Source organism: Macaca mulatta, chromosome 1 (assembly GCF_049350105.2).
Source record: "Macaca mulatta isolate MMU2019108-1 chromosome 1, T2T-MMU8v2.0, whole genome shotgun sequence".
Classification (NCBI taxonomy): Eukaryota; Metazoa; Chordata; class Mammalia; order Primates; family Cercopithecidae; genus Macaca; species Macaca mulatta.
The window spans coordinates 133635745-133924102 of NC_133406.1; positions in this window are offsets into that span (position 1 = coordinate 133635745).

Sequence of the window (288358 nt, forward strand, 5' to 3'; positions counted from 1 at the left end):
TTATGTTAGTTCTGTGTCCTGCAGCTTCACTGAATTTGCTTACTAGTTCTAACAGGATTTTTTTTTCTTTTTGTTGGTGGAGTCTTTTGGATTTTCTGTATATAAAATTATGTCATCTGCAAGAAGGGACAATTTCACTTTTTCTTTTCCAATTTGGAGTCTTTTTATTTCTTTCTCTTGCTGAATTACTTTGGCTATAATTTCTAGTACTGCGTTAAATACAAGAGATGAAAATGGGCGTTCTTGTCTTGTTCCTGATCTCAGATAAAAGGTTTTAAGCTTTTCCTTGTTTGTTATGATATTAACTGTGGGTTTGTCAAGTATAGCATTTATTGTGTTGAGGTATCCCCTCTATCATGAGGGGATGTTAAATTTTGTCAAATTCTCTTTCTTCATCTATTTAAATGATCGTATGGTTTTTGTCTTTCTGTGGTATATCAAATGTATTGACTTGTGCACGTTAAACCAAACCTGGGATGAATCCTACTTGAATAATAGTGTATGATCCTTTAAATGTGATTTTGAATTTGGTTTGCTAGCACCTTTGTGAGAATTTTGGTATCTATATTCAAATAGGAATATTGGCCTGTGATTCCTTTTTTTGTTGTGTCCTTGTCCAGTTTTGAAATCAGGGTAACATTGGCTTTGTAAAAATGGGTTTGGAAGTGTTCTACCTTCCTACATTTTTTGAAATGGTTTGATGAAAATTAGTTTTCTTGATCTTTTGAATTATTTTTTAATCTCTATTTTGTTTGTTTTTGCATTAAGCTTTATTCTTTCCTTCCTTGTACCAATTTCGTTTAACTTGTTCCTGTTTTTTAGTTCCTTGAAGTACAGAGTGAGATCCTTTATTAGAAATCCTTCTTTGATGTAGGTTTTTATTAATATAAACCTCTTTAACATCAGCTTTTGCTGGTTTTGGCATGATGTGTTTCCATTTTTGTTTTCTCAAGAACATTTTTATTTTTTCATTTTTTTTCCACTAATTTATTTGTTGTTTAGGGGCATGTTGTTTAATTTCTATGTACTTGTAAAATTGTCAGTTTGTCTTGTTAATTTCTAGTTTTATGCCATTGTCATCAGAGAAAAAATACTTGATGTGATTTATATCTTTAAAAATTTATTAAACTTGTTTTGTGGCCTAATGTGTGCTCTATCTTGGAAAATGTTTCATGTGCAGTTGAGAAAAATGTGTATTCTGCAGCTGTTGGATGAAATATTCTGTAAACATCTGTTAGGTCTGTTTGGTCTGTGGTGTAGCTTAACTCCACTGTTTTTGTTGTTGTTGATGATTTTTGTCTAGATTATGTGTCTTGTTGAAGATAAAGGTGTTAAGGTGTTAAAGCCTGTTACTATTTTTGTTTTGCAGTATATCTCTCCCTTTAGGTCTAATAATATTTGCTTTATATATCCGGGTGTTTTAGAGTTGGGTGCATGTATATTTATAATTGTTATATTTGGTGGCATTGATTCTTATTTTATTATATAATGACCTTGTTTGTCTCTTTTTACAATTTTTGACTAAAAGTCTATTTTATCTAATATAAAAATGGTGACTTCTCACTTTTGGCTTTTGCTTTCATAGAATATCTTTTTCCATCCCATTACTTTCAGTTTATGTTTCTTTTTAATGGGGAGGTGAGTCTCTTGTAGTAAGCACACAGTTGACTCTTGACTTCATTAAAAAAAATCATTCAGCCACTGTATATCTTCTAACTGAATAATTCAGTCTATTTACATTCAAGATTATTATTCATAGGTAAGAGCTTACTATTGCCATTTTATTGTTGTTGTTGTTTTCTGGTTGTTTTGCAGATTCCTTGTTACATTTTTCCTCCCTTGTGATTTACCTCTGTGGTTTGATGGTTTTCTGTGATGCTAAGTTTTACTTCTTTTTTCTTCATCATTTATTTATCTGAAGTAATTTCTTTGTTTGTGGTTACCATGATGCTAAAATAAAGAGTTATGTAGTTATATTATAGTACTTTAAACTGAGAGCAACTTAACTTTGTCACATACAAATACTATAGATGTTTTCCCTCACCTACACAATTTATATTTTTCTTGCCTTAATTTGCTTCTTTATCTATTATGTGTTTCTTAGTCGCTAATTGTAGCTGTTGTTGTTGTTGACTATTTTGACTTTAAACCTTCATACTAGTAGACTGAGATATTTACATAACACCATTAGATAATGGGAGTGTTCTGAGATTGATTTATAAATTTCCCTCCACTAGATAGTTTTGTACTTTCACAAGTTTTCATGATAGTCATGATCATCTTTCTGTTTCAAATTGTAGCACCCCCTTAATCATTTCTTGTAAGGCTGGTCAAAGGATGATAAATTCTCTTAGTTTTTGCTTGTCTGGGAAGGTATTTATTTCTTGCTCATTTCTGAAGCAAAGCTTTTCTAGATATAGTATTTTTGATTGACAGATTTTTTTTTCTTCAGAACTTTGACTATATCATCCCATTCTTCCATGGCTGGAAAGATTAACTGCTGAAAAAAATTGCTGATTGTTTATTTATTTATTTATTTTTGAGACAGAGTATTACTCCATCGCTCAGGCTGAAGTACAGTGGTGTGATCTTGGCCCACTGCAACCTCTGCCTCCTAGGTTCAGGTGAGTAGCTGGAATTACAGGTGCACACCACCACATCCAACTGATTTTTTTATTATTAGTAGAGAGAGGGTTTTGCCATGTTGGCCAGGCTGGTTTCAAACTCCTGAACTCAAGTGATTCACCCTTGTTGGCCTCCCAAAGTGCTGGGATTACAGGCGTGAGCTACTGCACCCAGCCTCTGCTGATAGTTTAGTGAGGACTCCTTTATATGTGACTTGATAGTTTTCTCTTGTAGCTTTAAAAATATCTTGTTGTCTTCAACTTTTGACAGTTTGATTATAATGTATCCTACAGAGTGTCTTAATGGGATGAAATCAATTGGGAACTCTTGAATTTTCTGAATGTGGATGTCCATACCTCTCTCAATGCTTAAGACTTTTTCAGTTGTTATTTTGTTAAATACATTTTCTGTGCCTCTCTTTATATCTTTCCCTCAGCCTCTCCTATAAAGCAAATATTTGTTAGTTTAATGATGTCCAACAAGTTCCATAGAATTTCTTCATTGTTTTTAGTCTTCTTTCTTGTTTTTATTTGCCTGACTGGGTTATTACAAAAGACCTGTCTTCAAGTTCAGAAATCATTTCTTCTGCTTGATGTGCACTATTGTTGAAATTCTCAATTGTATTTTTTATTTCATGCACTGAATTCTTCAGCTTGAGTTTTTCTGTTTGGTTCTTTTAAAAGAAATCTATCTCTGTTGGACTTATCATTTGCATCATACATTATTTTTCTGATTTCATTGAATAATTTCTGTTCTCTTGTTTCTTGCTGCATTTCCTTAACATTATTATTTTGAACTCCTTTTCAAACATTTTGTTAATATCCTTTTCTTACAGGTCTGTCACTGGAGACTTACTGTGTTCCTTTGGGGGTGTCATGTTTCCTTACTTTTCTATATTTCAAGTGTTCCCAAGTTGGTATCTAAGCACCTGGTGAAATTCTTGTTTATTCTCCAATTTAAAGAAGCAGTTTTCATAGGGAGAGACAGTTTTCTTTATATATTGGTTTAGATTATCTGTCGAGTATTATGCATTGGCTTTGTTTCTGGGTGGACTCATTGGCATGGTCTCCATATAGTTTTTTCAGCTGAAATCCTTGTCAATGATGTCTGTGATTATTTCAGTGGGCTAGGCTATAGGAAGCTGTAATGGTGGTAGCATGGTTTTCCTAAGGGTAGGAGTGCTGGGCTGGTTGTCCAGCCAGGTGCATTCAGGCATAGAGGATCAACAGGCTATCTGGGAGGAGCTCCCAGGAGATGATGTCCACCAGTGGACTCGCTCTCATGGCAGGATTAGGTATGTGTAGGGACAGCCCAATAGGTGTCTATGTATCTGTCTATTTGAGGAAGTACTGCTGCTGTCAAACTGTCAGCTCTGCTCTGCAAACAGGCACAGTGGTGCCAGGCAACCCTATGGCAGTCTGATTATGTTGGCAGGGGCACCACTGGACTGGCTGTTGGGTGAGCTTGGGTATATGTGGGCTTGATGGACCAGCCAGCTGTGCAGCACATGTGCAGGCAGTTGAGGTGGCCGGGGAGTTCTTTGGTGGATTCTCTACCATGGAAGTTCACCTGGTGTGGGGATGCTGTATGGGTTTGAACACTGATGTCTCAGTAGTTCTTTCTGACCTTTTTAATTTTATTTTTATTTTTATTTGTTCATTTATTTATTTTGAGACGGAGTCTCGCTCTGTTGCTCAGGCAGGAGTGCAGTGGCACGATCTCGGCTCACTGCAAGCTCTGCCTCCCAGGTTCACGCCGTTCTGCTGTCCTAGCCTCCCAAATAGCTGGGACTACAAGTGCCCGCCACCATGCCTGGCTAAATTTTTTTTTTTTTAATTTTTAGTAGAGATGGGGTTTCACTGTGTTAACCAGGATGGTCTTGATCTCCTGACCTCATGATCCGCCCACCCTGGCCTCCCAAAGTGCTGGGATTATAGGCATGAGCCACTGTGTCCGGCCCTTTCTGATCTATTTTCTATGCAGCCTCATGTGGTGCAGCAGGCACTCATGTGAACATGATGGGAATATGGCAGGACCTCAGAAATGGACAGAGTCAGTTGCCTATGGCCTCCAGGGCTAGATAAACTGTAGTAAGGGGGTCCAGTTTCAAAATGGCACTGAACCATAGCAGCTAAGGTTGTGAGAGTGAAAGTTGATGAAGATGGGCTCCTACTTTGATGCAATTCAGCTGTGTAAACTCGCAGTTAACCTCCAAACTGGAATTGAGATTTGTGAGGACTGGGGAACTATCCTGTATCAAGGGCTGTTGGCATTTGTGGTAGCAATGGGGACTGTAAGGATCTCTAGCTTACCTTTTCTCCATAGAAAGAAGTCCCCGCTGACTTCTTCAGCATAATTCCTCAGTCTGTCTAGTTGAAATATATGGAGGGATGATTGCCAGGTAACTCTACTTGACCATTTTGCTGATATCTTATGATGAATTATTATATCTATGGGATATTCACATCAGAGATCTGGTAGGTTATTAGACACCTGGTTCTCATGCTTAAGAGAGAGAGTGGTCTGGTAAACAAGTTTAAATCAAATAAGTATTGAAAGATGACTAATGGATTGAAAGGAACCACTAGAGAAAAGTTATAAGTGGAAGATACAGAAAACACACTAAATGAGCAAGTCCCTTGAAAAAGAGGGGAAAACTGTATCTTAAGTGGAATTGGAGAGGTTGAGATCACTCCTGAGGCAACAGACCACTGCCCTTTTTTTGTTAGGATGGAGGAAGACATGCACACAATAGCAAAGTGGAATACAGAACACTGTCTTAGAAATGGAAGAAAATTCATTACTCACTCTGCTATAATTTTTAAATCCTTATTGTGATAGCTATTGATTATGTAAGGTTTGATGCATATAATAATGAGTATGTGATTTATGGAGGTTTCAAATTTAAATATTCAAAGAAAAACATGTTACTTTATAAGAAAGAAAATTGACAAAAGAGATGTAAGTAAAGGTCTCAAAACAATAGAATAGTTGGAAATACTTGATTACATTGTAAATGGGGTTAAAATGCAATAAAAATTCTTAAGACACAAAAAAACCAAAACAAAACAAGACTAGCATTATACTAATTGTAAGAGAAAAAAATTAAACAAGAATATAATTTTGGGTGAACTGGTAAATGATGAAAAGTTTCAGCTCAACACTGATGACAAAAGATAAGGTAATGTTTTAGAAAGTTTAGAGTTTTCCATTTATTCAGTTCATTATCAATATATATCAATCACCTACTATGTACCAGGAACTTTGACAAATAAGGAAGGATAAAACATTAAGAAACAGAGGATATATTTATTACTTAGTTCCCTCTGAAGTCGTGTTTGACTTTGTAACAACATCCTCACCACATTCTTGGTAATATAATTTTCTTTTCTTTATTTCCTTTTTTTTTTTTTTTTTTTTTGAGACAGAGCCTTGCTCTGTTGCCCAGATTTCGGTGCAATGGCACAATCTTGGCTCACTGCAACCTCCCCCTCCCGGGTTCAAGTGATTCTTCCGCCTCAGCCTCCTGAGTAGCTGGGATTATAGGCATGTGCTACCACGCCTGGCTAATTTTTGTATTTTTAGTAGAGATGGGGTTTTGCCATGTTGGCCAGGCTGATCTCGAACTCCTGACCTCAGGTGATCCACCCACCTCGGCCTCCCAAAATGCTGGGATTACAGACATGAGACACCACACCTAGCCCCGGTAATACAAATTTTAAGAATTGGTTTAAAGGATAGGATATTTTACCTATTGAACTATAAACCAAAATACATTATATGATAAGAACAGAAAGGTACACACACACAGGCACACAAAATTGCATAGATTACTTGAAAAATAAGTAAGCAAATGACTGAAATATAGGTAATTTTGCTTATGTGCAGCAAGCTGAGATGGCAAATGCTTATCTATGTATCTGAATACAGATAAGGATATATTGCTATGTATATAGGAAAGTATACATGACCTATATGTTATCATTAATATAGTCAGTTTATCTTATTAGTCTAAGCTTTTCTAAATATTATATTTGATCAATCCACATGTACTAGTATTCCATGACAGAGAAACCAACCTGTGAATTACACTGTCAAGCATCAGATATTAAATTGATTTGCTCTGTAATTCTAGTAAAGTACACACATGAGAAATAATATGCAAGTGGGAGGTGAATGATAATGGGAGGGTCTTGACAGTTTGCTCTTGAAAGCCGTGAAGCAAAGCTAAAGGGAAAATTCAGATGCTCTCTAGCATAAAAAAAAATTGTTTTAAGTAATCAAAAGTTTAATTTTTCCCTCTGGCAAAGTAAGCAACTTCACAGAATCCTTTCTGAAATAATGATGAATTATAAATAGGTGAACTTGAATAATGATAATCAATTAAATGAAAAGTCTACGACCAATAAAAGTGTGTAAGTGGATATAATTCACTGAGTTTAGCTAGTTTTTGAAACCGAATCAAAGCTCATGACGTGAATTTAAAAAGCACGTAACAAAGATGAGTCACCTTAAAATGAGAATTGGATGTATGCATAGATATAAATACACATTCTATACATATATAAACACATTTATATAAAAGTTGATAATGTCTTTTTGTTCATAAGTGGTTTTATAAATATAGTAGCACTCTCGTGGTTAATATTATATAACTGGAACAGTTAGAATTTTTTTCATTATTTAAAAATCCACCCCACAAAAACTTCTAATAAATAAACCTAATCATGCAGTCTTAGAATTTTATTTAGCAAATAATACTCATCAGAAATTTATTTTGTTAATTTTTATAGAATACCTTTACTGACAATATTTCCTAGACTTAAAAGTTCTTAAAAAGTAAAGTTCTGTTCAGCATTAGTCTGTCTGTCCCACCAATGGCCTCTTGCCCAGGAAGAGGAAATGAGTAAGAGTTAGGAAGGCTATGCTTAAAATCAAATGTCATTTTGAAAAAGTAACTTAAAAAAAAAAATCCCTTTTCCTTGAGACATAATGACCACATTACCTGACTGGGCTAATGCTTGGAAGGAAGCCTTCGGATAATGAGCTGTGCTTGAAGAGTATCTGCTCAGTTCACGTCAAGGAGGTAGTTGATAAGATAGGAAGCCTTTAGCTTACTTGTATGCAAGTTCTGTACTTCAAACTAGGTCAGATATTATTTCAATTTAAAATAAGCAGTGCTCAAGAACCAGAAATTCTCTGGTAGAATGCTTAGAAATGTGTGACATGCAGACACACTCCTGATGAATGTTGTGATACCTTTAGAGATGGCCTGCTTTAACCTCCATTAGCAGTAGCCACATGATGATACCAGACATTACTCTTCTAGAATTCTGTCTTTCATACCAATCCTATTGTTGCTTATTGTTTTGAGATTATAGTAATAGTTATCACCTTCTATGTTCTGGGAGGTGTAAATACTATTATAAATACTTGTGCCCTATTTTAGCAAGTGTTAAAAAATGAATAATAGGATGGGAGGTAAATATTTAAGAATGTTACCTGCACTTACCTCACCTTTTGACTCCACGGTGTATAATGGTTTATTTCTAATTATTTAAATTCAGGTGTAGGTTAATAGAATTCATTCTTTCTAAGATTTTTATACTACATTTACCACATACTTTCCATTTAAATAATTTTTATCTATCTGAGCCTAAAAATATGAATATTTTTCTTATGTGTAAAAAATTACTACCCTGTAGACTAATTAGGATGGTTTTCCTTATTTTTCCTATGAATTTAGAAAAAAATAAGAGTCACAGTGACAAATATAAATTCAGAAATAGTTTAATTCAAATTGAAATTCTTATGGAAATGATGTTTTAAAAAGGAAGCATTGCTTAGAAACAGATTCTCATGTAAGTTTGTCTTTGTGGTAATGGCACTTATATGCATTCTATAGTAGAATCTTTTTTTCTTTTTCTATGATATTCATTAAGATTTGTTTAAAGAAATTATTCTCTACCCTCAACTAATTTGTTAAGAACAACACACTGATTTACTGGTGCTTATATTAACTCTTACAATTCCATTGCAAAACAGCAAACAGCATAATTTCTGTTTTACCTTAATAGGGTTTCCAAAGCTTTAGGTATCCATGGTGTTTTGAAATGCTTTTTTCTGGCAATACGTGCAGCACTTTTTGTTATATGGAGGTGCTGAAGATTGAAAATTCATTAAAGAAATTGGAGTGGAGATTAAAAAATGGAGAGGATTGGTAAAAAAAATTTTAAATAAAAATATAATCTATTATGGGAACAATATGATTACGAAAATAGTAATAGTAATAATAAGAATGTCTACTTTGGGCATATATTTCAACAGAATTAGTAAAGCGTTTGAAAAAGAAGCACATGGGGCTGTAAGTCAAGATGATTTTTTTGATCTGAAGTTGAGCAAGGTGTTCTAACATTTTGCCTTGGTATTGAAAACAGCAGGGTTGATTATATTCTGGATAAAAATTTTTCACTATTTTCCCTTAGACAGGCTTCACTAGGGCACTATCAAAGACAAGCTCAACACTTTGTGGTCAAGCTTGAAAAGCATCATTGCAAAATGACAAAAATCTTTTCATAAATTCCAAGTGAATCAGGGTTTAATGATTTACCAAGTGGCCTTCTATAATATATTACAACATTAATCATATCAAACAGAGAAAATAATTCATAGCTAGTCCTATTTTTTTAATTTGTCAATTGAAATGCTTGGTTTGATTTAATTGATCTCACTATATTTTGATGGGAGGCTAGGGAGAGCTAGAGGAAACTGCTTGGTGCATTATTAATTCTCTATATCTTTATTGTAGCGCCAACACTATTTATCCCATTTTGAATTCTCCAGGTCTCCAACTCTGGCAGTGACAGCGGTCATGGCTTTTGTGGCTACTTTTTCCATTTCTTTTTCTCCTGACTCAAAGGGCAGGGTGCAGCTGCTGTTCTTTTCAAGGCCGAGTAAGGGATCAGTTTTTGGAGGCACTCCAGTGGCTGAGAAAATGTCCCTCTCTCCTTTATCATCAAATGTCTCTCCTTGAGGAAGTGATCAAGATCTAGTCACTCAAGAAGTCGAGACTTTGAGATTGTTCTTTGGCCTGACAATTTAAAATCCTTTGCCGCCTTCCTGGACAAGCCAGTCATGACCTATTTTTAAAGTCAAAACTTTAACTCTTGCTTAAATCATTGAAGCACAGTTTCTGGATTGTAGCTTTGGGCAATAGTAGGGTTTTGTTTGTTTGCTTGTATATAATTCTGGGGGTGTTAATGCCCATTTTTTTGCTCTGTCATATTGCATTTCTGCAAATTTCCATGGTGTGTATATTTATACAAATTTAAAGAGTGTAAAAGATCACTTTCAGGTATTCATGAGTAGTCAAGTTATTACATGATATTTTCATACCTAGAATAATTATTTTTCTTTTAATCCCAATAAAAATCAGCTGTTCTTTTACATAAGTAAAGTTTTCATGCTTCTTACATTTTTATTCTATTGATTTCCAGAGCCCGATTTCTCTTTTATCAAGAGACACTCCCCATCAATTGCAAACTGTCAACCAAGTTTACAAAATATTACGTCCTTTCCATCATTGAGTTTCATTCAATTAAATACATCACACATCAGAAGTAGGAAGCATACCACAGAAAAATAATACAGAAGTAGGGATTTTGTTTTTGCCTGCCTTGAGAGTTAATCCAAATGAGCTAGATTAAAATGACTTTGCTGAGACATGTCTTTTCAAAAATAATCTCTGCAACTGGATGAGTATAATTCACACTTTTGGTAGAGTTGCACTTAAATATTTATTTTGTCAAAACGTATGATTCAAAGTTTTGTAGTGCTTTCTTGAAATACATTCCATCATTATTTCCAACTCCTTCAGCTTATTTGCATAATTCTTTGTACCATAAATCATTATAGAAGTAAATCTTTCGAATCCTCATATTTAGGTTGAATGAACCAAGCCTCATAACTGTCAAATAACTTGCTCATGGAATCATATAACTTGCAAGGTACAGACCTGGAATTTCTATTTGGACTTCTAAATAAGCATAGTAATTTTTTTCCTACTGTATTCTAACTTGTTTGCTCTAATATGAGGATCATGTATCTCATGATATTTTTTTTAAATGGTTAAAAAGGAAAATGAGTAACAAGAATGGGTTCTGTTGTGGTCCCAGGGTTAAAAATAACTTATGTAATTTTTCCCAACAAGATATACAGTTTCATTCATCAGCTTTAAGATTTCCACATTAAATAATCTGGAGAAATAGGTTATGGTGAGACTTCTGATATCTATGTTTCATAAGAAAAGCCTATGAAGTTGAGATGTTTAATTAGTAGAAGACAAAGAAGAGATATATTTGTTTTAAAGCATTCAAAGGACTACAATGTGTGAGAAAGTGTTATATTTTGCTTTTTTTGAAGAAATAGAACAGGATCATTGTGTAGAAGCCACGGGAGGTGAATCTGAATTCAGATATCTGTATAGATATAAATGTTAGATGATAAATAAAGGGATAGATAAACAGGAGTTACACATTACAGGAAGAATTCAAGCAAGAGACTCTTAGAGGAAATTTTGCACTGAGTGTAAGTTTGAATAAGCTTCTTTTCTACCCAAATTCTCTATTATTTTGTTGCTTATTGATTTTTTTTTTGGCAAAGCAAGCCACCTAGTCACATCTGAGTTCACAAAACAATGAATTAAAATGCTTCTTCAGAGAGGAGGAGGAAATATAATATGAACAATTATATGTTCTAAACATGCTCATTGTAGAATTTTCTTTTAAAGTTTTTATTGTGTTTATTTTATTTGATACTAATGTTATTCACTTTCATATTAGTGTTTTTCACAGTTTTGAAATTTTGGTTTACAGCATCCCCCGTCCATGTTAACCTTCTGATGGAAAAATATTTTTTAATCTTAAAAAACCCCACAAAATACACAACAACAACAAGACAACAACATAGTTGTATTTGATAACAACAAAATAAAATTTTGTGTTGAATGCAAGTTATTATAAGTACTGCAAACAAATAAATAATACACTGGAAGAACATAATTGCAGTCTAAAACTAAAAATATATTAACACCTGGAATTTAAGTGGAACTCCAGAGAAACAGAAATAATTATATCAAAACCCAATATAAAAATGGACAAAGACTAGGAATATGCCAATTATAACGATTATTACAGAAGACAAATTAAAATACATGTGAAATACAGGTGGTATCCCCTAGATTTATTTAAAAAATAACACAAATAGAATATCAGATAATATCACATGTTAGAATATGAGAAGATAAAAACTTCACATACTACTGATAGAAATATTCAAGTATAGCCATTCTGGAAATAAATCTGAGAAGATCTAATGAAATTAAATTAAATATAGTACATACTAAAACTCATTAATTCTACACGTGGGGTAGTCAGGGCAGTGTTTCCTTTGTAGTGGCTGCATACCCTGAAATACTGCACAGCAATAATGAATTAGAAGTCAATGCAGCAACTTGAATATCTTAAAAATATAGCGTTGGCCTTTTAAACAAAGATGACTAAACCTATAACTATATATATGTATGTATTATATGTATACATATACATGTAGAGTATACATATGTATATATACTCTCTCTATATATATGTATATATGTTAATATCTTCATCCCAAATAAGACATCCTGTTTTCTCATTCCTGTTGCATTTTCTCCATGTTACTTTATTTTTCTACTACTCTTTCTAAAAAAATTTTGAATTGTTCTTTTTGTCTTTAGTGTTCTTAAATCTTTTGCTATAATATATCCAGGCTCCATCTAGTATAAATCATTGAATTGTGTTTTTATTGTAGATTTTGCCTTTCTCAGTTATCTAGTTTTTTCTTGCTCTGTAGGAATAGTATGTAACAGCTACATTGGCTGATAATGTGTAAATCAGGTTGAAAAGCCAAACTCAAGCCTTAGCTTACACATCTCTTGGTAAATTTAGATTGTGTGAGTCAAAGGAAGATGTAACATAATGTAGAGAGTTTGTGTTCGATCACTTTATATTTACTCCTCCCCTATCCCCAGGAATTACATTCTCCAGCCATTTTCTCTTAAGGGTATGTATAGTTACTTAGGCCTCATTGGTAGAAGGAGTGAAGGATAGCAGAAGGAATGCTTGGGGGCTTACTATTTTTAATTGCTTACTTACTATTTCTTTTCTGCTTTCTAGCTAGGCTTGTTGTGCCATGTCTATGGTTGTATATGGCTGGTGTCATAATTTTTCTACCTCTACTGGTGATAGGAGTGAGGGAAGAGAAAACAATAATCTATCCAGGATAGTTTGCAGACAGAAAAATAATAAAACTAAAATGTTACCCTATAACCCTTTCTCGTCTGTAGCACTTTCAAGGTTGGGCCGAGGTGGGAGTGAGGGAACACAGGAGCTTGTGTTTGTTTATCATCTTGCCAGGAACTAAAATTGTGCCACTCAGTCTGGCACACTATTATATGCTAAGAAATTCCTCCAGGAGCCAAGTAGGTCTTATGGTTTGTGAACCTCGTATTTTTCACTAGATCTAATTTGCTTGTGCAAACAAAGTTTATGCAAATTGTGAGTTTTGAACAAGTTAAATTAGTGACTAGTTTTTTATCTTGCAAAACAATTTGCCATAATATTCCTATAAATAGTAAATCTCCCTAGTATATTTAAATGTCATATGATTCAAAAATTTCAACTTATATTTAGTTTTGAGGAATGCAGGTATTAGAGTGCATTATAGAGAAATCTGGAAGGCAGAGAACTTTGATTCTAACTCAGCCACCAAGTAAATAAATAATTCATTTCTTCATTCTTTTCTCTGTTCCTTTATCCTTTCACTCAGTCTGCCATTTGTATATTTGATCTAGTTGTGAAGCTGTGGTATCAGCTCTAAATCTACCCTTTTATGCTCTGCTTTGTTATACTAGTGCTGGAACTCTCCATGTCCCATTTCTACTCTGCTAGCTGACTTTATGTTATGCTAAGCTAATATAGAATGTGAAAAAACGAATGGAAAGCTGGAGAAAGAAGAGATATGCTCTGCCTCCTCAAAGGTCTGGACCCCGTACCCCTCCTCATCCCCCTGCAAGGCTTGCAGATTGCGGCATCAGTCAAGGAGCTCCTCATCCTCAGAAGTCCGAAACATCAGATTCATGTGCTTCTTCTCTATAATCTGAGTTTAAATAATTCCAACGTATTCCCTTTGAATGATGGCTACTTTTGCAATGATATTTTACCTTTACCTCCGTGACACCTTAATATTCACTTTCTACACTTTTAATTCTTCACTATAACTCTGTTAAGATAACTGGTATGGTTTATATCTCCTGATTGGAGTCTGACAGATAAAATATTCAACATATTTTTATTTTAAAAAATCTGATAGTATAAATATCTGCATTGTGCTGGTCGCTATTAATGTTGGTCAAGTCACTCATGTTCTTTGCATTAAGGTTTTTAGTATATATTAATTATATTTCTGCAAACTATTTTAGAGTTTGTATTTTTGTGTATAAAGGAAATTGTTATATGAGGCAATGTGATTGTACTATGAAAATAGGAATCTTTGACGTTCATATGGTATTCTACAGATTAAAAAGTACCTTTATGTTCATTATACCTTCTAAAAGTACAAGGCAGCTATTATCTATAATTAAAGCTGGAAAAACTTGATGTTCAGAATTTTCCTCAAACATTTTTTGAAACTGAAGTTTCTTCTCATTATCAAAAATATTTAAAATCATTAAGTTTTAAAATGCAAAAGCAATATAATACAAAAATCATGTACAGTCTCAAATTCTAGAATTTTTGTTTCTTCTACAATGTGGGAAAATGGAAGTCGTATATTTAAGACAAAATATACATGAAAAAACTGTGGTAGGAGGTTGGAATAATTTTGGTGAGCCAGTGATATCTGTGTGTGTGAGAGAGTGTATGTAATTTTCAAAAAGACATTCAGGAGAAAAACCTGTAAATTTCAGCTCTAAAAAAACACCAGTCTTGATGATTACGAGAATACCATAATTTATGGTATTTCCTTTAATTCAACGCAGTGTTAATATCATGGGCCTTTTCACAACGCACAAGTACAACATTTGACAATCACTTACTGCCCATAAAAAGTTCTACTTTCTAGGCTTCCACCCAAAAACTAATTTTGATTGTAAGTGGGTGTGACAAAACCTCTTAAGAATAAAAACAAAAAAAGGAAGGAAAAAAAACTTTTCCCCAAAATTATTCAGTTAAATTGCTTCTATATGATGATGCAACAGATTTATATCCCTGGCTATCCTTTTTCCATGATATATTGCTGCAAACCTCTTGGTGGGGCCCAGATTAAAAATGACATCCTTAATGCATTTTTTTTTTAAATTAGGACTCAGAAAAATTACAAAGAATGATACCATTTGTTTATTGTCAAAATTTTATTTTGAAGAGATACTTTTAGTAGGGATAAATGCAGTAGGAGTAAGGGTTCAGCATACTTCTAACACTGGCTTTCTTTGTTAAGCCGTTTTTTAATTACGAAGATTATTCATTTAAGAACTGAATATCTCTAAACATGTCAAGTGTTTTTTGTGTGTTTTCCCTAACAGGTAAATCAGGGTGTCAGTGTCCCACAGAGCCTCAGAGAGTGCACTGAGGACATTGAAACACTTTACCTCACTAGCTCTTATGAATGTAGCTTTTCAAATGACATTGACTAAGTATGGCAAACTAAGATGGGGAGAGATAATAAGCTGTTTTCTGCCTTCCTTTTTCTCAGATTATGTTCCATATGTGATTTTTCTTCTAAATTGGCCAAAATATTTTCAATATTCTATGTGAAACCGGATTTTTACTTTTCCAGTCCCCTTTGCTGTTTTGAACATTTTTCCTGCTCCTTCATTGTGTAAGCCAGAATCTGACTTCAAAATAGGACATTACTTTGACATAAATTACAGCATGCTAGAATGCTTAATCTTCTTGGTCTCATTTTATTACTGTCCTGTATAAATAACACATAATAATTTTGTTTCATTAATACAGTGATCCATCTTTATTGCCCTGTGCTTGTTAATGAAGATGGAAAATGAAAGACCTTAACTATAAATTAGAAGTGTTTAAACAACTACAAAAAAAAAATTCAAGTTTTCAGGTATTAGATAAAGCTTTTGTTTATTGGCTATCTATACACATAGAATTTTGAATCCTTTTTGTTTGAAGAGAATTATATTGTCATATGTCTGTATGCTTAGAAATACGGTATACATTTATTAATTGAATTAATGAATCAGAACATATTAATTTCAGATGAAAGGTCTAAGGTGAGCTTTACTGAGCCACTAGGATTTGATTAATTCAGTTTCATGGGTCAAGAATACTTCTAACTAAACTGTTCAGCATGGAGAGTAATCAAGAGTTTGAATGGATTCCTTAGGGTTAGCATCTAAAAGAAAGAAATGAAAAGATCCTGAGAAACATTTCCTCCTTTATTCGTCTGCTACCATTGACCTTCTTTTACTCTTTTCCATGATGACAATGTACAACTTAAAGTTTCTGAAATTTACCAAACTTTCTTTTGCATCACATTTTTTGCGTATGTCTTTACCTTTGACTATAATATTCTGTCATGTCCATGTTCCTCTAGTCACCGCAGTACTGTGAGTCCACCAACCTTAACTTGTTTGCAAGAGCTCTTTCAGACTTCAGCTTAGCTGATATTTCCTCTGGAAAGTCTTTTCAGTCCCAAGACTGTAAATTTCCTTCCTATGTACTCCCATAATATCCTCTTCTTGTCCCTGTTATAATATTAATACTTATCAATATGTCTGGTTATATGTTCATTTATTTTTCTGAATTCTACCTTATAATATAGGCTTCTTGAAGGCACAGATGGAGTCTTATTCTGGGGTTATAGTCCTAGTACATATTATGATAGCTGACACTTAATAAATATTGAATATCTATTGATTGTATTGACATCAGTAGCTGGGAAAAGCATGCAATATATCTGAAATGCAGAATTGATGAAGCAGTACATTGTGATGGTTTTAGGGTGGTTCAGATTACAGACTATGGAGCCAGATTGCTTGGGTTTGATTCTCAGCTCTGCTACGTAGTTAGTCTATGACCTTGGGCAAGTTATTTTACTGCTCTGTGCCTTGGTTCCCTCATGTATAATATGAAGACAGTAAAGGGATTCTACCTCACACATTTTCATGAAGTTTAAAATAACTGGTATGTGTATAGAAGACTCACTAGATCATAGCAAGTATTAGATGAGTGTTTAGTAAAAAGTAAAAGTCTAGACAGGAACTTTAATTGTAGGACTGTCAAGTGAGGAATTGGAGACATTATAGTTAGTAAAATATGGGGAGGCTGAGAGTCCAAAATTCCAGATTATACTTTATATAAAGTGGGAGATTACCTAAATGTCTGGCTATAGCCTGTGTTTCTCTTCTTCCTGCTCAGTCTTAGTTTCTAGGACATGTAGTTTTGTTACTTTATCCCTAGAGCAATATTTCTCGCAAGATTGTCCTTCAATCTTCTGAATAAGAATCACTAGATTTCCCTGGTAACAGGTAGCTGCCCAAGTATCACTACAGAATCCTCGCAGGAGGAGTCTAGGGTGCTGCATTTAAACAGCATCGCGGATATATGATGTCTGAGAACTACACATGGAGTTTCATAACTCTGGTCATATTTCTAGAAGTATGGACGGGTAGAAGGGGTTTGAAAAAGACTTCCTTTGCATGCATTTTATCCCTCTACTGCTTTCAGTCATCATATTTATAGTTTTTATGGCGTTGCTTATTTATTACGTGTACTTTGATGTTTGCAAAAAATATGATACAATTTTTACCTCAGGTAGTTTATGGTATAGTAAGTTGAGAGATTGGTGTCAAACATTAATAAAACTGTGTAAAATTTAGAAACTTAAGTTTTCATATTGACTTTAAATACACACAGTGTAAAAGAGAAGGGCTATATAGGCTGGAGTAGTCTGGGAAGATTTTGGAAAGTGCGTCAGCCATTAAACATGAATAGGCATTGGCTGGGCAGGAAGGGGTGGGAATACAGTTAAGCAGGAATAAGAATGTGAGCAAAGGAATAAAGATGGGCTTGAATGTAACAGTTCGGGAAGAGTAAAGAGCCCAGACTCTGATGTTTCATGTTAAGAAGTAGAATGAGTGGGAGTGAAAACAAACAGCATCATCTCCAATTATTTCCCATATTCTTAAAAACAAACAAAACATAAAGGAAGACAGAATTTGACTAGATTATAAAGAATCCTAAGATAGTCTCTCTTTAGGGATTTGAAAATAACACCTGGAATCTAGGCAGATCATGACAGTAGGATAAACCCTCCACTTCCTCTAATATAAGTGTAGAATACTTTCCTGGAGTATGTCTAAACTAGTTGGAAAAATGTGTTATTAATTGAATAAAAACAAATAACCTAAATCAGTGCAAATTACAGGAAGAGTCAGTTGCTGGTAGATTGTGGCTATATTGATTCCTGATGAAAGGAATACAAACTGGTATTTCTTAGATACGTTTGTGTTTGTTCATTCATGTGTGTGGCTGCAGCAAGCAAAGGAGCTGGTTTGAGAAAAGACTAGAGATCAAACAGAGAAATCATAGTAGTGGTCTTACATATCTAAATGAAGGAGGGAGAGAGAGAGAAAATGATAAAGCTGGTAGAATCCACGTTTAGCTAATGGAGAATGCAAAGGTTAGGATAATCAGCTGCTAGAACAGTATTTAAAATAATGATAGGAGAAATAAAAGGAGAAAAAGAATAAACAGATTCCTTTTCCTTCTTTTCAAATTTGCTCTACTCCCCTTTTATATTAGAATGTAAAATTTCTCATCCATTCAACAAGTCTAAAAATATATCTACTATTAGGATGATAAACTCAGCTCAGAGAGTTTAGGGAATTTGCCCAAAAGCAAGATTTCTGAGGGAGCATGTACATTGAGGTCTAATTGTGAAGGTCTCATATTTTCTAGTCATCCACTGGCTTAAATAAGCCGAAATAACTTTGATTATAATTATTTTTGCATTATCTTACGCTAAAGGCCTCTTGTCTTCTCTTGTACTTGGTTGGTTGATTTCTTCAATTCTCACTATTCTCTTGCATTTTAATTTTTTTGCTTGGATTTTGGAATTTCTACTTTGTTCTGACACTCTATCACCTCTCTCTCCACATGAGTAATAAGCCATTTTTCTGACGGGTGGCCAGAGACTTCCTTCCAAAAGACAAATTTGATCATATCATTTTATGAAGAAAAACCCTTTAGTGGCCCTTAGGGATTGGGAGATGTCAGCCTTTGGCTAATTCTTTACCCTCATATCCAGTTACTCACTCTTATTTCTGTATGATCCAGCCTTGCTTACTTTTTTCTTTTCTTTTCTTCTTCTTCTTCTTCTTTTTTTTTTTTTGACTTGCTCAGATAACTCAAGACTTTTATATTAGTTTTCTAAAACTGCCATAACAAATGATCACCAACTTAGTGGCTTAAAATGTTGGAAGTAGATTTTTTTTTTCTAGTCTGGAAGACAGATATATCCAAAGTCAAGGTGTCATCAGGGTTGTATCCTTCTAGGGGTTCTCTCTGAGGGTGATTTCATTCCACCCCTTATCTCCTAGCATCTGGTGCTTTCAGGCAATCTTTGGCATTCCTTGGCTGTTATATGCATCATTTAAATTTCTGTCTTAGTCTTCCTGTGGCCTTCTTCCCTGTGTGTGTCTGTGTTTTTTCCTCTTCTGTCTTGTATTAGGATATTTATCATTATATTGAGGGCTCACTCTAATTTAGGATTATCTCATCTCAAAATCCTTACCTAGTTTATCTGCAAAATACTCTTATTCCAAATAAGCAAATATGCTGAACTTCCAAGTGAATATATCTTTTGTAAGGACACAATTTGACCTATACTCTCTGTCCTCTGGCACCCAAAACTTTATATCCGTTCCACATGCAAAATACGTTCACTTCATCCCAATATATCCAAAAGTCTCAGTCCACTATAGCATTAACTCCAAGTTCCAAATCTCACTAGAATATTAAAAACTCAAAAAGTCACAAATCTCATCACTGAAATCATCTACATCAGATATTGGTGAGACTATAGGGATGATCCATCCTAACATAAAATTCTTCTTTGCCTGTGAACCTGTAAAACTTGAAAACAAGTTACCTGCTTCCAAAATACAATGGTGATGTAGGCATGAGATTGATATTCCCATTCCAAAAGACAGGAAATGGAAGGAATAAAGGGGTCACTGGTTCTAAACAAATGTGAAATACAGGAGGGCAAATTCTGTTAGATTGGAAGGCCAGAGAATAATCCTTTGCCTCATGGTTCTGCCTCCTGCACTCTAAGTGGCAATTTCCTCACCTTCCGTGCCCTTGCTGGCAGCTCCATTGCCCTCTGAGTCATTCTTCCTTTTTCTTGAACAAGAGCAGATGTTTGCAGCCAGGTAGCCCTATCAGCATGTTTTATGCCTGCAGAATTTTGGAAGTCTGATAACCTTCCATCATTTCATCTCGTCTCTGTTTGTTTTTGTCCAGGCTGACAGTGTTCTACTGGTATCACATTTTCAGAAACCTTATAGGCTTCCCCTCTATATCAAGGTGATTCATGCCATTGGACAAAAGGATTCTCCACAGGTCTTTCCTAGATAATTCCATAACTATACCTAGCTTTTGTACAGAAGGTTGATTGGACTCATGAGTCACAAAAACAATCTCTTCAGCAAAAGTTTGTTTAGCCACACACTTGGACTTCTCTCCAGAATGTACTTTCTCAACCATGATTTTCTTAATTTTAACATCCTTTGCAATCTGGATAAGCTAAGAATCTCCCAAACCATCAAGTGCTTATATCTCTCTACTTAACAGTTCTTTCCTCAATTTATCTCCTTCCTCTAGCATTCAACTAAAAGCAGTAAGAAGAAACCAGCCTACACCTTCCACACTTTTCTTGGAAATATCCTCAGCTGAATATTCAAGTTCATTGCTTACATGTTCTGCTTTTCACCTACCTGTAGAATATAATTCTGTCATGTCTTCTGCTACTTTATAGCAAGAATTTACTCTTCTCCAGTTTCCAGTAATTTTATTCATTATCTTCGAAAAGCTTACCTTTAACATTCATATTTTCACCAAAAATCTCTTCAAAGTAAGCTTTTTCTATCCTGCTCCTCAAAAACTTTTCAGCCTTTATTCATTCCTCCATTCCAAAGCCACTTCTCCATTTTAAAATATTTGTTACAGTAATACCCCATTCCTTGAGCAAAAAGTTATATCAGTCAGCATTTTATTATGTTTATATTAGATATAAATATAGATTATATATAGAGAGAGGCTTATGGGGAAACAGAGGAACATCATGTGTATATATGCTTATGTGTGTCTCTGTGTGTACATATATATGATTTATTGCAAGGAATTGGCTTACACAATTGTGGGGTCTGGCAAGCATTACATAGAGCAGCCCAGGAGTTAAACTCTCAGGCAAGAGTTGAAGCTGCAGTCCACAGATGGAATTTCTTCTTCCTCAGGGAAACCTCAGCTTTTGTCTTAAAGCCTTTCAACTAATTGAATGAGACCCATCCATGTTATCAAAGAACATTTTCTTAAAGTCAACTGGTGGTAGATGTTAACCACATCTATAAAATACCCTCACACCAATGCTTAGATTAGTGTTTAATTAAATAACTGGATACTATAACCTAGCCAGACTGACACATACAACTAACCATCCAGCCATTGAATATACTTTTTCAGCTACCTGAATCTGCTCTATTCCAGCAAACTTGTATTCATGCTTCAGGTTGGAGCACTAATATCGTATCACTCTTGGAAGATAGTTTACTCTGAATCCCAGACTAAGTTCACTCCCTGTTAAATGTCCCCAACTGTATCCTGTACTTAGGTATATCATACTTTTTACTCTTTAGTCAGTATCTAAGTCACCTGCTGGATTGCAAATTTCCTGAATTTCCATGAGTCTGTGTTGTTCCCCACGTAGCTGGCACTCAATAAAGTCTGTTGAGTGAGAAAGTGAATAAATCACAGGTTAGGCTGATCCAGATGGCAGATTCTCTCCGTCCACAGCTCTGGGATTTAGGGCCAGCACTTGCTATTTTAATAGGAGCTGAAAAAAACATTAAGAAAAGCATTTTCTTCCTCAATCCTACTTGGTTTTTAAGAACATTGTGTCTAGGGACTAAATAAAATAAAACAAAATCTTAAAAGCAAGACTTAACAGTTAAAATTGAGCAATAGCTTCCATTTCTACTCAGTATCTACCCTTCCCTAAGAGTACAGAAAACCACTGGGACAATGAGTGGGGAACTCCAGGATAACAAGAATTTTAGGATTTGACATTAAATCTGAAAATATATTTTAAAGCATGTTTGAAGAATGGGCTTTGAAGTGATATAGACCAGGATTCATGTCTTGATTATAACACTTATCATCAAGTAATCTTGACCAAATTACTTTATTAAGCCTCCATCTCTTTACAATGTTAGTCAAGAAATGTCAGTAGACTCAGTCTGTTGGAATTTAATTCTATTTGAGGTGATATCTACTTCAACAGAAGTAAAGGAGACAAACCTAGGTGCCGAATGAAAAGGGCTTCTATTTTTCCAGGACCTAGGCTGCACAAGAGAATGAACGTGTTCAATGTATGCCTATACATGGAAGAACAATAATCCAGTGGGGAAGTGGAGACTCCACTGTTGATAATGGAAAATAGTAAAATAATGTTAAACACCATTTGCTGAACACATTCTTTGGGCCAGGCAAAATTTACATACTACTATCTGATGTGCAAAACACTGTATTTTCTTCAGTTTCATTTAGAGATAATAGAGCAAATTAATTGGGACAGTTATGCTTATACAACTTAAATCCCACTTATAATCTTCATTTGTAAAATAAATATAATAATACTCTATCATAATGCTCCACTGACAGTCCAGAGCTTGTTGGGAAAATCAGAATTAAAATGAGATAATATGTTTGAAATTGGTTTGTACGCTGTGAAGAAAATAAAAATGTATGATTATTAAGGAGCGTGTATCTACATGCTTCAACAACTGAACAAGTTTGTACTTAAAAAACAAATCACTCAAACTGGTTGTTATTTGGCATCATGTGGACAAAACAATTGTTGATTTGATAATCCTTCACATTTTAACTGGTTGTCATGGCATCATGTTGACTGAAAAGAAAAGTGATTCTCTCTCCTCCACATCTTTCAGATTCCATGAAGCATTAAATAAAGAGATCTGAAAATAGAGGACAGTTTTAAAGTCTCCACTCGAGGCTTAGTCATAGGATAAATTTTAGAACATGTCTTTTGTTGTGTCCTGAATAAGCTGATATTGAACATGCCCCATGCTGTTTGTCTTTTGGAGATGCCCTAATTTAGACTCTGCTTTTGACCTTCTGGACAGATGTAGAAAAGGAATGGCATGCAACTGGCCAAAAAAAATGAACAATGGTGGTTTCTCTTTTAGTTATCAAGAGTATAAATCAAGAATGATATAATGTTATAATTGAAAATGCCTTTAAAACATTATTTATGGTAGCTTTTCCAAAGATCACATTTCAATTTAATGTAAGTGTTAGGTCTGTAATCCTGGCTTTCCAATGCCAAGTTAAATATCCCCCACTCCCATTTCTTGCCCTCAACTGTGCTGCACTGTAAAATACATGGAAATCATGTTAGCTTTAATCTTCCTTCTCTTCTATTTGAATCCTACATAAAAATAGCATGTAAAGTCTTTATAATTCTTAATAACCTCACACATATTTTGTCTAGATAAACTTGACAGAAGATGGCATGCACCTTCCCCATTTCTCAAAATGCTGGATGACCTGTGGTTTCAGTCTGCCTACTATGGACACAGTTGAGGTTGTACCTCATCCACTATTATACCCTCTGACAAGTTCTTAAGAAAACTTCTTAGTACATTCAACAAAGAGACAGAAGGTAAAGCCTGCTGTATGCCTATCTAATGATAGGAAGGCTGATCAGTCCCCATTTCAGAGCCCATTTATCTGGGTCAGTTATTCCGAGTGGATGGATCACTTCGCTGCCAAAAGTACTTATTTTCCTTTTACCCAACATTTCCCAGAAGTAATCAGGACATGAGTCTTAATCTTTGTTAATAGAAGGAGGCATGAACCTAATTTAAATGTTGCAGTAGTAACCAGTAGACCTATATAGCCAAACAAAACAAAACAAAAATAACCTTGATATTAAACCAACCAACACAGTATTTTGAAAATAGCCAAATGGCTCTCTGTATATTTTTATGTGGGAAAGGCTGCAAAACCACTTGAACCATAGAAGTTTCAACTAAAACCAGAAATATAATTTTAATTACTGGCCATATTATGGGCTTGAGGAAATGAGAATTCATTGAAGCTTAAACGTGAAGTTGAAAAATGGCTACCATGTTATCCATTATATAGACAATTGACCATCTTTTATCACCACTGATTAAAGTCCATTTAAAATCACCAATGTAGTTATCTGTTTTCATAAAATTCTATTTTCAGAGCATTTTACAGCATACTCCTGTCCCCCAGTCCCTACTAATTACATGTATATGTTTTAAAACTGCTTGTGGGTGTTATCTCAAAATATATTTTTTATTAAAATATTGGAGAAGTCTCAGAGATTTAAGCGGATTGTCTAAAGCTACATAGCTAGTATATAAGGAGACCAGATTTTCTGATTGAAGAGCTGTTTCCAACATGTTACACTGCTTCTAGTAGAGCTAGTCCTGGACAACTCATGGATTTTTTTGTTCGTTTGTTTGTTTGTTTTCCTTACCAGACACTGCATTGCTTCTTCCATCTGATGTAGCATAACTCCTGATTTCATTTTCTTTCTGTGTTCTATTGACCAAAAATTCTTTCATGGTGGCCATACAACTACACAGCTTACATAAATAAATTGTAACTTTTTAAAGGATTCCTTCCAGAGTGCACATTGTAAAAGTAACGCATATGTTAGCTTATGTTGGGCACTTCATGGCTGGAGTTAAAAACATTTTTCAGAGAATCAATGTTTAAAACATAAGCTTATTTGTCAATAGTATGCATAGGATGAAGTAGAGGCTTCTGGTATAGTCCTGGGCAAACTGAAAGCTCTAGAACTGGCATCAACTAGAATCTAGAATGAAGAGATGAACCTTATTTTTCTTCCTGGTGTCTATGTTTAGGATAATTAATGTTGTTTCCCTTTGTAGAGAGTGTTTTCTCCACAAAGACAAACATTGAATATGTCATTAGAGTGTGAGTTTCACAAAAGGGTAACTGTAGGGAGCATTCTACACTGCTTTTGGCCCACTTATTTTGAAAGGCTCATATCTCCTCTTTCTCAGTGCAATGCTATGCATATTTCATGCAGATACCCACAGCCTGTTGTAATGTGTTGGAAAGGCCCAGTAGATCACAGCTACTGTTTATAGTGCCTATTCTCACGGATGTTAATCTGTATCTTGTTTTTAAACCGCAATTTCTCTAACTTCCATTGGACAACAAAATAGTTTGGGGAAATGGCTTGAATTTATTAAACCTGGTTAAAAATCTCCATTTTGCCATTTACTAGCTATGTGACCTTGGATGAGTTACTTAACTTGTCAAAGGGTAGTCTCTTAACATGTAAATTTAAGTGGAGATTGATAATCACTTCACTTCATTTTAATATGAGGATTATGTGAAATATTGTACATGAGAATGCTTTCATATAAATTGCTTTATAGCAAGTTTCAGAATGTCTCAAGAAAGGAGGTAACAGAGCTTTTGTACAGTTTCCAGTGTTTTTATTTCTGATCTCTCTTTGTTCTTTGTCAATAATAAAGTTATATTCCATGCTTGTCATAGTACAAAGGACTTGGGAATCTTTTAAAATACAGCCTTAGGCAAAGATACTACACAGCAAAAATAACGGTTCCAGAGGAAATAAGGATAGAAACTCTGAAAATCTGATGCCTAGCATTAAACAGAATATGCAAAATTCATACTACCTTTTGATTCATTAGTAGGGGAAAAGGAGAAAGAATATTCAGAATTCTCACTTTAAATTCTTGGGCGAATCGGAGGAAAAGAGAACTACAGAGGCAGGATTCCACGAAACTGGACGGAAAAAGTTATTGGGTCAACATCAGAAATGAAATGCAGATCTTGAACTGGACTATTTTTCTCCTTTAGTGTTTCTTGTTTTGAGTGGTATTTGACCAAATGAACTGAAAAATCAAATGTGTGGTGCGATGTGGCTATGATGGAGACAAATGTCCATTGAAACACGTGGGACCTAAAATGAAAGTAAGGGGATACAGAATTAATCCAATATATCACCACTCTCCCATATGTCAGCTTTAAAGATTTGGTCTCTCAGAAACTAAAGAAGTGAGAGGCTAGTGAATTAATCCAATGCATCATCACAAGATCCCTTGGTATCTATCTTTAAATTCTGGTCTCTAAAGGTACAGGGGATAAGTTTAGTCATGTTAGAGTATTTATGGATTTTGCAAGTTTCCCTTTAGCTTATTCACTGGAAGTTTTCCATATAAGACAAATGTATAGACTAAATCAACAGCAGCATTAAATTGGAATCATAAACTAAAAATAGGAAAAATTTAAACAAAAACTAGGAGAAGCTCCTTTCCCATATTATAAGAATAAATTCTAACCCAATTATTTTCTCCTACTCAATTCAGTTACCGTATTGTGTCCTTGGGATGATAATGAGAATTTTACTTTCCTTTTCTTCGGTGGCTCTGCCTGTCAAAGAAGAGTCCCATGGGAGCAGAAAGTATTATGTCTTATATTTGTGCCTACAACCTGTATTTACTCCTGATGAGGCTGCTGTGTATGGCTCTGCTTTCCATTTAAAATCTAATTTCTCATTAAATAGTTTGTTTTTAATCAGCCAGTCAGCAGGTCGTAACAGCTAATCTTGTAAAAGGGTTAAGTTTTTATCTGATTCACATTTATTTGAATCTCGCAGTTCAAATAAGAGAGAAAAACATATCCAACTTTTCTTAGGCTGGAGACACTGAGTGGGATATGAGATGTTACATAGTCATGAGACAGTTGCTCTGAATAATAAGTGAAAACCATAAAGCCTACAATATTTTGGCTTGAATATCAGATCATTAGGTAGTTATAAAAGAAAGGATCTTGATGATGGATTTAAACAGGACTCCTAAAAATATGTTTATATAGATAATTCTCCTGTAAGTGAGAACCTAAAGCTTCCTTTCTTCATACATGTAATCCTAAGAACAATATTTTGTTTTAATTTAAACCTAAAATTACAAAACTAAGCCATGCCTGATTCTGGAAAAGGCAACTATTTTCACAAATGCAGTAAAACCATCTTGGCTTGACAGTTTTGCAAATATTCATTTGGAAGCTGAAGTTATTAGCCTCTACTTCTGGTACCAGAATGACAGCATAAATCCTCAGACCAACGTACACTGTAGTACATTCATTAATATACGCCCAAATTTTTGGATTGCCTAGTTATTAGGTGACAATGCTATGCCATTTTGTGTCAAAGGGCAGTGGCAGCTGTCACAAAGAACAGCAGGTGGTCTTGCAATTGCAGTATCTCTAACTTTTCACAACTCTTTGAGTTAGGAGTGAACAGTAGCAAAAGGGACACCCACATAACTCTCATTTATTTAACAAATTTGAAAGGTATATTGAGGTGAATTACTATCCCTTGTCAAAGCGGTCTAATCGCTGCTACAGTTACCTTTAAAAGGGTAGGAGTCAGTGGCCTGAGGGATTGAGTGGAAACCACATTGGTTTTAGTGGTAAAAGATATTTTCCAAGAAAGAGAGGACAGTGAAGAATTCATGTTGATCCTTTGTCTAGGGCTTAAAGTGCTGTAAAACATTCTTATAACTCAGTTGGCAGTCACATCGGGGAGCAAATAGAACTGTTTGGTTTTCCTTGAGTGGTAACTTAAGGTAAATTATATTTTAACAAGGGCTGTTTGGGATTGGATGCAATTGTATAAACCCAGGAGAATTTTTATTTGTTTTACTTCACTTTTGGATGGCTGTCCAATTCCTACCATAAGTCCTTAAGAACTTTGTTGTGGGACTCAGAATACTATTTCTTTAATCATTAGCTTAGCAAAGTTTTCTGTGCAAATTTTGAGTACTAGGCCACTGACGTTTCCTAATTCATAAGCAGACATTTTTTTCAATGTGGTCTTGAATGCTTTGTGTTCTCCTTCAATTTCTCATGAGGTTGGAAAACATTTATTACATTTTTTTTTCTAATTTATTAGAATCATTTACTTGAACTATTTAGATATTCAGAGATACTTTCAGGTATTCATAGACTGAAAGTATCTCCAAATTTTGCACCAAAATTTACAGCGTCCCCTAGGTCAGTGATCCCTGACCTTTTTGGCACCAGGGATCGGTTTTTTGGAAGACAATTTTTCTTCCAGAGAGGTGGGGGGCGAGGATCATCAGGCATATTAGATCAGCAGACATTAGAATCTCATAAGGAGCAGCGCAAGTTAGATCCCTCGCATGCGCAGTTCACAATAGGGTTCGTGCTCCTATGAGAATCTAATGCCCTGGCTGATCTGACAGGAGGCGGAGCTCAGGCAGTGATGCTCCCTTGCCTGCCACTCATCTCCTGCTGTGTGGCCTGGTTACTAAAAAGGCCAAGTATGGGCCGAGGCGGTGGCGGACGCCTGTAATCCCAGCACTTTGGGAGGCCAAGGCAGGCAGATCACCTGAGGTCAGGAGTTGGAGACCATCCTGACCAACATGGTGAAACCTCGTCTCTACTGAAAAACTACAAAAATTAGCCAGGTGTGGTGGTGTGTGCCTGTAATCCCAGCTACTTGGGAGGCTGAGGCAGGAGAATCTCTTGAACCCAGGAGGCAGAGGTTGCAGTGAGCGGAAATCACGCACTGCACTCCAGCCTGGGCGACGAGAGTGAGACCCTGTCTTAAAAAAAATAAATAAATAAAATTCCAAGTATAGTACTGGTCCGCGGCCTGGGGAAGCGGAAAGGAAATTATCTTAAGATTCTGAGTTTGTTTCCTTTTTTTCTGCCGAGAACCAGCTGTTCCTTTGAAAATCACTTCATTCTCCTCAGTACACTTGGCTGCTTTCTCTTTCTGCTAGAATATTCTGTAACCATTTGAGTAGTGAGTGTAATGGGTCAGGAATTAAGAGTTTGAATCAGACCAAAGGCATTCTTCATAAACCTACCATGTGCCAGTACTTTCTAGGTTAGGCAGTGCTACCACAGAGAGGGAAGATTCTGTTTTATCTCCAAGAACAGTTAAAGGCTTATCTTTAATTAAGTGCTGGATTGAGTGATTCAAGGTGTAGACATTACAGAGATTCACAGAAGGAAAAGACTGAAAACACCCAAGACCAGAATCATTTACTTGAAATTAGTAACCTTAGCGTTTATTTATAACCTTAGAAAAGTTCAAATAATGAAGTACAATTGGTAACAAGATGAAAAAGCTGACACAAGTACTCCGTGTTCACATGAAAATAGTAGACTAAACAGTATGTTGCTCTGATCCAGCTGTGATATTGAAAAATGTCACTTTTACTTGTTAGGTATTATCGCCTCTGAATTCTTTTCTATGTAAAACCCGAAGGTCACCTGACACCATCAGGCAATTACTTCCTCTTTCATTGTACATGTCAATGACTGATAAAGTACACATCATTACAGTTTAGGAATGCTCTATTTTTTTCCTTTTCACTGGCACTTCCTTGGTGATACGCATGATTTGGCTGGGGTAGAGAAAGTTAGTAGGAGTAATCACACAGTTGCATGCTGTGAAGAAGAGTGAGCTTTATTTACAGCACAGCACTCAGATTTGGCTTTAAGAGAATTACATCAACTAAAAATTATACATAATAGACTTGGCAGAAACACAAGCTGGTGGTCAGGCCTGATTATATCAAATAGAAACACTTGGAAAGTAATGTTTCCAGGCTCTTACTCAGATTTATAACAGGTGTCCACGGGACAGTAATCCTCATAGATCCTTAAATGCTTTCTAAATGTTAAGGTTTTGAGCTAGAGATACCCTGTGGCTGCTTGACAAAAAAGCCTTATGCTAATTAAGATCTATCCAAGTCTCCTGGTCTAAGATAAGTCAGAGCCTAAAAGGAAATCATGTTGTGAATTGATTCTCTCACTGTGATATAGATGCCATAAAGGTTGGAGGAATTTTTAGGCTACAGATATAAATCAACTTATAGAAAAAATTTAAAAATGGTATTATTAGCCAGAAAAAAACAGATGTTGAAAAAAACTCACTGATAATAAATAATTAGTATATACAATCATTAGTATTTCTTGGGTTTAATTTGCCATTGTTTTCCTCAAAATACTATGTTTAGGGCTTAATGTAATTGCTTTCAAAGGACTGGTTCGTGTGAGGGGCTATAACGTGTGAGTCTTTGTTGTAGCAAATAAATTCTAAGAAAAATAATAATTTGTCTGCTTGATTGTTTTTTGTTCTAGATTGTGAGTTTGATAAAGGCAAAGAATGTCAATTATTTCCACCTATATTGCCAGTACCTAGCACAATTCCTGTCTCATATTATATACTCAGAAAATGTTGGGTGACAGTGCTGAACAAAAACATTTTCAATTGTGAATTTTCTTAGCAATAGCAAGAATATTAAGGCAAAGCAAACAAAAAATGGATAGTGACTAGAAATTGTTAAGGCATTTAGTTGTCTGAGCAAAACAAGACTTGTATTCCATCAGATCGATTTTTAAGTAAACGGGAAATGTAAAATAAAGTAGCAGAGTTCTTGGGTTAATGCAGTAATTCTTTTGTTTCCTTTACATAGAAATAAGCAGATTTTCAAGACTCATTTAGATATGGTCTTGGATTTGTTTTGAATTTATCATTTGAGCAACTTCTGCCACCTAGACTTCTGCATTTACACTCTAGGAAATCATTTTGCCATGCGGTCAGAACTTTTTTGAGTTGGTCAGTAATAACCTGAAAGGTCAATGATAATGAAAACAAATTTGCAACTGTTGAGGAGAACTCTTTCATAAGAAAAAATGTAGCCAGGGATGGGCAGTTGATGTAATCATATATGACAGGGAGTGTTCAATGTAATTATTCTAGCAGATAGAAAAATAGTTTATTAAATTTGCTTTGAATTTTACATTTGAGGATCTCAGAGATACTTAGTTTTGTCTGATATATGTTCTAACCTATCAGGACATACTAAATTCAATGGCTAAACTACATACACACCTTTAAATTGATAGAGTTAATTTTCATTTTCAGATCATGATATATAGGATATATAAACTTCTCAGCTATAATATGAAATATGGTATAATATTTAATTGTAAAATATATATTTGGGAAGTGGGACTGTCTGTTTTCTGTCTAAATATTCTACTTTTTAACATCAAGATTATATTTTTACCAATTATTTGAATGACCAAGAAGCCAGCCCTGCCTATTAGGTAGGTGTATTATAAACATTTTGTAGATGAGCAGCAGAGGGTAACATATTGCCAAATTCACGCAAGTAGTAAATGGCAGAGAGAGAATTTGAGCTCTGGCATTGGACTTAGAAATTTCTGTTTTTATATTAAACATTATTTAAACAGAAAAAAAATGCTAAAGTTCAGTTTAATGACCACCATCCCAATCCCAGTCTACTTCTCCTTGATTTTCCTCGAAGGTAATTAGTGACCTCTCCATGTGTTACTTATTCTTCTAGACCTTTCACTGTGTCTTTGCATATATATCTATACTAAATTTTATGGCCTTAATATATAAGTGATGTAATACAGTTTTTGTCATTTTGAAACAACTTTAAATTCAACCATGTTTTAGAGACACTTCAGTTTTAACGTATTTGGTTCTACCTCTTCTTTCTAACATGTGCATAGTGTTCTGCAGTGTGACCATATTTCCTTTATTTTAACCATTTCTTTCTGTGATGGTTAATGCTGAGTGTCAACTTGATTCAATTGAAGGATACAAAGTATTGGATCCTCTGGGTGTTTGCCAGGGTGTTGCCAAAAGAGATTAACATTTGAGTCAGTGGGCTAGGGACAGTAGATCCAGCCTTAATCTGGTGGGCACATTCTAATCAGCTGCCAGCAAATATAAAGCAAGCAGGAAAACATGAAAAGTAGAGACTGGCCTAGCCTCTCAGTCTACATCTTTCTCTCATGCTGGGTGCTTCCTACCCTTGAATATTGGACTCCAAGTTCTTCCATTTTGGGACTCAGACTGGCTCGCCTGCTTCCAGACGGCCTATTGTGGGACCTTATGATCATGTAAGTTAAACTCCTATATATATCTTATTAGTTCTGTTCCTCTAGAGAACCCTGAGTAATACCCTTTCTTATGAACAATAAGGTTATTTTGATTTTGGAGAGAAAAGATGCATATTTATGGTAATAACTTGATTTCCATTAATTTCTCAATTTTTAACTATAATTGGTCGTTGATATTATTACTTGCTCTTCCATGTATCCATATATCTATAGTTTTGTTTTCAAAATTTAAGTGTTTTATAAATATTGAATGATAGTCTTCTTACATCAGTTCAACTCATGTATTTATTGAATATTTGCTATGAAGAATATGTGGATTTTAAGTATCATGAAAATTAAAATAGATATTTTATCTAAAAGCCTATGTTATAGTGAAAGACACGAATATAAAAAATTGTGAAAAATGAATATGTGACCTAAGTTATAGAAAAAAGGCAACATTCAACTGGATTGTGGGGGAGAAAAAGAATACTCTAAGGGAGCTGTGAACTGCTTCTTGAGAGAGATGAAAATCTGAGAGACATGTTAATTAGAATATAGGAGGGAAGAGATTAATAGATTGGTCTAATTCCTTTTTGTATGAAGTAGTCTTGGATAGTTTGTTCAGACTGACATTCTAGAGCCGATGAGTCCTTCTGGCATGAGGATCTTTCTAGAGTCTTACTAAGGAATCTAAAAGCCCTTGTTATATGTCAGAACTGTGTTGGAAAATCAAACATGCAGTCATAGTAAAGTGTCAATCCAAGGAATCCTCAGATAAGCAAAACCCAGCTTTGATGTAGTGCTGTACCAAGTGAGGGGCACACCAGAATGCACGATAGGAATTCTGGAAGGTGAATATAAGTCAGTGTCTGGGGAAATATCATAATACACTAGAATTCAGAATCTGGTGTCTCTTTATAGGGTATTTCTAACTGTACCATAGATAGAAGGAGGGATTTTATTTTATTTTATTTTATTTTTTTTTTTTTATTTTGAGACATGGAATATACTGGCATGAACATGGCTTACTGTAACCTCACCTCCCTAGGCTCAAGCAATTCTCTCACCTCAGCCTCCCAAGTAGCTGGGACTACAGGCACATGCCACCAGGCCTGGCTTATTTTTAATTTTTTTTTTTTTTAGAAATGGGGTCTTACCATGTTGCCCAGGCTGGTTTCAAACTCTTGGGCTCAAGTGATCCTCCCGCCTCAGCATCCCAAAATGCTGGGATTACAGGTGTGAGCCACCATACCCAATCAGAAGGAAGGATGTTAAGGTCAAACCAAGGTTGTGGATTAGGGAAATTCCGAGGTTTTCATCAAGCAAGTGGTATGTTTTAGGATGTATTTTGGGTGATGCATGAAGGGAAGAAGAGGTACAGGAGGTATAGGAGATGGTGAGGATGCTGGAAATGTGGATTTCAGCACATTGTGACCAAATGCTAAGGTTGGTGAGGTTCTGATTTGAATCATAAATGATGAAGTGTTAAATATTTTCTTCCAGGAGGAGACACATGATCAACTCTCTTCTTAAAATAATTCTCTTGCAGGACCTGTGACTGGACTAAAGGAGGAAAGATTGGAGAGAATAACAGTTATGAGACTCTTAAAATAGACAAGGTAGTGGTACTGCAGTCTTAGGTAAGAATAGTGGAAAGGAAAAGAAGACTAAAGAAATTTGAGAGACACTACAGAAATTGACACATTCGGATGATTTTTCAGCTGATTTGATATAGGATGAGGGAAAGGAAAGAAGTCAAAGATGGTAATAACAACCATAGTTCAACTATTATTTATTTAGCTATGTGCAGGTCATGTATCCATATTTATATATTTAATTTATATTCATATTTTAATTTATTTGTATACCATTACTACAAGCCTTTTTTTATTCTGAAGGAAACTGAGACTCAAAGAAGTAAAGTAACTTGCTGAAGGTCAATATCAAAGTCCTTGGCCCATGTAACAATATTAATTTAATTATGACCCCCTGAGACCAAGTGTTAATATTGAACATCTATTCAGGAAGACAGCAAATTTTTGTGGAATATTTTCGTATTTAATAATTTGAGTTTATACATTTCTTTCATAACTGTTGCAATAGCATGTGCATGTAATATACAAGAATGAAACTTTTATGTCTTATATATTCTTATGTCTTAAAATGTTTTTCAAGAATCATAGCCACTAAGGATATAATAGAATACAAGTCTTATAATCAATAAAGTACTAAAAAGAGACTAACTGACAATCTTTCTGATTTATTGTTTTCTTGATACTTGAAACACTTTATGTCAGCTTTTTCAAAGAAAGGGAAAAATAACAATAATGTAATTTCCTGAGTTCCCTTCAGTTTTGAAAATGAAAGTCCAGTTCCAGATAATGAAGTTGTGCATGGTGGGTTTTAAATTCTATCCAAAATGGTTACATTAATTTGCAGTTATTTATCCCAACAAAGAAGAAGGATCCCTGGATAATTGAAATCCATAGATAATCGAAAAACTGCAGTTAGCAGTATTTCTCAACTTCAACCCATACCAAATTTGTTTATTGGCATTATAATCAAGTAACAAAAGCATCTCATTTAAATTTCACTTCCTCTGCCTTTTCTTGTCACTTAATGGGAAGGAAAATGCCTAAATTAATAAAGAGCAGAAAGTAAAAGATGCCCAGTTACTATCTGGTGGAAAGTCAGAACCCAGATACCTGAAGCATTTGTAGTATGTAAAACAATGATAAAATCATAAAGTTTTAAGTACAGTGGTTAAGGAAAATTTGAATACTTTGAAATTAGAGAAATGAATTTTAACTAGCTTTTATTATCAAATAGAGGTTGAACTTTATAATTCTTTGAACTAAAAAAAATAGCCTATTGGCCTTTCTGCTGCCATTTATTAAGTAATATGGTCTCATGAACAGAGTGGTAGGTGTATAGCCTGTCACTTATAATTTGGTAAATTTCTTAACATATCTACATTTCAATGTGGTATCACAAGGTAATGAAATCTATAGTAATATGGCAAATATACATTATGCGTTGTTCAACTAATTAAGAGTTGCAAGGTATATTTACAATATTGAGTTTGTTGCGTACTGTGTTTTAGTAACTCCAATATTTCATTAAATCATACAATATGTATTTACCAATAACCTAATCTATTCCTAGGAGTAGAATAATGAATAATAAAGTCCTTGGTGACCTTTCTAAAACTGATATGTGGTTGGTCTCATGAGGTGAATAAACACAGGATGCTAAGGCTCTAGGTCAATGAAAGATTCCAGAGGAGATGTCCTACAAGATCAATTAGGAAATAATGTGGCATAATGAATTTGAGTATTCAAAATTATTCATACACTGTTTATTTGTTTATCACAGAAAATTTTTTAAAGTGAAAACATAGCTATCTTAACACAAATTCAGATAGTAATGATCTCCTTTGATAGAAGCTTGGGTGGAGACCTGGAGCTTTTTCTTTTCAGCTTTCCATCCATCTTTCCCTTCATTTATTCCCTAGATAGAAATGAATTTGATTGGGGGTAGATGGTGCTAAAGTCATCACCAACTTGCTAATCAGAGTTAACCCTAGATAAGACTTATCTCTAATTTCCTGTCACCTTCATTTCATATGTTTGTCACTCCCTCCCTTCCTCTTACTGTATGCTAAACGTACAGAGATCCATGGCTGCTTAGTGCTCCTGCTCTGTTGCCACTACCAACGGGCAAGGTGCCTTTCTCTGTTTCCTGTGGGATTTTTATACTGACTCATTGATTGATTCATTCATTCATTCATTCACCTGATCAGCATTATTAAACATGCTATGTGCTAGGCACTGTGTACAATGTAGGGATTTTATTTTTATTTTCCTTTTAAAAAATAATTTTAACTTTTATTTTAGGTACAGGGGTACATGGGCAGGTTTGTAACATGAGTATATTATGTGATGCTCAGGTTTGGTGTATGCATCTTGTCACCTAGGTAGCAAGCCTAGTACCCAATAGGTAGTTTTTCAACCCCTGCACTCCTTGCTCCTTCCCTGATCTAGGAGTCCACAGGGACTATTATTCTCATTTTTATGTCCACGTGCACTCAGTGTGCACTCAAATTATAAGTGAAAATATATTGTGTTGATTTTCTGTTTCTGCATTGATTCAATTAGGATAATGGCCTCTAGCTGCATCCATGTTGCTGCAAAGAACATTATTTCATTCTTTTTTATGACTCTGTACTATTCCATGGTTTACACGTACCACATTTTCTTCATCCAGTCCACCGTTGATGGGCACCTGGGTTGATTCCATGTGTTTGCTATTGTAAATAGCACTCTGATGAACATAAGAATGCATGTATCTTTTTTGTAGAATGATTGATCCTCCTTGGGATATATACCCAGGAAGGTGATTGCTGGGTCAAACAGTACCTCTGTTTTAAGTTCTTTAAGAAATCTCAAAACTGCTTCCCATAGTGACTAAACTAATTTACATTGCTACCACCAGCTTTGAGCATTCCATTTTCTCCACAGCCTTGCCGCATCTGTTATTTTTTGACTTTTTAAAAATAGCCATTCTGTGTGATAGTATCTCGTTGTGGTTTTGATTTGCATTTCTCTGATGATTAGGGATGATAAGCATTTTTTCATATGTTTTTTGGCCACTTAAGTATTCTTTTGAGAAATGTCTGTAAACAACGTCGGTAAAGGTTCAGGATGTAAAATCAACATACAAAACTCAGTTGCATTTTTATGCACCAATAACATTCAAGCTGAACATCAAATTAAGAACACAATCCCATTAGAAAAGGAAAATGCTTGGGAATACAGCTAACTGAGGATGTGAAATATCTTACAAGGAGAGTTACAAAACACTACTGAAAGAAATCAGAGATGACACGAATAAATGAAAAAATATCCCATGATCATGGATTGGAAAAACTCAATATTGTTAACATAGCTATACTGCCCAAAGCAACTTACAGATTCAATGCTATTCTTATCAAAATAGCAATGTTGTTTTTTACAGAATTAGAAAAAAACTATTCTAAAATTCTTATGAAGCCAAAAAGAGTCTAAATGGCCAAAACAATTCTAAGCAAAAAGAACAGAACTAAAGGCATCAGTCACATTACCCAACTTCAAAGTATGCCATAAGGCTACAGTTACCAAAATGCGTAGTAGTGGTACAAAAACAGACATGTAGACTGATGTGGAACAGAATAGCGAACTCAGAAATAAAACCACCTACAACACATCTACAACCATTTGATCTTCTACAAGGCTGACAAAAACAACCAATGGAGAAAGGACTCCCTACTTGATAATTGTGCTGAGATAACAGCCTAACCACATGCTGAAAAATGTAATTGGACCCCTACCTTTCAACATATGCAAAGAGTCACTCAAAAAGGATTAAAAATTTAAATGTAGGTCCTCAAACTATACAAATCCTAGAAGACGACCTAGGAAATATCCTCTCAACATTGATTTTGGCAAATAATTTTGTCTAAGTCCTCAAAAGCAATTGCCAGAAAATCAAAAATCAACAAGTGGGATCTGATCAAACTAAAGAGCTTATGTGCAGCAAAAGAAATTATCAGTAAACAGACAACCTACAGAATGGGAGAAAATATTCGTAACATATGCGTCTGACAAAGGTCTAATATGCAGAATCTATAAGAAATGTAAGCAATTCAACAAGGAAAAAACAACCCCATTATATGGGAAAATATGGGGATTTTAGAGATAAATAAGACCATCAATCATAAATTAACAACTCTATGAAGGTATAATTTTCATATTATATATTCAGCCATTTAAGGAGATTTTCAGTAAATACATAATTATGCAACCAGCAACAAAATTCAATTTTTGAACATTTCCATCATCCCCAAATGGTCTCTTGTGCCCAATTTCAGTCACTATCCATTCCCTCTCCCAATTCCAGGCAACTGCTAATTTGCTTCTGTCTTTATAGATTTGCCTTTTCTGGACATTTCATATAAGTGGAATTATGCAACATGTAGTATTTTGCATTTGCTTTCTTTTCATACAAAGTTTTGAGGTTTATTCGTGTTGAAGCATAAATTAGTAGTGCTAATTCATTACAAAATAATATTTTATTGTGTTGTGTATGTTGCATTTTCTTTATCAATTAAGGCAATCATGTTTTGTCATTAAAATAAGCTAAAGGTTTTAATATCCTGTCTATAGAAAAAATTACTACAATTTTCACATTTTAAAACATTGGAAAGTTGCTAAAAGTCATATTTGCTATTTAAGTCAGACCTCGGGGAGGCTGAGATTCTTATTCTCCTGGGAAAATTTTGAGGGAAAAGGAAAAGCTCCAAAGCTGCAGTCCCCAAGATGGAGCTATTAACAATACCCTATTCTTGAAATGGTTAAAGGAAAGAACATGATTACAGCATACAGGTACCACCTATGATAGTTAGCAAGACTGACTCAAAAACTAATAATGAGAGCAGAGGTTCCACTTCTGGAATGGCAACATGTGGAACCCCATAAAAATGTTCCCCAGTGAAATAAGTACTGTATACATATGTATTTATGGATGCATATTTGTACATGTGTGTGTACACACACATCCCTCCACCACACCCCTAACTTAAAGTTTCTGAAAATTATCCTAAGGGCATATAACAAATAAATGAAGAAACATTTATTCTGAAATTTGAGCCACATCCACTTTCTTCTGCCTTCTCTCGACTCCCTCACCAGACCTTTGCCCACCAACTCAGCTTGACAGAATGGCCACCATTCTGGGTGGGTATGGCTAAGAAGACAGTGTTTCTCCTCTTTCCAGCTCCCTATCAAGGGACAGGGCATCTGATAGGAGGTGTGGGCCATCAGCATTTCTAAACCCCTCTAACTTTTAGTTTTAGGGGCTAAATTGTTAGATGAGTTGCTAGAGGTTTCATTTCTTTATCCAGCCTCTACTCATAGAGCTCTAACCAGACTAGACAAGCCAAGAATATTAGGACCCATATTACTTTCACTCTAGTTCACTCATAGGGCAGACTCTCAATGTCAGGAGAGGCAAATTGAGAACAAAGGGTACTCGTCCCCACCCAGTGTCCAGAACAGCAGCTTATAGACTAATAGTGCTCTCAAAAACAATGAAGATTTAGATGATAAACATTTAAGAAGATGCTGTTAGTCCTATGAGAGAAACAAGCTAAACTGTAAGCCAGCTATTTTACTAGAGACAACCAGGGAAATAGACAACCATGAAAAGCTCTTCTAAAGTCAAAACAAACCTCCAAGAAAGTACTGAAAGCCCATTCCTGCCCAAATTTAATTGGACCAGACTGCAGAGTAATTTATGCCCCAAGACATTGTCAAAAACAATAAAGCAATCAGCTCACAATTAGTGGAGTCTTAATAGTTGGGTGTAATACCAATAGAGGCAAGATAGCTTAACAGAGATCAGAAAAAGAGACAAAGAGAGCCCTACTAAAACAACTGTTATCCCATGATGATTGTGCACATATCCTAGCCTATATGCTACGAAGAATGAAATCAGAGTCTTCACACAGTAGGAAGAATAGACTTCACTAAAATATTTCAGCCAAGTCAGTAAACAAGTAAACAAGCAAACAACAATGAAAATACATTCTAGAGAGAAAGATGAAAATCAATATTCGGAGGTGTGACAATATATCACCTAAAATATCCAGTTTTTTAATGTATTTTTGTATTTTTTTTTACTATACTTTATGTTCTAGGGTACCTGTGCACAACGTGCAGGTTTGTTACATATGTATACATGTGCCATGTTGGTGTGCTGCACCCATTAACTCATCATTTACATCAGGTATATATCCTAATGCTATCCCTCTCCCCTCCCCCCTCCCCACAATAGGGCCTGGTGTGTGGTGTGTGATGTTCCCCTTCCTGTGTCCAAGTGTTCTCATTGTTCAGTTCCCACCTGTGAATGAGAACATGTGGTGTTTGGTTTTCTGTTCTTGCGATAGTTTGCTGAGAATGATGGTTTCCAGCTGCATCCTTGTCCCTACAAAGGACATGAACTCATCCATTTTTTATGGCTCTATAGTAGTCCATGGTGTATATGTGCCACATTTTCTTAATCCAGTCTGTCATTGATGGACTTTTGAGTTGGTTCCAAGTCTTTGCTATTGTGAATAGTGCCACAATAAACATACATGTGCATGTGTCTTTATAGCAGCAAGATTTATAATCCTTTGGGTATATACCCAGTAATGGGAAGGCTGGGCCAAATGGTATTTCTAGTTCTAGATCCTTGAGGAATCTCCACGCTGTCTTCCACAATGGTTGAACTAGTTTACAGTCCCACCAACAGTGTAAAAGTGTTCCCATTTCTCCACAGCCTCTCCAGTACCTGTTGTTTCCTGACTTTGTAATGATTGCCATTCTAACTCGTATGAGATGGTATTTCATTGTGGTTTTGATTTTCATTTCTCTGATGGCCAGTGATGATGAGCATTTTTTCATGTGTCTGTTGGCTGCAAAAATGTCTTCTTTTGAGAAGTGTCTGTTCATATCCTTTGCCCACTTTTTGATGGGGTTGTTGTTTTTTTCTTGTAAATTTGTTTGAGTTCTTTGTAGGTTCTGGATATTAGCCCTTTGTCAGATGAGTAGATTGCAAAATTTTTCTCCCATTCTGTAGGTTGCCTGTTCACTCTGATGGTAGTTTCTTTTGCTGTGCAGAAGCCCTTTAGTTTAATGAGATCCCATTTGTCAATTTTGGCTTTTGTTACCATTGCTTTTGGTGTTTTAGACATGAAGTCCTTGCCCATGCCTATGTCCTGAATGGTATTGCCTAGGTTTTCTTCTAGGGTTTTTATGATTTTAGGTCTAACATTGAAATCTCTAATCCATCTTGAATTAATTTTTGTATAAGGTATAAGGAAGGGATCCAGTTTCAGCTTTCTACTTATGGCTAGCCAATTTTCCCAGCATCATTTATTAAATAGGGAATCCTTTCCCCTTTTCTTCTTTTTGTCAGGGTTGTCAAAGATCAGATGGTTGTAGACGTGTAGTATTACTTCTGAGGGCTCTGTTCTGTTCCATTGGTCTCTATCCCTGTTTTGGTACCAGTACCATGCTGTTTTGATTACTGTAGCCTTGTAGTATACTTTGAAGTCAGGTAGCATGATGCCTCCAGCTTTGTTCTTTTGGTGTAGGATTGTCTTGGCAATGCAGTCTCTTTTTTGGTTCCATATGAACTTTAAAGTAGTTTTTTTCCAATTCTGTGAAGAAAGTCATTGGTAGCTTGACGGGGATGGCATTGAATCTATAAATTACCTTGGCAGTATGGCCATTTTCAGGTTATTGATTCTTCCTATCCATGAGCATGGAATGTTCTTGCATTTGATTGTTTCTTCTTTTATTTCATTGAGCAGTGGTTTGTAGTTCTCCTTGAAGAGATCCTTCATATTCCTTGTACGTTGGATTCCTAGGAATTTTATTCTCTTTGAAGCAATTGTTAATGGGAGTTCACTCATGATTTGGCTCTCTGTTTGTCTCTTATTGGTGTATAAGAATGCTTGTGATTTTTACACACTGATTTTGTATCCTGAGACTTTGCTGAAGTTGCTTATCAGCTTAAGGAGATTTTGGGCAGAGACAATGGGTTTTTCTAAATATACAATCATGTGATCTGCAAACAGGGACAATCTTACTTCCTCTTTTCCCAATTAAATACCCTTTATTTCTTTCTCTTGCCTGATTGCCCTGGCCAGAACTTCCAACACTATGTTGAATAGGAGTGGTGAGAGAGGGCATCCCTGTCTTGTGTAGGTTTTCAGGGGAATGCTTTCAGTTTTTGCCCATTCAGTATGATATTGGCTGTGAGTTTGTCATAAATAGTTCTTATTATTTTGAGATACCTTCCATCAATACCAAATTTATTTAAAGTTTTTAGCATGAAGGGCTGCTGAATTTTGTCAAAGGTCTTTTCTGCATCTATTGAGATAATCACGTGGTTTTTGTCTTTGGTTCTGTCTATATCCTGGGTTAAATTTATTGATTTGCATATATTGAACCAGCCTCACATCCCAGGGATGAAGCCCACTTGATCATGGTAGATAAACTTTTTGACGTGCTGCTGGATTCGGTTTGCCAGTATTTTACTGAGGATTTTTACATTGATGTTCATCAGGGATATTGGTCTAAAATACTCTTTTTTTGTTGTGTCTCTGCCAGGCTTTGCTATCAGTATGATACCAATATCAGGATGATGTTGGCCTCATAAAATGAGTTAGGGAGGATTCCCTCTTTTTCTATTGATTGGGATAGTTTCAGAAGGAATGGTACCAGCTCCTCCTTGTACCTCTTGTAGAATTCTGCTGTGAATCCATCTGGTCCTGGACTTTTTTTGGTTGGTATTATTATTTAATTATTATTATTAATTATTGCCTCAATTTCAGAGCCTGTTATTGGGCTATTCAGAGATTCTACTTCTTCCTGGTTTATTCTTGGGAGAGTGCATGTGTCCAGGAATTTATCCATTTCTTCTAGGTTTTCTAGTTTATTTGTATAGAGGTGTTTATAATATTCTCTGATGGTAGTTTGTATTTCTGTGGGGTCAGTGGTGATATCCCCTTTATCATTTTTTATTGCATCTATTTGATTCTTCTCTCTTTTCTTCTTTATTAGTCTTGCTAGCGGTCTATCAATTTTGTTGATCTTTTAAAAAAACCAGCTCCTGGATTCATTGATTTTTTGAAGGGTTTTTTTGTGTCTCTATCTCCTTCAGTTCTGCTCTGATCTTAGTTATTTCTTGCCTTCTGCTAGCCTTTGAATGTGTTTGCTCTTGCTTCTCTAGTTCTTTTAAAGGTGATGTTAGGATGTCAATTTTAGATCTTTCCTGCTTTCTCTTGTGGGCATTTAGTGCTATAAATTTCCCTCTACACACTGCTTTAAATGTATCCCAGAGATTCTGGTATGTTGTATCTCTGTTCTCACTGGTTTCAAAGAACATCTTTATTTCTGCCTTCATTTGGTTATGTACCCAGTAGTCATTCAGGAGCAGGTTGTTCACTTTCCATGTAGTTGAGTGGTTTTGATTGAGTTTCTTAATCCTGAGTTCTAGTTTGACTGCACTGTGGTCTGAGAGAGTTTGTTATAATTTCTGTTCTTTTACATTTGTTGAGGAGTGCTTTACATCCAACTATGTGGTCAATTTTGGAATAAGTGTGATGTGGTGCTGAGAAGAATGTATGTTCTGTTGATTTGGGGTGGAGAGTTCTGTAGATGTCTATTAGGTCCACTTGGTACAGAGTTGATTTCAATTCCTGGATATCCTTGTTAACTTTCTGTCTCATTGATCTGTCTAGTGTTGACAGTGGAGGGTTAAAGTTTCCCATTATTATTGTGGGGGAGTCTAAGTCTCTTTGTAAGTCTCTAAGGACTTACTTTATGAATATGGGTGCTCCTGTATTGGGTGCCTGTATATTTAGGACAATTAGCTCTTCTTGTTGAATTGATCCCTTTACCATTATGTAATGGTCTTCTTTGTGTCTTTTGATCTTTGTTGGTTTAATGTCTGTTTTATAAGAGACTAGGATTGCAACCCCTGCCTTTTTGTGTTTTCCGTTTGCTTGATAGATCTTCCTCCATCCCTTTATTTTGAGCCTATGTGTGTCTCTGCATGTGAGATGGGTCTCCTGAATACAGCACACTGATGGTCTTGACTCTTTATGCAATTTGCCAGTCTGTGTCTTCTAATTGGAGCATTTAACCCATTTACATTTAAGGTTAATATTGTTATGTGTGAACTTGATCCTGTCATTATGATATTAGCTGGTTATTTTTCTCGTTAGTTGATGCAGTTTCTTACTAGCATTGATGATCTTTACATTTTGTCATGTTTTGCAGTGGCTGGTACTGGTTGTTCCTTTCCACGTTCAGTGCTTCCTTCAGGAGCTCTTGTAGGACAGACCTGGTGGTGACAAAATCTCTCAGCATTTGCTTGTCTGTAATGGATTTCATTTCTCCTTCACTTATGAAACTTAATTTGGCTGGATATGATAATCTGGGTTGAAAATTCTTTTCTTTAAGAATGTTGAATATTGGCCCCCACTCTCTTCTGGCTTTAGAGTTTCTGCTGAGAGATCAGCTGTTAGTCTGATGGGCTTCCCTTTGTGTCTAACCCGACCTTTCTCTCTGGCTGCCCTTAAAATTTTTTCCTTCATTTAAACTTTGGTGAATCTGACAATTATGTGGATTGGAGTTGCTCTTTTCGAGGAGTATCTTTGTGGCATCCTCTGTATTTCCTGAATTTGAATGTTGGCCTGCCTTTTTAAGTTGGGGAAGTTCTCCTGGATAATGTCTTGCAGAGTGTTTTCCAACTTGGTTCCATTCTCCCTGTCACTTTCAGGTACACCAATCAGACGTAGATTTGGTCTTTTCACATAATCCCATATTTCTTGGAGGTTTTGTTCATTTCTTTATACTCCTTTTACTCTAAACTTCTCTTCTTGCTTCATTTCATTTATTTGATCTTCAATCACTGATACCCTTTCTTTCAGTTGATTGAGTCGGTTACCGAAGCTTGTGCATTTGTCACATAGTTCTCGTGTCATGGTTTTCAGCTCTGTCAGGTCATTTAAGGACTTCTCTACATTGGTTATTCTAGTTAGCCATTCGTCAAATCTTTTTTCAAGGTTTTTAGCTACTTTGCAATGGGTTCGATCTTCCACATTTAGCCCTGAGAAGTTTGATCATCTGAAGCCTTCTCTCAACTCATCAAAGTCATTCTCCATCCAGCTTTGTCCTGTTGTGGACAAGGACCTGTGTTCCTTTGGAGGGGAAAAGGCACTCTGATTTTTAAAATTTTCAGCTTTTCTGCACTGCTTTTTCCCCATCTTTGTGGTTTTATCTACCTTTGGTCTTTGATGATGGTGACGTACAGATGGGGTTTTGGTGTAGATGTCCTTTCCATTTGTTAGTTTTCCTTCTAACAGTCAGGACCCTCAGCTTCATGTCTGTTGGAGTTTGCTGGATGTCCACTCTAGACCCTGTTTGCCTGTGTATCAGCAGCAGAGGCTGCAGAAGAGTGAATAATGCTGAACAGCAAATGTTGCTGCCTGATCGTTCCTCTGGAAGCTTCGTCTTAGAGGGGTACCCGGCCATGTGAAGTGTGAGGTGTCAGTCTGCCCCTAGTGGGGAGGTGTCTCCCAGTTAGGCTACTCAGGGGTCGGGGACCCACTTGAGCAGGCAGTCTGTCCATTCTCAGATCTCAAATTCCATGCTGGGAGAACCACTACTCTCTTCAAAGCTGTCAGACAGGGAAATTGAAATCTGCAGAGGTTGCTGCTGCCTTTTGTTTTGCTATGCCCTGTCCCCATAGGTGGAGTCTACAGAGGCAGGCAGGCCTCCTTGAGCTGCTGTGGGCTCCCTTCAGTTCGAGCTTCCCAGTCACTTTGTTTACCTACTCAAGCCTCAGCAATGGCAGGGGCCCCTTCCCCAGCCTCACTGCCACCTTGCAGTTTGATCTCAGACTGCTGTGCTAGAAATGAGGGAGGCTCCGTGGGCGTGGAATCCTCCAAGCCAGGCGTGGGATATACTCTCCTGGTGTACCATTTGCTAAGACCCTTGGTAAAGCTCAGTATTAGGGTGGGAGTGACCCAATTTTCCAGGTGTTGTGTGTCACAGTTTCCCTTGGCTAGGAAAGGGAATTCCCTTCCCCCTCGCACTTCCTGGGTGAGGAGATGCCTGACCCTCCTCATCTCTTGCTTGGTGGGCTGCACCCACTGTCCTGCCCGACATGCCTCAGTGAGATGAACCCAGTACCTCAGTTGGAAATGCAGAAATCACCCGTCTTCTGTGTCGCTCATGCTGGGAGCTGGAGGCTGGAGCTATTCCTATTCGGCCATATTGGAAACATGCCCCAATATCCAGTTTTTACCAAAAATTATGAGACATGGGAAGAACAGAAAAATGTGACTCATACATGGGAGGAAAAAGCAGGCAAAAGAAATTGTCTATGAGAGGGGCCAGATGTCAGATTCAGAGAAACAGTAATCCCTCTGGAAGGAAGCAACTCCTGTCCAGCCAGAATGGAAAGACTTTCTAGAGTTTCAGGTCTTTAGATTCCTGGTGAAAGACTCCTAGAGAGGAACCAGAGTGACAGTAATGAAAAGACGTGTGACTGTGAGTAATAAGAAGCTGCAATGTTGTGTAGCTTATCTTTTAAAAAATTTAATACTTTGTTTTGTAGATGTGCATATATATATGTAATATAAAACTAGAAAAATAATGAAAAAATAAAATATATTTGTATCTGAAAAGTTAATTTATTACTAATCCTCAAAAATGTTCCACCATTTTCCTAAATACTAAATGGAATACTTAATAGAAACATTACTAGTTGGATTAAATTTAATGATTTAAGAAAATACATCACTAAATATCCTCATCTTTATTATTATATATTGAACCCTAAATACTTTCCTGCACTTATATCAAGAATATAAAACACAATTTATAAGATCATTTCCCACTTAAACTGATTTTTCTTCTTTCCTACCAAGAGGTTGTTTTAACCTATTTTTTTTTAGACTACTACTATAGATATTTATAGAGCTGACACAACCATCTTACATATTTGACAGATTTGTTGTAATATGTTTACTGTGGGAAATAATTATATCTAATAAAATAAATTATTTGTTGCTTCATTGCTTCTAAAACCCACTGGTATATGAATTTCCTCTGTATTTTACAGTTTGTGATGAGAATACCAGATGTTAAACTAATAAATCCATACAGAAGTTCAAAGAACACAAATTAAAAGAGATTTCCTAATTTTTCCACAAGTGACCAAATTAATAATTGAATAGAAACAAGAAGGCTGTTCACTTAAGATAGAAAATAGTGAATTCTAAGATGTTTTCATATCTTACTGAAGAAAAAAGCCATGTAAGAGCATCTTAATACTACCTGCCCACATGTAAAATTTTGTCTATGCACCCAGGTTGGATAAAATAGAAATAAAAAGAAAATTGATAAATGTTTAGAAATTCTTCCATGGCAAAATTATAATATTATTAGAATATATTGTGGATTAATTCAAAGAATCATGTAGATTACTTGTGAAATTAAAAAAGAAAAACATTTCAATCAAGATATAACTACACTTTAAGTTCCTATCATTCTTTTTTTTTAAATCATGAGGATCTATACCACAAGGGTTAAAGATTTTAAATATTTAGCAAAATGTACCTTTTAACCTTTTCTCTCTCAGAAGGCAATCCAAACTCTATTTAATTCATTAAATTAATCTTTTGTGGCCACGGCAGAATAAAAATTTCATTTCTTTAGTATGCAAATGATGCTATTAATGTGAGGAAATATACAGCACAAAAGTCATTTGCTTGTCTGCGTTAATTTTGTTCTAAACCCCACGATATATTTCATATACAAGAAATAAAGATCAAATGCAATTTACAACTTAATCTGTCAGAAAATACCAAACATTGGTTTTGTTTTTATGGATAAAAATTTTGTTTTAAAAATTGTTTTGGAAAGATTATGGGTATTTTCTTTTGGCATAAAATTAGAATGGGCTGTCCATTTAGATTTATAGAATTATTTCAAAGAGAGTAATGAGTATTTGTTCTCTTTACCCCGTTTTCTCTATAATGAACAACTAGAATTAGTGTGGTCCATTTGTCACAACTCACGAAATGATATTGGTACATTATTATTAACCCACGTCCATACTTCATTTAAATTTCTTCAGGCTTTTTTTCTGTCCTTCCCAAAATCACATCCAGGATGCCACATTACAATTGGTCTTTATATTCCTTTAAGCTTCTCTTGGTTGTAACAAGTTTTCAGACTTTCCTTGTTTTTGATGACCTTGACAGTTTGAGGAGTACTAATCATGTATTTTGTATAATGTCCTTCAATTGAGATTTGTTTGAGGCTTTTCTCATGATTAGTATATAGTTGTGGGTTTGGAGAGGAAGACTTTAGAGGTACAGTACCATTCTTGTCACATCATATCTAGGGTACGTACTATCAATCTGACATAACTTTTCATGTTAATCTTGATCATGTGGCTTGGGTAGTGTTGCTCAGGCTTCTGCATTGTAAAGTAATTCTTTTTTTCTCCCTTTCCGAAGTGTACTCTTTGGAAGCAAGTTGCTATATATGAGTTTATACTTAAGGAGTGAGGAGTAGTGCTTCATCTCCTTAAATGTGGAATAATTACCTAAATTATTTGAAATTTGAAATTCTTTTGCTCCAGAATTTGTCTGTTCTCCCTCATTAATTTATTTTTTCAATCATTTTTAATATAAGGAGGCACACATGGGTATTTAATTTATACTTTGGGTTGCAACCCAAAATTACTTTATTTTCTTGCTCAGTTGGTTCAGATTTGGTCATTAAGAGCTCTTTCACTTGACTCCTGGGTCCCTTTGATATAACCCCATTTTCCGCCTCTTTTGAGCCCTTCCATATTTTCTGGCAGTGCAAGATACTCTAGGCTCCTCTTGTGTATTTCCTGTCCCATTCCTAGAATCAACAACTTTCTCAATTAGCCCTGGTTCTTTTTATTGGAGAATGACATTGAAAACCAAGATCTGTGCAGGAGGTGTGCTCATTACTACTTGGTTCTTGTTGCTTCTATGTGCTCTAAGCTGAACAAATAGATATATGTATGTATATTAATCCATGTATATATGCACATATACAAATACGTATACATACACATACAGGTATATATATATATTCATCTGTATCTATATTAAAGTAAAAAAGTTCATTAGATTCTCTAATTCATTACCACATACATCATTCTAACCTCCTTTTCTTGCTTGTATTCCTATTCCAACAGTGAGAAACCTGGCTTTCACCATCTGCTGTTCATTTACTTAATCATTCAATTCCAATATCCATGCACAGGAGTTTCAGAATTGCTAACACATATGCCAATGGGAAATAACTTTACCACATAGAGAACAGTGCTAGGGACAGTTACTTTTGCCTTTAGTCCTATAGATTTCATTCATTGCTAAAGTTATTAGGTTAGAATCTTTGTTTTATACTTTTAAAATATATTTAGGTTGTTTCATACTTTAAAAATATATTTAGATTATTTTGTCATCTTCTCTATTCCATCTGAGGATCTACCAATCTGCTAAATATGTATTTTAGACTTATATATGTTAAGGTTCACTCTTTGTGCTATAAAGGTCTGGGGTTTATAATGAATGCAAAATGTTATGTATTCACTATTACAGTATGGTACAGAATTTCACTGCCATAAAAATGTCCTATGCTTCACCTATTCAACTCTAGGTCCTACTCTGAACCCCTGTGAACCACAGATCTTTTTTCTATATCTTGTTTTTTCTTTGCCAAAATGACACATTATTGGAATCATATAGTGTGTAGATTTTTCAGACTAGTTTCTTTCACTCAGCAAAATGCATTTCAGATTTATTCATGTATTGATAACACATTACTTATAATCATTGAATAATGTTCCCTCATATGAATGTACCATAGTTTGTTTATTCTTTCATCTATTCAATGACATCTTGGTTGTTTACAGGTTTTGGAGATTTTGAATAAAGGTGCTATAAACATTCATGTGCAGATTTTATGGTGACATTTTTCAAATCAGTTGGTTAAATGACTAGGAACATATCGTTGTATTTTATGGTAAGATTATGTTTAGCTTTGTAAGAACGTCTCAAACTGCATTTCAAAGTGGCTTTACTATTTTGCATTCCCACCAGCAATGAATAAGAGTACATGTTGCTCCATGTTTTACTGCTAATTGCTATTTTCAAGTTTTTGAATTCTAGAATTTCTAATAGGTGTGCAGTGGTACCTCATTGTTTATTTAATTTGCATTTCTCTAATGACAAATATGTCAAACATCTTTTTAGATTCCTATGTGTCATCTGTATATCTCCTTTGGTGAGGTGTTTGTTAAGATAATTTGCCCTCTTTCTTATTGAGTATTTTATTTTCTATTGTTAAATCTTAAAAGATCTTTGTATATTCTGGATACAGTGTTTTAGTATATCTGTGATTTGTAAATATTTTCTCCATTGTCTTTTATAGAACAAACGTTTTTTTTTTTTTATTATTATTTTTTTTTAATTAATTAATTTATTTATTATTATTATACTTTAAGTTGTAGGGTACATGTGCATAACGTGCAGGTTTGTTACATATGTATACTTGTGCCATGTTGGTGTGCTGCACCCATCAACTCATCATTTACATCAGGTATAACTCCCAATGCAATCCCTCCCCCCTCCCCCCTCCCCATGATAGGCCCCTGTGTGTGATGTTCCCCTTCCTGAGTCCAAGTGATCTCATTGTTCAGTTCCCACCTATGAGTGAGAACATGCGGTGTTTGGTTTTCTGTTCTTGTGATAGTTTGCTAAGAATGATGGTTTCCAGCTGCATCCATGTCCCTACAAAGGATGCAAACTCATCCTTTTTGATGGCTGCATAGTATTCCATGGTGTATATGTGCCACATTTTCTTAATCCAATCTGTCACTGATGGACATTTGGGTTGATTCCAAGTCTTTGCTATTGTGAATAGTGCTGCAATAAACATACGTGTGCATGTGTCTTTATAGCAGCATAATTTATAATCCTTTGGGTATATACCCAGTAATGGGATGGCTGGGTCATATGGTACATCTAGTTCTAGATCCTTGAGGAATCGCCATACTGTTTTCCATAATGGTTGAACTAGTTTACAATCCCACCAACAGTGTAAAAGTGTTCCTATTTCTCCACATCCTCTCCAGCACCTGTTGTTTCCTGACTTTTTAATGATTGCCATTCTAACTGGTGTGAGATGGTATCTCATTGTGGTTTTGATTTGCATTTCTCTGATGGCCAGCGATGATGAGCATTTTTTCATGTGTCTGTTGGCTGTATGAATGTCTTCTTTTGAGAAATGTCTGTTCATATCCTTTGCCCACTTTTTGATGGGGTTGTTTGTTTTTTTCTTGTAAATTTGTTGGAGTTCTTTGTAGGTTCTGGATATTAGCCCTTTGTCAGATGAGTAGATTGCAAAATTTTTCTCCCATTCTGTAGGTTGCCTGTTCACTCTGATGGTAGTTTCTTTTGCTGTGCAGAAGCTCTTTAATTTAATGAGATCCCATTTGTCAATTTTGGCTTTTGCTGCCGTTGCTTTTGATGTTTTAGACATGAAGTCTTTGCCCATGCCTATGTCCTGAATGGTACTACCTAGGTTTTCCTCTAGGATTTTTATGGTATTAGGTCTAACATTTAAGTCTCTAATCCATCTTGAATTAATTTTCGTATAAGGAGTAAGGAAAGGATCCAGTTTCAGCTTTCTACTTATGGCTAGCCAATTTTCCCAGCACCATTTATTAAATAGGGAATCCTTTCCCCATTTCTTGTTTCTCTCAGGTTTGTCAAAGATCAGATGGCTGTAGATGTGTGGTATTATTTCTGAGGACTCTGTTCTGTTCCATTGGTCTATATCTCTGTTTTGGTACCAGTACCATGCTGTTTTGGTTACTGTAGCCTTGTAGTATAGTTTGAAGTCAGGTAGTGTGATGCCTCCAGCTTTGTTCTTTTGACTTAGGATTGTCTTGGAGATGCGGGCTCTTTTTTGGTTCCATATGAACTTTAAAGCAGTTTTTTCCAATTCTGTGAAGAAACTCATTGGTAGCTTGATGGGGATGGCATTGAATCTATAAATTACCTTGGGCAGTATGGCCATTTTCACGATATTGATTCTTCCTATCCATGAGCATGGTATGTTCTTCCATTTGTTTGTGTCCTCTTTGATTTCACTGAGCAGTGGAGAACAAACGTTTTTATAAGATCTAATTTCTCATTTTTTTTCTTTCATGAGTCATTATTTTAGTGTTGTATCTAAAATCTCATCTCCAAACACAAGGTTACTCAATTTTTTCTATGTTTTCCTTTGGAAGCTTTTGAGATCTAGATCCATTTTGTTTCAATATTTACGTAAATAGTGAGGTTGTGTCTGGGTTCATTTTTTTAATGGACATCTAATTATTCGAGCGTCATTTGCCGAAAAGACTTTTCTTCGTGGAATTGTATTTGTGCTTTTGTAAAAAATCAGTTGAATACATTTGTCTGGGCTTATATTTTAGTTCTCTGTTATGTTCCATTGATCTAGTGTCTATTTTTCCTGCCAATGCAATGATATCTTAACTACTGTAGACTTGTATGAACTCTTAATATTTTGTAAAAGTAGTCCTCCAACTTTACTCTTCTTTTTCAACGTTGTGTTGGCTATTCTAGACCTTTTACCTTTCAAAATACACTTTAAAATAAATTTGTTAATGTCTACAAAATAGTTTGCTGATATTTTATTGGAATTGTCTGAAATCTACAGATCGAATTGAGCAATTGTCATCTTAACAATATTGAATATTCCAATACATAAACATGTCATATGTCTTTGTTTACTTAGATCTTATTTGATTTTTTTTCTCCATCAGTGTTTTGTAATTTCTTGCATGTACGTTTATACCTAAGAATTTCGTGTTTGGGGATGCTGTTGTAAATTATATTTTTTAAAATTCCAAATTCCTATTGTTCTTTGTTGACATGTAGATAAGCAATGAACTTTTGTCCATTAACATTTTATCCTGTGACCTTGCTATACTTTTTTTTTAGTTCCAAGAGTCTTTATTTATTTATTTTTGCTAATTCTTCGGATTTCTGCAGAGACAAACCATTATTTGTGATTAGAGATGTTTTATTTTTCTTTTCCAATCTGTGTGTCCTATTTATTAATGGATAAATCATAATTATACATATTCACAGGATACATCATGAATATATTACACACATAATGTATAATGATCAGATGAGGGTAATTAATATATCTGTCATCTCAAAAATTTATCATTTCTTTATATTGGGATCATTTAATATCCTCCTTCTAGCAATTTGAAACTATATAATGGATTATTGTAACCTATAGTCATTTTACAGTGATATAAAATGATAGAATGCATCTCTCCTATTTAGCTATAATTTTCTATCTTTTAACAAATTTCTCCCTAATCTTGCCTTCTCCCATACCCTTCACAGCCTCTAGTATCCTCTGTTCTACTTCTTACTTCTAACATCAACTTTTTTTAGCTTCCGCATGTGAGTCAGAACATGTGATGTTTAATTTTATTTCCTTTTATTGTCTCAATGAACTACCTAGGACTTTCAGTATGAAGGGTGATGCCATGTTCTTGACCTTAATAGAGGGAAAGAGTCTACTTTCTTACCAAGAAGTATAATGAGTATGATGTTAGCTGTTTTAATATATTTTTAATCAAGTTAGGGAAGTTCTCCTCAGTTTCTAATTTGCTCAATATTTTTATAACAAATATTTACTGAATTGTGTCATTGTGCATTAATACATCAATTGATATGCTCATATGATATTTCTCCTTTAGTTTGTTGATGTGGTGGATTACATTGGTTGATTTTTGAATATTGAACAAGGCTTGCCTTACCTGGAACAATGTTCATTTTTTGGTGCTTATAATTCTTTGGATATTTTGTTGGCAATTGTTCATTCTTATAGTGTTTTTATCTAGTTTAGGTATGAGGTTAATGATGACCTCAAACAGTGACTTAGGAGGTATTCTCTCTGATTCTACTTTCTGGAAGAGATTCTGTATATGTGTTATAATTTTACCCTTAAAACTTTATCAAAACTCTCTGGTCCTGGTATTTATTTCAGGGGGAAGAATATTTGTATTATTTCAATTTCTTTAGAAGATCTATGGCTTTTAGGCTTCTCCTCCTCCTCTCCTCTTCTCCTCCCCCAACTCTTCCTCCTCCTTCCTCCACTAACAACTCTCCTTCTCCTTCTCTCTTCTCTCTTCTTCTTCTTCTTCTCTCCTCCTCCTCCTCCTCCGCCGCCGCTTCTGCTTCTTCTTCTTCTTCTTCTTCTTCTTCTTCTTCTTCTTCTTCTTCTTCTTCTTCTTCTTCTTCTTCTTCTTCTTCTTCTTCTTTTTCTTCCTCTTTTTCTTCTCCTTCTCCTTTTCCTTTTTCTCCTACTTTTCCTTCTTCTCCTTCTCGTTTTCCTTCTTCTCCTCCTTCTTTCTTCTCCTTATTCTCCTTCTTCCTCCTTCTTTCTTCTTTTTTTTCCCCCCAGAAACAAGGTCTCATTATGCTGCCCAGGTTAGATTTGAACTCCTGCCTCAACCTCCTGTGTAGCTAAGACTACAGACATGGGCCGCTATACCAAGCTTATTTCTTCTTATTTGAATTTTTATAGTTTGAATCTTCCAAAGAATTAGTCAATTAATTGATCAAATTTGTGGATTATAGACTTCTTGGATTATCTCTTTATTATTCTTTTAATTTTCATGGGATTAGTAGTGATGACTCATACTTCATATCTGTTATTAACAATTTGTGTCTTTTTTTTGGTTATTCTGGCTAGTGGTTGTTTAATTTTATTGACATTTTCAAAGAATAAGGTTTTGGTTTAGTTGATTTTCTCTTTTGATTTTCTGTTTTAAATTTTGTTAAATTATGCCTTATGTTTTATTTATTTTATTCTGCTTGCTTTAGACATAACGTGCTATTTTTTCACTAATTTCTTCAAGTGAAGCAGAGCTTATTGATTTTAGATCTTTCTTCTTTTCTAATCCATGCATTTAATGCTATAAAATTTCCCTTAGTTACTGCTTCACTGAATCTCCCAAACTTTGATAAGTTGTATTTTCATTATACTTGAGTTTCAAATACTCTTAATTGCTCGTGAGACTTATTTTGGGGCCCATGTGATATTTTAAAGTGTGTGATTTCCAAATGTCCAGGAATTGTTTAGCTATCTTTCTGTTATGAACTTCTGTTTTAATTCAATTGTGGTCTGAGAACAAAGTTTGTATGACTTCTGTATGACTTCTGTTCTTCAAACTCTGTTGTGTTTTATACTTTATAATGTGGTCTATCTCATTGCTTGTTTCATGTGAGCTTTTTCTTTTGTTGTATGGATTGTCCAAAAAAATGTCTATTCAATTAAATTGGTTGATGTCGCTATTCAGATTAACTATACCCTCACATCTATTGTGTCTGCTTGATTTATCAACTACAGAGGAAGGTGTTAAAGTCTCCAACTATAATTTCTCCTTTCAGTTCTATCATTTTTTGCCTTATGTATTTTGCTTCCTGTTGCCAGGTGCACATATGTTTAAGATTGTTATGTCTTCTTAAGGAATCACTCCTCTTATTATTATGTAGTGATCATCCTTTTTCCTATTAATTTTTATTTTCAAGTGTTTATTGTCTAAAATTAGATAAATATGTGAGCTTTCTTTTAATTAAAGCTAATTTTTAAAAAGTTTCTTTTAATCAGAGTTATAACTTTCTCCATTTTCTTTTAACTTATCAGAGTCTTATACATAAAGTAGGTTTCTTGAAGATAACTTACAGTTGAGTCTTGTTTTTCTATCTACTCTGAAAATTTCTGTCTTTGGATTGGTATATTCAGGCCATTAATATTTAAATTTTTAAAATATATTTGGATTAATACCTACCATGTTTATAATTATTTCATATTCATTGCATTTGTTTCTTTTTATTGATTTCTATTTTTATTTCTCTGAATTTATTGAGCATTTAAGTGATTACACTTTGTCATCTCTATTAGTGTATCAATTATAATCCTTTTGTAATTTTTTAGTGGTTGCACTGTGTTTAAAATATACATTTTTAATTAATCTAAGCCACCTTCAAACAACACTAATCCACTCTCATGTAGCAGCAATACTTTTTAATAGAGTATTCCCAATTCCTACTTCCTTTCCCTTGTGATATTACTTGTCAAACATTTCATTTATCCATATGCTATAATTGTCCATATCTTGTTGCTATTATTGCTTTAAACAATGGTTACCTTTTACATCAATTAAGGCTAATAAAAATAAAATAATTTAACCTTGTTTTATTCCTTATCCAACACCCTCTGTATTAGGAAGTATATCATTTTTTCTCTTGCCTTAAGAAATCTTTTAACATTTCTAGCATTACATGTCTTCTGATGGTGATTTTCCTGAGTTTTTATTGTCTGAGAAAGCCCTTATTTCTCATTAACTTTTGAAAGGTAATTTTGCTAGAGATAGAATTCTAGATGGGTGAGGTTTTGTTTTCTTTCAACACTTTAAATATTGTATTCCATTATCTTATTGCTTGCAAGTTTTCTATTAAGAAGTATACTGTAATTCTTACCCTTGTTACTCCTTAGGTAGGTGTTTTCTCCCTCTAATTTCTTCAAGATTTTCTTGTCTTTTGTTTTCTGTAGTTGGAAGATAGCATACCTAGGAATGATTTTTTTTTTTGTACGAATTCCACGGGGTTTTTATCAAATTTCTTGGATCTGTGGTTTGAAGTGATTTGTCATTTTTGGAAATATTTTACCCATTATTATTGCAAATATTTCTTCTGCTGAGATCTCTTTTTTATCTCTGCGTGGCATTCCAGTTACCTCTATATTAAACCTTTTGAAAATTTCCCACCATTCTTGAATGTTCTCTTCTTTTTCTTAAACTGCTTTTTCTTTGCAGTTAAGTTTGGAATTTCTACTGACCTGTCTTTAAGCATGCTGATTCTTTCCTTGGGCATGTTAAATCTACTTATAAGGCCATCAAAAGCATCTTCATTTCTCTTCCAGTTTTTAAACATTTATATTATATCTTTTTTATTCTTTTTTTGTTTCATTTATCTGCTTTTATGACTCATCTGTTCTTGTAAGTTGTCTATTTTTTTTTTTTACATTAGAGACCTCAGCATATTAATCATGGTTATTTTCCATCTCATGATTCCAAAATCTGTCTCATAGCTGAGTCTAGAACTGTTGCTTTTCTTTTCTATTCAATGTGTTTTCCTTTTCCTGGTTAGCAGGACTCATATTTTTTAGTTGAAACCTGGATACAATGTATCAGGTATGGAAATTAAAGTAATAGGCATCTAGTGTGAGGCTCTGTGTTAATATGGTTAGGATTTGAGCTGTTCTTAATGTTTGCTGTACTGGTAGTTCTGATTACAGCTTTTTCACCTCAGAATATGATTTCCCTTGCCTTTTGGTGTCCCTTGTCACTTTTTTGTTGTTGTTGATTTTGGAAAACCAGATGAGGTGTACTAAGAAATAGAAAATGAATTAAATGGGCCTTTGGTTTATGTGGCTATGTGTTGGGCTCTGTTTAATGTTTGCTATAGGTATAAGTGGTAATGTCTTCACATTTCTCTGGTATTTTTATCTCCATCTTCTAGACTCACTAAATTATTCTTCTTAGAGAAGAAAGTCTATGTCTTGCAACTTTTTAAGTGACAATTCACTATTATGCTGAAGCCCTGTTGGTGAGATGATGAGAGGAAAAACAACTTACAATCTTTCAATTAAGTCTTAGCCTTTTAGTGGATCTGTATTTCTGACTGTGACCTTCAAATATGCTGCTTCTTAAACAGCTTCCCATTCTGCCATCTAAACCACCCACACCTGTTGAGACAGAAAGGCTAGAAGAAGCTAGAACAAATGGCTTTCCTTCGTGGTCCTGGAACAAGGCTCTGATAAATTCTTTCCCCCTAGGAAATGGTTTTGTCATGTAGATGACACTTAGCAGGTTTCACAATGATTACTTCTGTTTTCACTTGGCTATATTTAGAACTGCAGCTTTCTCAGATTTTCACTGGGAGAATCTCCTGGGGCTTCAGACAGGAAATGAAAGTGTGAGGTTCCCTCATGCCTGAGGCTTCCAACACTCTCTCACACTTGTGGTAGTTCACACTGAACATCCAGTAATTAAAATATTATTTATTTGACATTTTTTATTTTTAATTTTTTGGAGACATAGTAGGCATATATATTTATGGGGTACATGAGATGTTTTGATATAGACATGCAATGCACAATGATCACATCATAGGAAATAGGGTATCTACCACTCAAGCATTTATCCTTTGTGTTACAAACAATCCATTATACTCTTTTAGTTATTTTTAAGTGTACAATCAAGTTATTATTGACCCTAGTCACCCTGTTATACTATCAAATAGCAGTTCTTATTCATTCTTTCTATTTTTTTTGTACCCATTAACCATCTCCACCTTCACATTACACTTCGCCATTATTCTTCCCAGTCTCTGGTAACCGTCCTTCTACTCTCTATGTCCATGAGGTCAAATGTTTTGAGTTTTAGATCCCACAAATAAGTAAGAATATGTGATGTTTGTTTTCTGCACCTGGCTTATTTCACTTACCATAATGATCTCCAGTTTCATCCATATGTTGCAAATGACAGAATTCTTTTGTTATAGATGAATAGTTCTTCATTCTGTATATGTAGTACTCCATTGTGTATATGTACTACATTTTCCTTATCTATTCTTCTGTTGGTGGGTACTTAGATTGTTTCCAAATCTTATATATTGGGAACAGAGCTGCAACAAACATGGGATATCTTTTTGATAAAATATTTCCTTTCTTTTGGATACATACCCAGCAGTGGGATTGCTGGATCATATGGTAGCTACATTTTTATTTTGTTTGATAAGCCTCCAAACTGCTTTCTATAGTACTTGTACTAATTTACATTCTCACAGTGGTGTACAAGGGTTCCCTTTTCTCCACATCCTCACTAGCATTTGTTATTGTCTGTCTTTTGGCAATAAATGATTGCCAATAAAATAAGCCATTTTAACTACAGTAAGAGATATCTCATTGTAGTTTTGATTTGCATTTCTCTGGTGAGCAGTGATATTGAGCACCTTTTCATATACCTGTTTGCTTTTGTATGGTTTCTTTTGAGAAATGTCCATTTGAATCTTTTGCCAATTTTTTGATGGGATTATTAGATTTTTTTCCAAAGTTGTTTGAGCTCCTTACATATTCTTGTTATTAACCCTTGTCAGATGAGTAGTTTGCAAATATTTTCTTTCATTCTGTGGGTTGCATCTTCACTTTGTTAACTGTATCCTCTGCTATGCAGAAGCTTTATTACTTGGTGTGACCCAATTTGTCCATTTTGCTTTGGTTACCTGGACTTGTGGGGTATCACTCAATAAATTTTTGCTCAAACCAATGTCCTGGAGATTTTCTGTAACATTTTTTTTTGTCATAGTTTTATAGTTTGAGATCTTAGATTTAAATCTTGAATCCATTTTGATTTCATTTGGTATATATCAAGAGAAGAGGGTCTAGTTTCATTCTTCTGCATATAGATGGAGTTTACCCAGCACCATTTATTGAAGAGACTGTCTTTTCATTAATGTATGTTTTTGGCACCTTTGTCAAAAGTGAGTTCGCTGTAGTTGTGTGAATTTTTTTCTGAATTCTCTATTCTGTTTCATTGGTCTATGTGCCTGCTTTTATGCCAGTTTTTATGTCTGTTTTTATGCCATGCTGTTTTGGTTACTATAGCTCTGTAGTATAATTTGAAGTTAAGTAATGTGATCCCTCCAGTTTTGTTCTTTTTGCTTAGAATAGCTTTGGCTTCTTTTGCTTAGAATGGCTTTGGCGATTTTAGGTTTTCTTTCTTTTTTTTTCTTAATTAAACAAAATTAATATAAGTATCTCTACAAGTTTGTGGTTCTACTGCTTCTACTACAGGAAAGGAGATTTTGTCCAACTATCTGAAGTGACCTGTCTCTCCCGATTTTGGGGTGGCTGTTGTTGATGAATTCAGGAAAAGTCATTGATTTTTCAGTGTGTCAAGGTTTTTCTTGTTCTTCCTAGGCTTTTATATGATGGAGTTAAAACTAGAAGTCCCTGGTAGGTTTTTAAAGCAGTTTAATTTCAGAAAATTATTAGAAATTTTACTAACTTTTTCCCAAGTGGCCATATGGTAAAATCTATAGTCATGTAAAGACCTCCCGTTACAAATTTGTAATAAATTCTCACTTTGGACAAGTTGTGGAAGAAATTGTTAAACTCCAGTAGGGTGAGGAAGGGGATTTCAAACTCAGTGGTTACCCTCAACATCTGAGATATTGCCTTCCACAATTCTGAATTTCAATTTTGAGTTTTGAGTTACATATATATTAAATATTTACTGAATAGATTTGAATTCACTTTAGCTATGCAGGGCTTCAAATAAGATTAGATTTGTGTGATGCAAATAACCATAGAATCAGTATTTCCAAAGAATTGTTAATTGAAACAATATAGGAGGATTTTTTATATTCAAGGAATGTATTTTTATCTAAAACACAGATGTTTAATAAGGGTATGGTTTAAAAATGTATTCCAGTTGCCTTAATCCCTTGCTTCTGGAAGTAGTTTATTGAAATACAGAACAAAATTAGTCCATTTCTTGATTTCCCATTTATCTTCTAAGACTGAGTTAACAAGGCTAGTAATGAGAATCCATTACTTGGATGTGACTTAAGTAGCCCAATAGACGGATGACTTCTCAGATTATATTATGCTGTTGTGAAGACAATTCTCAGACCCTTACTTACAAAATGAGTAATTATACAATTCTATTGTATGGGATTCAAGGCATTCTATACGATATCAAGGCATTCTATATGATATACTATCTATATACCTCACTTGCAAAACATTTCCTTCTACATTCCTCAAGTGGATCATTAAACATACACCAAGAGACTTGTGCAATCAGTCCAACACCTTTCTCTTACCTCGGAAAGACTTTTATAGAACCGGCACTCATCTTTTAAGATGTGGATAATTTACATCTTAATCCACCTAAAGACTAGAAGATTGTCTGCTAACTCAGAAATCTGTAGTAGGCATAGGAAATACTGAGCTGGAGACTCAATTCATCTCACCAGCCCACTCATATAAATTCACAGTTTAGTGGGAGAGACAGAGAAGGAGCAGACAGTTACACTACTCTGAGATAAATATTATGTTTGAGGTTAATGTACAATCTTCCCCAATCCCTATGTTTGGAATAATTTGATCATTTTTCTTTGCTTATACTAACCTTATTTTACTTATTTTATTTTATTTTGTATTATGATAAATTATTTTCATAATCTGTTAATTCAATATAACATTCATGAAGGCAGATAAAATGTTATTCACGGCTTTATTTAGTATAATGCTTTGACCAGAGAACAACTTTGACCAGACAACAGTTGTTCAAAAAGTTTTGCAAAATAAGCCTTTAATATTTTACTAGTATATAAATAACACTTCTTATCAAAATAATCTTTCTATTAAGAAGCATATAAAAATTTTTGGAAGTCTTTACAGTTAGTACTACATGATATAGCTTGTAGGTAAGCATTTTATGTTTAGAGCTCAGTAGCTCCTTTCAGTTTGAGTTTATGATTTATTATTGGAGCATGGTTAGACATTGTGTAAAAAAATAGAATATATCAAATGTAAAATGCTTCTAAAGAATATGACAATTGTGAAATCTAAAGACACTTGGTGAGAAGTTTTAATATACTTAAAAAAAGAAAAAAGTTTAATCTGAAGTAAATATTAAGAAAACTTTGACAAAATCAAGTTCTTTTGAAAGTTAAAAATGAGTAAATATTGATATAAATCACGATATTGGTTGAATATTTAAAAAGTTATGTCAAAGCCCATATTTAATCACTGATTTTAAGACACCATTAACATTAGTAGGTACAGGCTAATGAAAGCTAAAAAATAATGAGTTTAATAAAGATATTTAATTTCTATTCATTTTCATTTGCATTCATGTTCAGTCAAAAGAAGTAAAGTCCAATTGCCTGCATTATATTGTTTAACAACAGTAAGTTTCCTCCAAAGTGTAAAATGTACCTACACAAATTGATTGTTGCTATGAGTTGATATTCAGCAATGGTTTGGAGTGGGGAAGGGGAGGAAGGAAAGGGAGATTATAATTCAATCAGAGCTCCTCCTTGAAGAAGTGGACAGTCTGGTATAAAGATTACATAAACATAACATCATTTACTTGAATGACATCCTAATGAATGATAAATAGGCATGAATGAGGCAAGCCCTCTTGAAGATGTTTAGAATTAAGTAATATATGCATGTGTTTTTTAAAATAGAATTAAGTGGGAAATCTCTTATTTTTTTCATTTATTCACTCAGCATATATCTATTGAATACATGCTATGTACAAGGATAATGACTGGTGAGAAGAGGTTTCTGAAAGTGTTACCTCATCCTTCTCTTGCTCTTTTCCTTTGTTCAGAAAATGTGTAATGCAATATTTATTCTAGAATTTTATGTGGATATTTGCTTTATTTGTCATTGTCCATCTTATTTTGGTAGTTGAAATAACTTTGTACAGCAGATACTATAGAGTGTCAGCCAGAACACTCCCTTCAGAGAAGAGGCACTCCAAGCTATGGCTGACAGGCAGCTCACAGTTGCATTCATCCAACTGCTCTCACCTAAATGCTGTATCCCTTCCTCTGGAGCAGCCTGCATCCAATGTCTGGTTGAGGTAGGGGGAATAAGGCCTGGCCCCTGTGCCTCGGTTTGGGAAAACCCTAAAGTGTCAACTTAGCTCCTGTGCTGTCTGTAGAAATGCCTGAAGGCCTGAGGCCTCTGTTGCACCTACATTGAATTTGAACTTATCCCTCTGCCAGTCACTTCCTGTCAAGGGTTGTCTCCAAGTATAACTCAGCATAATCTGCACACATAGCTCCTCAGTTTCTATACAGAGATGATCTAAAAGAGTTAGTACTAGAAGTGACCTAGAAAGAAGGCTCTAAAAGGAGATTTTGGAACTACATCACCTCTGCTCAACAGGCAGGAAGTACAGTTAGTGGACTGTTAGGATGGTGTAATTGTTAAGAATTGTACTGGTGGTAAATTGGATAGAAATAAATGTGTTAATGATTGCACTATTTTGAGTATTTCAGAGATACAAGAAAATTAATGTAAAGACAATTGAATTAAATGGCTGCTTCTGAGTAGTATTAATTTCTTAGAGAATGACAGGGTGAGAGTGATTAATCATTAAATAAAGCTCAAAAGTGAACATTTGACAGTTTCCTTGGCAGCATATGAAAAGACTTCCATCTCCTGCATCCAGAGAACAGAAAAAGCTCAGGATGAGGTGAGCTCTAGAGAAGATTCAATTCTCAATCCTAGGAATTTTCTTGTAGCAGAGTTAGGGCTCTAATTGAGAAGAAATGAGACTTGAACACTTGGATGGAGATAGGTGACATGATGCACTTAAGACTTTGGAACTCAGAATGCATCCATGAACCTACATAAATGGAACTCTGCTCCTTGGTAAAGTCTAGCAAGTCCCTTTTCTTGAGGCTAATGGAGAGACTTCTGCCTCATAAGACAACAGAAGGGTTGTTCTGAGCCTGCTGATGGAGGAAAGGGACTATATGCAAATAGAGCTACAGGTTCTAGCCAACACGTGCTGGCCTAGCCGTAAGAGTACATGTGGAATTGATCTTGATCAAGATGGTGGGTTAGAATATAAAACTCGAAGAAACAAAATTTATTGACATGGAAACATGCTATCTAGAAAAGAATTTAAAGTCCTACACAAGACCTCTAGTGGTATCATGAAGTGAGGATGGGTCTTGCAAGGGGGAAAAGTAATGGCCTATACTATATTACTATTAAGTAGAAATCTATGGCCGGGCATGGTGTCTTACACCTATAGCACTTTGGGAGGCTGAGGTGGGTGGATCACTTGAGGTCAGAAGTTCGAAATCAGCCTGGCTGACATGGTGAAACCCCATCTCTACTAAAAATACAAAAAGAAAAAACATTAGCCTGGAGTGGTGGTGGGTGCCTGTAATCCCAGCTACTCAGGAGGCTGAGGCAGGAGAATCGCTTGGACCCGGGAGGTGGAAGTTGCAGTGAGCCAAGACTGTCCCACTGCACTTCAGCCTAGAAGACAGAGCGAGACTCCGTCTCAAAAAATTAAAAAAAAAATTAAAAATATACATATCAGATAGAGGAAAGAATAAAAATGCTTAGAGAAGTGGGCATTCTAGATAAACTATGTGACCCTGGAAAATATACAAGCTGGTCATAATTCAAGGAAAGCCTGAAGGTCATGCCAGTTACCAACTTGGTAAAGAATGGTACCAGTGTTACTGAGAAGCTCAATGGTAGCTCTCTTCTATAGGCCAGAGATAAAGTTGGGAGACTTTATCCCAACAGAAATGGGCTCCCTAGAAACAATGGATATAATGGGACCGCAATATGAGAGAAAACAGATTTAAATACTGGAAGCAATGTGGGAACAACTATTACAACAGTGGCAAGCTTAAGGTGTCAGCCAGGTGACCTTTCCTACAGAGAGCTCTGAAGATACTTAGTAGACAGTTTTCAGAGGGGCAAGGTAGATGGTCAGTCAGCAAAGGTATTTTTTAATTTATAAGGTCAAAATGAATTAGAATTTGTAACTGGGAGGCAGAAGGCAATCATCGTAATAAAATTTAAAAGCTTATATTCTTAACTCAGTTCTCAGATCTGGAACCTATTGACCAAAGAGGATGAGGTCCCATGAGAGAGGATCTTAAACAACTACAAAAATCATGTATAATAATGATCTGTTTCCTGAAGGGAATTATGGCTACTTGCTCAGATAAGCATTTATTGGAGAAGGAGGGCTGCCTGGACATTTAGAGAACTATTAGGTACAACATCCTCGTTGACACTTACAACTTGATCCAAAATGCCATCATGATCCCATGTTAGAAAGATTATAGGTGTCAGTCGTGGCTGCCAAAATTTTTATTCAACTATTTTTTGTTCCTGTAAATTTCCTTAACAAACAAAACAAACTGGAGTCCTGTTCTGTCCAAATATTCTATTACAAGAGAAATAGCAGTATAAGAGTGTAATAAGTAAATTGAAAGTGATATAATTCTCTGATCCCCTATTTAGAACAGAGACACTCACTCAGCGTCTGGAAGCATGGGTTGCTAAGAGCTCGCATCAGTAACCCTCATCAGGGTTTGTCTTTGGCTTAAAGAAGCTTTTCTCCCTTTTGCTTTCATTTCATTCCTAAAGCCAGAATGTAGATATGTCAATTTAGAACTTGAGAAATATGCAATTGGAATCAGATGCTGTCTGTTCCAAAACATGCTGCCACAGTACTGCTGCTGTGAAACAAGCCAGAGGCCCTGGTGATGCCAGTGAAAATCAGACAGTTCAAAGAACTGCTTTTGTTTGATTCTGCAGCTGCTACTATTGATGCTGAATTGTGTGTCTTGGATGGTCTTTTTTGGCACTAGACCTATAACTCAGACATAGTCCTTTGAGGTTGGAAGACCACCAGATTGCTCCCAGATACTGATTGCTCAAGAGTCTACCTAGCTTTTTCATGACACAACTTAAAAACACACATACACGCCACGCAACACAACCATTTTCCCACTATTTGCTTTTAGATCTACATACTGGGCTTGATCAGAACCAGATAATTTGTCCAGGCTCTTTCTAAAAAGGAAGAGGTTGGGATCCAAATCATTTTCTTTCCAGTTGGATGTTCATGCCTTATGCTAACTTTCTCCCATATTGCCCAGAAAATTTGAATTCTACATACCAAAAAATTTCGGGTGAAGTTGTTAAAAAAACAACAGCAAAATACACACACACACACAAATATAATGTTAAACGTTCTCCTAAGCAATGGGTACTCACTGTCTTATATCTGGTTTCTAAAAGAGATTACACGAGAGATTCTTCCCAATGCAAAAACAGTAATACCAAAGGGTCTTATCCCTCTGTGTTAGATCTAGAAGTTTAATGTCAGGTTTTTGCTAATAATGTTAATAAAATATTTAACAGACCACCTTACCAGACATGCTTTAAAATATATGTGAACTTTAGCAATGATAAAGGAAAGACAAGGTAGATATATGTTTGAAAGTGTATTAATCAATATTGTTATGCTGTTAAATATCAGTTAAAAATAAAATCCAGTCTAATGGCTTGTTTCATGTAACTATTTCATATATTTGCAGTCTAACTGTCACCTAATGTTTGCTATAAAGTTGGATTTCTTTTTAAGGCATAATATCATACAAGCAAAGTAAATAGTGCAAGTTTGCAGTAGAAATGAAATGTTAGAACTTTGGTTATACAGACAGGTAAGTGAAGTCAAAGTTTAAATAAAGGATTTTTCCCTTGAAATACACAGATTGGTTGTCTGCATTTGATAAATATATTTTTATAATTGCTCAAGTCATATTTCAAGCTGCCTTTATGAATAGTCTTTCTTGAATATTTTAAATCTTTCAATGCTTTTATTAGGTGCATATATTATAAAGTGTGAAATGATTATTTAATGAACTTTCTCTTCTGCTTCAGTTCCTACTATGATGCACCCACCCACAAAACTATATTGAAGTGAAAGTAATGTGTCATATATAGAACATTCCTAAAGACTGTGATACAGAATAATTTTAAAACTTTAAGTTGCTAACTGGTGATAAATGAGGTTTCAAATGGAAATAAAAAAACTTCAGTTGATATTTTATTGGAAGTCAATGGGTAGCCTACCTGATACAGGAAGTAATGCATAGCTGAGAAGCAAGTTTTTAAAAGTAAAGCCTGGGGCGGAGGGTGGTGGCTCACGCTTGTAATCCCAGCCCTTTGGGAGACTGAGGAGGGCAGATCAAGATGTCAGGAGATGGAGATCATCCTGGCCAACATGGTGACACGCTGTCTCTGCTAGAAATACAAAAATTGGCTGGGTATGGTGGCACTTGCCTGTAATCCCAGCTACATGGGAGGCTGAGGCAGGAGAATCTCTTGAACCAGGGAATTGGAGGTTGCAGTGAGCCGAGATCATGCTACTGAACTCCAGCCTGGCGACAGAGCAAGATTCCGTCTAAAAAAATATAAATAAATGAATAAATAAATAAATAAATAAATAAATAAATAAGTCTGGAACTGCTGTATCCAGTGGGGGAGTGTGTGTTACACAGGCAGTGTGAGGAGGTTCATGACTTTTGCATGGACAGAGGTGATTTTTTTGGTTCAAATACAGAATGGAAGTTCCTCATAAAAGGACAGAGACTGTAAAATTTTCCAATACCTTTAATGAAATTCAGAAATGACTATTAAAGAAAGGCAGAAAACTACAACCCCATGCAAAAAGACTGATGTCATTTTCTAGTAGCAACTTGGCATCGCATTTTGCAGAGGGTATTGGAAGAACAGTCTCCTTGATATTGTAACTGAAGTCTCTTGATTCTTATTTATATCTTTACTTTGTAATCTTCTTTTACAGGGGTGGGAATTTCAGAAAATGAAAAGCACCATACAGAGATAAGTCCACAGGTAGCCATTGATCTGTACACCGAATGCCATACTAATATGTTTCAACGGAATATAGGTAGAAAAAGAGAAGTGGCTAGAAGCATATTCTATGCAACACTCTGCCATATGCATTGTCATTGGCAATACCAATAATTTACTTTAAATATTCCTCTTTCAGGTTTTTGTTGCTCATACAAGAGAATTAACTGTCTCCACAGAATCAGGGGTGGTGGTGGAGTAGAAAGGGCCTACAGACTGGGTAATTCATTTGATCTTGCTAAATCTCTGGCACAAGTCTCTGTATCTTTCCCCCAAGCAAAATAAACCAGACATTTCAGGTTTACATAATAGTGTGAGAGCCGAACAATGAACAAGACTCATTTTAGTTTAGAATAATTAATGATCTTTCAGTGTAATGACTTCTGATTTAATCTTAATTTTTTTTCAACATTAAGGATATATAACTGAAAATACAAATTAGACCAGAATGATACTCATTAATAAAAGAAACACATTTCTGAAATTATACCACATCCCTTTTGACCCTTTTAATGAGCTTGTTGGAGAATCAAAACTAGAATAGGAAGAAAATTGCTATTGAAATAAAATCACAAATTTATTTTTTATTACATTATAAAGTATAACATTACTGGGTGAAGATTCATATAATTTCAACAAACAAATATTAGACATTTATTATATGCCAAGAACTGCACAAGTTGCTCAGGATAAAAATGTAAAAAAGACACTATTTCCCACCCTCAACTTGCTTACCGTGCAGCTATGAAGCCAGAGATGCGTAAGACAGATCAATAAATGGTATCTAGCATCTATCCCATATGGGTGATGTTGTGAACTAAACTAACTGTAAATATGGAAGCAAAAAAGCCATTTTTTAAGCCATAGCTTTTGAAAATTACGAATATATAAACTGGGAAGGAAAGGCTACTGTCAATTACTACCCTGAAGTTCAGGCAGAAACAGATAAAAGGAAAAAGAGCGGGACTGCCAACTTGTATCAGGTTTTAACAATGTAGTTTCATTATTTGAAAGGGAGTGAATTTTTAAGATTATTAGAAATACCTGTATAGCCAAGCTATACTCACACCCAACAAAACCATAAACATTTTTTGAATTATCAGATACTTTGTACTATTTATGCTTCAGTTCCTCTCCATTAAAATAAAGACTGCATGTTGAATACTGGTGGACTTGCTTTCCATTTCCCCTGTCAGTGTGATTAAAAGGTGAACACATATTATTCAGCCCTAGGCAACATCTTGCACAGGATCTCTGACATTCAGTGGGGAATTATTTTGCAGTTAATGAACTACTGAAAACCTTTTTAGCCAAGCAAAATGTTTTACCAAATTCATTCTTTACTTTTAAAATATATGCTTATAATTTTTGGCACATGAAGGAAATGCCAACTTTAAAAAAGCTGTTTAAAGTTAAAAATGGTTTCTAATCGAACACTGTTGGAGGGTTGAGGTGAAGTAAAGAGCAAAATATTAAAGCAGCACGGCCCCAAATGGAAGCATGAGAACTCCTCACTGCTAAATGCTCCTGTGATTGCCTGAAAAAGCAGATGACTTTGAACTCCGCTTAGAAAGTGTGATTGTGTATTTTTAGGAATATATATATATATTCATTGCACTCTAACACTGCGAGAGTATAAGTAACTTGCCCAGGTCCACACAGCTAGTGAGTGGCAGAGCCCAGATTCAAACCAGCTATATGGCTCCAGAGTCAGCACTTGTAACCACTATGCTGTGCTGTCCTGTGCTAGACACTTAATCAGTATTTATGGAGCGAATTTAAGATATTTCCAGACACATTCCTATGTATATATACTTTCTTTGTTTTATAATAGAAGCATGTAAAATACACTTTAATTTCTTAAAATAGATGAAATTAACAAATTTATATGCCTATGCATGAATATCTCTATCTCTAGCTATACATCATAATTATTTTAATCAATACATTTTTGCTGGATACTAGTTATCTGATTATTTCCTTAGAATAAATGTCTAAATATGATATTATTCGATCAAATAAAGGATAAGCACATATTAAAGGCATTTTAATCATTTTTACAAATTTCTGTTTAGTCCTTGGTCCTGTCTTGCCCCTATGGCCAACACTTTGCCATTTGCCACATGTACTGTGAGCCCTGCAGTACATGTTTACTCAGCAAAATTCCAACTTTGTCATACTACTTTCTTAGCTATACAATTTTAGGCAAACAATTTAAACTTCTACCTTTTTAATCTTTTGTATTTTTAAATATTATATATATATAATTTATTATACATGTTACACATTTTTTCTGTTTCTTCAGTTTCTTTGTTTTCTATACATTTCTTTCTCTTTTTTTATTGGAGGAGCTGCTTTTGTAGTCTTGTTTTAGATTTTTAATAATCAAATTTACTAAACATCATTATTTCTGCCTAGATATAAGAATAAGAACTTTCGATTAATCTATTTAACTTTTTCTTAACCTTTACTTTTTTTCACAAAAGACTGGCCTAATAGCAACCTATTCTTTCTCTACTGATTAGACGTGCTATTTCATTATGTACTTAATATGGGCGTATATGTGGGATTTAGGGATTCTAAGTTTCTCTCTGTTGATGGACCTGTATGTATCTGAAATTGTTTTACACTATTTTATTTGCAAAAACCTTCTAAAATGTTTTGATACTTAGTGGGGCAAAAGTCTTTTATTACTACATTTTTTCTCAGCAATTTTGGGCTATTCTTTTGTGTCTGTGTGTGTGTGTGTGTGATTTTTTTTTTTTATTATACTTTAAGTTCTAGGGTACATGTGCACAACGTGCAGGTTTGTTACATATGTATACATGTGCCATGTTGGTGTGCTGCACCCATTAACTTGTCATTTACATTAGGTGTATCTCCTAATGCTATCCCTCCCCACTCCCCGCTCCCCACAATAGGCCCCGGTGTGTGATGTTCCCCTTCCTGTGTCCAAGTGTTCTCATTGTTCAGTTCCCACCTATGAGTGAGAACATGCAGTATTTGGTTTTCCGTTTTTGCAATAGTTTGCTGAGAATGATGGTTTCCAGCTGCATCCTTGTCCCTACAAAGGACATAAACTCATCCTTTTATATGGCTGCATAGTATTCCATGGTGTATATGTGCCACATTTTCTTAATCCAGTCTATCACTGATGGACATTTGGGTTGATTCCAAGTCTTTGCTATTGTGAATAGTGCTGCAATAAACATATATGTGCATGTGTCTTTATAGCAGCATGATTTATAATCCTTTGGATATATACCCAGTGATGGGAAGGCTGGGCCAAATGGTATTTCTAGTTCTAGATCCTTGAGGAATCTCCACGCTGTCTTCCACAATGGTTGAACTAGTTTAGAGTCCCACCAACAATGTAAAAGTGTTCCTATTTCTCCACATCCTCTCCAGAACCTGTTGTTTCCTGATTTTTTAACAATCGCCATTCTAACTGGTGTGAGATGGTATCTCATTGTGGTTTTGATTTGCATTTCTCTGATGGCCAGTGATGATGAGCATTTTTTCATGCGTCTGTTGGCTGTATGAATGTCTTCTGTTGAGAAGTGTCTGTTCATATCCTTTGCCCACTTTTTGATGAGGTTGTTTGTTTTTTTTCTTGTAAATTTGTTTGAGTTCTTTGTAGGTTCTGGATATTAGCCTTTTGTCAGATGAGTAGATTGCAAAATTTTTCTCCCATTCTGTAGGTTGCCTGTTCACTCTCATGGTAGTTTCTTTTGCTGTGCAGAAGCTCTTTAGTTTAATTAGATCCCATTTGTCAATTTTGGCTTTTGTTGCCATTGCTTTTGGTGTTTTAGACATGAAGTCCTTGCTTATGCCTATGTCCTGAATGGTATTGCCTAGGTTTTCTTCTAGGGTTTTTATGATTTTAGGTCTGACATTTAAGTCCCTAATCCATCTTGAATTAATTTTCGTATAAGGAGTAAGGAAAGGATCCAGTTTCAGCTTGCTACTTATGGCTAGCCAATTTTCCCAGCACCATTTATTAAATAGGGAATCCTTTCCCCATTTCTTTTCTTACTCAGGTTTGTCAAAGATCAGATGTCTGTAGATGTGTGGTATTATTTCTGAGGGCTCTGTTCTGTTCCATTGGTCTATATCTCTGTTTTGGCACCAGTACCATGCTGTTTTGGTTACTGTAGCCTTGTAGTATAGTTTGATGTCAGGTAGCATGATGCTTCCAGCTTTGTTCTTTTGGCTTAGGATTGTCTGGGCAATGCGGGGTCTTTTTTGGTTCCATATGAACTTTAAAGTAGTTTTTTCCAATTCTGTGAAGAAAGTCATTGGTAGCTTGATGGGGATGGCTTTGAATTTATAAATTACCTTAGGCAGTATGGCCATTTTCACAATATTGATTCTTCCTATCCATGAGCATGGTATGTTCTTCCATTTGTTTGTGTCCTCTTTTATTTCACTGAGCAGTGGTTTGTAGTTCTCCTTGAAGAGGTCCTTTACATCCCTTGTAAGTTGGATTCCTAGGTATTTTATTCTCTTTGAAGCTATTGTGAATGGGAGTTCATTCATGATTTGGCTCTCTGTGTGTTACTGTTGTATAAGAATGCTTGGGCTATTCTTATACATGGAAATTTATCCTTTATTAATGAATATATTTTAGCATAACTTTAAAAAGTTATAACAGAAGAACTTGCTCCTTATGAGAAAATCAAATGTTAAACAAATACACAGTGGAAATTCTCATCTCCTTTTTTCCTCCCTTCCTTTACCTATTTTAGGATTGTTATTAACAATTTCGTGTGTATCTTCTATACATATACAACTGCAACTTGCTTCTCAGCTATGCAATGTGTTCCTTCTATATCAGTAAATTTGTATATAACTTATTCTTTTAATTGCCTACATATATTTCTATATTATAAAAATATTAAAAATTATTAAATTATTCATAAGTGATAAAGTTCTAGGCTAACTCTAGTTTTTACTATTTACATAGTGAAGTAAATTATTTTACCTATATCCTTTCATATTTGTGCCAATATTTATGAAGTAGTTGAATATCCAAGTATAGATACCTGGATATTCACTAAAAGAATATGCACATTTAACAGTTTTGTAGAAATTGTCTGTTTACTCTGTTGATAGTTCCTTTTGCTGTGCAGAAGCTCTTTAGTTTAATTGGATCCCACTTGTCAGTTTTTGCTTTTGTTGCAATTGCTTTTGGCATTTTCATCATAAAATCTTTGCCACTTCCTATGTCCAGAGTGGTATTGCCTAGGTTGTCTTCCAGGGTTTTTATAGTTTTGGGTTTTTCATTTAAGTCTTTAATCCATCTTGAGCTGATTTTTGTATATGGTATAAGGAAGGTGTCCAGTTTTAATCTTCTGCATATGGCTAACCAGTTATCCCAGCACCACTTACTGAATAAAGAGTCCCTGCCTCATTTCTTGTTTTCATCAGCGTTACAGAAGATCACATGGTTATATGTGCATGGCCTTGTTTCTGAGCTCTCTATTCTGCTCCATTAGTCTATGCACAAAATGAGAGACAATATTTGCAAACTATGCATGTGACAAAGGTCTCATATCCAGTATCTATAAGAAACTTAAACAAATGTAAAACAAAAAAACAAACAACCCTATTGAAAAGTGGGCAAACAACATGAACAGACACTTCTCAAAAGAAGACATATTTGTAGTTAATGCATAGGAAAAAAGCTCAATATTACTGATGACTGGAGAAATGAAAATCAAAAGCACAGTAAGATACCATCTCACACTAGTTAGAATGGCTAAATAACAGATGTTGGTAAGGTTGCAAAGAAAAGGGAAAGCTTATACACTGCTGGTGAGGATCTAAATTAGTTCAACCATTGTGGAAGACAGTGTGACTATTCCTCAAAAAGCTAAAAACAACTACCATTTGACCCAGCAATCTCATTATTGGGTATATACCCAAGAGAATATAAACTATTCTGCCATAAAGATATATACACATGTATGATCACTGCAACACTGTTCACAATAGATAAGACATGGAATGAACCCAGGTGCTTACCAATGGTAGATAAGGAAAATGTTGTGCATATACACCATGGAATACTATGCATCCATAAAAAAGAATAAAAATATATGTCCTTTGCAAGAACATGGATGAAGCTGGAGGCCATAATCCTAAGCAAACTAATGCAGAAACAGAAAACCAATATCACATGTTCTCACTTCTAAGTGGGACATAAATACTGAGCACACATGGACACAAGTATGGGGACTTAGACACTGGGGGCCTACCTGTGGGTGGAAGGAGGGAGAGAAATGGAAAAACTGACTATTGGGTAGTAGACCTAGTACCTGTGTGATAAAACAATCTGTAAAACAAATTCCTGTGACATGAGTTTACCTGTATGACAAACCTGCACATATATCCCTGAACTTAAATAAAAGCTAAAAAAAAATTGTCAAATTGTCCCCCAATTTATACTTTCATCCAAAGTTAATAAACCTGTTCATTCTCTACTCCTCAGCAAAAATTGAGTATTTTAAGTCTGATTCTCAATCTAATGTAAATAATTTGTTTTTATCCTGAATATGGTAAGAATGTGTCTTTATCTTTTGATGTTCCAGGTTTCATGAAGATCTATCCTAGCTGTGTGTCTCTAAGTAAAATTTTATATATTATTTGACCATATTCCCTATTATTTTATTTCTACCCTCTATTTGTGGAATATTTACACTGCTTGTGTATTTTCTATTGTATAGATATTGGATCTTTCAGATGTACTCTCTGTGTCTTAAATTTTCCTTATAATTGTATGTCATTTTTTATTTCATACTGTACTGTGGGAACGGTTAGGCATATCTTCTAGCTTAATAATTCCATCTTGTGTTGTTTGTTCTTCAACTTATTCTTTGTGTAGAAATTTTAAATTATTTCAATAATCATGTTTTTAATTTCTGAGCACTCTAATTACATCCTTCCTTGTGCTTATTATTGTTCATTTTCTATCATTTCATCCTTGTCTTCTTTTGACAGAATATTGGATGGCAATGTGCTCCTTTAAAAATATATATATATTTTTCAGTGTTTTTGGCAGCTATGGCCAGTTGTGTTCTGGTAAATATTTAACAACTGATTCTCTCATTTTTTTTTTTACTTGACCGGAATGTGACTATGAAACTGGAGTAAGGGGCTGGGTGCAGTGACTCACCCCTGTAATCCCAGCTGTTTGGGAGACCTAGGAGGGTGGATCCCTTAAGGTAAGGAATTAGAGACCAGCCTGGCCATCATGGTGAAACCCTGTCTCTACCAAAAATACAAAAATTAGCTGGGCGTGGTGGTGTGAGCCTGTAGTCTCAGCGATTTGGGAGGTTGAGGTAGGAGAATAACTTGAACCCAGGAAGTGGAGGGTGTGGTGAGCCAAGATCGCACCACTGCACTGCAGCCTGGCAACAGAGCAAGATTTCCTCTCAAAAAAAAAAAAAGAAAAGGAGAAGAAAGAGAAAGACAGAAAGAAGGAAAGAAGGAAAGAAGAAGGAAAGAAGGAAAGAAAGAAAGAAAGAAAGAAAGAAAGAAAGAAAGAAAGAAAGAAAGAAAGAAAGAAAGAAAAGAAAGAGAGAGAGAATGAAAGAAAGAAAGAAAGAAAAAGAGAGAGAGAGAAAGAAAGAAAGAAAAAAGGAGGAGAAGGAAGGAGGGAGGGAAGGAAGGAAGGAAGGTGAGGAGGAGGAGGAGAAGAAGAAAAGAAGAAAAGGAGAAGAAGAAGGAGGTAGAGGAAGAGGAAAGGAAGGGAGGGAATGAGGGAGGAAGGAAGGAAGAAGGAAAGGAAGGAAGGAAGAAGGAAGGAAGGAAGGACGGAAGGAAGGGGAGGAGGAGGAGGAGAAGAAGGAGGAGGAGGAGGGAAGGGAGGGAAGGAGGGAGGAAGGCAGGCAGGAAAGCAGGAAGGAAGAAAGGCAGGTAGGAAGGCAGGAAGGCAGGAAGGCAGGCAGGCAGGAAGGAAGGAAGGAAGGGAGAAAACTAGAGTTAAGGCAGCAATCCTGTGATAATGGGGGTTGCCACTTCTGAGGAGAGTGGTGCAGAAGGATAAAACTAATAGGAAACATTTAAAACGTTGTGGAGTGCTATGACATTTACCTCTAAACTTCTTGTGCTACTTTCTTTTAACAATCAAACCAATTCTCAAACTACTAGCAGTCCTCTATTTACACTGTAGTGAGGCTATAAAAATAATCAATAAATTTGAAACTATTTAATATAATCTTAATAATCAATGGGGAAAAGTATAATTATTCCTTGTATTAAGCAGGTTCACTGTGCAGTGATTGCCAATATGCTTGAGGCCAGTGAGACAGAACACACTCCTATGCAGTGCATTACGTGAAGTAGATTTACTACTTACAGGTAGGCAGCAAGGGACTAAATAAGCCAATGATTCTTTGTGAACCAGTTCCCCAGGCTCAAGAAAACTGCCCAGGGTAGCATTGTCTCAGCTGCACAAGCCTTGCTTCCACTGCAGCTACGAGACCCTGAAAAACAGTGCATTCTGGGTTATATGCCTCAGAGTCCATATGATTCACTGTGAAAAGGCTTTGAAGGACATCCTTCTTCTGAGAGAGATGAATAAAACCCGGGCTGTCCTGGGCAGTTCCTCTCTAACTCATAATACTACATTTCCTTGGAGGGACAGGAACAAGGTTTATGCCGTTTTAGACACTTTCTCCCTATCTCAGGATATTGTACCCACAGAACATTTTATATTTAATGTTTGGAACTACAAACAAGAAAGGGGTAAGAACTAGTTTGGTCCAGGGCCATCTGGAGAACCATCCTGCGCCATGATCTCTAGAAATTTTTGTCAAAATATTAAAAATTTCCTTACTGTCAGTTACAAATGCATAGAAAAAATAAAAGTAGAACCAATATATATTTAAACACACTAATTCAAAACATTAAAACATTGAGAATTAAAGTGTTTTGTTTCTTTATAAAAAAGTTGAGAGTAGTTTGAGCAGTGTTTCTCTTCTCGTCATGGAAGTTAAGATACAGAGTGAGCATCTCTTCTATGTCTTTGTGAATTGTTATATATTTTTTATTTTTTAATTAATTATTGTTCTAATTGACAATTAAAAATTGCATATATTTACAGAGTACAAAAATGTTTTGATATATATGTACATTGTAGGGTGGCTTAATCAAGCTAAGTAACATGCATTACCTAATTTATTATTTTTTGTGGCAAGAACATGTAAAATCTACTCTTGGAAATTTTCAAGTATCAAATACATTAGCTATAGTCACCATGTTGTACAGTAGCTCCTCTGCACCATTCCTTCTGTCTAACTGAAATATTGTATCCTTTGACACATATTTCCTCATCCCCTCCACCTCCCCCAGTCACTGGAAACCACTTTTCTGTTCTCAGTTTCTGTGAGTTCAACTTTTCTTGATTCCATGTTTAAGTTACACAATTTGGTATTTGTCTTCCTGTGCCTGACTTATTTCACTTTATATAGTGTTCTCCAGGTTCATCTATGTTGTCACAAGTGAAAAGATTTCTTTATTTTTTAAGACTGAATAATATATAGAATTAAATACTATTCAGCCCTTTAAAAATTAAAAAAAGAAGAAAAGTTTAAAAATCTCTCTCTCTCTCTGTCTCTCTCTCTCTCTCTCTCACACACACACACACACACACACATACACATTTTCTTCAACCATTGATGAACACTTAGGTTGACTCCATATCTTGGCTATCAAAAGTAATGCTGAAATGAACATGGAAGTACAGACATTGTTTCAATATATTGATTCATTTCCTATATATACCCAGTAGTGAGATTGCTGGAGCATATAATAATACTATTTTAGGTTTTCTGAGGAACATCCACATTATTTTCCATTATATCTGTATTGATTTACATCCCCACCAACAGTGTACAGGGGTTCCCCTTTCTCCACATTCTCACCAACACTTACCTTTTGTCTTTTGGATAATAGCTATTCAACAGGTATGAGGTAATATCTCATTGTGGTTTTAATTAGCATTTCCCTGAAAATTAGTGATGTTGAGCATTACTCTCAGCTTCTATGAGTTCAAGTTTTTTACATTCCACACTTAAGTTAGATAATTTGATATTTGTCTTCACGTGCTTGGCTTATTTGTGTTTTTCTTCTTGTATTTTTAATCCTGTGTTGTTAGAATGCTGTACTTCTATATAAGTTTGAATCAGCTTCCATTATTTTATTCTCTACACTTTCAATGTTTTAGAATATTCCCGAGAATTCCTTTAGCATGATGTTTCTTGCTAAGACGTCTTTATCTTTTTCATCACAACATTTCCTTCCTTAATGCAATACATTTCATCTTCTATTTTTATTTATAAAATTATGTTTAAGTTTAGTTAATTGATAATGTAATTTTCCTCTAGAACCATAATTATCATCCTCCTACGAGGATTAATGATCCTAATTATAATAAGAATTTGGGTGGAGACTTGTAGTCCGGTAGGTCTTTCCTTTTAAAGACTATAGGAACACCTATATGTGAGGGCTTCCTATTTGTCATAACATCTGAAATTAGCTAAAGAACTCCCATCTCTCTAGTTGCAAAGTCTACTATTTAACCCTATCAAGAAATATGCTCAAAATTATTCCAAGAGTTGATTTCATGATGTTGCCTGGACACAAACATCACAACAATGCACGTGGATTACTCAGCTTATCTGGTATGAATGACATTGCTGACTACTTCTTGTCTTATTCTCATTCTATTTTGCAGGGACCTTGGGTCCCGGTTTCCTAAGGTAATCACATTTTATTTAGAATTTCTCCCATTTTCCTGATGAAACTGCATGTTGTTTGGTACTCTAAGGTTCTCTTATTAATTTGATGCAATTTTGTTTATATTTTCAGATGATTCCTCAGTGTTGCTCAGTAGATTGTTCCTTATGATTGTTTTTCTATTCATATTTTTTCTTTTTGTAATCACTTTTTGGTAGAGAAGAGGAACATATTTTGCCTGTATTGAACTGGAACCAAATGAACTTTAAAATTAGGTAATGACAGTTTGAAAAATCCAGATGCTGAATAGAATTTCCTGAATGCAGTATATAAGGAAAAATATATTAAAGTTTTAAGTTTGCCATGGTATTGTTTTGCAAACTTCTTAGTATTTATAAACACTTAGGATTATATACTTAGCAAACATTTCGCATGTCACTAATATTTGAGAATACTCTTGCTACCACAAAAGCACAGTTAAACACATAGCCCACAGGCACTACAAAGCAACCGTGTAATAAAATCTACCTAACAACCAGCTAACAATATGATGACAGGATCAAAATCATACATATCAATACTAACCTTGAATATAAACGGGTAAATACTGCACTTAAAAGATAGAGTGGCAGGCTAGATAAAAAGACAAGACCTAAGCATCTGTTGTCTCCAAGAGACCTATCTCACATATAATGACACCCAGAGGCTCGAAGTAAAAGGGTGGAGTAAGATCTGCCATGCAAATGGAAAACAAAAAAGATCGGGAGTCACTATTCTTATATCAGGTACAACAGATTTAAACTAATAAATATTAAGAAGGACAGTGAAGGGCATTACTTAATGATAAAGAGTACAATAACACAAGAAGTCGTCAGTATCCTAAATATACACACACTCAAACTGGAGACCTCAGATTAGTAAAACAACTTCTTCTTGCCCTGTGAAGAAACTTAGATAACCACACAACAATAGTGTGAGACTTCAGCCTCCCACTGACAACATTAGACAGATAATCAAGGCAAAAAAACTAACAAAAGAAACCCTGGACCTAAACTCAAGACTGATCAATTGGACCTACTAGACATCTATAGAACACTACAGCCAACAATGACAAAAAAAAATACCCTTTTGATATTCTAAGATAGACCACATGCTCAGTCATACAGCAAGTCTCAAAGAATTCAAAAAAAGTGAAATCATACCAAGCATAGTCTCAGACCATGGCAATAAAAATAGAAATCAGTACCAAGAAGAGCTCCCAAATGACACAAATACATGGAAATTAAACAACTTACTCCTGAATAACTCCTGGATGAACATCAAAATTAGGACATAAATTAAAAAAAAATTTAAGTTAATGAAAATAAGAACACTACTTACCAAAATGGGATGCAGTTAAACCAGTATTAAGAGGGATGTTTATAGCCATCAACACATTTATCAAGAAGTTAGAAGGTGTCAAATTAGCAATCTAACTTTTCACCTAGAGGAACCAGGATTAAAAAAAGAACAAACCAATCTCAAAGCTAGCAGAAGGAAAGAAATAACTAAAATTAGAGAATAACTTAATGAAATTGAAATGCAGAAACCCATACAAAAGATCAATAAAATCAAGAGTTGGGTCCTCAAAAAGATAAATAAGATAGATAGACCTCTAGCTAGATTAACAAAGAAAAATAAAGAAAAGATTCATAAGCACAATCAAAACTGACAAAGGTAATATTACAGCTGATCTCACAGAAATACAAAAGATCCTCAGAGATTACTATGAACAATTCTATGCACACAAATTATAAAATCTAGAGGAGGTGAATGAATTCCTAGAAGTACACAATCTCCTAAAATTGAATCAGGAAAAGATTGAAACCGTGACTAGACCAGTATAAACTGCTGTTATTGAATCAGTAACAAAGAACCTGCCAACCAAAAAAAAGCCCTGCACCAGATGGATTCACAGTGAAATCCTATCAGGCATTGAAACTATTCCAAAAAATTGAGGAAAGGGGCCTCCTCCCAAGTTCATTCTATGAAGTCAGTATCAGCCTGATACCAAAATCTGGCAGAGAAACACTGAAAAAGGAAAATTTCAGACTGATGTCCCCCATGAACATAGAAGCAAAAGTCCTGAACAAAATACTAGCAAATCAAATCCAACAGGACATCGAAAAGTTAATACATGATGATCAAGTAAACTTTATTACTGGGATGCAAGGCTGGTTCGATATATGCAAATCTATAAATGTGATTCACTACATAAACAGGATCAAAAACAAAAACCATGTTATCATCTCAATAGATACAGAGAAAGCTTTCAACAAAATCCAACATCACTTCATGATAAAAATCCTCAACAGACTAGGCATCAAAGGAACATAACACAAAATAACAAGAGCTATTTGTGACAAACCCACAGTGACCATCATACTGAATGGGCAAAGCTTGAACCATTCCTCTTGAGAACTGGAAGGAAGCCTACTCCCACTACTCCTATTCAACATAGTATTGGAGTTCCTACCCCCAGCAATTAGGCAAGAGAAAGAAATAAAAGGCATCTAAACAGGAAAGGAAGAAGTCAAACTATCTCTCTAGTCTAGTGATAAGGTTCTATACCTAGAAAATTCTAAAGAGTCTGTCAAAAGGCTCTTAGAATTGGCAAACAACTTTAGTAAAGTTTCAGGATACAAAATCAATGTACAAAATCAGTAACATTTCTACACACAACCAGACTGAAATCAAGAACACAATACCACTTACAATTGCCTCAAAGGAAATGAAATACCTAAGAATACAGCTAAACAAGGGGGTGAAAGATCTCTACAAGAAGAATTACAAAATGCTGCTGAAAGAAATCAGAGATGACACAAATAAATGAGAAAACATTCCATGATCATATACTAGAAGAATCAATATCATAAAAATGTGCACACTGCCCAAGCAATTTACAGATTCTATACATTTGATACAATGCTGTTCGTATCAAACTACCTATATGATTCTTCACAAACTGTGTATCAAAGGCCTGATATCCAGACTCTATAGGGAACTTAAACAAATCAGCAACCAAAAAAATAAAATAAATTATCCCATTGAAAAATGGCCAAAGGAGATGAATAGATGCCTCGCAAAAGAAGACAGACAAGTGAAAACCAAACATGAAAATATGCTCAATATCACTTATCAAATGCAAATCTAAACCACAATGAGATGCTATTTCACATTAGTAAAAATGGCTATTATTAAAAAGTGAAAAGAAAAAAAAATAAATGCTTGAGAGGCTGTGGAGAAGAGGAAATGCTTATACACTGTTGGTGGAAGTGTAAATTAGTCCAACCACTGTGGAAAGCAGTTAACAGATTTCTCAAAGAACCCAAAACAGAGTTACCATTCAGCCAAGCAATCCCATTATTGGGTATATACTCAAAGGAAAATAAATCACTCTACCATAAAGACACATGCACTTGTGGGTTCACTGCAGCACTATTCACAAGAACAAAGATGTGGATTCAACCCAGGTACCCATCACTGGTAGATTAGATAAAGAAAACATGTGGTACATATACATTATGAATACTATCCAACCAGAAAAAGAATAAAAGTATGTTCTTTACAAGAACATGGATGAAGCTACAGGCCATAATACTATACAGCCAGAAAAAGAATAAAAGTATGTCCTTTCCAAGAACATGGATGAAGCTACAGGCCATAATCTTAACCAAATTAGTGCAGGAACAGAAAACCAAATACTACATGTTCTCACTTCTAAGTGATAGCTAAACATTGAGCACGCACGGGCATAAAGATGGGAACAGCAGACATTGTGGACTACTAGAGGGTAGGTAAGGAGAAGTGGTTTAAAAAACTACCTATCAGGTACCATGCTCACTACTTGGATGACAGGATTTATACTTTAAAACTTCAGCAAAACACAGTATTCCCACGTAACAAACCTGCATATGTACCACCTGTATCTACAATAAGAGTTGAAATTTACATATATAAAATAAATAAAGAGTAAAACTTTTTTTCATAAGAAATTGCATTTATCAAAAAAATATAAATCTAAATAATTATTTTGATAGTGCTATTTCAGATAAAGATGCTAAATGAAAAGAAAATTGGGCTTAGGAGTCAAACAGGTGTTTGTTTTAATGTCATCTCCACTTTTTACTAGCTGTAAGACCTTGGGGATATATACGTTAGTATCTTTATATCTCAATTTGTTTACATGTAAAATGGACAATAAACTTCTTCCTTCCTTCTTTCCTTCCTTCCTTCCTTCCTTTCTTTCTTTCTTTTTCTTTCTTTCTTTCTTTCTTTCTTTCTTTCTTTCTTTCTTTCTTTCTTTCTTTCTTTCTTTCTTTCTTTTTCTTTCTTTCTTTCTTTCTTTCTTTCTTTCTTTCTTTCTCTTTCTTTCCTTTCTTTCTTTCTTTCTTTCTTTCTTTCTTTCTTTCTTTCTTTCTTTCTTTCTTTCTTTCTTTCTTTCTTTCTTTCTTTTCTTTTCTTTCTTTCTTGAGATAGAATCTTGCTATGTTGCTCAGGCTTATCTCAAACTCCTGGGCTCAAGCAGTCTTCCCATGTCATCCTCCCAACTACTTAAGATTACAGGCACATGCCAATGTACCTGGCACATATTAAAACATCTTGCTATGAGATTGTTGTGATGATTAAATGAGATGCTTCATGCATATCATTCTGTGCTTGATTAATAATGATTTATCAGTTATGTTTAGGTATATAGTTTGCACATTGCAGTTGTACAGCAAACATCTGTGTGGTTGTACATGTAAACACTGGTCAAAAGTAAATTGTTGCTCTTCTTATTAATGTGTCTGATAATTATAAATGTCAAAGTTTTCTAATAGTTTTTCATTAATGTTCTAAACTAAAGCATCTACTCAATTATCTCAGTTTTCTTCAAGTTATAGTTTCTTAGGTCTACATTTTACAGTTTTATTGAAAATTTCATTTTCACATAGTTCTATTTGATGAAGTTCATATTGGCAAATAATTTGGTTAAATTTCATCCTGAACTTTTCAAAGAAGTAGCTCTGCTTTATGAAACTGGCTTCATGCACATTCCTTCTTTATGGAACTTTAGGGTCTTCAGAAAAATTGTTGCGGTTTCCCTCATTCCTCCAGGATTTGTCCATATTGTTGGAGAGAACAGGGTTCATTTTGTGAGTAATTTTGCATTTTGATCTTTTAGACTATAGTCTATTGGCTTTCTTGTGGAATTTTTTTTTTTTTTTTTTGCAAAAATCTAACAGGATAACACTTGAGACAAAAAACATATATAGCAACAAGAATACATGTTGCCAAAGTAAGAGAATAGAGGAAACATGTAGGCTAGCACCCAATTCTGAAGCAAATATTGAATACCTACCCTATGGCAGACTTTCTTGTAAGTGCTGGTAAACAAGACACATATGGTACAAGAGATTCAAAAACTTCCCAGAGCCAAAATACTTCATTTCTCATTGAATACATACATACAAATTAAATTCTTCTTGAAGGAATTACCAATTGGGAGACATCCAAATTAATGACATATAAAGAGACACACACAAAGAGAAACCTGACAGTCATTAGCAATTATCTTCCATTATCTACACATACGTGAGAAACAAATCAAGAGCTTTCCTCTCAGTTTCTTATGCACATACCAGCCTTTAAAAGTATAGCCTTGGCTAAACAGCATTGCCAATGCAATTGCTTCCCACTGAAGTCTCTAGCTTTTTCCAATCTGCAAAATAACATGCATAGAATTCTTACTTCTCCCTGAAGCTTATCCACTACCTCAAAGAAGAATCTCTGCTTTATTTGGCAATGGAGGAAAATACTTTAAACATTTTCTACTTATGTATGAATATACTTTATATTATTATAACACATACATTGTGTCATAAATGTTATAATATATTAATATACAAAATAAAGATATATATATGATGTGTGTGTATATGCCACATGTTTGCTTTAAAATCTATTTACTCATCTTTCCCTTTAGGTTTCAATTTCCTATTAAACATTTTACTGTTTCATTAAAATACTAAAAGCTGATCTCAGCGACAGAGAAAATGTATACTAAAGAGTTTAGTTCTGGTATAATCTAAACCACAAAGGTGCATTGAAATATCCAGTAAAGCAGTTGGAAATATTAGATGAGTTCAGAAGGAGAAGTCTTTTATAAAAATACAAATTTTAGAGTTGTTAATATTCAGATGGCATTATAGTCAAATATCTGAATACTGTTATCAACACTGTTTCATATCTACACAAATAGATATGAAAAAGAAGACAAAGAACTGAGTCATGGAGCACTCCGGCATTAAACATAGAAGTCCCAGAGTTTATATGGAGAGGCAAAAGACCCACAATGGCCAACACAATATTGAAGAAGAATAAAGTCAGTGGACTGACACTACCCAACTTCAAGGCTTACTATAAAACGGCAGTAATCAAGACAGTGTGGGACTGGTGAAAATTCAGACAAAGTGATCAATGGAACAGAAAAGAGAGCCCCAAGATAAAACCTAACAAATGTAGTCAACTCATCTTTGACAGAGGGGGAAAAGCAATACAATAGAGGAAGGATAGTCTTGTCAACAAATGGTGCTGGAACAACTGCACATCCAAATGCAAAGCTATATAACTCCTAGAATATAACACAGGAGAAAATCTAAGTAACCTTGGGTATGGCAATGAGTTTTAAAATATAATGCTAAAGGCATGATTCATGAAAAAAGTGATGTTGGAATTCATTAAAATTAAAAACGTATGCTCTGCAAAGAACACTTCTTAAGAGAATGAAAAGATAAGGCACATAGTAGAAGAAAATATTTGCAAAAGACATATCTGATAACAGACATTTACATAACATATACAAAGAACTCTTAAAATTCATCAGTAAGAACACGAATAAGTCAATGAAAAATTTGACAAAAAATAGGGAACAGAACCTCATCAAAAAAGATACACAGATGGCAAATAAGCATACAAAAATATGGTCAACAAAATATGTCATCAATGCAATGAAATGAACATTATAACAGCAATGAGAAACCACTACACATGTACTTAAATAGCCAAAATCCAGAACACTGACAACACCAGATGCTGGTGAAGATGTGGAGCAACACAAACTCTTATTCATTGCTGTTGTAAATGCAAAATGATATAGCCACTTTGGTAAATAATGAGGCAGGTTTTTTGTGTGTGTGTAAAATTAGACATACTCTTACTATACAATCCAGCACTTGTGCTACTTGATATTTCCCTAAGTGAGTTGAAAGTGTATGCTCATACAAAGATTTGCATATGGACATTAATAATATCTTCATTCATAATTACCCAAACTTCTGGGCAACCAAGATGTTCTTCAATAGGTGAGTGGGTAAACAAACTGGTACATTCAGACAATGTAACATTACCCAGTGCTAAAAACAAATAAACTATCAAGCCATTGAAAGATATGGAAGAAATTCATCTGTATATTACTAAGTGAAAGAAGCCAATCTGAAAGGGCTACATACTGTATGATTTCAACTATACAGCATTGTGCAAAAGGCAAAACTATGGAGACAATAAAAAGATCAGTGGTTGCTAAGGTTGGGGAAAGAAAGAAAAATACATCAGTAGAGCACATTGGCTTTCTAAGGCAGTAAAACTGTTAAATATGATACTCTAATGATAGGTGCCTGCCATTATACATTTATCCAAACCCACAGAATATTCAACACCAAGCCTAAACCCTAATGTAAACCATGGACTTTGGGTGACATGTCAAGGTAGGTTCATCAAGTGTAATCTATGAACCACTCTGATGCAGTATTTCGACAATAAGGGAGGTTGTGCATGGGTGGGTACAAGTGAATTCTCTACATTTTCTGCTTAATTTTGCTGTAAATCCCAAACAATTTTAAAAATCTTTTTTTTTTTAATTTAAAAAAGTGATGGAAGAGAGGAACCAATTGATTCTTCTGAAAATAGAAGGAAATTAAGATTATTGTATCCTGAGAGTTAAATGAAAAACATACATCAAGGAAGAGGAAGTGATTGACTGAATCAAATCTTATTGATGTGTTAAGTCTGAAGACAGCCAATATTTAACCAGTATATATTTTTAATGACAAGAGTAATTTTATGTTGTGGTGGAGATAGAAGCCTTACTAGAGTCAATTTAAGAGAGAAAAAAAGGAGAGAAGAGAAAGTTAGAACTGGAAAGTATTAGGATTTTAAAGCGGGCAGAAAAATGGAATAGTTTCTGGAGAATAATGTGACATATTGAAGAAATATTTTTTAAAAGATGGGAGATGTTAAACATTTATGTATGAATATTAAATAATCTGCTTTTACCAGAAAAAAAATAATGATGCAATTAAGAGAGGAGTGAGTTGCTAGGGTCAAATAGGTAAAGTGGAAGGAATCTGGTTCACAACTGTAGAAGATGGCTTTATACAGGGAACAGTTCATCATTTGTAACAGGGTGACAGATAAAGTCTACAGACATAGATTCTGGTGGTTGGAATATTTAGTGGTGGGAGCATGTGGACATTCTCTTTTGATTGCTTGTATTTTCACAGTAAAGTGAGAAGCAACATTAAGAATGAAGATGTTTAAAGAGGAGTTCATTTCTGAACAGTGTAAAAAGTGTGAAATAATTGCTTAGGAATATAACTGAATAGACCAAAGAAATGTAGGGTTATTCAGAAACACTAAGTACAGTATGACATTGGGGGTCATTAATTTAAATGAGAGTGATTACAATGAATGATCATTTAATTTAAGTTGATGAATCTGGAAGTCAAGAACTGGACAAAGAAAAAGGGAAAGGGGAAGGAGGAAGGAGGACAGAGGAAAAAGGAAGAAGCGAGGAAGAGTGATTGAGAAGAACTCAGGCACAGTGAAAAAGTAAATTCAATGGATTGTAGTCCCATGGATATGCAATACTAAACTGTAGTGATAGGAGATTGTTTTCAGTGAATGGAATCAATTTTAAGAACTGTGTGTAGTTATTAATAGTGATGAAGTATAAGAAATAAACCATAAGATGATATGGCTAAAGTAGAGAAGATGAACCTATGGAAACAGTGGAGTCAAGGAACTAAGACCAGGGGATTGGAAGGATCATCTAAATGAATAATGACATTATCAAGAATTAAAACAATTGACACTGAAAAGAGTGATATTAAGGCTTTAAAACCTTCAAAGAATTATAGCAAGGGGTCAGGATGAGTGCAACATGGAAGGATGGCAAGCAGCATGGTCTAACGGCATCAACTTCAAACCTAAGTTTTTTTTAGGGAGATGGAGGAAAATGGTCATGAAACACTAATGTGCATCAAGAAGAACATGTCACACCCTCCTGGCTCAGAACATAGGAGCATGAGATACATAGTCAGTATTTAAGAGTGACTCTGCAAAGAAAGCAGAGACTCCCAAGGGGAGAATGCAATCATTAGAACAACAAATGAGTTTGAAAAATTAGGGGATTTTAATGACCAAAACCTCTGAGTTGTAGAAAACAGAATAGTAAGGATAAGTAGGGAAGAGATCGGAAATAGTGTTATATAATATTAATCAGAGAATGGAGGAGTGGATTCATGGACTTAATGCAGGTGAGTCCTTCCTGATGTTGTCGAGTCTCTGTTGCTTAAGATTCTGATATCTGAGTTTCTTCCTACTTCTAACTAAACTGATCTGAATACAGTAGATATTGGTAGGTTTTTTGAAAAAGTCTGCTTGAATCTGATGTACTTTTTAGAAAGAATATTCTGGTTGCTCTGTGAAGAATGAAATAGATGGGGACAAAGGTAGAGGCAAAAGTGCAAATGCCCAGTAATTTACTAAAAGATGCTCAAATTGACTTTTAATATTCATAGGCCATTTGTATTTGTTTTTTGTCAATTGCTTGGTGTGTTCGTTTTTGAGGACCACCATAACAAATTACTGCAACTAGGGGGCTTAAATCAACAGAAATGTATTCCTTCATTCTTCTGGAGGCCAGAAGCCTCTAGCGTAGGATCCTTCCTGGCTTTTCCAGCTTCTCTTAGCTCCAGGCATTCCTCGGCTTCTGGCAGCAAACTCTAATCTCTGCCTCCCTCTTCACATGGCTCTCTACCTTCTGGATCTGTGAGTCCAAATTACTCTTGCCTTTTAAGGACGTTAGATATTGGATTAGAATCCTATTTAACCCACATACTTGGTCATATTAGTTGTCTATTGTTATCACTAGAGGATTTGTCTCTTTCTTATTTTGTAATCTCTTTATAAATGTATATGCCCTGCAAACATTTTTAAAGTTAGTTTTTATTATTTTATCTAAGAAAAAGTAGACATGGGAAACTAATTTTTAATCAGTAATAGCCTTTTAAAATTTATAGCATTGTATGATTCTTATAAAAATATGCATTATTCCAAGATTATCTTTACATGCCCCTATTTTAATCAATTATCTTTTTAATATTTAATGAATTAACTTTTAAATTATGTCACAATTAACTTTCATTGGAATCTTAATTATGTTGTTTTTCTTCTGCCCTTTAATATCCTCCTTTAACAAGGAGATAGACTTATGTTTATTGCTCACATATTGGATGCCTGATACAGACCAAAGGGATGCATTGTGTAGTCCCTTCTGTCACCTGATTGCTCCTCTAATATTCTCTTCTCTTGTTTATCGGGGTGAACTAAGTTATTTATGAGATATCCCGAAGAGCTTTTTGGTAAGTAACCTAGAAAACTTCCAGGCTCATTCCTTCTGGTCCAAAATAGAGGATCCTCCTGGGGAATTCTGCTCCAGTAAATCTAAACTTTTCCAAGTTTCTTTGTAGACGATCACTGAATAGATGTACTACTAAGGATTAAGGAGAGAAAACAGCCTTGGGTAGAAGGGCAGGGCATGGAGTATAGAGTAGAAGAAACTCCAAGTCTTGATGCTCAGTAGAAAAGAACTAGTGAATAAAGAACTTTTGAGCCAATATGAATTATGAGTTGTCATTGTTTGCATATATACATGCTTTAAAAGAAATAAGGACATTCAGTCATGTGGTTGGCAGTCAGGCTTCCTTTAGTGGCCATAAATTCCTCCCAAATGCTAAGAATCTGCTAAAAGTTGGCAAGACAGCTGAGTAAAAAGGTCATCCTCTTGCCTAATGGCAGGTTCTGTAGTTTTTACCATACAATTCCCTTTATGGTCATAATTGTCCCATGCAAAAATATAGTGTTACAGTTGACTCATAAAACTGCTGCATCTGGAATAAATAGGAAAGGGCACATTCTCATTTCAAAACAATGCATGCATCAACAGAGCTTAGGTTCCATTTAAAATAGAAAGCAGTGATTCCACTAACAATGCAATACTTTTGATAGACTGCCTGTTTGACCTTTTAGTTCATAGATGAATCTGTTTGCACTTATTTGAATAGGTATATCTTTTAGATGGTAGATACAGATATGACTCTGGTAGATACAGATATGACTCTCCCATATTTATAGTTTTTATAGGGAAGCAATGCTGACTCCTTCAGTTATTCCAGGACTCAGCAGAGTTTTAAGTGCAAGGAGGAACTTAATATATGTGTTTCAAAGTAAAATTTGTTATAGTTTTTATTTCTGAAAAAAAGTAAAAACAGAAAGAAAAAATAAACAGTACATGGTGAAGAAAACAGTGCATGCTGAAAGAGAATTTAAATTGACCTCTATGCTTTGAAGTTAGCGAGAACATCAGGAGTAGAAAAAGAAATGAGGAACAGTAAAAATCCACATGGGGAAAAAAATTGAAATCAGGCAGGGTTGTCGTGGGTTACTTCTTTTCTTTCTATCTTTTTTCTTTTCTTTTTTCTTTTTCTTTCTTTCTTTCTTTCTTTTTTTTTTTTTTTTTTTTTTTTTTTTTTTTTTTTTTTTACTGATGGGAGTAATGGATTTTGCATACTGTGACTTGGAAAATGAAATACAAATTTTGAAGGACAGAATAACTGGGCAAAGGGACTTCCCAAGGGACCTGATCTATAGAGAAAAGAGTGTCTTACAGATATGTAGCCAGAGGGAGGAGAGACGATTAGACCACATGAAAAACAGAAGCCATTGTCAAGCTCTAGAGTTTTAAGTCCTTTGATCCAGTTGTGTTTTGTTTCTGACCAAGTATGGTATGCAGATATTGAGAATGTGAGTTCTAAAGTTAAATGGCCTGGTTCTAAACCTATATTCCAAAATTTCCCATTGTGTGAGCAAGTTAACTATCATTTGCTTTTAATTTTCTTTTTCTGTAAAATGACAATAAGAAAAATGTTTACCTTATGGAATTTGCATTGGAATTAAATGGGTTAATACATGTAAAGCGCTTAGATTGTTATCCGGTATTGCATTTTTTTTTAAAATCTTTGGTTATAGAAATTTTTGGTAATAGAAGTTATTTTCATTTGTTTGAACTGCCATAATAAAGTACAAAACTGGTGGTTTAAACAACAGAAATTTATTTTTCTCATAATCCTGGAGGCTAGAAGTCCAAGACCAAAGTGTTAGCAGAGTGAGCTTATTCTAGGGCCGTGAGGAAGGATCTGTTTCATTTATCTCTTTTTGACTTGTAGATGGCCATTTCTTCCTGTGCCTTTACATCTTCATATGGTCTTCCCTCTGTATGGGTCTATGTCTAGACTTTTTATAAGGATAGCAGTCATACTGGGTCAGGTCTCAAACTAATAATGTCCTTTTAGCATAATTACCTCTGAACAGATGCTATTTCCACATACAGTCACATTTTAAGGTATTGAGGGATTAACACATGAATTTTGGGGGGAAGACAAATCCAGTCCATAACAGAAGTCTACATTTGGATGTTAGTACAATCGCTAATTGTATCTTTCTATAAAATTTCTTCCAAACTCATTTGAAAGAGTTTTACTTGCAACCAAATAATTGATGATAAAAATACTGCTTTGTAGGTTTGCTGAGAACCTTAAGTGATTTTATACATAAGCAACGCACAATAGGTGCTTACTGCATGATTTTTTAATTAATAAAGACCATTTAATGAAAAGTAAGATCTAACAATAAATCAAGAATAGAAATGAGCTGATTTGATTTCAATTAAACCAGTTTTCTGAGTGTGGAAAGATATTCTACTTTTATCTTTCATTAAGCTTCTTTACATTTTAAAATATTTTATAAATCCTGATTCCAAAATAATTTTTACAAAGTACAGAATGGTTATCAAAGGCTGGTATCACACCATTGAAGCTCTCATAACACGTCACAGTCTACTTACCTTTCAAGTTCTGTAGAATGTGGTCTTTTTTTTTTTTTTTAACAAATTGTATTTTATGTTTTCATGTTGCTGATAAAGACATACTTGAGAGACTGGAAAGAAAAAGTGGTTTAATTGGACTTACAGTTCCACGTGTCTGGAAGGCCTCAGAATCATGGCAGGAGGCAAAAGGCACTTCTTACATGGTGGTAGCAAGAGAAAATGGGAAGAAGGAGAAGCGGAAACCCCTTATAAACCCATCAGATCTCATGAAACTTATTCACTATCATGAGAATAGCATGGAAAAGACCAGCCCCCATGATTCAATTACCTCCCTGCTCCCACAACACTTGGGAATTCTGGGAGATACAATTCAAGTTGAGATTTGAATGGGGACACAGCCAAATCATATCACAAAGTGATGCCATTATCTTAATATGAACTTCAACTACGATTAGTAAATTCATGCTGTATTGAACAAAGGTGCTCAAAACACAAAATCAAAAAAGTTAGGTAATTCTTTGATGTTAGCTTTGGAGAAAAAGAATTATATTCTTACTCAGAATTTTTTTTTTTTTTTAACCTATGATACATGTATTAGTCCGTTTTCATGCTGCTGATAAAGACATACCCTAGACTGGGCAATTTACAAAAGAAAAAGGTTTATTGGACTTACAGTTCCACATGCCTGGGGAGGCCTCACAATCATGATGGAAGGCAAGGAGAAGCAAGTCACATATTACGTGGATGGCAGCAAGCAAAGAGAGAGCTTGTGTAGGAAAACTCCTGTTTTTACAACTATCAGATCCCATAAAACCCATTCACTATCATGAGAATGGCATGGGAAAGACCAGCTTCCATGATTGAATCATCTCCCACCAGGTCCCTCCTGCCACGTGTGGCAATTATGGGAGCTACAAGATAAGATTTGGGTGGGGACACAGAGTCAAACGATATCAATATGGAACTGGGGACTAGAGCACTCTTCGTCTTCCCCCTGTAGGAATGAGACTCACAACTTCTTTTTGCTGTGCCTATGGAGAATAATACATTTGGCAGATGAAGACCAGCACACATAATGGTCTTTTTAATTATTTTCTGAAGAATTTCATTTCCTTCTTTCAAGGGAGTTATTTAATGATATAAGTAGAATAAGACTAGTAGAAAATGTAGCCAATGTTATTCGTGTGGTTTTTCTTCTTAGGAAAACCACCTCGTGTTAGGTATTTGGGGGCTGCCAAAAATGCATAGGGCAAAAATGAGCCTCAATCCTAACTTACAGTTTGGGAGATAATAAATCTAAAGTCAACGTGCCAGCAAAGGATTCAGGGATAATTCTTCCTTGCCTTTTCCAGCTTCTGGTGGTTCTTGTTGTGCCTCGGCTTGTGGCAGCATCACTCCACTTTCTGCCCCTTATTTTTACATGGCCTTCTTCCTTGCGTCTCAGTGTCTAAAATCTCCTTCCCTTTTCTCTTATAAGGATGAAAGTGTCTGAACTTAAAGTCCATGCTAAATTCAGGATGATCTCATTTTAAGATATTGAACATGACATCTGCAAAGACCCTATTTCCAAATATGGCCAAATTCATAGATATCAGAGGTTAGGACTTGGACATACCTTTTGGAAGGAACACAATTCAACTGCAACATACCACAGGCCCTGGGATTCAGGTGTGTCTTATTTCACATATTGTAGCCCCATGTGGGCAGACGTTTTAAGCCTGGGTTGTTTAAAGTAGTCCATCTCTTCAGTCTCAGTAATAGGTTTAGAATGGGTTGATAATTCTAACTGGGTCAATCTGGTCTTTCCTAGAGTTTTAAGACTTTCCTGCTGTGGTGATTTTAAAGTTTTCTTTTCTTTTTTTCATTGAAAATTAAGTCTTATGTAAGTAAGAGTTGCCTGAGGCCATTGTATCCAAGCACTCTGAGGAAGCCATTTATGTTCCAAGACAATGAGGGCAACATACAAAAAGCACAGCTTTGACAGTGGGGAGCTGAGAAGGGAGGAAGGGAAGGAAAAATGGAGGTTGAGAGGAAATAAAAGAGAAAGAGAGAAGGAGAGGAGAGAAGAGATGGAAGGAAAAGAGGGGATGACTGATAGGGGAGGGAAAGGAAGGGGAAAGGAGACACATATCAACATAATGTAAGTTGTCAGATCCAGGTAAGCCTGTAAGTCAGCCAACCCTGGAACTTGTGACTGTGTGAACAATTTAGTATTTTTTTGTGTCAACTGATTTGTGACACAAATCAGTTTGTGGTATTTGCAACCAAGAGAATTCTTGGTAAATATTGAATTTTTGGCAAAGATCTCATAAAAGGAATCTTTTGTAGAAGATAACTTTTTAAAATACTATGTACATTGTAAGCTCCAGGCTTCCTACCTTTGTATGAACATTCAGATGAGTTTTGTGACAATAAAAATGATAATAAGATAACTGTCTACAAAATTGAAAACTCCATATGGAGTCAGATCAACTTTCTATCTACTTCAATGACCTGTGGTAATGAATGAGCATTTATGGTATTATTAGTTAATTGTACTCTGTATTTGCAACTCTGAAGTGAGTACGACACAATATGATTTGGTGAAATTACAAGAGCTCTGCCATTGTACAGATGATGAAACAGATGCTTAAGGGGCCTCACAGATATTCAGTTCCAGTGTAAGGCAATTAATCTAAATCTCTTGATGGCCATTCCAATGAACTGTCTGTCGTATCATACTGTTCTAAAATATCCCTAACTACCTTGTGAGAGTCATTAAGAAAGTCTCAATTTTATTTATTTATTTTTAACTTTTAAGCTTGGGAGGTACAAGTGCAGGTTTGTTATATAGGTAAAATTGTGTCATGGAGTCTTGTTGTACAGATTATTTCTTCACCCTGGTTAAGCCTAGTACCCATTTGACTCAGCAATCCTATTACTGGGTATATATCCAAAGGAATATAAATGATTCTATCATAAGACACATGAACATGTATGTTCATTGCAGCACTATTCACAATAGCAGAGACATGGATTCAACCTAAATGCCCATCAATGATAGACTGGATAAAGAAAATGTGGCACATATACACCATGGAATACTATGCAGGCATAAAAGTGAATGAGATTATGTTCTTTGCAGAGACACAGATGAAGCTGGAGGCCATCATGCTTAGCAAACTAGCACAGGAACAGAAACCCAAATACCACATGTTTTCACTTACAAATGGGAGCAAAATGATGAGAACACGTGGACACATAGAGGGGAGCAACACACACTCAGTCTTTTGGAGGGTGGAAGGTAGGAGGAGAGAGAGGATCAGGACGAATAACTAACTAATGGGTACTAGGCTTCATACCTGAGTGATGAAATAATCTGTACAACAAACCTTCATGACACAAGTTTACCAATGTAACAAACAAATGTCAAATTTATCTGAACAAGTTTAGTATCTTTTTACAGATATTACCAGTACAGATTTTGTTGTGATATTTTCATAATCGTGATCTATTTTGTAAATGCATTTTATCTTTTCAAACAATATTTTCTTGCAAGTTTCAAAATGTGGTCTCTAGTATTTGAGAATTTAGTGCATATTCTAAAATGTTTTGTGAGATATATATATATATTTATATATATATATATTTTTTTTTTTTTGAGATGGAGTCTCGCTCTGTTGCCCAGTGTGGAGTGCAGTGGCACAATCTCGGCTCACTGCAAGCTCCGCCTCCCGGGTTCACGCCATTCTCCTGCCTCAGTCTCACGAGTAGCTGGGACTACAGGCTCCCGCCATCACGTCTGGCTAATTTTTTGTATTTTTAGCAGAGATGGGGTTTCACCGTGTCAGCCAGGATGGTCTCGATCTCCTGACCTTGTGATCTGCCCACCTCGGCCTGATAATTTTTTAAGGTATCAGTTTATGTCCCAAACTGTTATCTCCCAAATAGATACTCTTTATTTCTGGGTAATGTACCAAGTATTGATGCACAAAAAAAGTTTTAGTCCTTTACTGAACACCCATTTTGTGTCAGATACCACTGGTCATGTTCACATATATTTCCTCATTTAATTAATTTGATATTTAGACACACATCTGTGAGGTAGCCATTTAGGAGAGGAAGACAGAAGTTTAACCATGAGTAGATAAGTGACATGGTCAGTCTTTGGCCAGATTACTTTTGATTACAAGTTCAAAGCATTTTCCACTACAGTTCTAAAACCGTATTATTAACTAATTGTGAATTAAAGCTATGGACTTACTAAAAAGTAATAATGTAAAACAATATAAATATCAAATAAATACTATATAGAGTAAACCTTTATCCCCACTGGTAGAAATGCTTTCTTTCTCTTTTTGGTTTAAATAAAATTTAGCTTTCCCCTTATAGTAGGTATCATTTTATACCATTGCACTATCGACATTGCCTGCATATTTTCTGTCTTTTATTACATGAGACATTGAAGGCTCATTAAAGGTAAGGTCTGTATGTAATTGATATTTGTAACCTTTCACAGTTTCTAACCCATTGCTTGTTCCAGTGGGAGCTAAATAGGCATTCGTTGAATATATTGGGAAAAGGTGGGATTAACAAAACTAATCTCTTAAAATCTCTGCGTTCCACATTCCATGCTATATACTTTCCATAAATTGCCCCATTTATTTTTTATTTTTTTTATTTTTTCTATTTTCCTCACCTTGCCTAAATGGAATGTAAGCATCCTAAAACTAGATAAATAAATGTCTGTCTTGCTGTTAGTTGCATCTCTCCTTCCTAGATCTTTGGTAATCACAAGCCCTTAGTAGGTATCTACCGAATGAATGAATAACAGTATAATAGTTGAGAGTGACTGTGGATTGGCAGGAGCCACAATAATGGAAATTAAACTCGGATGTTACAGATTAAATATTTGAAAGTGGTTGGCAAGAGTACAAAGTGCATTAAGGATGTCTGGATGTTAAGTAGGACAGTTCGATATAGCCATTTTTATACTATAGTTTTTTTCTGATGCATTTGCATCAGAATGATTCTGACAAAATGTATGTGACCATGGCAAAAACGTCACATCACAAGTATGAATAGGCTTTTCTTCCCTTATGCTGGCAAAAGAAGAACCTATATTTTGTTGTTTTACATTCTATCCTTTGTCGTGCTGATCAGATAATGGGAGTTATCTATCATTAGAGAGATATCTCCATTATCTCCATCTCCAACAGAGAATAATTAGCGTGAGGTAAGAAAAGCTGTGATTTGTTTCCATTAGAAAAGTGTTGCAGTAAGTCATGAAAGAAAATAATTTTTCAAGAAGGTAAGGAGTGGTAGAAAGGGAGTTAATGTTCCCAGACAGAAAAGAGGAGTAGCAGCGTTCCTGCAAAGAGGGGTTTTGAGGAGTTGGATGGATAAACAGGATTGAGTGGGACATTTGAAGTGTTTTGCGTGATGTGCTTCTCCTATTTGACCATCTCTTCAAGGTACTCCAGTAGAGAATTGTGTAATTTTCCAAGGTTACTGGAGTTGGATTTTTGTTTCTTACTTTTTGATCTCTCATTTAAAAATATCATCTCCAAATATGAATAAGTAGACTAAAAATAAGCCTAATAATGGTACTTTTCCTATTTATATATATATGAGAAACTGTTTCTGGTAAGATTCCTGATTTTGCCAACCCTATTTTACTGAGAATATTTATTTAAAAAGAAGAATTTATGGGAAATAGAACAGAGAGTTAGGACATAATATTATTACCTATCTCAGGCTCAAATTGCACAGGAAATTCTCAATAACATCTTTATTATTTATTTTAATAACCAATGGTATACATATATTTAATTTTCTTTTATCAGACATTTTTATAATAGTATAAAAGCATTTAGTGTGGCAGGAGCAGAAGTCAGGAAGGAAGTCATGATCAGGGATACATGATCATGTATCGTTGCAGCATGATCATGCTCATTGCAGCATGACTTACTAATAAAAATAAACATACCATGTAGCTCAAATAAATAAATCTACGTATATTTCCAAGCTGCAGGGCCTCCAGGACCTTCAAAAATTACTGACTTTGCACATAAATGTCCCATAGGAGAGACAGTTGGCAATGTTTCTTCATCTTGGGGTACTTGTGGTCTCTGCATACACTGGATTATGAAATGCAAATAATTTTGACAGTACACATACTGAAGTTAGAAAGAATAGTAAAAGAATCCAAATAAGCTAGATGGCATATAGTACTATACTGCCTTAAAAGCAGGGGAATGATAGTTTAGGGAAAAAATTCTTAGTGCTGTAGTATGTAAGAAACTTTTGAAAGATTTAGGAAAAATAGACGTTCTTGAGATATTAATTATCGCCTGTACAAATCTATAAATATGCATCCCTAATATTTTATTAGCCTCTATTTCTAAGTGTAATTGAATATTTTCATCTTTAATTAAATGTGACATGTGTCAAACTCATTATAGCTTGCTCTACCTATTCTCTTTTCTGTATAATATATTGGTCTCATGCCTCAATCTCTCAAGCTCTAAATAAGTATTCAACTTTTTAAAATTTTTGAAATACACATTTTTATTAACTGTAGTCACCTTGCTGTGCAATAGATCTCAAAACTTATTCCTCCCATCTATCTGAAACTTTGCAGTCTTTGACCGAAAAGTCCTCATTCCCCATCCTTACCTTAGTCTCTAGTAACCATCATTCTATTCTCTGCTTCTATGAATTCAACTTTTTAAGGTTCCACATATAAGTAAGATCGTGCAGTGTTTTACTTTCTGGGCCTCGTTTATTTCACTTAGCCTAACATCCTCCAGGTTTATTTACTGAACTGAAAAGTCCTTCTTCTTAAAGACTGAATTTTATTCCATTGTGTATATATGACACCTTTTCTTTATCCATTCATGAATTGATGGGCACAGGTTGATTCCAGTGCTTGGCTCTTGTGAATAATGCTGCAATATGCATGAGAGTACATATGTCCTCCAACATATTGATTTCAATTTATTGGGCTATATGCTCAGAAATGGGATTACTTGATCATATGGTAGTTATATTTTTAGGTTTTTGAGGTACCTCTATATCATCTTCCATTGTAGCTGTAATAATTTACATTCCCATCAACAGTGGACAAGAATTCCCTTTATTCTGCATCTTTACCAACATCTGTTATTTTTAATCTTTTTGATAATAGACATTCTACTAGGTTTGAGGTGACACCTCATTGTGGTTATAATTTGCATCTCCTTAGAGATTAATGATGCTGAACATTTTTTCGTGGACCTATTGGCCATGTGTATGTGTTCTTTTGACAGATGTCTGTTCAAGCCTTTTGCCCATTTTTAGTTGAGATATTTGTTTTTGTTTTTGTTTTTTTGCTATTGAGTTGTCTAAGTTCCTTATATATTTTGAATCTTAACCCCTTATCAGATGTATGGTTTGCGGATATTTTCTTCCATTTTGTAGCTTTTCTCTTTACTCTATTAATGTTTTATTTGCTGTTCAGAAGACTTTTACCCTGATGCCATCTTATTTGTCTACTTTTGCTTTTGCTGCCTGTGCTCTCAGGGTCCTATACAAAAAAATTGCTACTTCTTCACACCAGAATTCCCATTCATCCAGACAGATTCATCTTTGACTCTTCCTTATAACTACCTGAGAATTTACCAAAAACTTGTCAGTTTTACCTTCTAGTTAGGTTACTAATCTCTTTCTGCATCGCCATTTTCTCCAACTTATTTTAATATCCTATTTCCAAAATTATTTTCCTAAGAACAAATCTAATGGGGTCACATACACACTGTGCTAGAAATACTGTAATAGTTCCTGGCTGCCGAAAGGATGGAGTCACACGTCTAAGTGAGGGCTCATGTAACTTCGTCTAGAATCCACTACCGCCATTTCTTCCTCATCAGAGCTGAGTCAATTCCCTGATAGGACACAGGAGTTAGGTCTCTATATCATTTGTACATGCTGTCTCCTCTACCCAGACTGTTCTTCCTGTATTTTCTCTATGTGATGAAGACTCACTCATTCTTTTAAATTGCTTGCTTGCTTTTTGAAATCAGTTATGAAGGTATTATATATAGTTGTCATCATCTCTGACATACTTCAGGGTTGTCATTTAAATAAAGAAAACAAGATAGTTCCATCTCTGTATTCTCGAAGTCAGTTTTCTCTTCATAAGTAAGCATTTTCTCCAAATTTCTGGTGAATTTGTTGACCTGGAACTTTCCCAAGACTTTCTAAAAGTTGACATAAATTATTCCATTGGTTTCTCTGTTGTCCCACATTCATCAAAACATAAATATCATTCAGTTAAATTTTATTTCATTCTATGACCTGTTTTACCTTTCCTAAAACCACTTATTTCATTACTAATATTTACTTTGTAATTTGCTACTTTCTAACGCCAAAGCATCAGATAAATTCCAAGGTCAATTTTCAAGTCTTTTTGAAAAACAAGATGGCAATGAGCCAGTGGTTGGGTACAGTGTCCAATTCCAATGAAAGATTAAACATTTTAGTGAGCAATTCCAGTCTCCTCTGACGGCTTTAAAAACATTTGGTTGGATGCCATCTGTTCTTGGTGATTTATTTATGTCTTGTTTGTCAATTTGTTCTCGAGCATATTCTCCATTTATTTATTTATTGATCAATTCTGTTGGCCTATGCACTACGAAAGGCAATAATGTATTAAACATCTAAACTGTGCCTAGTATAGTGCTGGCTAATGTGGGAAATACGAAACTTTTCACATATGTATCTATTCTCAAGTAGCTTGTCTTTAGTTAAGAAAATAAAAACAAAAATATGGGAAGCATGTAACTAAAATGACCTAGACACTGTGAACTGCAGGTACAAAGTGCATTAAGCTTCAGATTTTAATATCTTCTCAGCTCCTTCTTGCAGCCCTCCTCGCTTCCTGCCAAGCCCTTCCATTATTCTGTAGAATTTCTAATAGGTTGTTCTCATGTGCTTCAGAAAATTTCTACTTATATTCTTTTGTGTTACATCTCTTGAACATTTATTACTCAAAAATCTTTTGAAAGATATCTCCCTATGGCCACTGCAGCCCATGGATTCCTTGAGGTACTTGTCTCTCTGTCCAATATGGTTGACACTGCTGATGCTTCTGGTCTGCTATTAACACTGTAGCCTGACTCTGCTACTTCATTTGATAAATGGGAAGAGCTTAGTTCTTCCTACCCCTGCATCTCTTGACCCCTGAAGTCTGGCTGACTGCACATCTAGTCTCTGACTATCCCTTGTCAAAATGCCCCCTCATCTTCTTTGCATCTCTTATAGAACTTGAGGTGACTGGAGAATGGACTTTATAGCATTTTCTGTTTCCCTACCTTGATTTATTCTGCCTCTGGTGATTGTGAACCACCCTTTTCCTTCTTGCTTTAATCAAAAATGAAAGTTCTCATTCATACAGACTCATGCAAAGCAGCAGCAGCAGCAACAACAACAACAACAACAACAACAACATAACAACTGGGAGGTATCACTGACCCTACAAGTCTAATCTTCATTTGTTGCTGAAGGAACCCACAATGCATCTCAATCCTGGCAAAAGTTTTACAAGGTAGGTGCTATTGTTCAGGTTTTATAGCAGAATGCACAAAATATAGATAAAACTGAGCTCAAGGGCACACAACTAGTAAGATTCCATTATTAGAAAATGTTGGCAGCCTATTCTGTGAGTGGAAAACTTCAACAATTTTGTTGCTTTGATTTTCATTACATTTTGCTATTAAAATTATAAAGCAATATTTTTATTACAGATAAACCAACAAAGTAAATTTAAGACATGATGAGAGCTTACATTAAATCCACAGAGTCTAATTGGTTTCTCTCTCAAAATTGTTTTTTTTTTTTTTTAACTCTAATGTAGACCTCTAAGTCAAATTTGAAATAAATAAATTATAAGGCCACTGTTCAAATCAGACATCATCTGCTTCATCATGTCTCAGTTTCTGATTGGCAAGTGAATCACAGACAAGTATTTATTAGACTGTTAGGCTCCCTTCCAGTGCTGTCTTCAATTATCTTTGCTATCGTACAGCAAAGAACATTTGCTTGATGAAGCAGGGCTGATTTGCTTATTGTATGTCGCTGCATTCTCCTTAATTTCTGTAACTCTGCAATTTGTACTGGTTTTCTAGTTAGTCGTGTGAATTCATGAGAGCATGCTTTATGATTAGTGCTGTCTCCTACCAGTATCTAACCCTTTGGAACATGGAGAAAATGTGACAAATCTGTTTTGCAGACTGAGTATGAATGGCTACACTACAGCAAACAGATGGGAAAGAGAACTAATGTTTTAACTGGCAGCACAAAACGGTGCAAAGGAATTCATTAATTTTCTTAGACATTCCAGTGTCTTAAATGTAGCTTAAAAATGTATTTCCACATGCTTGTGAGGTGTCAATTCTCCATTTTCTTCCTTCAACCTTTTGGTAGTATATTCCATAGTGATGCTAGACTCAGGCTCAATTATATGGTAGGGCTTTAATTAGAGATTCAATTAAAGATCCCAACAAAGATCTCTCCATTGGGTAAACATACTAACTCTCCAACTTATAATTAAATCTTTAATAAATATTTTTTTTATTATGTCTCTTCAGAAGATCCCATATTTCTAGACTTTGGGGAAAACTTGTCTTTTCCATTCACTGGATTTCCCTAAGAATCTTCATGTAGTACATGTCCAAGGGTGTATTGGATAGGTGTCTGACCTCTCTTAAACATTACTTCAGGGGATTCCCTATTTAATAAATGGTGCTGGGAAAATTGGCTAGCCATAAGTAGAAAGCTGAAACTGGATCCTTTCCTTACTCCTTATACGAAAATTAATTCAAGATGGATTAGAGACTAAAATGTTAGACCTAATACCATAAAAATCCTAGAGGAAAACCTAGGTAGTACCATTCAGGACATAGGCATGGGCAAAGACTTCATGTCTAAAACACCAAAAGCAACAGCAGCAAAAGCCAAAATTGACAAATGGGATCTAATTAAACTAAAGAGCTTCTGCACAGCAAAAGAAACTACCATCAGAGTGAACAGGCAACCTACAGAATGGGAGAAAATTTTTGCAATCTGCTCATCTGACAAAGGGCTAATATCCAGAACCTACAAAGAACTCAAACAAATTTACAAGAAAAAAACAAACAACCCCATCAAAAAGTGGGCAAAGGATATGAACAGACATTTCTCAAAAGAAGACATTCATACAGCCAACAGACACATGAAAAAATGCTCATCATCACTGGCCATCAGAGAAATGCAAATCAAAACCACAATGAGATACCATCTCACACCAGTTAGAATGGCGATCATTAAAAAGTCAGGAAACAACAGGTGCTGGAGAGGATGTGGAGAAATAGGAACACTTTTACACTGTTGGTGGGATTGTAAACTAGTTCAACCATTGTGGAAAACAGTATGGCGATTCCTCAAGAATCTAGAACTAGATGTACCATATGACCCAGCCATCCCATTACTGGGTATATACCCAAAGGATTACAAATTATGCTGCTGTAAAGACACATGCACACGTATGTTTATTGCAGCACTATTCACAATAGCAAAAACTTGGAATCAACCCAAATGTCCATCAGTGACAGACTGGATTAAGAAAATGTGGCACATATACACCATGGAATACTATGCAGCCATCAAAAAGGATGAGTTTGTGTCCTTTGTAGGGACATGGATGCAGCTGGAAACCATCATTCTTAGCAAACTATCACAAGAACAGAAAACCAAATACCGCATGTTCTCACTCATAGGTGGGAACTGAACAATGAGATCACTTGGACTCAGGAAGGGGAACATCACACACCGGGGCCTATCATGGGGAGGAGGGAGGGGGGAGGGATTGCATTGGGAGTTATACCTGATGTAAATGACGAGTTGATGGGTGCAGCACACCAACATGGCACAAGTATACATATGTAACAAACCTGCACGTTATGCACATGTACCCTACAACTTAAAGTATAATAATAATAAATAAATTTAAAAAAAAAAAGAAAAAAAAAACATTACTTCAGGGGAAAAATGAAACAGTAAGAAAATTCAGAGTTTTTCTAATCAATTTTCTTCTTCAAAGTAATATCCTGTCTCTGTAAAACTGTATAACTCTTGATTCAGATCCAGAAGCAAAACAAACATACATTCTCTAATTTATGTACCTTATATATTTTGTATTTTGGTAGCTGATCATGTACAGTTTTGTGACTTTCTTTGGTGTTGACTAGTATGCTGGTACTGTATTACCTAAAGGGATTCTGTTGTAAAACAGATCTACAGTAAGTCAATTTTATGAGAAGGAAAACAAACTACAAATTTATTGAAGTGGTAAATAGAAGATGCCAATGGGATATGACCATTTGCCCATTTCTGATCAAGTCTTATGATACTTAATATTGTGCAAAGATGCCCTGGTAGGCAAAGTGCATGAATAATTATGCTTTATGGCTGCAATTATTTCTCTGTTGATTATTCATTATTCATAGTGTGAACCTTGAGTGAAATTTACATTCTCTTCCTATAGTTAACTGTGACTATCAATTTAGCGTTATAAATTTCTGACTGATGTAATCATGCCTCATTTCCAATATCGAATTGCCTTTAAATGAGTGATCATATGTCTTTACCAAGCCAATTTCTATTAATTACTAATATTTTCAAGCTTATATAGTACCATAAATCTTACTCATTAAATGAGAAATTATGGCTAGTTCTGACTCATTAAATGAAAATTAATGACTAAATGTAACTCAATTCATGACAGTATTTTTCTAAATTCCGTATTTGCCCTAATGGCTGTGAAACTGGATGTATTTATGTGCTTACTTCACATTTGTGTTTTAGCCTTTATAGTAGTTTATTCTCTCCCAAAGAGTTCTCGATTTGTTCCTTGCCTTCTTCCAAAAGGTTTTAAGGCAGCTTTCTACATGGTTCACCATGTATTGAATGTCTGTCTCAAATTACTTTTCAAATCTCTCTTCCTAGGAAAATCTCAACATCTTGATCTTTATTTTCTCTTCAAAATATTTTGAATAGATTTTTTGTTTGTTTGTGTTTAATACCACAATGTGTTGCATGTCCAAAAACATCTAAAAAATGATTATATAAGGCATTCAGATAAACAGGGAATAATTTTAGTTATGTGCACCTTTTTCTTAATTTTTTTGCTATTATAAATAAATAATGCTCTGTATCTTTATTTATATCTGCATCTGTGTCCTGTATCTATGTCCTTACACATATCTTTTTAAACATTTTCCTGCTTCTTTCCTTGAGATAAATCTTTAGAAGTTGTATTGCCAAGAAAAAATTCTTAACTAGAAAATTTCTATCTTTGCCTAAATTTGCTAGTTGAAAAATATTCTGTGTGTGTGTGATTTGATACAATTGTTTTTTGTTTATTTGCTAACCACTGATATTTCTTCATTTATTTCTTCATTTATGAGTTGCCTGTTTGTTTTCCTTTGTCCCTGTGCCTATTGGAGTTTTTAATCTTTTTACTGATTTGTAGAAAACATTAATAAATATGTGGCATCAATCCCCTTATACATACTCTTCTCTAGTTTGTTATTTGTCCTTTAATTCTGTTTATGATGCCTTTCATACACAAATTTCATTTGGTGAAATTTATAAATCTTTCTTTACATTTTTTTATTTTAAACTAATGACTTATTTTGCAATGCCATGCTAATATTTACCCATATCTTCTTTCAGATTGTTTTTTCACTTTTTTCTACTTATCACTTTAAAAATATGTAGTTTGTTTAGTTTCTCAAAGAACTTATTGCAGATCTGCTTTACAATATAGTCTCTATGGGTAGTACAGTACTGTGCACTTCAACATTTGTTGACAGCAGATCTCATGTGTCTTTGTCCATTCGTGCTGCTATAACAAAATACCGGAAACTAGGTAACTTATAAATAATAGAAATTTGTTTCTTACAGTTCTGGAAGCTGGGAAATCCAAGGTCAAGGCATCAGTGGATGTAGTATCTGGTGAGGACCTGGCCTCTGCTTCCAAGATGGCAGTTTTTTGCCGTACACTCTGTAGGGGACAACCACTGTGTCCTCATGTGACAGAACACAGAAAGGCAAATAGAACTGGCTGATTCCCTCTTACCCTTTTATAAGGTTACTAATCCCATTAACGAAGGCAGGGCCCTCATGGCCTATTTACCTCTTAATGGCCCCACCTCTTAATGCTGTTGCACTGGGGAATAAGTTTCAACATGCATTTTGGGGAGTACACAAACATTCAAACCACAGCATTATGTTAAGTGTTCTTTCCACAACCCCCCACACACACAAATCACAAAAACCATCAAACAGAAGAAGCAAAAAGACACAAGAAAACTTTGGAAGGTATGAGATATGTCTTTTACCTTGAGTGTGGTGATGGTATCATAGATGTTCACATATGTCCAAACTCATCAAAGTGTACACTTTAAATATGAGTATTTCTTAGTATAACAATTATACCTCAATAAAGTTGTTAAAAACAAATTGATCTATTTTACCCATACTCTTTCACCATTACCTCTTGATAACTATGCAATTATTGCCTTTTAGAAAGTTTGATTAATTTTACACTCTTATTTATGATACTCATTCTTCTCCTTTTCTGTCACTAGTAGCTTTATTGCTGTGACTCCAACTGGTCCCTAGAACACATCAGAGGTGCCGCAGTTTGGTAGGCAGAATGGTGGCCTACAACAGATGCATATGTGTATTAGTTCATTCATGCATTGCTATAAAGAACTACCTGAGACTGGGTAATTTATAAATAAAAGAAGGATAATTGACTCAGTTCCACAGGCTATACAGGAAACATGGCTGAGAGGCCTCAGGAAACTTACTATCATGGCAAAAGGGAAGCAGGTACTTCCTACATGTCTAGAGTAGGAGGAAGACAGTGAAGGGAGAGGTGGTATATACCTTTAAACAACCAGATATCCTGAGAACTCTATCACGAGACAACACTAGAGGGATGGTGCTAAACCATCAGTAACCACCCCTGATCTAATCATCTCCCACCAGGCCCCACCTCCAACATTGGGGATTGCAATTCAACATGAGATTTAGGTCAGGACACAGAGCCAAACCATATTAACATGCCTTCATCTCTAGAACACATAAACATGTTCCATTACGTGGCCAAAGGAACGTGGAAGAGGGAATTAAGGTCATGGACCTTAAAATATGGATTTTCTCTTGTATTATCTGGGATGGCCCAATGTAATCATATTAAAAGCATGTGAGGAGGGCAGAAGTGTTGATGAAGGAGATGTAACAGAAGAATAGACAGAGACATTTGAGGCATGAGAGGGATTTGACCCCCCATTGCTCATTTTGATGATGAAAGAAGGAAGCCATGAGAAAATGATGTGGTTGGTCTTCAGAAGTTGAGAATGGCCCTGAGTTGACAGCCAACAAGGAAACAGGAACCTCAGTCTGACAACCATAAGGAACTGAGTTTTGCCAAGAATGGGTATGAGCAAGAAAAAAGATTCTCTCCAAGAACCAGGCAGCCCTGAAAATCTTTGGCTTTAGTCTGGTGAGACCTGCTCTGGACCTCTAACCCACAAAACTGTAAAATAATACATTTGTGGAAATTTGGGGCAATAGGAGACTAATATACAAGGTCTAATAGACATCAGTATTAGACATATTTGTTTTAAATTCTCACTTAATCCCTTAATAGCTGAGGAACTATACAGTTTTATTCACCACATGCTTCACAGGACTATTGTGAGCCACAAAGTAGTTATGATAATGATAGTAATAATGATAACAATACTCATACTACTTATATTTTAACAATATGAAATTTCACATACATATGCATATTTTAAAATAGTGATTATAGACAACACTTATTGAATATTTATATGCCAGATAATTTTCAAGTACCTAAATATATTGTTTATTAATTCTTATAATAAAACCCTATTAGATATTATAGTCCTCTCTGACATATATATATATATATATATATGTGTGTGTGTGTGTATATATAAACAGCTGTAGCATAATGATTAATACTGAAATAACAACAACAGCAACAGTGATAATAGAGTGGTTGTAGCAAGGTGATTAAGCCTGCAGGCTGTGGATCACACTGCCTATTTATATCCTAGCCCCAATGCTCTCTCTCTGTATAGATAGATAGATAGATAGATAGCTAGATAGATAGACAGACAGATAGATAGACCTATATATAACAGTGTACTAGGCAGTTCTTGCATTGCTATATGGAAATACCTGAGACTGGGTAATTTATAATGAAAGAGATTTAATTGGCTCATGGTTCTACAGGCTGTACAGGTAGCATAGCAGCAGCATCTGCTTCTGCAGAGGCCTCAGGAAGCTTCCAATCATGATGGAAGCCAAAGGGAGAGCAGGCATATCATATGACAAGAATGGGAGCAGGAGAAAGAGTTTGGGGAGAGGTGACACACCAGATCTCGTGAGAACTCAGAATGAGAGCTCACTTATCACCAAGGGGATGGCCCAGACCACTGATGAGGAATCCACTCCCACGATCCAAAAACCTCCCATCAAGCCCCATCTCCAGCATTGGGATTATAATTTGACATGAGATTTAGATAGAAACAAATATCCAAACTATATCAGACAGTTATTTATTACTTTTGTTTTAAAAAAGGGGACAGAGAAACAGAGAGGGTAAGTAACATGGCTAAAGCTCATAGAGTCAAAGAACACTGGGGCACGGCCAGGTGCAGTGACTGACGCCTGTAATCCCAGCAGTTTGGGAGGCTGAGACAGGCAGATCACTTGAGTTCAGGAGTTCGAGACCAGCCTGGCCAACATGGTGAAACCTCGTTTCTACTAAAAATTCAAAAATTAGCTGGGCATGTTGGTGCATGCTGGTAGTCCCAGCTACTTGATAGGCTGAGGTGGGAGAATCGCTTGAACCCCGGAGGTGGAGGTTGCAGTGAGCCAAGATCGCGCCACTGCACTGCAGCCTGGGAGACAAAGTAAGATTCCATCTCAAAAAAAAAAAAAAAAAAAAAAAAAAGGAGCACTGAGGCTAGAATATAAATAGATATGTGATTGACAGCCTGCAGCCTGCAGGCTTAATCACCTTGCTATAGTCACTTTACTATCACTGTTGCAGTTGTCATTATTTCAATATTAATCATTATGCTGCAGCTGTTTGATTATAACTGTTTTTCTTTTTGTTATCCTAATATCAATAAAAAGCCCACAGATGATAGAAACGATAGTGGTGAAAATGAAAGTGCCTTTGCAAAAATTATATCAGTGAAAGAGATCTGAGTTAACCCATCATCTTGGCTTTCCCTTAAGTATTCCTTGGCTATTGGGCCAAGCTAACTTGGGAAGACATTTAGGCTATCGTTTAAATGATAATAGGCCTCTGAAAGTCATCACCTTTGTAAAGCCAATGGAGATCATCAGGCTGGGGGAGAGGGGAGGAGCCTGCATCCTGCTAATGCACAGACATAAATGATTGTCAGTTACTATTCCGGAGGTTATAAGATATGCAACTTCGCCAGTTACTCCTGCAAATAACACCACTGTTGTGGATGGGCCTTTTGAAGTATGTCTACAGATTTTTTGGATGTCTGATACCCATGACTCCACCTAGAACCACCTGGACCCACCAACCCAGCACCTATGACCCTACCCGGAAGTGATTAAGCATGCAGGAAGACAGTTTTAATCCCCTGTAATTTCATCTCCACCCCAACCAGTCAGCAGCAAGCCTAGCCACCCCACCCCTTCCCCCAAACTGCCTTTGAAAAACCCCTAACCTAGGAACTTCAGATGAGACAATATGAGTACTAACTCTGTCTCCCACATGGTGTGGCTGGCCTCATGTCTATTAAACTCTTTCTTTACCTCAACGCCATCTGCAATGCCATGGTCTTTCTCTATGCAGCTGGCAGTCAGAGCTACTTGGATGGTTACAAGAAGACTTACATATGGAATTTTGACTGTAAAGAAAGGTTCCTGTGGAGGTTACTCTGTGGTATGATCAAGGGGCCAGTTCAGAGCCTTTAAACCCGATCTAGGAGTTGGCAATTCATCCTGCAATCTGGAGACCTGCCTCAGTAATTACTAAATTGCTCTGTAAATTTGAATAGTCTATTTAAACTTCCATGTTCTGGCTGCATAATTGATCTCCCTAGTCACACACGCTTTTGGTCATAAACTAAAGTCAGATAGATGGCTGTCAAAACTCTACAAACATGAGCTATATCATTCAAATATGATGCTTTATATCAGCCTAATACCTTCTGTTTTTAGGATTTATTTTAGAAAAGAACAGAACAATGCATTGTTGGATTTGTCACTTATATCCAGAGGGTCTGTATGTTTTGTTCATCAGTATTGTTGCTTTTATAACACATTTCCTCTGGTTTTCACAGTGTTTAGCCATGGGACTTGCGACTGATAAAGCAGAAATGTGCGAGGAATGAGACAGTGAGAAGCAGTGACCAGCTGTTCAATATTATGATACCACTGAAATGAATAAATCTATCTTCCTGTAAGAGACAAAAAGTGCCTTGCCCTAAAGCAGCAATGTATGTAGAGAGGAGATACTCAGAGTGTTGTGGATGTGATGACAGGGACAGGGCTAAAAGCTGCAAGTGAATTCTCAGATTAGACTCCTCCCTGACCCACAAAGTAAATGCTATACCTGGTTGGCCTTCTGTAGTCCACAAACAGTGTTTGCATTTCACTTGCTGAAAAAGCAGCTGTCATGCTTTTTCCCCCAATCTGAACAAAAAGAATAATTGAGAGCTCTTGAGGGTTGTAAAAGAGGTTGGGGGGCAGGAGTTTGAGGGGGATGTGGAGAATAATTTAATCAAACCTGGAAGTGTGACAAGCTTGGGCCGAAGGAAACAACTTTACTCACCCCCGTGATTCCTCCTCATCCTGCTCAGTACTCATTCGGCTTTTCAATTACCATTTAATTTCTTTGGCATACTATTTACTCTGCTCATGGTGTACATGTAATACTCACTTCCTTTCAGTCATGGATAATGGGTAACTCAGCAAAAGCTCAGCTTATTGATTTTAACGTCCTCCTAATTAGCCTACTGATTAAACTACCAACCCATCGTCCACCCAGAAGCCACCAGGGTGTATCTAAAGAGCAGATCGGAGAGTGACTTCCCTTGTCTGATTCCAAATTCAAAATCAAAGTCAAAGCCTTTTGATATCAGTCACTTTACTTGGAGAAGAAATTCCACATTCCTTAATACAATCAAGAGTCTTTATTCCCAAAATACCTCTCCCTCGTTAAGGTCTTCAGTTTCAGATTTTGCTGCAAACAAACTCCAATTTCAGTTTGCTCCAGTTTCGGTTTTTCCTCTGTTTTACCCTCTGCATGCCACATGCTAGCCGCCATGAACTGGGTTCTCGTTACTAGTGTTTTCCACTTGCTTTTACTTCCATGTGTTTGCACCGTGACTTCTCTCCATTCTCCTACCAACAAGTACTCACCTTACCAGGAAATTGCCTTTTTATGCCCCAGTCCCTGGTTTAGGGGTTTCTTAAACATGAGGATTAATTTGTGTATTGATCTGTATTCCCATTGTGTCCCCAATCAACCTGTTTTCACACTTTGCCACAGCGAATAGTATATGTCTATTTTCTGCAGGCATCTTTCAGTATACTACAAGTTCCCTGAGAACATGGCTCCTCTCTAATGAACCATTCTTTTGTTTTTTTTTTTTTTTTTTTTTTTGAGATGGAGTCTCACTCTCTTGCCAGGCTGGAGTGCAGTGGTGCCATCTCGGATCACTGCAAGCCATTCTCCTGCCTCAGCCTCCAGAGTAGCTGGGACTACAGGCGTGTGCCACCACACCCAGCTAATTTTTGTATTTTTTGGTAGAGATGGGGTTTCACCATGTTGGCCAGGATGGTCTTGATCTCTTGACCTTGTGATCTGCCTGCTTTGGCCTCCCAAAGTGCTGTGATTGCAGGCATGAGCCACCACGTCCAACCTCTCTTCATTGCCCAGCATAGTACCTGGCAATGAGCATCTCTTTGTTAAAACTTCATGTTAACTTGGTGTTCTCATTGCCCTGTGTTTGGGGGAAGCATTTGGGTTGACTAGCTAAATACAAAACCACAAGGTAGGAAATCCAAAGTTATGCTTTGTGAGGCTACAAGATGCCTTGATACTATATTATCAAATAACAAACAATTAAAATTATGAATAACTTATTCTTTCCTGCAATCACTTTTCAAATGTATTATCTGTGTGTCTACATTAGCAGAAACCTCATAACTTCCCAATCTGGTAGCAACTGTTGCCATCATATCACATAATTATTACTTTTCTTAGTTTCAGACAAAGTCTTGCTCTGTTGGTCAGGCTAGAATACAGTGGCATAATCATAACTCACTGTAGCCTCAAACTCCTAGGCTCAAGCAATCTTCCCAACTCAGCCTCCCAAGTAGCTGGGGTGACAAGGGCATGCCACCATGGCCTGAAAAAATTTTTTAAATTTTTTGTAGAGATGGGGTCTTCTTATGTTCCCCAAGCTGGTCTTGAACTCTTGGATTCAAGGGATCCTCCTGCATTGCCTCCCAAAGTGCTGGGATTACAGGCATAAGTCACTGCCTTTGGCTAACTGTTATTTTGATAAGGTAAATATATAATGTCTTCACCTTGAAAAGCATAATGATTATCCTTTTATGTGTTTATATATATTCACAGATGTATGCATGTATCTTTGAATATTTGTGATAATTTCACATGCGTTATGTTATTTATTCTTTACAATAGTATCTTGAGGTGGATAGTGCAATTTTTATTATCCCTATTTTATAGATGACACTCATCTATAAAATATGTTTACAATTTAGCATGTGTCAACAGCGGTAAGTAATAGAGTAGGCATACCTGACTCACCACATAGAGTCTCAATTTATGAGGAGCTTCTTCTCAATTTTGAAGTGTTTTGGAAAGGCTCAGTCTCAAAGCCTAAAATAATCTGTACTGTAAACCCCATGAGAGCAAGGCCCACATCTATTTCCTTCGTGACTGTGCTTTTCACCAGTAGGCTTGACAGAGACTAGGTACTTAAGACTTACTTGTTCAATCAGTGAATGAACCTATACTTGGAATTCTTTTCATTGTCTTCCAAGCTTTTTTATATTTGCAAATGGCACACAGAAAAGAGGTGTGACCCTCTATGGCAGCTGACATGTAATAGGTTGGGGGAAAGAGACAGGCTGAGTTCAATTCTGGCTCCGTTATTTATTAGCTTTGCACTCTTGGACCATTATTTAAATTCTGAATCTCAATTCTATCATTCAGAAGTTCCATCATCTGGCTAGAACATAAATACAATATTACTCGCTTCATAGGGTATTTTGTGGGAAGTAAATGAGATAATGTATAAAAAGCATTGACACAGGTCTAGCATTTAGTAGATGCTAGATAAATATTAGTAGTTATCTTCTTGCTGTGAGGGAGAAGTGTTAATTCGTATCCATTTAGGTCAGCAAGATATTCAATCATTAATTTTTTTTTTCTGAACGGTTATTACATATTTATAATTCCAGGCTGCTTGATTTATATGTGCCCTCTTAGCTGCTTCTAAGCAGTTTCCAGCTTTTGCATACCCCTGGAGTTTATCTTATTCTGCTTTATAGGTTGAAAATAAATTTTGAAAATCATACCAATGTAACTCAACAATCTTTTACGCTGATGGATTTAGCTGTGAGTTTTAGCTAGGAAAAATAACAACAAGAGTAAAATGTTTTGTAAATCCGTACCTGATTGGGGAGAGGATATTAGAAGTTAAGCTCTTGATTTTAATATATCTAAGCATTAAGCTACCTTTTGTATTTTGCTTGGTATGCTAATCCACACAGAAAGCATCACAGAAATTTCGATTTCACGAAGACCTCTCAAGTGATTCTTTTAACCACGTGAGTGCTGAAATGTGCAACTTTCCATCCATTCTATCTACTTAAGGATTCAGAAAACAACATTACTTTCCCTTTTAAACAAAAATTGTTTTAGGCATGAGCACCGTTTAGGGAATTAGAAAAGATAATGACATCTTTTTGGGTTCCTTATGTTGCTCTATTAATTAAATTAGTTCATTTCATTTCTTTCCTTCTTTTTTATTTTTAAAAATAAGTTAAAAATACGTTCTTGTCTATTTCTGCAACTGAAATTGCTGTGTGTTAGGTTTTGGGAACTCTTTCTTTTCTGGTGAAATATATGTGGATTTCTGAAGCAATATAAAAATCTATATAAACGATTTCTGTAGAGTCTTTTGCAATGAGGCTGTGGTTTGAATAGTGGCTCTGGTTTTAAAACTAGATTGCTTTAACTATTATATTCCCCATTGGTCAAGAGCAGTGATTAATATCCACCTAACCAGTTTGTTGTGTAGGTAAAGTAATATATGTACATCTCTCTGTATGGAGCAGAAGCTCGATAAATATTAATCTCCTCTTCTTTCAAGTATTCTTTCACCATCTATATTCTGTTGATAATTTTACGTTTGCTAATAATACCATGCTGCATTTATGTACCACTTTTGAATTTTGCCAAGTACTCTCCTGTGCTATCTTTTAACCTCATAAGAAACCTGGGAAGTGCGTAGCACAGTGATTATCATTTCTATTTGGGAGACTAAAAAACTTATTTAATTGTAAGCTTCTTAGCTGTAGGGGACTTTTGCTTTTTTTTTTCTGTATCTCAGGCTGAGCCTAATACAGAGCTTGGCATATATTAGGAGTCATATGTATACTTGTTGTACTGAACTAATAATAGCAAGAACAGCAATTTGCCCAAGGTCACACAGAGAGATTTAATGTCAAGACCAGGATAGGGCTACTCTGACTTTCGGGGTTTTCCATTAGACAAGGGGTGAGCATATATATATCTCCCAAAAGAGTCAATTCAGGGAAAATAAAAATGTTGATGTGCTACAATTTAAATGAAAGTAGCTTTGTTGAGTCTTGAGGAAAAAAGTACTGCTTCTACTTAGATGACTTACTTCTGCAGTAGAAAAGTGCCAATGGGAAATATTAGCACTCTTTTTTTCCACCACTAAAATGTTAATATCTGGGTATATTTGAGAAGGAATCACCCAGGGGCAGCTTTCCAATATTTTATCCCTTATATTTGCAGAGCACTTTAGGGTTCACAAAGTGCTTTCACAGGTATTATCTAATTACATTTTGAAACAATCCCAGAAAGAGGTTTCATTACCAACCACCCTTTGTAAGGGACATACTAAAGTTGGAGATGGAAAATGACTTGCCTACGGTTGCACAGCAAGTGTGCAACGAACAGGGCTATGTGCATTGCTTCCTATACTGTATATAAGAAGCACTTGCCCTGTTGGCATTGTTCTTGGTACTGGGGGTAGATATAAGATAGAGCCCCCCCCACTTAAAACTGAAGAAATCTGATTATAACTCTTACACCCTCCCAATTTATGCTTACTTGCTTTTTTAAAAATTTTTTTAAATTTTTATTTTTTTTTAATTTTTTATCTGCTGAGTACTATACAGCTTGGGAATGGGCCGTTCCAAAAAGGATATTGCACAATACCCTGGAGGTTTTCTGCCCTAAATGCTCTGCTTTGAATGACATGGAAGTCTACAGTGAGAATTATTCCTCAGAAAGTAGAGGTGGGTGGTCTTCATGCTGCCCTACATGACCTACTTGGGTGATCCATTCTACTAAGTCAGGTTTTGTTCTGGTGTGTAGAACCCTGGCAATTCAGCAAAGTCTTTACTTGAAAAACTGAAAATTAAAGTTGTGATGTTGTTAAAATTGTGAAGGTGTACGCAAATATAATAATACTTTGGAAATGTTTCACTAACTGTGCATTTAGTAATCTATGTTTCCCACATTTATCTATGCAGTATTTTCATACCCTCATTCTTTGATTTAGTTTGCTTGCAACCTTGGAGATTGCAGTAAAACAAGTTTATTTAACCTGACTGCCCAATGGTGGCAAGTGAAGACACCCCCCACCCCAACCCCCAGCTCTCTTCAGGGAGTTCTCCAGGCTTCTTTAGACAGTGGAGGAAGTCTGTGGAAATGTGCTAGGAATAAGGGGCATATTTGCATAAAGCGCCAAAGCTGGGAAGTATGAGGAGGGAATGAGAATATCACAAGAGGTCTGGCTTTCTGATGATGTAACTGTCTGTGTGCAGTCTCACCCGCTGGTCTCCCTCTGTATCTCTCTTCTAAGGTTTCTCATTTGCCACAGCTACATGAGGTAAAGAGTTAATTTTGAAGGGTTTGATTTAAAAAAAATATTTTTTAACTTACGTCTGCTTCCTCCCTCATCTATATTTTATAGTTTACCTTTCTCGTAAGTGACATTTTTGCACCAAATTCCTTTGAAATTGTAGGGTTGTCTACAACTGAAATATTCACAATATCTTTTACAGGGAGAAAGAACACTTAAGAAAAGTTCTGTTGGCCTCAAACAACATGCTACTTTTGAAGAAATTCAGACATGCTTTATATTTGATTTTCTGCTTTCTGACCCAGTAGAAGTCATCACCGACTTGTTTTAGACATGACTGTGTTTGCTAGCTGATTGATGAAGTCCATATTTAGTGGACTTGCTAGGTTTTTCTGTTTGTTCTTTGAGTAATGCTGCTGAAAGTGAAATTAGACCCTCCAGAGCAGGTGCTATTTCAGTGGGTGGGTGGATAGATTTAGTCTGTGGTACGGAGGTCACCTTAGATTGGGTACATATAATTTTTTCTTCTCAAATTTTCTTAAATCTGCATTTATAAACTATTGCTATACTCCTTTTATCAAAAAATATAAATGCAAAGAGAAGTCAATAAGGAGTTCACTTAATTGGAAATCTTCTCGACATGCAATTTGCAAATATTTTATCACTTTTGTGTAGTTTGCAACTTTCCATATTTCCAGTATGCTAATGACTATATAAATAACATTTCCCAATGTGTTTTTATTTAATAAGAATTAAAATATCAAAATACATGCTAAAATACAGAACTTCCCAATAAGGTAATTAGTATAGCTGACGAGAAAAGCTTGTGTACTTCTCTCTATCTGGTAACTCAGCTTGTTGTCAAAGATAACCTTCACTCCAATATTGTTCACATTCAGTGAGTATTTCTGACGCACTTACAGCCCAAGACACTAGCCTCAGCTCTTAGAATACTAAGATGTGATCCTACGGTATTGCAATGGTGTCTTCACTGATTTTTCATGCATTTGGTCTTTCTGTCACTCAATCAATCCTCTACACTGGCAATTCCTTTATGAAGCCATTTCCGATTCTTCCTGAGAATTACTTTTATCTTTTCTAATTTATGAAACAATGTTTAGTATTTTTTTATGGCATGTAGGTTATCATTAGGTACATCTAGTTGTAAACATGTGGCAAATATAGATACAATGTGTCTTCCCCTGTATTCCATTTTATTGTTGTTGTTGTTGAGACAGTCTTTTTTTTTTTTTTTTTTTTTTTTTTTTTTTTTTTTTTTGAGACGGAGTCTCGCTCTGTCGCCCAGGCTGGAGTGCAGTGGCCGGATCTCAGCTCACTGCAAGCTCCGCCTCCCAGGTTCACGCCATTCTCCTGCCTCAGCCTCCCGAGTAGCTGGGACTACAGGCGCCCGCCACTGCGCCCGGCTAATTTTTTTCTATTTTTAGTAGAGACGGGGTTTCAACATGGTCTCGATCTCCTGACCTTGTGATCCGCCCGCCTCGGCCTCCCAAAGTGCTGGGATTACAGGCGTGAGCCACCACGCCCGGCCGTCTTACTCTGTCACCCAGGCTGGAGTGCAGTGGCATGATCTTGGCTCACTGCAACCTCCATCTCCTGGAATCAAGTGATTCTCCTACCTCAGCCTCCATGTAGCTGGGATTACAGGCGTGCATCCCCACCCCCGCCCTGACCCCCAGCTAATTTTTGTATTTAGGGTAGAGATACGGTCTCACCATGTTGGTCAAGCTGGTCTCAAATTCCTGACCTCAAACGATCAACCACCTCAGCCCCCCAAAAGTGCTGGGATTACGGGTGTGAGCCACCATGTCCAGCTATTCCACTCATTTTTAAGTATAACACTGACATAAGTGCAAAAATCATGAATATGTTTTTCAATAAATTTCACAAAGTGAGTATGCTCCTATAACAAATATTCAGAGGAAGGAAGAAAACATTACCAGTTCCCGTGTGGTCCTCCTTAAGCTAGCCCCTAGTTACACCTCCCCTCATCAAGGCAACACCACTCCAGCTTCCATCACGATAGGAGAGTTTTAGTTTTGTGGGCCTAGACTTTTTTGCTCAATATTATGAATGAGTAGTAGTATATTCATTAGTAATGCTATTTAATATCACATTTTATGTACATACTGTAACTTCCTCATTCTACTGTTGATGTAAATTTGTTCTTGCTTGTTTGTTTACAAGTTTAAAGTTATAAGAGAATGCTGCTATGTTCATTTGAACACATAGCTTTGGGTAAGCAAATAATATGCATTTCTGTTTATTAATTTACTCTTTTTGGAATATATTATTGCAAATATGAAATCAAGAATTGATTTAGTTAAAAATCCAGGAATGTATTCTGCAAATATTTGTATTTTGAAAGCAAATAAAGGGAACCTTGAAAGCTGATTTATTTCCCAATCTCAAATTTTGAGGATTTTAAGTTTATTTCTCCCCTAATTCCCCAGAAGGCGGCTAATTAGTAGATATTATTAGTTTTAAAACATGTTCCTAGTTTAAAAGAATTAAAAAAAACAAAATATTCTGAAGCATCAACAATAAGGAGAAATCACAAAACCCTTAAAGGTGATATTAGCTTATGAATAACTTTTTTGTGAATATCAGGAATCTTTGGTAAAACCGTTCATACCAATGCTTAGTGAACTGATACTTCATTTTAACAATGAGCTCAGAAAAGACTAAAGTCATTTTAAGATAGAAAAATAAAATCATAATTGAAAACATTCAATACAGTGTAGCAGAATTGTCCTTGAAGAAAATCAGATAAGTGAAGTACAAGATAAACCGGAGTAATTTGAAAAGTGTATATAGACAATTTCAAGAGAAGTTTGAAAATAAGAATATACTAAATAATAGGAGTCCCTAGAGAAGAACAAAAAATAAAGAGTAATGAATAAATAAGCAAAGACATTATAAAAGGAAACATTCCAGAACTGAGGTAAGGGGTAAATAAATACATCTTCAGTATTGGGAATTGAGAGAAATTTAAATGGCCTAGTGTCTTCCGAGTAAAATATATAAGTGTAAACAACTATTAAAAGAAGTTATTTTTTTTTAATTAAAGCCTTTGTGTTAGTCCATTTTCACACTTCTATAAAGAAATACTGGACACTGGGTAATTTATAAAGTAAAGAGGCTTAATTGACTCACAGTTCCATATGGCTGGCAAGGCCTCAGGAAACTTACAGTAGTTGCAGAAGGCAAAGGGGAAGCAAGCACCTTCTTCACAAGGTGGAAGAAGAAAGAAGAGCAAAGAAGGAACTTCCAAACACTTTTAAAACCATCAGATCTTTTGAGAACTCACTCACTACCATGAGAACAGCATGGGGGAAACTGCTCCCATGATCCAGTTACCTCTCACTATGTTCCTCCCTTGACACATGGGGATTACAATTCAAAATGAGATTGGGGTGGGGACACAGAGTCAAGCCATATCAGAGTTTATTTTATTAGAGAAGTTTTAGATTCACAGTGAAATACAAGAATTTCTGCTTGATTCTTTTTAATTATTTCCATCTCTTTGTTAAATTTATCTGACAGAATTCTGAATTTCTTCTCTGTGTTGTGGTGAATTTCTTTGAATTTTCTCAGCACAGCTATTTTTAATTCTCTGTCTGAAAGGTTACATATCTCTGTTTCTCCAGGACTGGTCCCTGGTGTCTCTTTTAGTTCCTTTGGCAAAGTCATTATTTTTTTCCCGGAGAGTGTTGATGCTAGTAGATGTTCTTCAGTGTCTAGGCCTTGAGGAGTTAGATATTTATTGTAGTCTTCACTGTCTGGGCTTATTTGTAGCTGTCATTTTTGAGAAGGCTTTTCAGATGTTGGAAAGGACTTGGGTGTTGTGATCTAAGGTGTATCTACGTTAGGGGGTACCCTAACCCCAGTAAAGCTGTGATTATGGCAGACTCACAGAGGTATCACCTTGATGGTCTTGGACAAGATCTGGGAGAATCCTCTTGATTGCCTGGCAGAGACTCTTGTTTTCTTCCCTCAGTTTCTCCCAAACAAAAAGATATTTTTTCTCTCTGTTCTGAGCCACCTAAAGCTGGGGCTGGAATGACAAGCACCCCTGTGGCTGCTACCACTACGACTGCACTGGGTCAGACCTGAAACCCGAACAGCACTGAGCCTCACCCAGACTGCTGTAACCATTCCCTGGCTACTGCCTGTTTTAATTCAAGGCCCTGGGTCTCTAAAATCAGCAGGTGGAAAAGCCAGTCACTCCTGTGTTCTTCCGTTCAGGGCAGTGAGATTCCCCAGGACCTGGGTGGGTCCAGAGGTGCTGTCCAGGAATCAGGGACTAGAGTCATAAACCTTAGTCATCTACCTGGTTTTCTATTGTATTGCCAGCTGAGCTGGCACACAAACCAAAAGATACAGTCCTTCTTCCTCTTCCCTCTCCTTTCCAAGGACAGAGGAGCCTCAATCCCTAGCCATCAGCACTCCAGGCCATGAGGAGTACTGCCAAAATACCAGCTAATGTTCCCTTAAGGCCCAAGGGCTCTTAAGTCAGCTTGTAATGAACACTACCTGGACTGGGACCCACCCTTCAGGTCAGTGGGCTCCTCTCTTGCCCAGGGTAGCTTCAGAAATGCTGACCAAGAATACAGTCCTGGAACTGGGTACTCAAGAACTCGTTTGGTTCTCTGAGTCCTGTGGTTGTGCTGGTACCTACTGTTCAGGAATAAGTTCCCTTTTTCTTTTCCCTCTGCTTCTCTCATGCAGAAAGAGTTTTGCCATGTAGCCACAATAGCTGGTAATGTGCTGTGACTCACATGAAGCCGGTGAGTTTCAGAGGCCCACCCAAGTCCCTCAATGTAGTACTTGGGTATTGCTGGTTATTTAGAGCCCAAGGCTCTGCAGTTAGCAGGTGATGAATGCTGCCAGGACTGGTTTCTTTCCTTCAAGACAGCTTGTTTCTATCATGCCCAGGGATTGTCTAGAAATGTCATCTGGGAACTAGGACCCTGGGAACAGGGGCCTCATGACTCTGTCCAGTGCCTTAGCCTGCTGCGGCTGAACTGGTATCCAAAATGCAAGACAAAGCCCTTCCCATTCTTCTCACTCCTCTTCTCAAGCAGAAAGAAGGGATCTCTTTTGCAGCTGCGAGCTGTGCAACATGGAGTAATGGGAGGGATGATGCCAGCATTACCTTGGCTGCCCCAGCTGATGTCTTGGTATGTTGCATGACCCTCCTCCAGTTGAGTGTCTAGGACTAGCTCAGCACTACGACTCACCTAAGAATTTCAGTCCTTATGGACTAGACTGCCTTTCAAATTTACTTGGAGACACAGAGCGCCATAGCCCTCTATGGCAAGGTTTGCAGGCACTCATATTCCAACCACTGAAATCCGTGATTCCCCTCCAGCTAGGAATGACTTAAATGCTCTCTCTGTGAGTGGGTGCCAGCTGGGTTTGGTCAGGTTTTTCTTTCTGCTCTAACAGGACAAGACTGAGTTCAATGTCTCACAATACCATGCCGCTGCTGCTGGGGGTGGGAAAGGGGTGGCATTGGTGATTCCAGCCTGTTTTTTTCTATCTTTTCAGTGGCTTTTTCATCAATATGAAGTTAAACCAAGTACTATTAATGCTCTCCTGATTTTTGTTTTTATGAAGGTATTTTTTTTTTTTTTTCTGTGTAGATAGTTGTTAAAACAGTGTCCTTGCTGGAGAGGTGGGGGGTTATGTGAGATGATCAGTGGAGTCTTCTATTCCACTTTTTAATATTCATGGAATCTGTAGAGATGTCACTTCTTAAACTCTTATGTTTCTAGTATAGTAATTTGTGTCCTCTCTCTTTTTATACTAGCATATTCCCAGTATAATGTACAAACGTAAACCGTTACTGAAAGATTCATAATTTTAACCATAACTTTTATAGCCAATATACAACAAATAACATATCAACCAAGTACTAATTAGTTTATCCAAATACCATTTCCTGAAGCACTGGCAGATATAATCTAGCATCCTAGACTATTTCACACGTTGAGCACAATGACAATATTTTTTTCTTTGAATTTTCTAGCAAGTAGTTTGCAGTATATTTTCCTATTTTATCCAAATTGATCATTCCACTAGTCCCAAAGAAACACATACAGTACCATGCAGGTTATATCTTCAGATGTCCAAAGACATCTCAACAAATTTGTGGGATCAATAATGAGCATTCAGAAGTTAAATAACAGTAATATCCCAAAGGATAGGTACAATTTTGAGCCAATAATGGAATAGCCAGTAAATGTAGCAGTTGTTTTTAAAAAGAAACAATTTGACTTAATTAAACAACATCACCAAAATGCAAAAGGCTATTAAAAATAAATTAGACTGCAGAATAATAAAATTAAGGGAGAGATAGTATAGCAAAATCTTAAATGGTAGAACTACTGAAATAAAATAGGGTAAAAAGGGAAAAAAGGGGAAAATTAATGGACACTACCTTCAAGATAAAAGAAGGTGTATGGTTTATTAGTTCATTTAAGCATGGCTGTAAAGAACTTCCCTGAGACTGGGTAATTTATAAAGGAAAAATGTTTAATCAACTCATAGTTCCATATGCCTAGGGAGGCTTCAGGAAAGTTATAATCATTGCAGAAGGGGAAGTAGACATTCTCTTCACAAGGTGGCAGGAGAGAGAAGAGTGAGGGAGGAACTTCCAAGCACTTATAAAACCATCAGATCTAGTGAGAACTCACCCACTATCAGGAGAACAGCATGAGGGAAACCTTCTCCATGATCCAATCCCCTTGCTCCCTTGACATGTGGGGATTAAAGATCCCTCCCTTGACACCTCGGGATTACAATTTAAGATGAGATTTGGGTGGGGACACAGAGCCAAACCATATTATAAGGGAAATGTCAGAAGGTGAGAGGGAGACTATGAGAAGATTTCATCTTTCTTTTTTCAAAGGTAGAACTCTAGTATTTCAAAACTTGTAATGTATTTTAAAATAATTATACTATTAAGAAGGAGACAGTAATACAGTAACATACATTGATATGATTTGACTGTAAGATCACCCATCTTGCATTAACTCCTGCAATTCCTATGTGTCATGGGAGGAACCCCATGGGAGGTGATTGAATTATGGGGATGGGTCCTTCCTCCATTGCTCTAGTGACAGTAAATGAGTCTCATGAGATCTGATGGTTTTAAAAATAGGAGTTTCCCAGCACAAGCTCTGTCTTTGCCTTCTGTCATCCATGTAAGACATGACTTGCTCCTCCCTGCCTTCCACCATGATTGTGAGGCCTCCCCAGCCACGTGATACTGTAAGTCCATTAAACCTCTTTTTTTCCTCAGTCTCAGGTATGTCTTTATCAGCAGTATAAAAATGAAATAATACAGTAAATTGCTACCAGTAGAGTGAGGTATTGCTGAAAAGATACCCAAAAATGTGGAAGTGACTTTGGAACTGGGTAACAGACAGAAGTTGGAACAATTTGGACTCAGAAGAAGATGGGAAAATGTGGGAAAGTTTGGAACTTCCTAGTGACTTGTTGAATGACTTTGACAAAAATGCTGATAGTGATATGAACAATAAGGTCCAGGCTGAGCTTGTCTCAGGTGGAAATAAGGAACTTTCTGGGAACTAGAGCAAAGGTGACTCTTGTTATGTTTTAGCAAAGAGACTAGCTGCATTTTGCCCCTGCCCTAGAGATCTGTGGAACTTAGAACTTGAGAGAGATAATTTAGGGTATCTGGTGGAATAAATTTCTAAGCAGCAAAGTCTTCAAGAGGTGACTTGGGTGTTGTCAAAGGTATGCAGCTTCATAAGGGAAGCAGAGCATAAAAGTCTGGAAAATTTGCAGCCTGACAATGAGATGGAAAAGGAAGTCCCATTTTTGGGGGGAGAAATTCAAGCCAGCTGCAGAAATTTGCGTAAGGAGCCGAATGTTAATCCCCAAGACAATGGGGAACATGTTTCCAGCACATGTCAGAGGCCTTTATGGGAGACTCTCCTATCACAGGCCCTGAGACGTAGGAGATAAAAGTGGTTTCATGTTCTGGGCCCAGTGTCCCCATGCTGTGTGCAGCCTAGGAACTTGCTTTCCTGTGCTTTAGCTGCTCTAGCCATGGTTGAAAGGGGCCAATATAGAGCTCGGGCTTTGGTTTCAGAGGGTGGAAACCCCAAGCCTTGGCAGCTTTCACAAGGTGTTGAGCCTGCAAGTACACAGAAGTCAAGAATTGAGGTTTGGGAACCTCTGCCTGGATTTCAGAAGATGCATGAAAACTCCTGGATGCCCAGGCAGAAGTTTGCTCTAGGAGCAGGGTCCTCATGGAAAATCTCTGCTAGGGCAGTGCAGAAGGAAAATGAGGGGTTGGAGCCCCCACACAACGTCCCTACTGGGGCACTGCCTAGTGGAACTTTGAGAAGAGGGCCACCATCCTCCAAACCCCAAAATGGTAGATCCACTGACAGCTTGCACCTTGCACCTGGAAAAGCCATAGACACACAATGCCAGCCCATGAAGGCAGCTGGGAGGGAGGCTGTACCCAATGCCTGCACACCCATTGTATCTGGGAAGTAACTAGCTTGCTTTTGATTTTACAGGCTCATAGGTGGAAGGGACTTGCCTTGTCTCGGATGAGATGTTGGGCTGTGGACTTATGAGTTAATGCTGAATGGAGATAAGACTTTGGAGGACTGTTAGGAAGGCAAGACTGGTTTTGAAACATGAGAACATGAGATTTGGGAGGGGCAGGGGCAGAATGACATGGCTTACCTCTGTGTTTCCACTGAAATCTCACCTTGAATTGTAACTCCCACAATTCCCATGTGTCGTAGGAGGAACCCAGTGGCAGGTGATTGAATTATGAGGGTGCGTCTTTCCTGCGCTCTTCTCATGATAGTGAATGAGTCTTACAAGATCTGATGGTTTTACAAATGGGAGTTTCCTTGCACAAGCCCTCTCTTTGCCTGCTGCCATCCATGGAAGACATAACTTGCTCCTCCTGGCCTTCTGTCGTGATTGTGAGTCCTCCCCAGTCACATGGAACTGTAAGTCCATTAAACCTCTTTTTCTTCCCAGTCTCAGGTATATCTTTATCAGTCGCATGAAAACAGACTAATACAGTAAATAGAATTACAGAAGGTGATACCTAAATAACAAAGAGCAGTAAAATAGTTTCAAATCTCTATATAAATGAAATCTTTCAAATTCAATTGACTATATAAAATACATTAAATATACCTTTCAATTGGCCCAAAATGTAAATACTATTAGCAATAGGTTTAAAAGTTCTCAGGATCTAGGTTTTATTTTTTTCAAATATAGAGATTGCATCAGTATTTTTTATATTGGAGGAAAATCAAATAGCATTTTGATGTGGTTATAACTAAATTCTAAATTCGGGGCAAATTAAACTAAATTCATAGCTTTCTACCTTAAATTCATAAAATTAAAAATAAACCAATAAATACAATAACATTCAGTTCAAAATCATAGAAAAGTAATAATAGAAAGGAAAGGAGGTAAATTCTCATATCTCATTCAGAATTATTGTCAAAGTGGTCAAGTTAGCCTGCAAATATTGATCAAAATATTACACTAATTACCCATATACCACCTTGTAAAGTACTGATGTGATAAAATTGGACAATGTTGAACTTAATTCTTATTTAGATTTCCAGATTGTATATTGAGGTTGTAAAGCAGGTGATTTTAGTGGCTTAACAGGCTAACTGCACGAGATGAGTCATAGGTATCATTATGAAATAATAATACTTTTAATTTATTAATGTAGTAGATAATGTCTTCAGAGAAGAGTGATAGATTTCACAGTTGCTAGGATTAAAAATTGACATAAGTTTATACTAACAAGATTCCATTTGTTTCATCATTATATGTATTTTATAAATTTATTTTTAATATAACAGAAAAACCTGACATGAAATAAAGCATAGTCTTCCAAAAGCTGTGTTTTCCTTTGTTTATAGCAATTGCAGAAATCCTAGGAGTATTCATGAAAATGAATGCAATAATATAGGAAACACAAAAGTAAAAAATCTATTTTATGCATCAAGTTCTTGAATATATTTATGAGTATTTGTCATGCTCAGTTCCATCAAATGTTGTGCATAATTTACGTGTTGGAAGCTTTTCATATCATCATTTGGTTTTAACATCTACCCTGAGTATGTTCCTTGTAACAAATGTGTTTGATATCATAACAGATGAAATTTTTCTTTGGTTACATTTTGACCTGTCATTTCCCTAGTGCTTTATTTTAATATATTGAGATTGGTTTTCATATATGATTCATGCCAATCTACCCAAACTGTGCTGACCTGCAATCCAAAAATATAAGCCATAAAATTTAATAAAATCTTTTAAAGTGATGATATGCTTTTAGTCATTACATGGGAAGTAAGTTTGACAGGCCATTTGTTATAAAAATTTTGAAACACCAGATATTGAAATTATCTTTATTCTATATTTTGTTATTTTTTTCTGGTCAAAGTATATTTGATTAACCAAGTTTTTAAATGTATTTTCTCATATCTGTTCCTTAAATAATATTTTTCACTCTGTTTCTTCTAATACAGTTGTCCCTCTGTATCTTTGGGTTCTGCATCTGTTGATTCAACCATTACAGAGTGAAAATATTTTTAAAAATTTGGTCTGTACTGAACAAGTTTAGACTTTTTTCTTGTCATTGTTCCCTAAATAATACAGTGTAACAACTATTTACATAGCATTTACACTGCATTTGATATTATAAATAATCTAGATCTAAATTAAACAGGATGATGTGCATAGGTGATGTGCAAATACTATGCAATTTTATGTCATTGACTTGAGCATCCACGGACTTTGGTATCCTTGGGAAGTCCTGGAACCAGTTCGGCGTGGTACCGAGAGAGGGCTGTATAAGTGCAGTTAAATTCACTGCTAGCCTCTCTGATGTGTTTAAAAATACACTTCACTCACTACGTCATCTAGACCTGATTTGACCTTGTTTTTTTGTTTCTACACTTTCCTGTTAAAATACGCCAGGATATGTTTGGGAGTAAACTGTATAGATATAGTTGGATGCAATGAACTTTTACTAAAAAAGTAACTACCTTCTGACAATTAAACTCGCAAAATACTTACATAACAAGTCTGGTTAGAAGCTTGTGTTGATATTATTTAATATAGGGAATACTGCAATATTTATCTAACAAAGGAAATAATAGTATTTGGACATCCCCCCAAATAATTTGAATTTTGATAGGGGAGATATTGCAACATATGTTGCAGTGAGCAATTGATAGCCAAAATCTCCTGGGAAAAGGGCAGATATGAGTATTTTTAATGAATTTCCCATGTAATCCTCTTGTAAACTGTGGAGGTTTGTATGGAATTTAACAAATATACTTTATTTAGTTCATCTTCTTGTGAAGTTAGTTTTCCTGAACTTTTAGGAAGGTTCTTGGTTTAAGCAGCTTGTCTCACTTCACTGACCTTTTTCATCTGTGTGTGTGTTTAGTGTTGAATATATACATAGTAGCTTGTTTTAGGGGATTTTATGGTTCTGTTGGTTTTTTCCACATTATTCTTTCTTTCCTTTGCATTTGCTGTTCTACATAGATCAATTTTGATTCCTCTGTCAGTAATTATTCCTTAATGTGGATTCCTGTTCTAGAGAGAGCTCTCGTGGGTCAGTTTGAGAGTTAATAAGGGACAATCTGCTTCAGCTCCCTCAGACCATCTTGTGTATCCCTTGATTTCACTCACTGGCTTCTATAAGGGAAAAAAAAGCAAAAACCAAAAAAATAAAACCCCTCAATTTTAGTTGTTGTTCTCAATTTGACCTGCTCCTTGTTCCAGGGAATATCTGTTGGCTATTTGGTATTCTCTTGTTCCTGGGTTTGTCCAACATCCCATTGCTTCTATCACCCCCTTGCCAGTAGTATGCAATTTTTGTAGCTGCTGGCAGTTTGTCCCCATCTGCTGATATATTTGGGTTTGTGGAGATGTCTTGTCATCTACTTTTATAGAAAATGCTATTTATGTGTTTTAATTTTCTCTGTAGTGATTGTGTTTATTTTTATGTGAGAATGCAAGAAGGTACAAGAGGGTGTCACGATATTCTAAAGGTGTATGTATAGACAACTCTAAAGGAGATTCTTATGTAGCAGTGTTTGATGTCATGACATTTCAGCCCCAGTGCCTGCTTTTAACTAATCTCAGTTTGTGCTTCTCTTAGTTTCAATAAATGAGACAATCTGAGTAATTATTATCTAGCAAAAGCTTAGTGATCCTTGTACCTATTCATGGCCTAAGAAACCGTGAATGGGAACAGGAAATGGTACACATTTCTGTTTCAAAACTGAACATAACAGATCAATGCGGGGAAAGGATATGGCTGTCTAAGATGTATTATAGCATTCAATCATGGTTTTTTTTTTGGAATAGTAAAACATGAGATTAAAAATGTAAAGAGGACTTCTTTCTCATTCTGTTGCTTTTGCCTGAATTCACCCCATGCCTCATAGTTTGATTCCAACTTTTTGCACATTAGTCCTGATCCTTTGTGGGAACATTTTCCTGGTCCATCCTTTTTCCTCAGTCTGAATTAAATGTTTTCCCATTCATTCACTGTATTTTAAATTTTTGTCTTGCCTTTGTCTATCTCAGACACTGAATGTCTCAGGATAGGAATTGTGTTTTTTCTCCCTGTATCTATAGCATTAAGCACAGCATTGTCCCTGTAGAAGGGACTGATAATTAGTAAGGAATAACTGATGAATGAACAAAAATATAATTTTACTACTTAGCATTTATCATTGGCTGTTTGTGATAGGCTGAATACCTACTACCATCCAGGATATTTATATCCTAATGCCAGAAACTGTGAATATGATAACATTCTCCTGAGGGCTCTACTTCTTAATACTGTTGCACTGGAGATTAAGTTCTAAGATGAATTTTGGAAGGGACACAAACATTCAAACTCTAGCACCTCTAGAAAGAGTTCAGCCCTGCCAGCAACTTGAGTTAGATTTCTGACCTCCAGAACTGCAAGAAAAATTTGTGTGATTTTAAGCCGGTTAGTTTGTGATCATTTGTTTTGGCAGCCATAGGAAATTAATACTTATTTTGGTACTTGGAAGTGGATTTGCAAATATCTAAAAGTGGATAAATGGTCTTGGAATTGTATAAGGGGAACAAGTTGGAAGAAGTTCAAGGAGCATTACAGAAAAACCCTAGGTTGCTTTGAACAGACTATTCATAGAAATAAGAATGTTGAAGTTGCTGCTGGTGAGGTCTCCAAAGGAAACGAGAAGTACAAGAGACAAAATACCTAATTTATTTTAGAGAATACCTAAATAATCATAAAAATGTTTATAGATATATTAACATCAAAGTTGCTTCTGTTGAATGTTCAGAAGGAAATGAAGATCATGCTATTGGAAACTGGAGGAAAGGAGATTCTTACTATACAGTGGCAGCAAACTTAGTTGAATTACATCCTACACTTAGGTAGAAGGCAAAATTTATAAAGGATGAACTTGCACATTGAGCTGAGATGATCTCAAAGCAAAATATTAAAGACGCAACTTGGTTCATTTTCTTGCTACTTATAGTGAAATGCAAGAGGAAAGATAAGTTGAGCAACTGTTGAGCAAAAAGGAACCAGGACTTGATTTGAAAAACTCTTAGCCTATCTCTATTGCCAAAGATGCTAAAATGAGAAGTTGCACTGTCAGAAAGCATTGCTATGGAGATAAAGTCAAAGGTTTGGCTGGATAACCTTTTGCCAGTTCCTCCAGTGGATCCAAAAGTCAAACTGTTTAGTCTCACAGAAGGCTCTTTGAAGAGGTTAGGCATGTGACTCATGGATCCTTTCAAACATCTCAGCAGAATATAATATATTAATCCCCCATATACACAGTTTTACTTTCCAGAATTTTAATTACCTACGGTATAGTACAGTAAGATAACATGAAAGAGAGAGGTAGAGGACAGTTACATCAACTTTATTACAGTATATTGCTATAATCATTAATCTCTTACTGTGCCTAATTTATAAATAAAACTTTATCATAGTCTGTGAGTGAGGAAAACACACTCAAAACATGTTTTTCTACTCTTTCACTCACAACCACAATCAACATAGAAGATTTCTGTGGCCAAATGTGGGGCATTTCTCTCCACAACAACAACAACAACAACAACAACAACAACAACAATAAATTCTGTGGTGCACACTAGCTGAGTATCTTCTAATTAAGTTCTAACATTAGCTATCTGGGACTCTGGAATTTATGACCAACTGATTTTCAACTGGGGTTCCATGACCCCCTCTTTGGGTTTTATTAATTTGCTACAGTGGCATAGAGAACTCAGGGAGATGCTTATGTTTGCTGGTTTATTAAATATGATATTTCAAAGGACACAGATGAAGAGATTCCTAGGGTGAGGTATGGAGGAAAGGGAGCAGAACTTCCATGTCCTTCCTGGGCCTGTCATTCTCCAGGATGCCCCATGTGTTTAGCCATCCAGAAGCTCCCAGAACCACATCCTTTGTTTTCTAATGGAGGCTTTGTTACATAGGCACAGTTGATTAAACCATTGGCCTTTGGTGATCAACTTAACCTTCCACCCTTCTCCCTCCTCTAAGTTTGGGGTGTGGAGCTGAATGTTGCAACCTTCTAATCATGCCTTGGTCTTTCCAGTGACCAGTCCCCATCCTGACATTACCTAGGTGCTACCAGCCATTACTCATTTCATTGGCAACCAAAGAAAAACTTCTCACTTTGGAGATTCCAAGGATTTAAGGAGTTGTATGCCAGGAGACAGGGACAGAGACCAAATATTCATTTCAGAATATCACATATAGATATGTATATATAGGATAAAGCCTCATATATGTAGCATTCAGTTACTACCTAAGGTTTCAGGCATCCACTGGGAATCTTGGAATGTATCTTCAGTGGTTAAGGGGAGATCACTATAGAACGATCTATAGTAAGATCTTTTCTCAAATGGAGACTGTGAGGAATACATAAAAGACCCATAGGTGTTTGAGAATGTTATAGCAGCATAAATACTGTCAACTTGGATGGAAGAAGATACACAGAGAATCAAATAAAGAGGGCTTTCAGACTTCCAAAATTCTACAGAAAATAAACAGACTAATAAAACTACTCAATTGCAAATATGTAGTATCCTTCATGTAAAAAAGAAGATTGGAGGGAGTCACAGTCCCAGAGGGAAGAGCTGTGAGCTCAGAGCACGGAGTCAAGAGCCAGAAAGGCAGAACCCCAAGCAAGAGGAGATCGTTCTAGGCTTTGAAACCTAATCGAGTTTGTCCAGTTGGATTTTAATATTGTTTAAGACTTACGACTTATGTTTTCATTTCATTTTCTCCATTTTTGAAAGAGAATGTTTATCATTGTTAAGCTATGCCTGTCACCATTGTAGTTTAGAGGTAAATAACTTGTTTTCTAGTTTCACACATCTACAGATGAAGCAGAATTTTGTTCCAAGATGTATTAAATTCAGAATATCACACTAGTTTAGATCATTTAAAGTGGTGAGATTTGGGATTTCCAAACTGATCGGACTTAGATGAGATTTTGCAGTTGAATTGATGCTATGATTGATGATTTGAGACTTTTGGTTACCCTCAGATGGGTGAATGTATTTTGCATGTGGGGAAATGTGAATATTAGGAGTAGAGAATGCACACTGTGTGCTAGGCTGAATATGCCACTCACCTTCACCCTCCCAAAGATGACTACACTCTAATCTCTGAAATCTGTGAAAATGTTGCCTTATTCATCAAGTGGAACTTTGTAGGTATGATTAAATTGAGGATTTTGAGGCAGGGAGATTATACTAGATCATCCAGGTGGGCTCTAAATGTAATCATCATGGTCTTTAAAAGAAGGAGACAAGAGGATGAATAAGAAATAGCAGATGTGATGAATAGAAGTTGAAGGGATAAAAAGGGGGAGCCATGAGCCAAGGAATGCAGGCAACCTCTAGAGGCTGAAAAAGGGACAGAAAGTGATTTGCCTGTGAAAATTCCAGAAGGAACACAGCCCAGGTGACATCTTGATTTTTTTATTGTGAACCTCTAGAACTGCATAAATTTGCTCTGTTTTATGCTATTAAATTCCTGGCCGTTTGTTACCAAAGCAATGAAATAGTAATACACTGTTGTGTTTTGTTTGCTGCCTCTGATCAATAAAGTATACTTTTAAGTTATGCAAAAACAAACTGACATTTGTTTTGTCCTCATGTAGAGAATATATTTCCAGTAAAGATTTGAAGATATTCTTTATTTTATTTTCCTTATGGTTTCCACAAGGTACATAGGGATAGATTCTGGTCTCATAAATATGACAGTTAGTACCAGATGTTTCTTTTCCTGTAAAATTTTCTGTCACAGATAAGCTTTTATCTTCCTCCTCGCTATTACATTGTATTCTCAATGTCTCACTTTCAGAAATTGAGGCATCTCCTAACATACATTAGACCACACAAGGGCACTTAATCATGTAAACAGTGAAATCAGTGTCACAGCTAATCTTTTATCTAATGGCAGATTTCTTGGCTGTGTGTGCTTTGATGGTAATGATGAAAGGAAATATTTTTTATTTTATTATTCCGTAATGTGCATTCCAACTTGAGAATCCCAACATGCACTGGTTGTAATTATAATAAAAAAACTTGTTTCTTTTTTTTCTTGATTGCAGATACATTAGCATACTTTGGAATACAATGCCACTCCAAATTCACTTCTCTTTTGTAGAATGTGTAATGTAGCAAAAAAAGAAAAAGATGATGCACCTTGCAATATTTTATCCAAGAAAATGACATATATTGTTCCTTTTTGCCTTTGTTATGTTACGGTTATATTCTAGATAATGGACTATAGGGAAGCTATCTTCACTGTGATTCAATAGTCTCAGGGGCTGGGGGTAACATCCACTCTGCTCTCAATGATTGGTTTCTAAGTGACATGGCCTTTTGTGCTATGAAAAAGAGAATCTAGTTCTAAGGCTTGAGAATTACATTTAGCCAGAAGACAGAAAATGCACTTATTGTCAATGGGTAAATTAAGATGACAAAAAGTATGTGACATTGTTTAGGTTTCCTGTCTTCTGGAGAAATGAAAAGTAGGATGGTTTCTCATATAGTCGTATAACTGCAGCTCTTTTCCTACAGAATTATTAAGCCACATAAACAGTTTGTGATTTGGAAGATTCCACATTTACAAGAGCAGCCAAACAGAACTGCTTGATTTAAGCCACTAATCTAAAATCATGCCTCAACTCTGAAAGAAAGGTTTAAGTCTAAATCTGATTTGTAAATTATCTAGTTTAAATAATTGGATAATTGACAAGGTAGTTAAAACAGCTAGATTATCTTACATTTTAATATATTAATCCTTCAGAATTTAAAATGCTGTCATCATCATACGTGATAGACACAATCGCATACCAGTGCTACTAACTGCTGTTTTCTTAGTAAGCTTTTCAATTCTTCCATTTATTCATTTTTCCATTTATTAATGGATCCTCTTGTTAACCTCAATTTATTTTATTTTGCAAAATTTAATGAAGTCGGGGTAATATAGAGCCCATACATTTAGAACATTAAAGTGAATCTTTTCCCCTTTAGGCTCTTATGTAACTTCTAAATTTAAAATGTGGAAGACAAAATTTCACTGATATTCTCCAAGACATCAAATTGATCCCTCCAATAATTGCAACCAGTCTTTGGACAATTTATTACTGTTTTGTCTTTGTTAGATTAGATTACAGTCCTGTTGTCAAAGCAACATTGACAGTCATATGCCCCCTGCTTGCTATTTCATAGAAGGGCCACAAAAAGGTGAAATTAAATAGCTGGGAAGGACTGGGATATAATCACTGAGAGCTACTTATCCACCCACATCTCTCCTGACATCTTGCCTCATGCCTGCAAACTCTTTGTATTTCAACAAGATTTCTTGATTGTTAATTGAAATATTGGGAAGATTATTGTGTTAATTAGTCATTATTTTTAAGGAAAGAAGTCTGTTTCCCTTAGCATTTCTAATGTATTCCTTTGAACTGATAATGTGTAATTATGCAGTATTTCTGATGAGAGAAATAAATGAGAGAAATCATGGCCATCCTGATGAGGCATTTTACAACTCTACCAAGCTGACCCCTTTATGAGCCTTGTTAGTTTTGTTTAAGAAGCACACATTCAACTCTTTATTTATTATCTGGAATGTTTCATTATCTCTGAAAATTGGGCCCACTAGTGATAGGTGGATTTAATACATTTAACAATTATCTAAATGCCTTTTCCATTTGTACAAATTAAGAATCAGAGCAACCCAAATCCTTTCACAAAAATCTAAAAATAAAGGGAACATTACTTTCTTTACACTCCCAAAGAAGGGTTTTTAAAAATTCCTCTCAAGATTACAGGAAAAAATATGTAGGTTTTGCTTGGTTTATTTCTTAAGCTTGTTTATAATGGACCACAAAAAATAAGTTTTATCTTTGCATATTTGATGATAAAATTTTTTTTTCATGTATGAATGTGAATAGTTGCTCAGTTTCTTTAGGCCCATAAAGAAACTGAGCTGGCTCATGCCTGTAATCCCAGCACTTTGGGAGGCTGAGATGGGTGGATCACTTGAGGCCAGGAGTTCCAGATCAGCCTGGTGAAACCCTGTCTCTACTAAATACAAAAAGTAGCTGGCTGTGGTGGCTCATACATGTAATCCCAGCTTCTTAGGAGGCTGAGGCACAAGAATCGCTTGAACCTGGGAAGCAGAAGTTGCAGTGGGCCGAGATTGTACCACTACACTCCATTCTGTGCGACAGAGCAAGACCCTGTCTCAACAACCAAACCAAACCAAACCAAACGAAACAAAGCAAAGCAAAACAAAACAAAGCTTCCTCACAGTTTCTTTAAGGTAGGAAAAGTTGGATGGCAAAGCTGGATGATTTTGGCTTGGCATCAAACTGACTGTATGTGATCCAGGTTCAATCATTTAATTTGGACCAGTTATCTCATCTCTATTTCCTTTTGTAAATTATTATTATACTTTAAGTTCTAGGGTATATGTGCACAACGTGCAGGTTTGTTACGTATGTATACATGTGCCATGTTGGTGTGCTGGACTCATTAACTCATCATTTACATTAGAAGGGCTACTCCCTCATCCCACGACAGGCCCCGGTGTGTGATGTTCCCCTTCCTGTGTCCAAGTGTTCTCTTTCCAGCTGCATCAATGTCCCTACAAAGGACATGAACTCATCCTTTTTTTATGGCTGCATAGTATTTCATGGTGTAAATGCGCCATATTTTCTTAATCCACTCAGTCATTGATGGACATTAGGGTTGGTTCAAAGTCTTTGCTATTGTGAATAGTGCCACAATAAACATACGTGTGCTTGTGTCTTTATAGCAGCACGATTTATAATCCTTTGAGTATATACCCAGTAATGGGATGGCTGGGTCAAATAGTATTTCTCATCAAAAAGCTTATCCACCATGATCAAGTGGGCTTCATCCCTGGGATGCAAGGCTGGTCCAACATATGCAAATCAATTAACATAATTCAGCATATAAACAGAACCAAAGACAAAAACCACATGATTATCTTAATAGATGCAGAAAAAGCCTTTGACAAAATTCAACAGCACTTCATGCTAAAAACTCTCAATAAATTGGGTATTGATGGAACTGATCTCAAAATAATATGAGCTATTTATGGCAAACCCACAGCCAATATCATTCTGAATGGGCAAAAACTGGAAGCATTCCCTTTGAAAACTGGCACAAGACAGGGATGCCCTCTCTCACCACTCCTATTCAACATAGTGTTGGAAGTTCTGGCTAGGGCAATCAGGCAAGAGAAAGAAATAAAAGGGTATTCAGTTAGGAAAAGAAGAAGTCAAATTGTTCCTGTTTGCAGATGACATGATTGTATATTTAGAAAACCCCATTGTCTCAGCCCAAAATCTCCTTAAGCTGATAAGCAACTTCAGCAAAGTCTCAGGATACAAAATCAATGTGCAAAAATCACAAGCATTCTTATACAGCAGTAATGGACAAACAGAGAGCCAAATCATGAATGAACTTCCATTTACAATTGCTTCAAATAGAATAAAATACCTAGGAGTCCAACTTACTAGGGATGTGAAGGACCTCTTCAGGGAGAACTACAAACCACTCTTCAACGAAATAAAAGAGGACACAAACAAATGTAAGAACATTCCATGCTCATGGATAGGAAGAATCAATATCATGAAAATGGCCATATTACCCAAGGTAATTTATAGATTCAATGCCATCCCCATTAAGCTACCAATGACTTTCTTCATAGAATTGGAAAAAAAAAATTACTTTAAAGTTCATGTGGAACCAAAAAAGAGAGTGTATTGCCAAGACAATCCCTAAGCCAAAAGAACAAAGCTGGAGGCATCACACTACCTGACTTCAAACTATACTACAAAGCTACAGTAACCAAAACAGCATGGTACTGGTACCAAGACAGAGATATAGACCAGTGGAACAGAACTAAGCCCTCAGAAATAATACCACACATCTACAACCATCTGATCTTTGACAAACCTGACAAAAAGCAGAAATGTGGAAAGGAGTCCCTATTTAATAAACGGTGCTAGGAAAACTGGCTAGTTATATGTAGAAAGCTGAAGCTAGACCCCTTCCTTACACCTTATACAAAAATTAATTCAAGATAGATTAAAGACTTAAACCTAAAACCATAAAAACCCTAGAGGAAAACCTAGGCAATACCATTCAGGACATAGGCATGGACAAGGACTTCATGTCTAAAACACCAAAAACAATGGCAACAAAAGCCAAAATTGACAAATGGGATCTAATTAAACTAAAGAGCTTCTGCACAGCAAAAGAAACTACCATCAGAGTGAACAGGCAACCTACAGAGTGGGAGAAAATTTTTGCAATCTACTCATCTGACAAAGGGCTAATATCCAGAACCTACAAAGAACTCAAACAAATTTACAAGAAAAAAACAAATAACCCCATCAAAAAGTGGGTGAAGGATAAGAACAGACACTTCTCAAAAGAAGACATTTATGCAGCCAACAGACACATGAAAAAATGCTCATCATCACTGGCCATCAGAGAAATGCAAATCAAAACCACAATGAGATACCATCTCACACCAGTTAGAATGGCGACCATCAAAAATTCAGGAAACAACAGGTGCTGGACAGGATGTGGAGAAATAGGAACACTTTTACACTGTTGGTGGGACTGTAAACTAGTTCAACCATGTAGAAGACAGTATGGCAATTCCTCAAGGATCTAGAACTCTATTTCCTTTTCTGTCAAATAAAGATAATAAAAAAGTGCACCTCATTGTGTATCATGAAAGTCAAATGAGATAATCTAGGTAAAGCAGTTGGTTTACTCGCATAAGGCACTCAATGTATTAAATATATTTATTGTTCATGATAGCACAATTCATGGTCATATATTGACTTTGAAAATCAGATATCACAAAGTAGAATAGTCAGAAAGAATAATCTGGAATCAGCCAACTCCTGATTTTTTTCTATAAAAGTATATGTTCATAGAATAGAAAAAAGGAAAAGGCCACTGAATTTCTACATTTTAAAATAGATTGAACTCAGGATTCTTCTCAGTCATTAGTCCTTCCAGTACTTTTAAAATGTATTGGAATTTGTAAAAATTTAACTTAGAGAAACTTTTTTGGAATCTAACTATTGTGCTGAGATGCTATACCTCTTTGGAGCATAGATTGATGTCTGTCGTTATTCCACTTTTTTATGGTGGTTGTTGCTTTGTTGGCTTGAAGATAAACCTCCATGACAAATTCAAGTAATTTGTTGTCATATTTCCGGTTTTTATTCTCTCTTTATTATTTTTATTTTTATTTTTTTGAGACAGAGCCTCACTCTGGCCCAGGCTGGAGTGCAGTAGCGCGATCTCGGCTCACTACAATCTCTGTGTCCTGGGTTCAAGCGATTCTCCTGCCTCAGCTTACTGAGCAGCTGGAATTACAGGTGTGTGCCACCACGCTCAGCTAATTTTGGTATTTTAATAGAAACAGGGTTTCACTATTTTGGCCAGGTCGGTATTGAACTCCTGACCTCAAGTGATACACCCACCTTGGCCTCCTAAAGTGCTGCGATTACAAGTGTGAGCCACTGCACCCAGCCTCATTCTGTCTTTAAAACATAGTTAATTTTTGCTCACTCTTCCCCCAAAATGAGAAGGCTGGTGATTTGGAAGAAAATTAATAAAGCAGGTTTTTTTTTTTGATTGAGGAGTGCTGTATTTTCTTGTATAGGAATACTCAAATGAGTGTAAGTACCCTACTGGAAAACACAGTGACTCTAATTTCTCCTGCATCACTTCTTGCGTCTAGAATTGTATTTTTTATACAATCATTAAAATAAAAAATTTTCACTGTTTAGCCGTATTTTTCTTTTTTTTCTTTTTTTAAATTATACTTTAAGTTCTAGGGTACATGTGCATAATGTGCAGGTTTGTTACATATGTATACCTGTGCCATGTTGCTGTGCTGCACCCATCAACTCATCAGCACCCATCAACTCGTCATTTACATCAGGTATAACTCCCAATGCAATGCCTCCCCCCTCCCCCCTCCCCATGATAGGCCCAGGTGTGTGATGTCCCCCTTCCTGAGTCCAAGTGATCTCATTGTTCAGTTCCTACCTATGAGTGAGAACATGACATGCGGTGTTTGGTTTTCTGTTCTTGTGATAGTTTGCTAAGAATGATGGTTTCCAGCTGCATCCATGTCCCTACAAAGGACACAAACTCATCCTTTTTGATGGCTGCATAGTATTCCATGGTGTATATGTGCCACATTTTCTTAATCCAGTCTGTCACTGATGGACATTTGGGTTGATTCCAAGTCTTTGCTATTTGAATAGTGCCACAATAAACACACATGTGCATGTGTCTTTATAACAGCATGATTTATAATCCTTTGGGTATATACCCAGTAATGGGATGGCTGGGTCATATGGTACATCTAGTTCTAGATCCTTGAGGAATCGCCATACTGTTTTCCATAATGGTTGAACTAGTTTACAATCCCACCAACAGTGTAAAAGTGTTCCTATTTCTCCACATCCTCTCCAGCACCTGTTGTTTCCTGACTTTTTAATGATTGCCATTCTAACTGGTGTGAGATGGCATCTCATTGTGGTTTTGATTTGCATTTCTCTGATGGCCAGTGACGATGAACATTTTTTCATGTGCCTGTTGGCTGTATGAATGTCTTCTTTTGAGAAATGTCTGTTCATATCCTTTGCCCACTTTTTGATGGGGTTGTTTGTTTTTTTCTTGTAAATTTGTTTGAGTTCTTTGTAAGTTCTGGATATTAGCCCTTTGTCAGATGAGTAGATTGCAAAAATTTTCTCCCATTCTGTAGGTTGCCTGTTCACTCTGATGGTAGTTTCTTTTGCTGTGCAGAAGCTCTTTAGTTTAATGAGATCCCATTTGTCAATTTTGGCTTTTGCTGCTGTTGCTTTTGGTGTTTTAGACATGAAGTCTTTGCCCATGCATATGTCCTGAATGGTACTACCTAGGTTTTCCTCTAGGGTTTTTATGGTATTAGGTCTAACATTTAAGTCTCTAATCCATCTTGAATTAATTTTCGTATAAGGAGTAAGGAAAGGATCCAGTTTCAGCTTGCTACTTATGGCTAGCCAATTTTCCCAGCATCATTTATTAAATAAGGAATCTTTTCCCCATTTCTTGTTTCTCTCAGGTTTGTCAAAGATCAGATGGCTGTAGATGTGTGGTATTATTTCTGAGGACTCTGTTCTGTTCCATTGGTCTATATCTCTGTTTTGGTACCAGTACCATGCTGTTTTGGTTACTGTAGCCTTGTAGTATAGTTTGAAGTCAGGTAGCGTGATGCCTCCAGCTTTGTTCTTTTGACTTAGGAATGTCTTGGAGATGCAGGCTCTTTTTTGGTTCCATATGAACTTTAAAGCAGTTTTTTCCAATTCTGTGAAGAAACTCATTGGTAGCTTGATGGGGATGGCATTGAATCTATAAATAACCTTGGGCAGTATGGCCATTTTCACAATATTGATTCTTCCTATCCATGAGCATGGTATGTTCTTCCATTTGTTTGTGTCCTCTTTTATTTCACTGAGCAGTGGTTTGTAGTCCTCCTTGAAGAGGTCCTTTACATCCCTTGTCAGTTGAATTCCTAGGTATTTTATTCTCTTTGAAGCAATTGTAAATGGAAGTTCATTCATGATTTGGCTCTCTGTTTGTCTGTTACTGGTGTATGAGAATGCTTGTGATTTTTGCACATTAATTTTGTATCCTGAGACTTTGCTGAAGTTGCTTATCAGCTTAAGGAGATTTTGGGCTGAGACAATGGGGTTTTCTAAATATACAATCATGTCATCTGCAAACAGGGACAATTTGACTTCTTCTTTTCCTAACTGAATACCCTTGATTTCTTTCTCTTGCCTGATTGCCCTAGCCAGAACTTCCAACACTATGTTGAATAGGAGTGGTGAGAGAGGGCATCCCTGTCTTGTGCCAGTTTTCAAAGGGAATTTTTTCAGTTTTTGCCCATTCAGTATGATATTGGCTGTGGGTTTGTCATAAATAGCTCTTATTATTTTGAGGTACGTTCCATCAATACCGAATTTATTGAGCGTTTTTAGCATGAAGGGCTGTTGAATTTTGTCAAAAGCCTTTTCTGCATCTATTAAGAGAATCATGTGGTTCTTGTCTTTGGTTCTGTTTATATGCTGGATTATGTTTATTGATTTGCGAATGTTGAACCAGCCTTGCATCCCAGGGATGAAGCCCACTTGATCATGGTGGACAAGCTTTTTGATGTGCTGCTGAATCCGGTTTGCCATTATTTTATTGAGGATTTTTACATCGATGTTCATCGGGGATATTGGTCTAAAATTCTCTTTTTTAGTTGTGTCTCCGCCAGGCTTTGGTATCAGGACGATGTTGGCCTCATAAAATGAGTTAGGGAGGATTCCCTCTTTTTCTATTGATTGGAATAGTTTCAGAAGGAAGGGTACCAGCTCCTCCTTGTACCTCTGGTAGAATTCAGCTGTGAATCCATCTGGTCCTGGACTTTTTTTGGTTGGTAGGCTATTAATTATTGCCTCAATTCAGAGCCTACTATTGGTCTATTCAGGGATTCAACTTCTTCCTGGTTTAGTCTTGGAAGAGTGTAAGTTTCCAGGAAATTACCCATTTCTTCTACATTTTCTAGTTTATTTGCATAGAGGTGTTTATAGTATTCTCTGATGGTAGTTTGTATTTCTGTGGGGTTGGTGGTGATATCCCCTTTAACATTTTTTATTGCATCTATTTGATTCCTCTCTCTTTTCTTCTTTATTAGTCTTGCTAGCGGTCTAGCAATTTTGTTGATCTTTTCAAAAAAACAACTGGATTTATTGATTTTTTGGTGGGATTTTTGTGTCTCTATCTCCTTCAGTTCTGCTCTGATCTTAGTTATTTCTTGCATTCTGCTAGCTTTCGAATGTGTTTGCTCTTGCTTCTCTAGTTCTTTTAATTGTGATGTTAGAGTGTCAATTTTAGATCTTTCCTGCTTTCTCTTGTGGGCATTTAGTGCTATAAATTTCCCTCTACACACTGCTTTAAATGTGTCCCAGAGATTCTGGTGTGTTGTATCTTTGTTCTCATTGGTTTCAAAGAACATCTTTATTTCTGCCTTCATTTCGTTATGTACCCAGTAGTCATTCAGGAGAAGGTTGTTCAGTTTCCATGTAGTTGAGCCGTTTTGATTGAGTTTCTTAGTCCTGAGTTCTAGTTTGATTGCACTGTGGTCTGAGAGACAGTTTGTTATAATTTCTGTTCTTGTACATTTGCTGAGGAGTGCTTTACTTCCAATTATGTGGTCAATTTTGGAATAAGTGCGATGTGGTGCTGAGAAGAATGTATATTCTGTTTATTTGGGGTGGAAAGTTTTATAGATGTCTATTAGGTCTGCTTGCTGCAGAGATGAGTTCAATTCCTGGATATCCTTGTTAACTTTCTGTCTCGTTGATCTGTCTAATGTTGACAGTGGAGTGTTGAAGTCTCCCATTATTATTGTATGGAAGTCTAAGTCTCTTTGTAAGTCTCTAAGGACTTGCTTTATGAATCTGGGTGCTCCTGTATTGGGTGCATATATATTTAGGATAGTTAGCTCTTCCTGTTGAATTGATCCCTTTACCATTATGTAATGGCCTTCTTTGTCTCTTTTGATCTTTGATGGTTTAAAGTCTGTTTTATCAGAGACTAGGATTGCAACCCCTGCCTTTTTTTGTTCTCCATTTGCTTGGTAAATCTTCCTCCATCCATTTATTTTGAGCCTATGTATGTCTCTGCATGTGAGATGGGTCTCCTGAATACAGCAGACTGATGGGTCTTGACTCTTTATCCAGTTTGCCAGTCTGTGTCTTTTAATTGGAGCATTTAGTCCATTTACATTTAAGGTTAACATTGTTATGTGTGAACTTGATCCTGCCATTATGATATTAACTGGTTATTTTGCTCGTTAGTTGATGTAGTTTCTTCCTGGCCTCGATGGTCTTTACATTTTGGCATGTTTTAGCAATTGCTGGTACTGGTTGTTCCTTTCCATGTTTAGTGCTTCCTTCAGGGTCTCTTGTAAGGCAGACCCAGTGGTGACAAAATCTCTAAGCATTTGCTTAACTGTAAAGGATTTTATTTCTCCTTCACTTATGAAACTTAGTTTGGCTGGATTTGAAATTCTGGGTTTAAAATTCTTTTCTTTAAGAATGTTGAATATTGGCCCCCACTCTCTTCTGGCTTGGAGAGTTTCTGCCGAGAGATCTGCTGTTAGTCTGATGGGCTTCCCTTTGTGGGTAACCCGACCTTTCTCTCTGGCTGCCCTTAAGATTTTTTCCTTCATTTCAACTTTGGTGAATCTGGCAATTATGTGTCTTGGAGTTGCTCTTCTCGAGGAGTATCTTTGTGGCGTTCTCTGTATTTCCTGGATTTGAATGTTGGCCTGCCCTACTAGGTTGGGGAAGTTCTCCTGGATGATATCCTGAAGAGTGTTTGCCAACTTGGTTCCATTTTCCCCCTCACTTTCAGGCACCCCAATCAGACGTAGATTTGGTCTTTTTACATAATCCCATACTTCTTGCAGGCTTTGTTCATTTCTTTTTCTTCTTTTTTCTTTTGGTTTCTCTTCTCACTTCATTTCATTCATTTGATCCTCAATCGCTGATACTCTTTCTTCCAGTTGATCGAGTCGGTTACTGAAGCTTGTGCATTTGTCACGTATTTCTCGTGTCATGGTTTTCATCTCTTTCATTTCGTTTAGGACCTTCTCTGCATTAATTACTCTAGCCATCAATTCTTCCACTTTTTTTTCAAGATTTTTAGTTTCTTTGTGCTGGGTACGTAATTCCTCCTTTAGCTCTGAGAAATTTGATGGACTGAAGCCTTCTTCTCTCATCTCGTCAAAGTCATTTTCCGTCCAGCTTTGATCCGTTGCTGGCGATGAGCTGCGCTCCTTTGCCGGGGGAGATGCGCTCTTATTTTTTGAATTTCCAGCTTTTCTGCCCTGCTTTTTCCCCATCTTTGTGGTTTTATCTGCCTCTGGTCTTTGATGATGGTGATGTACTGATGGGGTTTTGGTGTAGGTGTCCTTCCTGTTTGATAGTTTTCCTTCTAACAGTCAGGACCCTCAGCTGTAGGTCTGTTGGAGATTGCTTGAGGTCCACTCCAGACCCTGTTTGCCTGGGTGTCAGCAGCAGAGGCTGCAGAAGATAGAATATTTCTGAACAGCGAGTGTACCTGTCTGATTCTTGCTTTGGAAGCTTCTTCTCAGGGGTGTACTCCACCCTGTGAGGTGTGGGGTGTCAGACTGCCCCTAGTGGGGGATGTCTCCCAGTTAGGCTACTCAGGGGTCAGGGACCCACTTGAGCAGGGAGTCTGTCCCTTCTCAGATCTCAACCTCCATGTTGGGAGATCCACTGCTCTCTTCAAAGCTGTCAGACAGAGTCGTTTGCGTCTGCAGAGGTTTCTGCTGTTTTTGTTGTTGTTTATCTGTTTCCTTTCCCCAGAGGTGGAGTCTACAGAGACAGGCAGGTTTCCTTGAGCTTCTGTGAGCTCCACCCAGTTCGAGCTTCCCAGCGGCTTTGTTTACCTACTTAAGCCTCAGCAATGGCGGGCGCCCCTCCCCCAGCCTCGCTGCTGCCTTGCCGGTAGATCGCAGACTGCTGTGCTAGATCGCAGACTGCTGTGCTAGCAATGAGGGAGGCTCCGTGGGCGTGGAACCCTCCCTGCCAGGTGTGGGATATAATCTCCTGGTATGCCTGTTTGCTTAAAGCGCAGTATTGGGGTGGGAGTTACCCGATTTTCCAGGTGTTGTGTGTCTCAGTTCCCCTGGCTAGGAAAAGGGATTCCCTTTCCCCTTGCGCTTCCCAGGTGAGGCGATGTCTCGCCCTGCTTCAGCTCTCGCTGGTCGGGCTGCAGCAGCTGACCAGCACTGATTGTCCGGCACTCCCTAGTGAGATGAACCCAGTACGTCAGTTGAAAATGCAGAAATCACGGGTCTTCTGTGTCGCTCGCGCTGGGAGTTGGAGACTGGAGCTGTTCCTGTTCGGCCATCTTGCTCCACCCCCATATTTTTCTAAAGATAACAATTTTCTATATAATTTTTTGAAAACATCATTAATATCTGGGAGAGAGGGCCTGAAATTATATAATTCTAGGAATTTTACTTTGTGTAATTTAAACTTGAAGAATGAAAAAAGAAAGTGCAGAAAATTCCTTTTGAGCCAAATTTATTTTATTTCAATTTAATTTTTTAAACTTTTTTTACTTTGTTTTACAGATGATAAGTTTATGAAGAAATACCAACTGGTTTGTGAATTACTATGATTAACATAATTTGATAGCATAAATAAGTTGTACTTTTTTTCAGTATCTATTTTTAGTTGATACATATCTGTGACTCAGAATAAAGATCTTCCCAAGTCAAACATAACATTTTGAGAAATTCTCAAGGCTCATGAGTTTAACCTTGTATATCTAAATTTCACTTCCTTCTACCATTTTCCGTGTTCTTGGTATCTTTACTACTATTGCTACCATTATTTATTGAGAAGCTATATTGTAATAAATGTTTTATATGTTTTACCTCATTTACTCCTCACAATAAAACTTTGTGTTAGACATTATTCTCATTTAAAAGATGAGATCAATAAAATTCCGACAGGTTAAACAACTTGCCCAAGGTTACACAGCTATTGAATGATGGACCCAGGCTTCAAACCAGGATTCCCTAATTACAGTGCAACTTAACCATGATTTTATACACCGGAAAATTATTATTTATTGAGGAGAGAGAAAAGCCATATGCAATCACTATCCTCTAAATGTAAAGTGTGATGCAGGTGATATAACAGAGGAGTCACATAGAATAGAGTGGGACTTAAACTGTGCCTGAAGGCATTCGAAATATTTTCATAATGTAGATGGCAACTTGGGGTGTGACTTGAAAGATAAATGAGTGTTTACCAGGCTATTAATGGTTTTAGAAAAATAGTTCAAGGTGTGGAAATCAGCAAAAAAGATTGTTTGTTGTTATTTCTGTGCTGAGTGAAGTTTAGAGGGTTGTAATTTTGTGTCTTTGGTTGACTTCATATTGACTAGGCTATTTTCAACTCTTTAAGGGTAGCTGTTAGGTTTTAGGAAACTGAAAGTCACATAAATGATTCACATTCATGGGAGTGAAAATAAATTTTTTTCCAGTAATGATAGAATTGATTTCTATTCAGTACAAATAATAACCCTAAAGGTTGTATTTTATCACCCTATCAGAATATGGAATATTAACCGGTATTAAATATATTTGCAAACTTTTCTTTTTCAGCTTTTCTAACAACATATTGTGTGTGTGTTTCCAGTGCCATTACTTAATATATATATATGTTTCCATATATATACATTTGTATATACACACATACTCATATAAATATTATATATTGTGTTTATATTATATACTGTATTTATGTATGTGTATACATTGATATATTATACATTGTATTTTTCTGCCAAATGTTATTGACATCTTACTCATTCCCTCACTAATCAATGAGTTAAACGAAACATTTTTTCAGGTGTTTGTCTTATATTTGCATGAGAATTATGCTTTTAGCTTATGAAAAATTATATTTTAGCACTATAGTATAGAAAATTTCATGCAATCAACCACCTTGAACATAAAACAGATTCATAAAATTACTTGGCATCTAGTAGTTTTACGTATTTCTAAAATATAAGAGAGAAAGATAGAAGGGAATTCATGAAACAAGGAAGACAAGCAAGCCCAGTTTTCATAGACCTTGAATTCTCTGCTAAATAAACTGCATGTATCATATAGGTATAACTGTTATGTTGACCAAAAGAGACACATAAACTAAAATCAGAAATCTGGTATACCTTTTATTTTTCTGCCTTTCCAAGGTCATTTTTGGGTGCCCATATATCTATTAAATACAATTTAAGAAATGCTAAAATAAATGTTCTGAAAAATCTTAAATAATACATTCTAAAAAATACAAATTCAGTAATTAATATATTCAGTTCCAGGCAATAATCAAGGTTTCCAACTTCATTCAAAGCTTTTCCACACCATAGCTTAGCCCTCTTGCCTGGTTGACGGTCAGGCAAAGGGGATCATGGTTATCATCACCCTACTTCTCTTGCCCAGAATCTGGACTTCTGTTTCTCCTCTTCCATGTACCAGATGGCATGTAGCTGCTCCTGAATCTTACTTGCCTGGTTCCATCCAGGTGATGAAAGGTTGGTACTCTCTTTGCTTGCTATGCATTTAAACCTACTCTTTTTCTCATAAAGTACCTTTGAAAATAATTTGGGGAAGCTCCTATCACAGGAATTCTCCTACCTGCAAGTCCTTTAATACAGTAAACCCATCAAACTTTGAATGGCTACCATAGCAATTAAACAAAGTGTGCAAAAGTACATACTGAATGCTCAGTAAATGTTTATTGGTATGATCATTACCTTTTTCCAGTTTAAAAATATCTGCAACATGTGATGGCAGTCACAAAAGAGAAATAGACGTTTGTTTGAAAATCTCAATTTCCTGTTTCAGATAGTCATAACTATCCTAACAGTGATTCTGAACATAATTTTAAAATGACAGCAAAATACAAATAGGAATACTTTTTGGAAGGATTCTAAACATTTATATAAAAATCATTTGCCAAATCACAACTACTTGCTGGCACAGTCATCTCGAGTTATTACAAGTTTTTGATTTTTTATTACCAAACTGATTGGAATTAATTTTGTTTGCTATTTTTTTTCTGTTCCCAGGCACCAACCTAATTGATACCGTGTTTCTGCTTCGGTTGATTAGTTTTTCTGTTTATATGCAATTTGGGGTTTGCAGGGAAACAATGATAAGCAGATGAGTGTCAGTAAGTTTATCAACATGTGACTTTGCTGTCTGAATGTGTGGAATGTAAAAATTCATTAAAACTCACCTTTGAAACATGCAAATAAACAGTTCAGAAAAAATACCTAATATGACGGCAACAGAAATTCTCCAAGTATAATTTCAGCCATTACAGTCATTATTAAAGTAGAACACACCAGTTGATGCATTTTTCTGTAAAATCATTCCAGGATGAATAGAAATGCTTCTTCCCAAATTTCTGGGTAAGAAGCAGTGAATGCCATTCCTCTTACTTCCTTGCAAGGTGTTTTGTTTTGCTTTGCTTTCTTCTCTGGCACATAGTATACACATACATTATCTTCTATGCTGTTATTTCTGACAAGTTTAAAAATCCATGCCAAGGATTTTTTTTTTTTTTTTTTTTTTTTTTGCCTCAGTCCCTCTTCCTTTTTCCCTCTTTAAACGATCATACTCTACAAGGTCCTGAATCCAAGCTGCTTCTTTCCTGCTTCTTCTTCCCTTGGTGATTTCTATGATTCCTAAAATTTTAGTCTCCCTCAAGACAAAATGATCAACATATTTATAGCTCAAACTGTTATCTCCCAGGGCTTCTGGGATACAGAGTGAACACAATCGTCTGTCTCACCTCATATTGCAACAATCATCATCCTCGCCACTCCTGCTGCTCCTCCAGCCATATTTGTCTCAGTTAATGAAAGGGTGTAACATTCTTCAGGGACATGGCTTCTAGGTCGTTTCTGACTTTTCAACACTCTCTAACTGCTATGTCCAGAGTCTCATGCATATGCTGTGGGTTTTACATGGGATTAACAATATGGCTTTCCTCTACAAGCTTGGAAATTTCTCTAGATAAATCATAATATAGATATTCTAGAATAGGATTCAGAAGGTAATCTCAAAATAAGTGTATCTCCAAGACTTTACCAAAGGTGTTAAAATATTTCAAGTAAATAACAACAAAATGTTGTGTCAGTCTTGGTAGATTGTTCAGCAGTGGCAAGATAGAAAGGCAATGAGACATAAAAATTTTCAGGAATCTCCACAGAAGAATTAAAAACTTGTGTCATTGTAAAGAAAATGGGTGAATTATGCTATCAGGGCTCAATAATACCAGTCTCAATTTCATTTTAATAATTCTATTTGTTCTGACTTCACTTTCACTCAGTCATCTTCTCATTAGATTTTGGCTTCTTATGTAGTTTTGCCTATAGATTCAGTTAAGGCCATTGCTCAGTCTAAATAATAATTTTGTATTTCATTACAAATTAAAACGTTGGCCTTCTGGGTTTTATATTATGAACCAAGAAAATGTTGTTATTTTTCAGAGAGATGGTTCAACTTCTTTTTTATTTTGCTTTTTATTAAAATGTAATACCCATGTGATAATTGTATATATCCATAAATTTTCAGAAACTGAGAATACTTATATAACCAGCATCCATCCTGATCAAGAAATAGAAATAATCAACACCACAAAACTACGCTAGTTTTAAGCCTTTGGAACCTCTTACCTAAATCATTGAAATAGACTTCAAAGCAGACTCCCAGCCTCTCTTCACTGATTCTTTCTTCCCTTCCCTTCTTTCTTCCCCCTCCTTCCTTCCTTCCTTCCTTCCTTCCTTCCTTCTTTCCTTCCTTCCTTCCTTCCTTCCTTCCTTCCTTCTTTTCTTTCTTTCTTTCTTTCTTTCTTTCTTTCTTTCTTTCTTTCTTTCTTTCTTTCTTTCTTTCTTTCTTTCTTTCCTTCTTTCTTTTTCTTTTTTTTCTTCTTTCTTTCTCTTTCTTTTTTTTTCTCTTTTCTTTTGTTTTTTCTTTTCTTTCTGTCACTCTGTTACCCAGGCTGGAGTAACAGCAATGTGATCATGGCTTAGTGCAGCTTCAACCTCCTGGCCTCAGGCAATCCTCCCACCTCAGTCACCTGAGTAGCTGGTACCACAAGTGTGTACACCATGCCTGGCTAATTAAAAAAAAAAAAAAAAAAAAAAAAAAAGATTGTAGAGATGGGATCTCACTATATTGCGCAGGCTGTTCTTGAATTCCTTGGCTCAAGCAATCCTTCTGCCTCAGCCTTCAAAAGTGCTGGGATTACAGACAGATGTGAGTCACTGTGTCTGGCTCATTTTGTTAATCATAGTTTTAATCACAGAAGTTGTCTGATGACAGATACTTACTGCTTCCCTGTTTCCTAACTTCTAAGGTACTTAGAAGTCCTTACCTACTTTCCCAGCTCCAAATCCCACTGCTTCTCTATCCAAAATAAATAATTTTCCCAAGCCTAGAGATTCAAAAATGAAACAATGGGGATTACTTCTGGATAAAGAAACAGGAGCTACCACCAATCCAGTGATTCTTGACCAATGTTGCACTTTGGAATTGTCAGAGAATCATTAAAAAAATACATATCTGGCCCAATTTATTGTTTTGACTGTTCTCTTTCTCTCACATCTGACAATCTGCTAGCAAGTGATATCAGCTCTGCTTTCAAAATATACCCAGAAGCCCACCACGCCTCTCAGCCTCCAAAGCAGACACCTTAGCTACGATAGCATCCTCTCACATAGGATATTGCAACAATCTCCAAATTGGTTCCCTTTCCATTTTTCAGTTTGCACCACATGGTAGTCAGAATGATTCTGTTACAATGTGTGAGTCAAATTATGTCTTTTTTCCCCCCAAAATCCTCTAGTAGCTTGTTATCTCACTAAGAGTAAAATCTAAATTTCCTAAAATAGCATTCAAGTCTGTAGTCACCCCTGTCCAGCATAGTAGTCCTATCCACATGTAGCTACTGAGCACTCCAAATATGGCTAGACCAAGCTGAAAAGTGCTGTACATGTAAAATACACACACAATTCTGAAACTTAGTATGGAAAATGTATACATCTCAACAATTTTTTATTGACCCTGGTAAAAATAATTCCCACATGTTGAGTTAAATAGCATATATTATTACAATTAATTTCAGTCTATTTTTACTTTATAAAGTGGCTGCTAGAAAGTTTAAACTTACATATGTCACTTATATTCTATTTCTACTGGACAGTATGACCCTAAACAACCTAGGCTCGCTTGCTTTTCCTATCTCTTCTTTCCCTACTTCTTCACCGTTTCTTACCATACTGTCATCCTTGCTCTTTTCTGTACATATCAAGCATATTTTTACTGCAGTGTCTTTGTATTTTAATTTTCCTTCGGTCTGGAAGATTTTGTCCCCTCACATTTCATGGTATCTTCCTCATTTCTTTTAGGCCTTTTCTCTAATGTTATCTTTTCAATGAAACCTTCCATGTCTATTTGATCTAAAATTGAAACTGATGGAACTTTGTATCTCTCTTCTCTGCTTTATTTTTTCCCTTTCATTTCTTACCTATAACACAGATTTATCTAATAGAGCAAACTGTATACTAGAGAAATGCTTTAAATCTAGAAGAATGTCGTTTCTGCAGGCTGAAATAGGGCAGCCAGGTGGGGAGGGGCCCCCAGAGGAACTCCAACCAGTCTGCACACTGGGGTGAAGCCACAGAAGTTTGCGCCATTTGCGTAAGGGAGAAGCCTGGCCCTGCCTCTTCCTGGGAGAAACCTGAAATGTAATTGTGAGGTGGGAAGCCCACTGGCAGGAAACACACTCTCTTGCTTTGCTAAGAGCCTCTGTTTTCTCTTTTTTTCCGTTTATTTCTCAATAAATCTTATTTTTCTCATCCTTCAAACAGTCTGTGAGCCTAAATTTTTGTGGCCATGTGACAAGGACCTCATCTTTAGTCTTTAGCTGAACTAAGGAAAAGGTCCACAACAAAAACACAGAATCCAAGAGTTAAAGCCATCGCTACTCAAGGTTCAGGCAAATAATAGGGGATGTAAAATGAGAAGAAGGTCCCTCCAGAACTTTAGAGCACATGACTAGAAATGTAGACGTGAAACAATCAGCACCCAGTAGTCACACAACAGTGACTTTCAGGTTCAGGAGATATGATCATGAATAACAGAAGCCCAGAGCTTTGTCTGTGGAGGACAACTGCAAGAACGTCATGGTCACATGAGCAGCCTAGAAGGGGGTTAGGTCATGACAAGCAGAGGCATTTACAGTAAGATTGAAGTAGAACCTCTCTTGCTTGTTTCAGTGGGTATGGCAAAGGGTGGGTTACTAAGTGTGGGAAGCGTTATCTGAGACAAAAAAATATATTTGGGTTTTTAGTAATACAAGAGACCTGTACGCTGTAACTATGACCTGCTTCCAACACCAGAACAATAATCACGTAAAGAGATCTTAGGAGATCATTGTTCTCACGATGTGTTCTTTAACGACTTCCCTTTTTTTGTTGTCCAGAATAATGAAAATCAACTCATAGTCTGTCAGCATCATGAATCTTTTAGGTCACTACATGGGACCCTTTACAACAGACTGGTTCACCAAGTGTCTCATGAGGGTAACGGTGTTTATTACATCACCTCTCTCTGACACTGAAAGGAATGTTCTGCTCTTAGCCACTTGTGTCCAAGAACACTGCATTTTCTCAGAGAGTACACTGCATACTGTCCTTAAAAGGTTGGCTAGGTTGCAGTTAGAAAGAGTTGGGAAAGAAAGGACACTTATCTCTGGTCTTTTTTTCATATTTAATCACCTTGTAAGGTGCAATTTCTCTTCACCGCATGTAAATCTCACAAACCAGTAAATATTATCATGTTAATAGCAAGAAATAAAAATGGGGTCTTCCAGATTTATGCTGCATAATTTTATTGTAACTATTTGTAATAACACTTTATTGAAAATGAAAAAGAAGGGCACTAGAGTTTCAATATCAATTACTATTCAATGAGAATACATACATATTACCAAACAAAAATGGAGGACACAAAACATTTCAAATCATCAACAGAAACTATAAAGATAAATGGGCCAAATGAATGAGACTGCCCATAGCATTGACTACATACATTTGTCCCCCGTGGCCCATATTTGAGACTGCGCATATATCTCCAGTCCATATTTAACTGTCTCCATATCCAATGGTGTGATGTTATCCATGGTTATTTCTCTCTGCTTATTTATCACCTTGATTTTCCTGTTTCCTAGATAATTTCTACTCTTCTTTATAGTTTCACAGTTCCTAAAGAGGAAAAAGTCTCAAAACAGAAATACTCTAAGTGGATTTCCAAAACAAAACAAAAATGTAATGTGTCATACATTGCTCTACAGTGTAGGCATGGACAGAAAGGAACAACTGTGATTGAGAAGAAAAAGGGATGTCCAAAAATAAAAGATAAGATGCTGGGGTGCTGTAATTATTTATTTATTTATTTATTTTTTAAAGTGAAAATTAGTTGATTAAGAAAGTAAAGGAATAAAGAATGGCCACTTCACAGGCAGAGCAGCCTGTTGTAATTGTTTGAAAAAATTGCAATCAATAACCTGATGAAGTATGGGTGGAAGAGGAAGTGACTTTGGACAGCCTACTTAAGATTTCTGAGCCTCACTTTCCACAGTGATAAAGGATATTTGCGTCAAGTGGATGCTGTGAGGAGAAAATAATATAGTCTATGTACAGCACTGTGTCTGATCCAAAACAACCATTCCATCAGAGCATTTTTCATTATTGCACTTACTGCTGTTCTTCCAATAGATGATATTCAACCCTGATTCTTCACCTTTAATGCAGATATCAAACAACTAATTTTTTTTCTTGACTAGTTTTGTGGCTCTTTAATAATGATATGACAGCATCATCATGAAGGAAATTGCTCTTCACAAAGGCTTCTGTTTATACAGATACTCTGACTCCAAGTAATTTACAATCCAGTTAGACAAGTCATATTTATTTAATTAAATGTTATACATGTGAAACAATATGATGCCAATACTATGCACCTACTAATGATGGGCTCCATGAAAGCAATGGTCATTCTTCATGTAACAATGACAGGAAGAAGAATAAGGAGAAGAAAAAGGATGTCTTTTACTGAGTTTATTAATGTTACCGAGTTACTAATATTTATTTTATGTCAAAAAACTGTTAAACATTTTAATTGATGTATCATATTAACTCTGATAACACACAACATAAGAAAGCACTAAGATCCTTCCTATTTTATATATAATAAAACTGGAGCTTGAAGGGTTAAACTATCTTGCACAAGATAATGTGCAAGTACATGGAAGATTCCAGAAGTGAATCCAGTCCTTTCGACTCTGCACTTCACTTTGCTGTTCCTGGGTGCACCCAGGGGACCTAACATGGTGATTGAAACATAGAGGGCATCAAATAACTTTTTTAAAAATAAAAAAAATCAATGAATGAATTAGTACAATGTGAGTTATAGGCTATACATACTTTTATAAATTCCATGATTAAAGAACTTTTTGTATTTAATGTTTTACTCAGCATACACTTAGCAAGCATCTACCATATTCCAGGCATGGTTATAAAACCTAGGAATATAAGGAAAGATGTGATATAATTTTTGCCTTTAGTAAATTCATATTAAATAATTAGAATAGGTGCTTTTGAAAGCCATGTGCAGTGGTGCATTACTGTAGTCCCAGCCACTCTGAAGGCTGAGGTGGGAGGATAGTTTGAGACCAGGAGTTCCAGCCCATCCTGGGCAACACAGAAAGACTCCATCTCCGATATAACAAAACAAAACAGAAAAAAAAAAAAACTTTTAATATTATAAATGCTGTAATAAAGAACACTACAAGTGTTGTGGTTAGATGATTGAAGAAGTGATTTATCTTGGCTATGTGGTGATGGATAGAGAATGTCTCATAAATGAAAGGTCACTAGAAGATACCAAGTAGAAGAGAAGAAAGAGAAATCCTAAGCAGAGAGAACAAGAACTCAAACAGTAGGAATTGTGAGAGTACAACTACTTTAGAAAACTACTCCTCTCTGAGTGGCTGGTGTATAGATAGGGTAAGAAAACAAGAGAGTAGAGTTAACCTCATATAACGTTGGTTTCCTGTAGCTGTAACCCAGAGCAACTGCTGGCCTTATCCAGAAAAAGACTGCTTGGAAAGTGAAAGTCAATAAATGGAAAAAGGCATAAGGCGTACATATTCTAGTAGACTCCTCGGAGGAAGATTTCGCCATCTCTTACTACTCTAACTGAAAGCCTTGAACTAGCCCTTGATCTTGCTAGAGGAGGCACTGGCGTTTCCTTTGTCAGCTGGTCATAAGCCTCACAGCCTAAGGGGAAGGATCTCTCTCCCTGCCAACAGGCCCTGTTAAGTTCTTTGTGCTGCCTCAGTCCAGGGACAATCAGGGGACTGTGAACTTGTTATCAGGTTTTCCCAAGTAACCAAGGTCCCAGGCTTATGAATATGCTATCTAATTACACACCCTCAAGTGATCAATGATTGATACAACAAAAAGGGCAAGTTGGAGTCATTTAATAAAGGACACTAACTGTTAAGTCAGAGCTATTAACTGAACTATGTCTCCTTTCCCTCTGATTTATAATGTAGAAGTTCTAACTCACCGTGCAACCGTGTCCAGAGACAGGTAATTAAGGTTATTATATGAGGTAATAAGGGTGGGGCCTAATCCAATAGAACTGGTGTGCTTATAATCAGATAGAAAGATCTCTCTTTCTCCCCACTGTGTGAGGATGCAGAGTGAAGGCAGCCTTCTGTAAGCCAAGAAGAGAACATCACCATCACCTGACCACGCTGGTACCCTGACCTCTGATTTTAGCCTCCAGAATTATGAGAAAATACATTTCTGTTGTTTAAGCCACATATGTCTATGATATTTTGTTATGGCAACCCATACAGAATAAGATAACCGAGGATTAGAAATGTAGTTTGGAAGCAATGGAGAGACAGTGATGAGTAGTGGAAATAAACGTCATCTATAATTGTGAGGCAACAGAAAATAGAAAGTGAAAAAAGCTTTCTAATATCCATTCCATCTTTGTCTGAGGTAATTTGTCTTTTACCTACAGTTGCTATTAAGTCTCTAACAGAAGAATGCATTTTGGAAAAACAACAACAACAAAAAAACGCATTTTCACTACAGAATTGAATGTGTTGTATATTCTATAATTATACTGAAGTAGAAGTGATATAAAGATGAAAATCCATGATAAACAAAAAGGAAAGAATCTGATCTCAAACTTCAGTCATTAGCTAGAGACAATTGCCAGGAAAAGAAATGTCAAATTCTTGAAAATATTTAAAATATTATTAAAAATAAATAACTTCAGTTCTATATTCTCTCTCCACCGCCATCTTGTTTAGAAAACCTGAAGGGTGCATGTGAGTCTTGATAGAGAAGAATCTTCATTATATTTAGTGAAAGAGAAGTCCTTACTTCTGTTAAGGCTTCATCAGTTCACTCTTGCTCAAAATCCCATTTTCTAGGGAACATTGTTTAAGCAGTTATCTCCTTTTATCTGTCATTATAGTTCATATCACTTGGTCAATTTTTCTTCATGTTTAAGTTTTATATATCTTAAAATAATAGCAATGACAAACCTATCCATTCCTCAGATCTTGCTAGTTTCTTCTCTGTATTCATAGCAAAGTCACTTTTAAAAGTAATTATCAATTTTCTATCTCCACTTACATTCTTCTTAGTCATGCCTCCACTCACTGCTGTCTGATTTCAGCACTGAAGAATTCACTGCTCCTTCTCTACTTCAAGCCACTCCTAACCTACTAAATGCTATATCCAGATGACATACTTCATGCTCTACTACCTGACCAATATGCAGATTTTAAACTTTAAAGCACTTCGTCCTTCTTGATGTTTCCTACCTCGCCCTCTCACCTTTTTCTGTAGGTTTGCTTTTCATCCTACTTCTAGAAAATTGGTCTTCCCAAGAGTTTTGCCTTTGGTCTTTTCTTCTAATTCTATGCATTGTAACTGAGTAAATGTATCTACTTTCATGATTTCAACTACAAAGCCGGCAGATTCTACACCTAAATGTTCACAGGAATGCTCTCCTCTGAGCTTTCACCATATATACCCAACAGTCTACTGGACATAGAATTTAATTATCTGAGTAACCTTGGAAAGGTTACTAGGTTTCTTTAACTTTCCTTATTTGTAGCATGAGATAGTAATACTACTAACAATAATTTACCTCACGAAGGTTTTTTGGTAAGGTGAAATGAGATAAAAATAAAAGTAGGTTAGCACCGTGTCTATTAGTTGCTGCCTATTTACAAATTTTATTGTTATTTCACATTGTATAATTTACTCAAACTCATAATTCCCCCTCCAGCAATCTTACACTTTTTTATGTCAATGACTCCATCAATTGTGACATTCTAAATTTCTTACTTTCCATCACCTTCCCCATCTTGTTGGTCACCAATGTAGTTGACCTTTCTAGGACCCATTTTGTCTGTATTCTCAATGCCATTGCCCTAACTCTAATCACTTGCTATTTCTCCCTGGGAGAAGAAATGCATTTTAGTTACTTCTAACCTAGTCTTTAGTCAATTTGATTAAATTTATTCTCCACACAGCTTCCAGATTTAACTTGATTAAATCTATTCTCTGCAGCACTTTCACTGTGTTCTTTCAAAAGCATAATCGTGCTCATTTTCTTCTCTGTTTAAATCCTTCTTTGATTCATTCTAATATTCTAGATATAGCCAAGGCTTGGTAAGTTACACAAGACCCTTTGGAAACTAAACCTGGCCTACATTTCTTATATTCTCTCCTACAAAATATCAATTATTTTTACAGCATAATTCTCCTTCTTTCTAGAGTGTCCATCTTCTCTTCTCTGCCTAAATACATTTGTAATCAATGGTTCTTAAAAGGCTCCCAGACTGAGCCAGAGCTAAGATTGTCACCTATGTGTCCCCATCACACCCTGTTTTCACATCTATTATATCTCTAATTATGCTGATGTTTTTAATAATAATATTAATATTAGAGAAGAAGCAACATGAAAAAGAAATTTAGAGTCTGAGGGACCAGACTATATTTGGGGAACAATAAAGGAAACAATCTTTATAAGTCAGGGAAGGCTGGCTGTACTGGGAAATTGTAGTACCTTGTGTATATGTTTAGTTATATGGCTGGGTTGATCTGTCAGTTGTAGGGAATTTGAGGTAGATCATCTGTTATTTAAAGTTGATAATATTCTTTCCTGATAAACTGAGTACCTAGCTACTCAGAAAATTATTAATCTGGGCAAAGGATTTTAAGATATTTACATGTAATTATTTTATTTTGACAAAAAATATGTTGAAGTGATTGTCATATTCTATACAATATGGCCACTGGAATAAGACTATTTAATGTTTAAATTCAAAATATCCCTTAAAAATGGATAATAGCATCTTACAAAATTTTAAATGCTTCATGGTGGGAGACTTCAAAATTGCTTGACAAAAATATTAACTTGCCTCCTTTCTTTTGAAGTTTTCTTTCAACTGACTAATATAAAGCATGTTACAAATATTGGCTTATTGGAAAATGCATCTGGTTTTGAATGAAACCATAATATTTGGCACTAATTGGTTTATTTAACCCAGTCTCCAAGCCTGGCTTAAATTTAAAGACAAAAATCACTTTAGACGGTTTCTTAACTATAATTCACGTTGGGGGCATTGAGACTGGATTCTTTTTCTTTTGCACACAGTCTTATCTCTGCATAGAAGAGCAGTGACAACGAAGGGCCTATAACCACTGTCTATTCTACTGCTCTTATTTATTTTTCTGTAAGGATACAAGTACAACTTTATCCCTTGGGTGGTATGGTTGTCTGTTGTTGGCCTGATCGCTAAAGCTCATATTTGGAAATAAGTAAATATACGTATGATCTGCAAGTCAGGTACACACAAAGAAGAGGACATTGTCTCGGTGTCTGTACAGGAAGAATTGCAAGGACTGGATCTTGCAAAGCAGGCGCTATGATGTGATTAACTGAGTAGAAGAACATAAGCTGCTGCTATGAACTGATGTGGCTCTGAATATAAAAGTCAGGGAGTCTACCATACCATGAGCCTCTGACCCAGGGAACCTCTCTCTACACGTAGACTTCTGAGAGCTCTGAACTTGAGAAAACATTTCAGAGTAATACAAAGAGGCAGTGGAAAGCTCTGTCCACTCCTTTGCCTCTTTGTCTAGTTTAGATTCATTGTAAAACACATTAGTTGCTCTGGGGGTAATCATAGTAAAGGCAACCTTGAATGGAGCCCATCTTTTGAACTGTGGTAGAGTTTGTGATCTGTCAATCAAAGATAACCAAATATGCAGTATTTATACTACTAGATTTAAAGACTAAATACTGATGTATAATCCTAGCCATAAAACCTGTCATGTACAGCTCCTTTTTCACTTTATACTACCAAACCCCAGAGGAAACAAGATCTTGAGAATTTCTCACATAAATTTCTTATTCATACTCATTATACATATGTGAAAAAAAACAGAAAATGAGTTTCAAATAACATTTTTCATAAGGGAAAAATATATTAAAAACAGTTTTTCGGAGACTAAAATCTTAGATCAAAAAGCCAAAGGAAAAAAGTATCATGAAGCATACTATAATTAGGTTTCTTTGGCAACCAGAAATAGTCTTAATAATTTCAATTTAGAACTACGGCCAAGTGTCATTTACTTAATGTTTTTAGAGAATTTTTCTTATAGATATGTCTCCCCAGCCTTACTTTTCAGAAAAACAACAGATGTATATTTTGAAGTTAAGGCTTTGGATAAATGGCATTTATGAGTATTTTGCTATATGTTCAGTTGTTTTTAATTGGAAGGTAGTAATATCTCAGTTTCACTCATGGTAAATACTCATTATTAAGTCTCTTAATGCTTTCAGTATGACCACATATATCTCTGAAAGTTTTTTAGAGGGAAATTACTCTAAATGTTTTGCACATTATGTACTCTGTGTGTGCATGTGTGTGTAAGTATGTGTGTGGGTGTGCATTATTAAATAGTAGAGATTGTTTGTGTCTATAGATATCTTTTTTCTTAGAAAATTCAAAGCTAGTCCTCTCTAGATTCCTCCTTTCTAGGCAGGGCATCTCTGAAAGAAAAGCGGCAGCACCAGTCAGTGGTTTTTAGATAAAACTCCCATCTCCCTAGGACAGAGCACCTGGGGAAGGGGCAGCTGGGGGCGCAGCCTCAGCAGACTTAAACATTCCTGCCTCATGGCTCTGAAGAGAGCAGCGAATCTCCCAGCACAGTGCTGGAGATCTGTTAAGGTACAGACTTCCTCATTGAGTGAATGACCCCGTGCCTCCTGACTGGGAGACACCTCCCCGCAGGGATTGACAGAACCTCATACAAGAGAGCTCCAGCTGGGATCTGGCCGGTGCCCCTATGGGATGAAGCTTTCAGAGGAAGGAAAAGGCAGCAATCATTGCTGTTCTGCAGCTTCCACTGGTGATACCTAGGCAAACAAGGTCTGAAATGGACCTCCAGCAAACTCCAGCAGACCTGCAGCAGAGGGGTCTGTCAGAAGGAAAACTAACAAACAGAAAGGAATAGCGTCAACATCAAGAAAAAGAACATCCACACAAAAACCCCATCCAAAGGTCACCAACATCAAATACCAAAGGTACATAAATCCAGAAAGATGAGGAACGAATCAGCGCAAAAAGCCTGAAAATTTCAAAAACCAGGATGCCTCTTCTCCTCGACAGGATCATAACTCCTCGCCAGCAAGGGAACAAAACTGGATGGAGAACGAGTTTGACAAATTGACAGAAGCAGGCTTCAGAAGGTGGGTAATAACAAACTCCTTTGAGCTAAAGGAGCATGTTCTAACCCAATGCAAGGAAGCTCAGAACCTTGAAAAAGGGTTAGAGGAATTGCTAACTAGAATAACCAGTATAGAAAAGAACGTAAAAACCTGATACAGTTGAAAAACACAGCACGAGAATTTTGTGAAGCATACACAAGTATAAATAGCTGAATTGACCAAGCGAAAGAAAGGATATCAGATGAAATAAAGTGTGAAGACAAGATTAGAGATAAAAGAATGAAAAGGAACAAACAAAGACTCCAAGAAATATGGCACTATGTGAAAAGACGAAATCTACATTTGATTGGTGTCCCTCAAAGTGATGGGGAGAATGGAACCAAGTTAGAAAACACTCTTCAGGATATTATCCAGAAGAACTTCCTCAACCTAGCAAGACAGGTCAACATTCAAATTCAGGAAATACAGAGAATACCACAAAGATACTCCTTGAGAAGAGCAATCCTAAGACACAAAATCATCAGATTCACCAAGATTGAAATGAAGGAAAAAATGTTGAGGGCAGCCAGGGAGAAAGGTTGAGTTACCCACAAAGGGAATCCCATCAGACCAATAGCAGATCTCTCTGCAGAAACCCTACAAGCCAGAAGAGAGTGAGGGCCAGTATTAAAGAGAAGAATTTTCAACCCAGAATTTCATTTCCAGCCAAACTAGGCTTCATAAGTGAAGGATAAATAAAATCCTTTATAGACAAGCAAATTCTGAGAGATTTTGTCACCACCAGGCCTGCCTTACAAGAGCTCCTGAAGGAAACACTAAATATGGAAAGAAAAACAGGTACCAGACACTGCAAAAAATAACAAATTGTAATGATCATAGACACTATGAAGAAACTGCATCAACTAACGGGCAAAATAACCAGCTAGCATCACAATGACAGGATCAAATTCACACATAACAATATTAACCTTAAATGTAAATGGGCTAAATGCCCCAGTTAAAAGACACAGACTGGCAAATTGGATAAAGAATCAAAATCCATCAGCGCGCTGTATTCAGGAGACCCATCTCATGTGCAAAGACAAACATAGACTCAAAATAAAAAGATGGAGGAATATTTACCAAGCAAATGGAAAGAAAGAAAAAAAAAGCAGGAGTTGCAATTCTAGTCTCTAAAAAAACAGACTTTAAACCAACAAAGGCTAAAAAAGACAAAGAAAGACATTACATAAGGTAAAGGGATCAATGCAGCAATGAGAGCTAACTACCTGAAATATATATGCACCCAATACAGGAGCACCTAGATTCATAAATCAAGTTCTTAGAGACCTACGAAGAGACTTAGACCCCCACACAATAATAGTGGGAAACTTTAACACCCCACTGTCAATATTAAACAGTTCAACAAGACAGAAAATAAACAAGGATATTCAGGACTTTAACTCAGCTCTGGACCAAGCTGACCTGATAGACATCCACAGAGCTCTCCACCCCAAATCAACAGAATATACATTCTTCTCAACACCACATCACACTTATTCTAAAATTGACCACATAATTTGAAATAAAACACTCCTCAGCTAATACAAAAGAATGGAAATCATAACAGACAGTCTTTTAGACCACTGTGCAATCAAATTAGAACTCAGGATTAAGAAACTCACTATAAACTGCACAACTACATGGAAACTGAACAACCTGTGTCTGAATGACTACTGGGTAAATAACAAAATTAAGGCAAAAATGAATAAGTTATTTGAAACCAATGGAAGAAATATAGAATGTACCAGAATCTCTGGGACACAGCTAAAGCAGTGTTTAGAGGGAAATTTATAGCACTAAATACCCACAGGAGAAAGCAGGAAAGATCTAAAATCAACACCCTAACATCACAATTAAAAGAATTAGAGAAGCAATAACAAACAAATTCAAAAGCTGGCAGAAGATAAGAAATAACTAAGATCAGAGCAGGACTGAAGCATATAGAGACACAAAAAAACACCTTCAAAAAAAACCAATGAATCCAGGAACTCGTTGTTTGAAAAGATTTGCAAAATAGACTGCTAGCCATACTAATAAAGAAGAAAAGGGAGAAGAATCAAATAGACACAATAAAAAATGATAAACGGGATATGACCACTAATCCCACAGAAATACAAACTACCATCAGAGAATACTATAAACACCTCTATGCAAAAAATTAGAAAATCCAGAAAAAAATGGATAAATTCCTAGACACATACACCCTACCAAGACTAAACCAAGAAGAAGTCAAATTCCTGAATACACCAATAGCAAGTTCTGAAATGTAGGCTGTAATCAATAGCCTACCAACAAAAAAAAAAAGTCCAGACCCCGATAGATTCACAGCTGAATTCTACCAGAGGTACAACAGGATGCTGGTGCCATTCCTTCTGAAACTATTCCAAACAATAGAAAAAGGGGGACTCCTCCCTAACTCATTTTGTGAGCCAGCATCATCCTGATACCAAAACCTGGCAGAGATACAACAAAAAAAGAAAATTTCAGGCCAATATCCCCGATGAACATTGCTGCAAATATCCTCAGTAAAATACTGGCAAACCGAATTGAGCAACACATCAAAGCTTATCCACTACGATCAAGTCGGCTTCATCCCTGGTATGAAAGACTGGTTTGACATACGCAAATCAATAAATGTAATCCATCACATAAACAGAACCAATGACAAAAACCACATGATTGTGTCAATAGATGCACAAAAGGCCTTCGATAAAATTCAACACCCCTTCATGTTAAAAACTCTCAATAAACTAGGTATTGATGGAATGTATCACAAAATAATAAGAGCTATTTATGACAAACCCACAGCCAATATCATCCTGAATGGACAGAAGCAGGAAGCATTCCCTTTGAAAGCCAGCAAAAGACCAGGATGCCCTCTCGCCACTCCTATTTAACATAGTATTGGAATTTGTGGCCCAGGCAATCAGGCAATAGAAACAAATGAAGGGTATTCAGACAAGAAGAGAGGAAGTCAAATTGTCTCTGTTCGTAGATGACATGATTGTATATTTAGAAAACCCCATCGTCTCAGTGCAAAATCTCCTTAAGCTGATAAGTAACTTCAGCAAACTCTCAGGATACAAAATCAATGTGCAAAAATCACAAGCATTCTTATACACCTACAATAGACAGACAGAGATCAAAATCATGAATAAATTATCTTTCACAATTGCTAGAAAGAGAATACAATATCTAGGAATACAACTTACAAGGGAAGTGAAGGATCTCTTCAAGTAGAACTACAGACTGCTGCTCAAGGAAATAAGAGAGGACACAAACCAATGGAAAAACATTCCATGCTCGTGAATAGGAAGAATCAATATCGTGAAAATGGCCATACTTCCCAAAGTAACTTATAGATTCAATGTTATCCCCATCAAGCTACCATTGACTTTCTTCATAGAATTAGAAAAAAAAAAAACACTTTAAATTTTATATGGAAACAAAAAGAAGCTCATATAGCCAAGACAATCCTAAGCAAAAAGAACAAAGCTGGAGGCATCACACTACCTTACTTCAAATTATACTACAAGACTACAGTAACAAAAACAGCATGGTATTTGTACCAAAACAGATGAAACAGAACAGAGGCCTCAGAAATAATGCTACACATCTACAACCATCTGATCTTGGACAAACCTGAACAAAACAAGCAATGGGGAAAGGATTCCCTATTTAATAAATGGTGTTGGGAAAACTGGCTAGCCATATGCTGAAAATGAAGCTGGACCCCTTCCTTATACCTTATATAAAAATTAACTCAAGATGGATTAAAGACTCAAACTTAAGACCTAAAACCATAAAAACCCTAGAAGAAAACCTAGGCAATACCACTCAGGAAATAGGCATGGGCGAAAACTTCATGATTAAACACAAAAGGCAGTGGCAACAAAAGCCAAAATTGACAAATGGCATCTAATTAAACTAAAGAGCTTCTGCACAGCAAAAGAAACTATCATCAGAGTGAACAGGCAACCTACAGAATGGGAGAAAATTTTTGCAATCTATCTATCTGACAAAGGGCTAATATCCAGAATCTATAAGGACCTTAAACAAATTTACAAGAAAAAAACAACCTCATCAAAAAGTAGGCAAAGTATATGAATGAACACCTCTCAAAAGAAGACATTTATGTGGCCAAAAAACATATGAAAGAAAGCTTATCATCACTAGTTATTAGAGAAATGCAAATCAAAACCACAATGAGATACCATCTCACACCAGTTACAATGGCGATCATTAAAAAGTCAGGAAACAAAAGATGCTGGAGAGGATGTGGAGAAATAGGAATGCTTTTACACGGTTGATGGGAGTTTAAATGTTTAAATTAATTCAACCATTGTGGAAGACAGTGTGGCAATTCCTCAAGGATCTAGAATCAGAAATACCATTTGACCCAGCAATCCCATTACTGGGTATATACCCAAAGGATTATAAATCATTCTACTATAAAGACACATGCACACATATGTTTATTGCAGCACTATTCACAATAGAAAAGACTTGGAACCAACCAAATGCTCATCAATGATAGGCTGGATAAAGAAAATGTGGCACATATACACCATGCAATACTATGCAGACATAAACAAGGATGAGTTCATTTACTTTGCAGGGACATGGATGAAACTGGAAACTATCATTCTCAGCAAACTAACACAGGAACAGAAAACTAAATACTGCATGTTCTCCGTCATAAGTGGGATTTGAACAATAAGAACGAATGGACACCGGGAGGAGAACATCACACACTGGGGCCTGTCGCAGGTGAGGGGCTAGGGGATGGATAGCATTAGGAGAAATACCTAATGTAGGTGACGGGTTGATGGGTGCAGCAAACCACCACGGCACATGTAGGCCTATGTAACAAACCTGCACGTTCTGCACATGCATCCCAGAACTTAAAGTATAATAATAATAATTATTATTATTATTATTAGTATAGAACACCAATGCTAATAGGTGTTCCTAAAGGTGCAAACTTTATGGCATCTTTGAGAAAAAAACAAGAAAGAAAACTGAACCCTAATACAATTCATCTCTCTGTGAGAGATTAATCTCTCTATGTTGAGAAGCTCAGCTCTCTTTGTGGCAGTCATTAGTTTTGCTGCACATTCTGGAGATGGAAGTATTTTTAGCTCTCTCTAAGTATTGCTTAGGCACTGAAACAATTTAATGAAAGAAAACTGATCATTCCAATTTTTTATTCAATAAGTACAGGATGTTTTTAGATACCTATGATTAGAAAGGGATTGAGTTTGTGATTCATTATTTCTTTTTCTTTTTCTTTCTTTTCTTTTCTTTCTTTTTTTAAAATTTTTTCATTATTTTTTTTTATGACAGAATTTTGCTCTTGTTGCCCAGGCTGGAGTGCAATGGTACAATCTCCGCTCACTGCAACCTCCACCTCTTCGGTTCAAGCGATTCTCCTGCCCCAGCTGGCATTACAGGCACCCGCTACCATGCCCGGCTAATTTTTGTATTTTTATTAGAGATGGGTTTTTGCCATGTTGGCCAGGCTGGTCTCAAGCTCCTGTCCTCAGGTGATCTGCCCACCTCAGCCTTTCAAAGTCCTGAGATTACAGGTGTGAGCCACCGTGCCGGGGCTGATTCATATTTTCCTAAGTTAAATATTGCATCGGCTTTGTTTCTACTCAGGCATAAATCTTTACTTTGTAATCAATGTGCCACTGTAATATGTAGCTGGAGAGATATATATGTTTATCTTTGTCATGCCAAATATCCATTCAAGCATAGCACTGTTGAGGGAAAAAGGTGAGAAGCTAGATGTGGAAGTCCTGGGAGAACCCAAGCACTTGGGTGATGGCCAGGATATTTGAAATCCTTCTGACTCAAAAACTAATTGAACTCTCTTGGCATTTGTTTCTTCATCTGTAAAATTAGATGAATTTCAAAGCTCATTCCAGATTTAAATAATTTTTGAAATCACTTATATTCAAATGTATTTCTAATCACAGTTTTCTTATTTGTAACCAAATGATTTATATAACAGTATTCACTTCAGGCACTCTTAGTAAATCAAAATAATAATTAAGAGAGGTGCTCAGCAAGCATTTATTGAATGTTTACTATGTGTTAGGTGCATAAAACTTACTCAAAAGAGCCAAAGAGTCATGATTATTACTGTGTACTGTGAAAAGTACTATCTTAGAGACATACAAATAGTGCTAAGATCTTCTCTGTCAAGAAAGGTTGACACAGTCTGGGGCGAGAGTACATAAGCTTCAGAGTTAATGACATTTAAGCTGGGCAGTGAAAGATAAGAAGGGGTAGGATATATCAGAAAGTAAAATGGGTTTTTGAAATAGCAAGAACAAACAGAAACACAGATCTGAGTTAGAAATATCACTTAGGAGGCTGCTGTAATCATCCACGCAAGAGGCAAGGAAGGCCGAACACAAAGTGAAGGCAGAGCAGGAGAAGGAGACATCGTCTAAAGCCAAATCAGAAGACTTTTGCAGCAGGTTATATGTGAGGTGGTAAGAAAAAGAAATCCTTCATTCCCATCTCTTTCTTTCTCCAAGTCTAGAAACAGAGTCACTCAGTTGGTGATTGATCTCTTATCTTATGTCTTTAACACTATCAATCTAGCATTGTCCAGTAGAACTTTTGGAGATGATGGAAATTGTATATCTGGGTTGTTTAATATGACACTGCTGGGCATACATGCCACTAGCCACATTGAGCACTTGAAATGTAGCTTTAAAAACTCATTGAATTTTTATTTTATTTTAAAATGAATTTAAGTTTAAATAGTCACATACGTCTAGTGTCTACTGTTATAGGATCTTTGGGGTGTCATTTTTCTGGCTGGAAACCTCTGTGGCTGGTGGTGCCTTTGCTCAGGCCTGGTAGGCTTGTTTTGCCCACTCAGCATGGCAGGCTGTGCTCAGCTCACACTACCGGCCTGGGTCCCATGCCTGCCAAGGGTGTCAGGCATGGAAGGGTGAGCAGTGTGTGAGTGAGCATGGGGTTTGGCCACTGTGCAGTCAGATATGCCAGCTGCTGCAATGGGGCCAGCAGCTCCAGGTGCTGGCATGGGTGCCAGCTCTCTGCAAAACTGTAGCCAGACCAGGTGCACTGCAAGCAGCTTCCATGGCTGGCACTGGGAAACATGTTGCTGGCTGGAAGCTGGGAGATGCTAGGAACCACAGGGTCCCAAAGAGGGAGTCACAGCTCTGGCTTAGGGAGCTCCCAGGTCTGGGTTCCCTGAGGGGCCACAGCTCTTCTTTCCTTCTCTTTGCCGACAATGGAGCAAGCAAGGGGCATGTCTCAGTCCTCTGTGTTACAGCTCTTTCAGCCTCACCATTCCATGGGCCCCAACTTCTTGTCCTGTGACCAGGAAGAATGAGGTCCATGGACAAGTGAAGACTGAGCAATACATAGAGAAGCTTTGTGAGTGACAGAATAGCTCAGAGGAAACTCGCAGGAGGCTGCTCCTTTCCACAGGCAGTGTGTCCTGACAAGTGTTCAGCTCCTAGAACAGAGGTTAGCTTCTCTCTGCTAGGCAAGTTGTCCTGACAAGTGTACAGCTATCAGGAGAGATGGTAGTTCTTTGCTCCAGCCAGTCATCCCATCGTCTGCACAGCTCTCAGAAGAGAAGAGGCCCCAGAGTGGGTAGCTCCCCTCTGCAGTTGGTTGTTCCAATGTCTGCTCTGCTCTGGCTGAGCCCTGATCTTTAATGGGCCTCAGAGGGGAGCAAGTGCATGACAATTGGTCTGTAGGTGGTCATGGGTGGGCCCAGAAAAGGTACCACAGGTTCCCACTCTGGGTGAGACTGGCAGCCCAGCCCCCAGCCTTCAGGCCCTCCCTGGCCTGAAGGTGAACCCTTGCCAGGGACCACTCCCTTCTACCCAGGAGCCTGTCTGGCTCCTCCTGCTGTTCATGGCACCCAGGGTGTAGGTGCCAAGGGTTGCCTACAGGCCAGTGCCAAGGTGCCTTCAGCCGAAATTCAGGTTTCCTCCTATGCTCCTCAGTGCCCAAAGTTGGGAGGGGGACAAGGCAGCAAGAGGCTGGCATGTTAACACTTCCCTGAGCGTGTGCACACCCTGTCGGGCTGTGACAGATCCTGGGCTTGGCTCTGACTTTGTTCCTAGATCAGAGTGGGCGCCAACCGAAGGGAGAAGTCAGGTGGCAGGAGCAAGCACTTTTGAGCCTGCGAGGTCAGGTGGGGCCTTACCAGGCCCCCAAGAGTGTAGAGATGCCTGGACCTGCAGCTGCAGTTTGCACGGCTGCAGCTGTGCTCGGGAGGGCAGGGCTGCTGCCTGCTCCGTGGGATGAGAGGCCCAGGTCTGCAGCTGCAGTTTAGGTGGCTGAAGCTGCACCCAGGAGGGCAGGGCTTCCACCTGCTCCCAGCTGTGAAAGCTGGGAGCCCGGGTCTGCGGACTTAGCCTGGGTGCTACAGTGGCACCAAGGGAGCGCCCGCCCAACTTGGAAGGGGTGAGGCTTCCACTTGTCTGTGGCTCCCCCTGGCTCCATGAAGCATGCAGCCCTGGCTATGCCTCCCTCCTGCAGCTGGTGTGTTGGCAGCAGACACTCTAGAGAGCCCATGGCTTCCATCATTACTATATTGGGGAATAAAAATGCCATCTCCTAAATTTATGTCTCCAGCTTGAGTTATTCTCCTTACTGCATGACTATATCCAACTGCTTGCTAAATATCTTCACTTAGATTTATTTTTTGTTTTGTTTTGTTTTGTATAGTGGCATAATCTCAGCTCACAGCAATCTCCGCCTCCTGGGTTCAAGTGATTCCTCTGCCTCAGCTTCCTGAGTAACTGGGACTACAGTTGTGCACCACCATGCCCGGCTAATTTTTTGTATTTTAGTAGACAGGGTTTCACCATATTGACCAGCATGGTCTCGATCACTTAGATTTTTAATGAACATCCCAGGCTTTATAGTTTAAAATCGAATTTTTGGTCTTTTCTTTGAAATCTGCTCATTCAATGTCTTCTCCATCTTAGTAAATGGCAACTTGACTTTTGAATTCTCTTTGAGTTCTCTCTTTCTCCAACATCTACATGTTGTGTGTCAATCAATCAAGTAAACAAAATGTTTTCAGAATCCAGCTCATCCTTTCCACTCCCATCAGGATTATTGCAGTAGCCTCCTGAGTGGTATCCTTACTTTCATCTGTGAGATGTTTAGTAGTCTAGTAAAAAATATGGCACATATTGTATTATTCTTCCATTCAAAAATTTTACTCTGAGTAAAATCTAAAATCTTTGCAATGGTCCATAAACTCCGGCCCTACATTTCCTCTGTTATCTCATCTTCTCCTTGCTACCCCAGGTTCTCTCTGCTCTGATTGCACTGGATTTCCTTGCTGTTCCCTGAACACACGGACGTGCTCCAGCTGCAGGACTTTGCATTTCCAGTTTCTTCTGCCTGGAATGCTCTTCCTTTGTAGCTCCACATGGCTTGCTTCTTCATCTTCTACATGGCTCTGCACAAATACACCTAGTAGTTCTTTCCTGACCAACTTATTTAAAATCTCATTCTTCCAAGCTAACACTCTTAATTCCCCTCCCCTACCATGTTGGTGTCCTCAATGCTCTTTAGAACCAACTGGCATAGCAAATATATCATTTTGTCTATTGACTGTGGTCCTCCTATCTAGACTGTAAGCCCCTGCAGATGGATACACTATTGTGTTTATTACTATATCCCTAGCACATAGAACACCGTCTGAAATATGGTAGGTGTTCGACAAATGTATTGATTACATGACTAAGTAATTTTCAGATTTCTGATTCAGGTTGAATTGTTGTATCACTAGAGTAGAAAACATAGGAGCAATGGGCATGGCACATAGTAGGTGCTCCATAAATATTTGTGTAATGTGGTTTTCAAATGAATTAGTTGGAAATATGCTATGTTTAATTCTGTGTGGCAAAAAGTAAATGGGTGGAGATCATTCTGAGGATGAGAGAGCTAGTGTAACAAAAGATAAGACTGCTGTGTTAATGAGATTTACGTTTTACTTTCTACAAGGGACCCTTGAATATTTTAGCTGTGTACTGAGATCTGTGGATTATGGCAAAGATATAAGCTGTGTATGCACTATCTCCTAAGATAGCCAAACTCATCTCCACCATCACTCCAGTTGAGATCCTCATTCATTTTTACCAGCGACAACCTCCCAACCGATCACTTTGTCTCCAATTTTAATTTCTCAAATGCCTCCTTCATCTTGCCACATACTGATTTTCTAAAATGTATATTGATTCACATATTGTTGACTTTCTGCCTCACTGATATTCCTCATGTTTATATATAAACCTATAGGTAGTTGGGTCTGAATCTTTAGGGGCAACTAACAGGATATATTGTTATATCCTGGAAAGTTATTATGGGACAAGGACTAGAGGAATAAGGATTAGAGCCTGATATGGAGTCAGGGACTTCTCTTTACTTACCAAAATGTAAGGTTCACTTTCTCCAAAAACATACTACCATGATTTGCTTTTCATAAATTTTCTTCAAGTGTTGGTACTTGTTAGAATCACCCCTATTCTCTATTTAGCTTCATGATGACAATGCTTGACATTTTGTGGCTGGGCTTTGGGGATAAGTACAAGGTGTGCCATAAGTGTGTCCATAATGGGTACCTTCACCAGCTCCAGTGTCAAGTGATTTCTGACATAGAATTGTAATTAATGGGAATGTGCTTTCTATGGTGTATATCAGTAATTTGGCAATGACAAAAGCATACTTTCTTTGATGAACCTGAAAGTGAGAGGAGGTGAGAGCAAACTTACTAGAAAGCTTATTCTATTTGACAGTCTACCCCAAGTGATATTAACAAGACTTTAAGTATGTTGATATAAATCAAGATATAGCCGAAAGCAAGGTTAAGGCAGCTTGAAGAAACCGTTAAATCAGCTGTATTTATGTCCCTGGAGCAGATAAAGCAATGATGCTGCCTTCAGCATAGAAGGAATTACTGACCCCTTCAGACAGTCAGCTAATGAAAGGGGGAAAAAAATCAACATCTACTATCACAACCTATCAATGCAGACATTCAAGGCATAGAAAAGGGAATTCACTAATAAAACCACCAGTTGCCTAAGTTAGTTATCTGGGAGTCACTCTCATTATTTTGCTCTCAACATCCAATTTATGCTCAAATTCTATAGCTTTTACTCCCAAATAATTCTCAAATTTGATCCCACTTCTCTATCCCTCCCCAAACTGTATGCATTTGGCATACATTGAATAATCTTTTAACTGGTCTTGTTTTTAGAATTTCCCTCTATTGAGGCCGGGCGCGGTGGCTCAAGCCTGTAATCCCAGCACTTTGGGAGGCCGAGACGGGCGGATCAGGAGGTCAGGAAATCGAGACCATCCTGGCTAACACGGTGAAACCTCGTCTCTACTAAAAAATACAAAAAACTAGCCGGGCGAGGTGGCGGGCGCCTGTAGTCCCAGCTACTCCGGAGGCTGAGGCAGGAGAATGGCGGGAACCCGGGAGGCGGAGCTTGCAGTGAGCCGAGATCGCGCCACTGCACTCCAGCCTGGGTGACAGAGCCAGACTCCGTCTCAAAAAAAAAAAAAAAAAAAAAAAAGAATTTCCCTCTATTGAATCCAGCTACTAAAAAGCTATCAAAGAGCGTTTTGCCATAAAAGTTACTCAGGGGCAACATGTTGACTCCAGCCATAAAATGAATGACTAATGTTTATTGTGTGCTTATGTTCCAGACACTTTCAAAAATGCTTTATGTGTTATTATTTTATCTAAATAATACACCTATGAGATAGGATTACTATCCTCAATTATAGATAAGAAAACTGAGTCACAGAGCAGTTGAATGAGTTATTCATATTTTCAACTCTTTTATAAGAGGTGCTTGAAATAGACTCCAGGTAGTTTGTCCTCTGGTTCTGTGCATTTAATCACTACATGCTAACCCTTTCTTTGGATGGCATACAGACGTCATGACCAGACCTCTACCTCCCTCTCCTATTACAGTCATGGCCTGCATAATGATCTGTCCATGGAGGACTGCATATGTGAGGATGGTTTCATAAGATTCTAATACTGAATTTTTACTATATTTTTCTATGTTTAGTTGTGTTTAGATACATCAAAACTTACTATTGTGTTACAATTGCCTACAGCGTTCAGTACAGTAACATGCTGTACAGGTTTGTAGCCTAGGCACAATAGGCTACACCAACTAGGTTTGTGTATGTTTTATAATATTTTCACAGCAAAATCACCTAACAATGCATTTTTCAGAAGGTATCCCCATTGTTTGGCAACACATCACTGCAATCTCTCTAATACTGCCATGCCCACTCTAAGTCTCAGCTATAATTTCTGGAATGTGCCCTGCATGTCCAAACTTGTAGGTTGTGATATTGGCCTAGACGTTCATCTGCTTCCATTTTCTACCTCCTGCTTTATATATGATGAAGTGTTACCTTTTTTGTTATTTTATTTTTTGATACAGAGTCTTGCTCTGTTGCCCAGGCTGTAGTGCAGTGGCACGATCTTGTCCCACTACAGCTTCCACCTCCTGGCTTCAAGCAATTCTAGCGTCTCAGCCTCCCGAGTAGCTGGGATTACAGGTGCATGCCGCCATGCCTGGCTAATTTTTGTCTTATTTTTAATTAATTAATTAATTAATTATTATTATTATACTTTAAGTTCTAGGGTACATGTGCATAACGTGCAGGTTTGTTACATATGTATACTTGTGCCATGTTGCTGTGCTGCACCCATCAACTCGTCAGCACCCATCAACTCATCATTTACATCAGGTATAACTCCCAATGCAATCCCTCCCCCCTCCCCTCTCCCCCCTCCCCATGATAGGCCCTGGTGTGTGATGTTCCCCTTCCCAAGTCCAAGTGATCTCATTGTTCAGTTCCACCTATGAGTGAGAACATGCGGTGTTTGGTTTTCTGTTCTTGCGATAGTTTGCTGAGAATGATGGTTTCCAACTGCATCCATGTCCCTACAAAGGACACAAACTCACCCTTTTTTATGGCTGCATAGTATTCCATGGTGTATATGTGCCACATTTTCTTAATCCAGGATTTTGCCATTTTGGGCAGGCTGGTCTCAAACTCCTGGCCTCAAGTGATCTGCCTGCCTCAGCCTCTCAAAGTGCTGGGATTACAGGTATGCACCACCATGCCTGGCCCCAAGAATTACCTTTTTACTTCTTCCAAAGACTGGATTTATAGCACATTGTCATGTACCATGAAGTGTGGTCTTGGATCTCCTGAATCAGCAGTGATTGGATAATTGCTTAAGGAAAAGGGAGAGAGAAGCATATTTCTGAGCTTCATCCTAGATTCACTGGAGACAAGTCTTTTAGAATCACTTTTTCAAACTCTTCAAGTCATGCTTATTCACATTAATTTTTGAGAGCCATTGGTACAGTGATAATATAATTGGGCTCTAGAATTAGGCAGATCTGAGTCAAAACCTCAGCTTTGTCACTTACTGTGTGACCATGAGTTGGTTACCTAAACTGGGTGAGTCTTTCTTCAACTATAAAACAAAGCCATGAATAGTGACTGCTTGTAGGACCATAATGAGAATGAAGTGAAAAAATACATGTTAAGTGCCTGTGAAGGGTGTGGGACACAACAAAAACTTAGAAATGTTAGTTGTAATTACTCTTGTCCTTTGCTTATTTAGCACTTTGCTAATACCATTATTATGAGAATTCCTTGCCATCCTGCAATTTGGGATTATGCACTTACTTCCTTTATTAGACTGAAGAGAAGCAAGTTGCCTCCAGCTCTGTGCTCCTCAATACCCAGTACGGTCACTCATGTATTACAAGTGTTTAGTATATGTCAGTTGAATGCATGATTAAACAATTTTTAAATGTCACACTTTTGTTTAAAAACAATTTTCTAATCTTGTTTTAAAACGACGCTTTCTGAAATTTTATTTTAGAGTAGCTTTAAGGTAAGATAGATTCACTAATGGAAACTTGGTACTTTTCAAAAATATAATTTTGTTTAACATATGGAAAGCCTACTAGGTGCTGAGTAATCTTCTAGGCAATGGAGACATAGTTTGAAAAGCAAGCCAAACAAAGAACAAAACAAAAACAATCCTGTTTATCTTGAGATTATAAGCTATGTATGTGTTGATGCCAGGACAAGAAATAGAGAATAAAAATGTAGACGTATAGATAAAGCAAATAGTGTATGAGTTTTCTACTGCTGGGTAACAAATTGCCACAAACTAGGTGATTTACAACAGCAAATATTTATTAACTCACAGTGTCCACATGTCAGGAATCCAGACGTAGCTTATCTGGCTCCCCTGCAAAGCTGCAATCAAGGCATTGGTCAGGCTGCATTCCTTCCTGGAGCTTGGGATCGCTTCCAAGAGCACGTGATTATTGGTAGACTCCAGTTGCTTCAAGCTGTAAGACTGAAGTTCCCATTGTCTTGCTGGCCGTGATTCGGGACACTCTCAACTGCCAGAGGGTCCCACAGTTTGTTTCCATGTGGTCACAGCCTCTTACAACCTGACAACCTCTTTCTTCAAGGCCATCAAGAGAAGCTCTTGCTCCAGTCAGCTAACAAGGAGTTTTATAAGCGTAACCTAATCGGAGGAGTGCTATCCCATCACCTTTGTCACACATTATTATCTAGAAGCAAGACACATGACCTGCTTGGACTTAAGAGTAGGGGTTTAATATCTGGGTGCAATTCACTGGAGGTCATCTTAGAATTACACTTTCCCCACACACAATGGTATGTCAGAAGGTGATAAGTTTACTGGAAAGAAGTGCAATGAGGAAGGGAGACAAAACGTGTCAAGGTGATTAGCACGGCAGCCATTGCTGCGTAAATGAGAAGAAGACGGCAGTCATTGCCGTGTAAATGAGAAGGGGTAGGAGAGGAAAAGTTCTCTTTTTTATTTCGGTATATTTAATACATTTTCTTAACAGCTTTGACTACAAATAATATATCCATTAAAGGATGTAAAAAGCTGATTAAATGTTGAAACATTTAGTAAAACTCAGTTAAAACAATCACAATTATATGGCAATCTTCTCCATCTAGATCAATCTGAGCAGAGAAGAAGCATCTCACACAATAAAAGCAACATCTTAGAAATAAGCCACACTAAAGAAGGAACGTACAAATGAGCACTTTTCTCCTCAGGGATTTCTATTCATCAGTTAAGAGTGTGGTTTTCTTCTTTTATTACTTGTAATTCATCTCAGAAAGTTCTTTATTCCCCAGAGGCTGTGCCTTACTCATTCCCACTCACTGTGCGATTGGGTCCCTATGAAGCAGTTATTTTTAGTCAACAATTTATACTCCTAATTTGTTTACTAAGTATTATTATTGGTTATCTCACCAATCTTACAAATTCTATTTATATCCCAATCATATGAGCATCTCAAAAGTCATTAGTATTAGAAGAGTAAACTTGTCTTCATAATTAGTTTTATTTCTGATTGAAACAGGAGGAACCTAGAAGCAATAAGAAATTTCTGAGCCATATGTTCTATGCTGAAAACATTGTAACTTGTCAAGGGAACAACAATCAACAAAGGAAACCCTCCTCCAACCAAACTATAGACTTTCATTTTTTTGAAGGAACAATGACCATTCTTTACTTGCTTGGCTTTCTTGTTCTTGAGCTATATCAATATTTTGTTCTCTATAGGAGGAGTTTCCTGGGGGTAAGAGGGTGTAGATAAAGGAAGATGGAATAAAAGTAGTCAATTTTGCAATCAACTGTCAGTACCACTCAATGGCTTGATAACAATGAAGATAATCTTACTAGAAAGAAACTTTGATCTTATCTTCAGCTTTTAATTATCTATTATCTGTCCACACTATGAAAGCTAAAATTAAGATAATATTAATCATTTTGTATAATTTTAGGGAATTATGGTATTTTCTTTCTCCATTTAGTAAGCAGATCCAATTATAACTCCACATCTTCTTCTAAAGTATATCATGGAGGGGGGATGTGTGATCTAATTAGTATTGTCTGCTTAAGCATAAATTTCTTTGAAGTATTATGTTTATGTTCAAATTCGATATAAAATTTTTATATAAATTTGTTTATTTTCATAAAACAATATTGTTATAAAGTACTGACCATAATTGGTGCGCACACACACACACACACACACACACAGAGATACCTCCGATAAAGCTATTAAAGCTTGAAGTACCACAAACACAGGAAGTACTACCAGGTAACCTAATTTTAGCAAAACAATAAAAGAGTTACCAGGCACCACTCTAAGAATGAAATTAAACTACCTGCATGATAACAAGCAGATATTTTGTTATAATCCTCAACCTGCTCTTAGTTTTATATTGAATTGCAGGCATATCTCATTTTATTGCACTTTGGAGACACTGCATTCTTTGTTTTTTTTTTTTTTTTTTTTTTTTTTTTTTGAGACGGAGTCTCGCTCTGTCGCCCAGGCTGGAGTGCAGTGGCGCGATCTCGGCTCACTGCAAGCTCCGCCTCCCGGGTTCACGCCATTCTCCTGCCTCAGCCTCCCGAGTAGCTGGGACTACAGGCGCCCACAACCGCGCCCGGCTAATTTTTTGTATTTTTAGTAGAGACGGGGTTTCACCGTGGTCTCGATCTCCTGACCTTGTGATCCGCCCGCCTCGGCCTCCCAAAGTGCTGGGATTACAGGCGTGAGCCACCGCGCCCGGCCTGGAGACACTGCATTCTTTACAAATTGTAGGTTTGTGCCAACCCTGCATTGAATAAGTTTTCCCAGCAGAATGTGCTCACTTAGTGTCTCTGCATCACACTTTGGTAGTTCTCACAATATTTCCAACTTTTTCATTGCTATTATGTATATTATGGAGATATATGAGCAGTGATATTTGATGTCATTATGGTAATTTTTTTGAGACACCATGAACCATGTCCAGATAAGACAATGAACTTAATTGATAGATGTTGTGTGTGTTCTGACTGGTCCACCACTGGACCATCCCCGTCTCTCTCCCTCTCCTCAAACTTCCCTTTCCCTGAGACAGAGTAATATTGAAATTAGGCCAGTTAATAACCCTACAATGGCCTCTAAGTGTTCAAGTTAAAGGAAGTAATTGTAGGTGTGGTAGAAATAGCCAGAGAACTAGAATTAGAAGTGGAGTCTGAAGCTGCAACCGAATTGCTGAAATCTGGTGATAAAACCTGAATGAATGAAGACTTGCTTCTTATGAATGAGCAAATAAAGTATTTTCTTGAGATGAAATCTACTCCTGGTGAATATGTTGTGAACATTGTTGAAACACCAACAAAGAATTTAGAATATTACATAAACTTAGTCGATAAAGCAGTGTCATGGTTTGAGAAGAATGACTCTAATTTCACCTCTATCTCACAATGTCATGATCAACCTCTGCTTTTTCCAATAAAATGTGTTGCCTCTCTAATAAAGTCTCTCTGCTTCTCTAGTTTTTCTCTTGTTTCTACTTTTATCTTGATCAACTGATTCTTCTCTTGCCAGCTGTTTGTATTTGTCCTCCTTATGCCACCATCTGCATTGAGTTGTGTCTTCTGGTTTTCTTTTCTTCCCCAGTTGCTTCTGTTTGGGCTGTTTATTTGCCGAAGAAAATTCTTCACTTAGCATTTACTAGTTTCTGTTTCCTTACTTGAAAATAGTCCTGAGTTAGTTTTGTGGGCCAGGACAAAATTAGGCATTGATAAAGTTGAATTCATGTTTTCAACTCCATTCAGTCTTTCAGTCAAGTCAGTCCTGATACATGACCAGTCTGATATTCTATTAGATGTTTCAAACATCTAATAGACCTCTTGGATATGGTATGCTGTGCAGTAGCCTCATATCTGGTGGTACTGGAGTAAGTCCTTAATTCCCATTGCCTATCAAGAGTAAGTCCTAAATTCCCATTGCCTATCAAATCACAGCTTTCACCAGGAACATCCACTGTGTTTGCTCATCCCTTAAGAAAGAGGTTGGTTTTGGTTTTTAGAGTTTATACCTATTCATCCCTTAGAGCTGGATCCCAGGATTGGAATTCCAACCTATTTTGTGGAGACCAATTTTCCTGACTGTCTTATTTTACATTCTTACTCCTGGGTGTTGGACTCTTTTCTTTCAGCAATAGCTGGCATCCTGAGATGGCCACTTAAAAACGTCAAGGTCACTCAGAAACGTAAAGCTACCAGTGCCACCATTCCCAGAGACTTTCGACTTCATGTTTAATCTAGAAGGCAGACTCTATCTTGAAGTCATAAGGGATTTGCGATGATACACTGTGATTCAGGGAGTTGGTAGCCACGTAAGAGTCAGGCCCACTGCAAATGTCCATTAGCCTGTGACTTTCACATTCTTAGCTTTTTTTTTTTTCCCTTTAGATTGATCTGCTATTGAAGTCCTATAAGCTTCATTCACTACACTTCCTGATTTATGAAATCAGCTCACCAAAAAGGGGCAGCAGAAGCATCAGCTCAGCACTTCTCACTTATCATTAATTAATAGCAACACATAGGCTCCTTAATGATATTTTATTAGCAACACTTGGACTTCAACATTAATATCAATGGTCTTACTGAGAAATTGTAGGCTATAAAGTACTCTTTGTACAAGCTAGTACCTCGCTACTGGCTTATTTCCAATGGAAGTGTTATATATATGTGTATGTGTGCACACATCTATCTTTCTCCTTATATATAATACAGACATATCATATACATACATAATATAGACATATCATATACATACATAATATCTATTTTTGTATACATATATAAATATATAATCTATATATATTACCTATACTCTTATATTACCTTTAAGCACTTTTTAATATAAAACTATTATTGAAAGGTTAAAATTTTTATTCACTTTAAAAACTGTTAATCAGTTTTATACTATTCTTTAATGAGATTATGTTTTCAAATATATGATACTATGTCTTTAATTAGAGCCTGTATTCAAAGTACTGATGAGATCACAGCAAAATCACTCAAAATCAAGGACATTATTTTTCCCTTCAAGAAGGCAGAAAATCTTTTGAGCATCAACTAATGAATGCTAACAGGTTTTGTTTTTTTTTTTTTTTTTTCATTTACTTTGTTTTATTCAGGGAAATGGAATGTTTTGCCTGGATGTTAAAAGTCTGACTAATTGGAAAAGAATGTTCAGTTTCAGCAAGTAATAGATTAATCTTTCAAATTGTTAGCTTCTAGAAACAGCTATATCTTTCATCCTTTGAAATTTCTACTCATACCCATTTGACATTAAGTTCATTCATAGAAGCTTGAAATAGAAATGGGCAAAATGGATCATTCTATATATTCTTCTGTCAGTAGAGTGTGGTTTGCTGCATTTTAGTTGGGGAAAAGATATACATTTCAATGTCCCCAATATTAGATTCCTTAGCAATTTGTCAGACGCTTAATATTTTATAAATTTAAATATTTATTAGATTAATTTCATAGTTCACTTGTAGATTCAACTTTCTTCCCAGCATAAGCTCAAAGATGATCACAATGGCTCCTTGCTCACTCAATATCTATTTCTAAGTGTTCACATCTGTGACTATATACCCATAAGTCCAGGATTCTATCCCAGACAAGCTGTATTAATTTTCCCCTTTTATCTTACAGCATAAATTCTGTCCTTAATTTCTGGCTATGTAATGGATTTTATCCCCTAATATTCTCATATTGAAGTCATAATACTCATAATGATTTTTTTTTTTTTTTTTGAGATGGGGTCTTTGGGAGGTAAGTAGGATTAGATGAGGTCATGAGAGGACCCCTTATGGTAGGAACAATGACTTTATAAGAATAAGAAAAGAGATAAATGATTTTCTCTCTGCCATGTGGAGACTCAGGAAGAAGGTGGCAGAAGGTGGCTATCTACTAGCCAGGAAAAGGGTCCTCTTTAGGAACCAAATTGACCAGTACGGTGATCTAGGACTTCCCAGCCTTTAGAACTGTGAGAAATAAATGGCTGCTGTTCAAGCCACCTGGTCTGTAGTATTTTGATACAACATTCCAAGTAGAATAATATATTCCTTTAACCAACTTATCTGTTAAACATGATTTATCTTGATCTCTTCAAATACATTGCAATTTTAACTGTGTATGAGTATAAATTCAGTTTGTCTTTGTATGACTGTGCAAACGTAATCTTCGTGAGGTCAGGACCTTTCTTTCTTTTTTCCTTTGTTCACTGGCAGATACTAACACTTAGGAGACCACATTTTCTTAAATGTGTGTATCTTGTCACATTAGTATATTGTCACACTCTTGCTTACCAGAAAGTAATTGAAGTTTACAAATCCTCAGGCTTTTTAAAAAATTCTTTTGGAATATCAATTTTATATATATAAAACAGTAAACATGTCGATCTAGGAAGAAGCTCTACCAAGCCTTCTGGATAGATGTGATATTCATTTATTTACTCAACAAATGTATTATTAAGCACTACCATGTTTCATGATGTATCATGTGCTTTGCTAGTTCAGGGAGTTCTGCTGTGAACAAAATAGAAATTTATCTTATGGAATGTATGGAATAACGGAGAAAATAGACATTGCTCAAATAATTATTGAGCCAATAATTATATGAACAAAAATTTAGTAAGTGATACACGGAATGAGTACAGGTCAGTGACACTCCCCTCCTTATTTTAAACAGGAAGAAGCTAGCTTAAGCACTTTTTCTGACCTATGGAGGCAGGCATCTGACAATATGTTTATTTCAATATGCCTTGTAGGATTTTATAATATTTTATAAATCTCTTGTAACTCTCACTGTAAATTATAATTCATTGATTAACTGTGCAATTTATTGTTTAGTGGCTATCTTCTCACACAACCAAAGCTCCAAAGACTACAGGAACTGTGTCAATAATATTCAATTCTGACTCTCCAGTGCCTAACTATAGTGCCTTATGTTTAATAATAGTATTGTATTTGTTGATGAAAAGAATGAGTCAGGTTCATTATTTAAAAGAATTCTCTGGCCGGGCGCAGTGGCTCACACCTGTAATCCCAGCACTTTGGGAGGCCGAGGCGGGCGGATCACGAGGTCAGGAGATCAAGACCATCCTGGCTAACACGGTGAAACCCCGTCTCTACTAAAAACTTCAAAGATCAGCCGGGCGCAGTGGCGGGCACCTGTAGTCCCAGCTACTCGGGAAGCTGAAGCAGGAGAATGGCGTGAACCCGGGAGGTGAAGCTTGCAGTGAGCTGAGATCCCGCCACTGCGCTCCAGCCTTGGCGACAGAGCTAGACTCCGTCTCTCAAAAAAAAATAAATAAATAAATAAAAAATAAAAAAAGTATAACATAACGTCAAATTGGGCCTTACTCTCCTACATTTTCAGGAACATGTTGCTGTGTCTACTGGACACACTGCTTCCTAATAGTATGACTGAGCCTGAAGATCAGAGTATTAAATGATGCAATTTATTTGTTAAGCAGGTGTTTTGTACTTACTGGGAACAAAGTAGGCCTTAGAAGTTGTAAATACCAGATAAATATAAAACAAATAATTACTGAAAGACTTAGTCCCTAGAATTTGGTTGATTACTCCAAGTGGGGTAGTAGGTTTTAGAAAATGCAGAAATTTTAAAAAGCACTAAAACTGGCTTAGAAAAACACTTAGAAAAACAAAGAAAATTGCCATCTTACACTGAACAAAAGTCCTGATATCTTCCCAAGTTTAAGGAAGGTATAGTGAGATTCAATGTAAAAACTGACCTACTAAAGTTTTTAGTATCAGGATTTCTTTATACTCTAAATTATAAAGAATACCAGAGTTTTTGTTTATGTGGGTCATATTTATAGATATTTTCACCATTAGAAATTAAAACTGGTAATTTAAATATTAATTCATTAGAAATAACAACAATAAATCCATCATGTGTTAACATATATAACATACTATTTGAATAACAACTAGATTTTCCAAAACAAACAAAAATTTGTGAGAAGGGTGGCATTGTTTTACATTTTTGCAAGTTTCTTTAATGCCTAGCTTAATAATAGCTGAATGCTCACAAAAAATAGGTAGAATAAAATCTTGAAGCTTAAACAAATTTATTTAGAAATATATGTTGATTGGCTCTTGAGTTTGTTCTGTTATCTAGTGATGCAGAATCTTCAACTGAAAAATTGCTGAGGTCACTGGATGACTGAAAGTAGCGGCTGTGGGGTGAGAAAGTTAGAGGCTTAGAGTCATAGAAATTTAACTGAAAGTCTCAGTTTTACGATCGCATTTACTTGAGAAAGTTGTGTAACCCCTGAATTTTGGTTTCCTTATTTGGAAGAGGAGCTGTAATGCTTCAATTATATGATATGTGATAAAATTAAATTAAATCATATATCTGAAATGGGTGGCACATAGTTTGGTCTCAGTAGATGTTAGTTACTTTTCCTCTTTCTTTCCCCAGTTCCCAGATCTTTAAGTAATTTAGTAGAACTGAAGCACGACAGTCATATTTGCATGCACAGTGAAGAATTCTATGCATTAGACATTGTTTCTCTTATACATGTTGACTGGCTTGTAAAACTTTTGTGCAATTTCATAACATAAATATTATCTATTAATGTTATATTTGAATCCTTTAGAAATGTCAAAGATACTATTGCAATTGCTCTCAAGTTTTGTGATACTGAATTGACAAAGAAGATTTACCAATTGCAAACTTCAAGAACTCATTAAGAAGTGAGAGACAACATCAACAAAGTTTATATCAGAGTTGAGGGATTGTAAGATAAGATAATTCCCACCAAAAAGGTGGACAGACCCCCAAAGAGTTCAGTGGGAATGAACTGAATATATTAAATATACATGTTCAGTCCAAATGTGTGTCTATGTGAAGAAATACCCATGGTTGCAATAAGGCAGAACATCAGCTAATGCAAATAAATTCACGGGAGTGTAACGGCATCTTTCATACAGTGTAGATTAGGGGAAAAGGGAATGGCTTCTAGAATCTGAAACATCTGGATTCAGGTTCTGGTGCTGCACTTCAGAGCTATGTGACCTTCAGTAATTATGTAAATGTTCAGAGCCTCATTTACTTATCTCATGGGATTTTAGTAAATGTTATCATTACCTGCAAAATGGTAATACTACTAATAATACGTATTCATCAGGTTATTCAGAGGATTACATGTTATAATGTATGAAACACATACGCTCAGTGTTGAGCACATAGAGAATATGCAGTAAATATTAGCCACCATTACTATCATTGTGCATACATCTCCATCTTGGTGAACATAAACTGATAATCAGTTCTCTTGAATAAGTCACAATAATCATAACTCAATTTTTAAAAAAAACTTTTGTCATATATTTCAGAGAGCCTAATTTTCAATTAAAACTTTATTACATTGTGATATTGAATAAAAATTTCAAATAATAGAACTATATTATGAATATACATTTGTTTGTTCTTTATTTTCTGAGGATTTTGTTCTATTTCTCACTCTGCTCCAATAAGAAGCTTCTTCTATTGCACCTAGCTCCTCTTTGATTTGCTGAGTAACTCTCCCTAACTATGCAGGGGATTTGGCACATTTTGATTGAGGGACTGGGTGGAAATTTTAGATCTCAGTGCCAATTATTACTGACACATGGCCTCCATCATATCGTATTTCTAGTTCTGTAATAATTCCTAATTTCTGCACTAGTTTCCTTAATCCTATCTTCCCTATAAATCTGGCATACAACCTCCCACTCAATTATGTATCTTAGTCTGCTGGCATAATTCTAACAAATGTTCACTGTAGCCAATGCCTTACCATGGTTTTGTTTTGAATAAACTAGAGTCAGGCTACTCTCTTTCCTGAAAGTTTCTGAACCTTGCTTGCTTCTAAGCCTAAGCAAGCACTAAAAAGTGGAATGAGCCCCCCTTTTCAGCTTCTTCTGAGAACTGGCAAGACACTTTCCTGTCAGATCCAATGGTTCATTTCTATTGGCTTCTCTAACTTCCCTTTATATGATACTGCTTATCTTTGCTTGCCTTTCTTACTCTACAAATGAGGGTTTTTTTCTGTTGATTTTGAGATGCTTGCAGATATTTGAGAATGGCACTTTCTATTAACAATAGTTTTTCTCCTGAATAATTTCTCTCCCTGTATGTCTGGATTGCTTTTATTTGTAAATATCTTGTTTCTACTCTCCTAGGAATTTCTCCATTTCTCATTGTCTTTGCAGCACTCCATCTCTTTCCCTCAGTATCCTAATCTCCTACTTGCTTCTTGATAAAAATACCAGCAACATTTTCTCACATGGCCTGTTCTCTTGACCTTGGGTAGATGAGCCTGGATCATTAGAAACGATGTTGGTGTTAAATTTGGAACATATTTTCTCTAAGTCTAATGAAAATCACCATCTTACACTGAACAAAAGTCTTGATATCTTCCCAAGTTTGAAGGAAAGTATAGTGATATTCAATGTAAAAACTGACTGACTATGTATTAAGTGGTATGGAGGACCAAAAAGAAAACAAGAGCAGTGGATTTTGACAACATGCTCTTTCATTTTCTTTGCTTAATTATTTTAATTAATGTTTTGTTGATTAATTTATATGCTGAATCTAATTATGATATGTTGGTGTATGTGCTAATTGTATAGGAATCACTGTATTATTTTTCTACTCCTATTGAGGCTGTTAACATGTCCCAATTTAGTTATCTGAGAATAACATGTCTTTCACTTCTCTTTTAAAGAACAGATAGGAAGTCTAAAACACTAATATTGCACCCTGGCTTCATTGTGTTCTGACTTCTGCTTTTTTCTTCTGGATACAATTTAATTATTGCCTTCTTGTAGCCTTTCACCATGTGCTAATCATCCTCTATATAAGTAGTAAAACAAACAAACAAACAAACAAACACCTGAACCATCATTTAGATCTTGGCATTCTCTTTTTCAGAAGCCTATAATTTTTTTTATCTGAGTTCTAATTGTCATAAGAACTCCTGTAACTATTGTCTCCTCATGTCCTTGCTCCTGGTCTCCTGCTTGTGGCCAAGTTGGTTCACATAAGCATATAAGATACACAAATCTCAACTTTACTTTCTTAGAGTATATTCATACAGCTCTGCCTTTCTTCCATCCATTGCTTGAAACTCTATGCAAACATATTTAGAATATTCGATTTTTTTTCCCCAAGGATCACAACACTTATGTTATAATTTTTTTTTTTTGGATAATTTAAGAAGACTGTGCCAAAATGCATTTAATTTCCACGTAAACTTCTTAGATTTTCAGTCCTTTGCCCCCAAATTTATTAATTCTCTTAAAACCTAAAATGGTCATTGTTTTGAATTAATTTGCCTTTCTGTTGACTTATTCCTCGTGTCTTTCCTCATGTTTTTATTAACATGTTTGCAGTATTGTTCATCTATCATAATCTCTAAATCAAATCGAAAAGAATAATAGTAACTATTTTTAAACACTATAAAAAGTGTTTTCTAAACATTGTCTTTATCACAATTTGGGAGGCAGGAATATTATCTGAATTAGATGACATAAGACCTCTAGCTTCTTTTTATATTACAATGCAACTGTAATTTGAAATACGTTTGAGCAAACTTGCTTTGGGTATGTAAAAAGAAAATATTTGGGGGAATATTTTATAAATATATAAATGCAAGGATTTCTATGTGAGAGATCACGAGATAATGCAGATATATTGCTTCCCCTGCTGAGACTGGTCAGGTAAGTGTAGCTTTACAACTAACCTGTTCTGACACATGTTAAAAACTATGGCCAAGGGGAAGACAGAAAATCTCTTGGTGTCCTTCCCACCTGTCCTGCCTAGGAGTGGAGCCACCTGATATCCCTAAGAGCCCCCATGCTCTTGCCAGCCAAACCTTATCCCAGGATGTTTGAACCTGCCAGGAGAAGTAGTAGAACAATAATGACACAAAATAACAGTAAGAAATAGATTGTCTAACATTTATTAATTAGTAAAGCTCTGCCAAGTACTATGTTAAATGTTTTATGTAATCATTTTGATTTAATCTTGACAAACCATATAAGGAAGATACAATACTGTCAGCAAATTTATGAAGGTAAATTGACGCTAAATGTTCATAAGTATTTCAGATGTGTTCAGAATATCTTGACCTGAGTCTCTAAACTTTCCTTACCTTGTTGCTTATGCTTTTGCTGGCAGAGAAATAAACAAATGGAAATATATTGGATATTTTTACTATAAAGTAGTCTAATGTGCATATTTTCTAAAAGAAAGGTATATTGTAGTTTGTGATAGAGATGCACAAATTGTGGCCACATAATTTATTATTCGAAGATAACATTTATGATGCAGAAAAGGGAGGATAAAATATTTTAATATATTTGTCAACTGATGTACATTAGACATAACTGGGTTGTCTTAGGAAAGTGGAATTTGTGTTTACCTTACATCTAAGCCATTGCCTGGTAGCTGTATAACATCAGAAATTTTCTGGATACACATCCAACAGCTGAACACATTATTTATCTATTATATGAAATGTATGTGATGAAAAGTCAAAATGTTTTCAAATTATAAATTGTATATTTTATTATCCAATTAATTAGATAATAACAGAATAGTTGATATTCAGGTTTTTTACTCCAATTCTATTGAAGATATTTCCAAAATATTACATTATCATTTCACATTAGTAAGTTAGATAAAAAATTGTTGTCCATTATCTTCACCTCATTAGATGGTTAAAGTGAGAAACAAAACAAAATTTCTAGAAGAAATAAACCAGCATGTAAATTATAACAGTTTGTAATTTTCATACCTTTATATCATTGCTTATTAGTAGTTTTTATAAGTCATTAAGACACTCTTTGAATTATGTTAATTTTCTTCTTAGAATACTTCAATTTGCTTTAATTACCTACAAAATATTGTCTCATTAACCTGATATCCAAGGCCTTCTATAGACCTGTCCATTTTGTGCTATCCAATACAGTAGACCCTGTGGCAATGATTTAAATTTAAAATTAAATTAATTAAAATGGGCTAAAATTTAGTGTTTCCACCACACTAGCCACATTTTATGTCCCCAGTCATTCCGGCAGCTAGTGGCTACTGTATTGGACAGTGCAAAATAAAAAAATTTCATCATCACAGGAAGCTCTATCTCATAGCCCTGCTCCATATGTTTTTTAGGATTGTTATTTATTGTTCTCCTTCCAAAAATTTCTTTTTTTCCAAATTAGATTGTTTTCTCTCCTCTAACAGGTTGTCCTTCATTTTCTTTAGCCATCTTGCAAAATTGTTTTGTAATGACAGGAAGTCTTTTAGGCGTTGGAAAAAAAATACCAAGAAATATAACACTTGCCCTGCAAAAGGTCACAGTGTGATGGGGGAAAATGATAAGCAGACAAGTGAGTATAGATGATAACCGTTAAGGTAGAGAGTTTCGTGGGAGCAGATGAACACTCCTTATCAGAAATTGGAGGAGAGAGTCAGCAAAAGCTATCTGTGAAAGATGGTATATTATCTGAACCTATAAGCATAGTAGGCATTAGAAAAATAAAATGAAGAAGCAGGATGGGGAAAAGCATAGTGATCTGAGAGTGTATAGGGTAGTTGGAATGTGCACATTGTTTGCTATGGCTAAGTTTCAGCATGCAGACCATGACACTTGAATCATGCAAGAGTTCATATTCCATGATGGAAATGCTGGGCTTTATTTGAAAACCCAAAAAGCAAATGAAAGATTGAATGCAAGGATGTGACAGAATTAGATCTGTGTTTTTGCAAAGTTCACCCTAAAAACAAAGAAGAAAGTAATTGGAGGAGAATCTTAGTCTATAGTTATTCTTAGTATAACAGAATACTACAGAATGGAAAATGTATAATGAACAGAAATTCATTGGCTCATGTTCTGGATGCTTAGAAATTCAAGATTGAGGGGGCAGTATATGGGGCCTTTTTGCTGCCTTATAACAGGCAGAGGTATCACATGGCAGAAAGGCAAAAAAAGGGGGGGAGAGAGAGAGAGAGAGCGAGCGCAAGTGGGATCTGAATTTAGTCTTTTAATAATAAACCAGTCCCAAAATAACAAACACAGTCCCATGGTAATGGCATTAATCAATTCATGAGGCTGTAGCCTCCATGACATAAACACTTCCCATTAAGCACCACTTCTCAACCTTGCTTCACTGGGAATTAAGTTTCCAACACATGAACTTTAGGGGACACATTCAAAGCACAGTGAGGTGAAAGTCAAATAGAAATCTTTTTCAATAATCTAGGTGACAAGTAATACATTCCTATATTAATGTAGTGGGTGTTGGCTAAGAGTAAGGTTTTCAGATTACAAATGCGCAGTTTTTTGGTGATAGTGCATAGATATTGTGAAAAGGAATTTGCTTTCAAACTGCTATTGATTCTGAAAAGTCCAATTCAGATGCCATCTTTAAACTGAAGTATTCCACATCTAGGAATTTCTGCCTTTACATTTTTATGGTGCTTTTTAAAAAATTACTCATTTTTAGTGCTTGTTTCTATTACTGAGCTCCTTGACACCAAAGACTATGGTATACTTCTTAGCATCCACTACAACATTACCAGTTCTTTGCTTTAATGATAATTGAGCTAGATAGACAGATAGATCACTGATAGGTTGTCTCCAAAATAATAACGTTGGGCAAGTGCCTAAATGAGCACTAATCAAAGCACATCTGAGCAAAATAATGAAAAGAAAGTTACGAGTGGCAAGCTTAATACTTTCATAACACACAATGCTTCTTGGTTGCACTTTTCATAATTGCAGTTAAATAACAAATTGTGTAATTGTTGAGCCCTAGTTTTCCCAATCAGAGTATACAAATTCTGTGAGAGTAAGAATCGTGTTTGTCTTGTTTATTGTTGGATTTTAATGCCTAGAATGGTGTCTGTATTGTAGTTAGTGCTTAATGCATATTCAGGAAATGAATAAATCTGAAATTTTCAAATGGGAAGGGAATTATCATTTGAAGGACATTTATTAGTTTCCAGATATTACCTTAGGTATAGATATTTAAAATATTGTGAATTTTATTTCTCAAAATATTCCTAAATATTAGTAACATCATAGAATAAGTATTAGTGTCATCATTTTATGATTAAAGATACTCTGGCTCAAAGAACCTGGGTGACTTACAAGACAACCAATAAATAATAGTTCTGGAATTTTAAGGATTTTTTTTCTGTCTCTAAAATCTATGTTTTCTTGCTATGATAAGTTGCCTGTAAACATGTAAGTTCCATTTGGGAAAGGATATTTGTAAGGCATAAGTATCACTGAACATCATATCAGCATAGTGGGCTAATGTTCAGATTATCAACCGCTTAGTCCTGCTAAGATATCAGCTATGGCTCAAAATAACAAAAATTAACTATACAAGGATCCTGTCCTAAAGAGCCTTATGCTAGAGATGAAGACAAATGCTTAAGCAGATAATTTATATTCAATAAAAAACACATGTGCACACATACACATACATTTAAACTGATATAAGAATGGTGTGGTTAAACAATTTAGAGTTTCAAGGAATGTTTCTGAAAGAAGTGGAATATTAATCTAAACCTTAAGGAATAAAAAATATCTAGTAAAGGATAAGAAAGTCGGTCAGAGAAACACTTTAGGCTGAAACAATATGGGTTTTCAGCAAAAAAACAAGTTTAGAGGTTTAATTTGCCACAACACTGATAAATAACAAAGCAAAACATGAGAAGAAATTAAGAAAGTTGATTGGGCTTCTTATCCCAAGTTACAATGTTTCAACTTAATTCTATTATCAGCATGGAAGGTGTTAAAATAGTAGTTTACCTGCTCAACTCTGCTTGCAATTTAGAGAAAGTATTTAAAGAATGAGAAGATTGAGGAAGGGAGAGTATAAAGTAATTTAGGTAAGTGTCTGAACTAAAGCAATGGCAGTAGAGATGGGGAAGAGGAGTTGGATTCAAGAAATAGAGGGTAAATCTGACAGTTTATAATAATTGATGGGATATGAGTGAATGAGACAAAGAAGTGTAGAAAAGTTTCCATAGTCCAGTCTTGAAGGATGAAGTTGACAGTGGTGCTTTACAGAAATTTCCAGCAAATATAAAGTTGTTTTATCTATCTTAATAACAAAATCAAGTGAATACAACAAACAAAAGCACAAATCCTCTTGTGACCTTACTTCCTCTTCTAGTTGTCACTTTATTTCTTTTCTACCTGTGATCATACAACTTTTTGAAGGTGTCATCTCAAGTTGCTGATTCCATTTCCCCATCACCTTGTCCTCTCACCTTCTGTAATAGGGTCCTTGCCCTCACCATTTCACTGTGATTGTTCCTGTGTAGGTCACAATTGACTTTCAGGTTGTCAAAATAGAAGGTTCTCATCATTATTCTTTTCTTATTTGGCCCAAAACAGTATTGTTTATTTCATCCTTCTTAAAATACATTTTTCTCTTGACTTCTATAATATATTACTCTGGTTATTTCTCTTCTAGGTCTCATTTTCTAGCTTCATATCCTCTTTTGATGACTAAATCTTGAAATGAACCAGTGCTCCATGCACCCCTCCCTTTGTATCAATACAATCTCCCTTGTAGACCTTATCTTGTCCCACAGCTTTAAGTACAAATTATATTTAGTAACTTCTAAGTTTATATGATCTGCATTGTGCTTTCCCTTGAATTCCAAACCGATCTATTTCAAATTCCTAGCTGACACCTCCATAAGCATGTCAATAATAACCTCAAACATTTCCAAAACAGAACCTTTCATACCTGTTTCCCTACTGTAACTACCACTCACCCATTCCTCCTCATAATGAATTATATCACCAGTGCACAATGATCTAGCCAATCATTCATCATTTCTTTTCCATCATTCTTTATTTTCAATTTACTGGCAACTTCTGCCACCACATCCAAATGTACCCCAAAATGTCCTCTGCTTTCATCTTTACTCCTACTATTCTTAATTGCCCAGGAGGCCATTGCTATGTCCCAAACAGTTCAGTGCAACAATCACCCAAGTAGTCTTTTTTGTGGTCACTCTGTGCTAATTTCAATACACTTTTCCAAAGCAGCCTGACCTTATAAAGACACATATTTTTGGAGGGACTGAAGCCCCTAAAGGCATCTTGTAACTCACCTCCATCACAATGAAGCAGCAAAATAGTGGGTAGACAATCACAATTTCATCACATCATTTAAGGAAAAACAGTACATTCAATGGAGGAGTGAAAGGAAACATTTAAAGCAAGAAGGCAGAGGGAAGCAAGGTAGTCTGCTCAGCAAGAATTCTCTAAGAGTCTGGAGTGGCTCCTGAATTGGGGAAAGTATAAGTGATTGACTCCCAGCAGTTCACACTCTAACTATAAACTACATCCAGGCCACAGGAAAGCACCTAGACATTGGTGGGCGTGAGGCTAAAATAGGGAGCTTCCTGAAAACTACATGAAGGCATTGCTCCAGAGAGGGAACTCACACTGGGCCTCATACCTACTCTGAACCCTAAGAAGCTGCAGCATGACAACATTTTGAGAGACTAGACTGTATTCTGCCCTGGGGACCAAAAGACCTTTCATCACGACATCTCTAGAGCACCATTTACATTTCTCACCTGTAACCACCACCATGGCATGCTGATGCCAGCTAGCCTGAAGCAAGAGCCATTGGCAAAGTCCGTACTGCTCCAGCATCAGAGCCACTGAATTTTCATGTGCCCTGAGGACAAACTTTCCTGCACAAAGCAGCTGCAGCTGCCGCCACAGAGAAGCACGAGGGAAGTATGTGCTTCCCAACTGCCTACATACAGCTGCTGCCACTGACAGCAAGACCACCCTCCCAAGGAGCAAGAGACAAAGAAGGTCATTATATAATGATAAAGGGATCAAGGATATAACAATTCTAAACATATATGCACCCCACACAGGAGCATCCAGATATATAAAACAAATATTAGTAGAGCTAAAGGAAAAGATAGACTATAATACCATAGTAGTGGGAAGCTTCAACACTCAACTCTCAAATTAGACATATCGTCCAGACAGAAAATTGACAAACAAAAAACATTGGATTTAAACTTCACTTCAGAGCAAATGGAACAGAAATTTACAGAATATTTTACATAACAGTTACAAAATACACATTCTTCTCAGCACACAGAACATTCCCCAGGATAGATCATATGTTAGGACACAAAACAAGACTCAACAAATTAAAACAAAAATCAAAATCGTATTAGGCATCTTCTTGGATCACATTGTAATAAAATTAGAAATCAGAAATATGATAAAACTTTGGCAACTGTAAAATATGTGAAAATTAACATGCTCCAGAATAACCAATGAGTCAAGAAAGAAAGTAAGGACACAAGGAACAAATTGCTGAAACAAATTAAGATTGAAACCCAGCATTCCAAAACCTGTGGAGTGCAACAAAAGCAGTGCTGAGGGGAAAGTTTATAAAAATAAATGCTACATCAGAAAAGTGGAAAGATTTCAAATAAACTCTCTAGTGATGCACCTCAAGAAACTAGAAAAGCAAGAAAAAGCCAAGCCCAAATTTAGTAAATGCAAATAAATAATAAAGAACGGAGCACAACTAAACAAAATAGAGACTTAAAAAAACACAATAAGAAGATTAAACAGGACAAAAGAATCAATAAAATACTAGTTAGATTAACCAAGAGGAAAGAAAACAAAACCCAACTAAACAAAATTACGAATGTAAAAGGAGACATTATAGCTGATACTTCAGAAGAGTCTGTTACGGAAAACTATATACTAATCAATTGTAAACCCTAAAGGAAAAGGATTAATTTCTGCATTAATTAATGGATTAATTTCAACCTGTCAAGATTGAATCAGAAAGAAATAAAAAAATCTGTACAGATCAATAATATGTAATTAAGTTGAAACTGTAATTTAAAAAAAAATCTCCCAACAAGGAAAAGTCCAGGACTGAATGGCTTTACTGCCAAATTCTACCAAACATGCAAAGAAGAATAACACCAATTCTCCTCAAACATACAATCAGATAGAAAGTTGCAATGTTTGATAGAAGAGTAGGGTGATTACAGTTAACAACAATATATTGTATAATTTAAAATAGCCAGAAAAGAGGACTTGAAATGTTCCCCACACATAGAAATACTTGAGGTGATTATTACTGCAAATACTCTGACTTGATCATTATATATTACATTCCTTTAATGAAGTATTGTATGTGCCACATTAATTTTTACAAATATTATGTATCAATACAAAGATACAAATTATATCATATTACTTTCCTGTTTCTGGTTAAAGCCTTCTCATATTGACTTTAAAGCTCTACTGATCTGGCACATTCCCTAACTATATTTTTCTTCATCACCCACTAGACTTTCAACCCAATAGACATCTCCGTCCTCTTCAAACACAATAAATTCATTCACAACATCAGATGAGCATTTTTCCTCTTGAACTATTCTTACTAGCAATAGTCTGTGGCTGCCTCCTTCTATCATTCAGAGATCAACCTAAATATAGTCTCAATGAAACATCCTCTGACTCCCAATCACTATCACATCAGCTTAATTATATTATCTGAATAGCACATATCAAAATTTGTTATCATTGTTTATTTTATTAAAGGCTGTTTCCCTGTATCTGTCTTAACTTATTCCACACAGACACAAACAGGAATGCAAACTATATGGGTGTAGAAACTTTGTGTTACTCACAGGTTTATCCCAAAGTCCTACAGTAGGTAGTTTGATAAATTAGACTAAAATACAAACTAACGGAATCTGCTGAGTGTAATAAAGAGCCTGAAAGAAAATGGGAACCATGTGAAACAGGCTAAGATGGTATTATTGGTTAGGTGAAATGTTGTGAAAGAGTGTATGCCATGGAATACACAAAAATGAAGAATTTTCAAGAAGAAAGAAATCAGAAGTATATCAAAAGCAGTAGAGATTTAGTAAGATGGGAACTTCAAGAAGTGTCCATTGGATTAAACAATGGGTTAAATTGTTGGTTTAGGCTCTCATGACTTTGGCCACAGTTGTTTCAGAGGAGTGGACAGAGCTGAAGGTAGAGTACAGTGGCTGGAGAAGTGAATGGAAGAAAGACACGAAAAAGTAAGGATAGTGCTTTTTCAAGATGGTTGGCTGAGAAGAGAGGGAATGTCCACCAAGGGTATACTTTGGATCAAGAAATTACCTGATATGCTGAGAGAGATGTGAGGGAGAAGAAATAATAAAAAAGTTTGAAAACATAAGAGAAATGGAGCAAAGACCCAAAGGAGGCATAAGGAAATGTGATTACAACCATATATGGAAGTTGGCCTCAAAAAACATGACAGGAATAAAAGGCAACTACTTCTAGTTTGAGGTAGCTCATGTTGATACTTTCAATTTTCTTGATAAAGTGGGTGGCTAGTCAGCCTTCTGAAAAAGAGAGATTTAAATATTGGATAGACTGCTGGCAGAGGACGATGAAAGTTTGGAATGTTTTAGAAAGTGAGTGGGAGATAGTTCTGAACAAGGGCAGTGTGATGGTTAATACAGAGTGTCTACTTGATTGCATTGAAGAATATAAATTATTGATCCTGGGTGTGTCTGTGAGGATTTTGCCAAAGGAGATTAACATTTGAGTCGGTGGGCTGGGAAAGGCAGACCCACACTAAATCTAGGTGGGCACAATCTAATCAGCTGCCAGCACAACTAGAATATAAGCAAGCAGCAGATGGTCTATAATTCTGTCCCTTTAGAGAACCTTGAATAATACAGATTTTGGTACCAGGAGTTGTTCTAGAGGAAAAGAATTCTAAGGATGGAGTTCTTTCATTTGTTTTGGTGTTTCTGGAGTTGACTGCTTAATATGATTAGAACCAAAAATGCTAAGGACTCTACTTCTAATAGTATGGAGAACACTGATAGTCCTTGGTGTAAACTGTTTAGAGAGTTATGCAAAATAAATGTATTTGACACTCGTGATTCATCACTCGTGAGAGGCAAGGAGTTTAGTGACTCCATACATAATACCTTTGACCATATGTGGAGAACATATGGAACATAATGAAGCTGGTTGGTTGCTCCTAAGTTCAATGAATGAAATAATGAAAGAAAATGATGAACACAGGGATTCTGTCACCCAGCTTCAAAGCAGATACTGAGCTTCAAATCCGGTAAAGATTGCCCTCATTGAGAATCTTATCTCCTGTAGAGAAAAAGCTGAAATTGTGGAAAAACAGACACAAGCTCTTATCATGCGAGTAGCTGACCTACAATGAAAGGTGCATGCACAGCCTCACCAGGTGTCTACTGTTAAAGTAAGGGCATTGATTGGAAAAGAATGGGACCCTGCAACTTGGAATGGGGATGTGTGGGAGGACCCTGATGAAGCTGGAAACATTGAGTTTGTAAACTCTGATGAGCCTCTTTTTGCCAGAAGAAACAGCTTCCCCATCCTCAGTAGTGGTAAGATCCCCCCCCTGACCCATGCTACCATTAGCCTGTCCACCTTTGTCTAAGGAGATAAACCCTGTACTGACTGAGGCAACAGTGATGGCCTCCGCTGAGGCAGCTGTCAGGCAAGATAATGCTGATTCTCATCAGGAGCCACCTCCAACACCTCTGTTTGCTTCTATACCTATAACTAGACTAAAGTTCTGGCAGGCCCCGGAAGAGAGTTTGAGAGTGTGACTCATGAGGGGGTGTTCTACACTCAAAAAGAACTGCTTGAGTTTTCTAATTCATATAAACAGAAATCTGGAGAACAAGCATGGGAATGGATATTAAGGGTGTGGGATAATGGTGGAAGGAACAGAGTTGGATCAGGCTGAATTTATTGATTTGGGCCCATTAAATAGGGACTCTGCATTTAATGTTGCAGCTTGCAGAATTAAAAAAGTTCTAATAGTTTATTTGCTTGGTTAGCTGAAATGATGGCCCACTGTGAGTGAGCTGGAAATGCCTGATCTTTCTTGGTTTAATGTAGAAAAAGGGATCCAAAGGCTTAGGGAGATTGGGATGGTGGAGTGGATTAATCACTTTAGACCTACTCATCCCAGCTGGGAGGGTCCGGCTAATTAGTCAAGGTCCCTTGACTAATGCCTTGTGAAATAGATTTGTGAGGGCAGCCTCTGCATCTTTAAAGAGCCCTGTAATTGCTCTTCTCTGTATTCCAGATGTAAAACTGGGAACTGCAGCCACTCAACTACAAAATTTAAATATGATGGGAATAATTGGACTTCAAGATGGCAGGGGTCAAGTGGTGGCACTCAACTGGCAAAGGCAAGGTGGGCATAGCGACTGTAATGGACAGCAGAGGCAAAGTGGCAATCAGAATAGCCTGATTTGTGTAGACCTCTGGCACTGGCTAATTAATCACAGTGTTCCTAGAAGTGAAAATGATAGGAAAGCCTACTGCATTCCTGCTTAATTTATACAAGCAGGAAACCTACCTCGAATGAACAAAAGGCTAATTTGAATTTATAAAAACAGGGAATCATAGCCCCTCAATCAATTTTCAGATGTGAGCCAGTTTACAGACCCAGAGCCCCTTGAATGAAAAGGAGGTCGGGCCCCCTTGAGGAAGGACCCTGCTACATTTCTGACAATTTATGCAGTGAATTTTTCTCTCATCCTTCCCAAAGGAGACCTCCAGTCTTTTACCAGGGTAACTGTGCATCGGGAAAAGGAAAATGATTAGACAATTTGAGCACTACTGGGCAGTGGCTCTGAGCTGATATTGATTCTAGGGGACCCAAAACATCATTGTGGTCCTCCAGTTAAAGTAGGCGCTTATGGAGGTCAGGTTGGAGTTACAGCGCAGGTCCGACTTACAGTGGGTCCAGTGGATTCCTGGACTCGTCCTGTGGTCATTTCCCCAGTGCCAGAATGCATAATTGGCATAGACATAATTAGCACCTGACAGAACCCCCAATTGGCTCCCTGACTGGTACAGTGAGGGCTATTATGGTGGAAAAAGCCAAATAGAAGCCATTAGAGCTGCCTCCACTTAGAAAAATAGTTAATCAAAAACAATACTGCATCCCTGGAGGGACTGCAGAGATTAGTGCCACCATCAAGGACTTGAAAGATGCAGGGGTGGTGATTCACACCACATCTCCCTTCAACTCTCCCATTTGGCCCCTGCAGAAGACAGATGAATCTTGGAGAATGACAATGGATTATCAGAAGCTTAACCAAGCGGTGACTGCAATTGCAGCCACTGTACCAGTTATGGTTTCATTGCTTGAGCAAATTAACACATCTCCTGGTACCTGGTATGCAGCCACTGACTTGGCAAATGTCTTTTTCTCCATTCCTGTCCATAAGGCCCACTAGAAGCAATTTGCCTTCAGCTGGCAAGGTCAGCAATATACCTTTACTGTCCTACCTCGGGCTGGATTTGTATTACAATCTTCTTTGGAGAGACGCTGATCACTTTTCACTTCCATAAGATAGCACACTGGCTCATTACATTGATGACATTATGCTAATTGGATCCAGTGAGCAAGAAGTCGCAAACATGTTGGACTTATTGGTGAGACATTTATGTACCAGAGGATGGAAAATAAATCCGACTAAAATTCAAGGACCTTCTATGTCAGTAAAATTTCTAGGCGTCCAGTGGTGTGTGTCCTGTCAAGATATTCTTTCCACGGTGAAGGATAAGTTGCTGCATTTGGCCCCTCCTATAGCCAAGAAAGAGGCATAATGCCTCGTGGGCCTATTTGGATTTTGGAAGCAAGACATTCCTCATTTGGGCATGATATTTTGGCCCATTTATTGAGAGACCCAAAAGGCTGCCAGTTTTGAGTGGGGTCCAGAACAGGAGAAAGCTCTGCAACAGGTCCAGGCTGCTGTGCAACCCACTCTGCCACTTGGGACATATGACCCAGCAGATTCAATGATGCTTGAGGTGTCAGTGGCAGATAGGGATGCTGTTTGGAGCCTTTGGCAGGCCCCGTAGGTGAATCACAGCAGAGGACTGTCGGGTTTTGGATCAAGGCCCTGCCATCTTCTGCAGATAATTACTCTCCTTTTAAGAGACAGCTCTTGGCCTGTCACTGGGCTTTGATCGAAACTAAACGTCTCACTATGGGTCATCAAGTCACCATGTGACATGAATTGGGTGCTTTCTGACCCATCTAGCCATAAAGTGGGTCCTGCACAGCAGCAGTCCATTATCAAATGGAAGTGGTATATACATAATCAGGTTTGAGTAGGTCCTGAAGGCACAAGTAAGTTATATGAGGAAGTGGCTCAAATTCCCATGGTCTTCACTGCTGCCAACCTCCTCTCTCCTCCAGCCTGCACCGATGGCCTCATGGGGAGTTTCCTATGATCAGTTGACAGAGAAAGAGAAGACTAGGGCCTGGTCCACAGATGGTTCTACAAGATCCATCACCTGAAAGTAGACAGCTGCAGCACTACAGCCCCTTTCTAGGACATCCCTGAAGGAAAGCAGTGAAGGGAAATCTTCCCAGTGGGCAGAACATCGAGCAGTGTACCTGGCTGTGTACTTTGCATGGAAGGAGAAATGGCCAGATGTGCGATTATATACTGACTCATGGGCTGTAGCCAATGGTTTGTTTTGATGGTCAGGGACATGTAGGGAAGTGGTATGTGGATGGACCCCTCTGAGTGGTCAAAAACCATACAGATATTTGTATCCCATGTGAGTGCTCACCAATGGGTGGCCTCAGTAGGGGAGGATTTTAATCATCAAGTGGATAGGATTACCTGTTCTGTGGACACCACGCAGCCTCTTTCCCCAGCCACCCCTGTCATTGCCCAATGGGCCCGAGAACACAGTGGCCATGGTGGCAGGGATGGAGGTTATGCATGGGCTCAGCAACATGGACTTCCACTCATCAAGACTGACCTGGCTACAGCCGCTGCTGAGTGCCTAATTTGCCAGCAGCAGACACCAACCTTGAGCCCTTGGTATGGCACCATTCTTTGGGGTGATCAGTCAGCTACTTTGTGGCAGGTTGATTATACTGGAGCTGTTCCATCACGGAAAGGGCAGAGGTTTGTTGTCACTGGAATAGACACTTAACTCAGGATATAGGTTTGCCTATTGTGCACTCAATGCTTCTGCCAAGACTACCATCCATGGACTCACAGAATGCCTTATCCACCATCATGGTATTCCACATAGCATTGCCTCTGTCCAAGGCACTCACTTTATGGCTAAAGAAGTGTGGCAGTGGGCTCATGCTCATGGAATTCACTGGTCTTACCATGTTCCCCAGCATCATGAAGCAGCTGGATTGATAGAATGTTGGAATGGTCTTTTGAAGTCACAACTACAACTCCAGCTATGTGACAATACTTTGCAGGGCTGGGGCAAAGTTCTCCAGAGGGCCATGTATGTTCTGAATCCACATCCAATGTATGGCACTGTTTTTTCCATTACCAGGATTCACAGGTCCAGGAATCAAGGGGTGGAAATGGAAGTGGCACAGTTATCCCTAGTGATTCACTAGCAACATTTTTGCTTCCTGTTCCCATGACACTCAGTTCTGCTGGCCTAGAGATCTTAGTTCAAGAGGGAGGAATGCCGCCCCAGGAGACACAACAACAATTCCATTAACATGGAAGTGAAGATGGATTGCCACCTGAACACTTTGGGCTCCTCCTACCTTTAAGGCAACAGGCTAAGAAGGAAGTTACAGTGTTGGCTGGGGTGATTCACCCAGACTGTCAAGATGAAATCAGTCTACTACTCCACAATGGAGTTAAGGAAGAGTATGCATGGAATACAGGAGACACATTAGGGCGTCTCATCGTATTATCATGCCCTGTGATTAAGGTTAATGGGAAACTACAACAACCCAATCCAGGCAGGACTACAGATGGCCCAGACCCTTCAGGAATGATGTTTTTGGTCACTCTATCAGGAAAAAAACAAAACAAACAAACAAACAAAAACACAAACTGCTGAGGTGTTTGCTGAAGGCAAAGGAAATACAGAATGGGTAGTAGAAGAAGGTAGTCATCAATACCAGCTACGACCATGTGACCAACCGCAGAAACGAGGACTGTAATTGTCATGAGTATTTCCTCCTTCTTTTGTTAAAAACATGTTTATACACTTGTACTAAGAAAGTATCTTCATTTAAAATCCTTTCTCCTTTATCATGTGACATAAAATTTATTGACTTCACATCAGTATTTAAATATTGTTAACTTTATGTTATAGTATTTGGGTTGGTGATTGATGCATTTCTGGTTGTATGAAGGATAGTCGTTTTATGCTAGGTATAATTATGACCTTATTGTTGTCTTTATTTGAAGATTAGCTATGATCTCAGGAGATGTTAGATGTTTATGGGTTCAAGTTAGCAAGGGCTGGACTTGTGATGGTTAATACTGAGTGTCAACTTGATTGGATTGAAGGATGCAAAGTATTAATTCTGGGTGTGTCTGTGAGAGTGTTGTCAAAGGAGATTAACATTTGAATCAATGGGCTAGGAAAGGCAGACGTACCCTTTATCTTGGTGGGCACAATCTAATCAGCTGCCAGCACAGCTAGAATATAAGCAGGTCAAAAATATGAAAAGAGAGACCAGCCTAGCCTCCCAGCCTACATCTTTCTCTTGTGCTGGATGTTTCCTGTCCTCAAACATCAGACACCAAGTTCTTCAGTTTTGGAACTCGAACTGGCTCTTCTTGCTCTATTGTGGGACTTTGTGATCACGTGAGTTAATACCTAATAAACTCCCCTTTATATATATACACACACACATATATACACACACATACACACATATACACACATATATATACACACATATATGATCACAGGTAATTTGTAGACTTGTCTTTTATTGTAAGTATAACATTTTAGTGATTGCATATATTATGTTTCTGGCTAAATTTTGAGATCCTCAAGAGAATGGCCACCTTGTATTTAACCTTGTTTTCTCAGTTTCTAGACCATGGCCTAGAATGCCCATGAATAATGCCATAATTTATATTAAATAGAGAATAAGACTGACATAACTGAAGATATGAATTTTCTCTGGGGTTGAGAGACAGGGGTTATGTAGAGACCTATGTTTAGTGCTGAGATAGTTTATAAAGAAGAAGTCAACTGGGAAAGTGAAAGTTAGCTGAGGAATGTAAGCTGCCAAGATTGACTAGCAAGCTTGGAATTAGTAGGAGGATCCGGCCTTGGGAGCGTAACTAGGTGTGTGGAGGAGCGAAGGTCGGCAGCAGTGAGTTAGTTGAGGTGTGACAGTCCAACAATTATGGGAGTCAGTGAAAAGAGGGTGTGTGCAAGGTCAGAAAGAAAATGGCATTCTGAAGAAGGAGAAAAGGGAGTCTTATCTTCCTTCTCTAACTCCTGTCTTTACCATTCACATAAATACTGTCAAAAGATATAATTACAACTAATTTACTTTAAAGATGTTAATTGGCTTTTATTTGTGATTCTAGTATCAGCCAATAACTTATTCTATAAAACAGAATGACTGTTTCCGTGAGCCGAGCAGAGAAGGGTGTTTTATAGACAGAAAAGGGCTGAGTAAAGCAGAAATAAAGAACAAAAAGCAGAATGGTCATTTCAAAGTTACTTTTCTTGTAAAGGTTAAAGCAGAGGGAACTTCCTTATCATGCCAGCTAAAACTGTCCTGTTTGGAATTTGACTATTATTTCTCTCTCTTCTGTTCTTGGAAGGTCAGATAAAGATGTTAGTTTTGGCTTGGTGGTATGGAATTTCAGGATGAGTAACTCCATTTTGGTTTGGTCTGTTAGACCTAGTGCAGAAGCTCAGTTCAAACCAGTGGCCTCCTCTGAAGTTTATTATACAAAGTTGGACTCATTTTGAATGCTTAAATTTTCTTCCAACTGTGATTTCATTTGCAGCAGGTACTTAAATGCAATAGTTGACATTCTAGGATGAGTTGGTGGGCAGAGCCACTGAGCTGAAGGAGAAAGAGAGCTAGGTGAATGACAAAATTGCTAGCCAGGTGGTGCCTCACTGGTGGCTTCCAGGATTTGTGTTGCAATTTGTTGGGAATTTAAATATGTCCATTGACTTTTTAATTAAATGTTTGAACTTGATCTCTGCCTAATATGTGGTTCTTAGTCTATTAAAGAATAACCAAATAGCATCAATTAATATATTATGCTCATGGCAATTAATGTTTGTTTTTAATGGTAAATCATATTAACAGTATCAGATCTTAGTTAAGCTTGAACAAATAAATAAAATCATGTTGATAATTTTCTCTTACATATAATTTTATTGTGGATATTGTCTTTTATCTCATCTATTTATTGTGAATATAATCTTTTATCTCTTCTATTTATCTATCTTTTATCTCATCTTTTTATCTCATCTAATCTCATTTATATCCATTGTGGATCTAGTCTTTTATCTCATCTATAAACTCCATTTCTAAATAAGCATTGAGAGTTTGAGTTAGAAAAAGCATATCTATTTTCATCAACAATCTATAGGTTTATTTATGTTTTTATATTGACAATAGATTAAATGCAACATTTGCAAATTCTTACTTATATTCCGAAGATATGGAACCTGTTTATGGACTCTATTAGCCTCCTCTAATGCATACATTTACTCTACCTGTCCTGTGCTAAGAGTTACATAACTACATCAACAGCAATACTAATACTAACATTGGTAGTAATAGCTAATACTTACAGAGCAATTATTATGTACCAGGCACTTTTCCATTCCCTGTGTATACTGAATTCACTTAGTCTTCAAATCATTTTTATGACATAGGTAAAATTATTATCCTTATTTTGAAATAAAGAAACTGAGGCACAGTGAGGCTAAGTGTTTCGTACAAGATCACATAACTAGTAAGCAGAAGAGTGGGACTTCAGCAAGTAGGGTAGTTCCAGATTCCAAGATACTACCCTGCTCCCCAAATCCAGATCTAATCCAAATTATGATGGCGCAAGCTCTCATGTCTTGGGAAGTGGTGCCAGTATAGTATTTTCTGACTGGTTCTAGAAGCTTCCCTGGGCATTGCCAGTTGTGAAAAGGACAACCATTCTCCAATGATGATAACCTAATTATCCAACTCTGGTCTTGGGGAAATAACTTCATTCTCTACTTGTCTGCTTCTCCCTAAGCATGGGGGAGACTCTTATTCTCCACAGCATATAGGCATCCAGACTATGACTTTCATATTTTAATAAAAGCTCTGAGACAATTTTTAAAAGAAACCCACACAAATGTGCTTTTAACCACTATAGGGGGCCAGACCAATCTGTAGGTTCCCTAGCATGTTCTGCTTTTTGTCTTATTCCTGTCCTATGTCCTATTTCTGCTAATCAGCAGAGATACTAAGCTGTGTCACAGACCCCTGAAGATGGTTCACTTATTTGGTCTTAGCTCCTCAGCTTGTTGAAGGTTTTTGTATTTTTCTGTGTGTGTGTGTGTGTGTGTGTGTGTGTGTGTGTGTGTGTTTTTTACTTTCAAAATTTTGTTTTAGGTTCAAGGGGTGCATGTATTGGTATATTGCATGTTGCAGGGGCTTGGTGTACAGAATATTTTGTCACCCAGGTAATAAGCACAGTACTCAATAAAGAGTTTTTCAATCCTCCTCCTACTCTCATGCTCCACCCTTCAGTAGGCCCTAGTGTCTGTTGTTCTCATCTTTTTGTCCAAGTATACTTAATGTTTAGTTCTCACTTGTAAGTGATACGATGTGGTATATGGTTTTCTGTTCATGTGTTAATTAGCAGAGGGTAATGACCTCCAATTCTAATACATATTGATGCAAAGAACATGATCTTGTTGTTTTTATGGCTGTGTAGTATTCTATGGCATATATGTATCACATTTTATTTATCCAGTCTATATTGATGGGCATTTAGGTTGATTGAATGTCTTTGCTATTGCGAATGGTGCTGAGATGAACATACACATGCATGTGTCTTCATGGTAGAACAATTTATATTCCTTTGGGCATATATCCAGGAATGGGATTACTGGGTCAAATGGTAGACCTGTTTTAATTTCTTAAAACAGTGGTTCAACTAATTTACATTCCTAAGAGTAGTGTATAAATATTCCCTTCACAACCTTCACAACCTCACCAGCATCTGTTAGTTTTTTGACTTTTTAAATAATAGCTATTCTGACAAGTGTAAGATGGTATTTCTCCATGGTTTTGATTTGTGTTTCTTTAATGATTAGTGATGTTGGGCAAGTTCATCAATGCTTATGTATCTAGAATAGTATATCCTAAGTTTTCCTCTAGGGTTTTTTTTATAGTTTTAGCTTTTACATTTAAGTTTTTAATCCAACTCAAGTTGATTTTTGTATATGGTATAAGAAAGGGATCCAGTTTCAGTCTTCTGCATATGGCTAGCTGGTGAGGCCAGCACCATTTATTGACTAGAGGGTACTTTCTCCATTGCTTGTTTTGTTGACTTTGTTGAATATTAGATGGTTGTAGGTGTCTCCATATAGGACCACAGCTAACGAGCTCTTGAAAGCACCACCTTCTGGCTAGAGGCCAACCAACACAAAGCCAGCACACTAAACAAAAACACAATCAAGGACCCTCACTTTGCTCCTCTGCTACATCACCTGGAGCAGGTGTTAGTAGTCATGGCTGCAAGACTTGAAGATGGATCACATCACAGGAATCTCTGTAGATATTCCCCAGTACCAGGCTGGAACTCAGTAGCTCTACTGGGTGGCTAGACCTGGAAGAGCAAAAACAATAACTACAGTTTGGTTCTCAGGAAGCCCCATTCCTAGGGTAAGTCAGAGAACACCACATCAAGGGATCTTTATGTTTAAAACCCTCAGCGAAATTGGCATAGAAGGAGCATACCTTAAGGTAAGAAAAGCCATCTAGGACAAACCCACAGCCAACAGAATCAATTTTGTAAAAATGACCATACTACCAAAAGCAATCTACAAATTCAATGCAATTCTCATCAAAATACCACCACCATTCTTCACCAAACTAGAAAAAAAATCTTAAAATTCATATGGAATCAAAGAAAAGAGTCCACATAGCCAAAGCAAGACTAAGCAAAAAGAACAAATCAGAAGGCATCACATTACCTGACTTCAAACTAAACTATAAGGCGATAGTCACCAAAAGAGCATGGTACTGGTATAAAAAAATAGGCATGTAAACCAGTGAAACAGAATAGAGAACCTAGAAATAAAGCCAAATACTTACAGCCAACTAATCTTTAACAAAGCAAACAAAAACAAAGTGGGGAAAGGACACCTTATTCAACAAATGGTGCTGAGATAATTGGCAAACCATGTGTAGAAAAATAAAAACGAATTCTTATCTCTCACCTTATGCAAAAATCAACTCAAGATGGATCAAAAGACCTAAATCCAAGACCTGAAACGATAAAGATTCTAGAGGATAACACCAGAATAATCCTTCGAGACATTGACTTAGGCAAAGACTTCGTGACCAAATATCCAAAAGTAAATGCAACAAAAGCAAAGATAAATAGATGGGACATAATTAACCTAAAAAACTTCTGTACAGCAAAAGAAATAATCAGCATTGCAAACAGACAACCCACAGTGTTGGAGAAAATCTTCACAATCTGTACATGCAACAAATAACTAATATCAAGAATCTACAAGGAACTCAAACACATCGGCAAGAATAAATCAAAACAAAAAGGCCCATCAAAAAGTGGGCTATGGACATGAATAGACAATTCTCAAAAGAAGATATACAAATGGCCTATAAGCCTATGAAAAAATGCTCAGCATCACTTATTATCAAGTAAATGTAAATAAAAACCACCATCCAATACCACCACACTCCTGGAAGGATGACCATAATCAAACAATCACAAATTAATGTATGTTGGCATGGATGAGGTGAAAAAGGAACACTTTTATACTGTTGATGGGAATGTAAAGTAGTACAACCGCTGTGAAAAACAACATGGCAATTCCTTAAAGAACTAAAAGTAGATCTACCATTTGATCCAGTAATCCCACTACTAGGTATCTACCCAGAGGAAAAGAAGTCATTATTCAAAAAAGATACTTGCACACAAGTTTATAGCAGCACAATTTGTAATTACAAAAATATGAAACCAGCCCAAATGCCCATCAATCAATGAGTGAATAAAGAAAATGTGGTATTTGTATATACCATGGAGTGCTACTCAGCCATAACAAGAAATAAAATAATAGCATTCACAACAACTTGGTGGAATTGAAGACTGTTATTCTAAGAGAAGTAACTCGGGAGTGGAAAATCAAACATGGTATGTTCTCATATGCAGAAGCTAAGCTCTGAGGAGACAAAGGCATGAGAATGGTACATTGGACTTCGGAGACTCAGGGGAAAGGCTAGGGGGTGGCAAGGGATAACAGACTATACATGGGTACAGTGTACACTATTCAGGCGATGGGTGCATCAAAATCTCAGAAATGACCACTAAAGAACTATTCATGTAACAAAACATCACCCGTTCCCCCAAAATGTACTGAAATAAAAATTTTAAAAATATATGAATACTGATAACAAAACATGATGTGTATAGTAAGAAATATAACATAAAAGAAACTATAAGGGGTGACGCAATATAGCCTGACCTTCACCTAAAAGGTGGTAAAGTCTTATACCTAGAAATTCTGATTTATTAATAAAAGGACTGAGCAGAGAGCCTGGCCATTGGTCGTTTTGGTAAAGTATCCAGTTGTCACAGTTGGGAACCACTGATCCAGATCAGTCTCTTCGTAGTATATACAAAATATAAGCCCAAACCAGACATTTTTGCATAAATTTTCTGTGCTTTTTATGGACTTTTGTGTTGGAATATATAAACATTTAAAAAATTACAAAGTTATGTTCCCTTATACAAATCTGATAAAAGAAGTAGACATATTTTCTAATGTCTATATGATTATAATCCTTATGTTATATAGCTCTAACTTTTTATTTAACCAATATAAACCCATAGTCAGGGAAATCATGTTTTTTCTTAATATTCCTTTGAGAACTTAATATAAAAAGCATTTTCATAGAATCTTATCAGTAAAGAGAAATTAGATAAAAGGAAAATATTTCTAAGGTCTATTTTATGTTCTAAAGTTATAAATTTATAACTTTCCCACTTTTATGCATGCATACCAAAAGATAACTTTTTATTCAAAGTATTCTAAATGATTTTAGTTATTTTGTAGAGATGAATGCATGAAAATATATTTGTTTAAATGACATTTTAAATCTCCCTCAGAAGTAATTCAGGTGATATTCTCAAACCAGATGATGACTTCTCAGATTAAGTATTCTTTTCATGCCCAAATTCGGGGTTCCCTGGATATTTTAAAATGTATGGACAACCATTTTATCTTGGCATGTATCTTTGATTTCACCTATGCAGTGTGTGCTTAGTATGGGATCCATTATTTTTTTTTTAAATATTTATTGGTTACCTTGAAGACTGGTCACTAGGATCATCCATGAAAAATGTAGATAGACTTCCTGCCTTCCTTATTCTTCTAGTTTAATCTAGTGTTTCTCAAACCTTATTGTACATACAAGTCACCTGGATCATATGAAATACAATCTCAGATGTAGTGGATCTGGTATATGACCTGAGATTGTATTTCTAACAAGCCCCCAGGTGATACTGATATTGCTGGCCTGTGGAGTACACATTAAGTAATAAGATTTCATTCTTCCTTGGTGACTTTAGATTTCAGTGATTTCTACTATTTAATTATTACAAACATATATTTTTGTTATGAAATACACTGTTTAAATCAAATTCTTAAAAAAATACTTGCCACTAATTTGATTGTAGTTCTGCTCTCTAACTCAATTATAACCTACTTGAGGCATGGCCCAAGTTTCATAATTCCTTACTTCTGATAACGTCTGTTGTGCCTGGGACCAGGGAAAGTACTCAATGAATACTTAATAGAAGATATTTGATAATTTGATTTTAACCTTGCAGAAAAGCTGAAAGTAGCATTGCATGATTTCTCAAAGATCCTAGTATAACTATATAAAAAATCAAATAGATTTGGTGATAATAATCTTTGTATTGAAAGGACTTCTGCCTCCCTCTCTGCCACACACCCTAATCATCAATCTCCTTTCTATTTCCTGCATGCGTTTCAAGTAGATGATATGCTCAGTAAGCCGCAGCAGTTGCTGCATTGCAGAACCCCTCTCACCGTCATAAAGCAGCTCTCAAAGCAAGTGCCTATGGATTAAAAAGGTTTGTGGAGAGGAACCAGTGGTGTGCCTAATCTGTAGAACATGTTTGCAGAAAAATGAAGGTTCTGATTATTCCCACAGTGCCTCTTCTGAAGATAAATGGGAATTGTGGGCTTCATTTTATTATTTTAATTAGAATTATGTAGTGCATTACGGATTCCAAAGTGGTCAGAAAGCCACAGTACTTCCATGTGTTTATTTCATAGTTCTGTTTGCCATGGCAATTGGCTTTCAGATTTCAAAAATTTTTTATCCCAGGGCTTTGGTTAATTGTGACAATAACGCAAGCATAAATGAGCACCTGCACTATTATTTGTTGCATAAACACACACCAAACTTTATCCAGCATCCTTATTTTTAAGTGTTTTTTTTTTTTTTAATTTGAGAAATGTCTTCCCTCAAGCTGACCTTACAAAAATGTTTCTCCATGTTTAAGTTGCCTTTTTAGAGCACTGACTATTACATGCAAACAGTGAGATTTTTGTCATGTAACAAAAGTTCATTTTCCCTACTGACAAGGAATCATTCCCAACCGCTGCACTCATGCAGCTTCTGATGCTTTGGACCTATCACTGTCACCCAAGGAGTGGTGATTTTTATTTCTCTAGCATAGGAGACTTAATGTGACAACTGCAATTAGTTCTCAATACTGAATGAATTATAGAGAAAGCACAGAAAGCTAAAACCCAGGAATCAAGGTCTTATTTGAAGAATAGTGACGTTTATTGTAAACCACAGTTTGTCTGTTTGTTTTTAATTGCAGGTAACACCAATGGAATCCTGTCATACACATTGCCTGCAAGAGAGTGGGTCTTGAGAGCTGAGGCAATGCTGAACACTTTACTTAGATTGCAAATTATCTAGCTACCTCAGCCTACTGCGAAATCAACTGGAAGCCTTTCAGCATTTAATTAAGCAGGACCAAAGAAAGCTCCAATAATAACAGTGTGAAATTGCCAGAGAAAAATTGTGAACACAAAGGGAGAAATCATCAGTAATTAACCCCAATCTGAGACTACAGAGGAGACTCCAAAACAAGAGGAGAGCACATATAAATAATACTAAATTTGCTTGTCTTAAATGATTTCATTGTGTTCAATTGAACAATAATTTCACAAGAACAGTGGCCCAATTACTAAGAAAAACATGCTCCGTGTAGCAATTCTCCAAACCTTACTAGGGCAGATGAGTTTCTCATCTTGTGTGAGCTTCCTCCTTGCTTTATGCGTATATTTTTAAAATTTACCTTATCATCCCCAGCTGAGATATTGTGTAGAAAAATAGGAACCATAGACATGGTGTTTGCTGTTGAGGGAGAGAGGGAATTCTGCCTAAAGTAAATTTACAAAATAAGATTCATTAGCACCCTAGAAAACCGCATCTTTCCTCATCATTTGTCAACCTGGAAATTTTATTAAAAAAAAATATATATCTTATGTATTATCTTTTTAGCGATATCTTCTATGACCTGCAGTGCTTGTCTATTCTTAGCCCTTTGAACTATCTCAATTATTTAGCATAGCTCACATTACCTTATGATTATTTATTCTACATTGATTCATTTTTTAAGAATCTTTAAGGCATAATCTAAATTTAATGTTATTCATCTTTGTATTCCAGCACCTAGTAGAGTGCCTGACCACATATTAGCATCTCAACAAATTTTTTTTAAAATTTTAAGTGCTTAGCATTGTACCTATATGATATTATATATACTAGATATGTAACATAATAAATCTAAGGATATGCTGATTTTTAAAAAAGATTTGATATGAATATCACAAATACAGATTGAGATTTCAAAAGAAGCATCTTAATAATAAAAATAATATTATGAATTAAATAAATGCTTTTTCTAAACACCTATAGCACTACACATTGTTATTTAGAGTCTGTGAGTTTAATTCATCTTGTACTGTCTGATTAATAATTACTACAGGTATAAAGACAATGAAAGTAATGAATTTTGTTTTCAGAATTTTGAGATTTAGAAAAATTAAATTCGTTATATAAATATTATTACAAATCATAGAAAAGATATACATAGTAAGCCTGTATTAGTCCATTCTTACCTTGCTGTAAAGGTCTACTTGAAACAGGGTAATTTATAAAGAAAAGAAGTTTAATTAGCTCACAGGTCTCCAGGCTACATGGGAATCTGGCCGAGGAGGCCTCAGGAAACTTACAATCATGGTGGATGGTAGAGAGGAATACGCAAGTCCACATGTGGCAAGAATAGGAGGAAAAGAGAGCAAAGGGGGAGGTGCTACACACTTTCTAACAACCAGATATTATGAGAACTCTATTATGGGACCGCATTAGAAAACATCCCCCTGATCCAATCACCTTCCACCAGGTCCCAACTCCAACACTTGGAACTACAATTCAATCTGAGATTTGGGTGGGGACACAGAGTCAAACCATATCAAAGCATATTTATTATATTATCAGTTAAATAGCTTTATGTGGTATATTATTCATATAAATTATACGTATTTTAATAGTTCATGATATCCACGCATCAAAATGCTCGAATAAATTTAATTTTAAAAAAACTTGGCCGGGCGCGGTGGCTCAAGCCTTTAATTTCAGCACTTTGGGAGGCCGAGACGGGTGGATCACGAGGTCAGGAGATCGAGACCATCCTGGCTAACAGGGTGAAACCCCGTCTCTACTAAAAAATACAAAAAGCTAGCCGGGCGAGGTGGCGGGCGCCTGTAGTCTCAGCTACTCGGGAGGCTGAGGCAGGAGAATGGCGTGAACCCGGGAGGCGGAGCTTGCAGTGAGCTGAGATCCGGCCACTGCACTCCAGCCTGGGCCACAGAGCGAGACTCCGTCTCAAAAAAAAACAAAAACAAAAACAAAAACTAAAACTTAAAAGTGTTTAAGAATTAAAAAATTCTTAAAAGAGAAATTTTTAAAGATTTTGGAATATTATTCACCTGGAAGATTGGGGAAATGCAGAGTTATATGTACATGTTAGCTAAAGTACAAATTATATAGATATACTGGCTTTTATTTATATGCCTCAATTTGAGTGGTATACAAGTAGCCCTCTCTATATTTGACCATGAAATAGTAATTATAATTTTAAAAAGTTAACTTACAATTTATAATTCTAATGCCACAGTTGGTTTCTCAGTTATTTCAAACCTAATTTTTTATTGTTGTAATGTTATCTGTTATTCAATCAATTCATTTTAATTTAATTTAAACAGATGACACATTGTTAGGTTTTACAATGATTCAAAGACTATTTATTAAATGGAGGTATTACTTTAAAAATAATTTCCTAAACCATTGTTAAAACTGTTATTTTGAAAATTAAAGAGAATTTGGCCTAATGATTGTTTAAACAAATTCCTTTGCTAACAGTGTTCTACCATTGTAAATATCAGCTCTGAATGACATTATATATTTCAGTAAAAATAACCCCCTGGTAATTGATTCTTGACTTTTATTCTTTAGCTTATTATGAATTGGGATTAGTCTCAGTTGTTTAATTTTCCTGCCTCTGTGCATTTGCTCTAACTATTCTCTCCGCCTGCAAACCCCTTACCTCATATGTCTGTCTATTTAAATCCCAACCAATTTTTCAGTTTCAGCTAAATTTTCATCCACGTAGTGTATGCCATCCAAGTGTCTTATCATTGCAGGCATGCACTGAGTATCTATAGGCTTTTTCTCTTGTAAGATGGATTTGTAGTATAGTTCATAGCATTTCTTCTTCCAGTATGCCTCCAGCAATTGCATTAAACATTCACTTAATAAGACAAATTCAACTAAATGTGCACGGATGGAGATTGGCGAGATAGAGAGAAAGTGGGATTTTAAATAGATGGTGATTTTATAGGTCCCAGTTATATCCTGTTCCATCCAAAATAAATGCTCTTAAAGAGTGTGAGTTTCTACACTGGTCCTCTAAGTTGTTCTTAATCACCTATGTCTCAGGAACTGAAATCTTGCCATCACATTAAGTTCATTCAACATGGCTTCCTATACAGAGTCTTATGCTTGATGTGATGATCAACAATAGAATAATGATCTGTTTCAACACTGAAGAAAACCTAACTGAAACAGGGTTTAATGCAAAATTCAATCTTTAATAAGGTATGTTCCTTCAGGGTTTTCTGAAACATTTTTAACTATACATAATTTTTCTCTGACTCACTGATTTTATACTTTAACCTTCACCTTAAATGCGACTCCACTGTATCATATTATAAATATATCTTTGCATATCTAATTTCTCTATTAGACTATAGTATTACTGTAGATTAGATTACTGCTTTCAATTCTCATTCTCTTTTTCTCATTAACATTATTCATCCCCACTCTTGTTATGTCTTGATGGTGATCAGAGTTTACTTTCTCATTCTTTGATACTTGTCTTGATGATGGGGTGGGACACATGCAGACTTTAAATGTGCTATTGAGATGTGACTTTTCCTCTTGTGTTCTTATGGTTCACCATGAGAGGCATAGAGTTTAGGTAGCAACTGTTCCAAAGAGAATAAAGAAACACTTGGAGATATCCTGAATCCAACCTGCAGCATGGAATGGAGACATCCAATCACAGTCGTTTGTCAAACCCACAGCAAACAAACCGTGGTATGTCATTGTTTCCTCATTTGTTTAATGATGATGATGATGGTGGTGGTGGTATAATATCTATAGCAAAGAGCTCCTTTGTGTGTTACATGAATTGCTATGTATCTTAGAACACTGCCTGGCTCAGTAAGTGCTCAATAAATGTCAATTTTTATCATTACAGTTTTAAAGCACGATTTAATCATTTTACATATAGTATCTCACTGAATATTAAAACACCTTTATGAGATAAATACTATCATTATTTCTATTTAGCAGATGAGACACTGAGGAACAGACTTAAATAATTTTCTCAAGGTCACACAGCTCTTAAAGGGCAAAGTGAGACTTTGAATGGAGATGTGCTGACTCTAGGGTCCACTTTTAATCACCTCTATCTTTCATATATTATTTTTACTCTGGTTTCAAATTTTTAGAAACAAAAGCTAAAAACTCTATAATGTCACTTTAACCTTCTGACTTATCACACACATACCCTAAGGCAATGTGGAACAGAGCCAGCTAACTGCCAAAGGGAACAAAAGGGAAATAATACAGGACAGAAAAATAATAATATCTCAGAATTTTATCTAACCATGCTAGGATTTTTGAGCATAAATAATGATTTTACTTTTAATTTATTTCTGAGTGAGAACATGACAACACTTAAAACGTCTGTTTTCATGAATTTCCTTATGTAAATGTGGTTCGTAGGAGCTAGAACAAAAGGTGAAGAAATTACGAAAGGGAAGAAAGCCAGAGGTATACCCTCCTTCCATACTCAACTTATTAAAAATATTTACTTATTTATATATGTAAATATTTCTCAGTATAATTTCAAGGAAAGTGAAGGTTTTGTTGTTGTTGTTGTTGTTGGAGCACTATATTTTAAATCCTAATGCTTAGTTGTCCAAGAGTGTTAAGGACATTGAATTTCCCTATGGAATAGAAGATTCTGTTTTAGGTAATTCAATCTTTTATCTAATGTCAAGTTAAGTAGACTAATGTTCAGCTGATAGCTGTTTTCTCACGCTATCTTGTTTCCCCAAAGGCATTGGTGGATGGGTGTAGAGGGAAGAAAAACGTACACCATCTGTACTAGAATTATGGGAATTTCCACTAGAGAGAGTTTCTCCTTACAGTTCAAAAAGTTATGCTGAGGAATTTGCTAAGCTCTTCCAGTGGGTTCAATTGATGGCATTATCTTTTCATAAAGAGAGAATACTGACTTATTCTGGCAGTTTCTTTTTTTTTTTTTTTTCCCGACATGACTGGTACACTAAAATGTTTTTGAAAAGCCTATTTTCCAGAAAACAGGACTCCCTATATTGTTATAGGACATAATCCAAAATTTATGACATATTGCCAAAGGTTGGAAATAAGAGTTAACCTGAAGACAGACCATGGCTATAGCTCACATATACATAAGTTAACAGTTGGAGAAAGACAATAAAACCATCCTCACAGGGTTGACAATAATTGCATTCTGGGTTCTAGACAGAAATATGGTTATAATAAAGCATTAAGCAGGCTGCACTTTGGCCCACTTCCCTATAGTTGCTTCTTAACCAAAAGTCATGTAGCTCTAGATACAGAGCATTTATAATTCCCTTGCTCCTATTGATAAGATCTGTGATGTTAGAATCACTAGGCTTTTGTTTAAGAATTATTAAGATATTTTTCAAATCCAGAATTCTGGTGGAACAGCTGCTGCCAACCAGTTTGAAGGCCACTTACAGTGGAACCAAATCAGCATAAGAATATAGTTTCTTCATCTCCTGGTCCCATGATTTCACTCTTCGACCAATCAACAGTCTCTATACCTTTGCCGACTAGCTGTCCAAACCTCTTAAAATTCCTAACCCCAAACTCCTCAGGGAGGCAGATTAGTAGTTTCCTCTTATTTGCTCAGGCGGCTGCCCTACAATTAAACCTCTTTCTCTGCTGCAACTCGGTGTCTCAGTATATTGCTATACCGTGTAGTGGGAAATGAACCTGGTATGGTTATATCAATGATGCAAGAACTCCCTAGTCTACCTTGGTTAAAGTCTACAGCTACTTATTTAGTGGTAGAAACGAGATTTGTCCAACATTCATAAACATAACTTGTTATCTCTGCCATACATATTTGGATATTAGGAGCTGTGGGAGTAACCTGGAAAGTGGACTCCCCTGATGGCCGATGTTCTCACCATTATGCCAATGAAAATGAATCTTTGCACATCAAGTTTAGAGACCTGGAAGGTACTATCTATTTAAAGTCTTGAGATATCTGCTAATTGAAAATAATTCAACAACAAAAATATAGTGTAGTCCTCATTATTCTCTCCCTTGTTACTAGTAGAAACAAGGTGGTACTGGATTAGATCCTAAGAGACAAAGAAGCCAAGGCTCTGTATCTCCTTTAGCTTCCAAACTGGAATTTCCATTTGTTTGAAATTCAAATGTAGTGTTGCCTTCCAAATTCTGGTAAACAGATTTAAAAACAGAAGTTATTTCGGGGAATGATATTGCTCAGTTCAGCATGCTAAAACATATGCTTTTACATCCCCAGAAAAACCAATACAATCCCACTGTAGCATATATTTCAATAAGTCTTTGGACTGGAGATTATCAATAGCATTTCATATTATTTTATAATATAAAAAATTACTGAAACAAGAGTTTTTCTTTTGATGGATATGTGATTATTCTGCTGACACTTTTTGACATGTTGGCCTTTTGGCCTAAAATAATACCAAAAGAGAAAACATTTGAGTAAGCTCGCTAAAGCATAAATATCTAGAGTAGGGAAATAACCCAAATACTAAAGAGAAGACATTTTGAGTAAGATTTCTCATAACTGATAAAATGACAGGCTCTTGTATGCAAGGATCTCCATGACAAAATAGAGTGAAAATGGGACTTGCAATGAAAAATATATTAGTTTACAGAGCAAGTAGAAATTATGAGAAATCTGCTCCAGTTGAGGAGATTAGTAACCACCAAATTATAGGAGGTCATTGTTATTACCAATTGCCTTCATCTCCCCATGATAATAGAAATATGAACTCATTTTTTCTGGCTTAATCTCTCTGTGTCAATGGTTTTCAGACAAAACCATTGTGGTGAGAATATGAAGAGTCAGGCCATCCGTGGGGAAATTTATATCCTGCCAGATGATAATTAATATGCTTCCATATCACTGTTAAAGAGACTTACTTCATGGATTAAATCCATTCATATCTGATAGGGGTATGCCTCTGATGGCCACTGGCCTGCTGACTTCCCTGAACCTGGCCTTGGGAAACAAGCAACCTATGCCAATGCAAGACAACTTTTAATTGAGCCCTAGGACCTCTGTCCATTTCTACCAGCATATTTTGTCAAATAACCCATTTCATTTTTATCAGGTGAAGGGGCTCAGGGTTATTGGGTAGAGAAGAGAAAAGTGGCAATCATTCTGTATTTGATTCCAATAGGGCAGTGATTCTCAGACTTTAGTGTGCATCTGAATCACACGAGGAACTTAATCATGCACAGGTTGTTGGGCTCCAATTCTAGAGTTGCTAACTTGGTAGGTCTGAGATGAAGCCTGAGTCGTCCCAGACTGGGGCTGCTAGTCGGAGGACCACATTTTATAAGAAGCACTGCAATGGAGCATATAGATGTTGTTCTTAGATTTTAAACAAATGCTTTCCCAGTTTTGGTGCACAGACTGTGCTACAGTTGCCTGTAAGGGAAAGAAAGGATCAGAGACCAGGAATATGTGTGTAGCCTGGGAGCCAGGGACACCCAGGCTTCTTAAGGTGGATCATTCAGGTAGAATCAAGTCTAAAGATTTGCCTACATAATAAACCTGTAGTTTAATACGAGTCTTATATATTCTACATACTTTTAAAATAAGAGATTATTGAGAAACTATTTCAGGCATTGTATAGATCAGAAACATTAGTAGGATGTTAAATAATCATATAAACCGGAAAAGGGTCTGGCTTGAAGCATGGGCATTTCAGGCCAGCAGACTCAAGAAACCCTTCTAGTAGAGTTGAGAGAGAACCAAAAACAATTGCAGCATTTGTACTTGTCATTTACTAAACTTTTTGTAAATTTTCTTTCCCTCTTCTTCTTCTTCACTTTTTTCTCTTCCTCTTTCACTCCCCCTCCCTCCCTGCCTCCCTCCCTCCCTCCCTCCCTCTTTCTTTCTTTCTTACACACGCACACAACCAAAGTAAATAAGATATTTTCAGGAAGCAAATGGCATATGCTTACGACATATAGTGAGAAAAAGATTTTCAATATACTTAAGATGTGCATTACTAAATTTCAATCATGGAAGAAAGTATGCTTAAGAAGTAAACACTTGATCTTCTTGCTCAGAAAGATTTGCTCCTTTTAGCATTCCATTGGGAGTACATTTAAAAAAATTCTCTTTCCCTTCTAAGTAGGTAACCATTTAGCTTCTGACATGAAATAGCTAATAACCATCTCTTCCCTTTCGAATGATTGAAATCGCTGTTGAAGGTATGGTTAATTTTTAATGCACTTGTTTCAAAAGTTAGACTAACTTTTAAAAACTCAAGTCAGAAAGTGAAACGGATGTTATCCTATGGATGGATGACATCAATTGAAATGTACTTTTTTTCTTCAAAGTGATTGATGTAATTTTCTATTAAAGTGACCTTTGCTAGAAATGTTTTCCCTTTAATGATTTCCTGTCCCTTTGGCTCAGCAGCCAGAACAGAAAAACTGGTTTAAGCCTGTTTCAGCTACTTGATGTTGAAATGGGAAGAAAAGTGGACTCTGAAGCAAGCATAGCTAAGGTGCCATGTGATAGCCATGGCAATCCTAACCGAGCCTTCTAGCTTCTACCATCACAGCCCTCCTTGGTCTTCTCATTGAATAGTATCTGTTACTTTTATGAAGTCCCACTACCCCATTTTATTATCAAGCATCTGTGGTCATGCAGCTACACTCATAGAATTCCAGATGAATATGCTAACATAATCTGTACCAGGTGTAGAAATATAAATATATTATAATCTAAAGAAAAATGAGGCAAAGAGGAAGCTGAGATCCAGATATGAAAGGACATTGTAAAGGGATGGAGTGAGAATATACATATACAACTTGAAATTGCTTGCTGTTCTTGGGTCCGTGGTTGAGAATTAAGTGTGCGTATGTGCGTATGTGTGCGTGTGTGTGTGTAAACCAGCCCTTTCTAGTTTTTTATTCTTTGTCTTTTTTTTTTATTGTCTGATCTTTCCCTATTTTTAGAAACTGACTCTGGTACAAAAATTCCTCAATGTGTTACTGATTGCATCTTAGAACTTGTTATTTTAATACTTTTGTTAATCTAAAAGTCATACTGTTTTCTGACCCATGTATTCACTACCATAAAGAATGTTAGAAAAACACACCAGCATTTATTTAGTTTGTAGAGTGATTTAAATTTTAATTGTGAATAAGGGTTATTTTCCTTTAGCATGTGATCCTGTTTATAATTTTCTATCACAAGAGGCAGAAACGTTTTCGTGTTAGCATTATCTAATAGAAAGTGACTCTGACATAAAAGCCTTAGCCATTGAAATTTCTCTAGGAAATGAACAAGAAGTAGTACACAGAAACAAAAAGACATGCTTTTAGGTAATAATCAGTGATAAGTAGTTATTATGATCTATTTCACTACTTGTATGAAAAGTACGGACAGAGTTATTTGAAAGAGCATGGATAGTCTCCTCCCTTATAAGACTTCATGCTGGATCAACAAAATGTGCGCTGCTTTTCAGTGCATATGTACACACATGCATCAACCCACATGCTCACACATATTTCCATAGCCACTTGTTACTACCACTTTCTTAGGGATGAGAAATACCAAAAATAAATAGGAAATAATGTGTGATCTTTCTCATTTGAACTTATACTTGAATTTGTTGGAAAGGCCCCCTTTAGCTTTAACATTATAAACTGTGCTCAGCACACCAGCCAGTCTCCCTATACATATTTAGTCATGATATTTATTTATAGATCCTATCTGAAATAGAACATACTGAGATACAGAGTAAAGAGATTAAGACAGAATGATTTTTTTTTCCCCATTACTTGTAATGGGACTATTACTTGGGATTATTTCAGTAAAAAGATTCACTTAATCCACAGGTCTTAAGTACAATCCAGATTGATTTAGGCCAGTTGAGTTAATTTCAAATTGGTCTAGAAAGAAATAAAAGCAATGATTTTGTTGCAGGAGGATCTGGAGTTTGACATCCATGTGTATCTGTAAAATCAGCCAAAAAAAAAAAATTGATTAATGTAAGAATAATTACAAATGAACAAAAGTAGGGGAGAAAAAATGTGAAAAAGATTATAAAGCTGAATTAAATTTTCCCTGGGTCTCCAAATATCTCTAGATACATACCTGACCCAACATATTACTCGACCCTGGGTTGCCACTCTTTCCTTTCCCAGCTATGTTATGTCAAAACCCCTTCTGCTTGTGACAAGACATCATGCTTGGTACTTTGGTTACCCGTATGAAGTGAGTGGTGAGGTATTTCTCAAATAAGTCAAGTCTAACTGGCTTGTCCTGTAGAGGACAGAGAGATCGCTATTACTCTCAACCTTTCTCTGATTTGTAGTTGGACAACATTCAGTAGACACCAGAGAGGTTTGTTTGGAGGTGAGAAGTGCTTCCCATTGAACACCTTTCTATCCAGAAAATATAATTCTCATGGATTAACGGCAATGCTGAGTTCAAAAATCTTTGAAAATAAAGTATAAATAATATATATATGTGATTTTCTGTAAATATTTTACATTTCTATCATTTCTATTATATATTTTAATCTTTTTACTTTGGCACTCTGTGCCTTCTATTGTTTTGAGTATTTTATTGCATAATTCACTGAAAATGATGGATTCTACTTTTATTTTTTTTATTTTTTATTTTTTTTTATTTTTATTTTTTGAGACGGAGTCTCGCTCTGTCGCCCAGGCTGGGGTGCAGTGGCCAGATCTCAGCTCACTGCAAGCTCCGCCTCCCGGGTTCCCGCCATTCTCCTGCCTCAGCCTCCTGAGTAGCTGGGACTACAGGCGCCCGCCACCTTGCCCGGCTAGTTTTTTGTACTTTTTAGTAGAGACGGGGTTTCACCGTGTTAGCCAGGATGGTCTTGATCTCCTGACCTCGTGATCCGCCCGTCTCGGCCTCCCAAAGTGCTGGGATTACAGGCTTGAGCCACCGCGCCCGGCCTCGGATTCTACTTTTAATAACATTTTATTTTTAACGAAAAGTTTTAAAATTCAAACTGTTCAGCTAGCACATTTGAGAATTTTACAGGGATGAATTTGGTGAAACTAAGCATTTAAATAAAAGATTACACATTTAAAAATCACTTTATTTGGAAAAAAAATTGTATCAACTCTAACAACATATTAAATCAGAGATTTATCTTATAAACATAAATATTTTCCCTATCTATCTCACAACCGAGCTTCAGAGCTTAGTGGATAGTCATGCTGTTTACTGATCTGAAAATCTTAGAGTTGCAAATGAAGAATCTGCTTTTTCCACAGGTCCAAGAAGGAGAGAATACTATGTAAGAAAGACAATCTTTATTTCTGCAAAAATAACTCTGCCAAGGCCAGGCATATTACCAAGACACCGAAGTTGAAAGTGGAGATCATGCTAGGCTATCTTATTCATGCTGATGTATGTTCTAATTTCAAGTTTTTTCACTTCGTAAAAGTTCTTGTTTCAAGGAAACCAATTCTCCCTGCCTATACCCTATTTTTATCTCTGAAATAAATAAACAAATGCAGGATACCCTTGGAATGAAATTTTTTTCTTATTAGGAGCTGACTCTGCCCTTCTTTGAACCACAACTGCATATTATAACTTATCAATAAATCATTTCAATGACTTCCGTTATCCCATCTCAGGCTGGAAAGTCACACTTCCTCTGGTCTGACAAACCTTTTAGGTTACTTCTTTAATGTATGTCAAATATATCTATACATCAAATGACATTTCAAGAGCTCGAAAGATCTCATTAGAGTGGTGTTTTAAAATAGTTGAGTTCTATTTTACTGTAAAGGAGAAAAAATATAAAACTTTAAGTGACTATGTATTTACCTTTCAGGTATTTATGTGTTATGTGTTTACCTCTCTACCCCTGTAGACCGTGAGCTTCTTTGGGCTGGGTCTCTGCTTAATTATTTTTATTTATTTTTCTTTTTTTTACACTCTCCTTTGGTGAAATGCCTTGAACAAACTATATTATCAGCAAATTTTGAACTAAACTTTGAAATTTCTAGAATCACATATTTTGTCTGCCTCATGCCCCATTCTATGCCATGGAATGTGGACAGGAGGAAGAACAAAAGGAAAGAAGGTCTCAAGGACAGCATTAAGACATGTGTGGAAATAGGTGTGGTTTTCCTTAGCTTCCCTCCTCGTTCATCACACACACACACACACACACACACACACACACCCTTCTATCTTGTTCACATTCACTTATAATCTAATATTAATATTAATTTTAAATCCCATACTTTACTTGCTTTATTTAAACTAGTTGCCCCATCTGCTGAGATAATATTAGGAATTTGATTTGTTAAATTGTCTAATGTCACAATTCTAAGTGGCAGGAGTGGAATTGAACATTGTGTTTATGTGTCTTTTCTTGTAAAGAGAGAGATGGAGGTCTTGCTATGTTATTCAGGCTGGCCTTGATTTCCTGGGATTAAATGATAATCTCAACTTAGCCTCCCTAGCTGTGTTTTATTCTCAAAGGTGAGGTATCTCTCCTCCTCATTCCACCTGTCCTGCTGTCTCTGAAACTCCATTTATCTTGTCCCCTCTAATCTTGCTCTATCTTTTACTCTATCACCTCAACATTTTAAACTTCCTCATTCTATTGTGTGTGTGTGTGGTTTCTTTTTCTTTTTTTCTCCTAAGCATCGTCATTTCTCTCCTATCCTAAATTTGGCTACGTTGACTTTGTGCCTCTTTGTGGTTACAACCTTTTTGCCCTCTTTTCATGAAAGGATAGTCTGCACTCCTTGTCCCCACTTCCTCATTTTCCATTTACCATGCAACTCGCAGTTGTTTGGCTTTTGCGCCAAACAGACTGAAATTGCCCTAGCAAGGATAAACCACCAAAAGACCTATTTAAACTTTTATATTCCTGAAATAAAGACCTATAGTAATACATTTCACAGGGTGGATACATAAGCTCTTTGACTTTCTTAATTCCTAGTTGCCTTCTGTGAGACCAGTTATCTTCTTACCACCTGACCTCTACGTCTGAGTTTCTCTCGTGAACATCTCTTCTGCATACCATTTAAACTGGCAACTTCTTGTATTCTATTCTCACACCCTACCACTCTTCTTACTGTAAATCTTAGCTTCCTTAGGTATTACCCTCTTCTCTTTTACTGTACCCATTTCCTGTATGCATGTGAGATACACATGTAGACACTGAGAGAGAGATTGTAGGTAGATATCAGATAGGACATCTACAGCCTTGATTTCTGTAGGGGCAATCTAACTTATTGCCACATATTTCTTATCAGCTATTCCAGAAATATTAATATTTAATAGGATCTTTTTGAGAAAATTCATGTTTTCTTCCATATTTTCTTATTTCTCCACATCTCTTAGCTTTGTAAAAAGCATCACTGTACACCCAACCTTCCAGTTTTTCATTTCCCATTGAATCCTATCCCTCACCCGTCACATACAATTTATTGCCAAATCCATTTGATCTTTCCTGCTGAATTGTTCCAAAACCTATTTCCTATTTTGCATGACACCAACGAATACCGAGTTCAAGCAGGCTTTTGTTTTCGTTACCATGAAATAGTGAAATACCAAACTAACAACTCTTTACCTTCAACGTTTCCCTTCTTCCACACTTTATCAGCCTATTCATCTTTCATCTTGTAGCCAGAGTGAGCTTTCAAAGATAAAACTTAGTTCATATCACTCTTTCATAAAAAATTCTTTATTTTAATTTTTGTGAGCACATAATAGGCATATGTATTTCTTGGTTACATGAGATATTTTTATTCAGGCTTGCAATCTATGATAATCACATCAAATATTTGGGATATCCATCACCTCAGACATTAATTTTTTGTGTTACAAACAATCCAGTTTTGCACATTTTGTGATTTGAAAAAAAAATGTACAATTAAATTATTTTTTACTATAGTCACCCTGTTGTGCTAGCAAATACTAGGTCTTATTCATTCTTTCTATATTTTGTACCAATTAACTATCCCCACTTCTCCCCCACCCCTCCCACTACCCTTCCCAGACTCTCATAACCATCCATCTACTGACTCTCTCTCTGAGCTCAATTATTTCAATATTTAGCTCCCACAAATAAGTGAGAACATGTGAAGTTTGTCTTTCTGTGCATAGCTTATTTCACTCAACAAAGTGACTCATGTTGTTGCAATTGACAGGTTCTCATTCTTTTTGTGTGTGTGGCTGAATAGTATTCCACTGTGTATATGTACCATATTTTCATTGCAATCTGTCTGTTAACGAACACTTAGGTTGCATCCAAACCTTGCCTGTTGTGAATACTGCTGCAATAAACAGGGGAGGGCATATATCTCTTCAATATACTGATTTCCTTTCTTTTAGGTATATACCTAGGAGTGAGATTGCTGGATCATATGGTAACTCTATTTTCAGTTCTCTGAGGAACCTCCAAATTGTTCTCCACAGTGGTTGTATTAATTTACATTCCCGTCAACAGTGTACAAGGGTTCCCTTTTATCCACATCCTCACCAGCATTTGTTATTGCCTTTCTTTTGGATAAAAGCCATTTTAACTGGGGTAAAATGATATCTCATTGTAGTTTTAACCTTCATTTCTCTGATGTTCAATAATGTTCAGCACCTTTTCATATACCTTTTTGCCATTCGTATCTCTTCTTTTGAGAAATGCCTAATGAATCTTTTGCCCATTTTTAAAATAATCCAATTATTAGATTTTTTTTCTATTGAGTTGTTTGAGGTTCTTATATATTCTGGTTTTTAATCCCTTTTCTTTCATTTTCTTTCATTCTGTGGGTTGTCTCTTCACTTTGTTGATTTTTTTTTTTCCTGTGTGGAAGCTTTTTAACTTGATGTGATCCCATTTGCCCATTTTTGCTTTGGTTTCCTGTGGTTGTTGGGTATAGCTCAAGTAATTTTACCCCAGTCCAATGTCCCGGAGAGTTCCCCAAAGTTTTCTTGTCATAGTTTCAGAGTTTGAGGTCTTATATTTAAGTCTTTAATCCATTTTGATTTGAGTTTTGTACGTGGCAAGAGACAGGGGTTTAGTTTCTTTCCTTTGCATATGAATATCCAGTTTTCCCAGTACCATTTATTGAAAAGATTGTTCTTTCCCCAATGTATGTTCTGGGCACTTCTATCAAAAATGAGTTCACAGTAGATGCATAAACTTATTTATGAGTTCTCTATTCCATTCCTCTGCTCTATGTATCTATTTTTACATCCATGCCATGCTGTTTGGGATACTATACTTCTGTAGCACAGTTTGAAGACAGGTGATGTGATTCTTCCAGTTTTGTTATTTTTGCTTAAGATAGCTTGACTATTCTAGGTCTTTTGGGATTCTGTATAAATTTTAGGATTTTTTTTTTCTATTTCTGCAAAAAATGTCATTGGTAGTTTGCTAGTATTGCATTGAATCTGTAGATTGTCTTGGGAGTATGGACATTTTAACAATACTGATTCAGTCAACCTATGAACCTGATATATCTTACCGTTTTTTGCTGTTTTCTTCAAGTTCTTGTATCAATGTTTGATAGTTTTAATTATAGAGATCTTTAACTTCTTTGATTAAGTTAGTTCTTAGGTTTTCGATTTTATTTGTGGCTACTATAAATGAGATTACTTTCTCAATTTCTTCTTCAGGTTGTTTGCTGTTAGCATATAGAAATGCTAGTGATTTTTGAATGTTGATTTTTTATCCTAAAACTTGAGTGTATTTATTTATCAGTTTGAACAGTTTTTGGTAGAGACTTTAGGTTTTTCCAAATAAAAGTTCATATCACCTGCAAACAGGATAATTTGACTTCTCCCTCTTCTGTTTGGATGCCACTTTATTTCTTCCTCATGTTTTATTTCTCTAGTTTCAGTGCTTTCTGTACTATGCTGAATAACAGTGGCAAAAGTGGGCATCTTTGTCACGTTCCTAATATTAGAGGAAAGTATTTCAGGTTTTTTCTCCAAACTCCATTTCAGTTTGACAATAGCTGTGGGTCTGACACATATGGCTTTTATTATGTTGAGATACATTTCTTCTATCCCCAGTTTTTTAAGTGTTTTTACTATGAAGGGATTTTGAATTTCATCAAAGGCTTTATCAGCATCAGCTGACATGATCATATGGTTTTTAACCTTAATTCTGTTAATAGGATGTATCACATTAATTGATTTGCATATTTTCATCCATCCTTGCATCTCTGGGATAAATCCCACTTCGTCACAATGAATGATCTTTTTAATGTATTATTTAAATCAGTTTGCTAGTATATTGTTGAGAATTTTTGCACTAATATGCATCAGGGATATTGACCTATAGTTTCTTTTATTTGATGTGTCTTTTTCTGCTTTTTATTTATTTATTATTATTATACTTTAAGTTCTGGGATACATGTGCAGAAGACACAGGTGTGTTACATAGGTATACACATGCCATGGCGGTTTGCTGCACCCATCAACCCATCATCTACATTAGGTACTTCTCCTAATACTATCCCTCCCCTATCACCACCCCACAACAGGCCCCAGTGTGTGATGTTTCCCTCCCAGTGTCCATGTGTTCTCATTATTCAAATCCCACTTATGACTGAGAACATGTGGTGTTTGGTTTTCTGTTCCTGTGTTAGTTTGCTGATAATGATAGTTTCCAGCTTCATCCATGTCTGTGCAAAGGGCATGAACTCATCCTTCTTTACGGCTGCATAGTATTCCGTGGTGCGTATGTGCCACATTTTTTAAATCCAGTCTATCATTGGTGGGCATTTGAGTTGGTTCCAAGCCTTTGCTATTGTGAACAGTGCTGCAATAAACATATATGTGCATGTGTCTTTATAGTAGAATGATTTATGATTCTTTTGGTATATATCCAGTAATGGGATTGGTGGCTCAAATGGTATTTCTAGTTCTAGATCCTTGAGGAATTGCTAAACTGTCTTCTACAACAGTTTAACTAATTTACACTCCCACCAACCGTGTAAAAGAGTTCCTATTTCTCCACATCTCCTCCAGCATCTGTTGTTTCCTGACTTTTTAATGACCGCCATTGCAACTGGCATGAGGTGGTATCTTATTGTGGTTTTGATTTGCATTTCTCTAATGACCAGTGAAGAGCTTTTTTTCATATGTTTGTTGGTCACATAAATGTCTTATTTAGAGAACTGTCTGTTCATATCCTTCACCCACTTTTTGATGGGGTTGTTTGTTTTTTTCTTGTAAATTTGTTTATGTTTTTGTAGATTCTGGATATTAGTCCTTTGTCAGATGGATAGATTGCAAAAATTTTCTCCCATTCTCTAGATTGTCTGCTCACTTTGATGATACTTTCTTTTGCTGTGCAGAAGCTCTTTAGTTTAATCAGATTCCATTTTGCAATCCTAGTCTGATAAAACAGACTTTTGCCCAACAAAGATCAAAAAAGACAAAGAAGGGCATTACATTATGGTAAAGGATCAATGAAAAAAGAAGAGCTAACTATTCTAAATATATATGGACTTATTACAGGAGCACCTAGATTCATAAAGCAAGTTCTTAGAGATCTAAAAAGAGACTTAGACCCCCACACAATAATAGTGGGAGACATTATAACCCCACTGTCAATATTAGACAAATCAATGAGACAGAAAATTGACAAGGATATTCAGGACTTAATAAAAATCTACAGAACTTTCCACCCCAAATCAGCAGAATATCCATTCTTCTCAGCGTCACATCGCACTTATTCTAAAATTGACCGTATAATTGTAAGTAAAACACTCCTCAGCAAATGCAAAAGAATGGAAATCATAAAGAAGAGTATTTTTCTACTTTTGGTATCAGAGTTATGCTGGCCTCATAGAATGAGTTTGGAAGTATTCCCTTCTCTATGTTTCAGAATAGTTTAATTTGATATTTAACATAAAATTATCATAGTAGATTGATATGGGTATTAGCTCTCCTTTAAACATTTGATAGAGGTCAGCAGCGAATCCCTCAGGTTCCTGGCATTTTGTTACTGAGAGACATTTTATTATGACTGTGATCTTGTTATGTGTTATTGCTCTGCTCAGGTTTTGGATTTCTTCATGGTTTCATCTTGGTAGGTTGTATATGTTTAGGAATTTATCAATTTTTTTCTAGAATTTCCAATTTATTGGCATATGGTTGCTCATAGTAGCCACAAAGAATACTTTTAATTTCTGCAGTTGCAAAGTTTCCTTTTTCATTACCAATGTTATTTATTTGGGTCTTCTTTCTTTTTTTCTTAGTCACTCTGGCTAAATGTGTGTCCATTTTGTTTATCTTTCGAAGAAACCAGCTTTTGGTTTTGTTGATCTTTGGTATTGTTTCCATCTTTTTAATTTCATTTACTTCTGCTATGATTTTCTTTATTATTATTTCTTTATTATTCTTTTTTATCTTTATTATTTCTTTTACTCTACTAATTTGGAGTTTGAGTTGTTCTTGCTTTTGTATTTGTTTAAGATAACTCATTAAAACATTTATTTAGAGTTCTTCTTCTTTTTTGATGTAGACACTTATAGCTGTATTACTAATTATAGTTTAGTACTACTTTTGTTGTATCCCATTGTATTTTGCATGTTGTTTGCATTATCATTTGTTTCAAGAAATTTTTCATTTTCCTTCTTAATTTCTTCATTGACCTGCTGGTGATCCAGAAGCATATTGTTTAATTTTCAAGTTATTTGTATAGTTTCCTAATTTCCTCTTATTATTGATTTCTACTTTTATTCTATTGTGGTCAGAGAAGATGCTTGATGTTACTTAAATTTTTGAATGTTTTACAACTATTTTGTGACTTAGCATGTGACTTATCCTTGAGAATAATCCATGTGCTAGAAAAGGAATGTGTATTCTGTAGCCATTGAATGAAATGTTGTATAAATATCTATTAGATCTATTTGGTTTACAGTGCAGATTAAGTCCAATATTTCTTTATTCATTTTCTGTCTGGAAGATCTATCTAACGCTGAAAGTGGGATGTTGGTCTCCAGTTAGTATTGTATTAGAGTACATCTCTTTCTTTAGTTTTAATAACATTTGCTTTATATATCTGGGTACTCCACTGTTGGGTGCATATGTATTTACAATTGTTATATCCTCTTGCTCATCTGACCACTTTATCATTATTTAATGAACTTCTTTGTCTCTTCTTGCTTGCAATCTATTTTGTCTAAGTGTAGCTACTCCTGCTGATTTTGGTTTCCATTGACATGAAATATCTTTTTCCACCCCTTTATTATTTGTCTTTGTGTATATTTATAGGTGAAGTGTGTTTCTTGTAAGCAACAGAAAATTGGGTCTTTTTTAATTGATTAATTCAGCCACGCTATGCTTTTGATTGGAGCCTTTTGTGCATTTACATTTATTGTTATTATTGATAAGTAAGGATTTATTCCTGCCATTTTGTTATTTGTTTTCTGGTTGTTTTATGGTCTTTTCTCCCTTTCTGTCTTCCTTTTATTAAAGGTAAATTTCTCTGGTCGTGCAATTTAATTTTTTGCTTTTCATTCATTGTGTATCTGTTGTATAAGTTTTCGTTTGAACTTGTTATGAGACTTGCAAATAATATCTTACTACCCATTATATTAAGCTAATAAGTTAACTCTATTTACATAAACAAACAAGCAAAAAGAAAACTAATAAAATTGTAAACTTTAATTTCATTCACTTTCTTTTTAGTTTTTTGTCATTCCTATTTATATCTTTTTGTACTGTGTGTTGTAAAGAAGTTGTAGTTATTATTTTTAATTGGTTCATCTTTTAGCCCTTCTACTTAAAATAAGAGTAGTTTACACTCCACAGCTATAAGTGCTATATAATATTGTGTTTTAACTGTGTACTTACTACTAGCAGTGAGTTTTGCACCTTTAGATAGTTTCTTATTTCTCACTAATGTCATTTTCTTTCTGACTGAGATACACTCTTTAGCATTTTTTGTGGGACACATCTTGTGTTGATGAAATCTCTCAGCTTTTGTTTGTCTTGGAAAATATTTATTTCTCCTTCATGTTTGAAAGATATTTTCACCACTATTCTAGGGTAAATTTTTTTTTTCTTCAGCATTTTAACTATGTTAAGCCACTCCCTCCTAGCCTGTAAGGTTTCTGCTGAAAAGTGTGCTGCCAGATGTATTGGAGCTCCATTGTATGTTATCTGTTTCTTTTCTCTTGCTGCTTTTAGAATCTTTTTATTTATCTTTGACTTTTGGGAATTTGATTATTAAATGTCTTGAGGTGGTCTTAGCGTTAATCCTGCTTGATGATCTGTAACCTTTTTTTACTTGGGTATTGATATCTTTCTCTAGGTTTGGGAAGTTGAATAAACTTTATACCCCTATCTCTTTCTCTACCTTCCCTTTCAAGCCAATAACTCTTAGATTTGCCCTTTGGAGACTATTTTGTAGATCTTGCGGGCATGCTTTATTGTTTTGTATTCTTTGTGTTTTTGTTTGTGTCTCTTCTAGTTGTGTGTTTTCTAATAGCCTGTCTTGAAGCTCACCACTTCTTTTATCTTGTTGATCAATGCTCCTATTTAGAGACTCTGATGCATTCTTCAGAATGTCAGTTGCATTTTTCAACTCCAAAATTTCTTTTTGGTTCTTTTTAGTGATTTCAATATCTTTCTTAAATTCATCTGGTAGAATTGTGAATTCCTTCTCTATCTTGAATTTCTTGGAGATTCCTCAAAACAATTATTTTGAATTCTCCATGTGAAAGGTCACATATCTTTCTCCAGGACTGAGCCCTTGTGCTATGTTTTGTTTGTTTGGTAAGCTCATGTTTTCCTGTTTTCCTGGGTAATCTTGATGCTTGCAGATGATCGTTGGTGCCTGGGCACTGAAGTGTTAGGTATTTATTGTAGTCTTCACTGTCTGATCATGTATGTGTCCCTGATTCTTGAAAGGAATTTTCAGGTATTCAAAAGAATTTGGATTTTGTGATATAAGCCATGTCTGCATTAGGGAGTACCCCAGGCATAGTAATGCTGTGGTTCTTTCAGACTCATAGAGGAACCATCCTGATGGTCTTGAAAAAGATCCAGAAGAATTCTCTGGGTTATGAGCCAGAGACAATTGTTCTCTTTCTTACTGTCTCCCAAACAAATGGGGTCTCCTCTTTCCACTCCCTACTCTCTTTCTCTCTCTCTCTGTTAAGCTACCTGGAGCTGGGGGTGAGGTGACACCCATATTTCTGTAGCCACCAGTACTAGACGGTGCTGGGTCAGACCTGAAGTCAGTACAGCACTGATTCTTACCCAAGGCCCTCTGTAACCACTACCTGACTGTCACTTATATTTGTTCAAGGCCGTAATGCTCTCCATTAGCAGGTGGCTAAGCCAGCTATGCCTGCTTCCTTCCCTTCAGGATGGTGAGATTTCCCCAGACCTGGCTGGTTCCAGAGATGTCATCCAAGAGCCAGGGACTTACCAAAAAAAAAAAAAAAGAAAAGAAAAAAGAAAACACCTTAGAAATCTTTCTGGTATTCAAGTCTCCTGTGGCTGAGCTGGCACTCAAACCATGAGACACAATCCTTCTCACTCTTTCTTCCCCTTTTCATAGGCAGAGGAGCCTCAGTCTACAGCCACCATCAACACATACCCATGGGGAGTGTTGCCAGGCTACAGCCAATGTTCAGTTAAGGACCAATGGTTCTTCAGTCAGTTTATGGTGAATGCTGCTAGGCCTAGGGCTCACCCTTCAGGGAAGTGAGCTCCTGTCTGTCTCAGGACAGGTCCAGGAATGCTGTTCAAGAGCCAAGATCTGGAATACGAACTCAATTGCCCACTTGGTGCTCTACCCGACTGTGGCTGAGCTGGTATCTAAGGTACAAGGCAAAATTTGCTTTACTTTTCCCTCTGCTTTTCTGAAGCAGAAGGAGTGTCTCACTGTATACACTACAGTGATTCAGAACGTGCTGGTTCTCACCTGAAGCCAGTAAATCTGAGTCCCACCGATGGTCCATGATGATACTACCTGGGTATCATTAGTGATTCTTCAGTGCTCAAGATTTCTTCAGTCAAAATCCATCACTTTTTAGTCAGTGATGGATTTTGCCATAACTGAGTCCCTTTTTTCAAGGAAGTGGGTTCCCTTCTGACCTAGGATGTGTCTAGAAATATCTGGGAGCTAGTACATGGAATGAGGGCCTTATGACCCTGTCTGGTGCTCTATCTTCCTGTAGCTGACCGGGTCTCTAATATGCAAGACAGAGTCCTCCCTACTCTTCCCTCTCCTCTCCTCAAGGAGAAGGAAGATGTCTGTTTTGGAGTCATGAGCTGTGTTACCTGAGGTTGAGGGATGGGTAATGCAAAAGCATCCATATTTGCCCCTGTTGGTTTCTCAGTAAGGCACAACACCCTACTGAGATATGTGTGTGTGTGTGTATGTGTGTGTGTGTATATATATCTCATAAATGTATCTAATATATATATATATCTCATAAATGTATCTGATATATACATATATATCATAAATGTATCTCATATATATACTTAACAGGAAAATAAAGTTTTATTTTTGCTTTATTGTTCTTATAGCTATCCTTTTTATATAGAATAGGAAAAGATTTACTCTGTTTCTTTTGTGGATATGGAAACTAAATCTCAAGTGAAGTCATATCCAATTACCAAGATGTTTAAGAAACAACAGTAAACCAGAGTTCTTACAACCCAATCTCCACCAGGCCCAAGTGCATGACCAGAACATATTTTCAGTTTCAGTGAAAGACATGATTCATTGAAAAAAAAAATACTGATTATAGTATTTCTTAAACATCATCCATGCCCTAAGTAATATACTCATAGCAATGAAAAGATAGGTATGAGATGATGGGGTTTTCTAACTATAAGATCGTATCACCTGCAAAGACAATTTGACTTCCTCTCTTCCTATTTGAATACCTTTTATTTTTTACTCTTGCCTAATTGTCCTGACCAGAACTTCCAATACTATGTTCAATAGGAATGGTAAGAGAGGGCATCCCTGATTTGTTCCAGTTTTCAAGGGGAATGCTTCCAGCTTTTACCCATTCAGTGTAATATTGGCTGTGGGTTTGTCATAAATGACTCATTATTTTGAGGTAGGTTCCTACAATACATGGTTTATTGACAGTTTTCAACACGAAGGAATGTTGAATTTTATCAAAGACATTTTCTGCATTTATTGAGATAATCATGTGGTTTTTGTCTTTAGTTCTATTTATGTGATGTATTATGTTTATTGATTTGTGTATGTTGAACCAACCTTGCATCCCAGGGATGAAGCTGACTTGATCATGGTGGATGAGCTTTTTAATGTGCTGCTGTATTGGTTTGCCAGTATTTATTTATTTATTTATTTATTTATTTATTTATTTATTTATTTTTGGACAGAGTCTCACCCTGTCCCTGTCACCCAGGCTGGAGTGCAATGGCACAATCTCGGCTCACTGCAAACTCTGCCTTCCAAATTCAAACGATTATCCTGCCTCAGCCTCCCGAGTAGCTGGAATTACAGGTTCCCGCCACCATGCCCAAGTAATTTTTGTATTTTTAGTAGAGACAGGGTGTCACTGTGTTGACTAGGCTGGTCTTGAACTCCTGACCTCACGATCTGCCCGCCTTGGCCTCCCAAAGTGCTGGGATTACAGGCGTGAGGCACCACGACTGGCCTGTTTGCCAATCTTTTATTGAGAATTTTTGCATCAATGTTCATCAGGGATATTGGCCTTAAGTTTTCTTTTTTTGTTGTATCTTTGCCAGATTTTGGTGTCAGGATGATGCTGGCCTCATAAAATGAGTTAGGGAGGAGTCTCTCCTTTTTAATTGTTTGGAATAGTTACACAAGAAATGGTAAGGGCTCCTCCTTGTACCTCTGATAGAATTCAGCTATAAATCCACTGGGTCCTAGGCTTTTTTTTTTTTTTTTTTTTTTTTTTTGGTTTGTAGGCTATTTATTACTGTCTCAGATTCAGAACTTGTTATTGATCTATTTAGGGATTCAACTTCATCATGGTTCAGTCTTGGGAGGATGTATGTATCCAGGAATGTATCAGTTTCCTCTAAACTTTCTAGTTTATTTGCATAGAGGTGTTTACAGTATTCATGGATGGTTGTTTGTATTTCTGTGGGGTTAGAGTTAATATCCTCTTCATCATCTTTTTATTGTGTCTATTTGATGCTCCTTTCTTTTCTTCTTCATTAGCCTAGCTAGTGGTCTATTTTATTGTTTTTTTCAAAACACCAGCTCTTGGATTCATTGATTTTTTTGAAGGGGTTTTTTTTTTAATATATATATATATCTATCTCCTTCATTTCCACTCTGAGCTTAGTTATTTCTTGTCTTCTGTAAACTTTGGGGTTTGCTTGCCTTGGTTCTCTGATTCTTTTAGTTGTGATGTTAGCATGTCAATTTGAGATCTTTCTAGCTTTTTGATATGGGCATTTAGTGCTATAAATTTTCCTCTTAACACTGCTTTAGCTGTGTCCCAGAGATTCTGGAACAGTGTCTCTTAAGCAACATCAGCAAAGTCTCAGGATACAAAAATCAATGTGCAAAAGTCATAAGCATTCCTATATACCAACAACAGACAAGCAGAGAGCCAAATCATGAATGAACTCTTAATTTACAATTGCTAAAACAGAAGAAAATACTAGGAATACAGCTAACAAGGGAAGTGAAGAACTTCTTCAAGTATAACTACAAACTACTGCTCAAGGAAATCAGAGAAGACACAAACAAATAGGAAAACATTCCATGCTCATGGATAGAAAGAATCAATATTGTAAAAATGGCCATAATAGCCAAAGAAATTTATAGATTAAATGCTATTCACATTAAACTACCACTGATATTCTTCACAGAATTAGAAGAAAGTATTTAAAAAATTTTATGGAACCAAAAAAGACCTTATGTAACCAAAAGAATCCTTGAGAATAAAGCTGGAGGCGTCATGCTACCCGACTTCAAACTATACTATAAGGCTACAGTAACCAAAAGCATGGTACTGGTACAAAAACAGACACACAGAGCAATAGAACCAAGTAGAGAACTCAGCAATAAGACCGCACATCTACAACTGTCTGTTCTTTGGCAAGCCTAACAAAAACAAGTAATGGGGGAATGATTCCCTGTTTAATAAATGGTGCTGGCAGAACTGGCTAGCCATATGAACAAAACTGAAATGAGACTCCTTCCTTACACCTTATACAAAAATTAAGATGGATTAACGACTTAAATGCAAAACCTAAAACTATATAATCCCTAGAAGAAAATCTAGGCAATACCATTCAGGACATAGACATGGGCAAATATTTAATGATTGAAATCTCCAAAAACAATTGTGACAAATGTAAAAGTTGACAAATGGGGTCTAATTAAACTAAAGAGCTTCTGCATAGCAAAAGAAACTATCATCAAAGCAAACAGGCAACCTACAGAATGGGAGAAAATTTTTGCAATCTATCCATATGACAGAAGTCTAATATCCAGAGTCTACAAAGACCTCAAACAAATTTACAAGAAAAAAACAAACAACCCTATTAAAAAGTGAGCAAAGAAAATGAACAGACAATTCTTGAAAGAAGATATTCATGTGGCCAACAAACATATGAAAAAAAAATGCTCAACATCCCGATCATTAGAGAAATGCAAACCATAACCACAGTGAGATATCATCTCTCACCAGTCCGAATGGCAGTTCTTAAAAAGTCAAGAAACAAGAGATGCTGGCGATGTTGCAGAGAAATAGGTATCCTTGTACACTGTTGGTGGGAATTTAAATTAGTTCAACTATTGTGGAAGACAGCGTGGCATTCCTCAGAGACCTAGAGGCAAAAATACCATTTGACTACTACCAGTAGTAGGAATCCTGCTACTAGTATATACCCAAAGGAATATAAATCATTTTATTATGAAGCTATATGCACGTGTATGTTCACTGTAGCACTGTTCATAATAGCAAAGACATGGAATCAACCCAAATGCCCACGTATACACCAGGGAAAAGTATGTAGCCACAAAAAGGAATGAGATTAGGTCCCTTGCAGGGCTATGGAGGGAGCTGGATACCATTATCCTCAGCAAACTAATGCAGGAATAAAATACCCAATACCACATGTTCTCATTTATAATTGGGAGCTGAACAATGAGAGCTCATGGACACAGGAAGGGGAACATGCGGCCTGTCAGAGGTAGACAGCTTCAGAAGGGAGGGAAAGTGGAAAGCATTAGGAAAAATAGCTAACATATTCTGGGCTTAATACCTAGGTGATGGATTTATAGGTGCAACAAACCACCATGGTACACATTTACCTATGTAACAAACTTGCACATCCTGTACATGTACCCTGGAACTTAAAATTAAAAATTAAAATTAAAAAAAAAGAAAAAAGATAGATATAATCTGATTCAGAGAGAAAATTCAGAGTTTTGACAATTTGGTTTCCTTGTCCCACATATTTTTTCAGACACTTACTGATTGTATGTTCACTTCTTTCAATTACCCAGTTTCTAAAATGGGGATAGTGATATCTGCCTCACAGAGTTAGTAGGATGGTTGCATGAGATAACTTATGTAGTTTCTGGCCCCGAGCTTGATAAAAATGAAGTGAGCAAGAAATACAAATCTCCTCTTCTTCCTCTTTTCTATTCTGGTCCCATTTGTCTTCTGCATTACTCAGCAGATTATTGCTGTACTGTCCTCAGTGGTCCCTCGTTCTCTATCTTCTTTTGCAATTCACCTTCTACTCAATTTTGGGCTAAAAAAAATGAGTTAATAACAAGGCTACTGGAAATATCAGGCTGCTAGTCCCCCACAAATGTTTATTAATGAAATCCATAATAAGATTTAATTTATATTTTGAATGTCAGGTGAAAGACACGAGACATTTGTGAAATTCTAGTCCAAGCCATTTTCATGACATTTTAAAACATGGGTTGTGGTCCTGGCTTAATCTATGCCTAATACTTTCTTCTTAATAACACATTCTGAAAGCCCTCCCCTACATGTTAGCTAGCTAGAATTAGCATCATTGCTTTTACTCTCTTTGCTGAGGTAGGAGAAAGTATGTAAGTCATTCCTAGTTGAATGTTTACTCTAATTGGGAACAATTTCTTTTCTTTTCTTTTCTTTTTTTTTTTTTTTGAGACGGAGTTTTGCTCTGTCGCCCAGGCTGGAGTGCAGTGGCCGGATCTCAGCTCACTGCAAGCTCCGCCTCCCGGGTTCACGCCATTCTCCTGCCTCAGCCTCCCGAGTATCCGGGACTACAGGCGCCCGCCACGCGCCCGGCTAGTTTTTTGTATTTTTTAGTAGAGACGGGGTTTCACCATGTTAGCCAGGATGGTCTCGATCTCCTGACCTCGTGATCCGCCCGTCTCGGCCTCCCAAAGTGCAGGGATTACAGGCTTGAGCCACCGCGCCCGGCCTAGGAACAATTTCTTTAAAGGAAAGTGGAACTATTACTGTATACAATTTGGAAATCTTAAAAGCAAGTTTTAAAATCATTACAAAACATTAAAATCCTGTGCAATTTTGTGTGTGTGTTCTTCATGCTGCAAAACACCTTCAAATAGGGCAATGACCAGAGTTGATGAAATTATACTCCGCCACTCCCTTTACAAAGCTCCCTGTCTCCAAAGAAGCCTTTGTTTCCATGGGCAACAAAGCCACAATGGCACACGGATTCTGAAGCACTCAGATTGACTTGCAGCCCCAAGGTAAACAGTTGCCTGCACCACATAAATACTGAAAGCAAAATTCTCTTGGTAAAAGACCTGACCAGCATGAATTGAGGGGTAAGCTACAGGCTGCTCCAAAAAAGCCTGCCTCCAACAGCTCCCTGATAAAAGTTCACAGAGAGAGTGCTATATGCCCTGTGGTTTCAATAATTTCTACCACTTAGGGATAGGAGGTTTTTTTTTGTCAGATATTTGCAGCTTTTATATTGCTTTAACATACAATAGAATGGCATTAATGTCATCATTGCCCTTCAAATTCTAGGGAGAACACAGTGTCCAGCAAATTTGTTTATTTCTAAATCAAGGCAAATTGAAGGAATTTTCTTCATGCTTTGACACCAATAGTTTTGAGCATTTGTATGTATAATCACACATTCATGGCTATAAACAAAAGTGGAAATAATTATCTTTATATCAACTTTCACAGTTAATTTTTTCTGTCTTATTTACAGGTTCAAATGTGTTTCATTGTATGATGTTAGGCTATTTCTAAACAGTTTCATAATAATTGTAAAAATTCAGGTGATCTCAGCAATATTGTTTTAATAATGTGGGTAATTAGAAGAAGAGCTTGTTCAACCTGGATGTTTTCCTTATTTTTCTCTCAACAAAATGTTCAAGTGAGAAAGTAGAGATAACATATCTGGAGGGAGAGATTCCTAGAATGTGGTGATGTTGGCTTTGTGTGATGTATTTCCAGCTATAACACAGTTTACTCATACTCTGAACATTGTATCTCTTCCAGAAGCACCCAGTATTTTAGAATGTTTTTGTCCCATCCTGGTGGTGTATTTGTTCTGTGAAGAGAAGCAGCATGACATGTAGCTCCCTATTGTATTCCCATCCCCCAGTATAACTTGCCACTTAAATATGGCACTTAGTAAGACTTGTTGAAAGATTGGAATGTAAGTTGACAAAAGCATATTCGGAAACACTAAAATGATTAAACTACACAGTCTACACTAGAGCGAGAGATGCATAAACCAGTATGTAAAACATGCAAGTGTTGCAGTAGAAATATCCACTCATCTAGGACTCTGTCTCTCATATCTCAAAACATATCAAAACAGTGAACTGATGCTCAGCAATAAAAGTATCTTACATTTGTGTGATTGTTTATGAAGCATGTCATCTTATGTGATCTTCACCACTATACTATGAGTTCAGGAGAAAATCCATTTAATGATATATACAATGAGCATAAGTTAAGGGAACTTGAATTATTTCCCTAAGGTTACAAGAAAGTTACTCAAGTCCTCTGGATTCTTTCTTAAACTCTGTCTATTACTCCCTTGCCTCCTCAGATTCTGAGTAGGAGAAAAGAGGATGAAGACTTGAGAATGCAGAGATAAGACAGCAGTCATTTAGTTGCAGATGGTCATTTAGCCACACAGAATTCAGATAAAATCCATTCAAAATTTTTGGAAGACTCATCCATTTAGAGAACTCTAGATTTATTGACAGAAGTCAGACCGTGCCATTAAGATGTTAAAAGAGAGATACTAATAGAAATGTGATTTTAGGCAGTTAATGTTAATATATTAATTAACAACTTTTGTAAAATGTTTTCAAATTTAAAGACCTTTTCTTCCGATGATCGTATTTGATATTCACACAAATCATAATTGGGAGGCATTGAAACTGGCCTACACTTTCAGTGGACTCTATGTCCTATGATGTTTTTCACTCCTAAGTTACTTGGCAAACATCTTGAAGGCCTTGGCAGTGCTGCCACCGTGGTTTATAACCATGGCTAAGTCCCCAGCTGGACCTGTTTAACTTCCAGTCGGGTCTATGGGCACTGCCTGCATGGAGCTTTCTGAAGTAAGCTCTCCAATTCCATTAGAGACAAAGCACAACAGTAGGACTTCATCAGTTCTAATCCATACCATTTAATGGAAAAGTATTCATTCAACATTTATTGAATATTTTCTACCTGCCAGGTACTGTATGGTGCTGGCTTTCCTTCAAACAATGAAAATGAGTCTCTGCTCTCAACCATATTATCAACCACTCAACAGTTTCTTCATCTTTCTATATGAAGAAGAGAATATAAGGTTACAACAATTAAGAAATGTCTTAAGCAAAATTTCTAAAGAATTAGTTTGCTGAATTAAGTCATAACTGTTGATGTTATTATCAGATTACGTATCATCTAAATAATTTTTCACAAGAATTCAAATTTAGTCTCAGTTTTCAGAGGAATATTTTATTTAAAGTTACAGTTTAATGTCTTCTGTAAGCATTTAGGACATTTTTTTTTCTATTGGTAAAAATAGTTTATTTTGATTTCCCAGGAGTGTTTATAACTGCAGGATTGATGTTTCTGTTATTCTGTTAGGTTTTTTTCTTCAAACAGATAATCTGGTTTCAGGTTATTCAGTAGTCCTCTCTTTTCCATGTGCTGAAAAGTTGATTTTGTAATGTTTCTGCTGGTGCTATTTTATACAGAAAAATGTCAAGGTCCATTTAAAAAATCCATTGGAGGTAATATAATGCAAAGAGAAAAGGAACATGGGCTTCAGACTCAGTTAAGCAAAATTTTGAACCTCAGTTTCATGGATGAGTATTTATATTTACTTTGGGGTGTCAGTTAGCTTCTCTGGCCTTTAATTTCTTCATCTGTAAATGGAGGTAAGATTTTCTGTCTTTAGGTTTTATTAAGAGTTATAAGGCAATTTTGGAATGGTCATATCGAACCGAAAAAGAGCTCACATTGCCAAGACAGTCCTAAGCAAAAATAACAAAGCTGGAGGCATCACGCTACCTGACTTCAAACTATACTACAAGGCTACAGTAACCAAAACAGCATGGTACTGGTACCAAAGCAGAGATATAAACCAATGGAACAGAACAGAGGCCTTGGAAATAACACCACACATCTACAATCATCTGATCTTTGACAAACCTGACAAAAACAATAAACGGGAAAAAGGATTCCCTATTTAATAAATGCTGCTGGGAAAACTGGCTAGTCATATATAGAAAGCTGAAACTGGATTCCTTCCTTACACCTTATATAAAAATTAATTCAAAATGGATTAAAGACTTAAATGTTAGACCTAAAACCATAAAAACCCTAGAAGGAAACCTAAGCAATACCATTTAGGACATAGGTATGGGCAAGGACGTCATGACTAAAACACCAAAAGCAATGGCAATAAAAACCAAAATAGACAAAGTGGATTTAATTAAACTAAAGAGCTTCTGCACAGCAAAAATAAATCTACCATCAGAGGGAACAGGTAACCTACAGAATAGGAGACAATTTTTGCAATCTACCCATCTGACAAAGGGCTAATATCCACCATCTGCAAGGAACTTAAACAAATTTACAAGAAAAAATTAAACAATCCCATCAAAAAGTGGGCAAAGGATATGAACAGAAACTTTTCAAAAGAAGACATTTATGCAGCTAACAGACTCATGAAAAAATGCTCATGATCACTGGTCATCAGAGAAATGCAAATCAAAACCATCTCACATCAGTAAGAATGGTGATCATTAAAAAGTCAGGAAACAACAGGGGCTGGAGAGGTTGTGGAGAAATATGAATGCTTTTATACCGTTGGTGGGAGTATAAACTAGTCCAACCATTGTGGAAGACAGTGTGGCGATTCCTCAAGGATCTAGAACTAGAAATACCACTTGACCCAGCCATCCCATTATTGGATATATACCCAAAGGATTACAAATCATGCTACTATAAAGACACATGCACACGTATGTTTATTGTGGCACTATTCACAATAGCAAAGACTTGGAACCAACCCAAATGTCCATCAATGATAGACTGGATTAAGAAAATGTGACACATATACACCATGGAATACTATGCCACCATAAAAGAGGACGAGTTCATGTCCTTTATCGGGACATGGATGAAGCTGGAAACCATCATTCTCAGCAAACTATCACAAGGATAGAAAACCAAACACTGCATGTTCTCACTCATAGGTAGGAATTGAACAATGAGAACACTTGGCCACAGGGTGGGGAACATCACACACTAGGGCCTGTCATAGGGTTGGGAGATGAGGGAGGGATAGCATTAAGATAAATTACTAATGTAATGATGAGTTAATGTGTACAGCAAACCAACATGGCACATAAATACACATGTAACAAACCTGCATATTGTGCACATGTACCCTAGAACTTAAAGTAAAATTTAAAAAAATTAAAAAGAGTTATAAGGTAAATATCAAAATAGTTAAAAAGCAAAATTTATAAAAACCAACAGTCATTATAATCCTCGTCACAGCTATCTTTCCAATTCTTTAGTGGCCCTTATATTGACTGATAATGGCAGTTCACAGATTGATGTTTTTATGCATTTGTAGAATTAAATTTTAAGACTGATCCCCACAGAGTAGACAAAGCATCAAAGCACATGTGTGTTCCTCTGTTAAGCATACTTTGCCCATATACTTTCAATAGCCCTGCCTCACAACTGGCTTTGAGTAACTAAAATGAATATTGATTATTCATGATTATATTCAACTGATTAATAAACGTGAAATTAATTGATAAAACATTTGATTAATAGATTAAAATTTCAAGAACTGTAAGTATTTTTAGGCAATGTTAAACATTTAAATGCTATTACAGATGAATTGTGGAGCAGTGTAAAAAGGGTTCTTGCTTGGTTTCAAATAGTTTTCCTAGGACTTCTTGAGAGTCAATAAAACATTAAAAAATAATACTAAACTCTTATGTGCCAGCACTTATAACAGGCTGTAATAATATGTAGCTATACTGAGACCTGAGAAATATTCATTTGTTTAACTAATGTGTATAAAATGCCTATTTTGTGCCAGGCACTCTCCTAGGCACTGTGGAAATAATGGTGAGTGAAAACAGTCAACGTCTCATTCGCTGAATTTTAGACTGTAAACCAGTTCTTGATCTGCCAGGTATCTGCAGCATCAACTAGCTCTCTGGGCCATTACTAACTGAACCGGAGGTCAAGATACTTGACACAAACAACCGTTCAAAGTATCTCTCTTGAAAATGAAAATAAGAAGCATCAAAATTCCAGGTCAACTGAGTCAGGCAAATGGACTCTGTCTCACTACATGGAGAAGCTGCTCAGGTTACCACTTCCCCACCACAGATTCTCACGGGCTCTGGTGGTTTCTGGTGCAGTAACTGAGAGACCCTTCCATGTTCTACCTGGAGGTATAGCTGGCAGATGCGATCTTTGAGGTAGACCGAGCCATCTTTCAGGACTGGAGTGGATGAGCCAGTCCCTGTTGATGGTGGACATAGTGGACTCTGGGATCCAAGTCAAAAATCACAGTTTTTGGACAACTCTGTGTATAGAATCGGGTAAAGACAATGTTCCTGTGCTTGACATAGCTTCACCAACAACATCATGCTTAAGCTGAGAAAATAAAACACCCTGAGGAGAACTTGAAAGCCTCCACAGTCCTCCACATCCTGTTGCTTAAGACAACACAATTATTGTCAGGTGCATTTTGAAAACTGTCCAGCTTTTGCTGCCAAAGTTAAAGAGAAACAAGTCCAGCATTCCTAAATCTCTGTATTCCTTTTTCCCGTGACTTGATGAATATGGCTTATTTGGTTGCAACAGTGAGTTTGAAAAACTATTTTAATAAGGAAATGGCTGTTTTGTCCAATGGCATACATATTTTTGCACACTTTAAAAAATAATACTATACTATACTTATGAAAGAAAAAATAATATCATCCAAGGAGGATCATAAGCTGATCCAGTGAGGTGCTTGAGATTGCTTGATCTTCATCTTTCAGTTTTGTTGGGCTAACCTAGTCTACTATTACTAGATCTGCTCTTACATTTAAGCTGACTTAAAGCAATCCATATTTTACAAACCCTCTTGCCACCAAAAATATCTAAAGTAGTATATCAAACAATAGTTAATAAAAATCTGTAATTTCCAATTATGTTCTGCACAATATTTACTAGTTAAATATTTTTAATTTGGTCATATTCATGTTTAAAATGGTTTATCACATTTTAAAAATTCATATTGCTTCCTGTTTTCATAGCATTCTGTATGTCTAAGGTAATATCCTAGCCTTCATTGTAGATTATGAACCTGACTACTATGTCAGGAAGCTCACAGTCCTTGTGAATGTAAACTCACTTTGTACCTGGACAGATATTTGAGTATGAAGTTCCTTTCAGTGACTTGATTTTTTTTTTCCTTTTTTTTTTTTTTTTTTTTTTTGAGACCAAGTCTTGCTCTGTCACTCAGGCTGAAGTATATGATCTTGGCTCACAGCAACCTTCCCCTCCCAGGTTCAAGCAATTCTCCTTCCTCAGCCTCCTGAGTAGCTGGGATGTGCCACCACATCCAGCTAATTATTTTGTATTTTTAGTAGAGACAGGGTTTCACCATATTGGCCAGGTTGGTCTCGAACTCCTGACCTCAGGTGATCCGCCCACTTCACCCTCCCAAAGTGCTGGTATTATAGGTGTGAGCTACTATGCTTGATGGAGTGACTTGATTTTTATTATAATTGGGAGCTTAGTCTCCTCCTTAAAGTAATTTATAGGTTTTGAGAGTATGCTAGCTAAAACAAATCCTTTAAATATTTCAGTGAGGTATTACTCATTGACTAATACCAATTCTCATCACTTTATATCCTCTTCATCTACTTTATTTTTCTTCATCGTATTAATCACAATAAAACTTGTATACATATCTTGTTTATTATATTTCTCCCTAAACTACAGTTAGCTGCAAAGGAGCAGGGGCTTTGTCTAGTCTGTCTCTACCCAGATCACCAGCATCTGAATTGTGCTTTATACCCTTAAACATCCAGTCTTTATCTGTCTAATGAATAAATGAATAGATAAGATGATTAGACTCACATACTGGTATTAATCAGACTTGGATTCAAATACAAGCTTGTCACTTATTCACTATACAAATTCAGAAAACTAGTTAACTGCTCTAGGGTACCATTTTCTCATCTGTTGATATGGTTTGGCTGTCTCCCCATCCACTTGAACTGTAGCTCCCATAATTGTGGGAGAGACCTAGTGGGAGGTAAGTAAATGGGGGTGGTTACCTCCATGCTGTTCTTGTGACAGTGAATTCTCATGAGATCTGATGGTTTTATATGAGATCTGATGGTTTTATAAGGGGCTCTTTCTACCCTTCACTCTGCACTTCTCCTTGCTATCACCATGTGAAGAAGGTCGTGTCTGCTTCCCCTTCCACCATGATTGTAAGTTACCTGAGGCCTTCCCAGCCCTGAGGAATTGTGAGTCAATTAAATCTCTTTCCTTTAGAAATTATCCAGTCTCAGATACGTCTTTTTAGCAGTGTGAAAATGGACTAATACATCTGTAAAATTGGCGTAATAGCTCACTTGTTCTTTTGAACAGTGACTTGTATGATATGGTCTATGCCTGTTTCATTCTAAATGCTCAGTAAATGACAGATATTGTTGCATAGATATTAGCTTTGTGAGTGCTCAGAACATAATTTGCAGTTATTCCTTTTCTAATTATCTCTAACATAAACTGGTGTTTTATTTAATTTTATATTTTGGTTTTGATTTTATTTGAGTTATTGAGTGATTAATGAAGCACACATTATTCTCTTTTTTGCTGTTGACCTGTGGTCATATCTTTATGACTATTACTATAATTCAAAATTGCAAATCATCCCTTTATACATTATATTCATTTTCCTTTTGATAAGAATCAAGTAATGTTTAAAAATCTTATAATGAGGCTGAAGAATTGAGTATACTGGTTTTGAACTAGTTTCATGTTTAGCCTGTTCTTGTTGATCAGATTAATTCCTAAGTAAAGTTACCACCACCTAACAGAAACATCTAGATTTACTGGGTGAAAAAATGAATAAATGTCAAAATATTTTCATTGTCTTACTAACTACAGAATATACGTTTATTTTTAAAGGAAAATAAGAATACATCTAAATGTAATGGCATGAACTTTCCAACCATAAGAAAAATCTATACTGTATTTATTGAGAGGATTTTACTTATTTATACAACAAATACTGCACACCATGCAGTATAACAGGTCCCTGTCTTCATACATCTTGTGATATAGGGATCTTTGAGTCTTCTTTTGTTGTTACATCATCTGCACATAAATAACTGTCCCCAAACACTGTCATTATCCATGCCCAAATGAAGCGTTTGCTGTGATCAAGTTAAGTGAAACAGCAGTATCTTATCCATAAGCTCACACTCACTGAAGTGAATATGATTTAACATAGAGCCCAAGTTGCTATAAATTAATCAAGCATACCTTTGAGTTACGGAATTTAGTTTTAGTTATATAATACAATGAAAATACTTCTAGGAGATGCATTTATCTCTAGGTCACAAATATTTATTTATTCTTTGATATATCTAAGGCACCATGCTAAATTACTTCTGCATTGCTCTTTCAGTGCCTTGAGCGGCCATGCAAGGAGTCCTATTATCTTGCAGGAGACACCTTGTTGCGAGGCCTTTAGGCTACATGGCAGAGAAAGGTGCGCGGTTGAGCCTAGCCTTCCATCCAAGGCATGGTCATATAAGTAAATATCATGTCCCTTCCATACTAACTGTGACACAAGTACATTTAAGTGACCTCAATTTATTGACTATAGAATAAAAGTACCATTCCTTATACTTCTGGGAGAAGTCTGAATTTCTGACTTACAAAATAATACAATATAATAATAGTTTTGTGCTTTCCAGCTGTTAAAACTGTACATTTTGTCAGGCAACAATGGATAACTAGTCATCCAAATTGATATATAGTTATAAATCGCTACAACTGCAATGGCTGAAAAGACACACATTGCTTTAAAAGGTTTTAATGGAGAGTTCTGGTGTGGTGTAAATGATTTTTTTCAATTATTTTACCATAATAAAAAGAATGTGAGTGTGTGTGTTTTAAAAGGTGAGTGATTGGTAATAGATTATAAAAGTGCTGAAACCATTATTCTGAATGTGGATATTCAGTTTTCCCACCACAGTTTATTAAAGAGACAGTCCTTTCCTTATTGTGTGTTCTTGGCATCTTTGTTGAAGACTAATTGACTATAAATGTGTGAATTTATATCTTGGATCTTTATTCTGTTCCATTGATTTATAGATCTGTTTTTATGGTAGTACCATGCTGTTTTGATTACTATAGTTTTGTTATATATTTTGAAGTCAGGCAGTACAATGCCTCTAGCTTTGTTCTTTTTGCTTAAGATTTTTGGCTATTCAGGGTCTTTGTGACTATATGAGTTTTAGAATTTTTGTTTTTTTACTTCTGTGAAGAATGTCTTTGGAAGTTTAATAGAGAGGGCACTGAATCTGTAGATTGCTTGGGTAATATGAACATTTTAATAGCATTAATTCTTCCAATCTATAAACATGGGATATTTTTCCATTTTTTTCTTTGATTTCATTCATCAATGTTTAAGTTTTCTGTGTATAGATCTTTTATCTCTTTGGTTAATTTTTTCCCTATTTTTTGATGTTATCATTTAAAGGCTTAATACAATAGGCTGTAAAACCACTGAAAGAAAATATAGGAGAAAATGCTTCTCAAAATTGGTCTTGACAAAAATATTTTGAATATTACCCCAAAAATATAGGCAGCAAGGGCAAAAATTAAAGGGATTTCATCAAACTACAAAGCTTCTGCACACCAAAGGAAACAATTAATGGCATAAAGAAACAGCCTACATAATAGGAGAAAACATATGCAAACCATACATCTGATGGGGGTGAATATCCAGAATACATAAGGAACTCAAATGACTCAATAGTAAGAAAGCAAATAATCCAATTGAAAATGGGCAAATAACTTGAATAGATTAAAAGAGGACATAAAATGTTTTCTTGTATGGTCAAATGGTCAACAGATATACAAAAAAGTGTTCAATGTTTCTAATCATCAGGAAAATGCAAGGTAAAACCACAATGAGAGATCACCTCAAACTTCTTAGAATAGCTAGTATCAAAAAGATGAAGATAAGTGTTAGAGAGGATGTATGGAAAAAGAACCCTGTACAGTTTGTGGGAATGTAAATTGGTACAGCCATTATGGAAAACAGTATGTCAACGTCTTAAAAAATTAGAATTAGAACTACTAATTGACCCAGAAATCCCACTTCTAAGTATATTTCCAAAGGAAATGTAATCAGTGTGTGAAAAAGATATATGTTCCCCATATTCACTGTAACATTATTCACAATAGTCAAGATATGGGATCAACTTCAGTGCCCATTGAGGGATGAATGGCTAAAGAAAATTTGGCATATATATAATGGAATTCTATTTAGCCTTAAAAAAGAAGAAAATCCTGTCATTTATGAGAACATAGATGAAACTGGAGAACATTATGCTAACTAAAATAAGTTTGGCAAAGAAAGACAGTGCATGAACTTATATGCAGAATCTACAAAAAAGTTGAACTTAGAAGCAGAGAATAGAATGGTGGTTACCAGTATCTGGAATGAGATTTAAGGAATGGCAAGATGTTTGCCAAAGGGTACAAAATTACAGTTAGATGGAATGAATAACTTCTGGGGATCTATTATACAGTGTTGTTAATATAGTTGGTAGAAAAGTATCGCATACTTAAAAATTGCTGGGAGACAAGATCAAATGTTCTCACCAAAAACAATAATGAGTATATAATTGGACAGACATGTTAATTAGATTGATTTTATAATTTCATAATGTATACATATATCAAAACACCATATCAGACACCATAAACAGATACAAATTTTGCTTTTCACTCAAACCTTAAAAGTGGGGAAGAAAATGCTAAAAGAAGCATCTAAATTGACCGGGTATGGTGGCTCAGGCTTGTAATCCCAGCACTTTGCGAGGCCAAGACGCACTGATCACTGAGGTCAGGAGTTTGAGACTAGCCTAGCTAACATGGCAAAATCCTGTCTGTACTAAAAATACGAAAATTAACTGGACATGGTGGCATGCACCTGTAGTCCCAGCTGAAGGGGGGCCAAGGTGGGAGGATCACTTGAACCCGGAGGTGGAGGTTGCAGTGAGGTGAGATCATGCCATTGCCCTCCAGCCTGGGTGACAGAGCGAGAATCCATCTCGAAAAAGAGAGAGAGAGAAAAGAAAAAGCACCTAAATTGGGTGCAAAGAAAGTTGAAAGTTAACATCAGTTATGTGACAATTGTCTCCTAAACCATTTCTTTTGTTTTCTTCCCCCCAGAACCCCACCTCCACCACGAGATGGAGCTTCGCTCTTGTCACCCAGGCTGGAGTGCAGCTGCGTGATCTTGGCTCACTGCAACCTCTGCCTCCTGGGTTCAAGTGATTCTCCTGCCTCAGTCTCCCAAGTAGCTGGGATTACAAGTGCCTGCCACCATACCTGGTTAATTTTTGTATTTTTAGTAGAGACGGGGTTTTGCTATGTTGGCCAGGCTGGTCTTGAACTCCTGACCTCAGATGATCCACCTGCCTTAGCCTCCCAAAGTGCTGGGATTACAGGTGTGCTCCTAAACCATTTCTATGAACTCACCTTGAAGGGATACTATCTATTAACTGCCTTAGAATATCTTCTAATTTTTAGAAAGGGTTTCAAAAAGAAAATTCAGTAATTTCAAGAGAGAAACTATATCAGAAAAGATATTTATTAATAATAAATTTAAAACATACTATTTATTTAGTTTCTACTGTGTATCGGGGACTAAAATAATGTCTCCTGTGGCTATTATTCCCTTAAATTAATTTAAAGACACTGATATTTTGAAGTTGTAGGATTTAACTAATTTTGATTCTACTTTACTGATGCTTCAAAGACTTAGAATGGTGTGTTACTAATTTTCCCAATGTCTGAACGTAACTTTGGAGATTTTGTGGAGAGTTTTATAAATGGATTACTTGCAAAGAGGTGGACAGAATTTAGGAAACCCAACAAGGGATGGTTTAGTATTCCTGGCCTCACAACAGGTAGGAACCCTTACCCTATGTCCGAAGGAGCAGGGAAGGAGCAATTGCCCATATTCTGAGAGAGCTGCCTGACAGGTAGTCTGCAACAGAGGGACACAGATGATCCACAGTAACCCAGCAGAAAGAATAAATACACAAACCTTACTGTTCTGTAGTTGGCCCTCAAGTTATCTCTTGTCCTCCACTGGAAAAACCTAAGAGAAGAGGGTAAGGAAATACACTGATGTGGGTCATTAAGTTCAGCTCTAAGGCAAAACGAAGGAGGAGAGAAGTCCAGAAAGGGGTTCAGAGAAGGCAATGGAGTAGATGCAGCACATATACCACGTTTGTGGACATTAAATCACCGAAGAGAAATTATTTTATTATTTAACTTCAATGACATGTATATCTCTATTTTTCAATTCTTTGCAGCCCCCTTTTTAACTTTACAAAAGTAGAAAAGAGATGTTACTGAATCAACCATGTTTTCCTTTTCAGTTCTGTTGTCAACAGGAAACCCCTAGGTAAAGTCTATGATCAATAACAGTAACTGTATTAACAATAACTATAACTGATTTTATTTGTTTCCTGTTCCTTTTCATGTCTTTATTTTATTTCTTGACAATTTTCATAGCTTAACTGCACTTTTAACTATTGACTATATATGCACACTGATTGAATTCAAATTCAGCTGTACTGCTTGTTAGCTGTGCGAACTTGGATAAATGACTTATATTTGCTAAGTATTAGTTTGCTCATATGAAAAGTGAAGATATTTTTATACGTCTTAGGATTTGTCAATCCATATGGGAGAAACTCAATAAATTTTATTTGCAATCATTTTTCTGTGAAATGATATGAGTAATTCGTAAGTAATTAATAATTGATACCAACTATTAATTTGTGTAAATAATCATACATTATGAAATAACCACACTTTCTTAATCTGAACTCAGAAGCAATATTTTCCTCACAATATTGTTGTGAATATGAAATGAGATAAAACACTGAAAGGTTTTTTGTTATGTATAATGCACACAATACATACATGATTCTATTTTTATTGGCAGTAATGGACCCTTCTCCTTTGGTAACAAGTTCTCTCCAGTGGGAGAGGTAGGCTGGGGAGCTTTAATCGTGTCTCAAATGGCCCAACAATGTGTGTCTTCTGGCTGAAATACCACCAGAAGGGGGAGTGCAGTCAGTTCCTACCTTTTTTTACCATTTGCTATAGGAAGTGAGTTTGAGTAAAAAAGAGAGACTGACTTAGGTGTATTTCTTTGCAGAGCAAGAATAAAAATTGTAATAAGGAAACAAGGAGAATGTTTTATAAATGTACTCACCCAAAGTTTTTTAAATAGTTAGAACTCAGAAAAGTAAGATACTTTTCCAAGGTTATATTTTAAGTGATTAGACCAGCAAGGAAAATGATAAAGGACAACCCAAGAAACAACAGAATAACAAGGGCATTTCTTTGACATAGATATTAAAGTCCAGTTGCAAAACACTTATGATTTACTATTCTTCCTTAATGGAAGTATTAAAATTGTATATGTTATTTATAATGTATACAAAGCTATATGGTTTGTAATCTCTAAAGAGAATCCATGTATTTTAGAAGAACAAAATCCTGGGTTAAATCAATCTACTGAAATATCCTTTCTTTATGATTTATACTGGTAAATGTGTAAACCTATGAAAAATATCTTAGCACATCTTTAAAATATAATAAAGTTTTAAGTATCTCTGTGTGTGTGTGTGTGCGCACGCAGTCACAATTCTGACCACTCCACATATATATATATATTTTTAATGTGGGGAAGATTTGGTAATTTGTGTAATGTAGATGGGTATGGAATATGAATCTAGAATTGTCTTGCAGTTTGGAATCTTTTAATATGCTTATATGCAGTTTGCCCTACGAAAGCTTCATGGAGTGGTGGAATTACAGTGAAACACTTTCAGGAGTTCTCGGTTGTAACCCAATGCAGTCCTAGATGAACACTGGGACCTTGGTCAAAGTCATTTAACCTCTCTGGATCTGTGTATTCATCTCTAAAACCTTGAGTTTTAACTCTTTGCTCTCTAAGGTCTTGATGAGAGGTAAACTTTTCTGATTCTCTATGAGTTGATTATTGAGGTCTTTTGTGGTCAAGTTTGCATTCTTCATTGTTTAAGGCAGCAATGAACTAGAATAACCTCTTCTCCAAAATTAGAATACTCCGTAACTCATTAGAAATGGATAAAAATATTTCAGGGATAATAATGATTACATTACTTGATCTAGACACAAAACTGAAAAATTCAAATCGAAGCCTATTTACCATCTCTTTAAGTGATTCCCTTGTTCAAAAACAAATCAAGACAGAGACTCATTATTCCCTATAGCTCAAAGCTACATAACACTGTGGGTGCTTTGGTTAATGCCTTTGCTGTAGTCTGGCATCCTCTTCGGATCTGCTACTGTTCCTTGTCAGTGCCAGTGACAAAGCCTGGTTTCTCTTTCATACACAAAGTGCAAAGTGGATTTAAAAGAAAGGCAGGACAGCGTCTTTTCTGTTGCTTAGATTTGTGTGTGTGTGTGTGTGTGTGTGTGTGTCACACATTGTATCTCACCTCTCTATTCTGAGGCCACTTGTCTGTATTCCAACTTTAATTCCCTCACAGATGTTAAAGACACATAATATCCCCATGGCCTGTCTTAAACAATAGCATAGGAGAGAAATGCTGTCTTTGGGAAATTTTAACCTCCTTTTTCAGAACCATCATCAAGTGCCTAGCTCATGCCCCATTCTCTCCAGGCTAGATTTCAATACTATATTATCTGTTAGCTGGTATGTATTTAAGAGCATGCCCACTCAAGGGAGTTTGCCTTATGATAGTGCAATATAACGGTAAAAAATCTTGAGAACCAACGGGATTAGGACTGTAAATGTTAAACAGAAATGAGTGCCATTGACAAAAACAAGCCTCCCTGGGATAAGGAGGAAAGCTAAAAGTCACCGTAAATATATGAATTCCCACATGTAGATCCATTTTGGTATTATAAACAGATAGACTGGCAGGTAATATGGTATATTGGAAAAAGCAGACCTATATTTAAATTTTAGCCCTTGGCAAGGTTATTTCCCTTCCCTCAGCCTAAATTCTCTAATCAAAAAAATGGAAATTGTATAACTCCATGCGGGCTTTCTATGAAGTGTAATTGAAATGATTTATTTAGAGTCTCTGGCACAATTACCTTGAAACTCATAAGTATTTCCTAAGTATTATTTTCCTCTTAGAAACTATTGTATAAAATAAAAAGCTGGTCATTTGCATGTTTTACATAACATTAACCACAATTAACAGAGGCATAATAATTTTTTTTAACATAACAAGCAATCTGGAAGTAGGTAGATGCTGGCATCAGTTCACAAGGTCAATGATATCAGGGTTAGACTCTGCAGTTCTTTTGTCTTTCCCATCCTGTTTACACAATGGCTGCAATTTTTTTCTGGGCATCACATCTATATTCAAGATGCTAAAGATAAAATGGTAAATCTTTTGTTAGTTAATAATAAGGACTTCTAAAATTGCAGCATCAGAATTTCCTTTAATTTTATTGGGCACAGTGGGCCATGTGACAAGGTCTAGCTGCAAGAGAGGCTGGGAAGCAAAGAACAAGATATAGTTCTAGAATTAAAGCAATAATGATCCATTTTCTGGGGCCAACATAAACTCCATTCTGAAAACAGGTTTAATCTTCCTGTCAGAATGGAGAACTAGTGTGCCTTGCTGGAATGTTCTCTCCAAAGCAAATATATGGAAATCAAGCAGAACATGGAGGAACATACAAAAAAATGAGAAATCCTTGGGAAGAAAGAAGGCTGTCATGAACTGTTGTGGGTCTGTGTGACTGTTTGTGGAGGGATAGCTGCAGCCAGGCACTGATGGTAACTAAAAGTGGCAGCAAGGGGATAAGTTAGAGGAACACTTTCCATTTCCACTTTCCCCCTTTCCTGCATTGCCTTGGATTATCATGTCCTCCTACTCTGTGAGAGAAATAAAAAACTACAATGGATTTTGGGTGGGCAATGCCAGAGATGTCAAAAACCCAGCTGCAGAGAGGAAAACAGGTACATGCTGACCTTCTCCCCCTACAACACCCAGGAAACTTGGATGACAACCTAAGAAAATTGCCTCTGCTAAAGTTGTAGATTTATATGAGCTAAAATCAGAAGAGTTTCTTAGTAGAGAAGCATCACATAGGAGCTATTAATTTGCCCTGTTTTAGCAGGTTGTGTCTTTCAAGAAATCACTTCATTGCTTGTAGGTTATCAAATTTGTGAGTTTATTTTTTTCCTGTATTATATTTTTATTGTTTATTTATTTATCTATTATTTATTTTATTTATTTGTATTGTTTATTTTATTATTTCCTACATTATGTTTTTAATGACTATGGCATCTATATTGATATGCTCTCTTTCATTGCTGGTATTACTAATTTGTTTGCTTTCTCTTTTTCTAGTTAGGCTGGCTAGAGTCTTAATGACTTTATTGATCTTTCAAAGACTAGCTTTTGGTTTTGTTGGCTTTTTTCTGTTGACTTCCTGTTTTCAAATTCATTGACTTCTGTTCTAATTTTTATTATTTCTGTTTTTTTTTTAACCTACTTTAAACTTAATTTGCTCATTTTTCCTGGTTTCTTATGTGGATGATTAGATAATTGATTGTAGATCTCTTATTTTCTAATATGTACATTCAATGCTATAAAACCCCATTAAGATCTGGTTTTGCTACGTTCCACAAATTTTGACAAGTTATGTTTTCATATACATATTGTTCAAAATACTTTTGAATTTATCATGATATTTCTTATTTAACTTACATGTTATTGAAAAGTGTGTTGTTCATTCTGCAGGTGTTTTGGGATTTTCCAGTTATCTTTCTGTTATTGATTTGTAGTTTAATTTCATTGTGGTTTAAGAGCACACATTGTATGATTTCTATTTTTTTTAATTTCTTAAGGCATGTTTTACAACTCCAAATGTGGCCTGTCTTGCTGCATATTCCATGTGAGCCTGAGAAGAAGGTGCAGTCTGCTGTTGGTGGATAAAATAGACTACAAATATCCATTATATCCGGTTGATTGATGATCGTGTTATGTTTAACTACATCCTAATTGATCTTCTGGCTTCTGAATCTGTTCATTTCTGATAGAGGAGTGTTGAATTCTTCAACTATAATATTGGATTCATCTATTTCTCCTTGCAGTTCTGTCAATTTTTGCCTGACCTATTTTGATGCCCTGTTGTTAAACATATACACATTAAAGATTGTTATGTCCTCTTGGAGAATGAATCCTTTATCGCAATGTAATAACGTTTTTACAATTTTTATTTTAGGTTCAGGGGTACATGTGCAGGTTTGTAATACAGGTAAAGTGTGTGCCACAGAGATTTGGTGTACAGATTTTTTGTCACCCAGACATTAAGCATAGTACCCAACTGGTAGTTTTTTTATCCTCTCCCTCCATCCATGCCCCACACTCAAGCCCTGGTATTTCTCATTTCCTTCTTTGTGCCCATGTGTCCTCAATGTGTAGCTCCCACTTATAAAGGACAGAATGTGATATTTGGTTTTCTGTTCCTGTGATAGTTGGTTAAGGCCACAGCTCCATTCATGTTGCTGCAAAGAACGTTGACTTTGTTCTTTTTTATGGTAGCATAGCATTATGTGGTATATATGTAATGCTCTTTATCCAGTCTACCATTGATGGGCATTTAAGTTGATTTCATTTATTTGTTGTGAATAGTGCTGCAATGAACATATGATATGCCTGCATGTGTCCTTATGGCAGAATGATTTATATTCCATTTAGGTATATACCTAATAATGGGACTGCCGGGTTGAATGGTGATTCTGTTTTCAGTTATTTGAGAAATCACACACACACAGCTTTCGACAATGACTAAACTAATTTACATTTCTACCAGCAGCGTATAAGTGTTCCCTTTTCTATGCTTGCTAGCATCTGTTATTTTTTTGACTTTTTTAATAATAACAGTTCTAACTGGTGTAAGATGGCATCTTATTGTATTTTTGATTTGGATTTCTCTAATGATTAGTGATGTTGAGCATTTTTTTTCATATGCTTTTGGCCACATGTATGTCTTCTTTTGAAAAGTAGCTGTTCATGTCTTTGCTCACTTTTTAATAGAGTTGTTTTTTGCTTGTTAATTTGTTGAAGTTCCTTATGGAATCTGGATATTAGACCATTGTCAGATGCGTAATTTTCAAATATTTTCTCCCATTCTGTAGGTTGTCTCTTTACTCTGTTGGTAGTTTCTTTGGCTGTGCAGATCTTTAGTTTAATTAGGTTACGTTTGTCAAGTTTTGTTTGTGTTGCAATTGCTTTTGGTATCTTTGCCATGAAATTTTTGCCAGAGACTATGTTCAAAACAGTATTTTCTACATTTTCTTCCGGGTTTTTATAGTTTTAGGTTTTATATTGAATTCTATAGTCCATGTTGAATTGATTTTTATATATGGTGTAAGGAAGGGGCCCAGTTTCAGTCTTCTGTATATGGCTAGCCAGTTATCTCAGCACAGCTTATTGAATAGCTCAAAGAGGCTTGCCTGCTTCTGTAGACTCCTCCGCTGGGGACAGGGCATAGCTAAACAAAAAGCAGCAGAAACCTCGGCAGAGGTAAATGCCCCTGTATGATAGCTTTGAAGAGAGCAGTGGATCTCCTAGCATGGAGATTGAGATCTGAGAACAGACAGACTGCCTGCTCAAGTGGGTCCCTGACCCCTGAGTAGCCTAACTGGGAGACATCCCCCACTAGGTGCAGACCTACACTTCACACCTCACACGGTGGGGTACACCCTGAGACAAAGCTTCCAGAGCAAGAATCAGACAGCAACACTTGCTGTTCAGCAATATTCTATCTTCTGTAGCCTCTGCTGCTGATACCCAGGCAAACAGGGTCTGGAGTGGACCTCAAGTAAATTCCAACAGAACTACAGCTGAGGGTCCTGACTGTTAGAAGGAAAACTAACAAACAGAAAGGACACCCACAACAAAACCCCATCAGCACATCACCATCATCAAAGATCAAAGGCAGATAAAACCAAAAGATGGAGAAAAAGCAGGGCAGAAAAGCTGGAAATGCAAAAAATCAGAGCGCATCACCCCTTCCAAAGGAACGCAGCACATCGCCAACAATGGAACAAAGCTGGACGGAGAATGACTTTGAAGAGTTGAGAGAAGGCTTCAGTCGATCAAACTTCTTAGGGCTAAAGGAGGAACTATGTACCCAAGGCAAAGAAACTAAAAATCTTGAAAAAAGATTTGACAAATGTCTAACTAGAATAACCAATGTAGAGAAGTCCTTAAAATAACTGATAGAGGTGAAAACCATAACACGAGCACTACGTGACAAATGCACAAGCTTCAGTAACCAACTTGATCAACTGGAAGAAAGAGTATCAGTGATTGAAGATCAAATGAATGAAACAAAGCGAGAAGGGAAGCATGGAGAAAAAAGAGTTAAAAGAAATGAACAAAACGTCCAAGAAGTATGGGATTATGTGAAAAGACCAAATCTACATCTGATTGCTGTGCCTGAAAGTGATGGGGAAAATGGAACCAAGTTGGAAAACACTCTGCAAGATATTATCCAGGAGAACTTACCCAACCTAGTAAGGCAGGCCAATATTCAAATTCAGGAAATACAGAGAACGACACAAAGATACTCCTCAAGAAGAGCAATTCCAAGACACATAATTGTCAGATTCACCAAAGTTGAAATGAAGGAAAAACTGTTAAGGGCAGCCAGAGAGAAAGGTCGGGTTACACACAACGGGAAGACCACCAGACTAACAGCAGATCTCTCAGCAGAAACTCTACAAGCCAGAAGAGAGTGGGAGCCAATATTCAACATTCTTAAAAAAAAGAATTTTCAACCCAGAATTTCATATCCAGCCAAACTAAGTTTCATAAGTGAAGGAGAAATGAAATCCTTCACAGACAAGCAAATGCTTAGAGATTTTGTCACCACCAGGCCTGCCCTACAAGAGATCCTGAAGGAAGCACTAAACATGGAAAGGAACAACAGGTACCAGCCATTGCAAAAACATGTCAAAATGTAAAGTCCATCGATGCTAGGAAGAAACTGCATCAACTAGCGAGCAAAATAACCAGCTAATATCATAATGACAGGATGAAGTTCACACACAACAATATTAACCTTAAATGTAAATAGACTAAATGGTCCAATTAAAAGACACAGACTGGCAAATTCAATAAAGAGTCAAGACCCATCAGTTTGCTGTATTCGGGAGACCCATCTCATATGCAGAGACACACAAGGCTCAAAATAAAGGGATGGAGGAAGATCTATCAAGCAAATGGAAAACAAAAAAAAAGCAGAGGTTGCAATCCTAGTCTCTGATAAAACAGACTTTAAACCATCAAAGATCAAAAGAGACAAAGAAGGTCATTACATAATGGTAAAGGGATCAATTCATCAGGAAGAGCTAACTACCCTAAATATATATGCACCCAATATAGGAGCACCCAGATTCATAAAGCAAGTCCTTAGAGACTTACAAAGAGACTTGGACTCCCACACAATAATAATGGGAGACTTTAACACCCCACTGTCAACATTAGACAGATCAATGAGACAGAAAGTTAACAAGGATATCTAGGAATTGAACTCAACTCTGCACCAAGTGGACCTAATAGACATCTACAGAACTCTCCACCCCAAATCAACAGAATATACATTCTTCTCAGCACCACATTGCACTTATTCCAAAATTGACCACATCGTTGGAAGTAAAACTGTCCTCAGCAAATGTAAAAGAACAGAAATTGTAACAAACTGTCTCTCAGACCACAGTGCAATTAAACTAGAACTCAGGACTAAGAAACTCAATCAAAACCACTCAACTACATGGAAACTGAACAACCTGCACCTGAATGACTACTAGGTACATAACGAAATGAAGTCAGAAATAAAGATGTTCTTTGAAACCAATGAGAACAAAGATACAACATACCAGAATCTCTGGGACACATTTAAAGCAGTATATAGAGGGAAATTGATAGCACTAAATGCCTACAATAGGAAGCAGGAAAGATCTAAAATTGACACCCTAACATCACAATTAAAAGAATTAGAGAAGCAAGAGAAAACACATTCAAAAGCTAGCAGAAGGCAAGAAATAACTAAGATCAGAGCAGAACTGAAGGAGATAGAGACACAAAAATCCCTCCAAAAAATAAGTGAATCCAGGAGTTGGTTTTTTGAAAAGATCAACAAAATTGACAGACCACCAGCAAGACTAATAAAGAAGAAAAGAGAGAAGAATCAAAGAGATGCAATAAAAAATGATAAAGGGGACATCACCACCAACCCCACAGAAATACAAACTACCATCAGAGAATACTATAAACACCTCTATGCAAATAAACTAGAAAACCTAGAAGAAATGGATAATTTCCTGGACACTTACACTCTTCCAAGACTAAACCAGGAAGAAGTTGAATCCCTGAATATACCAATAGCAGGCTCTGAAATTGAGGCAATAATTAATAGCCCACTAACCAAAAAAAGTCCAGGACCAGACGGATTCACAGGCGAATTCTACCAGAGGTACAAGGAGGAGTTGATACCATTCCTTTTGAAATTATTCCAATCAATAGAAAAAGAGGGAATCCTCCCTAACTCATTTTATGAGGCCAACATCATCCTGATACCAAAGCCTGGCAGAGATACAATAAAAAAAAGAAAATTTTAGACCAATATCCCTGATGAACATGGATGCAAAAATCCTCAATAAAATACTGGCAAACTGAATCCAGCAGCTCATCAAAAAGCTTATCCACCATGATCAAGTGGACTTCATCCCTGGGATGCAAGGTTGGTTCAACATACGCAAATCAGTAAACGTAATCCAGCATATAAACAGAACCAAAGACAAAAGCCACATGATTATCTCAATAGATGCAGAAAAAGCCTTTGACAAAATTCAACAGCCCTTCATGCTAAAAACTCTCAATAAATTCGGTATTGATGGAATGTATCTCAAAATAATAAGAGCTATTTATGACAAACCCACAGCCAATATCATACTGAATGGGCAAAAACTAGAAGCATTCTCCTTGAAAACTGCCACAAGACAGGGATGCCCTCTCTCACCACTCCCATTAAACATAGTGTTGGAAGTTCTGGCTAGGGCAATCAGACAAGAGAAAGAAATAAAGGGTATTCAGTTAGAAAAAGAAGTCAAATTGTCCCTGTTTGCAGATGACATGATTGTATATTTAGAAAATCCTGTTGTCTCAGCCCAAAATCTCCTGAAGGTGATAAGCAAATTCATAAAAGTCTCAGGATACAAAATTAATGTGCAAAAATCACAAGCATTCTTATACACCAGTAACAGACAAACAGAGCCAAATCATGAATGAAGTCCCATTCAGAATAGCTTCAAAGAGAATAAAATATATAGGAATCCAACTTACAAGGGATGTAAAGGACCTCTTCAAGGAGAACTACAAACCAGTGCTCAGTGAAATAAAAGAGGACACAAACAAATGGAAGAACACACCATGCTCATGGATAGGAAGAATCAATATTGTGAATACGGCCATACTGCCCAAGGTAATTTATAGATTCAATGCCATCCCCATTAAGCTACCAATGACTTTCTTCTCAGAATTGGAAAAAACTGCTTTAAAGTTCATATGGAACCAAAAAAGACCCCACATTTCCAAGACAATCCTAAGCCAAAAGAACAAAGCTGGAGGCATCACGCTACCTGACTTCAAACTATACTACAAGGCTACAGTAACCAAAACAGCATGGTACATGTACCAAAACAGAGATACAGACCAATGGAACAGAACAGAGACCTCAGAAATAATACCACACATCTACAGCCATCTGATCTTTGGCAAACCTGAGAAAAAGAAGAAATGTGGCAAGGATTCCCAATTTAATAAATAGTGATGGGAAAATTGGCTAGCCATAAGTAGAAAGCTGAAACTGGATCCTTTCCTTACTCCTTATACGAAAATTAATTCAAGATGGATTAGAGACTTAAATGTCAGACCTAAAACCATAAAAACCCTAGAAGAAAACCTAGGTAATACTATTCAGGACATATGCTTGGGCAAGGACTTCATGTCTAAAACACCAAAAGCAACGGCAATGAAAGCCAAAATTGACAAATGGGATCTAATTAAACTAAAGAGCTTCTGCACAACAAAAGAAACTACCATCAGGTGAACAGGCAACCTACAGAATGGGAGAAACTTTTTGCAATCCACTCATCTGACAAAGGGCTAATATCCAGATCCTATAAAGAACTCAATCAAATTTACAAGAAAAAAAACAAACAACCCCATCAAAAAGTGGGCAAAGGATATGAACAGACACTTCTCAAAAGAAGACATTCATACAACCAACAGACTCATGAAAAAATGCTCATCATCACTGGCCATCAGAGAAATGCAAATCAAAATGACAACGAGATACCATCTCACATCAGTTAGAATGACAATCATTAAAAAGTCAGGAAACAACAGGTGCTGGAAAGGATGTGGAGAAATAGGATCACTTTTACACTGTTGGTGGGACTGTAAACTAGTTCAACCATTGTGGGAAACAGTGTGGCAATTCCTCAAGGATCTAGAACTAGAAATACCATTCGACCCAGTCATCCCATTACTGGGGATATACCTGAAGGATTATAAGTCATGCTGCTATAAAGACACATGCACACGTATGTTTATTGCGGCACTGTTCACAATAGCAAAGACTTGGAATCAACCCAAATGTCCATCAGTGACAGACTGGATTAAGAAAATGTGGCACATACATACTATGGAATACTATGCAACCATAAAAAAGGATGAGTTTCGTGTCCTTTGTAGGGACATGGATGCAGCTGGAAATCATCATTCTCAGCAAACTATTGCAAGAACGGAAAACCAAATACCGCATGTTCTCACTCATAAGTGGGAATTGAGCAATGAGATCACTTGGACACAGGAAGGGGACCATCACACACCAGGTCCTATTGTGGGGAGGGGGTAGGGGGGAGGGATAGCATTGGGAGATATACCTAATGTAAATGACGACTTAATGGGTGCAGCACACCAACGTGGCACATGTATGCATATGTAACAAACCTGCACGTTGTGCACATGTGCCCTAGAACTTAAAGTATAATAAATATATATATATATATATATAATTATTGTTGTCACAAGTCACTTAGTTTTGGAGTAGTTTTAGCAGCAATAGAAAACTAATATAGGTCAATATAAAAATCAATGCATTTTATAAAACGTTGAGAAACAAAAAATAAAAGGATTTAAAAAATAATAATAATAATTTTACTTCACTCTCTTACATGGATTTGGATGAGAAGTCAGATATAATTCTTACCTCTGTTCCTCTATAATAAGATGTGATTTCCTTCTAGATTTTTTTAAAAGTCTTTGATTATAGTTTGAATTTAATATATCCGGATGTAGTTTATTTATTTTTATTTTATTTTACTTTTCATTTATCATACTTGGTGTTCTCTGATTTTCCTGGATTTGTGGTTTGTTGTCTGACATTAACTTGGTAAATTGTCCACCATCATTGTTTCAAATGTTTCTTCTGTTTCTTTTATTTTTTCCCTCTTTCTCATATTCCCATTACGTATATGCTGCACTTTTTGCAGGTGCCCACAGTTCTTGGATATTGAAGTTTTGGGTAATCTTTTTTCCCTTTACTTTTCAGCTTTGGAAGTTCATATTAAGATATCCATAAAGTCAGTAATTCTTTGTTCAGTCATGTCCAGTATACTAATTTTTTATTAAGAAAAAAGAAACTAAGCAATTGTGATAAGCAAAAGGAACTTCACAGATGTGATTAAATCAGAGTCATGAGACGGAAGATTATTCTTGATTGTCTTGGTGAGTCCAAATGTGAAAGGAGAAGCAGAGAGAGATTTTTGAAGAGGCTATTCTCTGGCTTTGAAGATAGTGGAAGGGGCTATGAGCCAAGAAATACAAGGAATGCAGCTCTCTTGTTGACCATATGAGTTCTTCTTGCCTGCTGACCAGAAAAATCCAGTAGTCTGAGATAGAAGTTGCAGCAGAGAAAGAGTTTAATAATTGCAGGGTGACAAAGAAAGGAGGAGGGGAAATATTTCTCAAATCCACCTTCTCTAGAATTCAAAGGCTAGGATTTTTCCAGAATGGTTTGACAGGCAAGGAGCTAGAGAATGGGGAATGCTGATTGGTTGGATTGGGGATGAAATCATAAAGGCATTGAAACTTTCTGATGTGCTGAGTCAGTTCCTGGATGGAAGTCATGGAACCTGTTGAGTCAATTTCTTGGGATGGGTTCCTGGTTCAGATGGTACCAGTTGGTCCACCAGAATGCAAGGTCTGAAAAATTCTCAAACACCAGTCTTAGGTTTTTACAATAGTGATGTTATCTATAGGGGCAACTGAGGAAACTATAAATCTTGTGACCACTGGCTACATGACTCCTGAACAGCAGGCACTTACAAATAGGCAAGTTATACAACAGTGATTTGTTAGAGTTAACTGTACCTATATCTTAGTAGAAGAAACAATGTCTTGTAAGAATTAAACTATGCCTACATCTTAGCAGAATTTAGGCCTCTACCATAATTTTAACCTGGTGGCCTTTCATTAATTTTACAAAGGCAGTTTTAGTTCCTGAACAAGAAGATTAGTTTTGGGAAGGAGCTATTATCATTCTTGCTTTAAAGTTAAACTAGAAAACAAATTCCTCCCATAGTTAGCTTGACCTACATGTAGGAATGAGCAAAAACAGCTTAGCAGGTTTGAAGAAAATGGCTAGCCATGTGAGATTTTTTTTCACTGTTATAATTTTGTAAAGGTGGTTTCAGCTTTAGAAGCTGAAACAGGACGGAAAACAGATTCAGCCCTCAGAGTGAGTAAGGCCCTATGCATTTTGGTTTTGGCCAAGTGAAACACATTTCAGACTTCTGATCTTCAGAACTTTAAAATAATTAATTTGTGTTTTAAGTCACTGAGTTTGCAGTAATTTCTCATAGGAGCCATAGGAAACTAACACACATTTATAGAGGATCAAGGACATTAACATCTTGAAATTATAAATCCCAGAGGGAAGTAAGGAGAAAGGATGGAGAATATTTGTAAAAATAAGAAGTATTTCTAAAACTAATGGAGAAACATTTGTCATGTATATACATATGAAAAAATTCATAAAATGAACATATAGGGCAGAGTAATACCCATACTGAAATGGTAAAAAATAGAGCATATATATAGTCATTTAAATTTTTTTTTAATTCCTAAAAAATCATTATTCTACAGATTTCCCTCTCTATCTGAAGTACAGTAAAATTATAAATTAACATTTAAATGGTAGCTTTAAAATGTTTCATATTTGAAGACAATTTAGTATATTACTAAATAATCTTTAGGTTAGAAAAAAACTCATAAAAAACTTTTAAAAATTAGAAATACTCATAATTATTTGACATTTTAAAAAGTGTATGTCACATTCTATGTGACACAACTAAAATAATCCTTACATGGACATAATGACCCTAAATATATTTAAAATGTATATTTAAGCTATATAAATAGATGACTTAAACAAATGAGTTAAGCATTAAACAAAATTAATTAGAGAAAGAAAAAGAACAACAGAGGAAAGAACAACAGAGGAAACCCAAAGTAATATGATGGAAAGAAAGAATAAAGATAAAATCTGAAATCAATGAAATAACCAGGAGAAAAAAATTAAACAAACCCAAAACAGGTTCCACATAAAGATAAGTATATCTCTGACAAGACTGAATTAGAAAAAAAATAGAAGAGTTGCAAATAAACAAAATACATACAAAACGAAGTCTATCTTAAAACAAAATATTTAAAAGCAAAATTATTAACTATGCAATAATAATTTTAAATGTCATGAGACTAATATAATTTGATTCCAAGAACCAGATAGCAGTAATACAAAAAATGAATATATAGCTTCATGTTTTAAGAAAACAACAAAAATTCTAGATAACATATAAGCTAAGAGAATCTAGCTACGCATTAAAAATTAAAATATAGTTATTTTCCTTGGTTTCTCCAAGAAGCAGACACTGAGACATATTTGTCAGAGGCATTTGAACCAGACAGCTCCATCTTGAATAGGGGCTTGGTAGAATAAGGCAGCGACATACTGTGCTGCATTCCCAGACAGTTAGGCATTCTAAATCACAGGATGAGATAGGAGGTCGGCACAAGACACAGGTCTTAAAAACCTTGCTGACAAAACAGCTTGCAGTAAAGAAGCCAACCAAAACCAAGATGGCCACAAGAGTGACTTCTGGTCATCCTCACTGTTCCATTCCCACCAAAGCCATGACAGTTTACAAATGCCACGGCAATCTCAGGAAGTTATCGAATACGATCACAAAAGGGGAGGCATGAATAATCCACCCCTTGTTTAGCATATAAGCAATACATAACCATAAAAACGAGCAACCAGCAGCCCTCAGGGCTGCTCTGCCTATGGAATAGCCATTCTTTTATTCCTTTGCTTTCTTAATAAACTTGCTTTCAGTTTACTCTATGGACTCATCTTGAACTCTTTCTTGTGCGAGATCCAAGAACCCTTCTTTGGGTTCTGGATCAGCATCCATTTCCAGTAACAAATTCACGAGCAAGCAGGATATTTAAAAGGTGATTCCAGAAAGCATTGGTAGAGAAGTGAGAAAGAGATTAAGAGAAGGCTGTTAAAGAGTTCGTTAGCCAGGAAGTCACCAGTGTGGGCAAGTGAAGTTATTTCATGGGGAAGTTCTAGGACCTCGAGTAGTACATGAGTGTAGTCACCTAAGTAGCATGGCAGTTTTGTTTATAAATGAATCTGCATCATTTTTTGATTGAGGGTTGCTCTTTATAATTATGATGCTACCAAATAAATCAGTATTTCATAGTACTAAATGTTCCCTGAAGTAGTCTCAATCAGTTAATACAATTTAAACTATAGTATTCTTTGAGATATATTATTTAAAGCAAAACCTTCCTTTTCTTCTACACAAAAAGGTATGCAAAATATGTGAACTAAGAATGTTTTCTTCTGTTTCCAACAGGATTTTCCTGTGTCATGTAATTAAATCTTTGAATTTTCTGAGGAATTTTATTTCTGAAGAAAAATGGCTATTGACTTTTCACAGAAGAATATTGTCTGTTCATTTCTTAAAATAAAAAGTTAAAGTGTCTTCTTAACATTTTTACTCCTTCTTTCAAGTGAAATTTGGATTGAGGGTGAGAAGTTGAAGAGAACAAGTCTTTCTTGAACACACAAACACACACAATTCAGTCTTTGAATTAGGCTGCTGAAATGTTCTCTTCTTAGGGAGATTGCTTACGGCTAGGTCTATTTTCCCTGCAATGCCTCATTAGCTCTGAACACATTTTTCCCAAGATAAATTTAAAAGCTCATCCTAATTAGACTTCACTGGGGTGGTCTGAATTATTTGATCCATTCAGAAAAAAGATAGAAAAAAGACTACCCTGCGGGGGGTGGGTGGGGGGTGCCTAGCATGAATGATAGTGAGCGTTACCATTGTGATTTTAAGCTTTGGGTAAAGTTACATGAAATTTTCAAAAATCTGACCTCAACACCAGACAATAAATAGCGTTCTCAAGCAGAGAAAGCATTCTTTTTCTTTCATTTTATTAAGTACTTTTGTAACTGTAATACTGTTTTCATCTTCCCTGGAATCATTTTGCTCCTGACATCATTTTATCTCACCAAATCACGTAAAACAAAGCTGAGTTATTTCATGGTGAAGGGACTTGGATGTGCATTGTTGCATTTTAGGATGTACCTTTCTCCAACTGTATTACCAATATCCTTCATGAACTTTTCTTCTTACCTGTACTATTGCAAAAACTTCAGTCTATCCTTTATGCTGTGAAAGGAAAATTAACCTTGGGACCCCAAAATAACTAAGCTGAATTGAAAAGCCAACTATGGAACTGCTTAGAGCAAACCTGCTTCTCATTCTATTCAAAGTTTACTCCTCTGCTTACTGAGATAAATGCATATCTGATTGCCTCCTTTGGAAAGGCTAACCAAAAACTCAAAAGGATGCAAATATTTGTCTCTTATCTACCTATGACCTGGAAGCCCTGTCCCTACTTGGAGTTTTTCCTCCTTTGCTTTAAGTTGTCCTGCCTTTCCAGAGCAAACCAACGTTCTTTTTTTTTTGAAATGAAGTCTCACTGTGTTGCCCAGGTTGGAGTGCAGTGACGGCATCGTGATCTCTACTCACTACAACTTCCACCTCCCGGGTTCAAGTGAGTTTTCAAGCCTCAGCCTTCCAAGTCACTGGGATTATAAGCTATCACACCCGGTTAAATTTTGTATTTTTAGTAAAGATGAGGTTTTGCCATATTGGCCAGGCTAGTCTGAAACTCCTGACCTCAAGTGATCCACTTGCCTTGGCCTCCCAAAGTGCTGGGATTACAGGTGTGAGCCACCACACCAGGCTCCAGTGTTTATTCATCTTACATATATTGATAGATGTCTCATGTCTCCCTAAAATGTACAAAAGCAAGCTGTGCTCAGATCCCCTTCGGCAGATGTCATCTGGACCTCCTGAGGCTGTGTCACGGACAGGCGTCCTTAACTTTGGCAAAATAAACTCCCTAAATAGATTAAGACCTGTCTCAAATATTCAGTATTCACAATACAACACCAATGGCAGAATTTTTCTTTAAAATTGCCCATGTCAGACATCTAATTTAGGTATTTACAAAGTTCTTTGTCTTTTCTTCAAAATAATACCTAAAACATTATCTTTTAGTTTTCTACTCATGAGACTGCATCCATTATATACATGATCTCTACTGGCCATGAAATTGTGTCTCTTTTCATTACAGCATTAAAATCTAGCATATGATCAGTATAGTGTATAGTAATTGAAAATTCTAGTATAAAATGATTAAACAAAGCAATCAGATCTGCACATCAAATGAACATTTTTCTATATATGGTGTGATATAATTTCAAGTTCAAAGTATGATGCACATTTTCTTTTACAAGTAAAATTTATTCTGCTTCTCAGACATGTTTCCAGTTAGTCCTTTAACAAAGGTTATGCTCAAATGATACTCAGTTTTCCAGTAGTATATCATTGTTTCTCTTCTCCATGCCTTATCCTAATATTTTATTATGAACATTATCAAATACGTAAAAAATTGTTAGAAATGTCATTGAACACCTGTGTTACTCCCTACTTAGATTCTACAATCAACATTTTGTAATATGTCACATACTTATCTATCTATCTACCCATCCATCAATGCACCTTATTTTTATACATTTCAAAATGAATAGCAAATATCACTATATTTTATCCCTAAACTTCAGTATGCTTAAACTTGTAAGTTAAATGTCTGTTTTTGTTTTTTTTTTAGATGAAATTAACAGGGTGAAATGCAAAAATCTTAAGTATGCTAGTCAACAAATTTTTCATATATATATATATTTTGCAAAAAATAATATGCATATATGTGTATTCTTTAAAACTGTCCATGTAAGACATCTAATCCAGGTGTTTTTATATATATATATATATATACACACACACACACACACACACATATAATATATATAATATATTAAACAAACATTTAATATAATATATATATTACATGTATATATATTTGGCAAAATTAATTAAATAGCATACTTAAGATTTTATATATGATACATACTTTCATATATAAAATCTTAAGTATGCTATTCAAAAAATTTATGTCAAAAGATATAAGTCTATGCATCTACATACAGTTGTATATATAGATATACAGATAGACATATATATTTGTATCTATATCATATAGGATACACAAAATCATATATAATATACATACATATTTATATCTGTGTGTAATTGCATAACCCAAAGTTATTAATATATCAACCACAAAATTCCCTGATGTCCCTTCCCAGTCAATACTAGCTCCCTACCCTGTTAGTTTCAATTACTGTCCTGTTCTGCTTTTTAAAAGCATAAATTAATTTTGCTCCTTAGAATTTCATATAAATGAAATAACAAAGTATGTTTTCTTTTGTATGAGGCAACTTTCACTCAGAATAATGGCTTTGAGATTCACCCATGTTGCTGTGCATATTAGTAGTTGTTTTTATTGCCAGGTTGTATTTTATTGTATTAATATAACACAGTGTTTTCTATTCTGTTGATAGAAAACAGGACTATTTCTATGATCTGAATATTATGAATAAAGCTTCTATAAGCATTCTTATAGAAGCATTTCTTTTCCCATTAGCTTTGATTCCTCTTGGGTAAATACCTAGTAATTGTTGGATTAAAAATTAGATGTATATTTAATTTTATAAGAAAGTGCTGAACTTTTCCCAAATAACTTGTATAACTATGTACATTCACGAACAATATATCAGAGTTTGAGTCGCTCCATAAGTTTGCCAATATTCAATGCTGTCTGTATTTTATTATTATTATTTTTATTTATTTATTTATTTATTTATTTATTTATTTATTTATTTTGAGGTAGAGTCTTGCTCAAGGCTGGAGTCACCCAGGCTGGGGTACAGTGGCATGATCTCGATTCACTGCAACCTCTGCCTCCCCGGTTCAAGCAATTATCCTGCCTCAGCCTCCCAAGTAGCTGGCACTAAAGGCATGTGCAACCACGCCCAGCTAATTTTTGTATTTTTAGGAGAGACAGGGTTAGCCAGGAGGTCTCCATCTCCCGACCTCGTGATCCACATGCCTTGGCCTCCCAAACTGCTGGGATTACAGGCGTAAGTCACCTCTCCAGGCCCATCTTTTAAATTTTAGTAATTCTGGCTTGTGTGACATGATACCTCATTTTGGTTTTCATTTGCATTTCCTTGATGACTACTGATGTTGAGCATTTTTTTCGCCATGCTTAATTATTTGCGAATCTTCTTTTGTGAAGTGTCTCTTAGTCATTTGTCTAAGTATTAATTGAGATATTTTGTCATTTTATGGTTAACTTATAGGAATTATTTATCTATTTTAATATATGCATTGTCAGATATAAGTGTTCTGATTATTTTCCACGAGCCTATTTTCCTTTATAACTTTCTTGAATGCTGCCTTTTTTGATGATTATATTATTAATGTTTTCCTTTTGTGACTATTTCTTTATGTACCCTATTAAGAAAAACTATGCTTACCCTCATGTTGCAAACATATTATCCTATGTTTCCACTAAAAAACTTTTGCTTTTATGTTTAGCTGTATGATAGTTTTCAAATTAATTTTTGTGAATGGTGAGGTTAAAGTGTAAGTTCTCTCCTATATGAATACCTTTCTCCACTAAGCTACCTTGACAACTTTGTCAAACACCACGTGAAAATATACATCAGCCATTTTTGAAATTTTGTTGGTAAAGTTGATCTATGTATCTGATATTTTTCCATTACCACACTCTCTTTATTTTTGTAACTTTATAGTAAATCTTGAAATCAAGTAGTGTAAGTTCTTGTACCATATGCTACCTCTTCATGGTTACTTTGTACATTCTAAGTCATTTGCATTTTTGAATACATTTCAGAAATTGTTTATCCATTTTTGCAAGATTTTTGTTGAGATTTTTATTAAGATTTCAAAAGCTATAAATAATTCCAAAAAAATGGTATCTTAAAAATATTGATTCTCCCAGTTTATACACATGCTATGCCATATGTCTTCATTTATTTAAGTGTCCCTTAATTTTTCTCAGCAGTGATTTGCTATTTCTAGAATAGATATTTTATAGACCATTTATAAACTTATTCCTAAATATTTCATTTCTGATGCTATTGCAAATAAATTTTTAAAAATTTTGTTTTTAACTGATTCCTTCCTTCCTTCCTTCCTTCTTTCCTCCCCCACCTCTCTCCCTCCTTCCTTCTTTCCTTCCTTCTTTTCTTTCTTCCTTCCTTCCTTCCTTCCTTCCTTCCTTCCTTCCTTCCTTCCTTCCTTCCTTCCTTCCTTTCTCTTTCTTTCTTTCTTTCTTTCTTTCTTTCTTTCTTTCTTTCTTTCTTTCTCTCTCTCTCTCTTTCTTTTCTTTCTTTCTTTCTTTCTTTCTCTTTCTTTCTCTCTCTCTCCCCCTCCCTCCCTCCCTCCCTCTCTCTGTCTCTCTCTCTCTCTTTCCTTCCTTCCTTCCTTCCTTCCTTCCTTCCTTCCTTCCTTCCTTCCTTCCTTCCTTCTTTCCTTCCTTCCTTTCTTCCTTCCTTCCTTCTTTCCTTCCTTCCTTTTTTCCTTCCTTCTTTCCTTCCTTCCTTCCTTCCTTCCTTCCTTCCTTCCTTCCTTCCTTCCTTCCTTCTTTCTGATGGAGTTTCACTCTTGTTGGCCAGGCTGGAGTGCAATGGCACAATCTCGGCTCACTACAACCTCTGCCTCCTGGGTTCAAGCAATTCTGCTGCCTCAGCCTCCTGAGTAGCTGGGATTACAGGCATGCACCACCACAAACTTATTTCTTTTATGTATTTACTTAATTTAAAAATATTTTTATAGAGATGGGATTTTGCTATGTTGCTCAGGCTGGTCTCAAACTCCTGGTTTCAAGCAATCCTCCACCTTAGGCCTCCCAAAGTGGTTCATGCTGTGATTACAGGCATAAACTACTGCTCTTGGCCTGTGTTTTCTAACAGAATATATAATGTAAGTGATATATATATAAATATGTGATATATATATAATATGTGATATATATATCAGTTCATGTATATATCAGTTCATATATATGATATATATATTCAGATATATATATATCATATATATATCAGTTCATATATATATGAACTGATAGCTATGACCTTGGTAAACACATTGATTACTTCTTACAGAATTTTTAGGTTTCTCAAGGTTTTCATCATAAAGAATCATGTCATTAGTCTGAATAGAGAGAGTTTTCTTATTTCTGTCTGATCTTTAGATTTTAGTTTTTCATTTATTTTTCTTGCTTTATTGTATAGGCTTAGACCTCCTAAACAATCTTTAATATAAATGATAGGAGTAGATATTCTTGTTTTATTTGCATGTAAGAGTTATCCTTTCTTTAATCATTATGATTGCTGTAGGCTTTTATAAATGCCCTTAGCATAGGAAAGAAGTTTCCTTCTGTTCATTTGCTGATCTTTTAAAATTATTATGAATAGATTCTGAAATTTACTAATTATTTTTCAACAGTTATTGATATAATCATACTGTTTTTATCTTCTGTTTTCTTAAAGTGAAAAGTACACTGATTCTTTAATTTCAGGAATAAATCTCATTTTGACATGATATATTTTTAATATATCATTTAGTCGAATTTGCTATTATTTTGTTAAGGATTTTTCCTTCTATGTTCATAAGGAATACTGGTGTGTAATGTTATATTGCATACTATCTTCATAAAGTTTTGTTATTTGTGTAAGCTAGCCTCATAGAATGAGTTTAAATATCCCCTGTACTCAAAAATCCTGTTTCCTGTGTGTATAATGCCTTAATTTTCTTCTCTGCCTAAATAATTCCTACTCATTTCTTATAAAATAATTTTGGTGTATCTTATTTTGCATAGCTTTTCTGACTCTAAACTTACGCAATCATTCTCTTCTCTGTTTTTAGTTCCTTGTACATCATTCTGCAATAGGATGATGTAATAAAACTCTTTATCTCATAATCTTAGCTGATTACTTAAAGCCAAAAAAGATATATATTTAATCCAGTCATATCCTAAAACAAATTGTTGGGTCATCTCTATGAGATTAGTATTTTGAGGCATTCATAAATGCTTCTACTTCCATTGGCCTACAAACTACCTCTAGGTTACATGAGAAATGCTAAAAATTTACAAAAGAGGTGAGGTTGACAATAAGACTTACTTGGGAGAGTTGTGGGTGTGATGCACATTCTTTTTTTTTCTTTCTTTCTTGGTTGGGAAGGGGATCTCAGCACCTCAAACCAACTGAGCAGGAACTTCAAGAGGAATTCAAAAATGCAATGTGTAACCTCAGCAATTTAGGGAAAGCTCAGAGATGAGTGCCTGATACCTTCTGTGATAGTTTTATATGTCAATTTGGCTAGGCTATAATACCCAAGTATTTAACCAAACATTAATCTAAGCATTTTTGAGAACGGATTTTTTTTTTTTTTTTTTTTTGAGACGGAGTCTCGCTCTGTCGCCCAGGCTGGAGTGCAGTGGCGCAATCTCGGCTCACTGCAAGCTCCGCCTCCCGGGTTCACGCTATTCTCCTGCCTCAGCCTCCCGAGTAGCTGGGACTACAGGCGCCCGCCCCTGCGCCCGGCTAATTTTTTCTATTTTTAGTAGAGACGGGGTTTCACCATGGTCTCGATCTCCTGACCTTGTGATCCGCCCACCTCGGCCTCCCAAAGTGCTGGGATTACAGGCGTGAGCCACCATGCCCGGCCTGAGAACGGATTTTTATATGTATATGTAATCAATCGACTTTATGTAAAGATTACCCTTCATAATGTGGAAGGGGCCATTATTGAATGCTTATAGGTCTTTAGAGCAAAGACAGGTTTCCTGAAGAAGAAATTATGTATTATCTGTATTACATCTTATATATACACATCCACTCACTTGTGTGTCTCTTATTGGCTCCTGTTTCTCTGGAGAATCGTGAATAACTCATCTCCATTAAAAAAAAAAAAAAAATCACAGGGCAAATGGAGCCTCAAGGGAAGAGCTATTGCTGATAAGATCTAACTTCCACAGATTGGGCAAGAATACGTGACTACTGAATGTTGCCTTGGATCAAGTAGACATGAGGAAGGGAGCCTGATTGTGGTAGTTATGAAAATAATTATTTCCAAAGGTCCACCTGGAGAGGTAACATAATTCCACAAGGGGCTGAACTCCTTGAAGTCAAAGACAGGATGTTGTCATAAATGCTCAGCTAGAGAAGGTATCATTATGTTAGAGACCTCAGTTAAACCCAATCTAGGAGCTTATAAGGACTGCTAAGAGTGAATAAAATCACCCCATGAAACTTAAAATGAACATTTGAGTAGTTGCACTGAGACCAGATCATAACCACATTAGTCACTTTGTTGTTTTTTTTAATTCTTTATGCTGCCTTTGCTCTAAGGAGGAGAATCTAGAAATAACAGCTAATAAAAAGGGGCAAAGCAAGTAAAGGGAGGGGTAAGTTCATCACTGTTCCCTTTCTAGGCTTCAAGGCCTTAAATTAGAACTGACTATAGGAGGTAAAATTATTAAGTGTAGGTAAAAATGAGAGAATAAAATTATATTTAGATTACTAAGAATTTATAATATATAAAAAAATACGTTCGTTAATACAGATTTTAACTGAGAAAACTATGTTATCTGCCTAAGAGCTATTTTGTCCAAGTTCACGAAAGAATGACCTTTGGGAGCAAAGGTACAGAAGAATAGTATTTATTTTATAAATTCACATGAGAAATTCCAGTTTATTCAGCAACTGGTTATATTTCTATAATAATGTATTTTATCTAAAATATATTTGCTCCACAGAAATATTATTACCTAAGAAATTAGAAATGATACCATAAAGTAATTATAAATTGAAAAAACTTGAAGAGGAGCTCAGAGTTTCAGAGTCCTAAAGAAAAGTTATTTTTTCTTATGAAAATTTTGATATAAAGTTTTTAACAATTAAAATAATATCCTTAATGCTGAAGTATTAAACACCAATCATTACTTGATTATTCATCTATTAATTAGGTAAATATATTTGTTTAATAAAACTAATCAAAAGAAATGTAAGACCCTTAATTTAATACTTAACATGAAGGTCAGACCAAAATTTATGCTTCTGAATCATCATTATTAGTTATTACAATAAAACAAAAATGGAAATGTGATTGTTTAAAGAAAAAGTACATGATTTATAAGACAATTCATAGCCAGTATTTGTAAGGAAAACAAATTATATGTCAATGAATAGTCACTAAAAATGGTTTTGCTATGCTGCATTGCAGATTTCCTCACTTTTAACCAATATCTAGCCAGCTGTGTTCCCACTGAATCACTCAGCGAGTACTGTTGAGTGCCTGTAAGTGCAATGACTACAGGAAGAAACAAAATTGATGAAGTTAGGTTTGTTGAGCTTCTACCCTAGGGGGAAGAGATAGACAAATAGATACATGAGTGTCATGAAGTGCCATTAAAATCGTACACCAGATGAGGACTAGAGCAAGTGGCTTAGTGGTTGCAGGTGAGGGGGAGGAGGAAGTTCTCTCAGGTGAGGTGGTGTTGAAGTGAGGGAGTAGCCAAGAGAGTGTAGTGGGAAGAACACGTTTGTTCTCTAGATAGTATGGAATAAATACGAAATCTGGCTGCTCATTTACCTGTATCTGAATGCCGTACCCTTTAGTTTTTCTTTCATAGTTTTTTCTTCTAAATGAGTAGAAACCTTAGTATTTCTAATCTATTCTTGTATTTTTATTATTCATTTTTATTGAAATTATCCGTGCATTGTTAGTGCAGATAAATATTTTAATTTGGCTTTAGCTTCAACAATCTTATTTACAAATACAGAGATCTAAAATGCCTTCTGGTTAAGTTATTGTGGTTTAATTTCATTCTTAGCAATCATCACTATAATATCAAATTTTTAATAAATATTTTGTTTCCTTGTGGCCTGTACTCAACCAAGAACTTACACACTTAGTTTGAATCTGTTTCATATTTTAAAAAATAATGGTTAAAGGAAATTCATAAAGTAAAATCCAAGCTAAATACCCGTGATGAGAGAAAAATGTAAAAATTTTCATAACAGGCAAAAAATGGTATAGAACTATATTATTAGATTTAACTGTGTGTTCCATGTTTCAGACAACCATTTGTGCAATAAATAATTCATATATTTTATTTTTCACAAATTTGATACTTTTTTGACTTGCAAATAAGTTTAGTAATATATAATTATGTTAAAGTAAATGAAAATATGGAATACAACTAAAATTATAAGATACTAATATAATTACATATTTAATGAGTATAAGTGCTCACATGTATTTTTTCATTCATTTTCTTTTTTAAAAGCTGTTCTTTAAATCAATGTATGTAATACCACCCATCATCTTCTCTAGGGTGAATAAGTACTGTAGTTTCTTGAAACTCTTTTGGGATAGAATATATTACAACACTACTTTTTCCCCAGTAAGTATAATAATCACCTTGCTATTTACCTTTTAATGCTTCTCCTAACCATGTGGCTTGCCAAAGCTTTTAAACTATCGATCTGTGTGTCAGCTATAACATTGCCTTTTTATAACACATGTTGTAGGCTGTCCCTATGCATGTGTACTTCTCTTTTCACTTGGACACACTCTCTTAGTGTGTAAGCTTCCTTATGTTTTGGAACAATCATAAAAGTTTCATTTATTATTTTAGGCATTAAATCCAATAATACAGTCCTTCCAGTGTAGTGCTATGGGTTGATAAGTTATGCTGAACTTGGAATACTGGACTTGGAAAGCAGAAATTATGACTTAGATTGTTGGTCTCTTCAGCATTTACCAGCTAGATGATGTCAAAAAGTCATTTCATCTCTTTGAGTCTGGTCTTCTTAGCCTTAAATTATTGGGTAAGTATTATGTAAATTATTACTCTTTACATTGGATTCTTTTATTATAAAACTTTAGAAAACATTGCCTAGCAATGATAATATGTAGCTAAAAAGCAGAGGGAAAGCAGTGATAGATACCTCTAGCAATCTCAAATGCATTAAAAACCCAGTCAAAAGATCACATTTAAAGACACAGCTTAACATGAAATACATTGGGTGAAAATAAATTGGCAAATGTCTTCAATCTCTCTTGTAGAAAGTTGACTAAATTTTTTGAAAGGTTATGAAAAAATAATGTAGTAGAATCATGTCTGAATAAGAACTGTGGTAAGAAGAAAAGGTAAACTCATAAAGTGAAGGAACTGTGAGATGCCTCCAGGAGCTGAAAATCCCCTTCCACTTCTAATGGCCAGCAAGAGAAAGGGCCTTAGTTTTGTAGCAGAGCATGTACACACATACACACACACGCGCGCGAACTCTGCCAACTCTCAGGTGAGCTTGAAAGAAGACCCCAAGCTCCAGAAAAAAATACAATCTGACAGAGTGATTTCACCTGTGAGACCTTCAGCAAACTCCAGCCCAGAATTTCTGACCCAGGGAAACTGTGAGATGACAAATTTGTGTTGTTTTAAGCAGTTCAGTTTGTGGTAATGTGCTATGAACACAGAAAACAAATACAGTGCTATTTAAAATACATTACTTCTTCAGATTTTTTTTCCAAATTAGTTAAAATAAAGTCATTAAACAAACGCATGTATTTTTAAATGTTAAAACGTTACCAGGATTTTATACTTAAAGAAAAATTTCTTCCCCCCAAGAATTTATTACATTCATGTAATCCATGTAAGTACCCTACTACCAGTGAGAGAAATAATCTCATATCACAAGTATTAAAGCATTTATGTGAGTATAGGCTCTATCTTGGCACTCAAAGTGCAAACAAGGAATGAGAGCATCAGCATCTTCTAGAATCTTGGTGAGTATGCAGAATTTCAAGGCTTACCCTAGATCTACTGAATCATAATCTGTATTTTCACAAGATACCTGAGTGATAATGCATTCACATTAAAGCTTGAAATTCATTTTTCCACCTATTTGTTAACAATACATACCTCGAGTATCTTCTCCTGGGGAATGTTTAACTATCCAACTCAGGAAGTGTCGTGAAACAATTTGAAGTGAGATCAATTTCTAGGACTCCAAGAGGGAAGGAACTACCTCCAATAAGGCAGTTAGAGAAAGGAACATATACATGGCCTTTATTTGATGTTGGAATTTAGTCATTAAAAGGAGAAATACTTTTTTGTAGCCATAAAATTTAGTGGTGGGAATTAGGGTCTGGTGTAGTTACCTATAAGGAATAATGTTTGCTTCACACTGTTTCAGTAAAGATGCTAAGAAGAATTAGACAAATCGAGATAAGCAGTGTCCCTCACAGCTGTATTTCTCAAAATCTGATGGTTGTATTCCTCAGGACTCTCTGAAGTCCTCCTGAATTTGGAATCTCCACTCATCAGTTTTAAGTATATGAATTTTAACAATCCTCTGTAGGTGATTCTGAGTTATAGTTTGAAAACTACTTTAAATTATAAAATAAATTGCTTTATTTTGTCATGTAACATGTTACTAGGTACATAATTAATTTGAAGTTGTTGACATTTTCAACTTCTTAGTTTCATTGCTGTAAGACTTATTTATTGACTTTTTGGGGTTTGCTTTCATTTGTGTAGTCCTATTTTGTAAATACATTTTGTGATCTTATGTTATTGGAGGAGCTTTCATATGCCACTAAGCCATGTGTGTGTAATGTTACAAATTGCCAGATAATCTTAATGGATCTGAAAATGGATTCAGCTAAAATAATTAAAATAGGCATAAAAAGGCATTACCTCTTAGTAAATGCATTAAGTTTATGGTATAATTTTATATATGAAGGTTTAGATCATTAAACAATCATTTATTAATCTGATCCAATGTTAAGCAAAATGAATCTTGCATCCTGTCTACCCATGGATCAGAATAGGATTGGAGGAGGCATGGGCAAGTGCTGGGCATGAAGATAGCAAATGGAGTGGCAAATCCATATGCAGACCAGACACCCTTGCCCTGAGGACAGTTTGTGTTTTTTTTTTTTTTTTTAAAAAAAAGAGCCTCTGATATTGGAAGCTTCATTACAAACAATAGATCGGTTGCTGAAGGTCCTAAGTAGATGATGTACCTCCAGATGAAATTAGCAAAACAGATATCAGAGTGAAAGCAATAGAAGACAACACTATGATTAGTTAGAACAAAGAAGAAAACAGCGAATGACTCCATACAATGAGAATGATTTGAATGAATTCAGCTATACTTAGAAATTTAGAAGGGATTGGTTTAAAAAGGGAGCAAGGGTCCATTTCTACAGATAGCCTATGAGAAAATCAGAGCAATATTAAATTATGGCTGTCATTGAGACATAAAGAAAATGTATCCTGGGAAATAAGGGATATTCCTGAATCATATAGTGGACCCATTTTAGGTTTTATGCCCAACTTCTCCTTTTATGCTAACTATCATTGATTTTGAGGAGATCTCCATTTTCAGAAGTTGCTATGGAAACAGTTGCATCTGTTTAAAAGTGACCTCACTACCTCACTCCAGAAAACTGATTGTATGAATTTGGGGCATTTTAGCTAAGATGGGTCAACTAGTACTTTCCTGAAATATTTAGATGAGAGACTAGGGAATTCAAGACAGTTTTTTCACATAGTTGTAATGGCTACATTTACCCTCAGAGATTGTGGTGACCATACCTTTCTCCACATAAACTTGTCTGCAATGGGAAAGAAGAAAGATAATTTGCAGGGAAGGAGTATTGTCATGGTTAATTTTATGTGTCAAGTTGACTGGGCCATGAATTGCTCAGATATTTGGTTAAATATTATTTCTGAGTGTGTCTGTAAGAGTGTTTCTGAGAGGGATTAGCATTTGAATCTGTAGACTAAGGAAAGTGGATTGCCCTTTTGATCTAGTTTGGATATTTGTCCCCTCCAAATCTCATGTTGGAATTTGATCCCCAATGTTGGAGTTAGGGCCTGGTAGGAAGTTTTTGGGTCATGGAGGCAGATCCCTCATGGATGGTTTGGAGCTGTTCTGGCAGTAATGAGTAAGGTTTCACTTTATTAGTGTCGAGGAGATCTGATTAAAGATCAGACTGAAAAGAACCTGGTATTTCCTTTCCCTCTGTCTTCTTCCTCCCTCTCTCATCATGTGATCTCGCCAGCTCCTCTTTGCCTTTGCCATAGTAGAAGCAGTCAGAGGCCCTCACCAGAAGCAGATGCTGACATCATGCTTCTTGTACAGCCAGTAGAACCATGAGCCAAATAAATCTCTTATCTTTGAAAATTACCCAGCTATAAATTATCCTTTGTACCAACACAAATGGACCTATCCATCTCTTCAGCATAGACGGGCATCATCCAATCCCTTGAGAGGAACCAAAAGGCATAAGAAATAATTTTTTTTCTGCCTGACTGACTGATCTGAGACATTGATTTTTTCTTGTCTTCAGACTGGAACTTACACCATCAGCACACCTAGATTTCAGACCTTCAGATTCAAATTGGAAATATACCAATGGCTTTCTTGGGTCTCCAACTTGCATACAGAAGATTGGGGGAATTCTTAGCCTCCATAATTCAATAAATCAATTCTTTATTATAAATCTCTCTTTCTCTCTCTCACCTGTCAGTTCTCAAGAGTCTTGACTAATGCTCTAAAAATAATAGTAAATATTCAAAAATTTTTAAAACATGACTATGGCTGTTTACTGAAACATCTGTGTGTGAGAAGTTGACTATGGCAATTCTTCATAGACCACTTTTACGTTTTATTTTTCTCACATGGATATGACTCAAGATCAGCCCTCCCACCTGCGGCATGGATACACATACATAATGTTCTGAAAAATGGTTTGCAATCCTCAAATAAGGGAGCCCCTTATATTCATAAGTATATAATATAAACTAAAAATTACACACGTAACTCACACACACACATAGATAGAGAGAGAAAGACAAACATAAAGCAATTAAGAACATATTTTGAAAACAGGAAGATTAGCATTATATAAGGTCAAATATACATTAGAAAACATATTTAAATTTCCACCTTGAAAATTAATATAACAAACACAGGAAAGTATACATATCTCAAATGTGATTTTGATATAAATTTGAAAAAAGGCAGTGACTGTATGTATTCAGAGGTTTTAACTTTTAAAATACAAGTTATAAACTTAGAGGATAGCAGGTTGATACCTCTCAATGGAATACACTAGAAGAGAATAAGAATTTCATCACCCCCAGTGTGTGGGTCCTCTTATTTCTGAAAGCCGGATAAATTTTGATTCATAGATTTTATTAGACTCTTTAAAAAGACTTTTTAAGCTAAAATTTATTTCTCTTACTACTACCCAGAAAAAAATCTAGGTAAAGGAGTATTAGAGGAGAGGTATGGGAGATATGCATGAGCTATGGCCAAGAATTAAGATGTCCAAGTTGGTTAGGAAACAGAGTGAGGGTAGGAAGGAATCTCAAGATAAGGACAGAAACAGAGTTTGCCTTGTTTTCTGAGCTACCAACTCCATACACGATTGGAGTAAGAACTTCGAGATCTTTTTTGGAATGACTGAACTATGTTATACGAAAATTTGAAGGATCACTATCCTGCGAAGCCATAAGACATTTAGTAGAATATCAAAGTCCTAACAAGTACTCTCTTCAAGCATTATTTAAAGTACTAGTTAAAAATTTCATTAACCTAATTATGACACGCATGGAGAAATTATCCTTAGGACCAAGAAATCCTGGTGGGCAAGAATATGTATATGTTTGCCTTGAATTTATTTCTACTAAATAAGCATCAACTAATGTGATCAATAAGTTTGAGTACAGTGGAAATACAACCATGAAAAATATTCTCACATCTCGAGAACATTAAGATAGAACTTTAATTACACATATTCCACTGTTAATTATTTTGTTGTTGTTTTAAGTCATAAATCACCAAAACAAAGGAGAAGCCCTAAAGTCATGTTGAAGCAACTAAAAATTTACTATACTTCAAGGGGAAATGTGAACACAAGATTGTAACATGAGCATCTAAACAAAAATCATTCATTCTTTATTTATTCACTCATGTATACACTCACCAAATATTTACTGAATAGATACTGTGTGCCATGCACTATAGCTATTTTATATAAGTTAAAACAGAGTGATGTTTGTGTGTGTAAGAAAACTGAGAGTGTATTTCTAAAGCACCTTCTGTCTATGACATCCTATTGACCTTCTAAAGATTCTGCCTCTAGTGCATTTTGAGTGAGAAGACCTCTGCAAGACCAGTATTGTATTTTATTTCATTTTGTGCTGCAGATAGCCTAGGGCACAAGCATACATTTCCTGGTGTTTCCAGGCACAGGTGCAATGGAAGATTATTCTAAAATTCTGAAACTACTTCACAGAACTCCCAATAGACATATCAATAGTGTTATGGCCAGTGTTAAACTTGTCAAAAGAGTGTGGATTATATGGATTCTTTAATCAATAACAATTTTTAACTCTGAGTTCTGGGGGACCTACATTCTCCTTGGACTTTTATTTCCAATTTTAGTAGATTCAAAGAAAATATCTATTTATCTACCTATATATTTATTTACTTTTTTTTTTAAGAGGTGGAGACTTGCTCTGTCCCTCAGGCTGGGATGCAGTGATGCGATCATATCTCACTGCAGCCTCAAACTCCTGGGCTCAAGCGAACATCCTGCCTCAGCTTCCTGAGTAGCTGGGACTACAGACATACACCACCATACCCATATTTATTTTTTAAAGTGTCAAAATCTCTTTCTGAAACTGACAATATTAATAAAAGTAGACTACATTTATGAGTGCTTATCAAGACACAGATTGTTGTAAGTGCTGTCGGAAACCTATAAAGCAGGTACTCTTTTATATGCATTTTACAGAAAAGGAGAGAAGATATTGAAACAATAAGAAATATTCCTAGGAGAAATAGCTAGGAAATTTTGGTAAAGTCCAGTTCCTAAAGCTGTATGACCCAGCTATACATACTGCCTTTTTAGCAGATTTAGTAGTATTTGGGATGCTGATAGATATTTGTCTAAGAAAACTAGGAATACCCAAATTGTGCTGGGATAATTTTTCTCCTCTCTCTCTAGGTTTCAAGGGACATTTTTACAACTTTGAACAGTAACAAATGAAGAATCAATAAATCACTTAATTACTAACTAGGCTAATTCCAAAACACCTACTACAGAACTCTTTTATTATTATTATTTTTTATTTTTATTTTTATTTTTTTTTGAGACGGAGTCTCACTCTGTCCCTTAGGCTAGAGTGCAGTGGCCTGATCTCCGCTCACTGCAACCTCCGCCTCCCTGGTTCAGGCCATTCTCCTGCTTCAGCCTCCCGAGTAGCTGGGACTACAGGCGCCCACCACCACGCCCTGCTAATTTTTTGTATTTTTAGTAGAGACCAGGTTTCACCGTGTTAGCCAGGATGGCCTCGATCTGCTGACCTCTTGATCTGCCCGCCTCGGCCTCCCAAAGTGCTGGGATTACAGGTGTGAGCCACCGCGCCCAGCCCAGAACTCTTAATGAACTGGACTAAAGTAAAAGTTTTATACCTAAACTCTAAGTACTAGTAGTAATAATAATAATATACAATATTGGATGCTTATTATCTGGCAAGTACTGTGCTTATCACTTTATATGATGCAGGTAATCTTTCCAATAACCTTATTATTATCACCATTATATAGATGAAGAAACTGAGGCAAAAAAGTTTTAATAACTTGGCCATAATCAGAGAGTTAAATAGTGGTGCCATGCACCTCTGCCAAGTGTCATGAAAAGCTTGCGTCCAGGCAAAAAGAACTTAACCTGGATGCATACTTTCTTGCAAAAGGTGGATGAGAATACAGATGGTTTGACCTCCTTATTAACTCACATTTGGCCAATTGATTGCTCAGAACTGATGTAATAATTATTAGTATTCTTTTTCTTTGGTTAAAAGGGAGTGCTGCTTGAGGAAGAGGGTGGGAAGAAGACAAAGAGACCTCCTATCCCCACATATCCCCGCAATATCTACTAGATACACTAAATGATACTTATATTTATTCCACTATTTATTTTAATAAAATACTTAAAAATGTAAAGTTTCTAGTTACATATCTTTCTTACTGTAACAAATGATTCTTTTAGTTGTGTGATTTGTATTGTATGCTCTATAAACTAAAAATTGAACTGAACTCATTATTTTTATAATTTAAAAAATGTTTCTCAGGATCATTATAACAATGGTGGCAAATCTGCATACCATGGCACATGAGAAATGAATTATAACAATATTGTTCTAGAAACGAAATAATCTGTGTTAAATATCTCTTAAAGATTGCCTCATGATAATTTTCCTCTTTTTGATGTTTGCTTGCTCTTCTCTCTCACTGCCTATTTATCATAAGGAATAAGACCAGATTTAAGTTAAATGTCTCTTATGTTGAATTCCATATATGCAGAACTTTTCTCTTGATCAGAACCTTTAGCTTTTGGCAGGCTTTGTACACATGTACCATGAAGGGACTCTTAACTTTCATCCCTCCCCTGCATTCTATTGCTATTGCTTGTTACTCTGCAAGATTTATGGGGTTTATGTTCAGGGTGGGAGTTGAGAGTCCATTCTCTTGCTCTGGTTTCTGTCTCAGTCATGGGGTTTTGTCAATATTCTTATGTCACACCCTCCTGGCTCCCATGGCAGCTAGGCTCCGCCCTATATCTGGTATAATAAGTGTGTGTCCTGTCTTTCCAGCAGTGGCGATGACATTTTCTTCTACCTTTCCTCTAGCAGAAGCCAACTTTTGCAGCAGACGACACTTACTTCTATTGCTTTTCCAACAGCAATGCATATTTGCTTGAAGCTAGGCAAAAAAGGGCATCTTATTACTTCCGTAGTCCCAAGCGGCATTTGCTTCATAAGACACATGCTTCTGTATACCAGGGAGGGAAACTTTCTCAGGTCTTTGCCCAACCCACAGTCTTTCTCGTGATCAGCCAGTAGAGGCCAGTAGAAACGAGTTGGAAGTTGGACTTTGACTCCATTGGTATCTGCAACTCCCAAGAATTTTTGGATTCAAAAGGTCAACTCCCAAGGAACTGATACTCTGGCCTATAGTGGTCTTTAAGAATTCATTAAAATTTTAATTTTAGTTATTTTCAGCTTATCCACTTTTTTTTTTTTTTGGGAGATGGAATCTTACTCTGTCACCTAGGCTGAAGTGCAGTGGCATGATTTTGGCTTACTGCAAACTCTGCCTCCCAGGTTGAAGCAATTCTTCTGCCTCAGCCTTACCAAGTGCTGGGATTACAGGCATCTGCCACCATGCCTGGATAATTTTTGTATTTTTAATAGAGATGGGGTTTCACCATGTTGGCCAGGCTAGTCTTGAACTCCTGACCTCAGGTGATCTGTCCACCTCGGCCTCCCAATGTGCTGGGATTACAGGCGTGAGCCACTGTGCCTGGCCTCATCCACTTTTATGATTGTTTTTCATTTCTCCTGTGCTCTGCTGAAGGTTAAATAACTAATATATTCTGTACCTGTTTAGGTAGCCTTGTTACCCTTAAGAATTGACTTGATTTGGTTACCTTGTGACCACAGCTTCCTATCAACTCAAGGTTATAATTTTGCAGAATATCTGGATGTTCATCATCATTACGGTGAGGATACCATTCACTTGTGATATTTTACGTCTTAAATAATATATAACTATATAACATATTTTTTTTTGGAATTCCACCAAATATTTGATTTTAATATAAGGAACAAAGATAACTTTTAAAATATAACTTATGATTTTACTACCATCTTTATAATTATCATAATTAAAAATAAAAATATTAATTGGATTAACTAAATAAATAATTATACTATTTTATATTTAATAAACAACATTATGGAGACTAGGAAGACTTCAGAAATATAATTAGAAACAAACTTTTTTATATAAAAATAATTCATGACTTCATGATTATAATTTATCTTGATAACATGCAAATACCTTTTGTGTGTATTTACCTGAGCTTAAAATGAATATTTATAATGGAAAAGAATTTTTCTATAATAACTTCTGTTTTTCTTAGTAAGACATTGTTACTTGTGATGCTCATGTAATTATATGCCAGTGTAATTCAAGTATGTAATGACATTTTTCTTTGAAAGCATTTAAATAAGTCAGGAAATTGCTTTACTCTTCTGTTTCCTGACTTAAAGCCCACTTTTGCTATGTTTATTTTATTATACAATCTGCTTCAATTCATCCAGGCAAAATATATTCCACAAAGTATAATGTGCACAGAATGTTTTACTGGTTGATAGCCATATAATTGTATCCATTCTTGCATTTTTATTTGTATGTAGACTTTTAGCATATAATATACAAATAGTTGGGTTTCTAAATGTGCATGCAAACATATCTGAATAAGGATTTGCACATATTTATTTTCCTTTATTATTCCAGTTGATTTTGAAATCAGATATTTCATGAATTAGTATATTTATTTTATGGATTATAAAAGATTCACTAAGGAAGGATGAAAGAAGAACAACTCAATCAAATTGTAATGCATAATAAGTTTGATTAGGAAGTAGAAAAAGAATTAGGCTTTTTACCTCTCTAAATGTATTGATGTTTTTCAGTTCATAGCATATAACCACCTTGTGTACAGATTACAATGAATTAATACAATTCTAGGTGACAGCATACATTCACATATTATGAGGGTAAAAGAGCTATTTGCACTCAGGTGTCAAGATAGCCACTAACATTTATGAACACACTTGTAAGCACATGCTTACCTAACCCCTTTCCTGTTGATATCAAGAATTGTCATTGGCAGGAATTTGATCTCCGTTACATGGGGGGACCTTGCTTTGTCACCATTTTTATTTTGAAACCTTCTCTTTTATTGTCCCTATAATCATCTGATACTTTTTTCAAGGAAACAAGTATGTTTATATTCTGTGTCTTTGATATGCTTATTTTAATAGGCATTAAAAAAAAAACCTTCTGAAGTAGGGATGATTTTTCTTTCATCTGCTGCTTTCTTTCCCAATTTGCGAGAAGCTGACCTCACAATCAATTGCTGGCCCTTTGTGAAAACTAACTTACATACATATTCCCTTCTCAATTCTGTCTTGTCCCTGTTTAACTTCCTACCCTTAATGTGAATTTGTTCATGTGAGGGATCAAGCAGAGTGGAGATACATTGGACTCTGCCATTAGCTAATGTATATGAGATTGAGAAGTTATTTGGTTGCTCTAGGTGTCATTTTCTTCCTCTGAAGACCGTTCCAATGGTTATGGAAACAGATGCCAACTGGGACTCAAATAGGCATGTGAAGTTAGCTAACTTGTCTCCTTTCAAAACCAAGTGTTTGTTCATATATACTGCCTTATATGGTTTTCATGAAGCCTCCTAAAGAGAGACAATAAATTGTCCCTATCCTCAATCCATGATCAAATGCTTAAATTTTGCCTGGAAGCTTGAGATGGGAAGAGGAAGGAGCAGCCATTAAAGCTAGAGTTCTGCAATGCACAGATAGTCGCTACAAGAGAAAAGTCATCACAAAGGAAGAAGAGTAAGCCAGAAAAGAAAAGAGGCCTTTTTAGGTGGTTCTGAGATCAGCAAGATAACAAATTCTAGAATCCCTTCAATTTTTAGTTATGTTGGCTACAAACAAATGCTTTGATGATAAAATGGCTTTTTGTATGTGCTAAGTGTGATAAGGCTCAGGGAAGCCCATTCTTGAGTGTGGGCATGTAACCAAAAAAAAGATGCATTCTTGGTTTGCCTAAATCTGACAATCTACTGGAACATTTTGTGTCTTGAACAGCCTGATGGAATTGTAGCGATACGTAACTTCTCACTGACACAGAATCAGATGGCATGATAAGGATCACCTGAATTCAGAAGACACCCACAGGAATCCTGTTGAGGCCATAGAATAGCTTAGGCCAGTAGAGTACCAGCCTGAACTCAAGTGTGAGTGCCTAGAAGGCAATCCCTTTCAGTATGGGATTTTTGAGCCATCATATTTGAGCTTTAGTATTAATGTGACCTAATTTGTATCTGTGGGGTATGGAATATCACAATTATATTCTGTTTTATGTATCTCCTCTTCATTGCCTAGTCCCAAGAAAAAACCATTTTATGTGGAATTTTAAAATTAACCTTTATAAAAGATAAACTCAGCTGGGCATGGTGGCTCATGTCTATAATCCTAGGACTTTGGGAGGCTGAGGTGGGAGGATCCTTTGAGGCCAAGAGTTCGAGAACAGCCTGGGTAACATAAGGAGACCTTGGTCTGCACAAAAAAATTAAAAAATAAAAAAATTAGCCAAGCATGTGAGGCACAGCTTCTTGTAGTCCCAGCTACTAGGGACCCTGAAGCAGGAGGATCATTTGAGCACAGGAGTCCATGACGGCAGTGAGCCATGATCATGCCACTGCACTCTAGCCTGGGCAACAGAATGAGATCTTGTCTCAAAAACAAACAAACAAAAAGTTATAAAAATACAAATGATTAATTCTTTTTCACTAATATATTAGTAAGATCCTCTTAAAATTCCCCTTTATTTCTAGCTAACGATTGGCATTATAATAGGAAACTTCTGAAGAAATGGTACTAATTACTTTAGGAATCTTAGACAAAGTAAGAGAGTAGTAAAGTGAGGGGACCATCACCTGGTGCTATTCCTGCTATATAAACAAACCCCTGTACAATGTTAAATATAATTGGGTTTGCCAATTTTAATAAAAGAAATGCTGAAACACTAAATTAATATAATTTATACTTGAATGAGAAAAATAAGATGATATTTTATTGTTTTTGTTAAATATAAGTTTAAATGAAAGATGGGTGTTTGAAGAATTTTGATAGCTTTAGACACCATATCAGTGTCCAAAAGATGATTATCCTGAGATGGGACACTTGTGAGTAGAGTGATGAGTTTGTCAGCAATGCAGAAGTAGAGAGCAAAAGAAGTGAAAAGGCGGGGCGGGGCGGGGGGGAGTTTAGCTGGTAGAGCCTCTCACAATAGGAATAAATGAGTTAAGAAGGATGGTAGATGCTCCTCTAGGAGTTCCTCCAATACAGCCAGAGGCAGAAGCTGAGACTTGTCAGATACTGTTTTAAATTGCGTTAAAGAAAGTTAATGGTTCCCACACCATTCACCCTGGAGTCCTAAAGATTTGCAGATATGGATGAAAGTGTTTTAAAATAAGAAAAAGCGTGGGTTAAAGGGGAGGTGTTTACCTGGTGGATTAATTTTTCTTTTCCTGGTGACAGCACAGTGTCCTTTTAGTGACTGGTGACCCACAGTGTCCATTAAGCCTAGCTGATGGCCTACTGGAGCAACAGAATTGCCCCATGTTTTCTCTGCAAAACATCTCTCCTTCATGTTCATGTTCTCTCAATCCAATGTCCGGAAAACACTCAATGCCTTGAAAACCTAGCTGTGGTATCTCTGCTTTGCATTTCTTTAGGGTTCAGATGAAAGTGGCTATGGCTATTTTTTTTCTTTTTTCTTTTTTTTTTAGGTCTGAGATATCATTGGTACCTTATTCTGTTAGAAATAACTGTGAAATTTTCTTATTTTAATTTACATCTTTCGTTTAACTTCTGTTTGTTTAACTTTTCGCTATTATATTTCCAGATATCTACAAATATTGGTGTATTTAATTAATTTTTAAGTAAATACATTTCTGTAATATTTCACTTATACAGCATAGTACAATGGAGAGTACTTACTCATCAGAGAAAACAGAAAATATATTAACTTTGGATATTTAAGCATTAAAATATTAAGTATTTTCTTTATTAAAAGAATAGAAGTGGAAAGCTTGTTTTTCCAAAGATGATAATTTCTGAAAATAGTAGATTTTTAAAGGTAATATAAAACTGAAGAAGGTTAGACAGTGGTAGATGCATAGCCATGGTGTCAAATATTGAAGATAAGGAAAGAAAGATTGTGCCATGGGCTTATGTATGTCGCTGTCACAAGACGTGAAAGTGTGAGTAGCCTAAGAACCCCTCACCTTATGAAGCCCAAGCTATGTGGAAAATCCGTGGAGGAAGAGATGACATATAGACATAGAGAGAGAGGGAGATAAAAAGAGAAGCTCATGTAAGTTACTTAGTTTTGACACAGTTACATAGCAAAGGGGCAACAAAAGCACTTGACCAAAGTCATAGCTAGTAAGTGTTGGCATTGGAATTCGACTCAGCTATCATGTT